At 37.1% G+C, this 236,808-nt stretch overlaps 11 protein-coding genes and 1 long non-coding RNA gene across 23 annotated transcripts; 1 reads left to right on the top strand and 11 right to left on the bottom strand.

Annotated features, from left to right (window-relative positions):
• The first annotated feature begins 8,960 nt into the window (after positions 1 to 8,960).
• Positions 8,961 to 22,957, top strand: tlk1b (tousled-like kinase 1b). 2 transcript variants are annotated; one of them, XM_073870693.1, is made up of 20 exons: positions 8,961 to 9,083; positions 9,372 to 9,443; positions 9,531 to 9,569; positions 9,829 to 10,030; positions 10,413 to 10,502; positions 10,589 to 10,675; positions 10,906 to 10,998; positions 11,076 to 11,186; positions 11,261 to 11,397; positions 12,467 to 12,652; positions 15,820 to 15,886; positions 16,049 to 16,146; positions 16,271 to 16,352; positions 16,604 to 16,695; positions 19,664 to 19,753; positions 19,837 to 20,006; positions 20,178 to 20,313; positions 20,914 to 21,025; positions 21,114 to 21,221; positions 21,295 to 22,957. In XM_073870693.1, the coding sequence occupies exons 2-20, from the start codon at positions 9,385 to 9,387 to the stop codon at positions 21,460 to 21,462; spliced, it is 2,127 nt and encodes a 708-aa protein (XP_073726794.1). In that variant the 5' UTR covers positions 8,961 to 9,083; positions 9,372 to 9,384; the 3' UTR covers positions 21,463 to 22,957. The 2 variants fall into 2 exon arrangements, with proteins under 2 accessions (XP_073726794.1, XP_073726793.1); XM_073870692.1 differs by having other exon boundaries at positions 10,586 to 10,675.
• Positions 22,958 to 26,409: 3,452 nt separating this feature from the next.
• On the bottom strand, positions 26,410 to 32,213 carry gorasp2 (golgi reassembly stacking protein 2). The gene is made up of 10 exons (XM_055213981.2): positions 31,858 to 32,213; positions 31,188 to 31,268; positions 30,558 to 30,761; positions 29,276 to 29,362; positions 28,156 to 28,286; positions 27,943 to 28,075; positions 27,745 to 27,868; positions 27,561 to 27,647; positions 27,289 to 27,420; positions 26,410 to 27,211 (listed from the first exon to the last, which is right to left on the bottom strand). The coding sequence occupies exons 1-10, from the start codon at positions 31,918 to 31,920 to the stop codon at positions 26,925 to 26,927; spliced, it is 1,329 nt and encodes a 442-aa protein (XP_055069956.2). The 5' UTR covers positions 31,921 to 32,213; the 3' UTR covers positions 26,410 to 26,924.
• Positions 32,214 to 33,107: 894 nt separating this feature from the next.
• On the bottom strand, positions 33,108 to 56,964 carry gad1b (glutamate decarboxylase 1b). 5 transcript variants are annotated; one of them, XM_073870689.1, is made up of 17 exons: positions 56,603 to 56,964; positions 55,414 to 55,544; positions 53,624 to 53,686; positions 51,230 to 51,373; positions 49,590 to 49,832; positions 49,384 to 49,474; positions 40,356 to 40,468; positions 39,059 to 39,171; positions 38,763 to 38,845; positions 38,329 to 38,383; positions 37,948 to 38,064; positions 37,755 to 37,819; positions 37,590 to 37,668; positions 35,178 to 35,327; positions 34,980 to 35,087; positions 34,798 to 34,887; positions 33,108 to 34,683 (listed from the first exon to the last, which is right to left on the bottom strand). In XM_073870689.1, the coding sequence occupies exons 2-17, from the start codon at positions 55,487 to 55,489 to the stop codon at positions 34,510 to 34,512; spliced, it is 1,764 nt and encodes a 587-aa protein (XP_073726790.1). In that variant the 5' UTR covers positions 55,490 to 55,544; positions 56,603 to 56,964; the 3' UTR covers positions 33,108 to 34,509. The 5 variants fall into 5 exon arrangements, with proteins under 5 accessions (XP_073726790.1, XP_073726788.1, XP_073726791.1 ...); XM_073870687.1 differs by having other exon boundaries at positions 55,414 to 55,563; positions 56,603 to 56,963; XM_073870690.1 differs by lacking the exon at positions 56,603 to 56,964 and adding an exon at positions 55,916 to 56,380.
• Positions 56,965 to 59,517: 2,553 nt separating this feature from the next.
• erich2 (glutamate-rich 2) lies at positions 59,518 to 118,895 on the bottom strand. Of its 4 annotated transcripts, none has more exons than XM_055213194.2 (11): positions 118,747 to 118,886; positions 64,420 to 64,477; positions 64,203 to 64,242; positions 63,987 to 64,023; positions 63,578 to 63,676; positions 63,367 to 63,465; positions 62,593 to 62,684; positions 62,055 to 62,221; positions 60,091 to 60,148; positions 59,931 to 60,002; positions 59,518 to 59,726 (listed from the first exon to the last, which is right to left on the bottom strand). In XM_055213194.2, the coding sequence occupies exons 2-11, from the start codon at positions 64,468 to 64,470 to the stop codon at positions 59,548 to 59,550; spliced, it is 894 nt and encodes a 297-aa protein (XP_055069169.2). In that variant the 5' UTR covers positions 64,471 to 64,477; positions 118,747 to 118,886; the 3' UTR covers positions 59,518 to 59,547. The 4 variants fall into 4 exon arrangements, with proteins under 4 accessions (XP_055069169.2, XP_055069168.2, XP_073726786.1 ...); XM_055213193.2 differs by lacking the exon at positions 118,747 to 118,886 and adding an exon at positions 64,815 to 65,049; XM_073870685.1 differs by lacking the exon at positions 64,203 to 64,242 and having other exon boundaries at positions 63,383 to 63,465; positions 118,747 to 118,895.
• LOC129450027 (transcription factor Sp5) lies at positions 65,770 to 67,089 on the bottom strand (the record flags this gene model as incomplete). Its single annotated transcript, XM_055212402.2, is given in 3 exon segments — positions 65,770 to 66,638; positions 66,641 to 66,857; positions 66,859 to 67,089. Coding segments are annotated over 3 exon segments (801 nt in total), but the record flags the coding sequence as incomplete, so codon positions are not given.
• A 1,104-nt stretch (positions 118,896 to 119,999) lies between the features above and the next one.
• ssb (small RNA binding exonuclease protection factor La) lies at positions 120,000 to 128,352 on the bottom strand. Of its 2 annotated transcripts, none has more exons than XM_055213026.2 (12): positions 128,213 to 128,352; positions 126,613 to 126,669; positions 126,428 to 126,531; positions 125,998 to 126,172; positions 124,969 to 125,076; positions 124,542 to 124,645; positions 122,810 to 122,881; positions 122,683 to 122,725; positions 122,465 to 122,602; positions 121,126 to 121,318; positions 120,929 to 121,045; positions 120,000 to 120,845 (listed from the first exon to the last, which is right to left on the bottom strand). In XM_055213026.2, the coding sequence occupies exons 2-12, from the start codon at positions 126,667 to 126,669 to the stop codon at positions 120,751 to 120,753; spliced, it is 1,206 nt and encodes a 401-aa protein (XP_055069001.2). In that variant the 5' UTR covers positions 128,213 to 128,352; the 3' UTR covers positions 120,000 to 120,750. The 2 variants fall into 2 exon arrangements, with proteins under 2 accessions (XP_055069001.2, XP_055069000.2); XM_055213025.2 differs by having other exon boundaries at positions 126,613 to 126,673; positions 128,213 to 128,348.
• Positions 128,353 to 129,274: 922 nt separating this feature from the next.
• On the bottom strand, positions 129,275 to 130,977 carry phospho2 (phosphatase, orphan 2). The gene is made up of 2 exons (XM_055213027.2): positions 130,825 to 130,977; positions 129,275 to 130,666 (listed from the first exon to the last, which is right to left on the bottom strand). The coding sequence occupies exon 2, from the start codon at positions 130,663 to 130,665 to the stop codon at positions 129,940 to 129,942; it is 726 nt and encodes a 241-aa protein (XP_055069002.1). The 5' UTR covers position 130,666; positions 130,825 to 130,977; the 3' UTR covers positions 129,275 to 129,939.
• Positions 130,978 to 132,389: 1,412 nt separating this feature from the next.
• ppig (peptidylprolyl isomerase G (cyclophilin G)) lies at positions 132,390 to 137,795 on the bottom strand. 2 transcript variants are annotated; one of them, XM_055213023.2, is made up of 13 exons: positions 137,636 to 137,795; positions 137,049 to 137,113; positions 136,884 to 136,958; positions 136,680 to 136,787; positions 136,553 to 136,597; positions 136,328 to 136,415; positions 136,032 to 136,061; positions 135,795 to 135,934; positions 135,151 to 135,316; positions 134,320 to 134,511; positions 134,121 to 134,202; positions 133,865 to 134,016; positions 132,390 to 133,780 (listed from the first exon to the last, which is right to left on the bottom strand). In XM_055213023.2, the coding sequence occupies exons 2-13, from the start codon at positions 137,107 to 137,109 to the stop codon at positions 132,796 to 132,798; spliced, it is 2,124 nt and encodes a 707-aa protein (XP_055068998.2). In that variant the 5' UTR covers positions 137,110 to 137,113; positions 137,636 to 137,795; the 3' UTR covers positions 132,390 to 132,795. The 2 variants fall into 2 exon arrangements, with proteins under 2 accessions (XP_055068998.2, XP_055068999.2); XM_055213024.2 differs by lacking the exon at positions 137,636 to 137,795 and adding an exon at positions 137,381 to 137,405.
• Positions 137,796 to 138,545: 750 nt separating this feature from the next.
• klhl41b (kelch-like family member 41b) lies at positions 138,546 to 144,678 on the bottom strand. The gene is made up of 6 exons (XM_055214188.2): positions 143,482 to 144,678; positions 142,230 to 142,387; positions 141,984 to 142,091; positions 141,352 to 141,537; positions 139,215 to 139,361; positions 138,546 to 139,074 (listed from the first exon to the last, which is right to left on the bottom strand). Exons 1-6 carry the CDS (start codon positions 144,574 to 144,576, stop codon positions 138,963 to 138,965), a joined length of 1,806 nt encoding a protein of 601 aa, XP_055070163.1. The 5' UTR covers positions 144,577 to 144,678; the 3' UTR covers positions 138,546 to 138,962.
• A 6,555-nt stretch (positions 144,679 to 151,233) lies between these two features.
• Positions 151,234 to 155,874, bottom strand: LOC129450069 (uncharacterized). The gene is made up of 9 exons (XM_073870684.1): positions 155,743 to 155,874; positions 153,582 to 155,357; positions 153,315 to 153,415; positions 153,105 to 153,155; positions 152,603 to 152,984; positions 152,353 to 152,517; positions 151,889 to 152,018; positions 151,698 to 151,782; positions 151,234 to 151,334 (listed from the first exon to the last, which is right to left on the bottom strand). Exons 2-8 carry the CDS (start codon positions 154,738 to 154,740, stop codon positions 151,761 to 151,763), a joined length of 2,010 nt encoding a protein of 669 aa, XP_073726785.1. The 5' UTR covers positions 154,741 to 155,357; positions 155,743 to 155,874; the 3' UTR covers positions 151,234 to 151,334; positions 151,698 to 151,760.
• A 6,308-nt stretch (positions 155,875 to 162,182) lies between these two features.
• LOC129450074 (uncharacterized) lies at positions 162,183 to 166,954 on the bottom strand. 2 transcript variants are annotated; one of them, XR_012370804.1, is made up of 4 exons: positions 166,804 to 166,954; positions 166,304 to 166,394; positions 165,917 to 166,004; positions 162,183 to 162,802 (listed from the first exon to the last, which is right to left on the bottom strand). It is a non-coding gene; the product is annotated as an uncharacterized lncRNA (long non-coding RNA). The 2 variants fall into 2 exon arrangements; XR_008646240.2 differs by lacking the exon at positions 162,183 to 162,802 and having other exon boundaries at positions 163,386 to 166,004; positions 166,804 to 166,947.
• Positions 166,955 to 192,547: 25,593 nt separating this feature from the next.
• Positions 192,548 to 200,273, bottom strand: dmbx1b (diencephalon/mesencephalon homeobox 1b). Its single transcript, XM_055212510.2, has 5 exons — positions 199,973 to 200,273; positions 197,223 to 197,378; positions 195,719 to 195,897; positions 195,170 to 195,539; positions 192,548 to 195,087 (listed from the first exon to the last, which is right to left on the bottom strand). The coding sequence occupies exons 2-5, from the start codon at positions 197,374 to 197,376 to the stop codon at positions 194,705 to 194,707; spliced, it is 1,086 nt and encodes a 361-aa protein (XP_055068485.1). The 5' UTR covers positions 197,377 to 197,378; positions 199,973 to 200,273; the 3' UTR covers positions 192,548 to 194,704.
• Between the last annotated feature and the right edge of the window lie 36,535 nt (positions 200,274 to 236,808).

Here is a 236,808-nt window from a genome sequence, read left to right as displayed (position 1 = left end):
TGGAAGTTTGGACGGAGCGCCATCTTGCTCTCAGCTCGCGACTGGATCTCCGACCCCGGGCTCGGTTTCTCCGCTCAATATCTGCGCTCCGCCGACACGGAAAGAAGGTAAACCGGGTGTGTTTATAAATTTAAAACTCGTGCTTGTGAAATTAATCGGGATTGGGTTCGATTGGGCTGTGATTTTGTGTAAATCTGGCCTTTAATCGAAGCGGTCGTGTCGGAGGCCGCTGATCTCCCGTCTGTCTGTGTGTTTTTTAATCGCGAGCATCGACACATCGAGACGTGGAGGTGACATTATTGGTTTTAAAGAGTTTGCGATGTACAAATGTCACTTTTTCTAACGATTGTGTGAGAAATTTAACGTGAGGATGCCCGTGGACACCTAATAAGGGGGACTCAAGTCATTGGCCGTGTTTCATTTAACATTATTAGCGAGCTGTCTACCTAGACTGCATATTTGAGGACACGATTAAGTTTGTGATGCCCAAAATGCACAGCCTGTCTAGTGAGGGAGCTGACACAAAATGACCTGTAGGATGCTGAGTGCTGTCTGAGTAGACATGACTGGTAAACATGAGTTTGTGTTTTTGTAGTTAAGGGTCAGATATGCTCCCTAGGCTGACATGTAACTAGGTTTTAGTGCAGTACTTGATAAATTAGGTGTTCACTTGTCACGGGTGCATGCATACTAAACGTGCTGTATCTTTATGCAAATGAAAAGTTGAAGTTTATAGTCGTTGTTGATGTTAACATTTGTAATGTTAGAAAGTGTCCCTGACACACAACATACAAGATTGTGTGTGTGAGAGAGAGTAAGAAAGTGTTGTTGATGAAATTACGACTTAAAGCAACTCTTAACTGTTTCCTGTCAGCATGTGCTGTAAACATGTATGTTGTGCACTTATGGCTGTCATATCATATGTATTATTAGGCTTACTCATATTCTCATATCCAAGTAAACAACTCTGTAAGCTCTTTATTAATGCATCATTTTATTACAGTGCCACCACAGTACTTTTATGTTGGAAAGAAAATAGTTTTTTTACTTATTAGATATGAATTACAAATACTTAAGTACTTAAGGTATGATTTGCTTTCATACTTCAACATTTCTTATATTGCATTTGCACATTAAGCAGGTAATGTTTTATGACAGAGCCCTTATTATTACATTGCTACAAACAAAGTTATTTAATGTATTTGGTATAATACAACGTGTTTGCATGGTTGCACAAATTATTTTCCACATACCGTACATTATTGTTGCCCTGCCTCCCTAAAAACGCATTGATTTTGTACAAAGCTCATCATTCTGGAAAGCGCAGTGTTCTCTCTGATTGGCCAGCTAATCTGTACGTTGTGATTGGCCTGAATACCTCTGACGTAAGCCGGAAATGTGACGCTCCTTACCATGTTTGAAAGATTCATGCACAATGCAATACTGACAGGAGTTAATATTGTCTTTACTATCCATATGAGCCGAATCTGATCCAGAAAATGCAAATGACCAAGCTGATTGATCAACTTTGCCAGTATGGCTTGAGCAGGACGAAAGAGATTGGTAAGCTAAGGATTAGTAAAACATTAAAAGCATGTCTGCATTCGTGATCGTAAAAACAAGCGCTACTGCACAAAATTCGTGTTTGAGTTCGAGGTCGACCGCTTTATCGGCCGGGCCGATAATTTGGCCGATTTTTGGCATATTTAAAAAATTTTGCTGCAAAATTAGGCCGATTAATAGGCAGGCGCATCTGCGGGCACCTAAGCGTTGTTGTAGAACTAGTAAATATTAATAAGCATAATGCATATTTAAAAGTAATTCTTTAATGAATATATCTTTCAAAAACAATAAAGTGTCTGGAGAAAAAACTAAAACTAAAAATGCAATCAAAATGAACTGAGCCTCAAATAGTAGCCAATCCTACTAATGTCATATTACTACTGAATCACATGTCTGTAGTGGCTGCAAAAAAATTATTCCTGCAGCTCCCCCTTGTGTTTTTTAGAGAGATGTGCAATCATTGCGGTGATCTGAAATCATCGCGATGAGACGATTATTTAATTATTGTGACAGCCCTGCAGACGCCGCCTCTTGCTGCAAGGATAGGCTGTGTGTGTGTGTGTGTGTGTGTGTGTGTGTGTGTGTGGGACTCTGCAGCCGTGCCTTGTTCACAAACAGCTTTAGTAAACGATGGCCGCGGGATCGCGCGAAATTAAGCTGCCAGTACAACAGCGCGCGGGCTTATGTCTCGCGGTGCACCGTCCATGTGGTCACAAAGATTGTGCTCATTTCATGTGATTCATGATTGATGATCTTTGTTTGCGTGACAGAGTGAGCAGCGCATGCACATTTTTGTCTTTAAACTGTCTCTCTGCTCTGTCTCTCGCGCATATTACTAAAAAAACTGATACAATTGCGAAAGGTCGGAAGACTAAATCATATCCAGCAAGGAATTTTTTTTGTGTTGTTACAGTAACACTTTGTTTACAGTTTTGCATTGCTCAGCCTGGATTAGCACTAGGGATGCCACAATTTACCCCCGCGGTCCAATACGCGCATGTGAATTGCGGTTTTTCGGTTTATCCATCCAAATCTGTCAGTTTTATATTCCCTGCACTTTTGTTAATGTGCGGGCCCACATAATCTGCATGCTTAAACGCCACAGCAAGTTAATATCCAGTCACTGTGCGCTAGCTGCGTTAACTCTGCTTGCAATGCTGGTGTCAGATTTCATTCGCGTGCACACACACCCAACAGAAGTACGACAACAAAAAAGAAGCAGCACGACTGTCTTTTAAATCTGAGATGTGGATTAATTATTTGCGCGTGTAGATTTCATACAACATCAATGTAAAGATGTAAATTCGCATGGGGCAATGCGAGTGACGCAAATTGGGCTTGTTATTGATGCAAACGCACGTTATGTGCCTCAAACCCGCGCAAGTTAAAAAAGTTCTACTAAAGAAGAGAAATGCGCATGATGCTAAAATAAACCCCACCAGTAATCTTGATTGAGGAACGCATTTTTGGTTTCTACACAGACAGCATGATGTTGGACTTAACAGTAGTGCAGTAAGGTATAGCCTTCATTTACAATGTAAAGTTTAATTTACTAAGTACAGGAATATAAAATGGCCAATTTATGTAATGTAATGAATTCACATGTTCCCCAGTTTGAATAGGATATTATATTTATATGTCTTTATTTAATTATATCTTATATTATTGTATCAATACACTAGAAATATGTAAGATGATTTTTGCATTTACATAAAATAAAGAGAACTGCAATTAAAACCAGTATTTTTGCTTCTTAACATCTCACTGTTCCTGTTACCTAAGCATATAATTATTTAAAATCACTTTAAAAGGCCAAGGCATTAGAACCGAAACCGAACCGAAAACCGTGGGCAAGAACCGGAAGTTGTATTGAACCGTGAACTAAGTGTATTGTTGCATCACTAATTAGCACACAACGCGTCTGATTCGCGAACTGACTCCTTTGAACCGATTCGTTTGAATAAACAGATCTGTCCAACACTGAACTCACAAGATGTCACTGTCAGCACAATCAGTCACTCATAGCGCCTCAGGAATGAGAACGTAAATGTGTTTAGAAAGATTTGCCCTAAATAACAGTCTAAACTAAAAAACATAGACGTTTACTATGTTAACTTTATGATGATTAAATCATCAGGTTTATCAAAGAAGGATTTTATCCTACAAAGCAATGAAAGCCATGGGAAAAAACTGATCAAAGAGCAAGAAATGATGACAGCAGAGTGTCAGGTAATATCTGTGTCTGATAAATGCATGGTGTAGAGGAGGTTGCAATTAAAAAGACCAGTCATGATTTTTTAAAATACTTTGGCTTAAATTGTGACATTTTTACTTTTAAAATATCTGCTATGATATTGAATATGACATTTTGAATATTATGTACAAATAGAAAATCGGCCAGTCATATCGCCCCCCCCCCCAAAAATCGCATTCATATATCGGCCATCAGCTGTCCTGATTTCTAAATATCGGAATCGGCCAGAAAAAAAAAACATATCGGTCGACCTCTAGTTTGAGTCATGGTTTAGTCTGTAGTAAATTCTTTGAATATGAAGACATAGACTACTTACAGGCTGTCAGTCTGAAGCGGGCGCAGTTATGATAACGACTGTCGTGTCCACGTTAACAAGCAGAGGAAGTAAACTGTTGCCTACAATCCGTGTGTTTGTTGTAGCACAAGAAAAGATTTAAGTTGGAGACGATAATTCATGTCATCGTTTACTTTGGGATTTGTATCTTTTGCATATCGTTAACATACTAATAGGGATGGGACGGTTAGAAAATTTCCTATGATGATTATAGTGACCAAAGTTATCACGGTTATCAATATTATCATGGTTTTCTTAAAATGAGATGGAAATGTTCAAAAAGAACTGATACACACACTGAAAACATTTTAACAAGTTTTATTTTTAAAAATCAGCAAACAACAAATAACAATTAGCAGCTATGTGCACTTTTTAAGCATAAACATAAAATCAGGGGTGTCCAGACTTTTTTGTGTGGCAATCTACTTTTAAAATGATAAAGCCGACAAGACCTACCTGCTAAAAAACATTTTTTAACAAAACACTGCTACATTTTTTAATAACACTTTAAATGCGTGTTAGGACTACACTGCATATATCTCTACATTGAATTTAGGGTTGTCACCATTACTCCATTCTTTTTGAGGAGTTAAAAAAATCCTTGAGTACATGTCGAGTACTCCCTATAGCAGAATAGCGGAGATGCGGTTTTGATGAAATAAACTAGAAAATGACAACATGATCAGAAGCATCTCTCTCTCTCTCGTTCGTTCGGTCGGTCGGTGGATCGATCGCGCGGACATACACCGTGCGTGTGGATCAACTCCTGCATAAAGGCAAGAATGTGCATCCATATTTCGGAAATTAGACGACTCCGCTGCAGCGGGCAGGCATAAGATTGATAAAAACACACCTGAGAAGAAATGCGCAGCACCTCAAAAGACTTGTTTCTAAGACCATAATGCCAATTTGGCACTTTGTTTTCCGAAGCGCGTGGAGTCGTGGAGCAGCACACACAGTTATTAACTTATGTGCAATCTACCGGCATTGCATTTGCGATCGACTGTTCGTATTGGACACCCCTGCATTAAATGAACTTTAACATGGAGCCCTGAGATGTATGAACCTGTTTTAAAGAACAGTACCTTAAATAAGAACATCAAATGCACACATAAGTAACACATTAAAACACAGTGCACCTGTTACTGCCTTCCGCCACGACTTCTAATGCAAAAACCAATGTTGCATGCGTTGATTAACTCACGGTAATCAAACACGGTTGTAATGATAATTAAATTTTAAACGATAATACTAACCGTCAGGACATTTTATCATGGTTAATCGTGAAACCGGTAATCGTCCCATCCCTACATACTAATACACGCTTACACGCCAAAGAAAATGTAAAATCGTGAATCGGACCATAGGATCTCTTAAACATATTAATTCAATGCATTATTTGGCACCTGTTGTCTATGTTCACAAACCATACTTTGTGTCATGTATTACAGTTTTTTTCTGCATCTTGCACCAGCAGTGTTGTGTCCCTAAGAAACTACGATCAAACTCGTCTGATTGTGGTCCGATGTTCCTAAAAGTGCAGGGTTTTCTTAAGTCCGGATAGTCTAATGGAGTGATCTCCAACATGTTGCCCGTGGGCACCAAGTTGCCCGCACAGCGCCAAAGCACATTCTATTTATAACTTCAATTTGACTATTTATTATTCTTCATATTTTCTTTTATGTTTTTAAAAACATTTTATACATTGTTAAAACATATCAGCAAGTAAAATAAAATAAAATCAACAAGTAAAACAAAAAAGTTTTGAGTATATCAAAACAGTAGCCCTCCATATTGTTTTATTCATTGTGTTAGCCCTTGCTCACAAAAAGGTTGGAGACCCCTCCCTAGATAGACCCTCCAGTGCCATTCCTTGCAATGCAGCTTTCTTTTGCCAGCCCATAACCCCTAAATCATTCCTACTATATTTTTGGTATGCATGCCTGTATGAGAAAGGTCTGTGTCTTATTTGGCTGAAGTGTGTTTTTTCCCGTCTGGGTTTTGTGGCCAACCAGACACAACCTTAGTTTAGTGTTTGTTAATAGTGTTTTGATTTATAATGTTGTTCTTTATCTGGGCAGCTGTGCTGTTCCTGCCCTGTTGACCTTCATAATTCTCTTCCCATCCACCATCTTGAGATTCTTTTGGCTCCGGGCTCTTTCTGGCACGAGCCTCGTCATGGCAGTGGTGCCGGATGCATAAAAATTCGCTGTTGTTTATAGTGAGAGAACACAACAGAACCTGGACTGTTTTGTCTAGGTACACTGATCTGTGATGGGCTTTGAAGGCCAGATGACCGTTCTAGATGGGTTTGGAAATGATGATTCATGTTGTTATCAGCTTGAGAGTGACTGTATTACATTCATCTGTTTAAGAAACGCAATTGATTGGCTGTTGCATTTACTGTTTTTTTCTGGCACGTATTTAATGAGGGGCCTAATTCGTATTAATTTGTACGATCGCATTCGCACATTTTTGTTCAATTTGCTTTTGCCCTGGGACGTTGGGGTTAGGGGTGGGGTTTTGATATAGTTTTTTTATAATAATTGTATGTTTTTGTGTGATTCACCTTGTACAATTGATATAAGGTAGCCAGCTCGTAAAATACGTTCACATTCTCGTGATATCGGGCTGGTTGATACAAACCGCCGGTGGTACAAGAAGTTGCCGAATTCAGAAAGGATCCGCCCCTGAGTCTATTGCTATCTGGGTACCAGGTGCCATACATTGTGTAAAACGCTTTAAAGCTCCATTAAGTCCGGCCCACACAAGAGGTTTGTGCCAGAATGGCGAACGTAAACTTGTGAAGCGTAAACGAAACCTCTGGCAGTGAATGAATAAAAGTTGATTTACAAAAGAATTCAGTTTATTTGAAATTCATGAGTTTATTATTTTCATTTACAGAGTGTTTTTCTTTATTCTCATTTCATATCTTTGTTCGTTTCTTGAAAGTTTGCATTCATTTTTATTGTCACAAAAATAATTCCATAATTAGGGATGCAACCGAAATTATTAGGCTGAAAACTGCAAAAAAGCATCTTTCTCAGACACTTTAATAAATGCTTTGCACGGCCGACATGTTGGCTGGATTTATAAAGCGTTCACACCTCTTAATATCTACACTGGTTGCTATTTGATCGCATTATAAAAACGTTCATAAAAATGCAGGGGTGGCTGGCGACTTCTCTTCCAAGGGGTGCGAATTCAAAATATGGGTTGCTTGTCATTTCAAAATATGTGTTCGTTGCGTCATGTGTAGCATGTGTATCACGCGTCTTGTGAAAATAAGTGCCTGCTGCACACACATCGAAATGTTTTTTGATAAAATAGACGCTCACGTTCACCAAATACTCGCAAGAAACTAACTTAGCACTAAACTCTATTTACTCATGAGATTAAGCGAGTATCTGGCAAACCTGAGTGTCTCTCTTATCATAAAAAACATTTTATTAGCTCATTTTTAACAAATGCAGACCTTACGTGAGGAAAACGCGTTTACTTTCGGATTTAAGATGAGACATAATGTTCAAATGTCACAAACACACTATTTAGTTTAATTATTTGTAAATAAAATGCTATTAAAATACATATTTATATTTCATTTGTTATTAATATTCAAGGAGCATTTCACCCGTAAAAACATGAATCTTTATTGAAAGTACGTCATATTTGGTGCCTATTTGATCGAGAAAAGGGGTGTTTGTAGTCTCACCCCCTCAACAAAGATATTGGACTTCCTTCTTTCAATGATGCAAAATGATGATTTTTACATCATTGAAAGAAGGAAGTGCAACCCTGAAATCTGTATTTCTCCTGTCTCAGCGGCAACTGAGGAAATGATGCACGACCATTCAAAAACATGACTGGGGTTCTAATGATACAAAGATTAATGCAAATGGGTGAAGTGTCCCTTTAAACTTGACTTGTCAAAATGATTTGCAGCATTCGAGTTACCGTGTTTTATTAGTTTTGAGCAGTTGTTATCTTGGAATACCAAACCTTGGAATGTCACGACTGGCCAATCAGTATCAACATTTTAGACGTAATGTTAAGTGCACAGTAATAGTTTTGTTTCTATTGTGAAATTATGACATTTTGTCAATCTTGGATTTTAAAGTCCAAAAATGGAAATAAAGTGTCAGCGGTATCAGCTGATGATGAACAGGAAATGTCTTAATAGCACTTCCTGTTTCTGACCTCATCCTGAATGTGCTCTGCTGTACTTTGGGATGGAGTATGATAATGGTTCCCTAAAGACCAAAAGGAAAACTAAGATTATAAAAAGCTTGTGGTTAGTCAGACCTGAAGAATGACATTTTATTCTAAACTAACCACATGATCAGAAACAACTAAGCAATGATTATGCTTTCATTTTAAACCAAGAGACTATATCACACATTCACAATGCATATAAAGTGACCTAAATAAGTGTTTAAGGACAAAAATACATTCATTCAGAAAAGTCTTATGTATTTTATTGTAAATACCATGATGACATTAAATAGTATTTAGCTGGTCATGTGATTTCAACATGGCAGCCGCCATGAAGTGCGACCCACCCATATGTCGAAACAAGCCTTTTTATTAATATAAATGTATATTATTTAAAAAATAATAATATTTTTTCTTTAAGAGTAAAATTAAGTTAAAATACATACTGAGTTTTGGCTCTTTAAGCTGACATAAGGCCAGATAAGAATGATTTTAATGATTTTTTTCAGATTTCCGGCTGATGATTTCATTGATGACTACTAGACCACACCCCTGCTAAACCCATATATTGAGATTGATGCGTGTCTTTTGTCCGTCTCAGGTATGGATGAATTGCATTCTTTGGATCCGAGGCGGCAGGAGCTTTTGGAAGCGCGTTTCATCGGAGCGGTTAGTGGGAACACTGGAGGCAGCACAGGGAGCGCCAGCTGTGGAGCTAAAGTAATGCACACATAAAAAAACATATATATATATACAAACATTGCACAATAAAAATGTGTTTTTAAAACATGTTTAAAGAAAGAATACGTACATAATAATATATAGTTATAAACAGGAATATATATACCTATATATACGTTAACATTAAAATAGTTTATTGTATGTAAGCTGGCATACAGAGATTTAGAAATTAAGTCTTTATTTTACTTTATATTTTTAAATCCAAAAAAGATTTTGATAAGGATGGTAAGCTCATATATGCAACCCTGTATCTGATCTTTTTTGTAGGGCTTGAACAATAATGAATGTTCCAGTCACAGTTTCGGCAGTCTGGGGTCGTCCAGCGACAAGGAGTCAGAGGTGACTATGACACATGTATGACAAGATATGTTTTACACGTCAGGTTTAGACACAGATGTGTTTAAAACAAGATGTCAATTTTTACAGAGCTCCGATATGTAGAAAGGAGGATCTCCTGCATATTCAGTAAGTTTGACTATACGTGTGCGTATGAAAATAATTGAATGAAATACAAAGTAGTCATCAAAGTCGTTTAGTCACAGAATCGTGTTTGCTTAAAAGTCTAAATCATTTTTTATGTCAGTAATAGCACAGAACGGACGTCTAGAAGAACCATCAATGTTGTTAAGCGTTTTACAAACCTTCATTAATATTGATTATATTGATCTTTCATGCTCATGTATTGATTGAATAAATCTTTAATGCATTGTCCTTTAATCCCAAGACACCAGAGAAGAAGCACTCGGAGTCATCCAGAGGACGCAAGAGGAAAGTTGATAACCAATCAGAGAGCAGTCAAGGGAACGCTGACTTCCTGTTCATACGCATGTACTTTGGGAAAAGTGATTGTATCCAATGACCATGTTGTTTTTTATCTTTTAGGGAAGTCTTCTGGCCGAGGGCCCAAGATCAGTGATTATTTTGATGTGAGTAAAGTGTAACATGAATGAGTCTGTAGTATGTAAATGTCAATCAGCTGTACAGCTGCTCATTCATAACTGCACACATGCCCATTTTTACAAAAATAGATCTGATTCCTATTAATACAGCCGCATTAGTGCTATAACGTGCTAACGAACACATTTAGAAAAGCTTATGGGTAAAATCAACCAGTCAGTCAGTGGCCATGTGCGGAGCTGTGTTTTTGTGATGTCACATTAACAAAAGAATCAAAACGGCATGTTTAATGAGACTGGATTAAAAAAGGGAGAGGATATTAAATTGTGTTCATGCTTGTGATGTCATCACTTTTTTAGTATGCTTTTCAGTGCTGTAAAAACACAAAAGAAAACGCATTTCTTCCTGTAGTTTCAGGGAGGAAACGGATCAAGTCCTGTCAGGGGTCACCCTACGGTCCTGCGCTCACCGCAAAACTCCCATTCTGCACCCGGGGCGATTGTACGTGCTGATGTTTGATATTTGGGGAGGTATTTATAAAATGCGTAAGGTTTTATATCTTAATGATGGTGTTTATCGCTCAGCAGGTAAGACAAAACAGCTCTTCGCCCACCAGCCTGTGTTTCACAGACCACACCATGAACCCAAGACAGCTGAGCAGTAAAAATCTGCAGGTAACACTCGCTCTTAAATATGCACACTTGAATAATAATTACCCCAAAAATGAACATTCTCATAATGTACACAATATTATTATAAATGATTCAAGTCATATTTGATAGCATGAGGGTTGCCGCTGTGTATCACTCGCCACACTAATTGTAATGCTAACATAGTTCTGTTTTGAATTTCGAACACCCACTTCAAGTTTTATTTGCTTTTCTTTTTCCCGCTGTCATCTCAGACGGATCTGACGCTGTTGAAACTCGCCGCGCTCGAGAGCAATAAGAATCTTGACCTTGAGAAGAAAGAAGGAAGGATTGATGATCTGCTCAGGGTGAGTAACAAACCGCCGTTCATTTCAGTCGCAAAGTGGCACTCGATGGTGAAGTGGTTTGCGATTTTTCTCCGTAGGCGAACTGTGACCTCCGCAGGCAGATAGATGAGCAGCAGAAGCTGCTGGAACGTTTCAAGGAGCGTCTGAACAAATGCACTACAATGAGTAAAAAGCTGCTCATTGAGAAGGTAAGCTGCGCTCTGTGTGCTCGGTGCTCAGTGATTGGCCAGTCGTGTGATTTGGGTCTGTGTCGTCTGCATAGAGTACTCAAGAGAAGCAGTCGTGCCGTGAAAAGAGCATGCAGGACCGGCTGCGTCTCGGGCACTTCACGACGGTCCGGCACGGAGCATCCTACACTGAACAGTGGACCGATGGATACGCCTTCCAGAACTTAGTCAAGTACGGTTTTACAAACAAACACATGCACAGAAACCTGAAGTCAGTGTTGTAACTCTTATGTAATTGGGACTGAAGTGATACAGGATTTAAAATATAATTGAAATACAATTGGTGTGTGTATACTAGTAGACCTTCGGTATGTCAGGAAACCTGTTTGAAAACAGACAATATTTTTGCAGAAATTACACTAGCCTGGTTTAAATGACAGATTTGCGCAATTTTTGCAATATTCTCTAAATGGCGATAAAACCTGTTAGGAAATGACAGCGTTTCCATTAACCAATGTTATGCGACTAAAACTTCATATTTCCCCTCACGATAAGTCAATTGAAAATCATGCCGAAGGATGTTGGTAGATTTACGTATATCGCAGCCACGCAATAGCCATTATTTTTAATCGACAGTAAATGTGCAAGAAAAACATCATCGGCACAGTATAGTGAAATTTTGGTTGTCAATACTGTATTTATTCACAAAAGTGCAGTATCGATATTTTTAAAATAAAAAACATACAAGATTCATGCAGTTGTCATTCATTCAGTTGTTTTGTTTGACGTTTTACATCCCGACCACTAGATTGCATTCTTCTTATCTCTGAACTTAAACAATAGCTACGTTTCCATTACAGATTTGAACAAAACTGTAGAGCTATTTTCTAATCGTCAATTTGCGCAAAACTTTAGCGTCATTTTCTAATCGTCAATTTGCGCAAAACGTTAGCGTTATTTTCTAATCGTCAATTTGCGCAAAACTTTAGCTTTATTTTATAATCGTCAATTTGCGCAAAACTTTAGCATTATTTTCTAATCGTCAATTTGCGCAAAACTTTAGCATTATTTTATAATCGTCAATTTGCGCAAAACTTTAGCTTTATTTTATAATCGTCAATTTGCGCAAAACTTTAGCGTTATTTTATAATCGTCAATTTGGTAATGGAAACTCATTTTCTATTCTGTTGAGATTTTTTATCTGGAAAAAAATTATTGCATCGCAGGTGTGATCTGTTAATGTCTAGGTCTGTAGTAATGTTTTTCATTGTGTGGTTTTAAATGTTTGTGTATTTGAACAGGCAACAGGAGTGGATTAACCAGCAAAGGGAAGAGATCGAGAGGCAGAGGAAACTTTTGGCCAAACGCAAACCACCCAGCACGCCCTCCACTCAGAGCCTAACTCCCAATGAGTCCAAACAGAGAAAGACCAAAGCTGTCAATGGGGCAGACAACGACCCTTTCCTCAAACCCAGCCTGCCTACACTGTGAGACACTTTCACATACATACATACAATGTACTGTTTCATACATATTTGCAGGCTGACACGTGTTCTAAAAGCGCTCTATACTTTCGATCTGTATATCAAGTTATGATATAAAGATATTTATATAATTTTTTTCAGTATGTTACCAGAGACTCTTTCAAGGCCCCTGTGTTCTGAGCTGTTTATTTATTGTTTTGTGTGCGTAAAACACAACCGTCTTTAGCGGTTGTGTTTGCTCGTGTTGGTTTTTCATACGTCTTGCACACACTGAACATTGTGTTCTTAAGCTGTTAGACAGCAGGTCAAGTTAAAAATAGTTGAAAAATGGAGGCTCCTACTTTTTTTTTAGACAAAGCACTGGCTTATTTGTAAAAAAAAAGTTTAAGTCAGATAATATAGCAATATTATATAGCTATTGCAGTTGTTTATCGTGCAGTTATTCAAGCATGTGATATTGTCGCTCACTTGTTTTTCTTTCATTGCACCAGTATTTCTGTTCTTGTGGTGTTCCGAGTTTAATTCACAACCTGCATATAAGAGAAATAAAGTGTGTTCACGTGTATTTCACCTTCTCACAGGCTTGCTCTGAATGCTTAATCTCACTTTTTCTATTATTATCTTAAATCTATTACTAAGCATGACAACTCTTGATACTGATCGATACCAATGTTTGATTACTATGAATGACATCTAACAATATGATACAGATACTCAGGTACTAGGACTGGCATCTACCGATAACGATATGTAACGCTATTCGGTCAACTCTTGATACTGATAGATACTGATATTTGATTGCTAAGAATGACATCTACCAATGCAATGGATACCGATATTCGGTTATTAAGAATGACGACATCCGATACCGATCAACGCCGATATTTGATTACTAGGAATGAAATCTACCAATACGATGGATATTCAGCTACTAGGATATTCGGTTACCGTGGATGACATCTACCAATAACAATATGTAACGATATTCTATCGACTCTTGATACCGATAGATGCCGATATTTGATTGCGGAGAATGACATCTACCAATGCGATGGATTCCAATATTCGGTTATTAAGTATGACATCAACCGATACCGATATTTGATTACTAGGAATGATATCATTCCTAGTAATCAAATATCGGCATTGGTTGATGCCATTCTCAGTAACCGAATATCGGCATCCATCATATTGGTAGATATCTACCAATATGATGAATACCGATATTCTGTTACCAAGAATATCATCAACCGATACAGATCAGATACAGATATTTGCTTACTAGGAATGATGTCTACCAATATGATGGATACCGATATTCGGTTATTAAGAATGACATCATCCGATACCGATCAATGCCGATATTTGATTACTAGGAATGAAATCTACCAATACGGTGGATATTCAGTTACTAGGATATTCGGTTACCGTGGATGACATCTATCGATAACAATATGTAACGATATTCTACCGACTCTTGATACCGATAGATGCAGATATTTGATTGCGAATAATGACATCTACCAATGCGATGGATTCCAATATTCGGTTATTAAGTATGACATCAACCGATACCGATCAGATACCGATATTTGATTACTAGGAATGATATCTACCAATATGATGGATGCCAATATTCGGTTACTGAGAATGGCATCAACCAATGCCGATATTTGATTACTAGGAATTATGTCTACCAATATGATGGATATTGATATTCTGTTACTAAGAATATCATCAACCGATACAGATCAGATACAGATATTTGCTTACTAGGAATGATGTCTACCAATATGATGGATACCGATATTCGGTTATTAAGAATGACATCATCCGATACAGATCAACGCCGATATTTGATTGCTAGGAATGATATCTACCAATATGGTGGATGCCGATATTCGGTTACTGAGAATGGCATCAACCAATGCCGGTATTTGATTACTAGGAATGATATCTACCAATATGATGAATACCGATATTCTGTTACTAAGAATATCATCAACCGATACAGATATTTGCTTACAAGGAATGATGGATACCGATATTCGGTTATTAAGAATGACATCAACCGATACAGATCAATGCCGAAATTTGATTACTAGGAATGAAATCTACCAATACGATGGATATTCCGCTACTAGGATATTCGGTTACAGTGGATGACATCTATCGATAAAAATAGATAGATATGTAACGAGAATGACATCTACCAATGCGATGGATTCCGATATTCGGTTACTAAGTATGACATCAACCGATACCGATCAGATACCGAAATTTGATTACTAGGAATGATATCTACCAATATTACAGATCCCGATATTCGGTTGCTGAGAATGACATCAACCCATGCTGATATTTGATTACTAGGAATGATATCTACCAATATGATGGATACAGATATTCTGTTACTAAGAATGACATCAACCAATGCTGATATTTGATAACTAGGAATAAACTCTACCAATACGATGGATACTGACATTGAATTGCTAGGAATGTCATCTACCGATACAGATAGATACCGATATTCTGTTAACTAAGAATGACAACTCTTGATACCGATAGATACTGATATTTGATTGCCAAGAATGACATTTACCAATACAGTAGATACCAATATTGTGTTCCTAAAAGGATCATTATAGATGTACTGGTAGGCAGTATCCACACGTGTAACCACGGTAGCAGTGCAACCACCAAAGAGAAGCAGCTTGGCCAGAAAACCGACAAACAAGAAAAAGCAGCCACTTGTTGTGTATGTTTTGAGAAGACAGGCAGTGATGGAGGTAAATAGCCAGCGACTTTTGTTGCAGTTTAAGTTAAATCACTCCTCAACTTGGACCATCTTTGTTTTCACCGTTGCAAACGGAAATACCTGACGGGAGGGCTTGCGGTCTGCGTAGAACTGACGCGCTGTTAAAATTTTGCAATGCCGAGCTATGTATGGGTAGTGGGGAAAATATGCTTTTGTCTGCCGATACTGGTTATTTTGTTTATCTATCAGTTACAAAATTAGCTTTCTATCTTTATTTATTTATGTGGTATTTAAGTGAATTTTGTTATGATCATTTCACCTATTTTCTGGTGTCATACCCTTAAATGCTTTTTGTTTAGTTAATGTAAATCTTTCTAATCATCGTTATTCTTCTGTATGGATTGTACAGGTTGACTGTGGCTGAATATCACGAGCAGGAGGAAATCTTCAAACTCCGATTAGGTCATCTCAAAAAGGTCAGTCCACACAAATACACATGCATTAGTGAAACATGTTTTAGTGGCAAAGTCAGTTTTGCAGAAACCAACTCTTTTGTTCCTTTAATATAAAGAAGATCTGGAACATGTGTTGTTCATGTCCGTATGTTAGCGCATGCTGAAGTCTTTATGTGTGTTCAGGAGGAGGCCGAGATCCAGGCGGAGCTGGAGAGACTGGAGCGTGTGAGGAATCTTCACATTAGAGAACTCAAAAGAATCAACAATGAGGACAGCTCTCAGTTTAAAGACCCACCCCCTCCTTATGATTGACATGATTACACACCAATAAATGAGTATCTTAAGGAAGACACGCCCCCTGTGTTGCAATATGTGTGATAAGTGTATATTTGTGTGTGTTTGTAGGTTTAAAGACCATCCGACTCTTAATGAAAGATATCTTCTCTTACACCTGTTGGGCAGAGGAGGTTTCAGTGAAGTTTATAAGGTAGTTTGTTCTTCATTTTTACAAACACATTTACTGTTTGAGGACATTTCTGAATAAAACATTAAATGTCGTGAGAAAAATGTAGCGTGTGCTTGCATGAGTGAAATATGGGCATTCCATACAGGACCAGATTGATTGATATTGATCATCAAAAATAAAACACACTGACTAATAAACAGTATAGCTTCAATAATAAAGTATAGTTTTGGATAAGTGTGTGATGTAATTAACTTTGTGTGTTTTGTGTTTAGGCATTTGACCTTTTTGAGCAGCGGTATGCTGCTGTAAAAATCCACCAGCTTAACAAAAACTGGAGAGAAGAGAAGAAAGAAAACTATCACAAGTATGATGGTCTTACTCCTCCTCCTCTCTCTCTCTCTCTGACTTTTTTATTCTCTCACTCTTTCTCTCTCACCCACTCACTCTCTGACTGATTTCTTCCATCACTCAGTCCCTCATTCATTCTCTTAGGGGGCGTATACACCAAGGTGTTTTTTCCTGTGTTCGGCGTATGTTTGCAGTTGTTTCCGATGGAGGTGCTGCGGTTAAAAAAATAAAAAAGCCAGCAGGTGAAGAAAAGCTGGCACGCACCCACAGTCGGCATTTGGCTGGCATCTTCAGTTGCGTTTAAACGCTTTTGTGTGAATGTGGGAGAGGTGCTTACTCACCTATTCTATTACTCACTCGCTCGCCCGTTTGCTCCCTGACTCGCCCTTTTACTCCCTCACTCACTCGCTTTCGCTCGTTTACTCCCTCCCTCGCTCTCTCGCTCGTTTACTCCCTCCCTCGCTCTCTCGCTCGTTTACTCCCTCCCTCGCTCTCTCGCTCGTTTACTCCCTCCCTCGCTCTCTTGCTCGTTTACTCCCTCCCTCCCTCTCTCGCTCGTTTACTCCCTCCCTCGCTCTCTTGCTCGTTTATTCACTCTCTCGCTCGTTTATTCACTCTCTCGCTCGTTTACCTCCTCTCTCGCTCGTTTACTCCCTCTCTCGCTCGTTTACTCACTCACTCCCTCTTGCTTGCTCTCTCGCACGTTTACTCCCTCCCTCGCTCTCTCGCTCGTTTACTCTTTCGCTCGTTTACTGACTCTTTCGCTCGTTTACTCACTCTCTCGCTCGTTTACTCACTCTCTCGCTCGTTTACTCACTCTCTCGCTCGTTTACTCCCTCTCTTGCTCGTTTACTCACTCACTCCCTCTCGCTTGCCCTCTCGCTCGTTTACTCCCTCCCTTGCTCTTTCGCTCGTTTACTCCCTCCCTCGCTCTTTTGCTTGTTTACTCCCTCGCTTGCCCTCTCGCTCGTTTCCTCGCTCTCTCGCTCGTTTACTCACTCCCTCTCGCTCGTTTACTCCATCGCTCGCTCTCTCGCTCGTTTACTCCACCGCTCGTTTACTCCACCGCGCGTTTACTCCACCGCGCGTTTACTCCACCGCGCGTTTACTCCACCGCGCGTTTACTCCACCGCGCGTTTACTCCACCGCGCGTTTACTCCACCGCGCGTTTACTCCACCGCGCGTTTACTCCACCGCGCGTTTACTCCACCGCGCGTTTACTCCACCGCGCGTTTACTCCACCGCGCGTTTACTCCGCTCGTTTCCTCACTCCCTCACGCTCGTTTACGCACGTTTGCTACCTCATTCGCTCGTTTTCTCCCTCGTTTGCTCCCTCGCTCGCTCTCTCGCTCGTTTGCTCCATCGCTCGTTTGCTCCATCGCTCGCTCTCTCGCTCGTTTACTCCATCGCTCGCTCTCTCGCTCGTTTACTCCACCGCTCGTTTTCTCCACCGCGCGTTTTCTCCACCGCGCGTTTTCTCCACCGCGCGTTTTCTCCACCGCGCGTTTACTCCACCGCGCGTTTTCTCCACCGCGCGTTTTCTCCACCGCGCGTTTTCTCCACCGCGCGTTTTCTCCACCGCGCGTTTACTCCACCGCGCGTTTACTCCACCGCGCGTTTACTCCACGCGCGTTTACTCCACCGCGCGTTTACTCCACCGCGCGTTTACTCCACCGCGCGTTTACTCCACCGCGCGTTTACTCCACCGCGCGTTTACTCCACCGCTCGTTTACTCACTCCCTCACACTCGTTTACGCACGTTTGCTACCTCATTCGCTCGTTTTCTCCCTCGTTTGCTCCCTCGCTTGCCCTCTCGCTCGTTTACTCTCTCGCTTGTTTACTCTCTCGCTTGTTTACTCTCTCGCTCATTTAATCTATCGCTCGCTCTTTCGCTCGCCCTCTCGCTTGTTTTCTCTCTCGCTCGTTTACTCTATCTCTCGCTCGTTTACTCCATCGCTTGCTCTCTCGCTCGTTTACTCCATCGCTTGCTCTCTCGCTCGTTTACTCCATCGCTTGCTCTCTCGCTCGTTTACTCCATCGCTTGCTCTCTCGCTCGTTTACTCCATCGCTCGCTCTCTCGCTCGTTTACTCAATCGCTCGCCCTCTCGCTTGTTTACTCTCTCGCTCGTTTACTCTATCTCTCGCTCGCCCTCTCGCTTGTTTACTCTCTCGCTCGTTTACTCTATCGCTCGCTCTCTCGCTTTTTTTCTCAATCGCTCGCTCTCGCTCGTTTACTCCATCGCTCACTCTCTCGCTCGTTTACTCCATTGCTCGCTCTCTCGCTCGTTTACTCCATTGCTCGCTCTCTCGCCTCGTTTACTCCATCGCTTAATCTCTCGCTCGTTTACTCCCTTTCTCTTGCGCACTCTCACTCGTTTTCTCTCCTGCTTACTCTCTCGCTCGTTTACTCCCTAACTCTCTTGCACGTTTTCTCACTCACTCTTACTTTTTGTCTTGTTCTCTCGTTTTCTCACTCACTCACTCTCTCACTGGTTTGCGCACTCTCTCACTCGTTTTCTTTCCCACTTACTCGCTCTCTCTCTGGTTTTCTCACTCACTCTCTCTTGCCACAGTTTTCACTCTCTCGCTTGTTTTTTCACTCTTTCACGGGGTTTAACTGGGGTCTGATGTGGAACACGCAGTGTGAGCACAAATCGCGTCGGAGCATGGACCAGATGGCGAGAAGCATTTGTGCGACAATCATTTAACTTCATCCGTCTTCTAATGCGTGCAACGCGGTTACGTGAAAATGTTTGGGGCGCAATAAGCCAGAGATCGCTTAACCAATATGATCTCCATAGTGAGAGGGTTGTATCATCACGTCCCAAACGACTCGAAATAAAATTTAACAAACTTAACATTACAACGGCGCTTTACTTCCTATCATTCTCTGTCTTGCACTCTCTCTCCATTCCCCCCCCTCTTACTCTCACTTCAGAGAAGTAATTGAAGTAAATGCTCATGTATTTTCTTGTCTGCTGCAGACATGCTTGTAGAGAATACAGAATCCACAAACAGCTGGACCATCCCAGAATAGTCAAACTCTACGACTACTTTTCCCTGGACACTGACACGTAAGTTTTCACAGCAACACACCTCTGACGTGTTATGTAAACAGGTTTGTACAGGTGTATAAAGACATTGTGTTGTGTTTTAGATTCTGCACTGTTCTGGAGTTCTGTGAAGGGAACGATCTGGATTTCTATCTGAAGCAGCACAAGCTAATGTCTGAGAAAGAGGCCCGGTCCATCGTCATGCAAATCGTCAACGCTCTCAGATACCTGAATGAGATCAAACCTCCCATCATTCATTATGACCTGAAACCAGGTGAGCCAGACTAGCTCAGACAAATACGTCAAATATGTGCGTATAAATGCTGTGACGTACAATATTTCTGTAGCAAAACCCTTACAGTCAGACACCAACTGGGTTTGGAAGTGTGATGTGTCCATGTCTGTATGAGTATTTGTCAAGACGTTTTCTGTTTGTGTTACTCAGGAAACATCCTGTTGGTTGATGGAACGGCATGTGGGGAGATCAAGATCACAGACTTTGGTTTGTCTAAAATCATGGATGACGATAGTTACGGAGTGGACGGAATGGATTTGACCTCGCAGGGAGCAGGAACATACTGGTCAGTTTTCTAGCTAATGTTGATAAATATACTATATGCATCATAAATGTTTTAGCTATTTAACACAATCTCTCATTTTGATCACAAAAATTTCAGCTACATAAAAACCCCTTTCACACAGCACAATGAAAATTCCCATAAAATTGCCAGTGTGCCTTTTGTGTAAATGCAACACATCCCGTATTTGATTCTGGGATCGCTAGTGTAAAGAGGACCTTGCCGTAACATTACTTTTTTAGAGTAACGTTCCGAACACTTGTTGCGGTCATTGTGATTGGCTGTTGGCCACGCTTCAGACACGCCTTTCATCAAGCGTTAACACTGGCGCCCCATGTGAATGTACCGTTAGGGTGGCTTGGTGCTCATTGGCTCCAGTGCGTCATCATCAAGCCACCGTTTTATCCCCACCCATTTATAATGTGTTAAGAAACAATTCTCTGAAATGACTTAAAATTCAGTAGCATTAAATATGAATAACATTTGGAAGTCCTAAAATTATTTATTAAATGTATTTATTAAATAATTTATTTGTAATAAATAATTAAATAATTAATTTATTAAATAATTAATTTATTAAATAATGTTGTATGCATATTTCAGGTATTTGCCACCAGAGTGTTTTGTGGTTGGTAAAGAACCACCAAAGATCTCGAATAAAGTAGACGTGTGGTCGGTGGGAGTCATCTTCTTCCAGTGCCTGTATGGACGAAAGGTAAGACCAATGCACGTATGGTTATTGTTGATGGACACGTTTTTAAAATGATGTCATGTTAAATCTCGTCTGATGTGATTTTACGCAGCCGTTTGGTCATAATCAATCCCAGCAAGATATACTTCAGGAAAACACCATTCTCAAAGCTACTGAGGTCCAGTTTCCCGCCAAACCCGTGTCTAGCAACGAAGCCAAGGTCGGTTTGTGTGTCCTGACGAGAGCGCTCTGTGTTTGGAAATGCGTCTGAATTCTGTCTTTGTCCTCCGCAGGCGTTTATCCGGCGCTGTTTGGCCTACAGGAAGGAAGATCGCTTTGACGTTCATCAGCTGGGCAGTGACTCGTACCTTCTTCCGCACATGCGCCGATCCAATTCGTCAGGAAACCTGCAGGCCATGCCCGCCAGCCCTGCTGCTGCTTCAGGAATCATCTCTTACTGATCTCACTGGCTGATCGATTACGTTTGACGGTTCCGAATGATGATTTCCCTCCCTTCGCCGCCATCGTGTGGACAAAGGGGGAGGGGCCAAGTGTCGACTGAAGGACACGCCCATACCGGCCACAGTGACTGCCGTTGTTATTGGGGCAGGAATGGCCGATGTCATTTCCTGTGTGGATCCAAATGTCAGTCAGAGATAGAAATGGATATTTTTTTTACCCAAGGCATTTTGTGAAGTGGGGTAGATTTGGGATCGACTTCTCGCTAATGTCCTCCCCAGGCTACGCCTCTTTAGCGGTGCTTTGTTTTGTGTAAGTGTGAAACGTAGAGACGATTAATTGTAGTGCGATTGGAATGAGTGACACGAAAGAGCATTTCTTTGTGTGTGTCTGCGAGTGTTTGTTTTACATCATTATACATGTGTGAACAGAACAAAGGGTGTGTTACAGAAATGGTGTCTGTTGTAGTTCACCGTGACATGAATGTTGTCTGTGTGTATGCATAGATGGGCTTAATATTTACAAATGTGGGCGAGTCACATTTACCATAAAATATATAATAAAATGATATTTTCAGTTAATAAAATCAAACCTATCTTTAGGACTTTTAAGATTGATTTACATTGTATCACTACTTTCCTGACAACTATGCACATTTTCTTATCAAATGATTGTACTGTAATGCAAAAAATGTTAATGACTAATTTACTTATTTGTTTATTTTGCATTACAGTGAGAAATTTGGGGAAATGTGTTTAATTGTCCTGAAAGTATCAATGTAAGTGGTTTTAAAACATGCTTACTTTTAATGCAAAACGCCTTCAGGAACCAGACAGACCCGACATGGTTTGTCAAATGTAGATGAAGTCCTGCATGTAGATGGAGATGCAGTAAAGATCGATCTCTTATTAAAAATACAACAACAGGTATCAATCCAACCTGAGATGGTTTCATATTTGGATTTTCTTATTAATTTTAAGCTATTGTATGAATCAACATCACTAATGTTGCTTTCAGACACCTAGTCTTTTTTGTTTTACTTAAAATGTTTGAATTCATATAAGAGTTTTAATTTACCAGAAAACCACGGAATGGAAAAATGAAGTTATGTCTGAATGAGGTGTGAGCCCAAGGTTCGCGTGCGTGCCTGTGTGTCTGATGTAAGCAGTGATTCATAGAACAGACGGAAGGTGGGCCGGACCCCGCCCATGACATTTTAACCCCTTTATGCCCAGACCATGTGCTGTCGCTTGGCAACCCCGCTGATCCCAGAACCCGAGTCCGGTCAGCTCCTCCGAACAACGCTGACCGGCCCGTGATCAAACTGTGCAAGCTTCCAGACTCTGTTGTCAGGGGAAGAATCCCAGCTTTGGTTGTTTTCTCTGTCCAAATTAACCCCAAAAGCAGTTTTGAGCTCAACATATGGTGATTTGTCTCTAAAGTGCTGCTGCAATTGTAGAGAATGTAGCCAAAAGAGAAATAAACATTTTGAAAACATTTCATTTTTCTTGGTTTGCTTTTGTGATGACACTTTTAAATCGGAAGTCAAAGCTTGCTTTGTGTTTTGAGGTTAAATTTTAGTTTGGGTAAAATAATGTGGATGACCGGTGTTACTTTTGCGCTTTTTCCAATCTGTGCTTATTGGATGAAGATTTTTAAAATCATTTTATATTGCTTTTAAACCGGATTTTCAATTAAGTATTTAAGAACTGTGTATAATACTGGAAAATGTATTTACCTAAATTTTAGTGTTTTAAAATCAATAGACCCTTTTACTGTTTGTACACGATGACGTGGCAACGTATGCGCACGCATTTTGGCAACGGAAGTATGGCAAGTATCAGCAGTGAAACAACACAAAGTTATTTTAAAAAGTTGACACTATCCACTTTTTTAACACAGCTGAGCTGCTAGGACTGGGTATTGGCAAGGGCCTCCCGATACGATACAATACAGTGTGTTGCATGTTGAGATACATTGCAATACTTTTTCTTTTTTTAGCAAAAATGTAAAAAAAATAGAGCTGTTTTTAAATTTTCTGCCATTTTCTCAATCCCTCTAAATACCGAGACATTGGCCGAATGGCTGTATATGGCAGACAACTGGACAGTGACAACTACAGAGGAGGTCGTTTGACGCACACAGAGGGATTTGATGTAAAAAAAAAAAAATCGATAATAGAGATCGAAATATATCGATACTGTATCGATATTTTTTGCACAGCCCTATGAGCTACCAGGGGCCTCATTTATAAAGCGTGCGTAGGCACAGATTTGATCGTAAAGTGTGCAAACGCAAAAATCCATGGCAAAGTCCATATTTATAAAAACTGTCTTTGACGTGGAAATGTGCTAAGCGCCACGTCAGGGTCTGAGCAGACGTACGCACTTTTGCTTGTCCGATTGCTGCAGGTTTATGGAAAATAAGCCATTCTTGCTGTTTGAAATTGGGTTTAAACATTGATGAGCTCTTTTATATGTCTGACATTAATTACGCATTGTTTAAAGGCGGAGATCCGAAACTGCTCGAGTGCGCGCACAAGATCAAGTTCATTTGTGATTTATAGATTTGAAAGGGGTACGCGCGTTTTCTGCGCTTACGTTCGGTTTATGAATCACACGTACGCATTTTTGTTAAATGATCGTAAGATCAAATGTAGGATCTTTTTTACGCAGCATTTTATAAATGAGGCCTCCGATCCGTGTACTATAGTGGAGTGGATAGAAGACGTTAGCAGATGGCCAAATATAAAGTGGCCAGATTCATACGTATATTTTATATTTGTACAACCAGACATTTGGATGCTGGGAAACGCATTTTAATAAACTTTCTGAGTTGCTAACACGTTAGAACCACTGGGGAACAACCACTTCCGTTGCCAAAATGCGCGCGCAGGCTATTTGATCACGTGGTCATTAAGACCCTATTAATGTCAACGTCACGATTACGTCACAATGCTAGCTGGTCAACATACAGCTACAAGGAATGCAAATATCATCATCTTGTTAGTGGTCATACAGGCTCCAATTTGTAATTTTATCATATACCTGCTGCTAGTGCAGGCAAAAAAACAAGCAGCCTACTGTAAGCTGGGGTTAACTGGAGGTCCTGTCATATCGTCCATCCATTAAGCGAGTGTGTCAGAAAGTCTGCTTCCGTCCATTAAAGTTAACTTTTTCAAATAGCATTCACGCTGGACAGTGTGTGACATGACATTACATAGATAACAAAATACTGAGGTATTTGTTAACATTAGTTAATGCATTAGCTAACATGACCAACAATGAACGGTTGTGGCTAGAAGGGATACAGCTACGGCGGAAATCTCGTCGGATGAGCGCTGTTTTCACTTAATCCTAAACCAACATCTCGCGAGATTTTGCCGTAGCTGCATCCCCGCTAGCCAGAACCACAATGAACAATACAGCATTTATTAAAGAGTAACTAAATCCTAAACCAACTTTTTTAGTTAATGGTCTGTAAGTCACATTGAAATGAAAAACTGTAATTTGTTTTGGAATATTGTGGTATTTTTTTTTTACAAATGACTTATCTGTGAGCTTCATCATTTAAAAAAAAAATCCATGTGCCCATATAATCTTAAATCAAAAATGCAAATCTCCTCCCCTCCTAAAAACTATCATATGGTGTAGAAGGTGGGCGAGGTGTGGGAAAAGATTGCAGCGATTATCAAATAGTAATATGACCAAACTTCGATCCAATCAGTTCTCGGTGGACTAATTCAAGTCCAGCCCTACTTTCACTTAGATATACGTCAGAAAATAAAACAATCGCTATTTCTGTTTCAGGTGTCTTTAAAGGTGGGGTGCATGACCTCTAAAAACCAATGTTGACATTTGAAAACACCTAAACAAACACGCCCCAAACCCCAATAGAATATGGACCTTCTTGTGATAGACCCGTCCCACACATACGCAACCCAAGCAATGATGTTGGTTAGTAGCGCGCCCCTTAATGCTGATTGGCTAAAAGTGTTTTGGTACTCGGCCCAACTCCCTTTTCCAAAGTGTTTTTCAAAAATCATGCACCACTCAAACCACAGGAAGAAAAACTATGTAAAAATATATATTTTATAAAAATAAAATACCCATGTCCGTGTGGACTAGGCCTTAGTGAAGCAGTCAGTGGTCTCCCTGCCTCCACTTAAATTCCGCCCACAATAAAAGTCACAATGTTTACTAATTTAAAAAGGTTCCTGGAAATCCAAAATTTTACACTACTCTATTTTTCTTTGCTCTGGTTGGAGTGCGGTTCATGAATTTGCATTAAGTGCATACAAGTAGTCAATGTGACTTATTGTCCAATATTTGAGCAATTTTTTAATAATTTCTGTGGATAACTGCTCCTATTAACGAACAACAGAGTTAAATTGCATTTAAAAGCCAGACGGTTAAATTCAATAAAACTCCGATTTCATTAAAGGTGCAGTGTGTAAATATTAGCAGCATCTAGTGGTGAAGTTGCGAATTGCAACCAACGGCTCAGTCCACTGCTCACCCCTTGCTTTTGAAACGCTACCAATGTAGCTGCCACCAGGAAAAACATGTTATCGTCTGTGACAACTTAGTAAAAAAGTTAGTCCATTAAGGGCTTCTGTAGAAACATGGCGTCACAAAATGGCGACTTCCACGTAAGGGGACCCTCTGTGTATGTAGATAAAAACGTCTCATTCTAAGGTAATAAAAACATAACGGTTCATTAAAAAGGTCTTTATACACCACTGATAATATAGTTTTGTAAATTATTTTGCATTTCTGTCCAGAGATCCTTCTAACAATTACACACTGCACCTTTAAGTTGTATTTAAGTATTTGCCTTCCATGACCCTGCTATGTCAGTCATTGAAAACCAACATAAGTCGACCGTCACCGTCTACATCAACATAGTAACCATCTTAACTCAAGTGACTCAAAGAACCAAACATAGTGTAAAACTTGGTAGTTTATTGCCTGTGTGTTTTCGAATAAGATTCCTTCACAATCTCCAAACTGCACAAGCACATTTAGCCCTGCAGCTCATTTATGTGTTTCCATCCATCTATACAGTGGATCTATTTTACTAAGTGTGTGAGCGAAACAGAGGCCCGGTCCGAGAGCGCCATGAAAAAGAGCGATTGAAATAAATGTGCAAAGAAAGAAGTCATGACATAGTAAAATCACATAGCAATTGGTAATTACAAGGAATGCTATACTAACATCTGAAAGTTGATTACAGGATATACAGAAAGAAAAAGCATAAGAAAGCACAGCGTCTGAGGAGAGACCACACTGGACATGCATGCGCTCCGTTTCCTACAGTCACACCTGCTCACATCGTATTATTTACGGTTTAATAAACGTCTGTCCATCGCTTCATACCCTCTGGTGTCTCTCACCAGAACTGTGTTTGCACACTGGAATCTTTTGTACTGAATAAATACATTAGAGATACCCCGGCACGATTGTTACGAGGACTGTAGCGCAGCATGTGCAACCGTTGTTTCCTGTGGGAAGGTCTCCTTGGCGACAGGCATCGCTGTGGGCGTGTCTTTGACTGCAGGGGTGGGCGTGGCATCCAGTGTCAGTGCTTGAGTCTGCTCGGTCGATAAGGCGGTGCGAGGTACGAAGTCAGAGGGGGCGAGGGTGGATGGCAGCGCGACCCCTGGCATGCTGGGCAACGTGGAGGGGAGAACGGTGGGCATGGGCAAAGGGGAGATGCCAGGCAGGTTCAGAGGAGGGAGAGGTGGTAAACCTACAAAGAGAGAATTTTTAAAAATATTTGCAGCATTTTTTTGCCGTTTTTGTAACTGCGTCTGTGTGTCTGTGTACCTGCTGTAGGAGGAGGTAACCCACTGATTCCAGCTAACGCTACTGTGCTAAGGTCAGGTAATGGTAGATTGAAGTTCGGGAGGTTGGCGAGGTTTGGGAAGGGAGGAAGGCCGGACGGTAAGGGCATCAAACCTGAAAACACAAATATTGTTTATCAACACCATCTTGAGGCAGCACTGGTAGCCTTATACTTTTGTAACATGACATCTTTGCAGATATAACTGTATGGGGGACATCAACAAGAACAGATGGGGAAAGTTTATGCTCCGCACCTGGTAGGGTGGTGGAGGGGTTAACAGAAGGAAGGGAACCCAACCCTGGGCTCATCTGAGTAGGCAGTAGGGGGACTGTGGGAACACCTGAACCAAAAACATCACTTTTAATTTGTCATACTTTACATTTAAAAATAAAAGCCAATGAAGAAAAAGCACAGAATGGTACCAAACAAGGTCACACCTGTGTGTAGTTCACTTGGCATTTGAGGCGGGGCAGAGCTGAGTGACAGGCCAGATAAACTATCCTCAAGCCCTGTGGGGTTGGGGTGTGCCACAGGGGGCGGAGTTACCGCAGACAGCTGAACCTAACAGAGAAGATCATTAAATGTCAATTCTCAAAACTTAAAGATCATTTAAACACACGCACAAACTTACTGACCTCTGTAAAACCGTCCTTCAATGGGCTGGCAGGCTCACTGTGGGTGTGTCCAGGAAAGCTTATTTTCTTTCCCTCTTCAAAGGGCCGAGTCGGGATTCTGTGCAGGTAACCGTAGCCAATACCGCAGCCGAGACTGAACAGACAGAGATTACAAAAAAACTGAGATTTGTGCGAAGGCAGGAACCAAGAACAAAGAGTTTGACAAACACACACCTGCCCTCTCCACCCCAGGCACTATTGGGAGTGATGACCACTTCCCTGCAGTTATCTGTGTCTGTGTTATAGACGTAGAGCTTCAGTCCTTTGCCCTCGTGAGTTTCTATCAATGAGAATAAATCTTCTGACTGCAGAAAGAATGCAAAATACACAAATATAATCAAACAGTTCATAAAGCAAAGACACATACATTCAATCGTCAGATCTGAAGTTAAATGAATCGTTCACCCAAAAATGACATTTTCACCTCAAGGGATGCATAACGATTAATCGTGATTAATCTATAGCAGAATAAAAGTTTTTGTTTACATCACATATGTGTAAACTGTGTGTGTATAATAATGATGTATATATATATATATATACATGCATATTCAATTTTAAGGAATAATATATATAAGTATTTATATTAAGTATTTATATATAATATAAATTATACATAAATATACAAATGTATATACACATGTAAACGTTTCTTAAATATATACCTGTATGTGTGTGCATTTGTCTATACAAAGTTGTTATATACAGTTCACACACATATATGATGTAAACAAAAACTTTTATTCTGCTAGATTAATCGTGATTAATCGTTATGCATCCCAAAACATCTTGTGTAAAGAAATAAAATCATGCAAGTAGGGAGGGATGCACCGATACCACTTTTTTGAATACGAGTACGAGTACTTGCATTTCTATACTTGCCAATACCGAGTACTTAATAAAAAAAACATGATTTAAATTTACAGATAACAGCTTTAGTCATATAATTTAACAAAAAAAAAAAAAAACAAGAGACTAGTTTTCCAGTTTGTTGTAAACTCTGCCTCTTTGGACAACACAAGAGGCATTAAGCCCTTACACGCCGCTCAAACATAGACATTTCTCAGACCGTGGTATCGATCCCTGGTATCGGGGGACTTTTAACGAGTACTTTAGAAAATGTGGTATCGAGGCCGATACCCGATACCAGTATCGGTATCAGTGCATCCCTACATACAAGTTTGGGGAAGTAAGTTTTATTTTATTGAACAAACCACTGTTTTTACAAAACTGTTATTGCAAAAAATGCATTCATTTTAAGAAATGTTAAGGATGTGCAACGTTTAAGTAATACCTCATTCATAACAGTGTCTGCTCCAATGATATAGTCGGTGTGAGGTCTTAAACCCGCCAATGCTGCCGGAGAATTTGGCTCCACTTCCTGTAAAACAGACCAATCAAGGGGCAAGAAATTACAGCATGTTTTCACTGACATAACCCCATTCCGCCTTTAACAGCTCAACCAACCGGTCCGTTTAGCAAGAACACGCCCTTTAAAACCACCATACTCAGTGTCTAGCATCCAAGTCTGGATGTGGATTGTTTACAGCTAATTTAGGATTCCCACTCTTAGTCAAATTCCCTGGCTTTTACGGACTAAAAAGCAGAATTTCCATAACCTATGTCCGGGATGCCATGAGCATGGATAATGTAGTGTACACCCCGAGTTAATAAAAATGTATCTTAAATGCGTGAAATGACTAAAAATGACTAAACAGTGCCAATAAACAGCTGTTTAAATTGTAGTCAGTAGAGATTTGGACCCATAAATGGTATTTCTTACATTACAAGTTAAAAAGTGGAAAAACAACAAACAAAAGTCAAAATAATATAAAATTTCCTGACTTTCAATGTCTGGAAAGACCTTTTAAAATTTCATGACATTCCATGACCCGTGGGAACCCTGTAATCCAAAGACACTTGGTGGTAACCTTATTAAGTTTAACCTGCACATAGTATGTTATAGTGAGACTTTTTTGGAAAATATGCTCATTTTTCAGCTCCCCTGGATTTAAACATTTGATTTTAACCGTTTTGGAAACCATTTAGCCGATATCCGCGTCCTGCGGCACCACTTCTAGCATAGCCCAGCACAATCCATTGAATCCGATCAGACCATTAGCATCGCGCTCAATCTTCTGTAGTTACATCGTGTACTAAGACCGACGTAAAAATTAAAAGTTAGGCCGATGTGCCTAGGAACTACACTCTTATTCTGGTTTAATAATCAAGGATTTTGCTGCTGTAACATGGCTGCAGGAGGTGCAATGATATTATGCAGTGGCTGAAAGTAGTCCCTTTGGTAACTTTCAATAGCTGGGGACTATTTTCAGGGACTGTGTAATCATATATAATGATATATTATGGTCTAATCAGATTCAATGGATTGTGCTAAGCTATGCTAAAAGTGGTACCGCCAGACCTGGAGATCAGCTAAATGGATTCCAAAACGGTACAAATCAGATTTTGAACTCAAATTTTTAGGGGAGCTGGAAAATCAACAAAAAAAGTGGAGTGTCCCTTTAAAGCTCCAGGCTGTAAATGCCCAAACTTTTTCATTGGCATCAATTACTCACCAAAACATGCCAGACGTTTTCATTGGCTCCCTCGAAGCTGCAAAAGCGGATGCTGACCCCAAGAAGTCCTTGCCCACCCCACATGTTGCTAGGGGTAACAGTGGCTTCCCGTAGCTCAAGCGTCTTGCTGCTGTACACCAGCATCTTCACCGGCTTCTCGACACTTGCCTTCAGTACGTCTTTTAACGTGTCATTATCCTTGTTCTTAATAAGGAAAGAGATACAAAAGCAAAACATTGTGAGAATGAGAGTACACAAAGTACGATGCGAAGGTATAAACAGAGAGACGTTTGTATGCATCAAAGCAGATAACATTATGTTGTTATTAAACGTGTGATGGCAACAAAGAAACAGGAATGTGAAATTATACAAAGCTGAACAACTCCCAGACAAGTCAAGACGAGGAAGATGAGGTTACATAAATAGAAAATGCAATTTGTCTGCAATTGTTTTATCAGGCTATCCACAAATACTATCAGCATGGCTTATTTTAATTTAAGCTGCAAAAGTAAAAACTATAACACAAAAAGTACTCATACAGTGACACCTGGTTTTGACACTTGATTTAAATAATGCTTTGTTATTGATAAGATGAGGATCGATCATAGACCACATTCACAACAAACATACCAGTCTGGTGTTGTTGATTGACACGATGAAGTCAAAGAAAGGCTCAAGACCTGCTCTGTGTCCAGGTGAATTCTCCTGCACCTGCATAAGAGAGATGACACCACAGTTAAATCATTATATTCAAATACAACAAACACTTACGCCCCCTAGAAAACATCAGACTTGGCTCACATCGTATTAAACTGTACACTTCACACTTTTAACTGATGCAAAAGTAAATAGCCTTTTAAAACAAGCTGTCATGCATTTAGGATCTTCCAACCCAATGTAAAAATTACACGACATGGCATTCATTCTCATAATCAGACAATAAAATGTGTTTAAAAAGCATGATGTCGACCTGCAGTTCAGGTTAATCTGAGTTATTGTGATGACTAAAACGGAACATTCAATCAGTAAAGCTCTTTGAGGTGTGAATGTTTAGCCCAGCAGTCCATCAAATTATAAAAAACAGCGTACAATAAGACAAAAATTAAATAAGGCAACAGTCTTTGCACGCTACATTTTAATTAACGTCCATAAACTAAACTGCGATAGTACTTAACTGCAGAGCTTTAAATGTAGCAGCACTAGCATTTAGCCACTCTTAGCAGGCCGCGCTAACACCCCCGGCCTCGATTTGAACTCTCCGCCTCCGGGGACTCGCGAGACGGACTAACGTTACACTCACTCTGAGAACATGATAGCCCTCCGAGCCGCCTCCGGGAATTTCCACGCTTTGCGATCCCCCCATGTTCCCCGCTCCGTGTCACCGGTGAGAATTCTGTCCGTTTTATTATTTCGCCGGTTTTGTTGGACAGTGAGCGCGAGCAAGTATCACTGGGATGTTCGCCACGACTGTGTGTGTAAGTGACGTGGCAGTGCAGGAAGCGGGCTCGTGCTTATGTGGCGTGCAGGTGAGAACCACCGCAGCTCTCTAAACTGCGCTCGGTTCAACACGGAGATGTTATCATTTCATGAATTAGTTGAGACAGAAGTTAATTATTAAGTCATTTGTTTGTGTAATACATTCGATGCTTGCAGACCGATTAGACTGAATGGTGAAAACTGACAGGATGATGATACTCGTGGGCGTGGTTTAATGTCCCGGTAGTTATTAGGTACAATGGGACTAAATAATATTTGTCGTATTTAAATAATTTTATTTTACATTTATTTTATTTAAATTATAAATCGGAAATTAATACTATCTAGAATATACTACTATTAATGAAGCACGTTAACATATTATACTGTAACTTTCCCAACGCTGAGCTGGATGACCCAATCATAGTCGAATGTGATTTTGTAATTCGAATATTGTAAAACAAAAACTTGTAGTTTTTGTTTTACAGTAGCTAGGGTGAATTTGCATTTTATTTTGAAGAAATAGTACGCGATACTTGTAATGCATTAACGATTCTACTTTTAGTATACAACAAAGTAACGTCAAACAATCTAAATCGGTTCGCCACGACTGTGCATCAATATGCAACGTGGAACATGATTTTATTGTCAATAAGTTCGTTCGATTTCATGCGGATGACGTCAAAGTTTCGCGAGAGCGATTTGAAAGCAGACCCCTCCATGTGATTTCTGAATCGCTCTCGCGGTACTTTGACGTCATCCTGCTGTCAGTTCTTGAGGCGCTGCATGAAGTCGAACAAATCTAGCATTAAACTGTGAAGGTGCTGCCTCCCCGTGGCAGGCAAATTATTGGACAGAGAATAGAAAAGACTAAAGGAAAAAATGAACGTTATAACAAATAATTTTTTTTTTTACGAAGAAACTGTATATGCAATGCACCTGTCTTGTGATATCATATATATTTCAATAGGCTTTTCAGTTGTATCTAAGCCAGAATTATTTTTATTTATGCATTGAAAAACTACTAATATAAGAACTTATTACAAATGGATAATGAAATAAAACACAAACAAATACAGAATGAAACCAGTTTATTTTTAGCAGTAAAATAACAGTTTAAGATATATAATAATATATTCCAGTGTATATCATTTACCTTTTAAATTGACGACTAACAGATCATTCTTATACTTTAATAGATTTTATTATGCACTGTACAAGTGTAAGTAACAGTTTACATATATTGTGATTGCATTTTAAAGTGCCAGTCGTACTGAGAGGCCCCAAGCGACCTCCTCACATTCAACGTATAATATACTGTCAACAATACAGGATAAAGATTATTGTGCGGATTTCAGTCATCAAAAACACTTTGAACAAAGACAAGATTAAATAAACACTCATCTTTCACAAGTTTCAAAGACTCTAAATACAGTATGGAATATCAATAAACCTATAATAAATGTTTATATTACACAATCTTTCAGCAGCCTGAGGACATTTTCAGCCTTCAAAGTTTGTGCTTTTTGCTTTATTCATTTTCTCTTGTTGTTACTTTTTTACACTAAATGCATCGCTATAGTCGCCTGAGTAGAATATTAATAAACAGATTAAATATCTGTTATAGTAACTAACATATTTCAAATAATTGAGGATTGCTCATAACATTCAGTCAAATATACACACAGTTTACACACATTATAACACACTGATTGCACAGAGTTAAGGGCCTGTTGAACAACAAACATTATGTTTATATAAATGTCTATAGATTATTATCTTTTATATGCTTGCTTATAATATTGAGTGTATAGTAAAATGTATGGCACTAGTTCAGTCTTTGGCTCACAAGTACACCACTGGACTATAAACATTAAACGTATTTGATTATAATAATTTTTTTATAAAATACAAGTGAATAAACATTACAAATGGAAAAAAACTGAACCTTTGAACACACCTCAGGTCACATAATAATTATATATTCATTTCAAAGTACTAAAAAAATGAAATACTTATGTTTCACCTCACAAAGGTGCCGAGTAGTCGCTTTATATGACCTACTAACAAGGTAAGATCTAGGAACACAACACTCAAATACAGTTTGTATCACAACCACTGGTTTACACACAGACCCCACAACTACACAGGAAGGGGTTTGAGCTTCATTGAAAGGGTGCTGCGTCTTGTCTTTATATATGTAGTATGTACAAACAGAGCACCGACTGGTACACACATCAGAGTACGATTCCAATGAAGTTAAACTATGCTGTAAGGTGACTGTACCTACCGAGAAGTTGTTATCTGCAAGTTAAATATTTAATAATATAGAGGACAGAACATATTGGACCACAACACAATGTTGAAACATAGCCAATAAACGTGCAGAACGCAAAGTCTGTTGCTTTGAGTGGATGTGTAAATGCATTGTGCATTGGAGCTGAAATCGTGGCCTCCATCCAGCAGAGCGGCGCTCTCACAGGTCATTACCCAACCTTTCGATCTCATCGATAAGGAAATCGATGTCAGATTTGGTGGCTGCGTGATTCGAGACGACCATTCGGAAAAAGTTGACCTTGTCACCCTGTGGCTGGTATCCTACCATGGTTGTACCGCACTCCATCATCATTGCTTTGATCTTTGGCGCCACCTACAGGGGAAACAGAGTAATTGAGATATCTAACATTGTACAGTCCGATGTTGGAATTTGCATGCCAATGAACCACACCAGTGTACGTGTAAGGTAGGAGATGAGATGTAATACCTTGTGTAGCTTCTCTCTTCGTTCGTCTCCGTCTGGCATGCCGCGCAAACTCGGTGGAATGTACCAGAAGCAAACATTTGTATGCTGGGGCTACAAAATGAAAGAGAAAACGGTGCATTACAAACACTATCACAAAAATAAAACAATTCTGTCTGTCTGTGTGTGTGTGAATAGATACAAACCTGGCCTTGAAAGACCATTTCATATCCCTCACGGTTCTTGATTTTGTTGTAAAGATAATCAGAGATCTCTAGACATTTGTCAATGTGCTGCTCGAACCCAACTGTGCCCTGCATGCAACAAGTTGGTCAACAATGTGAAGAATACATAATGGTTACAAAAATACTGGATTCGTTAGAAATAAACTGCATAATAGCAACCTTAGCTTTCCACATGAGCCAGAACTTGAAGATGTCCACATGTCTGCCACACTGGATGGCCTTGTCTCCTGTGTCGTAGGTGACATCGTACTGTTTGTCTGGTTGGAAGAGATATCCAGCAGACATCGAGTTGCAGCCCTGCAGGATGCCCTGTAACAGCAGTATTGTGTCAAATAATGCTTAAAATAATTAAAACAGTCGATTTCCATGCAGGCTGTAAAACCAACACAATCTCATGGCAATTTGTACATATTTTACGAGGTGGGAAATTCGTACGACCAACTTCGTACGTTATTGTACGCATGGGCGCTGGAACCATTATATATGGTTGGTTTTAGCAGCCAACCACTTTACCCATTTTTGATTATTTTTGAGTCATGCGTGGTGATGTGATGCCAAGATGGCAACGGCAGGCCCTGCCAACTATTGGCTTCAAAAAAGCTCTTCACAAACCTATGGCTGACATCATGGACACTACGTCCATATTTTTTGCAGTCTATGGATGGACAGTTTTTAATACAAATGATATTGAGCCCTTTCACTATTTTCACGCATATGTCTGTCCACTTGTCATAACGACATCAGTCAAATGCATTCCACTAGACGAATGCCCTAATAAATTAAACTCCGTTCCGCATTTTAGCTACAGCCTTGACTTCCACGCTACTTCTTCCTTAAATCGATAAATAAAACTCCATTTCATGTTTTCAATACTTTCACCTGCTTCAATCAAGACACAAGACTTTTAGGCTATACACAGAAAAAAAAGACTTTCTTACTTAAAATATAAAAATATCTAAATATTCTTAAATTAAGATGTATTTTCTTAATGAGCAAAAATAAGTAGAGTTTTTAGACAAAAAAATGTAAGCAAATTTGTGCTTAAAACAAGCAAAAAAAAATCAGCCAATGGAATAAGAAAAATTTTCTTAAAATAACTGTTTATGAAAAAGTAAACTTATTTCAAGAAAATATTTCTTATTCCATTGGCAATTATTTTTAGCTTGTTTTAAGCACTAATTTACTAAAAGTTTATATTTTTTGTCTTAAAACTAGACTTATTTTCATTTTGTTCATTAGAAAATACATCTTAATTTAAGAATTTTTAGATATTTTTACTGCAGTCATTTTTTGCAGTGTAAAAGCAATTGTTTATTTAAACACTGCAAAAATGACTTTCTTACTTAGTATTTTTCTCTTGTTTTCAGTAAAAATATTTAAAAATTCTTAAATTAAGATTTTATTCTTGATGAACAAAATGAAAATAAGTCTAGTAATAGGCTACTTATTTTTAATGACAAAAAAAAAATTAAGTAATTTTTTGTTTGAAACAAGCAAAAAAAAAAATCTGCCAATGGGGTGAGACAATGTTTCTTAAGAATTTTCTTGAATTAAAGGTATTGCGGAGGATTTTCTTTTTCCGGGTGGATCATCAAGACTATTGGTCCTCCTAGTTGTCAATCAGGAGTGTTGCTCAATTGCATTTTTTAAAAAGTGGAGAAGGCGGTTCTTTTCTAAAATTCAAGAAAATTCTCTGCTATACTTCTTAAGTGTTTAAGAAGATTTTTTTCTTACACTGCAAAAAAATAATTTTCAAGAAAAAAATTCTTTGTATTTTTGTCGTGTTTTCAGTAAAAATATCTAAAAATTCTTTAATTGAGATGCTTTTTTGATGAGCAGAACGACCCAAGAAAATAAGTCTAGTTTTTAGACCAAAAATGGGGTAAGCAAAAAATCTTGAACTTTTTTTAAACACTAAATTCAAGAAAAATTTGCTTACCCCCTTTCTTGGGTTGTTTTGTTCATCAAAAAAAAAGCATCTTAATTTAAGAATTTTTAGATATTTTTACTGAAAACAAGACAAAAATGCTAAGAATTTTTTTCTTGAAAATCATTTTTTGCAGTGTACCCCATTGGCCGACTCCTTTTGCTTGTTTTAAGCACAAATTCTCTACAATTTTGTTTTTGTTTAAAAACTAGACACTTTACACTAGAAATAAGGTAATTTTGCTCATCAAGAAAATGTATATTTAGATATTTGTGCTGAAAACAAGACAAAAATACCAAGTAAAAGAAAGTCATGTTTTGCTATGAAAGGCACAAGAATACAAGAAAATGGCATCTACTTCGGTACATGTTTTGGACCCACCCATATTTTTTTGCTCCCGACGCCCATGATTGTACGATTTGCTTTCCCCCATGTGACGTTGGGTTTACGGGCAGGGTAAGAGGTGGGATGTCATTATTTTTTTATTCAAATAATTGTATGTTTTTGTATGATTCACTTTACGAATACAAATTATCCAACTCTTAATGTCCGTATAAGCTCCTGTGAGATCAGGTTGGAAAAAGCGTCTGTGTGTAAGTTGTGTAAGTTTAGAGACATCAGTCTGTGTATGAGTGTTTTCTTACCTTCTCTCTGACCAGGATGGCTGAACATTGTAACGGTACACCCATCATCTTATGAGGGTTCCATGTGACTGAGTTTGCCCTGAAACATAAACAACAGTTGTCCTGAGGTTACGTTGCACCATTACCGTGATTTACCATCATTTGTTAAGTTTGCCGTTCACATACCTCTCAACGCCGCTTAACTTGTGGCGATGTTTCCTAGACATCAACAGACTTCCACCCCATGCACCCTAGAGACATGCAAACATCAATGATTGTCCAGTACATTTCTTCAATGCATTAATTATAAATCAATATCAGTGTACTTTCTTCATCAATCTGAAAGTACAGATAAAGATATGAGCCGAGTTAAACTTACATCCACGTGTAGCCACAGGTTGTATTTCTCACAAATGTCAGCAATGTCATTGATGGGATCGAATGCACCGAAAACTGTGCTGCCAGCCGTCGCATTCACAAACAACGGCACGTAACCCTTAAAATACACAACATTTATCACATTTTCACAATATGGACATGATAATTACCTAATAATAATGAAGTGTTAGTATATAACAGCAACATTACTTCATTAACAGAAGGACTTGTTAGTATTTAAAGGTCAATTCATTCATCAAATGTGAGAAAATCTGCTTCAGTATTGATCCATTTATCTTTTCTGTTAAAAAGGTTAAATACACCCAATTACAAGTACAGGATAGTGCAGCCTATAGTGGGTGTGGTTAGTGTGCATACTAACTTTCTGTTTGACATCGATGATCTTGGCCTCTAAATCCGCTGGTATGACACGCCCCCTGAAACAAGATATCCAATAAGAACTAAGAGAGTATCTCAACCAGTGGCTAATATCCTATATAATATTATAATAGCAATACATTTTAAGCCATTTCTAAAATCTTTTACTTCCATAATGTGACCTATTTCTAATTGATATACAGTCTAAAATAGCACTAAAAGCTTGTAATCATAGAGGAAACATTTCCAGTGCCATATAGCACCTATGAAGAACCATCGGGCACCAGATATGGTTCTATATAGCACAATATATGGTTCTACATAGGTGCAATATGGCACCCAAAATGGTTCCTCTATGATTATGAGCCAGTGAAGGACTTTTAGTGCTATAGCACCGTTTGTTTTATGCAAGTGATAGGAACAGTATTGTAATGATACCTCTCATCTGTCTTGAGAAGGATGACATTTTCTTTGCCAAAGCCCAATACAGCTCCAGCCTTTTTGATTGAATAATGACTATACAAAACAACAGCAATGTTCATTAAATAGACAAAATACTACAAAATAATACTAGGAAATGAAATGATTAATGATAGGACAAAAAAAAATAGCATGTGAAATATCCTGCTGGTTTATTTGAATAAAATAAGACCTCTAGAGGGAGACAAATCCTGTGTTTGTGCTTATTTTTGTGCCGGTTTACTGGTTTCATATAAGCAGTAAATACTCACATATTCAGAAGTGAAGAGCACAAGTCTTGGTGCAGCAGACATGCCTTTAGTTTTGACTTCTGGGAAGTATTTATACCTCGCAACCATCACGCTGTACATGTTTGATATGGCGCCTCCTGTGGACAAATGAAGGATTACAATGTGTTTGTTTCCAGGACCATAGACAGCAGCCTCCCCCCTCCAAAAAACTTTGCATGATATCAAACTTATTACCTCATGTGTTTTTATATTCCATGAAACACACAAGCTACCCTTTTCTATACAATGAAAGTGTATAGAAAATTATTAAAAATTATTATAAAAATACGTTTTAGCCTTTCTCACAATAAGCTTTCAAAACCCTCAGAAGAGTATCAGACATAGATTGTAGTCTAGTAGTCTAGTTTCTAGACCCAAATTTTTAAATTTAAGTGATTTTGTGCATAAAACAAGCAAAAAAATCTGCCAGTGGGGTAAGCTAATTTTTCTTGAATTTTTCTTGAATTTAGTGTTTAAGAAAAATTTTCAAGATTTTTTGCTTACTCCATTGGCAGATTTTTTTGCTTGTTTTCTGCACAAAATCACTTAAATTTGATATTTTTGGTCTAAAAACTAGACTTATTTTCTTGGGGCATTTTGCTTATCAAGAAAAAGCATCTCCATTTAAAAATTTTTAGATATTTAAACTGAAAACATGACAAAAGTACTAAGTAAGAAAGTCATTTTTTGCAGTATAATAATTCGTTAAAGCACAATATATAGGATTTCACCACTAGATTTGCAAAACAAAAACAAAGGCTTAATGGCATCATGAAGCAAAGTCAGCACACTGCAAAAAATGATTTTCAAGAAAAAAAATCTTAGTATTTTTGTCTTGTTTTCAGTAAAAATATCTAAAAATTCTTAAATTAAGATGCTTTTTCTTGATGAGCAAAACGACCCCAAAAAAGTCTAGTTTTTAGACCAAAAATATCAAATTTAAGTGATTTTCTGCATAAAACAAGCAAAAAATCTGCCAATGGGGTAAGCAAAAAAATCTTGAAATTTTTTCTTAAACACTAAATTCAATAAAAAATTTTGTGCAGATTTTTTTGCTTGTTTTATTCACATAATCACTTAAATTTGATATTTTTGGTCTAAAAACTAGACTTATTTTCTTGGGTTGTTTTGCTCATTAAGAAAAAGCATCTTAATTTAAGAATTTTTAGATATTTTTACTGAAAACAAGGATTTTTTTTCTTGAAAATCATTTTTTGCAGTGTAGGCCTATTATATAATATCTTACAGTTTATTTTTGGTATCTGGTTATAGATGACTTTACCTGGTGAGAAAAGTCCATCGCCATCACCATTAGGCCAGCCGATAATCTCCCTCATCTTCTTTAGGGTCAGCTGCTCCATCAGAACAAACACAGGTGCGATCTCATATGTGAACCTGCATGAAGAACACATGTTGACACCATATTCAGTAAATCTGTGTTGTTATTCTTTACTGGATAACAAACGTTTAACAATCCAAGTATAATAATGTTTAAATGGTTATTTTATTACCTGCTCTACGACCATTAAATTGTTTTGCTTTGTGACATGATTTTTATAACAAATAAGTACATTTTAACCCTAAATTCAGAATGTTATTACTTTTGTCTGTCTAGGTTGATTATTGTTTTATTCCAATAACATTTTATTTATTTTCCATAATTTTATTCATCATGATTTACACATTTTTTATTTAAATAAGCGCAAAATAAATTAAATACTTTTTGCATTAGTACAGAGAATTGGTTGTTGTTTACATCTACCAAATAATGTCATAATAATAAACTTTAATATTAAATAGACTTATATTGTATTTATTTAAATTTTTTACATAAAATATATTTATTTTAGATATTTTATATAATATTTTATTTATATAATTATTTATATAATATTAATTTTATACAATCTCATGGCAATATGGCCTATTTTACGAGGTGGCTAATTCATATTAATTTGTACTCTCGCTTTTACGTTTTTGTACACTTTGCTTTCTTCCCTTTAGTTTGGGCAGGGGTTTTATTTATTTATTTATTTTTAATAATCATAAATTTAGATTTTGGAGTGACCTGGACATGTTCGTGATTTTTTTTAAAGGTTCACATTAGGCCTAATCTACCTTCAAAGTAGGGTACTTCAGAAAATGACAGCTCGTGACGACACAACATCTCCTCCATCATAGATATCCTGTCCCTCTTTCCCGCTTTGAATTTCACTAATTAAAAGACGCCTGCGATGGGTCAGATAAGGGTTATTTAAATGAAGGCAGCCCATGCTCAGATGACTATCTGTCCGTCTAAATGGACGAGTTCGGCGTGATGGAAGACAGACAGCACACAAATGAGAGAACAGCTGCGCAGACGAGATAAGAGCGCGCGTCGACACAAATCCATCTCATTCAGAGAAAGGACGGAGGAAAGTGATTGAGTAAGTGATGAAACAAAACTAGGACAGAGAACGGCCTCAGGCAGACCCGTTGTCACGAAGCAGGACAAAGATTTAAAACTATACAGCTAGACCATACATAACATGATTCTAGCCGTCATTTCTATGCGGACGCATACACATCCCTCACATTTGACAAATTGCTTCATCCATTTGTCTATGTTTAACGTTACATAGAGAAGAAAGCAACAGGAAATTTAATACCAGCCTGAATATTGTAAGCCTTTATGTCGGGTTTGCTCATATATTCACTGTAATGTTATGAAATTCGATGTTAGTGTGATAAGCAGGTTATCTATAGACCAGAATATTATAGGTAAGCTGTATCGTGAAAGTCATGGCTGAAGAGTGTCGTTAGGTAATGTATGTAACCCTTCAGCCGTAACTTATTCACGATAGAGGACTAGCCTAGAGTATCTTATTGTTATGGTTACCGCAAAATACAAATATTAAACCAAAAAAATTTACCAATGCAACTTTCATTAGGCCAAGTAAAATCTTCCGCTGGAAAAAATAGTCCTTGACCGACTGTTAACAGTAAGCGAATGTTTCACCGGTTTTACTTTCTTTACGTTAAGGCCTGCTGAAAAAAAAACAGCATACCAGAAAGACTAGCATATGTTGTGTTTTGGTGCTGGTTTGCTAGTGAACACCAGCTAAACCAGCACCAGCTAAACCAGCACCAAAACAACATTAGTACCAGCATCCCATGCTGTTCATACCAGCAAGACCAGCATATGTTGTGTTTTGGTGCTGGTATGCTGGTAACCACCAGCTAAACCAGCCTCAAACCAGCATAGACCAGCATAATTCCCATGCTGGTTTGATGCTGTTTTTCTCAGCAGGGCAGTGATAATCGTTGTGTGTTTTTTGGTGTATACTATCAGCAAAACCATGGTTTTACTACACTAAACATGGTTTAACTCTGGTTTTTGAAATGGGTTATTTACAGTAACCATGTTTTTTTTGTTTTAACTGTAGTAAACCTTGGTTAATTTTCATAAGAGTCATGCAAGTCAATTCAACCTACTATTTTATGTTTTGGCTTAAAAATTTGACATAACTTATAAATTCAAGTTCAAATCTTTCAAATTAAAGTAACATAACATATATGTTGATTTAAAGGGACACAAGGCAAGTCTGAGTATTATTTCTCTACTAGCTCCCCCTAGTGTCTGGGAGTAAATGCTTTCTATATCTGAGACTTTACGAGACTGAAGGACACCGGGTCGGATACAGCGAACTTGCAAGTGGGGTATTCTTCCTACAGACGGTAGGGGCGGGCGAGAGAGTCTTCATTCGTCATGTAATGAGTCATTTAACCATATACCGACTTACGAAGATGATTTATTAACATAAAAATGCTGCCTTGTGTCCCTTTAACATCCTAGCAACAACCTAACAACCACCTAAAACACCTAACAACATCCACATAGCAACAACAGCTATAGCAACACACATTGCTATGCAGGTTTTTTTTACTTGGTCCACAAACAATCCATGTAGCAACCACAAGAACACCCGAAGCTCATAGTAATACCATGAGAACCAAAACCGTGCCAAATTAACCTCATGCTAACAAATTTTTGCACATGCAACCATCACATACTCTTCATAAAGTTTAAAATCTCATGTTTTATGTGCAGCTATTTTAAGGGTATGGGGGTAATTCAGTGCGTATGGGCATCAGTCCATTAGCCATCGGTCAGCGTGTGTCACCGCTGATGGGAAATAATGGGTGCGAATTAGTCACAGTGAATAATGACAGCTCGTTGATTCAGTGAATCACAGACACTAAGACACTCCCCTCAATCTTCTCACAAAGCTCTTTTCAAGAGAGAGAGAGCGAGAGAGAGCGAGCGAGAGAGAGAGAGAGAGAGAAAGAGAGATGTGTGTGCATGTGTTCTGCCAGGAGGCAGGGACGGCAAAAGCGACGCTCACAGCAGTAAAGAAATAAAACGTTTTCAAACATAGCAGGTAAAATCCTTTGGAATTGGGGCATTGACTGGTGGGTGGTGGATGAAACCGTTTATCCCTGCAGCAAAGAGAGGCAAGGACATATATAAGATGAAGAAACGAGTGAGATTTCTGAAGGCCTAAAATGTTTTAGCAAGAGGCTGAAGAGCTAATCGATGGGCCATTTTTAGCCTACGTAGGAAAAAATCTAAGGCATCATACACTCTTAAAAATAAAGGTGCTACATGATGCCAATGCATAGACAAAACCATTTTTGGGTTCCTCAAAGAACAAAGTCAATTCATGTGCTTTGTAATCAAATGCTCTGCATATGGGTGAAATGTTATTTCAAATACACTCACCTAAAGGATTATTAGGAACACCATACTAATACTGTATTTGACCCCCTTTTGCCTTCAGAACTGCCTTAATTCTACGTAGCATTGATTCAACAAAGTATTCTTTAGAAATGTTGGCCCATATTGATAGAATAGCATCTTGCAGTTGATGGAGATTTGTGGGATGCACATCCAGGGCACGAAGCTCCCGTTCCACCACATCCCAAAGATGCTCAATTGGGTTGAGATCTGGTGACTGTGGGGGCCATTTTAGTACAGTGAACTCATTGTCATGTTAAAAAAAAATGATTCGAGCTTTGTGACATTGTGCATTATCCTGCTGGAAGTAGCCATCAGAGGATGGGTACATGGTGGTCATAAAGGGATGGACATGGTTAGAAACAATGCTCAGGTAGACTGTGGAATTTAAACGATGCCCAATTGGCACTAAGGGGCGTAAAGTGTGCCAAGAAAACATCCCCCACACCATTACATCACCACCACCAGCCTGCACAGTGGTAAGAAGGCATGATGGATCCATGTTCTCATTCTTTTTACGCCAAATTCTGACTCTACCATCTGAATGTCTCAACATAAATCGAGACTTTTGTAGCCCATCTGCCTCAAGGTTGTGCGTGTTGTGGCTTCACAAATGCTTTGCTGCATACCTCGGTTGTAACGAGTGGTTATTTCAGTCAAAGTTGCTCTTCTATCAGCTTGAATCAGTCGGCTCATTCTCCTCTGACCTCTAGCATCAACAAGGCATTTTCGCCTACAGGACTGTCGCATACTGAATGTTTTTCCCTTTTCACACCATTCTTTGTAAACCCTAGAAATGGTTGTGCGTGAAAATCCCAGTAACTGAGCAAATAGTGAAATACTCAGACCGGTCCGTCTGGCACCGACAACCATGCCATGCTCAAAATTCCTTAAATCACCTTTCCTTCCCATTCTGACATTCAGTTTGGAGTTCAGGAGATTGTCTTGACCAGGACCACACCCCTAAATGCATTGAAGCAACTGCCATGTGATTGGTTGATTAGATAATTGCATTAAGGAGGAATTGCGCAGGTGTTCCTAATAATCCTTTAGTTGAGTGTATGTGCCACTTAAAAGGTTTTATTTCTGTTAGGATACTGCCTTAAAAGGCAGCTGCCTATGTAGACAGCAAGGCAACTGAGACAAACCTCATCTGTATGCTTTACAGAAGGTGAATATGAAGAAAGGGTAAAATTCAGGTTTAATATCGAAAATCAAAGTCACTGCTCAACACCATCTATCACCACCCGACATTTTAAATGTCAGTAGCACTGGTGGACATTCTTTATGTAAACTGTGTGGAAAATCACTTACCAGTAACATCTAAGGCAAATGCCACAGGGGGATCACTTTGGGCTCTGTTAAACACTAGTGAGGTGTCTTGCTGTCTATTTCCTACGCAGCTGACTTATAAGGTAACATTCTAATCGAAATTTAACCTAAGCTACACAATACAGTAATGAACAAATGAATATATACACTCTTAAAAATAATGGCGCTTCACAATGCCAGAGAGGCAATTTTTGGCTGAATTGTTCCATGTATAACCTTTAAAGGACACCTAATGTGGCCATTTTTACAAGATGTAATGTAGGTCTCAGGTTTGCGCAAAATCTCTCTGTAAAGTTTACCCCACAGATCATTTGTTATAGCACGTCCAAAATGCCAATATTTGGGTGCAATCAAATATGTGCTGTTTTCATACCTGTACCTTTAAATGCAAATGAGCTAAAGCTTCTCCCTCCCTTCCCAAAAGAGACAGTGTGCGCTGTTAAAATAGATCTGATTCCTGTGAATACAGTTTGAGATATGGAGGACAGCGTACGACTTGCTGAGGGCTGAAACTATGGTAATGCAGGACTTTCAGTCAGTGGGTGTGGGCGGGGCTTTATCAGTGTGACATCACATTGATGTAAGAGAACCAAACCATCTTTGGTTTAATGGGGATTAAAAAAGAAGTGGGTGGAATTTTTTCATTGAACGTGAAACTATCGCGTGCACACGTGAAATTATCGAGTTTAGTTTTGCGTGCTCACATGAAACTTTCGCTTTCACGTGTGCGAGCGATAGTTTCACGCGCGCACGCAAAACTAAACTTTAAAAAAAAAGAAAGTTTCACGTGACCACATGAAACTAAACTTTAGATTTTTTTACTCCAATGTCACCTTAGGGGCTCGGTACTTTTATTCATTCCCCGCCAGCCTTTTTTTTTTAAAGTAGCTCGCCAGTTTTTTTTGTGATTTTCACAAAAGTTTCACAAAATGCTTCCAGGAAAATTTTCTTCTAAAAAATATAAACATACAAATAAAAAAACAGACCTCTGCTTTTAAACAAACAATAAACAAACAAACAAACAAAACGGAAAAAAACATTCATCCTATCTTTATTTTTTTCTCTGCTTATAAAGACTTTAAAAAAAATTTTTTGGAAAAAGCTGAAGTACTTGCATTTTTTGTGAAGGAATTTTGTTAAAGATCAGATTCAGAATGATTATCAAAACATACAGAGAATTTAAAATTAGTAAATATTTTTTGCTTCAATTTTTTATAAATTGTTAAATACACCATCTAGTGGATAATCGCGCTATTACAGATTAACATAAAACCTCACGTTTTTTCATGCAAATGTTTTCTCTTAATTGACAAGATAACTCATAAATGGGGGGAAAGAGTTTCACGAAGGTTCTTTGTAGTGAAAATATTTTCTTTATATTATTAAATAAGTGTGATAGAAATGGTTCCTTAATAAACCTTTGACTGAAAGGTTCTTTGAGAAACCAAGCATGTTTGTTTCATTGATAGCAATGCATTTTGGGATTTCTACAAAGGATACATGTGAAGCCATAGAAAGTGCAGTCTAGTTTTGAAAACATATTTGGTTTAGCACAAATATGTAAACCTACAAAAATTTCAAAGTGTGCATACATGGATTTCATCTGATACTAGAGCTCCTTTTTTCCCCTGTCCTGATCTCTGCATGTGTCAGGAATTAGTTTAAGAGGATATTAATCAAAGTAATTCCCTATCGCCAAAAGCCATTGTTCATAGTTATGGCCATTTAACAAGGCTTTTTTCATCCTAAGTGACTTCCATTATAAGAAACTCTCTATTTATATTAAGAAAGACGGCTGTAATGAAGTGCTCGGTCCTTGGAGAACAAAATGGCCTCTGGGAGTGAAATGCAATGGCCAGACTGTACGGCCCGCAGGGACAGACTCTCCGACTGACTGGTCCCAGCTGGCACTGACTTGCTACCGGCCCACAGTCAGACACAATCAATGGGCTGTTAAATAGATTTGGTACAAGTCCATTCTGTGCTTTGGTGCTCTTCGGTGTAACGCTGGCTTAGTCAAAACACAATTTAAAGCTGCATTATCAGCTTAATGAAAAACACATTTGCTGGATTTGTTGTCCTGTATGTTCAGGAGAGCAGGTTGTCAGTATCAGGTTTTGAGTTAAAGTACATGCATAACAGTGGTTTTGTATAATGTATATTTTCATTTATTTTCAGAAGCCTCCTAAATTCAAATAGATTTTGTGACTCTAGTCTATACTCTAAACTTACATTTTAATAGAATATTTTTTGTAATGGATAAAACCAGATTAAGAAACGTTAAAGCAAGTGTCAATTGTGCAATGAAGCCAAGTTTTACCTTAAAGAACAGGGACTTTTTTGTCAGTTTTGCATGTTCCCAATGTGGCAACTACAGCCCAAATAATGTGACAACATGCCCCAGTAGACTTTGAAAATGTCATTAAAAGGACCTTAAAGGGGCCATGTCACGAGACTTTTTTAAGATGTCAAATAAATGTTTGGTGTTCCCAGAGCACATATGTGAAGTTTTAGCTCAAAATACCATATAAATAATTTATTATAGCATGTTAAAATTGCCACTTTGTAGGTGTATGCAAAAATGTGCCGTTTTGGGTGTGTCCTTTAAAATGCAAATGAGCGGATGAAGTGCAAACACTGATCACAATGATTGTGGTTTGTTGAAATTGAAACTTAATTGTGCTGTGAATTATTTTCTCTGTCTCTCCCTCTCTGAATGGCTAAATGGCAGTGCTGTGGTTGGATAGTGCAAATTAAGGGGTGGTATTATTATAATAAGAGCTCCTTATGACATCATAAGGAGAGCCAAATTTCAACAACCTATATTTTCACATGCTTGCAGAGAATGGTTTACCAAAATGAATTAACTGGGTTGATAATTTTCACATTTTCTAGGTTGATAGAAGCACTGGGAACCCAATCATAGCACTTAAACATGGAAAAAGCCAAATTTTCATGCCATGGCCCATTTAAGGTATGTGTGACCTGAAAGGGCAAAAATAATTACAATGGTAAATTACTTATTTACAAGATTATAAACAAAGTTAGACACTTTTAACAAATTTACAAGTGTTTAAACAAATTAACAATGAGCGAACAAAATTACAAGTTTTAAAACAAATTTAAGTTTTTTACGGAAACCCAAGCCTCCGGTGGGAAGAAACCCGGAATTCGGAAGTCAGTTCGGGTTTTGTCACACCATGTCATCCCTGTGATTCCTTTGAAGTGTCCTCCTGGGTTTGAGTTTACAGCACAATGTAAACAAACTCGTCACGCTTTCCCGTTTCAGTCTATGTAGCCCAGGGAGCGAACAAACAATGCAGTCCTGATTAAAAAGTTTGGAGCACCCTCTCTTGTTGTCTGTAGCATTAGCTAACTAATGCTATTTCACTTACCTGAAAATAAGGTCCAATATCTATTTATATTTTCATAATCCACGCAGGTCTTTGAGTCACTCGGGAAGCGATTAAAGGATATATATTATCACTCTCTTTCCGTAAATAAGATGTACAGCCTACACACAACATCGTATTCACAACTCTCATGTGATTTACGGTGACACTTCCGGGTTTCTTCCCACCAGAGGCTCGGATGTAGTAAACTTGTAAATTTGTTTAAAAACTTGTAAATTTGTTTTTAATCTTGTAAATAAGTAATTTACCATTGTAATTTTTTTTTTGCACTTCTAGGCCACCGTATATGTGTCTATGCATTAACATAAATAAACATGCAAGAATAACCCTAAGAAATATTCTCTGGAGTAAAAATTGTGACAACTAGCCCCAGTCTCTAGTACTAGTACAAAAATCAAACTATAATTTTCAGCGTGATGTATCTCAGATCAGTCTACACTGTCATTTCTTTCCAAACCACCTTTTTACTGAGACCCGCATCAGTGAGTTATAGGACAGAGATGTCCAATGGAAACGCACAGCTCCAGTGTAGCTATGAAATGTCTAACTCTGAGTCTATAGGTTAATCAATATGCAATCTCGCACGCCTGCAGGGCCTGTGGTTCCAGCATCGCGTGCTATCACTCGATACAAGGTTGACAAAGACAGGACCTCCAGCCAAAGCATTAAAACAAACACTTTACATAACCTCCCAGGAACGGAAATACTTGCATATATAACACGGACAACACTGGCGGTCCCACAGAGACCAGCGAGAGGAGGGGAGACTGACTCGATGTATCACTTACATATTAGTGTTAGCAGTAGATGTAAGCCATTCTCCCGCAAGACCAATGATGTCCAGTCCAGATGAAAGCTGATTAAAAAACCTAGGATGACCTGCGAAAAGAATTCATAAAGAAACTAAACTAAGTATGATATTACACAATAAACAACTCAAGTGCAACCTAATGCAGTGGTTCCCAAACTTTGGTTATATTTGATATTGGTGTACCTGTTCTCACTCCATACTTGAGCGTATCCCTGCAGTCCACCAGGATCTGCTCCAGAGACTCCGGTTGGTCAGACAGCTCCAGATTAAAGCCCTCCATTCCCTCCAGGAGCTGGTGGGGGTGATGGAAGTCCAGGACTTTGGTGGATCTGTCAAAGGTCTTGCGTACATAATTTGTGAGGATTTCCACCACCTCCATGAGAAACTGGATTGTGGGTTCCTCTCCATTTTTAGCAGGCAGTAGATCTGGTATTAAACAAGCCAGCATATATAAGAGGCTTTCTTCATGTTTCATTGGAGATTTTACCATATAAGGACCATTTTTGTCTAAATGGTTCTGTAAAGAACCTTTAACATGTGAAGAACCTTTCGGTTTCGCGAAAGATTCTTTGTGGTGAAAAAGGTTCTTCAGATTACTAAAAGAAATGGTTCTTTAAATAATCTTTGACTATATGGTTCTGTGAAGAACCAAAAATAGTTTTTCTATGGCATTGCTGTAAAGAACCTTTTAAGCACCTTTATTTTTAAGAACATTTCTTTAGATATTAAAGGTTCTTTATGGAACCATTCAGCCAAAAAGATTTATTTTTAAAGGGATAGTTCGCCCCAAAATGAAAATTCTGTTATCATTTACTGTACAAACCTGTATAAATTTCTTTGTTCTGATAAACACGAAGGAAGATATTTTGAGGAATGTTTGTAACCAAACCAATCATGAGCCCCATCCACTCCCATAGTATTCTTTTTTCCTACTATGGAAGTCAATGGAGCTCACAAACGGTCCGGCTCCAAACATTCCCCAAAACATCCTCCCCCGTGGTCACCAGAACAAAGAAACTTATCTAGGTTTGCAACAACATGAGAGTGAGAAAATGATGACAACATTTTAATTTCTGGGTAAACAATCCCTTTATCGGTGTAGTTCACACAATATTTTAACAATAGTCAAATTGATTATTAAAAATATTACAGTATATACAAAATTGCATAATATTGCATTTTAATGAAAGTTCTTCAAATGTTTATTACATAAATTTGACATATATTAACTATTTCTATAGGCCACCACCAAATGTGTCAGCAAATAATAGGCTATAAGGAAAATTGTGACAAAGTCCTTATTATTATAATTATTTTCAACAATAAATTTCATTAATTATATTTTTAGATCAGAAATGCATTAGATACATTGCATGATGCAGAGATATATTCATAAATGTTACTACTGTCAGAAAAAATGGTACCAAAAAGGTACAAAACTTCAAAGCTACATTTTTGTACTTTTTTTGTGTATGCAGCACATTGAAATGTTGTACCTTTTGGGGTAAACTATTATATCCCAAGGACCTATTGTGTACCCTAAGGAACAATTTTGTGACAAAACAATTAACTGTACCTTTAAAGGTACACAATAATGTACCCAAAAAGGTACAACATTGTATTATGTTTACCTGTTAAGGTCCAAAACGGAACCTTAGGGTACCACCAGAGCGACGGAAATTGAACAGTATTAAGCATTTTTTTTTCTGACAGTGTAACACTTTAAAATTGGGATGCAAAAATACCAAGAACCCAAATTTTTAGTGTGCAATTAAAAATAACACTCATATTTACAGGTAGTAGTATTTTTTATATGATCTTACCCCGAGCAAACAGGTTGGAGAAGTCTGTCTCTGTGCGTGTGAAGTGTTCATTGTTGTCACACGACATCTGGTTTTTGGAGCTCTCCTTGAAGGCGCCCACCAAACGATTTTTGTCATCCAAACTGTTGTTCTTTTGCAGGAAACCTGCATCATTACAACACGGGGAAGAATTACAGAACATCCTCAACCGTGATGCTGGAGGTTTGGAAAGCAACTATAGGCTATGAAAGCAGCTGTTTAACGCGCGCGCGCTCGTCTGATCAACTAACAGCAGGTTGGACTCTTATAGGGGGATTCCAGAGGTGTTTAATGGGACAGTGCTATTTATGGATTGGTCAAGGTTCAGTACTGTAACCATGACATCAGATCTGAAGAGGTTTCTTTGGTTCACAAAACACTGTTAAACATGGGTGAGATGAGGTCTATCCGTCCCCCACTTCACACATTCCGCTTGAGTGCCCAAATGGCTTCATGTCATTAGCTGCCGACGGGCGCATTCAATATACTGAAGCTGAGATCTATTGAGGATGTTTTACTGGGGCAACTTACATGAACATTGACAAAGAACTTTAAAAAAAATAGACAGAAAGAGACCCATGGCGTTACAAAAAGCACTAAATCTTGCCACGATGCGCGAAGCATCATCAAGTGTATTGTTAAATAATTTGTTTTCATTCATTAATGTTTAAATTATCCTCTTATTTTGATTGATTTATTTTAGGAGATTTGCACTGTTATAATGTAAAATATGGTAACTGACTGTAAAGAATACAAAAATGATTTACGGCGCACCCGGCTTTTTGCTCATTAGGTCTCGGTTCGTCTTTGCGTGCTGGTTATCTCTCTCATTCTGAGCAAGACTATCACACAATATTATCAGTAAAAACAGGCGCATTGAGGAGGGTCTTTAATGCCCCCCTCTACCCAACAGCAGCTCATCTCTCACATTCACTCTCTCAGTTCTGATAAGAGCTAATGACAATTCAATGCCGTAAATCTTTAGCGATGGCCTGAACATCAATAGCCGACATGATTTTATTGCGGCTATCAAAATGGATTTTTCTGTTTTCAATCACGGTAAAGACCAAATACTTTAATCACAAAACACTGAATGAGCCTGATCATCCTTTATTTTAAATGCTATTTTATACGAAAAATATTATTTAAACAGATAAAATAATAAATTATGTTATATAAATCACTGTACAAAATTATTAGCTTATTTATATGTCAATTTAGATTTTATTCGTTTAAATAGAGCATTACGCATTTATTTCGTTTTGTTAAGCTAATTAATTCACTTATTTTTTCTGTGTCAACAAACACAAGCAAACCTAAACGCACAACTGAAATAAATAAATCAAATTATAAATACGAATTAAAAGGATGCTCTCAATATATTTTTGCATATCTGCCAGGTAAAGGCACGTTGCCATATATTGTAAATTCTTATACACCTGCTTATTTAAATGTGCAAAATCATTTCACGCCTAGATTCACTTTTATTTTAAATAAGATAATCCATCTTAAATTCAGATAGCCTGACTGAGAGGTTGATACACTTCAACTATTTTAATAACCTAACAGAATATTTTTTTATTTTTTTATTTTGTGCCTCTGCTGTTCTGTCAGTTGTAGTGTATAAAATCCCATCGTGATTTTGCTACATTAAAACAAGTGCGTAATATTACATAATTTAAAAAAATTACACAGCAAAAGTTCAATACAAATGGTTTGTCCTTGAGACCTGCATGAAAGTGACAGAACTGGCCTCTGTGAAGACCACACCCTCCCATATGTCGTCATCATCATCATCATCATATTAAAAACACCCAATCCTCTTGGCATCGTTTAGCAGGCTATAAAAAGCAGTGTTGCGTAAAAAAGACAAGTTGAGAAAGACTGAGAACCACCCACAAGGAAACTAATAGACTAGAGCAATACAGGCAGCCCCTCTTTTCTGCTGATATATAGGATTTCACCAGGGAACAAATCCAGTTAGGAAAACGTATCTAACTGACCGTGCAGAAAGTCTATCTATTCAGATTCACACTCACTGTAGTCTTTTTTCTATATGAAATCTCCTTTCGGGCACCTGCTGTAAGATCTCTTTGTCTCGTTCAGTAAATAATGATGAGATTGAACAAGGGGTGATAGAATAGGAAACAAAAGACAAGACCCTGTTCACACAAAGGCCTACGGGGTAAAAACTCCTTGCTGACCTTCAGTGTGATGGAAACGCGCACTGACACCCTATCTACTTGGATGTAGGCATCTACATGGTTCAAAAAAGCAGCATAGCGCGCGTAAAAGTACCCCCATCTTGACACCTTGAGTGACCCTAAGACTGAAATAATGTTAGCAGTGCAGTATATGGATGTGAACAGAACTTACCACATATCTTCATGCCCAGTTTCCTCGTGCATCCGTGTGCAACCCCGTACCACGCGTCACTGGCTAAAACGACATGTTTGGGAGAGCTATTCAGCATCCGGTAATTTATTTTGAATAAAAGCTATATGTATGGGTGAAGATGTGCCTGGGAAAGCGCGAAATGGAGGGTCATCATGCACAATGAATATGCGCAATTTGGAAAATTTGCTCTCTGCCGGGTGTACGAGATCTCGTTTTGTCTTTTATATGTGTGTATTTAGGGTGTATAAAAGTGCTTGATTTTCATTAAGCAATCAATAGAGGCTATCAGAGAGCAGGCAGCAAATAGATGGTGGCACACATCCGGCAAAGAGGCGGTTTAGAATAAGCGGGCATGAAATGAGGTCTCGGACGCGGGCAGAAATTAATTGAGTGTTTGACGGGCGCCGACTTGCCAGCAGTCATACAGCCGCCACAGAAAATGTACAATTGGTAATACATGAATGACCTTCTGCATATTGACCAGACAGATCCGCATATTGGCAGATGCAGACATGCATTTTCAATATATATATATAAAATTGAAATCAAACTGTTCTTACAACATTAAAGCAAATCGAGCAACAACATCCATCAATGCTTTATATCATTCATCATTTTATCAGGCTATAATTTTGCAGTTTTAGCCTATTTAAAAATATATATACACGTAATACAAACACGCAAGGAAGAAATTAAATATTCGTTTGTGTGCACGAGAAACAGGTTGATAGTTAATAAAAAAAGCGCAGTCAATATTATTAATTGTTTGTTGTGTATTTGGCTTATGCACTGGGGTGGGTGGTTGTCTGGGGGCAGATCTCACTCTCTCTGCCCCGGGCGCACGCTGTCACAACGAGGCAATGACAGTGCGAGGCCCCTCAGGTCAGTGCGCGTGAGATAGAGCGTGGCAGGGAGATAATGGCAAAACACGGGCGCGCACACATACACACACACACAGAGACACACAACAAAACAACACAAAACATTAACACAAAATTATATAGTATATTTTGGCCTATTATTTTGGCACAATATTTTTTGTTAATTGTGAACAATGAATTGTTAAATGAACTGTACAAATAATATTTTCGTTTCTATATGCGCAAATGCACATAAATCAGATTTGTTCAATATATTTCATTTACATTTGACTCTGGACTGAATTTTGAAGCATTTTCACAAAGGAGAACTCTGAATTGGGTCTTGATGGCGGGTAATTTTTGTAATTACGCTATTGAGGTCGGTGTGTTGAGAGCAGATGATTGCGCGTGATTGGGCTTATTTAAGCCTTTGCAAAATGCAGGACTATTGTTATACGACTAGGACCATTATTAAATGCAAAAATAGAAAATCTTATTTGAAGGTAAAATTAAGAATAAAATTGTAAATGGTAAAAATGTGAAACAGCAAAAGCAACAGCAAAAGTCAAATACACAACAATAATAACCTACATAATAATAATAATACTAGATTAATTAAAATACTCTCTATCTATCTATCTATCTATCTATCTATCTATATATCTATCTATCTATCTATCTATCTATCTATCTATCTATCTATCTATCTATCTATCTATCTATCTATCTATCTATCTGTACAAGATTCTCTTACAAACTGAGCATGCACGTTTCCAGCTGTTGTTGGGTGATTTGTCAGCTTATAGATATTTCACACGGTGCTGTGTTTTTTCTAAGGCAGTGATGAACATCGCCACCCCACGGAGTAAATAAGGCAAGTGAAAAACGCTTTATCCGGGAAAGACCTACTTGTGGCAGGTTGTCGTAAATTAGCCGTGTTTGGGTCCATATCGCCAGCCGAGGACGAAGGTGCGGAAGACGCCATCAGTCCGGTAGAAACACCTCACTGCTTTGCACTGACAATAAATTCAGCTTTCAGACTGAAGAAATAGTCGCACACTGCATGGAAATAATACGGAATTAGGACAAAACAATTTAATGGCACAACATGGGTTTAACAAGGACTTTATATTCTATTCTGCTTATAAAAACGAGAAGCATTATTTCCAAGCATCAATTTCTGACATGAAATTCTTCCGTTATATCCTTTGTGTAATGGCAGTAATTCACTCCCCATCACAAGGACAATTTGTCTTGCGCCGTCCTGTCATGCTTAGAAATGCGCGCTCTGATAAAACGGCGCACATTACAGCACATCAAAAGGAGAAAAACGCAAAATGCTGTTAAGGAAAAAGCTTCGCAAACAACGAAAGGATGTAAGCTAAAGGTTCTTTAAAAAAAATGATCCGACCTCTTTAACTTGGTATTTTGGATGACGGTCCGGTTCTGGTCTCCAGACGCAACCCTGCCCGCCCGTTTGCGCTCCAGCGCGCACCAGACCGTGAAGTCAGACTTAATTGGCTCTGTAACGAGCTCTTTAAATCTAATCATTCAAAACGACGAAATGAAGAATCTGTTCACTTCACCTACCGCATATATAGCAAAGGCAACGAAGCCAGGATAGAAATAATCTTTATGAAGGTGAAATTTCGATTATTGGTTTTATGATAAATAATGTTTCTTTTTCAAACGTCTTTACGGAAGGTCAGACACAGAATCCATTTGACTGATTCTTGTCCAAAACAAAAAGAAAGAAAAAGACTAACAAAACGACTTATTGATTTCTCAATTAAGATGATCTTTAAATATCATCAAATAACGCACATCCATCACTGTCGGAGTTCGTGAAATATGGCAAACAAATCATTGCGCTTCTCATGTGTTAAATGACCTCATGTTTTTACAGCAGGTAAAAGATCATTCATCTACCAGACCTCTTAGAATATCACGATATTGCCAGAAATAAATTCAAACCTCTATATTCATTTTATTTCAATAGAAAATGTTTCTGCTTATCTCTAAAATAGTGTTATGTTGCAAAAATTGTTTAATTAATAAATAAATAAATGGCTGATTTATGAAGAGGAAGAGCTCTTACCTTACGAAGTCACAGGTGTTTAGGGTGTCAATAAAATCCAGAAAAGACACGCACAGTTTGATTTCACACTGCTTTGGTTACGATACACTTACTTGACATAAGAATAGTAGAAGAGTGGAAATGAAAATGAAAATCCATCGAGCATCGATTCAAAATTCTGAAGACTCCCGACACCAGAGCCTCCAAAATTCACTTCTGTATTTTAGTGGGATCCCCACGCGAATAATATCCACCCGCGTATCTTCAGACTCAGACTCACTATTGATGACGTACTCACTCCATTAGACACATAAAGTTTAATTCACCGAGTATTGTAAATATATATGCATACATACGTCAAAAACATCGTGGGAGTGTGTGTGTGAGAAAAAGATAAAGAGAGAGAGAGAGAGGTGGGGGAATGACAGAGAGAGAGAGAGAGAGAGAGAGAAAGGGAGAGGATGAGATCAATTTATATTGTTGTTGTTTCTAGGCACATAATAAAAAAGCAAACAAATGTAAGTTATTAACAAATAATATAACGAAATTATAGAATTTTATACAAAATAAAGGATGAGAAATAAAAACTAACACAACACAACACAACACTGACATCCACGAGGTGGCAACAGAGAACAGAGAAAATTGTACTTGAATAAAGGATTTTTGGGGGGCAGCGCCCTGGAAAATCACTTGAGCTTCTGTATTATCTCTGTAAAATCATTTTACTAAAAGATAAACACACACACATACAACAAACAGATGTCTAATGCGACATTTTTAAACACACAATGAGATCTTAGACCACTACAGTGACTTGTAAAGGAAGTTTTCTCATTGTAAATAATTAGCCACTTGTGTGAAATGTTGAATATATGAAATTTAGAATAATATATATTTATTTCTATCTATGTCAAAATATCATATATATATTTAATTAAACATATTAAAAGTGTTTCAGTTAAATAATATCTTCAATATTTAAAAAAATATATGTTTAATATATATATTTTGGCTCATGCTATAATTAGAATTATTATTAATAATAATAATAATAATAATAATAACAGACGTTGAGGAATATATCACAGACTTGACAAAGATAAAACAGATCCGATTTATTATTTTTCAGTCAAATGTGTTATTTTGTCTATAGCAGGGCGGAGTTTTTATTTGGCCCCCAGATGGCGCTAAAACGTGTTATGCTTTATTGAAGAGTCACAACTTGAAACAGATAAGAGGACATTTTAAGAAATATTTTAAAGCAATTCACACAAAATAAATCAATGTATATTTAATAAAACCGTAAAATGTAAGAATATTAGTAAAACTTACTTATTTTTTCTTTTGCAAGTTTTTGCACTCTGCAAATTTCACACTGAAATTAAGTAAAAATTTACTTAGAAAAGCTGATTTAAATTTGCCTAACCAAAAAACAGTAATTGGAATTTACTTAAGTTTACTTAAGTTAAATTACACTGTAAAATATGTTTACTTAAAAATATTATGTATAATATTGTTACCAAAACATTTTTAAGTTCTAAAGAGTTACTTGTTTAATGGAACTTACTTGTTTAAATCTTCCTGATTTAATCACGTAAAATGTCTTCTTTTCTTTACATATTTATACACATTATGTTGAGCAAATAAGAAGGGACTGATCTCAGTACTGGCATTAGCACAGTTATTGCTCTTTAAGTGATTTCAGCGTGCACCTTGTCTATACACAAGCAGCACTCTTCTGAATGCACTGAAAAAAATGATTCATTCAATTTACTCAAATTTTATGGTAAGTGGTCGCAATAAATATATTTAAGCTACATTTAAACAAAACAAAAATTTAGAAAAACAAAACAAAAAAACTATTGTTTAAATGTAGCTTAAATAAATTGATTGTGACCACTTACCTTAAAAAAAATTAGTAAATTGAATGAATCATTTTTTCAGCGTGATGGTAACCACAAAACTCAAAAAAAGAAACAGAAACTCTTTTAAACCTCAAAGATAAATGAACATTTAACACCAACAAGTCTTTCTTTTTAGTTAAAAACAAATAAAAAACTGTTTAATTTAAAATTTTACTCTCCAAATGCAGTCCCATGGACAGCATGCTGGGAACTACAACACTGAAAATGATTCATTTTTTTTAAGATAAGTGGATGCAATCATTTTAGTTATGCTACATTTAAACAAAGAAAATTTGAAAAACAAAACAAAACAAAAAACTTTTGTTTAAATGTAGCTTAAATAAATTGATGGCAACCACTTACCTTGATTAAATTGAATGAATCATTTTTTTCAGTGAAGTCCACTGCCTAGTTATATCTACTAAAATCATTCAAGTATTTTCAACACAAAATTATTAAGTTACTTCCTTCTTACAAATTTAAGTTTGTATGCAAAAATTAAGTTGAATTTACTAAATAATGTGTTCATTTAGAATTACTTAAATTGTGTTTTTGTGTTATTTTTACTCAAATTTTGGATTCTTTCTTTTTAATAGAGTTTACTCATTTTATTTAGTTAAATTTACTAAAGCATAATATTTTTTTTACAATGCAGTACAGTACACAATATTTTTGGATATAGCTCTGTTTCATCATAAATAACACACAGCTATTGACCAATTAAAATCAAGCAGTGGAACCAATCGCTTTTAAAATATGTTTAACCTCCTATGACCTGGATGTCCACATACTGTACGTGGACATCACATTTTTTTTTGTTGTGTGCACCATACTTAATTTTGTGTAACTGGAACCTGTTGTACACAAACATGGACAAAATATAATAAATATTTGCTTATTATATTTATTGGTTCTTCCTAACCCTAAATAGCTGGTAGAAATCTGAAAAAAGACAACCAAAGCTCGGGTAATAGGAGGTAAAGTTATTAATATCAAAACATTATAGCACAGCAATGATGAGAAAGGCACTTGATAACATTATTTTATGCCTTCCTTTCTTTATGCTGATGATGATGTATCATCTGTGCTGTCAGTGGATTCTTCATCTGTGTCACAACTATCTGAGGATTCATTATCATCAACGTCTTCATCATCACTGCTGTCATCCTCTTCCTCATCATCATCATCATCAGATGTGTCAGATTCATCATCATTATTCTCTAAACACTCCTCGGTTTCTTTATGATGATGGTGATCCAACAAAAAAGAAATTTAGGAATTTTAGGGGGGGAAAGGAATTTAAAGATACATATTTTTTAAGTTAATTTAAATACTGAAATAGAAAGTCCTTATAGGTTCTTAAAAAAATAATAAAAATGTAAATGCAAATGTAAAAATAGAGCCACAACATAGACAGACAGACAGACAGATAATGGTCTTACCGATCAGTAATTTCTCTTCAATGAGGGGTAAAAAATTCTTTGCCTCTGAATTTTGTGGTTCATAAATCAAGACTGAACAAACAAGAACATTAAAAACATGTCAGTGTCTAAATGCGAGAAAAGCCAAACTAGTGAAAACAATAATCTATTGTAAACTTACTCATCTGACAGAGTTTCTTGGAAAGCTGGTAATTCTTTGTCATCACAGCCTGCAGGAACTGAAAATCCAACAACAGATGAAAGGTTTGGCACCACCTAAAAAAACCCCTCTCCAAACATGCTCCGTGTTTTATACGATTAGGGGATTGAGGTGGCTACTCCATAACCTCAATCCTTTCTGTCTGGAACCAAGACTTTGCCTCTTGCTTGTGTGGTTGGTCTTGTTGACACCCCTATTTTATGGGCATTTCTTCTTCTGGAAAGGTCAACATGATTTCCTTTAAGTATTCTGATGTATTCAAACTGATCCATGTTCCCGTGTATACGATAAATAGGCCCAACACGGTAGAATGAAAAACATCCCAAAACCATGATTTTTGCATCACTATGCTTATGCTTTTACTGTGGCTTGAATTCAGTACACATGAGGTCCCCAAAAGAACAGGCCACAAAATGTTACACCATTTTTCTTTGGGCCAGTTTATGTGTTGATGTGATGTCTTTTATTTAAACAATGGTGTTTTACGGGGGCTTCTTGCAAACAGCTTCGCTTCAATCAGACGTCTTCTGACTGTCACAGTACTTTCAGATCATTTTAGATCATCTTTGATCTTTCTACAGGTGATGAAAGCCTGAATCTTTGCCATCCTGACTATTCTTCAATCTGTTTTAATAGTAGTTGCTTGTTTTCTTTTCTACGTGTTTTAGGTTTTTGTTTCCATTTTAAAGCATTTGAGATGATTTTAGCTGAGCATTGCTGCATTTCTTTATACGTTTCCCCTCTCAAATCGACTTTTTAATCAAATTACGTTTTTCCTCCGAGCAATGTTTAGAACGCCCCATTTTACTTAGAAATTCAGCAGCAGTTATATTTTATAACAATGGGGGAAACATTTTCTTCCCCTTTTTCTTAAAGGAACACGCCCATATTTTGGGAATTTAGCTTATTCACCATAATCCCAAGAGTTAGATATGTCCATACATACCTTTCTCATCTCCGTGCGTGCTGAAACTCTGCCTGACGCAGCCCCCGCTAGCTTAGCTTAGCACAAAGACTGGAAGTGAATGGCTCCAGCTAGCATACTGCTCCCAATAAGTGACAAAATAAATAATTTTCCTATTTATATGTTGTGATTTGTATAGTCACACCGTGTACAAATAACAAGATCATATGAGACACAGCCATCTTTTAACAGTATACATACTGGGAACTATATTTTCACAAGGCGAAGCACTGCTACTTGTGCGGAGTGATTTGCACATCTCTGAACGAACTCTCTGCTCCTCACCAGGGGGCTTCTCGGGTGCTGCGAGCAAATCACTCCGCCCATGCGGCAGTGCTTCGTCTTCAGAGAATATAGTTCCAGTATGTATACTGTTAAAAGATGGCTGTCTCATATGATATTGTAATTTGTACACGGTGTGACTATACAAATCACAACACATAAATAGGAAAATGTTTGCGTTATTTTGTCACTTATTGGGAGCAGTATGCTAGCTGGAGCCATTCACTTCCAGACTTTGTGCTAAGCTAAGCTAGCGGGAGCTGCGTCAGACAGAGTTACAGCACGCACAAAGATGGAAAAGGTATTTATGGACTTATCTAACTCTGGGGGTTACGGTGAATAAGCTAAATTCCCAAAATATGGGCGTGTTCCTTTAACAAAAGAGCCTTTTTTTCACATAATAAACTTATTTTCTAATTAACTTTCAGACTCCTATTATTTAGATCACACCACTTTCAATAAATGAGTCTATAACTCAGAACAAGTAGTGTGGATATCATTACCAATGGCTCTATTGTTTTTTTTTCTATTACACTACTACATCTGCAAGTAAATAGATTTTAATGCAGAAATATTACTATTAGGCTACTAATAACCGTGAATTATCAAGTTGCTGATATTGCACAGCTATTTTTTGAACTCAACTGTACATTAGACACTCGTGCACATGGCATCTCACCTCTGCAAATAATTCAAGCGGCACGTGACCTTCGGCTGTCTCGTGTTCTTCGCTCTCTTCTTCCTCACGCTCTTCCACACGAGGATCTGGGTCACACAGGACAACATGAGGATGGATTTGAAGTTCATGTCCACTGTCTAACTTGACTTCAGATGTGGTTTGTTGTTCTAAAAATTGGACAAATGATGTTTTGTAAAAAAAAAGTATAATTTGTAACTACAATAATGTAGATCTGTAAATAACATCTGCTAAAACTGGCCATGTTTACGTCAGATACAGTATATGTGTCTATAGAAAGGAACTAATTTGTCTTGAGTCAATAGTAAATAACGGATTCATATTGCTGTAAAACGCAGCCACCGACAACAATAATTTTAAGATACTAAACTTGAATATCCTACTCTTCATTTCATCTTAAATTTAGGTTTACATTTTCAAAATGTTTCACTCTCAGACATCTGAGGACTTCAGGCATCTGAAAATGCTAGATAAGAAAATAAATGTGTATATAGGATAAGAAATAAAATGGATTCAGTACCTGTCATAACAGGAGGAACCTGTTTAGGTAGTTTATGTCCATGCGTAGTTACATTTTTGAAGGACGGAGCTTTAGTGGCATTATACCCTCCGCTGGTGAAAATATGGACGATAAAAGGTAAACTATTAGAGCTCACTGAAGCGAATGAATGCCATCAACGTCCTGCTTTATGCATGTATGCTTCATAAACCACACCCTCACGTATGACCTAAAGAGCTGGGCCGACTGCAACATACGGTAAGATGCCATTCATATACCACTGTTAAAAAGATTTACTTTTAAAATCATTGTTGATAGTTAGTTACTTGCCCTCATGTTGTTTTAAATCTGTATAAATTCCTATAAAACATTATATAGAAGCTGTCAAGCTTCAAATAAACAAAACACAAAAAAAGTTTGATAAAAGTGAAGACATCCACATGAATCTGAAAATGCTATATTAGAAAATCTAGCATTTTATTTCATTGATTTGCATAATATTTCATTGATTTACATTTAGGTTTGTTAACCAGTAAAAATTGCTTTTATGGTTTGCAGCAATGTGCTATCAATAACATCTGATTTTGATTTTTAGTAAAAACTAATAAAAATGTTAGGTTTGTTTGTCACACAAAGTGCAATATTCATACTACTTCAATTCCAATTTGATGGTGGTTTTATTCATTTTGAATCTTGACAGTCCGAGTGCCCTTTTGTGACGCATGAAGGTGAGTAAATGAATCAAATTTCTTCTAAATGCCTGAATCTGTTATAAAGAAAGATTGAAACTCTTACCTGTGAGAACTCTCACCTTCTTGTGTAGGATTTGTTGTATCGGAGTTTGTAGAAGAATCTTGTCTCTCTGTTTTTCCAATGGATTTTGCTTTCTGTTGCCTACATAAATAAAACCAAAGCATCTAAAACATTTAACCTTTTAACCAGTTTATTAATGCGAGAAAAGAGGCGTCTAAATGTTTAAATGTTGTTGGCTGTATTTCAGCTTTACCTCTTGTAACTTTGTGCATTGACTGTGGGATTTGATGTGTCCGAGTTTATTGAAGGATTTTGTCCCTCTACTTTTCCACCGGGTTTTGGTTTCTGTTGCCTACACAAAATCAAAGCATTTAAAATGACTGAGGTCTGTTTTTTTCCAATAGACATCTTTCACTGGGTCTTTATTGAGTAACCAAACATTATACTGAGTTATTATGCTGGGTTATTTCCAACCCAACGTTGGGTCAATAAGGACAAACCCAGCCGTAGGGTTAAACTAACCCAGAAAATGTTTATATTTGAAACAACTCAGCATAGGTTAAAGTACAACCCAGCAAGCAGGTTGGGTTCATCTTTTTTGACCCAGCATTTTTAGAGTGTACATTTGAAATAGTAACCAAGTAACACATTGTTCAACCTACTTTGGTTTCCACTCGACTGATTCTTTTGCCAAAGGATCTACAGAATAAAGAAAGTGATATTTCAGAAACAAACCCTTAACCTATCCAAGGCAGATTGTTGTTGTGTAACTGCACTGTAAATGTTTGAAAATGTTGCTATTGTTATACAGATATTAATTATTTTTAAAAAGCTGCTACTAAATGAATAATGTAAATGTAACACTTGAGTGTTTGTACCTGCTGAGGTGGCACACATTGGTTTTATGGTCCCAGTTTCCTTTATTAGATCATAAGAATAAAAATAAATAATCAGAATAATATTAAAAAAAACAATGTTTTGAAATATATCTTATAAAAAAGTCTTTAAAACTGATCAACATTTTATGAAATGAGATTTTTTGACATATTTTTTGTTTTTGTTTTACAATTCCCTTCAGATTATTTTGGCACTGACCCTCTCGTTGACCTTTGATGCCACTTCTGATGGCCTTCCAACACACTGCATACTATTTCTAATAAAAAATATTAAAAGTCATGAGAACACAGTCATGGTCAAGAGAATTACAAGATAAAAACACAAAAACATCTGTTTGTCTTGTATTAATGCTACGTCAATGTTAAAAAAATATCAGCCTGTCGGAATGTTTGATGCTGGTCACTTCAGGACTCGCATTTCAATCTGTAGTTTTAATGAGACTTGAAACAAGAGTCTGCTGAATATTTAAAGCCCGAATCATTAAACAGACACATACAGTAAACTACTCAACGTCCAGGTTTCAATTAGAAATACATTTGTAAATTATTTGCGAGGTGACAAAATCATTAAACGTATAAATTGTCCGTTCTTACCTGTCCATATTATTGAAGCAAAAATGTCGTTGAATGTAAAATTGTTCAAAAGCTGTATTTGTACATCACATGTAGCCTAATATATAGATATATTTTAGGTCCAATTTTACACTATTCAGAAGTTTCATACGACTTTGTGAACGCCATTGCAGCTTGACAACGCTGGAGGTCCGAGCCTCTGAGGTAAACGAGTGTCCTGTTTCCATAGCAACTGGGCTCTCACATCAAAGCACTCCGAGTGAAACAAACTCCATCCGGAACCAACGTTAACCGTACAACTTCTGAAACACTAGTCCATTAATTATGGTAATTGGTAACTAATAGTATTTCATATTTTAAAAGATGATTTATACAAAATTGTACAACTTTATAATTTTTTTATTTTGGTCCATAATAATTTTTGGTGGGATTTAAAGGTGCAGATTTGATATATATATTAAACAACATCTCCTTTAAAATATTTAAAGTTTGTTTTAAAAAGTCAACCCATTTTGAAATTAACCATGTTTTAACTATAGTAACCATACCTTTTCGGTTTTATTTGCTTACAAAACATATTAACCACAAATTGACCACATTAAACGATGTTGACGTTAATTGACTGTTTCCAAGATGCATTGCGATCTACGTCTTCATATTTGGGAGAGTACGTCATGAGACATAGTATTATTTAGGCTACTTTATTTGTTGTTGTTAACACAATTTAATGTAAAGTGAAAGATCTTATTTATTATAAAAATAACTGCTTAAAAACAAACTAAAAACCCACTCACATACTCAAAATATCCATTCAGCCATGAACTCTAAACACGAAATTAAGTTTTTTTTGTCTTATGTATAATAGTCCAGACTTGATAATGTATTTATTTTTCTTTATTTTGAAATCATATTATTATTACTTTGTTTGTATACTGCACATTGACACCTCCTGTGCATTAACTGTCCAATTTCTTAGCCTTACTTTCTTTCAATAAAGATAATTTTTTATTATTGCCTTCAAGATTAAATACTTCGTTGTTTATTCATTTTTAATATCTAGTTTTATATACTTTTGTTTTAAAAAAGTGTCTGCTATTTGAATAAATATTTTAAAGGGTTTTTTAAGTGTTTATTCATTCTTTAGCCAACCAAAACTCAGCAGATCTCAGCCAAATATTTTAATTTTTCTGGTGGACCAAACTCCAACCAGGACTCAGCCAAAAAGGTGCTTTTTGCTTTTGGTTGGCTAACCTCCTGCCACAACTCAGCCAAATGCTTTTTCACACAAAGGTGTTACAAAAATAGAGCCAGAATTAAGCCTGAAGTGTGACATGCAGTTTTGGCTCAGAATGTGTTGCTATTTGGGATTTTACTGTAATAAAACCATGGTTAATTTAAGAAGCACAACACGTCATTTAAAGAAACAAGTTAAATGCCAATTTGAGTTTTTTTTTATTGTATAGCATACTACAAGTGCTTATAAAAGTTCATATTAAACAGCCTGTGTTGACTTGTTTTGTTCAAAATTAATTCCAGCATGAAGTGTCACGTGATCCAGTTCTTCTACTAGGTGCGTCTTCACATGTTTGGCCCGATGATCGCTGCGCATGAAACGTTTTGTGCAGTCAGGGCATGCAAAGCGCTTCTCTCCGGTGTGCGTGCGCACGTGTCTCTGGAGCTCATCCGAGCGCGTAAATCTCTTACCGCAAAACATCCAGCTGCAGGTGCGCCTTCACACTCTACCGCAGCCCGGCACGTGACACACGTGTTTTCTCCTGCCCGGTTCCTCGGGAGTCTTTTGGCAGTTGGGGCACCTACATCTCCGGAAACTGCGCGCACGCACCGGATTTTAGAGTGCCTGTGAGGGTAGTTTTCGGACGGATAGTGCCCTAATTCAGGATGACCCAGAACCCATTGATGCGAGGTGACTGTTGATGAATGATTGACGGGGCATGTTTTTTGCAAGGTCCACCAGTGGATATCCTCACCTGCTAAATGTAAGTACGTTGAAAGTGACGTGGGAGAGCTGGCATATGACGAAGCGCATGCTGTTGTGAGTGACCGGACAGGGCAACCTCACCCGCGATAAATCATAGTGGTCCTTTGGAGGGGTCACTGGCAACTCATGGTGTGGATTTAAGGAGGTCTGGAGGTGCTGTGTAAGTCTCACTCCGCAATAAGAAGTACAATTTTCCCGTGTTGAACCGCCGTACTCGATAAAAAAGTTTATGTGAAGAACCTTTACACGGAATGTGCTGGAGGTGATGCCGAGGTTTGGACACACATGTGGCCGATGCGATTACAGGTGTTCTCCAGCAGCGCGAGGAGAGAACCCTCGACCAATTCTGTCGTGGAGTTAGTTGTCCGATCCTGTTATCAATACTTATTCAGAAATCACCATGCGTAAAAGCCAAGAGCTCACTATTTTAATATCCAGATTATTGCGCATTACGCACCTGAAGGAACGCTTGCAGTGGGCGGCAACCCCAGACACGAGTCTAATGAATATTTAATGATTTGCAGTACTTTGAGTTCCCAAAACAATTTGCGCACAGGTGCGCACCAACTTATAGAAAAGCCTTGGCGCGAAGTGGACGCAAAATTTAATTGAGTTTGATCAGAACTCCAACCGGTCAGAATGAAGTTTTCTTGCTTTGAAGATTACCGCTGCCCAATCATCAAAGATTAACAGAAGAACTGAAATCCCTTGAGTGTTTGCTGCTTTGGATAATAAAATAATTGATTATTGTGAGAGTGAGATGAGATGAAGGAGGTGCAGCTATTAAGTGAATGTACATTAGTGATCAATGAGAAGCAGTAAATACATGTCATTGAAAAGCTTAACAGCTCTTGTTTATGTCTTTGGCATTATACAGAAATGTTTGGAATTGATTTAATGCTTTCGAAATGTTCAGTCTAGTTACTTCAGTTTTGCTATACTTTCAGTTGTTGTTGTTTTTTTTTACTTTGTGAAATTTAGAATTCAGTGACCTGCCACAGATTTCTTTCTTTCTGAACAATTTGACCAAGGTCAAAATGAAATAGCGATTGATTTATGTTGGTAAAACTGAAGGACACGTAAAGAGTCTTTGGGAGGCCATGGACTCTTGGAGTGCTTACACAAGCTGACAATTGCAGTCATATTTGAGCACCTGCCTGTGAAAATCCAGGTTTTATTTATCCAAAATCTTTATCCAAGCAATACAGTGCATTAAAAAGAAAAAAGTTCATAATGTGTTTGAATCCATGACCTTGGTATTCACGAGTTGCAATGATGATTCTTTTGTGGATAAAAGTGTTTCACTAGTTAGCCTGCGTATTCAGGTCTTAATGATTAATGGTAAACAAACTTGGCTTGCTGTACCTGAGCTCTGAACCTTCAGAGAGAGCGAACCTGATGCTGGGGCTCGAGCCCCAAGTTCAACCCCCTGCAAAAGAACTGCAAAGAGGAAGAAAGAGAGAGTGAAGGAGGAGATGGGGAGTGATGCCGGAAAAGAATGCAGCTGGACAGGGAGGCCTGAAGGCTGCTTTATATACGCCCAAGATGATGATGATTGACAGGCCTGAATGTTTAGGCTCCTCCCGAACCTACGTTTAGAACTGCATATAAACACCGTATAGCACAGCTATACTGCCACTATCGTGTTGGATGGAAGCTTTACCTTACCGGAGACTTGCCTATTTCAAAACTCAATGTCTCCACATGAAAAACTGGTACAATGTTGGGATTCACCAAGTGTGCCAAAAGTATGTTATCAGGGTCATAAGAGCCTGGGGGAAGATGCCTGTTAATAGAATCAGAGCACTTACACGTCACTCCAGGGTTTGATTATGACCTACTTTACATTGAAGTTTATCTTCAGAGAGAGAAAACATTTCCTTATAGATTTTCTTCAACATAAAGCCACAACATTCCAAAGCTAATAAAAGGTTCATTGAGCGTCACCTCCACATGCCGTCAAAAAGAGATATGTATACGGTTTCAGTACATCTCACAGACAGGTAAGGAACATTTAGAGGAAAGTAAAGGTTTTGGTATTTGTTAGCAGCAGATTACCTGTGCACAAATCTGTAGGCGCCTGATGACAAGACTCTGGGATTAGATCCGGTCAACATGGCTCTGTGATGCCAAGACGATTTCTCAAACATGACAAAGTCTGTCTCCTTTCGTGTGGTTTTAAGTTGGTTTCTACAGATCCTCAGTTTCTTGATATTCAGCCCATCTGGTCCCCAAAATAATGCTTTGCCAATTTTATCAACAAGACATAAAAGCACGATAAACTGTATATGGTACTGTAAATGGCTCAGTTTATGGATACAACTATTGCTTTAATATAAGCACAAAAATAGACAGTGAATGAAAAGATGCAGTATTACAACACATACAAAATTCTTTAAAGTGCACCTATTTCATTGCTAAAAACAACGTTATTTTGTGTATTTGGTATAATTCAATGTGTTCGCGTGGTTTATGGTTAAAAAACATTATTTTCCACATACCATACATTTTTGTAGCTCCAGATTTCACTGTCTTCCTGAAATGCACTGATTTGAAAAGCTCTCTGTCTCTGATTGGCCAGCTAATCTGTATGTTTTTGATTGGCCTGAATACCTCTGACGTCAGCCGGAAATGTGACGCTCCTTACCATTTTGAAAGATTCGTCACAATGCAATGCTAACATGAGTTAACTTACAGGCTGGGAGTCCAAGTGGGAGGAATTATGATAATGTCAATCCCAGGAAGTAAACTGTTGCCTACAATCCGTGTGTTTGTTGTCGTCCAAGAAAAGAGATTTACGTTGGATTCGATAGCTCATGTCATCGTTTACATTGGGGTTTGTACATTTTGCATATCGTTAACATGAACTAATACACACTTACACACCAAAGGAACTATAAAATCGTGAATCGGACAATAGGTGCTCTTTAAAATATATTAGCTGTTTAAAGTTTGTTAGTTTTAGTTAATTCATTAATTTAAATAATGAATGAAATAATAATATCATGTATAATATTTATAATAAATATCTAAGTAAATAAATTAAATAAACTTCAGCCACTGGAACCATATATATGTCAGATATTGATATTTATTTTAATATTTTAATAGTAATATTTGAAAATTATTATGTATTATTTGATAAGTGTATTTCCATCATGACCTAAATTTTAAACTAATCCAGGATCAGAATAATCAACTATAACTAATGTATGTTTCCGAGTTTCTCCGTTTTCTCTTGCGCTCTCTCTCTCTCTCTCTGTGTGTCTAATTCAGCATGAGATGACTCTTCATCATCCATTAACCCTGACTCTCCCGGGAGACTCAGAGGTTGCGGTTGATGAGATCTCAGCTGGCTCTCAGGGAATCAGATTCTCTATTCATCCCCTGTCTCTCGGGAGAGCTGCTTATTTTCTGCCCTCCAGCCAATCACAACATTTCTTCTGCATCTCACGGCCCGCTGGTGTGGCCTGCTAAACTGGCCTGCCAATGCATTAGACATTTTAGGCATCCAATGTCTTTATTTTAGATATTTTTCCCTACATTATTGTATTGTAATACCGTCAATGCTTTTACCTGCAAAAATGCACTGAATACATTCCGGATATAAAGTCATATTTGAAGGAGACTGAATGTACTCTCGGTGGTGATGATGAACCTGTGGGATCAATAATCCAATTTTTAATCCACAATTTTATCTTGTTCTCTATGGTTCATTAACTTCTGAAATAGAGAAATGTCAATGAACTTCATCATCTGAGGCTTTTTATATTGTATCCTCACCGTGGAAGCTACATGAAAAACACAATGTAACTTGGCACAGTCTGTTCCCATCGGAAAACGCACTGACACCTACAATCTTAGGGGTTGTTTACGCAACAATAATTTTAACCATAAACTGTAAAGTTTTTATGCGGTTTGGCTGTTTGTTTACACGACGACAGAGTTTTGGAGGCCTGAAAACGGTTGAAGGTTGTTACACGCCATCTCTGTTTAAAGACACACTATGCAGTTATTTTACCTTAATATAACAGCTTCAAAGTTATTTCAGTGGTAAACAAAGTCATAGTAAGGCGAATCATCCTCCTGTTGAAGCTCGGGGAGGACGCCACTACCAAAACCAGCAATGCAAGCTTGAGAGAACCGCCCCTGACAAATCTCACGAGAATCACGACTTGCTTTACTGCAACGACGTCACACACGTTAGGCCTGTTCGACTTCGTGTGGTGCTGCAAGAATCGACCGCCGGATGACGTCAAAGTACCGCGAGAATGATCCGAGACGTCATCCGGCTGTCGGTTCTTGCAGCGCTGCATGAAGTCAATCAAGCCTATAACAACAACTGCACGTGCGAATTTGAGACATGAGGCTAAACGATTTAAAAGTTAAGAAAGTGCGTTCGGAAGCGAGTAGGAAAAGAGAATCTGACCGCGTTATCAACCGGACAAGAGTCCCACTCGGTCAGGTTTTTACTCGTTGGCATGAGCTAAAAGACAGCACTGGATGGGATGCTGATCTGGCGATCTTGTTGATGGACTAGTAAGTAAATCTCTCATTTGTAAAACTATGTTGTATGTTGTTGCGCTTGCTTGTAGTATGTCATGCGATTATCATGACAACAGTTGTCAATATCTCACATAATTATCAGGACATAAATAAGCCTAGAGGTTGTAAATAGTGTAAACATTCACAATTTGCAAACTATTATGATAAATAGCAATAATCATGTATAGTTACATTATAACGAACAATGTTATGAAATAATGCAACGTACACAATTAACTGTGTCATGGCATTTTGTAATGTTACTTGTGATTTAGCTGCAATCATGTTAAAACATTATAAGCTAGCAAACGCGGTACTTTATTATTATATGCACTCTACACTTGGAATAAACTTCTTATTATCCTATTACCATCATCTGTAGTTAAGTAGACTATGCAGTAGCCTAATATTTGTTTGAAATTGTGAAACATTACCCTGGTCATTATCTTCCGAGAACTAGAGTGGGAAATTACGACAGTTGCAAGTATTCTCCAGCGACTCTAGGGGTCGCTGTTTGACAAAAACGGCGAATTGCATAGAGCGGCTTTAAACTACGTAAATGTTAATCTGTGATAATGATAACATCATGCATATGTGCTAATTCAGTCCGTATGTGCGAATCTAACCAAACAACAATTGTGGTCTACAGGACTTTATTTACGCTTCTCCTACATATAGTGATGGTTGCTTTTAAAAAACTACTTAGAAACCTTTACGAATCTTTTGTTTCGAATCATTGGTTCGGAGTCACTTGATTTTAGCAAACGAGGCTTTGTTACATCGTAATGCTGCGTTCACACCAGCTGCGGTAGAGGCGTCAAGCGCGAGTGATTCCAATGTTAAGGCAATGTGAGGATGCGTTAACCTGCGTCTGGAGGTCTCGCGGCTCAAATGAGGCTTTTAGTGAGGCGCGAATTGAGCGTTGCCACAGGAAGCTCGCGATTTGAAAAATTTGAAGCCAATTGCCAATTGTTTGGAAACATTTTGAGAATTTGGAATTAGGTCTTTCTAATCACCTGACATACCACAATAATACAAATATTTTTGTAAACATATTTGCAATTGATTGTAGAAGGTGTCATTATGTTTGGGCCTAGATCTCGTTGCCTTTACACATTTTGACCAGCAGTTGTCGCCAGCGTGTATGGTCTGTTGAGCGCTTCAAAACAGTGAATCATTTTGTGAAGCAATTGGTTAAATTGATTCGAAGCTTCGAAAAGCTTTGTTTCTCCCAACACTACCTACAAAGTCTACAAAATTTTGCTGCATACACATTACAAGCAACTCTCTCGCTGTGTGTCGCTCGTCTCTTTCAAATATGACGTTAGGAGGCGTTTCTAAATCTGGTTGTCATAAACAAATGAGTAACGTCCACTCCAGTAACTGACGAGAGACGGATGACGTGAACTCCACTGACTCGCTCCGATTGGTAAGCACTCTGGAAAGTCGCTGATCATTTGCATAAAGTTAAACTTTGTCATGCGACTGGACACGCCCCATCTGGTCGCCAACGATCACTGTTGCTCATGTTTCCGGATGTCGGCAAGCTTCCATTGAAATGAATGAGATTGCGGCGCTCTGCTACTGTTAGTCACTGTTAGTCTGAACCGGGTGTGCCTCATACGTCTTAAAAAGTGAAGCCTCTGGCTCTTTGATCGCCCCCTGGTGGCTGGCTGCAGTACAAGTTATAAACCCTGCCCTTTCCATTCAAACAAATGGGACTTTGCTCTAAATAAAAAAATTATTTACACTTCCAATAAAATTTTCCGAAAAATGGTCCTTTCAGCTAGTTGTTTTTACGTTTATATATGTTCAATTGTTCATTTTTGTGATAAATATCATTTTAGCTAGTAATTTGATGCTATAGAAACGGGGCATGTTGTTATGATTGGCGTGGTTGAATTAGGCGCACAAGCTTTTGGGTGGAAGTTTGATATCGCGGCTCCACGGACAATTCCTTCTGCGCATGCCGCGACTCCAAACTGACGTTTTTACATAACAAGGCAGCGACCATCGTCTGACATTTTTAGCCTCAATTCATTACTATGGAAGGAGGCGATGTGGCGACGTCCATCTTTTTTTGAAGTCTACGGTTTGAATGCACCTTTATGTAGTAATAAACATACCTCACTCTCTGTCCAAACAAAACCATGCTTTCGCCATCTTGTATGTATTTATCGCAATGTAGACGAATGCATATGTGCGCAGGAGTGTAGGGTTTCTTTATAAGGTAATATTGCTATCTACTGGCTTGGCATAAGTAATACAGCAGATTTAGTCGTCTTCGCAGTTTCGTGTAAACGTGGATCTTTGAAAAGTTTTTCATAAACTAAAGAAATTTTTGTTCAGTTTTTCACAACTTCGTTGTCATGTAAACATAGCTTAAAAAGTCTGTCTGTATGGTTGAACAGAATGTTGATGGATAGAACTAAAAGACACATTATATGATGTGTATTATGTGAAAATATCCTAAGAAATTCACAGCAGATACATTTGTACGTGGGTTTTTTTGGACACGTATTGCTGCAACAGCTAAAGTGCTCAATCTGATGTCTAAGTATGTCTCCCCCCATGCAGTGTACACAATCCCACCTACGTCAGATGAATCTAAAAATTCAAAAGGTGTGTGAGATACAAATTTCCCCCAAAATAATGACTATTCATCGATTTGGTTTTCTCTGGGTGTTGCATGTGATTTAAATCTTGATAAAAGTGACTTTATTACTGTGTTTTATCGACATTGAGATGCCATTTACCACAGTGTGAGACAGACAGACAGACAGTGGTTTACAGGCAATCTGAAAACAGTGATGAGCACCACAAAGACAAGCGCTCGTAGAAAGGCACTTGGCATATTGATAACAACATAGACATTATGGACAAGACATGGCCCGGTTGTTTAATTCATCAAGGGCACGCAGACAGGCGCAGGTTGCAGACAAATGAGTGACTAACGCAAATAAATGAGTCAATCACAGAAGATACGCTGCGTGCTTACACTTCACCTGTTTGATGTTTTCATTATAAATAATGAAATAGCAACCGTGTCTTTTAAGATGTTGTAGTCCTAATAACACACACACACACAACCTGGATACAGAGAGCGCAAACATCACGTCGTAAATATCAGGACACAAATAATATGCCAATCTCAAAAGTTCTGTCCTCATTTCCTCATGCTGTTCATGTTACTTCGGGGGGTGCTTTTATTCTTCCTTGCAATAAAAAATAAAAAATTATTTCATGTTTGATGCCACTGATGACAAACAATTAGTTTGTGAATCTTATGCATGGTGGTAAGTTTCAAAAAAAGATTTGAGAGCGTTCAACACAGGAGAATCAGAAATTAACTAGCCCAGATGTTTTTATGTGGGGTGTTAAAGGGATAGTTCGGCCAAAAATGAAAATTACCCATAACTTACTCATCCTCAAGCCATCTGAGATACATATGCCCAATTTTAGTTATTTTAGAAAATGTCCTAGCTCTTCAAAACTTTGTAATGGTTGAAAACGGGGTCCACGATTTTCAAGCCCAAAACTGTGCATCCATCCTTCACAAACGTAATCCACATGTCTCAAGGGGAGTAAATAAAGGCCTTCTGAGGGTAATTGATGCGATTTTGTAAGAAAAGTATTAATATTTTAACTTTACAAACGAAAAGGTGTCACCAGTACAGCCCTGCAAGCACAATATACAAAACATCAACGTTATCTAGCGACATTAGCGACTCTCCAAAACGTTAGGGTTAGGGTTACGTTCCACTGAAAATAGCTGGCAACGCTGAAGTGAATCTGACCGCAGAAAATGTAAAATAGGCTGCACGATAAATCGCATGCGATAACACGTGCATCTGGTCAATAATGCCGGTTCCTTGATTAGTATTAAATTGCCATCAGCTGCTTTCAGATGGAGCGGCATTTACTACACAGAGCTGTAGTTCCCTGACACATGCAATTTATCGTGCAGCTCTATAAAATAGGTTAGTTTATACACACACATTTCACTATGTGTCTTGAATTTCTTTTTATACTTAGCAAGCAGATGAGTGACAGGTTAAACAATTCGTTTAGTATGGTTGCACATCCAAACAGTGCTTTATGACAAAATTTGCAAAACCTTTAAAGGTGCCAAAGAATGCATTGAAATAATAGGTTAAATTGTTCTTTGATATTTACTAGGGATGCACCGATAGGATTTTTTTGGGCCGATACCGATTCCGATTTAAACAGACAACTTCGGGCCGATACCGATATTAAACACTTGTATACAATACTATACAGTTGGTCTATTAGCTAGTTTATTTCTGCATCAAATTATTTTTACTGAACATGGATTGGATCTAATTAACATTCAACTGACCAACATAATAAGAGAGGCACAAATTAAGCTAAAACAAATATAATAAGACAGCATGACAACCTTCAAAGGTGGTTTTTGCTATTCAGCATTTATTTTATTAACAACATCAACTCATTTTTTACATATAATGGATTTCTTTATGCAGTTAATTAATAAACAATCGGTATCGGCCTTTCTCGTGCTATTGCCGATATGCCGATGGTTTCAAATTCATCAAAAATCGGCCGATAAATATCGGTGGCCGATACATCGGTGCATCACTAATATTTACATAGATGTTATGTTACTTTATTAAGTGCAAAATTATCCAGAAACATTTTTACATGTCCATTTACAACACCGCAAAAAATTATTTTCAAGAAAAAAATTCTTAGTATTTTTGTCTTGTTTTTTAGTAAAAATATCTAAACATTCTTAAATTAAGATGCTTTTTCTTGATGAGCAAAACGACCCACGAAAATAAGTCTAGTTTTTAGACCAAAAATATCAAATTTAAGCACATTTTTCTTGAATTTTTCTTTAATTTAGTGTTTAAGAAAAATTTTCAAGATTTTTTGCTTACCCCATTGGCAGATTTTTGCTTGTTTTATGCGCAAAACTACGAAGCCCCTAAGAGGACATGGAGCAAAAATTAAATAAAGTTTAATTTCGCATGCGCATGTGAAACTATCGCATGCGCACGTGTAACTATCGAGTAAAGTTTCACGTGAGCACATGAAACTAAACTTTAGATTTTTTTTATTTCAATGTCACCTTAGGGGCTCGGTACAAAATCGGTTCGGTTAAAATTTAATATTTTGGTCTTAAAACTAGACTTTTCTTGGGTCGTTTTGCTCACCAAGAAAAAGCATCTTAATTAAAGAATTTTTTGAAATTTTTACTGAAAACAAGACAAAAGCACTAAGAATTGTTTTCTTGAAAATCATTTTTTGCAGTGTAGGATTTGTCCTTTAAATGAAATGGTTTATTTTTTCCCTATTTAGAAGGGTCATGAATAATAATGTTGAGCTCTGCTCTGATTGGCTCTACTCTGCTCCGAGGCTCATGTCAGTAGCTCACATAGTAAACATTTGTAATTAATTTTAACTTAATTAATGTGTAATTTAATGTTGAGGGTGTAAATCTTGACTGTGACATCACAGTCGGTGTTATATTGAGATTGGTATGTTTTCCAGCAGTCTTTTGCGTGCACAAGGTTTACATAAAAAGGAGAAAAACAAACACGTTTGAGGCTCACGATATGTCATTACCATGTACAAAACTTTTATTATTCATCTATAGCTAGGTAAATACAGTTTTTTTCTATGGCACCTTTAAAATTCTCTCAATATACATTTAAAAGTGATAGGAAGATGAATTAGTATCTTACAAAATACGATTAAATTGCATTTTAATACAATGTTTACCTTGAGAGCGACAAGGTTTTATTACACTAAAACTACACATAATTTTCTTTCAATGGCTATTTTCCCCCTTGGCGAAAATGCTGGAAAATCTGACAACTAAATTTTACATCAGCTGAAACATGCTGCGAAAATGATAAGATTAAAATGATCTGATCTTCTTTTTAATAATAACCTTTGGCCTCTTATTCATACCACTGATTCTTCAGACATATGCAGAAGAGCAGAACCCATCGCTCTTCTGGTGTTGACAGAAATGTAATTCCCCTAAATTTTCAGGGTGTAACATCAGTAAACGTCAGACAGTGATACAGGAAGCCCTAAACATTTACAACCACATACACAAATCAAAAGGCAGAAGAAGAGGTGAAAAGCAGTGATAAATGATATCGGTGCTGACAGAGAGAAGCTGCTGGTTTGGATGTGAATCAGTCTCTGTCGGCACCCGATATAAACCTGAGCCCTCATGAGAAAGAGAGGACAGAAGAGCAAACAACCTCCCTTTTTATTTCCCCTTACTCAGTAACTCAGTATCACAGCTTTAACCTCTGCTATGTATATAAGCATGAATGTACCGTATGCTACAGTATGTGTAGGTTGTGCAAGTATAATCTGTTATAATAATAATAATATAATGTTCATGCCCCCCATACACAATTAATAATAATCACTTCTGTAAAGAGTAATTAACCTTTATTCGGCTGTTTAACCATCTGTGACCCATCGCAGCTTTAAAAACAATCCTGAAAGTTAAATGCTACACTAAAATCATCATAAGAATTATGGGTTGCTTCAACACTGTAAAAATTATTTTTGTTGAATCAACTCAGATTTACAAGTAACTTCAACTCACCACTATCCATCCTGACCAGAGGTGAATTCCTATAACCCACAAAATATTGTTAAAAAAAGTTCATTTTATAAGTCTTAGCAACTCATCTCTTGTCAAGATAAACAATAGTAAGTTGACATGACCTGCAAATCTTGATTCAACAAAAGTTGATTGTAAAGTTGATTTACGGCAGCAAAGATTTTTTACAGTGCAGTAAGTCACATCAATATATATTTAAATTTTACTTTAGCTTAAATTAAGTTAAACAATTTCAACTCATTTTTATAAGCGTCGCCGTCCCAAACAGTGTTGGGGGTAACGCATTACAAGTAACTTGCATTACGTAATAATATTAATTTTCTAAAGTAACGAGTAAAGTAACGCATTACTTAGTTTATAAATGTACACATTGATATTTGAGTTACCACAGGACTGTTAAATGCTTTATTCTGATTCGCTGAGAAATGTTCCATGGGTGTTGATTATTTTTCTGTAAACCGCACACTTAACTTGTCAAATGTCGTAAAAATAGGCACCAGAGCAATGTTTGTGGTAACCGTGGTAAAAGAGGAATAATTGACTCTGGTCCTTTGAATTATAAGAAAAGTTTTATTTTCTTATAATTTAACGGCCCGTCATCAATTCTTCCTTACATATTAATGTATAATTACGCACTCTATGCGGCGCGGCTGAGCGGGAACAGTTTAAGTCAGAAACGGAGATGGCAGGCCTGAGCTTGACATTTTTGCAACGGAAATATGCAGTTTCTGAATGCAGAACTTCTCTGTCATAAAAAACACATTGCAAAGCCTGAAAGAGATCAAGCATCAGCCAATTTAAAAAAAGTAACGCAAAAGTAACTTAAAAGTAATGTAAGCATTACTTTCCATGAGAAGTAACTAAGTAGTGCAATTACTTATTTTTTGAGAAGTAACTTAATATTGTAATTTCAAAAGTAACTTTCCCCAACCCTGGTCCCAAATACGGGACACCTAAGTTTACTTTAATAGTGTTGATGTAAATTTTAATCTATCACTACAAACTATATATCGTTGGAAAGGTCTAAGCCTCTAGAATAGACATTTCAACCGTGTTTTATAAAATAAATTATGTAGGGAGAGTAATTGATTAATTTATGAAGATTTAAATGTTTTCATTTATGAAAACATTTAAATCCTGCGAAATGTCACTGTCCCGCCAGTGGGACGCCTACGTTTATTTCAGTGTTTTGCTTGTGAATTCTTATCTAATCACGACAAACTATATGTCATTTAAAAGCACAAAGAGTGTAGATTTCATTCAATAGGGTGGGATGACGCCTAAGGTGTTAAAAGTTATATCAACCCATCACTTGCAAAACGTAGGTAAAATTAACTTTCATTTTATTTTGAACCCATGTTAAATCAAATGTGACCCTGAACCAGTCATGAGTTTTATATACATTTAAGATTTATATATTTATAATCATCTTATATGAAATACATCATCTGAATAAATACGCTTTTTGTTGATGCATGGTTTGTTAGGATGGGACAATAGTTGGCCAAGTTACAACTATTTGAAAATATGGAATCTGACGGTGCAAAAAAATCTAAATATTGAGAAAATTGCCTCCAAATGAAGTAGCAACACATATTACAGATGATAAATACATTTTTGATATATTTATGGTAGGAAATTTACAATATCTTCATGGAACATGATCTTTATTTAATATCCTAATGATTTTGTGCATAAAAGAAAAATCTATATTTTTGGCTATTGCTACAAATTTGCCCATGCTAAGACAGATTTTGTTGTCCAGGGTTGCAAATATAAAAATTTTAAAGGTTAAATTAATAGGTTTGTTGATATTTTATCCAACTATGGGCTGAAACAATGCAACATTTTTTAGTCACTACAGAATGACCGAAATTTACTTTCCTAAATATGAGCAATACCACTAATAATCCCTAAATTTGTTTACAAGGCGGTATCTATCATGCCTTCGGTCTCAAATCTCCTTGTTGTACCCTGTGGCGGGGTTTTTTATCGCCTTCCAAAAAGTGGCAGAATACACAAACAACCGTGTTACAATGTGTGAGGCCGCGGGGAGCCATCAAGCCTCCTCAGACGCAGCATGCGGCTGCCGCGTGGATCCTGGAAGTGTGTGTGTGATAGAAATGACACTAACAGAATCATTTCACAGTCGGCTGAACTCGCTCCCAGACACAGATGCACACAGACTGGCTCTGTTCCAAAAACTAGTGAGCTGCCTGCATACTACACAGGCACCTGCTTGCTAAAAAAATCATTAACAACATTTATCTTGCTTTGTATCTTATTCTGGACTGATCTGATGCCTTGTGGGATTGCCTCGACTGGAAAGGATACATCGTTCTTGCCTTTATGTCAAAGGGATAGCATTTATCAAATAGCTGTTTGCAATTTCTAACAGCCTTTTTGTCAATAGCACCCTACGAAGGCGGCATACTGGATTTAGGAGACATTGTCCCTTTCTACCCACAAACTATACACAAACACATTTTCCACCTCTGTGATCCGGATTAACTTTATGCACACGCAAGGATCTGACACGCTTTACTTTTGACATTTTATTTTCAATGAAACAATGAAATATCCCACCCATCTGAAATAACTCGATGACCATGAGACGTGTAAATATCCAAGACCAACTTACGTAATCTAAGTTTAATGACTTCTTGTTTTCCAAATACGGGCAACGCAATAAACCCCTACACACAAACAGTCTCATAATGTGGACACTTCATGAATGGAGTTAATTGCACGTGAAAATTACCATCAGGCGCCATCTGTTATATAAATGCATGATGGTGGTTTTCCCGAGCGCTTGCCAAACACTTTATACCTCTGAAGTCATACTATAGATGGAGTCTATCACGTTCAAAACTCGATTATAACATTAATTTGCCATAAACATATCAGATAACCTACAGGGATCAGAAGGGTCAGTCTTGCAGTTATTTTCCCATCATATGCAGTTATGTTTTAACATATAACTAGTGGATTTTAATATCACATTTTCACGATTATGGTGTTAAAGGGACATTCCACTTTTTTTGAAAATATGCTAATTTTTCAGCTCCCCTAGGATTAAACATTTGATTCTTACCGTTTTGGAATCCATTCAGCTGATCTCCGAGTCTGGCGGTACCACTTTTAGCATAGCTTAGCATAATCCATTGAATCTGATTAGACCATTAGCATCACGCTAAAAATAAGTTTTGATATTTTTCCTATTTAAAACTTGACTCTTCTGTAGTTACATCGTGTATTTAGACCGACGCAAAATTAAAAGTTGCGATTTTCTAGGCAGATATGGCTAGGAACTATACTCTCAAACTGGCGTAATAATCAAGGACTTGTGGCTGGTGCAGGCATAGTGATATTACGCAGTGACCGAAAATAGTCCCCTTGGTTACTTTCAATAGCAGGGGACTATTTTCGGGCAGTGCGTAATATCACTACGCCTACTGCAGCCATGTTAAATATATCATAACTCTTTGGGGTTTTTTTAGCGCAATGCTAATGGTCTAATCAGATTCAATGGATTGTGCTAAGCTATGTTAAAAGTGCTAGCGCCAGACCCGGAGATCAGCTGAATGGATTCCAAAGCGGTAAGAATCAAATGTTTAACATTAGGGGAGCTGGAAAATGAGCATATTTTCAACAAAGTGGAATGTCCCTTTAAACGGCTGCTTGTGTTTTGGTTGCCAAGCATGCATCCCTGCTACAACCCTCTCATCCCTTCTGTTATATATACAGTATATACATTATAATGGATGTTAAGTGTGTGAGCAACACGCCACCTTGTGGTGAATTACAGACAGTGTTAAAATGCACTAAACGAGAGCTGTCAATCACAGCTAAATCCCTAAATAACCTTTACATAACTCAGACTTGAGATGCTCGGAGAAGATCCCATACGTCACACGACGACAAACTCACTGTACGTTCTTTTCGAAGAGAACCCAAGCCAATCTAATTAGAGCAGTGAACTCTAATGAGTGTGTGTTTATGTGCGTCTTATCTCTGACCACAGAGCTGTTAAACAGAGCCATCCTCTATTTTCCATTATTCACCATGAGACAAAACAACCAGGCCGCTGTCGCTTTAATTGCCTTTCCGCGGGCTGTCTATTATCATATAAATGGATATCGGTTAACGCAAGACATTTCCCTCCCTTGAGTCACATGTTGAAGTTCTTTATTGCAATGTTACAGTATGAATGCACATGTGTGTGACGCACCATCTAACCATATTAGGCAAAAGAGAAAGAAAGAGAAAAAACGACAGCATAAAGGACAAACAGTGTGTGTGCACGGAGAGTGAGACGCCTACATATTAACCTTGAGTTAACCTCTAATTTTGATTATGTGCAGAGAGGAATACCAAATGATGATGGAGGAAGTTTTATAGACCTAATTACACGGGATTGGGAAAGTCATCATAGTGTTATTGTACAAGTTTTAACCCAAGAAAAATTCCCTCTCCTGAGGAAACTTAAGATCATTTATGACTGAAATCCACAAAAAATGCTGGGTTATTTCCAACACAGCGTTGGGATAAAAAGGGATGAGCCCAGCCTGTTGGGTTGTAATTTATCCTGTGCTTGGTTGTTGTTTTAACCTATTGTTGAGTCAAATATAAACATTTTCTGGGTTAATTTAACCCAATTTGACCCAACGCTGCACTCTCAGAAATCAAGGTACAAATGCTGTCACTGGGACAGTGCACCCTTTCAACAAGGTACACCTTTGTACCCAAACAGTGCATATTAGTACCTAAAAGGCACATATTAGTACCTTTTTAAAGGATAGCACCACGGTTTTTCAATATTTTGCTATGTCTTAAAGGGTTAGTTCATCCAAAAATGAAAATTATGTCATTTATGACTCACCCTCATGTCGTTTCAAATTCATAAAACCTCCGTTCATCTTCGGAACACAGTTTGAGATGTTTTAGATTAAGGGCTCTATCTTACACACGGCGCAATGCAGTGCAATGCGCGACGCAAGTGTCATTTGCTATTTTCCACCCTGCGCAATTATAATTTTCACGTTTAGCGCGCGTTGTTTAAATAGCAAATGCATTTGCGCCCCCTTTTGCGCCCATGGCCGTTCTGGTCTGAAAACGAGGTGTGTTCAGGTGCATTGTTGGCGCGTTGCTATTTTGAGGCAACTAAAATATTTTTTTGTTATTTAAAGAGCGCATTAGTAATATGCGCCTAAACGGGACGACAACGCGGGTTTGCGTAACACATACATGAATGCGCAGCAGCACAAAAACACTTTTAAATATGAAAGATTAAAGGATTGAATGTAAAAGATTATTATTGAGTCTCTTGGACATAAATGAGGACTAATTATGAGACGTTAGAAGACACAAAGAGCTGCTTCACCTGCAGCCTGGTAAGTGAAAACAACACAATTATTTAACAATAATCTTAAACTAGGGATCTTCTTCCTCCGCTTAGTTTTTCAGTTTACAAAGTCCGTCATCTAAATAGGGATTAGACATAGCGCCAGGGCAACAAGCTTTTAAAGGGGATAAGAGCTGAGACTCTCATTGGTTTATTGCACGTTACGCCCAAAATACTCCCATTTCTCATTAAAAAAATTGTACCAACCCTTTTCGACGTTGCGCAGTGCGCTTTACACAATGCGCTTAGATCGTTAAAATAAGGGCCCTTAGTCTGAGAGCTTTCTGACCCCCCATTGAAAATGTATGTACGGTATACTGTCCATGTCCAGATAGGTAATAAAAACATGTCATATGACATCAGTGGGTCAGTTAGAATTTTTTGATTTTTTATATCTATTTTTATATACTTTCTGACGAAAAGAGAGAACAAATAAATAAACAGAAATAAAAATTTTGACCCTTATTCTTCCAGACCTTTTCAACTCCTCAAACGTAGCCCAGTCCTTCATTCAGTCCTCAGTGTGTTACACCTTTACTAACCAATCAAGATTTTAACCTCTTTTAACAATGAAGGGAACAGTCAAAATCCCAATAAATCCTTTGGAAGAAAGGAATGAAACTTTAGACATCAAGTGGTTTAAATCAACCCATCAATCTGTCATATTCAGCTCTTTAATGTTCTAGTACTTCTCTTCAATGCATCTTAAGACCTACACAACCAACCCAAAGTTCAAGGTTTTTAAAACTATTGTAAACATTTAACCAATGGTCTTAGATTAGAAATTCAATTATATTAAATGAAATATAAAAAAAAATGAAATTATAAATATAAAGTCATAGGCAGTGATGGAAAAAGTTACTTTTAAAACTAATGCATTACATGCATAAAGTTACTCCCCAAAAAAGTAACAAATTGCATTACTTAGTTACTTTTCATGGAAGTAATGCTTACGCTACTTTAAAGTTACTTTTGCGTACTTGGCCGAGGCTTGATCTTTTTCAGGCCTTGCAGGTGTTTTTTATTGTCGCAAAAATGTCAAGCTCTGGCCTGCCATCTCTGTTTCTGACTCAAACTGTTCCCGCTCAGGCGCACAGAACGCGTAATTCTACGTTAATATGTTCAGTTTAATTCAGTACATTATGTTATTTTTAAATTTAATTAATTAAACTGAAAAGTAACTCGCATTACTTTCTAATAAAAGTAACTAAAATATTAATGTGTACATTTATAAAGTAATGCGTTAGTTTAATCGTTACTTCAGAAAAGTAATATAATTACGTAATGCGCGTTACTTGTAATGCGTTACCCCCAAAACTGGTCATAGGTCTAAGTCTGTCAAAAAGAGAAATAATTACAAAAGTCAGGATAACGATACATGATGTCAGAATAAAGCATCATGACATTTAGTTTGTTCAGCGGGGGTTCCATTTTCCCTGTGCGGTCTTAAATTAAAGCTTGCCCCGAGCAATTCAAAGCTATTTTGACAATCAACACTTATTACTTATTATGCAAACAGGAGCATTGAGGAGATTTCGCCAGAGGAGGAGCAGTAACACACAACGCTACCCAAGAGTAAGGAAAACTGAAGTATACAAACAGAAAACACAGCGCATGCAATACTATATCCCACAATGCTATGCACTTAACCTGACTTTTCTATTTCCATTGTGTCAGGATCCGGCCATTGTATCATGTTTAATATTATGTCTTGTCATTATGGCTGGGTTCTGACAGTCCCATGTCTTATGTGAAGGCCCATGATCTTGTGCTTCGAGTCATGTGCCTTCGGTGTCTCGTCTCCTGACCCCACCCCCTTGTTCTCCCAGTTAATTGTTCAATCATTAGTTTATTCCCATCACCTGTTCCTCCCTTGTTATCTTGTTTAGTTTTTGCTATTTAATCCCTTTGTATCCTTGGTCCTGTGCTGGTTCATTTTGTACTATTTATGTCAGCTCAAGTCTTGTCAATCTAGTGTTTAAATGAGTCAAGTCCAGTTAGTGTGAAGTCTTTTGTCTAGTGTAGTTTGTCCATTAGTAAAGTGTCTTGTTCAGTGTGATTTTGCCCCCACGTGGGCTTTATTTTTCAGTGTATTTATTAAAGTGTTTTCTGTTTCCCCCGACACCGTCTGCAATTGGGTTCTTCCGTCTCCTGCTCCTGACACATTGTGATAAATAAACCAGAAGTAACATCAGGCATGGATTATAACATAATTTTGGCCTACACAATATATCAAAATGATCAAATATATTGCAAACAAGTATATCACAATAGTTTGCAATAAATTAATGATTTTAATACATGAAAAAGTTATGCATATAGTCAGTTTTAGCAAAGATACGAGGACATGAAGATGAATTTTGTTAAAATTTTGTTATAGTTTTCATAATTAATCACTTATAAAAAATAATAACTTTATCAGGGTTTTCACATTGGGTCACATATTTGAATAAAGTTTAAATTGATTTTACAAACTTAAAGCATTATTATATTGCATATATGTACATTTTTTACGTAGCATATCATAGCATATACTGTTTTAAACGTTAATCATTGCATGCTATTCACATACTTTAAATAGCACGCAGCACACTGACTGTATATACTGTGTATTAATGTGCAATAGTACATCAGTATTCCATTCTGAATGTAGCATCTGAGTCACCACAGTGGGAGTTTGTCACATGCAGACGCGGACACGCACATTTTGGCACAGAGCGGCTTTAATCAGCGTGTGAGAGAGAACCCTAAAGATGCCAGCTGTGAAAGAGAGAGAAGGTTAAAGATATACAGCCCAGGGGAAGAGAGAAATGCTATTCAGTCACTTCTCATTAGCTTATTATTTTCCCAGCATGATTACAGCAATCACTATCTGTCCCCCTCCGGTTGGAAACAACCCTCGCTATGACGCTCCTGCAATTTTGTTGCCATGGAAACAAAACTATTTTACTCCCATCCGCCTTTCAAATACGCAGCTCTTGTGCTCTGAATCAGAACGTGTCGGCATTCGGCTCGGGGCCTTTTCAAAGAAAAGCGCAAAGCGATGACGCCGTTTTGGGTTTGTGCATCAATCCATAACAGAACAGCTATAAAGTCAAAAATTGTTTTGTGACTTATAAGTTCTTAGCTGCTAAGGTTAAGGCCAATTTTATCCAAGTATACACTTAATAGTTGGCAAAATAACTCCCTCTTAATAGAGGGAAGACTCAAACCAGTGCATATCTCACAACATATAGCTTAATGTGCTCTCCAAATGTAACATGTAGACATCTGAAAGCATGGTACTGCTGACTTACTCAAAACACAGTTTAAAGGTTTAAGAGCTTAATCCTAAACTATAATCAGACAGAAACTGAAGCTATAGAATTGATCAGTCCTTCATGAAAGTAAAGGTTAGAGAGCTCAGAGCAGTTACCTTTAACACATTGATCGACAGGTAATTAAATGTGAATTGTCTCTCTACTCAATACTATTCAACTATTACATCTACCTCATCTATTTGGTAGTGGATTGATGGACATGGACAACAGTAAATGAGGAAGTTTAAACAATTATTTATTGTAAAAAAATAGCAGACAAAACCAATACAAATACTGTATTTCTTCTCAAGACTGCCCTAGACGTTTTGGCTTAGGTTTCAAATAAAATTCAGCTAAAATAAAATAAAATTTTATTTTAAAATTCAGCTAAAATAAAATCGCAAAACAGTCCAGGCATTGTGGACATTCTACTCAAAAATTATATTTAATGCATCTGAAAAACAGCTACATTAGTAGGATTCTGTGTTTAATTATGAAGCAGTTTAAAGCCATTTCAGTTAATGATTTTACAGTACAAAAAAATCCGTAGAAATTGCAGCTGGGTTGCCGGTAACTTACCGTAGATTTAAATTTATGTTATTTATGGCAACATTTTGTTCAAAGTTAAATGAAAATTTAACATTTACAAGTCTTTGTCTTTACAGAGTACACTGAAAAAAATGATTCATTGAATTTAATCAATTTTTTTAAGGTAAGTGGTTGCAATCAATTTATTTAAGCTACATTTAAACGAAAAAAAGATTAGTAAAGCAAAGTAAAATATAAAACTTTTGTTTAAATGTAGCTTAAATAAATTGATTGCAACCACTTACCTTAAAAAAATTGATTAAATTCAATTAATCATTTTTTTCAGTGTAAAACTAAAAAAACAGAAAAAAAACAGAAAAAGGTTGTTGATGATTTCTGGTTCCCAGAATGCTTTGCATGAGGCTGTTATTGTATAGTTTTATTCTGTAAAGATAAAGACTTGTTAATATTTAAAATTTATTTAACTTTGAACAAACTCTTGTCAGTAAATAACATCAATTTAAATCTACTGTAAATTACCGGCAACCCAGCTGCAATAACATTGAAATTTCTATAGAATTTTTTTACAGTGTAAGTTACCAGCAACATACTGTATTTTGAAATACAGTAAATGTACTGTAATTCAATGTACTGTACTGTATAACTAGAAAACAGTAACAAATACTTTACTGTATTTCTACATGCATCTTTTAGGTTTGTTAGGCTGTATTTTATTATACAGTATTCTATCGTAATATGTATTTCAACGGTTTCAACGGACGCATGTGCGGTTATGCAACTTCTGGGCTCTGTTTTTTTTTTATGGTCTGACTAGTTGCTAAATTGAACTCTTGAACAAATACTTTATTGAAAATAACAAATATTTTGGTTTCCTTAAGACGAGGGAATCATGGATTACCGCTATTTGTTGGGAGGTTTGGCAGCCGATCTGTATTTAAGATTGTATACATTATATCAGGGGTCCCCAACCTTTTTTTCACCACGGACCGGTTTCAGCTTAAAAAAATTTGCGGACCAGGGGGTTGGGGTCGCTGAGTTGCTGTTCAAACGTGCTGAAAATCCTACTTTTCAAAATGTACGTTTTAAAGGGAAGTAAAGATAACAACCATGCATTAGGAAACTTAATAATTGCTTTATTTAGGCTATAGTATATTTTGTATTGTTTTTTACTTTCATTGTTTTTACTAGTTTGCCTGCCCATTTAGTCTTATTAATTAATGGAACCTAAACGAACTTGGCTTGCTGTTTTCAAAGGCAGCTCGAATCTTGGTCGGGCTCGAGACCCAATTCCAAGTAACAGAAGAGAAGAAAAATGCAGTGAAGGAGGAGAGATGCCAGAAAAATTGCGACTGGGCAGAGAGGCACGGAGACTCACGTTTACCATGATTAATGATGATTGACAAGTTTAGGTTCCTTTCAAACCTACGTTAAAAGTGAGCCGTTAAAATATTATTAGCCCCAGGGAGCTACACTGCGACCAAAATGGTCGCATATGCGACCTTTTGAACTGCCGTTGCGACCCTAATTTTTAATGGGTCGCAAATGTGCTACCTAATGTTTTAGACAATATGCTATGATTTACTATGAGCATTTATTAAAACATAAATGTGGATTTTAAGAATACGTTTTATAACGTGCTCTGAGCCATCAACACGTTGGCTTCATTTTGCGTGAAAGCACGTCGTGTCTCTCCCTATCAGTGTACGTTTGCGTGCTCAGCTGTTTCTCAATGAATTGGGTGCGATGCGACGCAAGCGCAGTGTCTTCCATGTTTCTGAACTTGAGCAGAGGTCTTTCTTCACTGAGGACGCGGGACCCGTATGGTTCCGGGTTTAGATTTTAAATGGTCTGTCGGGTCCGGTTAGGTCCTAGTTTAATTACTTTGGGTCCCAAGTCTGATTAATATTGAGTTTATAACCCGAGTCGATCGGAAAACGGCCATGAGCGCTACCGCGCTAAAGCTCGAGTGCAGTTTAGCGTGCCTTCGGTTTCTATGGCGATGGTTCTTGATACGACCACGCGCTGCGTTTTCTTTCTCACATGTTTTTAATAATCTTATTATTAATAAACCATATCTTTTCTAAAACCATATCCATATTAAGTTTGCACAGATTGTAGCAAAAAAGCAGTGCTAATGTCAAGCCCATTGCACTAAACGAGCAAAGCAATGTAAAGTTTGTCACCGGGACAGCAAGTAGATTTGAAAATAAAATAAGTGGAATAATATTATTGAAATAATAAGTGGATTAAGCTTTTTAAATCGGCAAGAGAGAAATAGAAAGATAGAGCAGAAGCAGTAAAAGTGCCTATTTAATAGAAATTATTACCATTATAACATCAGTCATAACATCAGTCACATTTATAATCTATAGACCTGCACTGTCTATTAATATACTATACATAGTATTGTATTATATTGAGTTTGATAAAAGGGGTCTAATTGCTTCATATATCAGTGCAAAAACAGTAAGTGTTTTCGTGGTGCTTTGACAAACAGTGTCAGCTTTGTTAATGGCAAAGGAAGTTTGGAGTGTTTAGATTAATGAAATATAATGTGAAATTAATATTAATTTTCAATAAATTAAAATTATTGTGTTGTGTCACACATTATTAGTTCTTCGTCATATGTATAGTAGACCATTATTTGTCAGTGGGTAATGATTGCCCTTTTTACCGGTTACCACCACCAAGTAAATTTCAGATCTGTGGGAAACACTGACTGAAACGTTTAAGAAAACAAGGCAGCATGTGGTTTAAAAGATGGCAAGTAAAATAAAAAGCATATCTGTATGCAATACAGTTTCATTATTGTTCATTATTAACCAGAGCGCCTTAATATAACTTGAAAAAAATATGTGCGACCAAATCATATTTTGCGCCAGTAACTCAAAAAGTTGGTAGCGCAAGTGCCACCAGTGGAAAAGGTTAGTGTAGTTCCCTGTATTAGCCTAATAGTTTATTTTGATCATGGTGCTATGATCGATGGATAATTCTGAAGTTGTTTTAAAGAAGAATAAAATAATTACTTTTCAGTAATTTGCGCAGTCACACAGTTGAACGTCTCCGCATATGTACATCATTGCGACGTACATTTCCAAATGATTCATAAAGTCATACCTCCGCAATTCTTTGATCGATTGTGTTTTAGAAGTACTGTATGCTCAAACTTTAATGACAGCAATGTGATCGTGATGCGCTGGTAGAGAGAGAGAGGCCGAGAAAAAGAGATAGAGCGCGGCTCTGTACAAAAGTGGAAATGATTGATGTTATTTGAAGTCGGCTCTTAAAGTACAAAATACCCGATTAAGCTATTACGTGGCTATTATACAAATTTTTTTCGGGACGTTCTTGCGCCCCGGTGGCAACTTGTCCACGTCCCAGTACTGGGTCGCGACCCGGTGGTTGGGGACCTCTGCATTATATAGTACACATTTTACACAGTGTAGTTTTTGATACGTTTTAGCTATGATTTGAAACAAGGTAATCTACGTCTGTTTATTTTCCTTGTTATTAGAAATAAACTACTCTAAAGGACTTTGTTTTTATTGATTCTTTGCAGAGTTTACGGAAGTTACGTGCCGTTTGTTTATGTTGTTACTGCTGAAACCGTCTATGTTAATACAGTGCTAAATCTTATAATTTCAAAAAATTACAAGTAATAATATTATATTTTAATTATATAATATGTATTTATTATAGTATATTAATCTAAAATTTGCAGAAAAGTTTTTTTTACAATAAACAAATATAATAATAAACAATTAAATTAATAAAATATAAATAAGGTTCAGCATGACTGGGTGATAAATCAAAATTTACAGTATGTGATGTCAAACTGTAATATATTCAGTTCCATTATGCCTCTGACAAGAAAAGCTATCCTGTGACGTGCAAGTCATTTCAAAACACTCAAGCCGTGATCCATAGATAAATCAATATTGATTCATCACTACGGACTGGTAAAAAACCCAATTTGAGTCCTGATGTAAAGAGGGCAGATTTTTTAGGCCAGTTTCTCTTCTCACTATATAAATTCATGCTATATAACAAAGAATAATTCAGTGAGTTTATTACCGAAGGCTCGGATCAAATCACCACCTGATTATGACATTATTTTAGTTATCAAATATGAATAATTTTGTTTAACAGTTGGACTATTGCAGTAAATAACTCCTTATAAGCAGCCAAATTTAGTTAAGGCATATCAAATTAGAAGTGCTTTTATGCTTTAAAAGTGTTTAACAGATTTGTGATAAAAACCACATGGTGTTATGCTGTGAACACACACACACACACACACACACACACACACACACACACACACGCACTTTCCATTGTTGTTATAATTAAACCAGCATCTCCCCCAGGACAACCAGTTAATGGGCTTTAATGCTATCGAATGAGTGTGTGTGAAAGAGAGAAAGCAACAAATGCTACTAAAGAACAGGAAATTTCGATTTCGTTTTGCTTGAGCACTTGACTCTAATAAACCACAACTAGATAGACGTACAAGCAAAAAAGCCTGAATCTTACACATTAATCATGTTAGCTGTACTCTATGCTGGGTTGTTTCGACCCAAGGTTGGATCAAATATGGACAAACCAGCAGTTCATGTTTGATGTTAAAACATCCCAGCATAGGTTAATTTCAACCCAGCAGTTGGCTTTGTCCATATTTTACCCAACCATGGGTTGAAACAACCCAGCAGAGGACACGAGTAAGCAACCATCACTATTGCTCATACTTAAGGTCAGAGATTTGATCAGAGCTTACTCTGTATGTATTAAATGTTTGTGAGTTACTCATCCAGCACCACCGCATGTGCGACGGACATGAATGATACTTCATGATATCTCAGAATAAAGTGCTGTTTATTGAGGAAAGGTGTGATAAGCAATTATATCTAGTGATAAAACAAAAAACGATCTTACATGAAAGGAAGGACATATCTGGAGACCAGAATATCATGGAGGCCTGGGATCTATTGTCTTGATAAACCACCACCTAGAAATTGGCCTATAAAGCCTGGAGTATAGTCTGTTTTACGTAAATGTACGCGAGGGTCAAACGCACAGCCTGGCAATGTATAGTTTACTTATTGCGACAAAATGCAATTTGTCATTGCAATTTGCAATTTCATGTGCTATGTACTACATTCCCCTGTAAAGTCAATGCGCGACCTACACATACAATGTACTCAGGGTTTTAAAAATCTGATGGTGCGTGTACAGTACGAGTGCGCACTTCAGATGACGAAAATTGCATTACACGCACTGTACGTGAACCCTAGCATAAACGTAAAAAAATTGATCAAACTTTGGCCTTAAAGCTATGCACCGCTTATCTGCATAGAAACTCCTTAGCAACAACCCAGAAGACCCATCCAGTCTTCTTCTCCAACGCTTCACCGGAATACAAAAATCACAAAATCTATATCCACATAAAGGTTTTTCTTCACTTCTCTATAAGCCTCAGGTGTGATTTGACAATTCAATCATTCCTCAGGCTGAGCGGAAGGAAAAATATTTGTCATCTTTCTGTTTTTCCCCATGTGGAGATCATATCCTTCAAATCCATCCTATATGGACAGAAATGATTTAATGTCAAAATACAAACGCGCACACACACAGAGTTGTATATATCATCACCTTGGTACATCATATTTTTTCATACAATACAGATCGTGTGAAAGACAAAAGCTGCCCTTATATATCTAGCATTGTAACAGAGACATCATATATAAAAATATATATCATCCTGACAGAGAGAGCATACATCATTACCTCCTCTCCAGGCCTTTCTGTTTCACAAAAGGTTTGTGTGGTGAAAAAGGTTCTTTAGATTATTAAAAGGTAATGGCTTTAAAAACTAAGTGGTCCTTTGAGGAACCAAGGTTTTAAATACAACTATACTGTAACACTGTAAAAAGTGTGACTCTTACATATATATATTTTCTTAGTTTTGATAAAAAGTATATAATTATTGGTTAAGTAAATGTTACATCCGTAATTTATTTCATATTGCTGTGTTTGTAGATAGATTCTTTCTTAGATTACTCTGCACTATTTTTAAGAAAAGTCCCCCTGTAGTTAATAATTTTATCACTTAACTCTTTCCCCGCCATTGACAAGTTAACATGTCAGTTCAAAGAAAATGCAAGTTTTTCTGGCAATTCGTAATACCGTTTTTATCCACCAGGTGGTGCTCTTACCCAACTTACAAAACCTGGAAGTATTCCCTTAGGGCAAACAGTTCAAACTCCTGTTTTGATGATCGCTCTGAATTTGATCTCTAACAAAAAGTCCTTCATAAAAATAGATTTATCTCAGAGAATTTTTGAAGAAACCCATATTTGAAAGGTGATAAGAGACTTTTGTTTAAAAGCAGATGGTCTTTTCTTTTAAAAGTTTTACCTATCACAGTTATTTCCTCATACTTTAAAACGGCTTAAATGTAACTCTACACCCTTGTCTCATTTAGTATACGTGTCAATGACCTGACGTTAAATATTTTGTGTCCGTATGAATAAAATAAATGTAAAAGGTTTACATTTCATCACTTGCATACAATTTTTTTTTTTTTTTTGAGGACCAAGTCTAAAATTTCTGGTTTCATTTCATCCCCCCAAATCAAGAATATTTGGGGGGATAATTGCAAAAATGTCAATTTGGTGTAACCGGTCTGTGTCAATTTGTGTAACTAGCATTTTTTTTTAAATGAAAATATAAATATATTCATTAAAAAAATGTGGAAAAAATTAAAATATAATCATCTAGTTTAGTGTAATATGATTTTTTTTACATACATTTTTACATCATTTTTCAAAGATTATTTAGAAAATAGAGCTGTTTTCAGCATTTGTCAGGACAAATATTACAAAAATTTGTGGTTACATTTGACATTTTCAGGTCCATTCAGCCTTAACTTTCATACAAATGGTGCAAATGTATTTTTTATTGCATAATATTAACATAAATACACTGTGCCTTGAAATAAACCTGATGCATGCTTTTAAAACAAGTTTGTTTTTTTTTTTAAGAAAAAAATTCTTATTTTGCCAAACCGTTTTTGTCACTGACCCATACACAGATCTATGAATATGAAAATTAGCTCCCGTCTCTACTCAATCGCGCAGCTCGGACCATGAATATGAATATGCAAATCAGCCCCCGCCTCCACTTTTTTGCACTAGCTGAAACCATAGATATATATGTAAATAGATGCTACATTTGTCAGTTTCAGAGTCAGGTTTCAAACACTGTATATGTGAACTGTGCATATGCAACACTATTATCTTTAGCGCTAACAGGTTAAAGCATTCATACTCCACGTGTGAGCATCACAGAAGTAGAGCTGAAGCACCCCGGCTGCAATCGTTTCAGCATTGAGTCTATGCATCCATACGTAATATCTATGACTCCAACTACTGATCCACTCGTTCAACTGTGTTGATGTGATTGGTTACATCTTTGTGACATAGGAAACCAATAAATGGTGTTGAATGATAAATTTGCACATGGTTTGTCTTAAAGCATATAAAATCACCAGATATAAACAACAATAAAAAACTGATTTTCATCACAGTGGGACTTTAATATCATGATTGTTTTAACCCATCATGATATGTTTTCATCTGTGCAATAAATTATGAGATAAAATGTCTTATAGGGGATATTTCACAAGGCTTTTTTAAGATGTGAAATAAATCTTTGGTGTCCCCAGAGTACGTATGTAAAGTTTTAGCTCAAAATACCATAATAAATAGATAATTTATAGCATGTTATAATTGCCACTTTGTAGGTGTGAGCAAAAATGTGCCGTTTTGGGTGTGTCCTTTTAAATGCAAATGAGTTGATCTCTGCACTAAACTGCAGTGTCATGGTTGGATAGTACAGATTAAGGGGAATATTATCCATTTGGGGGAGCCAAATTTCAGTGACCTATTTTTTCACATGCTTACAGAGAATGATTTACCAAAACTGGTTGTTACGGGTTTGATTTTTTTTTACATTTTCTAGCTTGATAGAAGCACTGGTGGGGACCCAATTATAGCACTTAAACATGGAAAAAGTCAGATTTTCATAATATGTCCCCTTTAAAGTGAAGTGTATGAATATCACAAAAAGAATATCGATGAAGCAACAGTTTGTGTCAAAAGAAATACTAAAACACATTTAGCTGTGATAAAAAAATCAAAAGCATGGGGTATAAGGGGAAAACAAGGGAATTATATTGTTAAATTACCAGGGAAAAATTGATATGGCAAGTAAGATATATTTTGCATAGTATTTAAGTAAGGTCAATAATTGTTTAAATGGGGTCGTATAGTGTACATTTTTTTCTTCCATGTTTGAGGGCAATAATTTGGTCCCCAGTGCTTCTATCAACCTACAGGGTTCCCACGGGTCCTAGAAATCCTTGAAAGTTTGTAAATCTGGGGGGAAAATTCAAGGCCCTGGGAAGTTGTTGAAAATATACATAGATACAAGTCATTATAAGTTTTCTGGAAAAAAATCCATATTATTCCCTGTGTAGTGTAGGATAATATTATACAAATTTTAGACTTTTTAAGCACACGTGCTAAACTGTTCACTTTAAATGCTTATATCTTCTGCATGCGAATGTTGATTCATACCAAAATGCTTTTTTGCATAGTTGTGTTTGACAAATGAAAACATCTCGGGTTACGTATGTAACTGTTGTTCCCTGAGAAGGGAACGAGACGCTGCATATCCCTTGCCATACTTCCTGCGTCCCTGTAACACTGTCTTTGGCAATATTTGAGATAGCGATATACTTCCTGGGTCCCGCATCACCCTGTCTTTGTTGTTAAGCCTCACCATTGGTTGAATTTGATATACACATTCAGACGCACTTACCCCTGGAGGCGTCTCCAAAGTGTCACCGCAGTGACGCAGCGCGAGTTACCTCGAAAGTGAACTGTAACAATGTATCTTAAAACCTAACATGATGTAACCTTGATCTCACTTGAAATGTGTCTTCAAATTTAGTCCTTGAATATGAGGGTACTGGACCTGGAAAGTCCTTGAAAGGTCCTTGAAGTTAACTAAAATGTGGGAACCCAAAACCTAAAACATGAAAAAAATCAACCCAGTAACCCATATGAAAAGTTAGGTCATTCAGATTTCGCCTGTTTTGAGACATAGGTAGCGAGTCTTATTACAAAAACACCACCCCTTAACCTGCACTATCCAACCACGGCACTGCCATTTAGTGCAGAGAGAGAAAAAGTAATTGACAGCACAAGTGAGTTTCAATTTCAACAAACCACCATTATGGCGATCAATGTTTGCATTTCATCAGCTCATTTTCATTTTAAAGGACACACCCAGAAATGACACATTTTTGTTCGCACCCACAAAGTGGCAATTTTAACATGCTATAATAAATTTTCTGTGGGGATTTTTGAGCTAAACCTTAAAGGAATATTCCATTTTCTTAAAAGAAAAATCCAGATAATTTACTCACGACCATGTCATCCAAAATGTTGATGTCTTTCTTTGTTCAGTCGAGAAGAAATTATGTTTTTTGAGGAAAACATTGCAGGATTTTTCTAATTTTAATGGACTTTAATAGACACCAACATTTAATACTTAACTCAACAGTTAACAGTTTTTTTCAACGGAGTTTCAAAGGACTATAAACAATCCCAAACGAGGCATAAGGGTCTTATCTAGCAAAACGATTGTCATTTTTGACAAGAAAAATAACAAATATACATTTTTAAAGCACAACTTCTTGTCTAGATCCGGTCGTAATGCGCCAGCAGACCCCACGCAATACGTCATGACGTCAAGAGGTCACAGAAGACGAACGCGAAACTCCGCCCCAGTGTTTACAAGTGTGTTGAAAGAGGACCGTTCCTACGTTGTTGTATGTCAACTGATACTAATTAATGTCTTTGTGTCAGTTTATTGTTTACAATGGTCCGCAAATGTGCGTTTTATATATGTAACACGTGACCTCCCTACGTCAGTACGATTTTACGTTAGGTCGCGCTGGACCGGATCTAGATGAGAAGTTTTGGTTTAAAAGAGCATATTTGTTATTTTTCTTGTCAAAAATGACAATCGTTTCGCTAGATAAGACCCTTATGCCTCGTTTGGGATTGTTTATAGTCCTTTGAAACTCCGTTGAAAAAAACTGTTACGTGTTGAGTTAAGTGTTAATTGTTGGTGTCTATTAAAGTCCATTAAAATGAGAAAAATCCTGCAATGTTTTCCTCAAAAAACATAATTTCTTCTTGACTGAACAAAGAAAGACTTTAACATTTTGAATGACATGGTGGAGTAAATTATCTGGATTTTTCTTTTAAGAAAATGGAATATTCCTTTAACAAACGCACTCTAGGGACACCAAAGATTAATTGTACATCTTAATATGACCACTTTAAAAAAAACTGCTAATTTAACCAATTTGAAGCTGGAAATATAAACATGCATCTTGTCTCAAAGCATACATGCTCATTTATTTTTCTTGTTTTACTATTATTTACTTATTTTTATTGTATACACTTGAGCTGTGAAGAATGTACAGTTTTCTTATACATTTCTCGAACGTGCACTCATGTGACTCCAATAGAAATGTGTCGAGTCATACAGCACTTATTGGTCCATTTGTTTTCCCTGCGCTCTCTTTTAACTCTTAGGGCGTAATGTTCTTTTAATAGAGTTCTGATAAACTAATCCGCTGCTCCCTTTTCATCCCTCATAGCAAATGCCATGGCAACCTAATGATGATGGATACCAGTGCAGACTCCGACGCTTAACATGATCGTTTAAACCCGCGTATATATTCAGCCGGGACTGAGCTCTAATGGTTGTCTTTACATACTGCTGTTTAAGATAAGGTTAGTTACAGTTAGTTTGTTCCGAAGACTCATTTAATGCAGAGCTATGAAGGTTCCAGCTTTTCCCTGACCATGACAGCGTTTTTACGTAACATCAAAAGTGCAAATACGATAACCCCCCTTTAAACACTCGACTGCATAAAAGAAAAGAGAGATAGAGAGAAATAGAAAGAGAGAGACACTTGACTGTTCCTCTTCTCTATAAATTTAGATAATCAGTGGGCCGCACACTATCCCAAATTCATCACTTCCCTTGAGTAATCCATTTCTTGCTGAGTTATCTTATTCATTTAAAACTGCGTGTGTGATGCTTATCTTGTTAAAACAAAGTATTTTTCTCTCGTCTGCCTCAGAAAAGAGAAACCCTCAATCTTGTCGTTATCTTGAGGACAAAAATCTCTGTGATTGGAAACAGGGAACGGCTCCATCTCTGTCCTGCAGTCATCCAGCCACTGAATCAACACATTTCAAACTGTGGACGCACACATGGTTTGAAACAACTTGACCTTTTCATTTGCACATTATCATTATGACTTATATTACGCAGTGTGCTGACATCAGGGCTTTGGGAGATATTCCTGTCCTCTTCTTCATCTGAACAGAAAGTGCACATGTCACGTCTGTAGGACGGGAAGAGCGAGAAAAACGCTGAATTAAACGCTTTAAAGTGCCCTGCAATTTGCCAGGTGCACAATTGCTTGTTTCTATGGCAACCGGGCAGGACGGTTTTCTCGTTTTGGAGAACGAAAAGAGCAGGGGTAACCTAAGACCGTCTGCATCTTTGATCTGTTCTTGTGACATTTGCGTCGTTAAAAAGAGCCCAAGATTTTGCTTCTAAACCAAAAAATGTTATATTAATTTAAAGGTGCACATCACCTTTTTACCCCCCGTAACTCAAAGGGGGGGGGGGGGGGTGAAAGTTAAAGGATTAGGCCATTTTCAGATAATTTACTCACCACCATGTCATTCAAAATGTTGATGTCTTTCTTCGGTCAGTCGAGAAGAAATTATGCTTTTTTAGGAAAACATTCCGGGACTTTTTCTCATTTTAATGGAGTTTAATGGACCCCAACACTTAAAAGTTTTAATGCAGTTTTAAATTGCAGTTTCAAAGGACTCCAATCGATCCCAAACGAGGCATAAGGGTCTTATCTAGCGAAACGATTGTCATTTTTGGCAAGAAAAATTAAAAATATGCACTTTTAAACCACAACTTCTTTTCTTCCTCCGGTTGTGTGATGCACCAGAGCGACCTCACGTAATTGCGTAATGAAAGGTCACGTGTTACATATATGAAACGCACATTCACGTACCATTTTAAACAATAAACTGACACAAAGACATTAATTAGTATCATTTGACATACAACAACGTCGGAACAGTCCTCTTTCTCCACACTTGTAAACACTGGGGCGTAGTTTCGCATACGTCATTCGTGACCTCTTGACGTGATGACATATTACGTGAAGTTGCGCTGGCACGTCACACGACAGCAGGAAGAAGTTGTGGTTTAAAAGTGCTTTTTTTTCTTGCCAAAAATGACAATCGTTTCGCTAGATAAGACCATTATGCTTTTAAACTGCATTGAAATTGTTAAGTGTTGGGGTCCATTACAGTCCATTCAAATTTGAAAAAATCCTGTAATGTTTTCATCAAAAAACATAATTTCTTCTCGACAGAACAAAAAAAGACATTAACATTTTGGATGACGTGGTGAGTAAATTATCTGGATTTTTTTCCAGATATATAGGTTAAATATACTAAGATCTGAACATAGCCTGTTTAAATTTCTGTTCAACTCCCTATAAAACAAATCTTTTCCCCCCAAAAAAACATCCTATCACCAGGAAATTTAGCTGATGAGTTTAAGAAAGTGATATTCAATTTTGTTTCTCGAAATTAAAATCAAACACAACCCTACTTTAAACGTGCCTCAATTTCATGAAGGGAGATGCAAAGCTTTCTGCTCTACTGAGTACAACTCACTTTAAAGTCAGTAAGTTTGTGACCCACTTTTTAAAACTTTCAGGACCGCCCACCCTTAAATATTTCCCAAGTTTCTGAGTCATTTTTGTGACCGCAAAACTGATCGTCCCTTTACATAGAAATGATCATGTCATACTAATAAGATCAGAGGGCCAAACACGTGTACTTGCTCACACCTGCTGCCATTATGTGCCATATAGAAAGCGAAACTCTACTGCCACCTACAGACTAAATTGTTGACATTGCCTGGTACACATTGTGTATCTGAAGGGTTGTGTGTGTGGATTAGGGGGTAGAGAGAGAACGGTTTATGAAAGGGTTTCCTAACCAGCTAATGCCATGACGCGTTTCAACGTCATCATGAATGATACCGTCATAATGTCTGAAACGTGTCTGTTGTTTTCCAATGTCACGTTTCAGTCTCTCAATGCATTAGGCTTAAACATTTGTGTGTTTTTCGAACTATGGCCTGAGATATGCTTCTCCCCCCCCAAAAAAAAGAGATGTACAGATGTATGTATATGTGAAACAAATTTCACAGTCTAGGTTAACTATTATGCATGATATAATCCGGCTATGTAACCCACTTCTGAAAGCTAAATAAGTACGCTTTATATTGATGTATGGTTTGTATAGGTCAATATTTGGCTGTGATAAAAATATGTGAATATCTGGGTGTAAAAAAGAATCGAAATATAAAAAAATTAAAGTTGTCAAATGAAGTCCTTAGCAACACATATTACTAATGATAAATAAATGTTTAATATATTTACGGTAAGAAAATTGACAAAATATCTTCTATCACTGAACAACCTACTGATGTTTGGCATAAACAATATTGATAATATTGATCAATGTAATTTATTGTTGGCTATTGCTACAAATATACCCATGTGACTCAGAACTGGTTTTGTAGTCCAGAGTTACATGTCTTTTTACTACATTTTTTACACTTCTATACAATAAACTTGACTTTGACAAAAACGGCATGTGACTAAAATAAGCAAGAAAAGTCAACAGTGTCATTGGTTTCATTTATTTAATTTCATTTATTTTTGGGCTATGGTTAGACTAAATAAATTTTCACTTACAGCCCAAATGTTGCCTCGTCTTAGCCTAGAAGTCTGGGTTGTGTTTGGAGGGCTATTAGATTTCTTTTAAATACAAAATTGCTTCCTGGGTAAGTCCAATGTATGATCGAATGAGAAATTATGCACACAAATAGCGGTCTGAAACATGTCCCACATAAACACACGTCTGTCACAACATGAGGAGTGAAAAATCGACCTTACAGTACAAAAGAGGAGCTACGTAAACAAATACGAAAGTATAGATGAATAGCTGAAGTGACAGATAAACACACACAAACACACACACACACACACACACACACACACACACACACACACAAAAGAGGAACAAGAGCGTTTAAAGCTAAAGTGACAGCTATCCTGATAAAGACTGTGTGCTTTTCAATAAATCATGACAATGCCTGTTTATTTAAGAGACAGGAGAAAATCACATAACCACTTCAGCTACTTGCTTTCTCGTTCGTAAAATGTGCTCACATTTAAATTAAGAGTTAGATCTGCATGATAAAAGCAGGCCATGCTTTTATAAAGATGAGCTGAAATGAATTTCTGAAATGATTAATGTGAATGGACTGGACATAAATGTATGAATTTAAATTATTACATTTATTTGTATTCATTTTACTTATCCATTCACTAGTCCACTTTCTGTTTATATCTGTTATTAAACTATTAAACTATTTCAGATGTGGGAACGCTGTATTGATAAATCAGCATCAAGATCTCAAACAATATTTCTTTTATAAATACATTTTTATCCCTGATAATGGGCTTATTTAGTTGTTTTCATTGTGTAATGTTTACAAACAGCACCATTAAATGTCCCAGCATTAGCCTCCTAAGACCCAAGCTTTGGTTTGGCTTGCTTTTTAGATTTCTTCCAGCTATTTGGAGTTAGGAAGAACTAATAAATATAATTTTTTCTTTGAACATGAAGCAGTATAATTGTCTATGCTTGTGTACAACAGGTTCGAGTTACACAGAATTAAGTATTATGGTGCAAAAACAAAAAATGTGATGTCCCCGTATGTAGACACACCAGGTCTTAGGAGGTTAAATACAAGATCAGCCTTTGTTTCCCATTTAAACTGCATCTGTCACAAGATATATTTAGGCACATTGTAATTGTTCCTCATATGTGACCCTGGACCACAAAATCAGTCATAAGGGTTAATTTTTTAAGTTGAGATTTATACCTCATCTGAAAGCTAAATAAGCTTTACATTGATTTATGGTTTGTATAGGACAATATTTGGCCGAGATACAAATATATGAATCTTTAAAGTTGTCCAAATTAAGTCCTTAGCAACACATTACTAATAATGAATAATTGTTTAATATATTTATGGTAAGAAAATTTACAAAATATCTCCACTGAACTTGATCTTTACTTAATATCCTGCTGATGTTTGGCATAAAAACTATCAATTTGACCAATTCATTGTATTGTTGGCTATTACAAATATACCTGTGTGACTTAGAACTGGTTTTGTGGTCACACTTCTTCCTTACTACTGGTTTCCATTGTATATTGTTGTATATCAATTATTTTAATCAATCAATCGATTAAATGATTTATAATGTTGCAATTAAAAAGCACACTGCAAAAAATTATTTTCAAGAAAAAAATCCCAAGAAAATAAGTCTAGTTTTTAGACCAAAAATATCAAATTTAAGTGATTTTGTGCATAAAACCAGCAAAGAAACTACTAATGGGTAAGCAAATTTTTCTTGAACTTTTCTTGAATTTAGTGTTTAAGAAAAATGTTCAAGATTTTTGCTTACCCCATTGGCAGATTTTTTTTGTTGCTTGTTTTATGCTCAAGTTATTTTCTTGAGTCGTTTTGCTCATCAAGAAAAAGCATCTAAAAATTCTTAAATTAAGATATTTTTAACAAAAACAAGACAAAAATACAAAAAAAAAAAATTTCTTGAAAAAAATTTTCTGCAGTGCAACCACCCAATTTATGAGTCTAATACTTAATACTCCTCTCTGTATGCACTTCAAAAATTTGGTGAATATTCATTTTGGACTCTCTGTTTTGTGTGTTTAAATACACAATCTTGCACAAATAAGCAAATTTGCTAGTAATCTTCATCGGTCAGTCTTCACGTCATTCATTTTGTACAGTACAGTGTGTTTTCAGCGTTTCCAAATATAAACGCAAAATGGGTCACTGGTTATTCCAGAGGCTAATTCTGCTGAGCGGGAAAGGAGAGGATAATCCCGCGCTATCCTGCTGAGAGAAAAAGCCAATTTTCAAGCGAAATGCGAGCGGCCCCGAACAGGGTCTGTGGAGGGCTGATAAGAGTCACGCGCACACAGACAGAGAAAAGAGACAATGAAGGAGGGTAAAGTTCAGAGGTCAATGGTAATGGTGTATTAACATTGGACACCGCTGGTGGAAGAGAGAGGAGATTGCACCTTTATACCTCAAAAGAATTGAATTATGTTTCAATTTTGTCTCAAATGTTTATCTTAAAATTTCTTCTGAGTAATACAAATAAACACAGAGGTGAACAAACAATGGTGTTGAAAATTAATGAGGATAGTAGCTAAAAGCAGTGTTCATATGGAAATCTATGAGTGTCAAATGCAAATTTGTGATCAAATCAGTTTGAGTACGGTTTGAGAAGTTGATATCAGCTCCACATGAGGCATGCAGACGAAAAATCTGAGCAGGAGACTTAGGAAAAAAACATCCACATGCTCTTCACGCAACAACTAGACAGAAATTAGACAAATCACGTTCACCTTGGTGTACTAGTAGAGTAACCAAAGGTGCGACAGACATCAAAATGTACGTTTAATTTTTTCGTTGTCATTGTACTAAACTGTTCAACTTTAATATCTGCTTTTTTTCAAAGAACACCCCTGCATGTTATGCAATGACATTCATACACCTCAATTGTAATTTAAGTGTCTAAGCATCCTTTTCATAAGAGCAAGAGAAGATCAGGGATCTTTACTAAATGTGCATCTTAACACAGCGTTCTGATCGGAAGTGTTTCCTGAATGTTGGAATAACAAATTCTAGAGTTACAGGAAATAAAAAATAAAACACTTTATCTCTTTAAAGCTAGTTATTTACAATAAATACCTTTGGGAAACCCCTTCATCATGCTGACATGCAAACAAATTATAATAAAATGTTTCCACCATTAAAAGAGAAACTGCAAGGTTGTCAAAGAGGGATTGAAGTGTATGCGTGACAGGAATGTTTATGATGTCCAAAAGAGTCAGAAAGAGGACAGACAGTGATTGGTTGGGAAGAAGTGACACATCGCAGTTGTGTGCGTCACACGCCCAAGGCATTTTTATGCGAAAGTGTGTGTCTTTGACATCTTAAGCCTCTTAAGCCTTACGTCACTGCTATGCCACGCTTTCATTGGTATAAAGCAGATCCACTACACTGACTCACAACTATATGCCAACATATATGGAATCATTTTGACTAAAAACACACTGATTAAATCGAAATGTATTAAAAATCTGTAAAAGGACAATATTCAATCCAAAAGGAAATTATAAGATTAAATGAATACACAATTATATATATTACCAAACATGAAACAACCCAGTACTTTATAGTGAATAAGCCAATTAAAGTGTCTTAAAACTATATGTCAATGTTATTATTTTTGTCTGTATCCATGAATAGAAATGACCAGTCATAAGATTTAAATAACCTGATGGAAAGAGGATGCTTTTGGCAAACTCAGGGATGTGACCATTCATGGTTGCCATGCCAACACTAATTGTGCATGCTAGAATGAAACTCATTGTAAATAGCTAGAGAGGATGTTAGTGTGAGAAGCAGATAATCGCTTTGGACAGCTATCATAGTACATTACAGCCGCCAAGAGGTGACCGCCGAGCCCTGTGTGTGAAGCGCAACAATTACCATTTTAGGTCAGGGATCGGAAAATCTGGAATGAGTGCAAAAAAATCTAAAAACAAATGAGAAAATTACCTCCAAAGTTGTCCAAATGAAGTCATTAGTAGGGCTGGGTAAAAATATCGATTCATCAATGCATTGCAATTATTTGTTTCTCAATTCAATATCGATTCATCAAATCCTATGAATCGATTCAGCCCCCCCGGCCAGTGGCGGCGCTGTGGGCAACACTCTAGTGAGAATCAGCGTTGTACAAGACGTGCTTTATCAAAACAGAAAGATCAAAGATGGCAAACAGCAGCACTTCTTTCAAGCCTTTACCATCAACGTGATCAAACATTAGTAATACTACACACATTATTTAAAAATATACTCAGGTACTTAATTGCTTGTGTATTTACTTATTATTGAATCGATATCGTAGCAAGTAAATCAATATCAAATTGAATCGAATTGAATCGAAGCCTCAAGAATCGAAATCGAATCGAATTGTGAAATTCCTAACAATACCCAGCCCTAGTCATTAGCAACACATATACAGTGGCAAGAAAAAGTATGTGAACCCCTAGGAATGAACTGGTTTTAAACAGTGATTTGCCATAAAATGGGATCTGATCCTCATCTACGTCACAACAATAGACAAACACAATGTGTATAAGCTGACAACATACAAATATTTTGTCTTTTTTGAAAACACTCATTAAACATTCACAGTGCTTGAGGAAAATGTAAGTGGATTTAATAGCTTGTTGAACCTCCTTTGGCAGCAAGTACTTCAAGCAAATGCATTCAGTAGTTCTGAATCACACCTGCACATCGTTCAGAAGAAATTTTTGCTCATTCCCCTTTACAAAACCGCTTCAACACAATTGTAGGATTTCTGGTGTGAACTTAAGGTCATTCCAAAGGTTAAGGTCTGGGCTTTGATTGGGCCACTACAAATGTCACATTTTGTTTTTCTTAAAGGCGGAGTCCACGATGTTTGAAAGCCAATGTTGATATTTGAAATCACCTAAACAAACACGCCCCTACCCCAATAGAATCTGGACCTTCTGTTGATAGACCCGCCCCACACATACGCAACCCGGCAAGGATGTCGGTTAGTAGACACGCTCCTTACTGCTGATTGGCTATAAGTGTGTTTTGGTAGTCGGCCCGTCTCCTTTTCCAAAGCGTTTTTTCAAACATCGTGGACCCCGCCTTTAAGCCAGTCTGTGGTGGATTTACTTAAGGTCATTGCTTAAGGTCATTGTCCTGCTGGATCAACCAACTTCTACTGAGCTTCAACTGGCGGACAGCCACCCTGACATTTCCTGAAGGACATTTTAATAAACTTGGAAATTAATTTCCCTCTTGATGATGGCAAGTGGTCCTGACCCTGAGGCAGCAAAGCATGCCAAAATCATGATGTTTACTCCAACATACTTCACTGTTGGTAAACTGTGCCCTTTTTGCTTCATAGTATTTTTCCCGAACAATTCAACTTTTGTTTAATCAGCCCATAAAATATTTTCCCAGTAGCACTGGGGTTTGCCAAGGTGCTATTCTGCAAACTTCAGGCTCACAGCAATGTTTTCCGTGAGAGCAGCGGCTTACTCTCTGGTGTTCTGCCATAAGACGCCATACCTGTTCAAAGACTTATGTATGGTAGACTCATGGACAGAGATGTGTGCCCATTCCAATGATGTCTTAAAGCCTTTAGCTGATACTCGTGGGTTCTTCTTTACTTCATTGACTATTCTGCATTGTGCCTTAGGAGTCATCTTGGCTGTGCGCCCACTTCTAGGAAGGGTAAGTACAATATTAAATCCATTTATACACAATTTATCTAACTGTAGACTGATGGATGTCTAAACATTTTGGGATTGTTTTGTATCCCTTTTCAGCCATATGGAGTGCAACAACTTTTGATCGGATATCTTTAGAGAGCTCCTTCTTGCGAGACATGATTTACAGTATAAGAGCTGATGCTTCTTAAAGGTCACGTTCTTCCTGATCCCATTTTTTAAACCCTAGTTAGTGTGTAATGTTGCTATAATAGCATAAATAATACCTGTAAAATGATAAAGCTCAAAGTTCACTGCCAGGCGTTATATTTTCTTTAATAGAATTCCTCTTTCAAAGCCTACAACGAACGGCCGGTTTGGACTACAACCCTCCATTTCCTGCTTTAATGACGTCAGTAAACCGGTCTTTGACTAAACTCCGCCCACAGGAATACATCAGTCACCAGCTTTGGCTCAAACAGCTCTGCTTAAGCTAAGCTGCTATCGAATCACAACACACTAAACAAACTACACAATCAGAACTCGTTACGTATTTCTGAAGGAGGGACTTCAAAGAACAAGGAAGCTGTTTTGAGGACAGTGAAAACAGCGCTATACAGATAAGTAAATTGTGTGAAAAATACCTCGTTTTTTGCTCACTATAAACACAATCAAAGCTTCAAAAACACAGAAAGAACGGGAGCTCTAAATAAATAAATAAAAAACACACACAAAAAACTAATAATTATAGTCAGGGTTCCCACACCTTAGGTAACTTCAAATTCAAGGACCTCTTAAGGACTTTCCAGGACTTTTAAAGATACATTGTTACAGTTCCCTTTCGAGGGAACTCACGCTGCATCACTGTGGTGACACTTTGGGGACGCGTCCAGGGGTAAGTGCGTCTGAATGTGTATATCAAATTCAACCAATGGCGAGGCTTCACGACAAAGCAAGGGTGACACAGGAGCCAGGAAGTATATCACTCTCTGAAATATTGCCAAAGACGGCGTTACAGGGACCAAGAAGTATGGCAAGGGAGACGCAGCGTCTCGTTCCCTTCTCAGGGAACAACAGTTACATACCTTCTCTGAGACGTTTTCATTTGTCAAACACAACTATGCAAAAAAGCATTTTGGTATGAATCAACATTTGCATACAGAAGATATAAGCATTTAAAGTGAACAGTTTAGCACGTGTGCTTAAAAGGCTAGAAATTGTATTATCTTACACTACATAGGGAATAATATGGATTTTTTCCAGAAAACTTCTTGCATAAAATAGATTCAAGCACTTTCAATGACCTGTATCTATGTTTGTATACTTTCAAAAACATCACAGGGCCTTGAATTTTTTCCCACAGATTCACAAACTTTCAAGGATTTCAAGGACCCGTGGGAACCCTGTACAGTGTATATACCAAATTCAGGTAATACATTTGAGTACACATTGTGCGATTTTTAAAGTCCTAAAGACTGTAGGATATAATCCTAGTAAGACCTTTGGATAAAAGCCAGGACAATGTGCTACATTACTAGACTTTTACGTCAGATTGTACACAAATGGTCTAAATTTAGCTATGGTTGAATTTCTGACAGATCTTGACAAAATTCACTGCAAAAGAAATGTACACTTAGGTGTTCAAAGACTGCCCTACTATAAAGAATCTGAAACAATCAAAAATGTATAAGATAAAAAACAGTGCCTATGCGTTAAGCCGGCCTTAGATGCGTTGAGTCAAAAACATGCGATTTTTGCTCTCTCGCACACAAAGACAGAAATTATCTCTTTTTCTGCTCAGCGGGAAAATCCACTTATTCATTACCATGGCAACGACAAGAATGGAAAAAGATGCCCATGATGTCTAAAAAGAAAAATGGCCTGTCAAAAGTCTGCCATTTCGTATCCTACACAAGGCTCAGACGTCCACTGTTACTTTGTCTCATACAGACAGGTTAATTTTGGCATTACACGTGTGATTACAATACATTTGTGCAAGTATCAGTGATTATACACACACATGGCTTTGTATACAATCATAACGTACAAACAATGCTCTTCCATATAGTTCTAGCCTATCGTAAACTATATTATTAAACTATTTCTAAATAAAACAGGAGATTCATTGAGAAAATTTGGTTTTATGTATCAGGCAACTGAATGTAAATTGAAACTGTAAGGACGATTATAAAAAAAACAGATGTTACAATAAAGCCTGGTGGTTGGAGGGGAAGGAAGATATTACAAAAAGATTGTGAGGACCATTATTTTTTCCTTTGCTAATATACCTTATATATCAATGCTATCTTATGGCAATTCATACGTATTTTACGAGGTGGCCAATTCGTATTAATTTGTACGATCACATTCATAATTGTTTTTTAAATTGGCTTTGCCCCATGACGTTGGGGTAAAGGGCGAGGCTTTGTTATTGTTTTTTTATGAAAATCGTATGCTTTGGCACAATTGACTTCATACGAATTCATATGAATTAGCAAACTCGTGGATTTATTGCATAAAAAAATAAACAGATCACTACACTGCACATCAAAACTTGAACTATTTTTTTGACTTAACACAAGGACCCTAAAAACACTGAAAAAAACAAGGAGATGTGACGTAATGACCAAAAAAGATGTCATGCACACAATTCTGATTTTACGTTTAAACACGGCTTAGGACTGTGCCCGAAAACATGGGCGACCTCCTTACACAGAACATTATGACATGTATCTCTCTTTCTCTGAGCACCTCTTGCTGGATTTGTCTTGTTCTGTCACAGTCTCCCACCTCTTTTTCTGGGTGGTGATGGGGCAGAACAGTATTGACAGCTCCTTCATGGTCCACCGGTCCAGACTGAGTGCTCTCCTCCCCTCATCACCCACTTCCACAGGCCAGAGGAGGGTTGTCATAGAAACAGCCCTTCTGAGGTGGTAAGAACCGAACCGAGTATGTGTGCACCTCTTCCTTTGTGTCACTCTGCAGGTTGGCCCACTGAAAAATTGGGTCACCACCGAACAGCCCTTAGTCTTCCATGAACATTTGTCTTTACAGAGAGAGCAAGTGTGGCATGCCAGGATGTAGACATATAAACAAAAGGCCAACAAACTAGATAGTGACATTTTCTAAAGGAAAAGTCAGCATTACTTGCTTGTTCAAAATTCCCTGTTATGTTGGTTGTATTCTGGTTTACCAGGGTTTTGCTATGTTGTACTAAGGGATTCTTAGTGATAGTTAGTGTATTGCTAAGATGTTCTGGAAGGTTTCAATTTCCCAGGGCATCGCTTTGTATTAGCTTTAATGTTTTAAGGAGGTTGTTAGCCCATTTCTGTGTGGTTGCTATGGTGTTCTGGGTGGTTGCCAGGGCATCACTGTGCTATAATCTTCTAAGGATGTTGTTAGCCCATTTCTGTGGGGTTGCTATGGTGTTCTGGGTGGTTGCCAGGGCATCACTGTGCTATAATCTTCTAAGGATGTTGTTAGCCCATTTCTGTGGGGTTGCTAGGGTGTTCTGGGTGCATGGTTGCCAGGGTATCACTGTGCCATAATCTTCTAAGGATGTTGTTAGCCCATTTCTGTGTGGTTGCCAGGGTATCACTGTGCTATAATCTTCTAAGGATGTTGTTAGCCCATTTCTATGGGGTTGCTAGGGGGTTCTGGGTGGTTGCCAGGCCATCAATGTGCTATAATCTTCTAAGGATGTTGTTAGCCCATTTCTATGGGGTTGCTAGGGTGTTCTGGGTGGTTGCCAGGGTATCACTGTGCTATAATCTTCAAGGAAGTTGTTAGCCCATTTCTGTGTGGTTGCTAGGGTGATCTGGGTGATTGCCAGGGCATCAGTGTGCTATAATCTTCTAAAGAGGTTGTTAGCCCAGCTCTGTGGGGTTGCCAGGGTATCACTGTGCTATAATCTTCTAAAGAGGTTGTTAGCCCATCTCTGTGTGGTTGCTAGGGTGTTCTGGGTGGTTGCCAGGGCATCAATGTGCTATAATCTTCTAAAGAGGTTGTTAGCCCATTTCTGTGTGGTTGCCAGGGTATCACTGTGCTATAATCTTCTCAAGAGGTTGTTAGCCCATCTCTGTGTAGTTGCTAGGGTGTTCTGGGTGATTGCCAGGCCATCACTGTGCTATAATCTTCTAAGGATGTTGTTAGCCCATTTCTGTGTGGTTGCTAGGGTGTTCTGGGTGGTTGTCAGACCATCGCTGTGCTATAATCTTCTAAGGATGTTGTTAGCCAATTTCTGTGTGGTTGCTAGGGTGTTCTGGGTGGTTGCCAGGGTATCACTGTGCTATAATCTTCTAAGGATGTTGTTATCCCATTTCTATGGGGTTGCTAGGGGGTTCTGGGTGGTTGCCAGGCCATCACTGTTCTATAATCTTCTAAGGATGTTGTTAGCACATCTCTGTGTGGTTGCTAGGGTGTTCTGGGTGGTTGCCAGGGTATCACTGTGCTATAATCTTCTAAGGATGTTGTTAGCCAATTTCTATGGGGTTGCTAGGGGGTTCTGGGTGGTTGCCAGGCCATCACTGTGCTATAATCTTCTAAGGATGTTGTTAGCCCATTTCTATGGGGTTGCTAGGGTGTTCTGGGTGATTGCCAGGGCATCAGTGTGCTATAATCTTCTAAGGATGTTGTTAGCCAATTTCTGTGGGGTTGCTAGGGTGTTCTGGGTGGTTGCCAGGGCATCACTGTGCTATAATCTTCTAAGGATGTTGTTAGCCCATTTCTGTGGGGTTGCTATGGTGTTCTGGGTGGTTGCCAGGGCATCACTGTGCTATAATCTTCTAAGGATGTTGTTAGCCAATTTCTGTGGGGTTGCTAGGGTGTTCTGGGTGGTTGCCAGGGCATCACTGTGCTATAATCTTCTAAGGATGTTGTTAGCCCATTTCTGTGGGGTTGCTAGGGTGTTCTGGGTGGTTGCCAGGGCATCATTGTACTATAATCTTCTAAAGAGGTTGTTAGCCCATTTCTGTGTGGTTGCCAGGGTATCACTGTGCTATAATCTTCTAAAGAGGTTGTTAGCCCATCTCTGTGTGGTTGCTAGGGTGTTCTGGGTGGTTGCCAGGGCATCACTGTGCTATAATCTTCTAAGGATGTTGTTAGCCCATTTCTGTGGGGTTGCTAGGGTGTTCTGGGTGGTTGCCAGGGCATCATTGTACTATAATCTTCTAAGGAGGTTGTTAGTCCAGCTCTGTGTGGTTGCTAGGGTGTTCTGGGTGGTTGCCAGGGCATCACTGTGATATAATCTTCTAAGGATGTTGTTAGCCCATTTCTGTGGGGTTGCTAGGGTGTTCTGGGTGGTTGTCAGGGCATCATTGTACTATAATGTTCTAAGGAGGTTGTTAGCCCAGCTCTGTGGGGTTGCTAGGGTGTTCTTGGTGATTGCCAGGGCATCATTGTGCTATAATATTTTAAGGACGTTGTTAGCGCATTTATGTTTGATTGCTATTGCATTCTGGGTGGTTGTCAGGGCATCACTGTGCTATAATGTTTTAAGAAGATTATTAGCCCATTTCTGTGTTGTTTCTTGTGTGTTCTGGATGGTTGCTTACTGGCAAAAGTCCCACCCCTAAACCTCTAAGTATTTTGGTCTCTTTATTAATGCAACTTTCTTGCAGTTTTGTTCATGTGCGCCTGTTAAATAAACATCACAAACGGAAGTAAGCATAAAGTATTGCATAAAAGTCTGCTCTCGACTCATAAAGTTGGCAGAGAAACTGCGAAATTAATAGCTTGTGTACATTTACAGGTTCTGCAGACATGAGAAGAGATACAACAGTATAGTTTAAGACAGATTTCTCGCCCGCTTTTACATGACTAGACATACTATAGGCGTCACTGTCTGTGAGAAACCTGACAAATTTCCAAATCTTGTGTAAACCCTTTTGTGTGCCTAGCCAGTTTATTGATTTGCATATAAATGCATGAAAACAAGTTTCTATAATAAGCAAATTTTCAACCATTTTATTTTCTGCAAGAACTGAAAAACACTAATATTAAAAAGGGAGTTAATCTACATTAATCTGAAAAAGTGTATTTTCATACTCTTTCTTGCTCTAGTCACATAAAATTGGCATCAAAGTCATGCACAAACACACACACAGTCTAAAATACACCACCAACACGACTGTGGCTATCGGCGAGGCGAGCCACCCAGACGCTCCATTACCAGATGATAAATGCCTTTCCGCTTTCCCGTTAAACATCTCTCTATTGTCTTTATGATTATGGCTGCGCAGATAACAGCAATATTTCTGTTCATTGGCTTTCCTCTGCTTACTGCTGGTGTGGTCATTAATATTGTCAGGAAGGCTGATAGTGACCCCGGTGTCATTTATCAAACCGAAAACACAGTAATCATATGCACATACGACCGGAGCATTAATATCAATATAGCCACAATAACTGACAGCAGAGGAAAGCCAACATCTTCAGCTCACCTTGAGATTTATCTATCTGACGAACTGCATGTATGACCACACATTCTGCTGTATGCCCTTACTGTACACATAAATTCATAGAAGGAACGGACAGGCCGGATTATTTTTTTAGACAATCCATCAATCAATCCATCCGCCTTGACAGGTGGGTAAGCAACGTTTGCATAATTTGTTAAAATTAATCATCTACCTAATTAATAGTGGGAACAGAGGACAAGCAACCAAATACATATTACCCGTAAACAGACAGCTTGTGATGTGGGTTGATTTATAGCAAACAACCATTCACGTAACCATTCAAGTGGCAGAAAGTTGACATAACTTATAAAATCAAGTTGAAATTGTTGAACTTCATTTTTTAAGTTAAAGTAACATAAACATAGATGTTGATTTGACGAAAAATGCTGCATATTTTTTACAGTGTGGTCATCAATTCGCCTAGTTTTAAAATCAACAGTGGTCATTAAAAAAACTCCCTAAATAGGCCATTCCACCGAATCGGTGCCATTTGCATGTTGGAACTAATCACAATTGAAGTTCATTTTGTATCTTTTTTAAAACTAAATCTAATAACACACATATTTTAATATTCAAAATGATTATTGGTCAATCTCAGGTAACTAGTTTATTTTTTAACATGGTTTCTTAGGCCTAGTCCATACGGACACGGGTATTTTTATAACCAAAGTTTTTTCTCCAAAAAATCCCGTCCACACATGCTCGGTTTAAAAGAAATCTCTGTCCTCATGAAAAAGCAAAAACACGCTAACAAGCGCTGTCAAGAGCATGCCACACCAGCAGGCGGCGATATAACCCAAATTGAGTCTACACGACAACACTGCAACCGGCGTTTCTTAAAATCCTCACCCTGGCAGGGGTTTTCAAAAATGTTCAGTTTCAGTGCCCCGATGCTGCATTTTCGTGTAGACGAACCGCGTAAAAAAATTCACGGTTATAATAATACACATGTCCGTGTGGACTAGGCCTTAATGGAGGATGGAAGCAATTTGGTGACAGGACTGAAAGTAACAGGACTGCGTTTTAAGCATAGACTTGGCAAATACATGAAATACAGCTGCATTACATGTGTGCTAATTGCATGAAGACAGACACCGAGCAAATTCTAGTGAAATAAACCGATAACATCAAAGAAATAATATAGGTAACAGGACTGAACATTAAGATTGACATTCACAATCACAGCACCAATATCATAAAATATAAAAAAAGTGACTTTTGATCTTCACATGGCCTTCAGAAGATCCAGATGATGTCACTTTCTGTCTCTTGAAAATGTGACTTGTGAAATATTCTTATAGATTTTCAGAGGGGAGAACGTGTTGTGTAACAGGACTGTGTGAAATCCTGGGGACATGACTAAAATGTGCATTTTATTTAAAATATTATGACTTTTTCAATGGTAAAAAAACATTAAAAGCAAAGATGGGATATGGACCCACAAAAAAATGCAAAAAAAAGATATTTAAAGAATTTTATGCTTCATATTTAAAGGTCAAGTATTGAGATAGAGATGGCAGGGACGGATAAAAATGTGTTTTTTTCATTGTTCTATGTAGTTTTTATTAATGTTTTAAATTATATAGTTTGGTGTTAGATTAACATGCAGGACATTTTGCTTAATAATAAAATCTATTTTAGAGTTTCATTTTCTATACACATGTCCTGGGGACAGAAATGGCACCAATTTGGAGGAATGGCCCAAATATTATTTGCTAGACGCTGTTATAAAAATTGTCCTAATGTGTACCATTAGGTACAGATATGTATACATTTTGTACAAATTTACCTTTAAAGTTCCTAATATGTAACTCTGATGTACTAATATGGATTATTTAGGTGCAAAGCTATACTTTTTGAAAGGATATTGCCACAGTGACAGCTGGGGTTATATATTTTAACCATGTCTTTTTTGACAGGGAAGCAAAAAAAATCATTACTAGTATCCAAGTAACACATTTCCTTTGTAACCCAATGAAACCACTCTTACATTAGGGTTCGAATCCCTTGTATAGACGGTTTCAGAAGTAACAACATAAACAAATGGCTTTCGCGAAACAAACGTAACTTCCGGTAAACTCAGCAAATAATCAATAACAAGAAAGTCCTTTAAGAGTAGTTTATTCCTGATAGCAGCAAGCAAAATAAACAACACGTAGATTACCTTAGTTCAAATCATAGCTAAAGCGTATCAAAAACTACACTCAAGCCCCATTCGGACAGGATTAGTTTTACAGGGGGACCTCTGAGAAAATCATGCTTCTCAGAGGTCCTCTGTGTTTTTAATACCATCCGAATCGGCCATGTCTGTGTTTTTCTCTAATGACCTCCGTAAAAATTCCAGAGCAATTTACCAATTTGTTTTTTGCCAAACTTAGAGGTCCTCTGAGAAATTTAATCCCATCCAGATGCAAATGTCATTTTTGCCCGCAATATCTTTTGAAAATGCGATCTTGTCGTGTTTTGGCCAACGTGATCTGTCGTAAAGTCTTACTAACGTGCGTATATTTTCACATTCATTCAGGTATGGATTTTTTTTACATTCAGCGAAATAAAATAATTAAATCAAAACGAGCTGAAACCCAAACACTGTGAAGACTGGCTCAATAAGGTAAACTCAACCATATTTTGTTCAACTCCGGAATGGTAATGTTAATTAATAAAGATAATAAATTGTTATTAATCAAATTTCTTCATTTCTTTGGGCGTATTATAAGCAGCCAGTTATATAAAACACGTAGGCTACTTTAGTAGGATTTGTAGAAGTTATTTTGATGTTAAATTATATATGGTATACAATGTTAAAATTAAATTAATAAATTACATGTTCTGTAATAATTTTATATTTAAAGCAAAATATCAAAAATTACAAACACGCGTATCCAGAGCATGTGATCTTCTGCAATGTCCAAACGCATAAAGCAAACACTCCCATCTCTGGAATAGCCTAATAATTGTAATCCGGTCCAAATCGGTGCATAAAATCACAGACGTCGTGGGGGACATGTTGAATCTCAAACGTCGTTTGGAAAACTAATCCCGTCCGAACAGTGCTTTAGCTAACGTTACTGTGTAAAATGTGTATTATATAATGTATAATGTATTCCATCAAATAGCGGTAATCCATAATCGCAGTCTTCCCTCGACTAACCAAAACTTTGTTATTTTCGACGAGGTATTTGTTCAAGAATTCAGTTTAGCCACTAATCAGACCATTAAACAAACAGAGACAGGAAGTAAAGTTCTGCTCAGACGCGTAATCACTTCAACGCACGTGTGTCCGATGAAACAGTCTATATGCGCTGCAAGTCGCTTCGGATAAAAGCTTCTTCCAAATTGAGACTGTGTGCAAAAAAAGGTGAGGAAGGCACAAAACATCTGCCTCTTCAGTCATTTGAGGTTTCATGATGTTTCTGGACAGGCCTAAAAATAGAAATTAATCATCTTGTCATTGCAGTGTCAAGACCAAACCTCTGGGAGAACAGAGAAGGTACCTCACTAATTCAATTCGTTGCCCATGTCAAAGTAGATCTCAGTCAAAAACATATACATCCAGTGTTCAACAATTCCCCATCTTTCCAATGACCTTGGATAGAGGACATCCCATAAACACACACATGAACAAGGTGCACCTACAACACTTTATCAACTAAAAATACTATTAACAGCTGCAATCCCATAATGCACCGGGCTGGAATTAAACCTGTGTTATCAAGCTGATCTCTCCCTGTCCATTCATCCCTTCACCAAAGCCATTCACAGTTTCTCTCCCTAAAGCCTGAAGTGATTGCTCCGGTATTGACCATACCTGACACAGCGCGAATCAGGGGAAGGTTAGATGCCTAGTGCTGCTTCTACATGTGTACTTTCAAGGGCAAGCAACAATAGGTGTCCATCAGCAAACCAGCAAGCTGGGACATAGTGACGTGACGGTTCCCATCAGTGTGAAGCAGGGCTGCTTACATGCAGTGGGCTAATTACAAAGCACAGACCCCTGAGACACCGACAAACACAATACATGATTTACCGCAATCTACCGCATTTCAACAAGTGCTGTGAAATTCCTATTGATGTGTTGAACATATTGGATTGCGTACTGGATGACAAACACCAACAAGCAATTTGTTAACAAACGAATCGTGTCGCATTCACGTCACGTCACCAGGCACGGCCCTATCTCTGCAGAAGATCGTAAACTCGTTCACATTCACAGATGTCACATAATGTGTTTCTTACGTGCACTGAATAGCAGGGTTTCGGTGACCCTGGTATCACATTTGTTTGACTTTGATGTGAACGACATCAGCCGTCGATGACTGTGTGTGCATTCGAAATGATGGTGGTGGCACTCAGGAGCACATGAAAACTGCTCAAAGTCACATGAATGAAGACAGGAGAGACATCTAAAAATACTTAAGCGTAATGAGAACTCTTCAATGTAATCATAAAACAGCTATTAGTTTGCATAGAGAACACAAAAATAGATCAAGGCAATCATGGTAAAAGGACATCACACAACCACGCAAAAAAGGTCATTATTTGATAGCCCTCATGTGATTGATCTTTTTTTCGTGAAATACTAAAAGTGAGAAACGTTAGTGACTCAGTCCCCATTCACATTATTTATAAGATTAGTCTCTCACTTTAAAATTACTTCTGGGTGGCATAGAAGAAATATAGGTTTTTTTACTCTTTAATGAGGGTTTTTTTCCACAGCTAGAAATAAATAACCGGCCAGAATCTCTCTAAGCCTTTGACAGCTTATGTAAAAAGGCTAAATGGTGAAGCCAGATGAATGAAAATCAAAAACAATGTCAACCGAAACTGCAATGCAGTGAAGCAGTAAGCTGAGGATCAACATCCATTACTGAACATTTTCTTTGGCTTGACAACACTGCACCATAAGACTATGATAACAATACAGAAGAAAAAAACTGTTAAAGGACACAACCACCTCTACTTAATAATACATTTAAGAATAGTCATCATAATTTTGCAGGTCTGAATATAATAAATAAACTGGAGTGGAAAATTTTGAGATTTGTAAGATCATGTACACCAAAATGGAGTCACTACGCCCCCTGCTGGTTGATTTTAATAATACCACTTTGGTCATAGTTAAACTATTACACCTAACTTTTATAGGTTTATATAAATGTATACGTTTATAAATGGCGTTGCGTCCATCAACACGAAATGAAAACAGTAATTGTTAACAATCCTTAAGGGAACGTTTGAGATCTAACGTTAGTAAGAAATGTTTCAAGAAATACAGATCAGATTTGATAGGCCTAACTTACTATTCCAAATAATTTAAAATAAAAGTTTACTGCGCAGTTTGTCTACATATGTGAATAGTATTCAAGATATTTACATTTCAATCGTGTTAGTGGCCGCCATCTTGGTCATCACTTAAAATTGAAGTTTATAAAGTCTGACATTATTTACTCACCCTGGTCGTTCAAACTTATATAGCACGACTTATATGAGCTATGTATAAAGTCTGCTGAAGCCATACGATGTGTTTGTTTAAGCAACAAACTCCCTCATAACTTTCCCATTGTGCCGTTAACTGTAATGATAACCGAGTCAGTGAGCGCGCGGGAATCGTATCCGTTAGAATCGTTTGTGTCTAAACGGTTCCTATAAAGAATCGCAGCAGTTCTCGTTATTAAAGCCTACTTGATGAGATAATTTTAAGTATAAATGAATTAATCTTCGGTCTGTACACATATAAACATTTAGGAGACACTCTTATACAAAGCAACTTGTGGGAAAAAACAAAGCAATTTATTATAAGCAAAATTGAGAAGTGCTAAGATACTAAGCAAAAAGAACACCTAAAAATATAGAAATAATTTTTACAAATTAATACAGAGTCAGTGAACATTCATATGTTTTTGTCAAGTGTTTATTAAAAATATGGCTGACCAATGGTTTTCAAGTATTTTGTTAAGTACTTCTTCATTTAACATTTAATTAACCTATTCAGAGAAAAACAAAACAAAAAAAAGTTATTTTTTTAAAAGTACAAATATCTAAAAATTGTCAAATTAAGATGCATTTTGATGAGCAAAATGACTTAAGGAAATAAGTCTAGTTTAAAGACAAAAAATATCAAAATGAAGTGAATTTGTGCGTAAAATATGCAAAACAAATCAGCCAATGGAGTAAGAAAAAACTTTTTCTTAAACACGTAATTCAAGAAATTTCTCACTTTATTGGCAGATTTTTTTCTTGTTTTAAGCAAAAGATTGAGTTAAAATTGATATTTTGTTGTCGAAAAACTAGACTTGTTTTCTTAATTAATTTTGCTCATTAAGAATGCATCTCGATTTAAGAATTTTTAGATATTTTTACTTAAAACAAGACAAAAAATACTAAGAAAGCCACATTTTACAATGACTTTTACAATGACTGTGAGAATTATATTGGTTTTAATTAAGGATGCAGCGATATATCGGCCTATAAACGGTATTGGCGGATATAAGCCATTTCCCCCACTATCAGAAATCAGTCGAAATGAAGTTAAAAGCAAAACTATCGATATCGATAGATGTCATTCTAAGTAATCGAATATTGGTATCGGCAGATTGATACTTCCCTAGCTTTAATATAAAATGTAATTGCTTCTGAAAGCTTATTTTGTTGGGAGGTCATCTGGAAGATGGGAACCAAATGATCACTAAAAACACCACAAACAACTTAACTTTCAGACCCTTTATTGAAATTCGAATGTAATATTTCTTCTTAACAGAAAAAACAGAGTGCTTGTTGAAACCCTGAATTGGTTATTTCTGAGCATCTAAAACAACACTTAAGATTAAGAGACATTTGTGTTGCTTAATGGCTGCTGTGAGATTTAACGAAAAGTCGATTAAAAAAACTTCCAAAAGAAACATTTCATAATAAGAGCCCAGATCTACACGCCCATGTAACCACTTAATGCAGACTTTTAAGGAACATATAGAAAAAACAACATTATTTGTGGAATTATTTAGTAGTTCAACTACAAAGCAAATTTATAATAACATGTATTCATTCATGGAAAAAGCTTTATCTTTCAGCACATCACTAAAAACTAGCAAAAGATGTTTCCTTAAGATCTCATGCAGGCCTTATATAATGATACAGTACTGGATTCAATGAAACCTAAACTCACGTGTCGCTTTCAGCAAACTGTTGAGAAAGAACGGACATGAAATCTAGACAATGAAAGGTTTGCAGAAATCTTAAAGGCTTTGGTAACTATATATGCGTGTACAGCAAATAAATAAAACCTAATATGCATGCTTTCTTAAGAAAATAAAAAGATTTCCATATGAATGTGGTCTCTGAAGCTTTATCATGGGGGGTTTTAAAAGGGTCGGCTGTCGTGTAGCAGTCTTGAGTGCATCTTCTGGACTTCTTTAAGGAAATATCTACTGTACAAAAGTAAGGCCACGTGTCTTCGCCCTTAAGAACTGTTTTCACTTTTCGCTTGTTTGGCAGCTGGCGCTTCATTGTCTTGCCCGTTAGACTCAAGCGGCCTCTTCTTTGGACTGGCTTGTTCTGTTGAAGAAAAACAATATTCAGTTTTTTTAATCTATCTAAGTAATACAACAACTGTTCATGTGAATTAAATTCCCAGTCACCTTCATCTGCCTCATCATCGCTGTCAAACTTGGTCTTCTTTCCCTGAAACTGTGTATGTTCTCTTCCTCCTCGGTCTCTGCGGCCTCCTCTCCCTCTTCCACGACCCCTGTGACCTCCTACAGTCAAACGAATGCATTTAAATATCGGATTGCCCGAGTTAAAAGTCCTGCCCTGTGTCTTGTTTAGGGTTTGTTACCTCTGCCTCCCTTGCGTTTGTTCATGGTATCCTGCTGATCTTCAATGATCTTCTTCAACGTCTCCATTTCTGTGTCTCCCTCAAGCACTTCCCAATGAACGACTTGATCTTTAACCTTGAGATCCTCGCCTCCCTGAGCCTCGCGGGCTTTTTCCAAAGCCTCTTTGGCGTTTGAGTGGAATAGGATTGTGCCCTGGGGAAAATATCAAGAAAACCAATGAGTTCGGCACACATGCAATCTGCGGATTAATTCGCTTATTTATATAGTGAATGCTTATCATTTGCACGTGTTTCTACCGGGTGTGCCTCATAAGCCTTGAAAAGTGAAGCCTCTGGCTCTTTGATCGCCCCCTGGTGGCTGGCTGCAGTACAAGTCATAACCCCGCCCTTTCCATTCAAATGAATGGGACTTTGCTCTAAATAAAAAAAATATTTACACTTCCAATAAAAGTTTTCGAAAGATGGTTTTGGTCCTTTCAAGTAGTTGTTATCACGCTGATATATGTTCAAGTGTTCATTTTTGTGATAAGTTTCATTTTAGCTTGTAATTTGATGCTATAGAAACGGGGCGTGTCGTTATGATTGGAGTGGTTGAATTGGCCGCGCGAGCGTTTGGGCGGAAGTTTGATACCGCGGCTCCGCCTTTGGCTTCACGGACGATTCCTTCTGCGCATGCCTTGGCTCCAAACTGACGTTTTTACGTAACATCGCGGCGACCGTGGTCGGACATTTTTGGCTTCAATTCATTACAATGGTGGGAGGCGACCTCGCGTCGTCCATCTTTTTTTACAGTCTATGGTTTCTAATCTTGCAAATGTTTACATTTTGAGTGATTTTAAACAATTTAAGACTTTAAACTTTTTAACGCAATCACGCATGAAGATCTAAAAAAACAATTCAATATGGGCACAATTCCCAAAAAACATTCATCCTCAGAGTATCAGAAAACATGTTTTTAAATGTTTGAAAGAGCTGTCGAAAGCTTGGAGGTGATGACGATGTTGAGAGACCATGGTGTAGTTTGCTTGTAGCCTTAAGTTTAATGGGATCTGAACTAAGTTTTGTGATCCATTAACCGCTGGATGTACTAGAAAAAATAATGGACATTTCAAAGAATTGATTATGATAAACATGAACTATTTCTTTGCCTGCATTTATGAAAATATAACGTTTCCAGCCAGCACCAGCATTTTTTATGATTTTCACAAAAGTTAGCGCCAACCTAGTGAATAATAGCGGAAATATGGATTGCCATAAAAACTTGTGAATGGCGGGTAATGCTTAGTCTGAAAATTATATTGTTCAAAGAGTGATAAATGGAGCAGGTCTAAGTTCTCACCTCTTTAGCTCCTCTGGTGAAATCAATCCATTTTATCTGAGCATGATCTGAGAAGACCTTGTGAAAATCTTCTCTTGATGTTTGATCCAATTCACCAGAAAACTTCAGCAGACAGCCTCTCTGGTCATTCAGGGATTTCTGAGTAAACACAAGAGCAATGTTTTACAAACACCAGCACACCGGTCTTACACAGTGCTTTCATTTTGTATAACATTTACCAGCTCTTCCTCCTCGGCTTGCTTCTGCTTGACCTCCTTATCACTGAAATGTACATTTTAAACCATTATAACATCTTATATCATTCTGTGCATTTTTTTGTGGAATTAATATTTTGTGTCATCTCACGTTTTGGCTTTGGCCTTCGCCTCCACACGGTTCTGCTTCCGCTCTGCCATCTTTTTAGAAAAGTAGTCCTCTCTACACAGATGTCAAAGGTTACAACATTAGTACATTCACATCCTTTCAGTTATAAAATAGAAACAAAATTATTGAAAATATTATAACAAGTAACAACTTAAAAATGATACAGGATAAGGGTGTCATGATTTCGCTGCCCCATGTCACGTCCGGTCGACCGGCCAAGCTTTTGTAGCGTAAACCCACATGGGTGGTTTAATGTGTTCGAACAGCCACAGGAGGCCGCATCTCCACCCATTTATCTAATCTGAGGTACTGAACACAATGTTTTACGTCTTTTCTGACTTCTGGCGCGAACACACGGTGTACAGCGCTATATTTATATAACGAAAGCGGCTGATCTCAGCAATTTCATTTTGCAAAAGTGTGAAAGTTGCGCAATCTTATTTCATTAATTGCGCTGAAAATTCAGAGAAAGCTCTAACATATGCATGTACAAAACACTGTGCAGCATGTTTACTTACAACACAAGCAGCGGACTCCGACATAGGATTAGTTCGCGTCCATATAAACTCGTCATTACTCCCGCTGGCGTTTAAATGGCAAGGTGCAAAGTACCGACATGAATGTTCATCTGACAGGAAGTTTCGTTTTATCAGGTATGTGTGTGTACCACTGATATATATAAATGACTGGATTGCGCATGACGTCACAGCTGTGAGGCCACCTTGCCGCCATGTTGGTATACCCAAACATTCTATTAAATCAATGGACGCGATCAGATTTTAATGATAAAACATCACTTTACTAGTCTTCGTTTTTATATCTGAAGTTACCCTGTACATTATTACAACACAAACGTCCTAAGCATGTACATAGTTATTTACTGAAAGTTGTACATTTTAGTTTTTAATCAGTTATTATACATTCATCTCCATTACTGTATAAGATCAGCAGACAGACCGCAACATATTTAGTATTAATGACAAACGTGCTCATTCTGAAATCTAAATAAACAATCACCGTATGTGCATGGAATAATTTGCTGGTTTTATGTTATCTAAACTTACAAGTTACCTAAACTTATTTAGAGAAATAACGCTGACCGTGTAGCTGAATGTCAAAAAAAACTTTATTTATACCCGTGTCATTAACAGAACGCAGCAGACACACTCACCTTAACGGTTTTTTATAAATCCATTATCCTGCCCGTACATAAACATTGCAAATAACACCAGAATTAACAGTTAATTTACGTACACATATCCTAAAAATAATCTTGCGTGACTGATACGCTGTAAAGCGGGTGAATTTAAAACATGATTTTGAATGGAAGACTCAATGACGCCGTCTGCCGGTTGGGTATACCAAGATGGCATCTCGAACTCTGCGCTGGCTTCACCTCATGCTGTTACGTTAAGCGTTCTATGCGCAATCCAGTCATTTATATAGATCAGTGGTGTGTACCATATTTTTCCACTGGCAGCACCACTAACATGGCAGGGCATATCCAGGTTCAAGGTCAGATATTATATTTCATTAAAGTCTAGTCTAAAAATGGAATAGCATTTTTTGTGCTTTTAAAAAAAGTAAAAGTCGAAAATCTAATTGTGTACTTAGAATCAAAATTGTAATCGAATCGAGGATTTGGAGAATCGTGACACCCCTAATACAGGAACACACAATGCACAGAGCTAAAAGTATTACGTAATGCACCTACTTCATCATAACAATCATCTCATTTCCTTTGAATTCTTTTACATCGGCGCGCTCAACAAAAGCCTTGGCAGCATCTTCAGATTCCAGAACCGCAAAGATTGAGCCCTAGAAACAAAACTGGCAGCTTAACTAAAAGAGACACATGTAATGGGAATACTATAGTATTAAAGAAGTAACCAGTCGAACTAGCATAATGATTTATGCTACAATTAGTAAAAATAAAACATGAGCAGTACTGTTGAAAGTCAAAGCCCTCAGCGTTAGCCAACAGTGCAAAGCTTTTTATGAATTTTAGTCTCGGTTTAAACAGGCATTCAGCTACAAGTACAGCAATGTAGTCCGCTCTGCATGTACGACATTTTCATGCATGCAATATTTTAATATTCACTTTATTCTTTTACTTGTACAAAAATTGTAACATCTCTTACTTTAAAAGTCTTTTGTGGTCCTTTTCTCATGTGGATGTTCTCAACTGCTCCTTTATCAGAAAGCCACTCTTTTACCTCATCCAGCGAAATGTCGAGGGGAAAACCTTTCTGTTGGATTAAAACAATATATGTGCTTAAACAACAGTAATAAAACAACGGTATCCCTCAAGTACAATCTAAGATGCAACCACGGTGTAAAAAAAATAAAGAATGTAAAGTTTTACACAGATAATAGTAAAAAAAAAATTATAAAAAGGGTCAACGACAAAACAAGCTCCTAAATCTTCTAAAAAATTATTTTAAAAATGTATGTTATGCATATTTTCAGGATTTTTTCACAATATTTTGATAAATGTCAAGTGGTACAACCTATCATTTTGTATTTGCCAGATGCGCCTTGTGTCATGTTGGTTTTGTTTGTTTATTTGGTAGTTGCATTCAAAATTACAATCCTGCAAATAGTTTACATTTTAAAACAACTTTACCATAAAACTAATATATCTACAAACTTTACATTCAGCCATAAAGACCACCTGGGATTCACTTCTTAAAAAGGCCCATGATGGCAGTTGTACTACTTTGACATCCGAAAGTGTGTCTGCACTATAGATGGTTTCATCGGACGCACGTGCGCTGACGCGATACACGTCTGGATCCGAACTTTACTTTCGGTGTCGTTTTTTTAATGGTCTGACTAGTTGCTAAACAGATCTCTTGAACAAATGCCTCGTCGAAAATAACAAATGTTTTGGTTTCCTAGGTAATCTATGTGTTGTTTTTTTGCTTGTTATATAAATAAACTACTTTAAAAGAACTTTGTTGTTATTTATTCTAAGCTGAGTTTACCGGAAGTTACGTGTGGACCACGACAGCCGCTGGTTTATGTTTTAAATAGGTTTTATAGAATAAAGTGACATAAATGTATCAAGTTATTTTTATAGTACATAATATCCCCAGACAAAAAATATGCATGTCATGTCATTGACCCATAATCTGTTTTACTTTACGTCATTGTTCTTATTCACTCACCATGTAGATGGATTTGTGTTTGAGAGCGTCTCTGTATTCCTCATTGTTCTCTGGAAGAGGTTTGTCGGGATTTCGTCTTATTTTGGTTTTGTCCTCACTGATCTCCATAAGACCGGTTTGAGATTTCTGTAGCGACTCGACAATGACGGCCACGTCTGATGTGAGACTTTTCAGCCTGGGAAAACAAATGTAATGTCAAACAAAACCAAAAGTAAACCTGGTGCTTAAAAAGTTTTTTAAAAGTGTAAAGATGCCAATTTAAAAATGTCATTAGCAGAGTTAAAATTCACAAAAAGTGGACATTTGGTACTTTTTATCAGAGTATGTCATCAATATTCATGTTAACCTGGGAATTGACCCACAACCGTTGCACTGCGAACACAATGTTCGACCAACTGAGCTACATGAAGATGATTTGTCTTGTAATTACCTATTAAATTTGAGCATGGTCTCTATAGTGACCCAGCCATCGTCTACCTGTAGCTGCTCCTTTAGAAACTTGTCCCGAGGAAGATTGTGGTCACCAAAATAGTACTGAAAACACAGAAACATACGTGTCAATTTAAGGAATGAAGTAACTGAAGGAAAAACAATGCATGCCGTTCATTGTCTCACCTCAATCTGTTCTGCCACCTTCTTCTCCAGAGGAGACGCTTCCTGAGTGTCTGCCATCTTTCTTAAAATCACAAACACCAGAAATATTAGTAAAGGGATTTTCAACACACCAGCGTGTAGTAGTTTTAATTAATAAATGTAAACTGGTAGTAGTTTATTAAATAGTCTAAAATAATATGACATTTCACATATGGGAAGTCAGGAGTTAGATGTTTTTGTCTCAAAGTCCATTTACTTTCTTTCTGCCCTGCCTTAAAATTATTTCTATGATCCAAACTAATACTGAAATATCATTAAATCTTCATAACATCAGTTCAGTTACACATCAATTATCTTAAAGGTGCCAAATAATGCTATTATTACCTTAGTTTAAAGGGTCATGAATAGGGCTGTCACAATGATTAAATAATCGTCTCATCGCTATTTGTTTGACCTCATCGCGATGATTTCAGATCACCACGATGATTGCACATCTCTCTAAAAAACACAAAGGGGGAGCTGCAGCACCTGTATAAACGAGACTGTATCGGATTACTTTTAAATAGGTGTTATGCGTATTAATATTTACTGCCAGATAACCCTTGCAAAAGATTTAATTTAAATAATCACAAACATTTGCGAAAATTATTTCATAAACAAAAAATGTATGAGCATTTAATATCAAAGCAATAAAGCAGGCAATTAATCATCATAATCGCCGCAATTTATTAATCAATTAACCGTCGGCCAAATTTCATAATCGTGACAGCCCTAGTCATGAATAATAATTTTGAGCTCTGTTCTGATTGGCTGTTTCTCAGAGCAGCTCCTTCAGTAGCTCTGTGTGTGTGTGTAAACAGACCCTATGTTTGAGCCTATATCAGACGAAAATACAGAATTTGAGGAACAATAAATTATTCAGAGATTGTTAATGGACGTTTCTGTATGTTTGTGTGCGTTTTTTTCAGTATGGACCTGCAAAACGTAACTGACGTCAATAGATCTTCAGCCTAAACGCTAGCATATAGCATACGTTATAGTAGTCACACTTTCATTGTGCTCTGCAATTTCATTCAATTGAACAAATACAATTATGTTGTTGGTCATAGCTGGTTTACTGTTTAAAGATAGCATATTACAATATTCAAATCTGACAGGTTAAGACAACCAATCAAGTGTGACAACATGGCCTGTTAGTGTCAGTACTGAACGTACGAGAACTTCTGATATTTAAAATATGACATTATTGTCTTGAAAACCTACAATAAGGTTTAGCAATCTGTGGTGTACCTTATTCATGCAAAACAGGGGATGCCGAAACCACGTGCGTGTACCATAGAGCTAACGCACGCTGATTTATATTGAAATATATAACGCTTACGTTTGAAAGCACTCCGGTGTTTATAAACAATAAGTATAACTTTGTTATAGTGCATATGTTAAAATTATAAGTATTTCAGGTCTTTCTAAAGCAGATGCGCCACGCGCGCCACATGTTACATTAAACAAACAATAAACGCGTTCACGCGCCCACCTCTGTTTTTCAGTCCGGTCTACAGAGAAGCCCGATCAAAACTGTAAAAATCCGAAAAATAGCTGTTTTCAAAAACGCAATACTCACTTTTGTTTCTAGTGTGTCTAATCACAGTGAAATGCGTCTGATTCACACTGGCTGAACCTTTCCGGAGAATCAACGTGCGGCGACGCTTTGCTATGACGTCACGCCGAGAGAATTATGGGTAGTGTAGTTTTTAAATAATCAGATGTCTGAAATTATGGGTAGTGTAGTTTTAAATGATCAGATATCCGGTTATTTTATCTCAGTTTGTGCTATCGCAAATGACTGTGTTTAATGTTTAACCCCACCATCACCACCAGATAAACCAGTATTCAAAGAAATGCACTGATGAATCCATAACTGTTGTTTTAAGACTAAAGTCACTGTTCTCCTGTCACTTCTATGTCTCCATACATTAAACACTCACACTGTGTTAAAAGCCCCAGCATTTAGTGTTCATGCATCTAAACACCTGAGACAATACAATACAGCATCCCATGTTGTCTGATTGAGAATCTATATGAATCTTCAAAAATATGCTCATCTAACAGTTAAACTGCATTAAAAGCCTGTCCTGTCCTGCCTTCTGTTTTAAATTATTAAGGCAATTTTACATTTTATACCACATGGGAGTGTTTGAAACCTCTGTTACAGTCAGGTTGCAGAAATACAACATGTGAAAACAATGCCATTTATTGAAATAGTATTTGATAGTATATTTAATTGTACTCCTTTACTCTTACAATTTAAATAAAGGTGTTTCACAATGCCATAGAAGAACCATTTTTGGCTGAATGGTTCCATTCTGTTTTAAGGTTTGGACTAAAAAGGTATAAAATAAATGGCTTTTTGAGGAACCAAAAATCAATGGCATCGCTGTGAACCTTTAAGCACCTCAGCAGACAAACATTTAACCAAATGTTACAACATTTCCATTATGTTCATTTTATTTTTAATGACAAACCTGAATGGATTAAGTAAGGAATAATTGACGACGGGCCATTGAATTATAAGAAAATAATGCACACCAAGGTGGTAATGCGGCACAACGCGATGAGGAGTGCCGTTACACTGCAGGTGTGCATTATTTTCAAATAATTCAAAGGACCGGAGTCAACCATTCAGCTTATACCACGGTTACCACAAACATTGCTCTGGTGCCTATTTTTAAGACATTTAACAAGTTAGGTGTGTGGTTTACAGAAAAATAATCAACACCCATAGAACATTTCTCAGCCAATCAGAATGCAGCATTCAACAGACCCGTGATATAAATATTGATGTTTTATCATTCAAAGTTCACTCAAATCCCTGAGATAACTCACTGGTTTTAACACTTACAATTAAATAACTATGTAAAATGTAATATATACTTATGCAAGCAAATACGGGATTAGCTCATGCCCAGATTACTTCATTATAATTCAAGCAATTTCATGTGTTGGACAAAGGGCCGTTTTTATTGGGGCAGCTTCCCGGACAGGGTGTAGATTAATCTAGGACTAGGCCTTAGTTATATTAGGACATTTACATAGTTATTACAAACATACCTAACCAAAAACAACAGTGGTGACAAAACAATGGCACTGATATATGTTAGGATTAGGAAATGTCAGTGCAAGATGATAATAGCTCAAACATGCATTTTAGTCTGGGACTAGGATAAGGCCTGTCTGGGAAACCACCCCCTTAAATCTGTAAAATGAATCAACAGCGGTCCAATGACAGATAATAACTCATTTAATAGCCATCCCATATTCACTTGTTTAACAAATCCTATAATACTTTCACTATTGAATAAGAGCTCTTAATTCTTGTAGGATCTCATTGCCACTTGCCCATGGCATAATTTTGGCCCTCGGTGTTGCTGAACCCTCTGATCTGCTCTTGCATAACAGTTTTTCTAGTGTATATCCTTTCCTAGGCATTGCAATATCCCCTTCATTTAAATCATTGATCGGACAAAAGTCATTCCCTCCGTCCCCTACATAGCAAATCCTCTCGTAGTGCACACCAGCTTTCGCTTGGCTTTCTTTAAAATCGCTGAGCACTTTCCTCTTGCACAGGTTTACGGGGCACTGCTGGCAGTCGTGCGCGTGAAAGCAGCGCACGCTCATGTACCCACGCGCGTCAATGCTCGCGGGGTTGCTGAAGACATCATCTATAGCTGACTGCACCCCTGACGCGTGCAAAATCCAGTCTATGAAGATGGTGTTAGCATCAGAGACTATGATACAGTCTATGTCTTTCTTGTTATCGGATATGAATGTCAACAGCTCGATCATGCCCTCCGTATACGGGATGCTCTCCATGACCGCGCGCATGTGGTCCGGCTGCACGGACTGGTCTCCGATGTAGGTCAGGACTCGACCCATATACTCGGTCCAACGGCCTTTTTGGTACGACTTCCTCAACCAGTCTGGTAAACGCTGGTCGGGAGTGGACCGGATCACCCATGTGTCGCTGTTGTCATCCACGATAGTGTGATCGAAGTCGAACGCGACCAAAGTCTTCATCCTGAACGGCAAATACAAGCGAGAAATGCGATGAAATGCACGATATATGACTTCAAAATGTCACGTTTCATTTAACCTTTCTTTCTCATTCAGCAGCGCATTACATTGTGTAGGTGTTTAAATACAAACAATTAAAAAAATATACAATTTTTTACCGACCTGAAGACGACCACTTGGCTTAATGATTCGGTAATATATTCCGTAATAGACTCTCGCTGGCTACACAAAGCACGATTAAGTCACACCCCCAGAAGTAAAGGCGTTTATTCGATAGGCTGTAGCTTACGTCAGTCATAATCCTAACGGTATTTCGACACTCTGATTGGCTACTCAAATAAGTATGTATTTCGCTTTCCTTTTCCAGTCAGTCATTCATTTAAAAGAAATGGCGTTTCAGTGGCTGGTAGATGCAGATATGTTATCCATTTGTTCATCTACTTGAATTGTAAGTTGTCAGAAAACATATTTTGCTTAGTTACATTTTCTACTAAAAATAAAAATATTTACATTGACGCATTTATACACACAACCAGCCAAAATAAGGCGGGCACTCGTCATAACTGTTTGCCAATGCATTGAAAAACAAAGTCTAAGAAATACCACACAGTTAGTTATGCAAGCATAAAGAAATTTTACAATTATTTTTATTTTCACATTAGACATCTTTTGCCCCTAACAACATAAACTTTAAGATGCATTTTGTATTGGATTTCCTATGTTTTGTTATTTATCCAAATCCTTTAATAAATATATTATGCACGCTCAACACAACTAACTTTCGAGCATTTTAACAAGCTTCAGGATAAGGCATCCAAACTTTTGACTAGTAAAGTTAGTGTATATTTAAAGGTGCAGTGTGTAAATTTTAGCGGCATCTAGGGGTGAGGTTTCGAATTGCAACCAATGGCTCAGTTAACTGCTCACCCATCGCATTTAAAACGCATAGAGATAAAAATGTCTCATTCTAAGGTAATAAAAACATAAGGGTACATTATAAAAGGTCTTTATACACCCCTGATAATATAGTTTTGTTTATTATTTAGCATTTCTGTCAAGAGATCCTCTAAAAATTGCACACTGCACCTTTAAAAGCTGTTTTTTTACGATTCTGCGTATCATCACACAGCATGTTATCATATTATGAAACATTTTGTTTACAGTCAGTCAGGGACTTCATTTTTCAGCGAAAGGAATGCTTTTTTGACGAAAGTTGCATTGTTATGTATTTTTTGCTTCAGTATTTGTATTATGTGATAACTTGTTTTAGAAAAAAAATGAGGTACTCGAAGGCTAGTGCTGTATCGTGTAAAAGTCATGGCTGAAGGGGTTGCATTGACCCTGCTTTGTGCTGTGACTTATTTCACGTTATACCACGGGCCTGTTTAATACTTTATTCTGATTGGCTGAGAACTGTTCAATGGGTGTTGATTATTTTTCTATAAACCACACACCTTACCTTAAAATGTCTTAAAAAGAGGCCATCAGAGCAATGTTTTGGTAAACGTGGAATTGACCCTGAATTATTTAAAAATAATGCACATCCTTTGCGTCATAACCACCTTGGCTGTGCATTAGTTTCTAATAATTCAATGGCCGTTGTCAATTATTCCTTACATACACCACAGCCTTTCATACTTACCTTATTGCTTACGTATAAAAGCTAATGTTACTTTTATAATGCTGATAATAGACATTTCAATTAACACTACATTTGACAGCTGGGCTCATAGGTTCAGTATCATTTTTATTTCTCAAATTTAACAGAACCTACATTACGTTCTCTTTACAAACACAAAGCCCTTACAAAACTCCAAGGTATGCAAACACGTCCCCAACAAACCCCCTTTAAAACAAAATCAAATTTCAGAAGAAATAAAATTCATATTTAAGCAACCATTTTCACTAATGAACTTCAACTTCGCTAAACATTTATGCTGAGAAATTGTGAAGGAAAATAAGACTCCAGCTAGCAGATAAAAGCAGGACAAACAGTAAAAACGAATGAGGAATTTGCAGTCTGTATCAAGGCGTTAAAAAAAATACTCCAGGCATTTAGGCCTGAGGGGGATGTCCAGTTTGCAGAATGACTAAAATATGTCAGCTGTCTCTTTTAGTATCGCATGCAGACTCTTAATCACTGTCGCTGTCACTAGAGCCAGAGTCCTTTTTCTTTGTGTCTTTCCTTGGGCTTTTAGATTTGTCCTTCACTCTCTCTTTTGATTTCGGGCTAGGTCTGTCTTTTGATTTCGGGCTCTCGCTCCGTTTTCGCTTCTTCTGTTTATCTCCATCGCTCTCAGAATCGCTGCTTCCACTGTGGCTCTTCCTTCTCTTTCTGTTAGCGCCCTGTCGATCGTCTCGTTCTCTGCTCCGCTGTTTCTGAGAGGAACGTTCTTTGGAGCTCCTTTCTCGACCTCTGGTCTCTTTGCTCTTTGACTCATCGGCGCTCTTCCTCTTGTTTTTATCTTCTGCATCTCTCCCTCGGTCCCGAGCCCTGTCTCTCTCTCTGCTCCGTGACCTGCGAGTCGATCGCCCGTCTCGGCTACCGCTGCGCCGTCTGTCACGCCCTCGGTCGCGAGACTGCCCGCGTTGTCCTCGCCCCCTCGATCGGGACCTCCGCGTCGCGTTGCGAACCCTTTCTTTGCTTCTCGATCTATCGCGACGCTGCTCACCGTTATCCTTCTTTTCGACCTCTTTTGATTTCTCCTTTTCACTTCTTTCAGGATGTTGTTTGGACGCTTCCTTGCTTCGGTCTTCTCGTTCCCCCTCTTTCCTTCGTTCTTTCGTGTCTTTTTCTTTCTTGTCTTTGCTGCTGGAGCGTCCTCGTTTCTCATCGCGCTTGTCTTCCTTCTCTCTCTTCTTGTCTTTACTCTTGCTTCGGCTGCGAGCTTTCTTCTTCTCTGCGTCAGCGTCGCTCTTCTTCCGTGCTTCCCGGTCCCTGCTCTTTGAACGATGTCTGTCCCGTTTTCTCTCTCGTCCTCTGGAGGCACTGCGCGATTTATCACGCTTTCCCTCTTTCTTTTCTCTTTCAGAGTTCTTTTTTGATTCTTCCTGCCCAACGATTTTATTTTCACTAGTTGGCTCAGTAGCTTCTTTCTTTCCCTCTGACATGTCCCCTCTGTAATGGCAAACAATTCAAATTTAGTACATATCTAGTTTCTGCATGACTTGAATCTTGGATATAACGTAAAACTGCCCATACTTGTCTCCCTTGATCCATCGTTCCTGGGTGGCACCTGTGTTGGGTTTTGCTTTGTGTGTCCTTTGCATTTCCTGTCTCCAATGTGGAGGCGTCTCGCTGCGTCGAAACCGATCCCACGAACGTGAACGAGATCGAGAAGGCGTCCGATAACGCTACAGATCAGATTGAAGGTCACAACTGACATGTTTAAACTGAAACTAAAAGCTATGCAGTTTATTTTTTACTTCAAACCAAACAGCATTTGTTCATTTCTTACCCTGGGTCCTCGTCCCTTAATTCTCCGCCCTGACCTGGTCATAACCAGTCTTGTGCGATTTGGGCGTGAGTTCGCCGTGGGTCTGGAATATAATTTACAAAGTTGTGAGCTAGTTAAAAAAACGCAACCATCCATACTACACCATACAGGTCTTTGTAGATAACATTCTCTATATGGAGAAAAAAATAACCCCACCCACCTGTCTCTCTCCCGCTCTCTCTCTCTTTGCCGCTCTCTCCCAGAGTCCTCCTTGCGCTGTTCTTTTCCCGGTTCCTCTTCTTTGGCCGGCTGGGGGCTTCGCCTTAGCAAAAAGCGGTTTTCAGGAATGGGCGGGACTTCCTCTGGGCGGACAGTCGAAACAGGTTCAGCCTCAGCCTGTTCCTCATCAGACCTGCACAGATTTAAAGGGGCAGTGTGTAATTTTTAGAAGGATCTTTTGACAGAAATGCAAAATAATATACAAAACTATATTATCAGGGGTGTATAAAGACCTTACACAATGAACCGTTATGTGTTTATTACCTTAGAATTAGACCTTTTTATCTACATACACAGAGGGTCCCCCTACATGGAAGTCGCCATTTTGTTCTGCCATTTTTCTACAGAAGCCCTTAAAGGACAATTTTTTTTTACTAAGTTGTCTCCGACAATGACATGTTTGTCCGGTGGCGGCTACCGTAGCTTCTCTATGTGTTTCAAAAGTGAGGGGTCAGCTGTGGACTAAGCCGTTGGTTGCAATTCGCAACCTCACCACTAGATGCCACTAAAATTTACACACTGCACTACACACTGCACCTTTAACTTATTTAAACAACATGTAGAGGTGGTTTCCAGGACTAGCTTACAAGCCTAATTTATGAAATATAACTAGTTTGAACAAACATGCCTTGTAAAAACATCACTTGTGTGCATTTTGAGGGAAACAGAGGGCACTGATGTATTTTAAGATAGGTCAGTGCAAGTTCTTTTCAGTTTGGACAGCTCTTACATTTATTTTAATGTGTAAATGGAGTCTGTGTTTGACACGTACCCCTTCTTCTCTTTCTTAGGCTTCTGTTCTTTCTTTTTCTTGTGTTCTTTCTTGTGTTTCTTCCGCTTTTTCTTTTCCTCCTTTTCCGACTCCTTTGAATCTGAGGAGCTATCTGAGGAATCATCGCTCTCGCTGGAAGACTGATGCTTCTTTTTCTCCTTCTTTGCTGGAAGACGAAAACAGGGACAAACAATACTTTTAATCTTTTATCATTTGGCCCGAATGCATGTCATTCATTAGCTTTCTGTATTAGATAACATATGACATACAGTATCTGAAAGTTAAATAAATATGTTTTTCATTGATGTGTTGTTTTTTTATGGTAGGACAAAATTGACTGATACACAACTCTGAAAATCCAAGAGTGCAAAAGAAAATTGCCTTTAAAATTGTCCGAATGGAGTCTGTAGCAACACATTACTATCATAAATAATTTTTTTATACTAACGAAAATATCTTCATGATCTTTACTTAATATCCTAGTGATTTTTGCATTAAAAAACAATCAATAATTTTGACCGTACAACGTATTGTTGGCTTCTGCTACAAATATATGATTGTTACTTAACACTGGTTCTGTAGTGCAGGGTCAAATTTACGCAAGCAGTAAACGTTTAAACATGAAAATAAATATGCATTGTCACCTTTAGTCTTTGGAACCAGTTCCCCACAATTGAGCACTTTGACCTCAGCGTAGGGTCGGCTGTTGGGATCCGTCTTCTGATTCTCGATCATCCGGATCACCTCCTGGCCGGAGATCACCTGACCAAACACCACATGAATTCTGTTGGGAAAACAAAATGCATCAAATAAAAGATTAGAGGAAGAACACTCAGATAAATGAATCCAAAACAGTGACTTATTAAAAACACAACACTTACCCGTCCAAGTGAGGAGCAGGTTTTGTAGTTCTATGGTCAGGGACACAAAACAGTGAGGCAGAATGTCAATACAAATCTAACAAACACAAAAACAGTGATTAATGCACACCACAAATTGATTTGGGCCATTGTCATCTGCAGTTGTCGAGCCAAACACCAAGGTAGAGGACATATACATCTAGTGTCTACGCATATAGCTGCAAAAAGAAAATGAGCTGTAGATCATCATCACGTCCTGCTATTATCCACGAGGATAGTGGGAATGGCTGCTTAGGAAGCCATTGTACCGGACTCACATAAAGAACTGTGAGCCATTGGTGTCTTTCCCTCTGTTTGCCATTGACAGCAGGAACTCCTCAGTGTGTTTCTTTGTAAAACTTTCATCTAAAAAAATCAAATAAAACAATGACAATAAGAATATCGTAAAAACAGAAATAGGGTTTTAAGTGAAAAATTTCTGTGACTTAGACATTTACGAACATTAACGATGAATCAATTTTGATAATGACGAAGAAACTTACCTTCGAAGAAACCTCCATATATGGATTCACCGCCTCTGCCATTTCCTGTACAGCAAACGCATCATCAAACGTCATCACACACAGCCAGTACGATATTGTAAAGTAATAAAGCCAACGATTGTTGTACCTTCACTGAAATCTCCTCCTTGTATCATAAAGTCCTTAACTATCCTGTGGAACAGACATCCTTTGTAGTGCAAGGGTTTCTGGGTAGTCTTCCCAATTCCCTTTTCACCTGAAGATACGGAAAGATTAGTACATTGTGAAAAATAGCACAAACATCAATGCTTTATGTTATAGGACTATATATAGTTTAAGAACTTGGTCTTACCGGTGCACAAACAGCGGAAGTTCTCGCATGTCTTGGGACACATGTCAGTAAAAAGTTCAATGACCACTCGCCCGGCTGCAAAAAGAAAAGAGCACCGGAATAACAGTTCATATATAGGGAACTTAATGTCAAATTTCTAGATATAAAAGAGATGTAAAGTCTTACATGGAACATTACTGATGCCAATGTCAAAAAAGCAGCGAGGACGCTGCGCCTTCACCCCCATCTCACTGTAAATACAAACATGTGACAAACATGAGACCATCTCCATATCATCACACACAGTGTAATGTAAATGGCAGTTTAGGTGCTTTCACTGTAACTGAATAAAATACACTACACTCACAGTTTTCTTAATAAAAGCTATTAAACAAAGTGTAAGCCTTCGGTTTATGTTGTCTTGGAGATTATAAACAACTTCATACATCCCTTAAAAATCTTTGGCTTTGCATCCTTTAAAAGCATTCAGTTGCTCGTATGCTAAACGTTAAACATACCGTGAAAACTACAACAGCAGCGTGTACCTCAGGACGTTTAAATTACATATTATTCAAACTTCAGAAAAGTAATAACTCAATGTAACTTGCTCATATCAGCAGTAAAGCGCAGTATGTCTCTGCTTAAGGATTGAATGATTAGCATGCTAGCATGCTATATGCATTCACAAGTGTGTCCTTCAGCCGCTCGTGCGCTTTTATAAAACGCGATTAAAGCTCACGGGAATTTAATCTACAACACATCATATAACTTACATGTCTGGTTGAAGTTAAACAAACGTAACTGATGCGAAGACAAAAATAAACACCATCAAAGCGCGTTCTCGTGTCCTCAGCGAGCGGAGCTCCAAAGATGGCGCCGTGACAAGTCGCGGTGCATTATGGGTAGAAGAAATAACCGCCTGAACTGTAGACTACGGAAGCCTGTACTCCAAAAATTCTAGTAGCGTTTCTTTTTTACAGTATTTGGTTTTTAACTTATATTTAATTACAATACAAAAGTAATTTTGTATTTATTTTCTTTGTGTTACCTAGGTTTATGATGTTTACTTTATGCTGCTATTTGGACTTCTCCTTTGTAAACTATTAAGATTTGTATCTTGAATATTGTTTGGTTTTTTGTATGGTTCTTTGAGCAATAAAAAAAATTAAAAAACTTCTTCATTCAAAACTATTTATCACGGACATATGAATTGTATTTACATCATTTATACGTCTTCCCGATTATTAACCAATAAAAATAAGCGGAAAAAAATAAAATAAAATTACAATACAAAAGTAATTGTAATTTTATTATTAGCAAACGACAGAAGACTAACATGATAGCCTACTAAAACTACTGCACCTGTGACAGAGTAACATATTAATAAAAATTGTTTAAAGTCCCTGTAAAGTCAGATATTAAATGTGTTTTAAGTGTGTCACACCACAGAAAAAATGTGTTATTAACCACTCAACCAAATTTGAATGCTGGAAAAAACTATATATATATATATATATATATATATATATATATATATATCTCTGCAATTCGGAACTACATAATTTACAGTCATTTTTGGCGTGTTTCAGCAGTACATTTCTAACATCTATCTATCCATATTTTATGCACTATTTGTATTTGCAACGTCTGCCGAAACATCAGAAAGCACAAGTAAGCCATGGGTTAGTATGTATGGTTTAAAAACATTTATTTTACAAAAAAATTGCACATAGATAACATTGTTTTCTGTAGAGAACTAGAGATCAATCTTAGCATTATACTAACAATGCAGAAATGCACCTGTCCTTACTTACATGCTTTAGAAATCTGCTTGGCGTTAAAGGATAAATGATTCACGCTCGCATACACACATTTTCACATTTCACAACAACGGTATTACATTTTAAATGTCAAATAAAAGTCACTACAGGAATCCATCTTCTATTTTTACACTTTAATGACACAGTTTTAGTTCCCGTTTGCTCTTGTAATAGCTCCTCATTTTAGACTAGCGTAAAATGACACAGACAGGTGTGTGGGTGTGGAGGTCAAAGGTCAAACAGCCAAATGTGGTCACATTTGGGGAAAGAGTGGTTTTCTTTAGAGTTTGGGCATCCTGGCAGCATTTAAGCGCATGCCAACGCAGGAGGAACCGGAGGCATAGCGCATCTCTCTCAGCATACCGCTCCACGTCTTCTTATCCTCTTCATACCTTGTGAAAATGAGGACAGGGTCAGAAGCTATACCCACTACAATACATCCACCCTGGGACGCTCAATAAATTCACTGTATTTAAATGCATCAATAGTCAATGTGTGGAGAGGATTTGAATGATTTATTAGTGGGACTTACTGCCAAATGTCTGTGATCTCAGAGGGTCCGATGCTTTTGTCCTCCAGTTCCACAATAGCGAAGCCGCCAACTGCATACAGGTTTCCTCCAGTGCTCACCAGATTCACAGAGCTGCGCTCCTGGGGAAAATCTGCAAATGTATCCCACCTGACATACAAAAAAACAAAACATGAAAAACCAAGGCCTGCTAGTTAACATACCACCAAGTTATATTGTAGCACCCAGAAACATTGTATTCCTATTGGTTTGGTGATAATAACTGGTGCACTGTACATTGTAATGTTTCACAGCACATAGAGAGTACAGGAGTAACACATATAGACATGCCAACACAAAAAAGATACTGTATAATATAAGATACAATACTAAGATATAGTAGTCTTTGCACAGTAAAGTATGCCCTGGCCCTGGAGGGCCAGAGCACTACAAAGTTTAGGTCTAACCCTAATCAAACTTACCCACATGTGATTTTCTAGTGATCATGAAGACATTGATTAGCTTGCTCAGGTGTGTTTGATCAGGGTTAGAGCTAAACTCCAGGGTAAGATTTGGGGAACCCTTGAAGAGTGTAATGCAGAATAATGTAGTGTACTGTTGTGAGAGTGTAGTGTAGTATAGTTTAGCATAGTGCAGTACAATACAGTATGGTGCAGTATAGTGTTGAGTGGTAAAGTGCAGTATAGTGTAGTGTACTGTCGTGTGAGTGTAGTATAGTAGTACAGTATAGTATAATTTAGTATAGTACAGTACCATACAGCAGGGGTTTTCAAACTTTTTGTGTGTGTGGACCAGTATAGTATAGTACAGTAACATATAGTATAGTGTAGTGTTGTGCAGTGCTGTATAGTGTAGTGTACTGTCGTGAGTGTGTAGTATAGCATAGTAAAGTATAATTTAGTACAGTACAGTACCATACAGTATATTATTGTGTTGTGTAGTGCAGTATAGTGTAGTGTACTGTACTGTACTGCCGTGTGAATGTAGTATAGTGTATAGTGTAGTATAGTGTTGTGTAGTGCAGTATAATGTAGGGTTGTGTAGTGCAGTAGAGTATTATACGGTTTAGTTTAATATAGTACAGTACCAAGCAGTATAATTTAGTATAGTGTTGAGTAGTATAGTGCAGTATAGTGTAGTGCAGTGCAGTGAAGTATAGTGTAGTGTACTGCTGTGTAAGTGTAGTATAGAATAGTATGGTACAGTATACTTTATTATAGAATGGTACCATACAGTATAGTGTAGTGCAGTATAGTGTAGTGTATTGTTGTGAGATTGTAGTATAGCATAGTATAGTTTAGTATAGTACAGTACCATACAGTATAGTGCAGTAGAGTATAGTACAGTATAGTTTAGAATAGAACGGTACCATACAGTATAGTGCAGTATAGTGTAGTGTAGTGTAGTGCAGTATATTGCAGTGTACTGTTGTGAGAGTGTAGTATAGCATAGTTTAGTATAGTACAGTACCATACAGTATAGTGTAGTGTTGTGTAGTGTAGTGCAGTAGAGTATAGTGTACTGCCGTGTGAGTGGAGTACAGTATAGTTTAGTATAGTACACGACCAAACAGTATAGTGTTGAGTAGTATAGTGCATTAGTGTTGTGTAGTGCAGCATATTGTAGTGTAGTGTAGTGAAGTGTACTGCCTTGTGAGTGTAGTATAGCATTGTATAGTACATACAATAGTATTGTATAGTTTAGTATGTTAAAGTACCATACAGTATAGTGCAGAATAGTGTAGAGTTGTGTAGTACAGTAGAGTATAGTACAATATAGTTTAGTATAGTACATTAACATACAGTATAGGGTTGAGTAGTATAGTGCAGTATAGTGTAGTGTTATGTAGTGTAGTGCAGTAGAGTATAGTGTAGTGCAGCATAGTGTAGTGTTCTGCCATGTGAGTGTAGTATAGTGTAGTACAGTATAGTTTAGTATAGTACAGTACCATACAGTATAGTGTTGAGTAGTATAGTGCAGAAGTGTTACATAGTGCAGCATATTGTAGTGTAGTGCAGTTTAGTGTAGTGTACTGCCGTGTGAGTGTAGTATATCATAGTATAGCACAGTATGGTATAGTATAGTGTAGTTCATCTTATAGCTAGTTTTATTGCAATGAGGTAATCATGTTGATACATACTTGTTTGTTCCAAAATCGTAGACCTCAGATGTAGCCGTAAGACCTTCTTCATTCATTCCTCCAGTTACGATAATCTTTCCATTGTGAACTGCAGCTCCAAACATCGCTCTGGCCGTCTTCATAGCCGCTAGTTCCCTCCATTCTGACTGCTTGTGGTTGTACACAAACATTTTATTGATAGCTTTGCTACAAGAGAAGAAGCAAAAGAAATGTGTGTTTTATTTGGAAACTCCTGTTACATTCCACATGTTGAACCACTAGGATATATCATCATGGTGTGGTAGTGTATAAGTGCAAATTTAACACAGAATTGATTTCTATTGGCAGTAAAGAATCTACACTACAGTAAAATATCAATGCAGTCCATATGAAGCTACTGTATATGTGACAAGTGCCACCCAGTAAAAAGAAGATCATTGACAACCCCACAGAAACTTTGACAGAGTGCAGACAGCTGCAAACTACACCATATGTTCCCCACTGATCCCAGTCTCACACACACACACACACACACACACACACACACACACACACACACACACACACACACACACACACACACACACACACACACACACACACACACACACACACACACACACACACACACACACACACAAACACACACTTACTTATCATCTGTCTTTCCTCCAATGCAGTACACCAGTTTGTTATGCGAGACCACAGCGTGGCCGTGAATACGCAGAGGAAGTTTCTTGGTCTCACTCCATTTCATCTTTCTGTAATGACATGAAATATTAGCTACACGTCTGAGGCCATAATACCCACTTATAAATAACCCACTGAATGGAGTTCTGAAGAGTTCAACCGTAACAAAGATGACATTAATGAACACATTAGATGAATAGACATCATACTCAGTGTCGTAACACATGACCGAGTCCAGAGACTCGTTGGTCTGCAGGTCTTTGCCGGCGATAGCAAATAACAGGTTTTCACATTCGCCCAGATTGAACAAGCATCGGGGACTGGGCATGGGCGGCATTGCTCTCCACTCGCTGGCAATACTGTCCAGCTGTAACGATAGTATATACCATTTCATATTTAAAACATTTATAAAATTGTTTTATTGGCTTTAATATTAGTCTACAATGACCTAAACAGTGGATTCAAGAAAAAAATGTGCTAACACTCACTCCATTCAGTCAAAGAACTTTCTTTTATACCTTTTTATAATATTAAGAATCTTTTTTTCACTATAAAGAACCAGAAAGGTTCTCAATGGCAGTGGTTCTCAAATTTTCCGCATGCGACTCCCCTTGTGTACGGTGCATTCCTTCGCGCAATTTTAATTATACAAAATTATATTAAAATTATACAAAGTAGTGCTGCTGGTTAGTAGCCTTATTATTATTAATAATAAATAAATGTTTTTTAAAATATGTCATAAAAATGGGGCCCTCTTGGCACCATCTCCCGGCCTCCAGTTTGAGAACCACTGCTTTATGGAACCATTCAGCCAGGAATAGTATTTCTATGACATCATGAAGCGCCTTTATTTTTAAGAGTGTGGCATAAATAATTGGCAGGGGTTACTGTTACAAAAAGTCAAACTAGGCTAGGTTAACAAATGAGTAAATGGGTATCCACACTGTGGATTTCTCAGGTTATGAAAAGGTCAAATTAAAAGGTACTTATAAGAACATTTGGCTAAAAGTTTCTTCAGGAACCAAAAATGGTTATTTTATGGCATTGCTGTGAAAAGCCATTTTTAGCACCATTATGCAGTTTGAAAAGACCACCATACACTCGTAAAAAACAAAGGTCCTATAAATGGTTCTTTACTGTGATCCCATGGAAGAACCATTTTGGTTCTCCAAAGAACCATTCAGTCAAATGTTCCTTTTGGACATAAGACAGGTTCTGAGGATGTTAAAGGTTCTTTATGGAACCACACAGAAAAAATAGTTCTATGGCACTGTTTACTACCTTTACTACATTATAATTTTGGCGTTCACCAACAAGTCTTAGGTTAGACCAGAATTATCCATCTAATGAATCTGATTGTCCAAATGGAACCCAAATGAAGACACCAGCACCCAATGCTGGAGTTTAGTTTCAAATTGGATTGGTGGATTTTGGAAAATACACTGCTTTTAAAAGATGTACCTGGTAGAAGTAGCACTGCAGTGGAGCAGCTTTGTTCTCTTCATCGACAAACAGGCCTCCAACGATAAAGAGCTGGTTCTTCTTGTTGCAGAGACTCACGTGGTTCTTTGGAATCTGTTCTGACATGGCAGCCAGAAAACACTCGTTCTCAGCCACATCGTACCCCACGGCAGCCGTGTCATTGATCATGAGGATCAGGTCTCGTCCGTACATCCCCAATCGACGATTATCGTTGAGGAAACCTGGCAGCATCTCCTCCTCTTCCTCCTCTCCTTCCTTTTTCTCCTTCTTCTTCACCTCTGGGAGTTTTCCTTTGTAGGCATCTTTGATGACCTGCAACTTCTTCACGAGTTCCGGATCAGCCTTGATGATGTCGTCGGTTTCGACCTTCTCCCGAAAGTACTTCTCCGGCAGCAGTCGGAAGCGGATGCACTCGAATACCTCGCCCAGACTCTTGGCTCGCTTCGCTTTGTCGCTGCGCACCCACTTCATCACCGTCTCGAACACGAGTTCCTCCTTTTCCACGTTGAGCGTGTCTCCACCGATCAGGGCCAAGAGCTCATGGGTCGCCAGTTGAAGGAACTCCTCCTCAGCAGCCACAGTTTCAAAGTGGTCCGCAATGTAATCACGTGCCGCTATGGCAAGCCTGGGAACGCCGAGGACCAGGCCGAGCCTGAAGACGGCGAGACAGTTGGCCAACGACAGCTTCTTTTGGAGATAGTTCACACATACTGTAAACACAGAGGGGATCTGGAAACGATTCGCCACGGCGAATATCTCCTGAACGTTGTCGTCCGTCAAGTCGATCTCAGCAGAGTACAGATACTGGATGATCATATCCATAATGTTGGGATCGACATCGTCGACCACCACCTCCTTGCCCATTTCCTTCTCCTTTCCATCTTCGGAAAAGAACAGCTCTCGGAAGTAGGGGCTGCAGGCGGCCATGATCAGGCGGTGACAGGGAAAACTGCGATCACCGATTTTCAAAGTGCAGTCCACAAACTTGTTTTCATTCAAAAGTTCCTTCAATCCGTCCTGCAGCAAGGTGCTCTGGAAGAGCCGGAGTTCCTCCTTTAACGCATTGGGATCCATGCTCGTGTGTCTTGAAATGGCACTTGGAAGAAAAAAGGAGAGAAAGTGGCTGCAGGTCTGCTTGCCACACGGCCTGGGCTGGAAAAGGACAGAGTGGTAGAAAGATTCCCAGACTGAAGGGGCTGATATTTAATCCTGTCGTTCTAAATATAACCCTCCCTCTCTTCTGCACCCCCACTGCCTCTGTCATCTTTCAATCCTGGTTGTAAAGAGGTGGGAACTCCAACCTAGATGGCAACTTTCAAAGGCCACATAAAGATCGCACACATAGAGATCTTAATCATTTTTGATCAATTAAAGAATAATAGGAAAAGAAATCAAGTTATGTTTGTATTTGTTTCATTGTGAGTGTTTGTGACAGTGAGTAAATTTACCATATGAAGCACCACCAGCAGGGTTTGGTGACAGCTGCAAATACAACAGGTGAAGAGACAATTTTGGCTGCCTTAAGCACCCAGAGCCTTCACTGTCACAAAAACTTTACAATTCAGAAAACTGATCGATTTTCAAAAGCATTCTTTAAATAAAACTATGTTTGAAATAAGTCATCCTTAATACTAGACTTGTTAAACCCAGCTAAACATTAATGGGCAGTTTCCCGTACAGGGTTTAGATTAAGCCAGGCTTTAGTTATATTAGGACATTTGAGTAGTTTTCACAAACATCTTAGAAAAAACAATACAGGTGTGCATCTTGAGACAAAACAACAGCTGTGTTATAATATGTTAGTGCAAGTTGTTTTTAAATTATAAGGACACTTCACTTTTTTTGAAAATAGGCTAATTTTCCAGCTCCCTTATAGGTAAACACTTGAGTTTTACAGTTTTGGGATCCATTTAGCTGATCTCCGGGTCTGGTGCTACCACTTTTAGCATAGCTTAGCACAATCCATTGAATCTGATTAGACCATTAGCATCACGCTAAAAAATGACTAAAGAGTTTTAATATTTTTTCTATTTAAAAATCATCTCTTCTGTAGTTACATCGTGTACTAAGACCGACGGAAAATTAAAAGTTGTGATTTTCTAGGCCAATATGGCTAGGAACTATATACTCTCATATCACTACGCCTGCTGCAGCCATGGTACGGCACCAAAGTCCTTGATTATTATGCCAGAATGAGAGTATAGTTCCTTAGAAATTCATATAGAAATTCGCAACTTTTAATTTTCCATTGGTCTTAGTATGCAATGTAACTTCAGAAGAGTCAAGTTTTAAATAGGAAAAATATGGAAATTTTCGAGCGCAATGCTAATAGTCTAATCAAATTTAATAGATAATGCTAAGCTATGCTAAAAGTTGTACCGCCAGACCCGGAGATCAGCTGAATGGATCCCAAAATGGAAAATATCAAATGTTTAACTCTAGGGGAGCTGGAAGATGAGAATATTTTCAAAAAAAGTGGAGTGTCCCTTTAAGGCAGCTTAAACATGCATTTTAGTTTGGGACTACACAGTTATTTTTTAAGTGTTCTTTTCCTATAAATATATTAAAACGGATATCAAAACATGATTGACAACCAGACAAGATACATTTAATCGCAAAATAAAATTGAAGAGTTCAGATGCAAAACCCTTAAGTGCATCTGACCTGTTTTCTTGTAAATTGGCATTTTTATCACGTTTAGGTTCAATAATTACACTTTAATGGCAAATGAAAAGGTTATTAGTCAATAATTGAAATGCTTTAATTTCACAAATGTCACTTAGTAGTCAGTAGTATAATCTGACTGTCTTTTACTGCAAAACCCTCTACGTACATGCAAAAACTTCTAAAAAAAAGTCTCAAGTCACTCTTCACTGTCCTTCACTGTCTAAATAAAGATAAAACTGTCTGATAAAATGGTCTGAATAAAGATATTTACTATAAATTCAGTCAATATCCTAATATATGTTTAACTATGCATTTATCCAATGAGCACTGTGCTGCACATTTTAACTACAGTCACTTTTATTCCTGTTTTATTTTTTAACACATTTGATTAAAAATCACATTTATTTTCTTTTAATTGTTATTTTAAATTCTCATGTACAGTATCTGTTTTTTTATTGTGATTAAAAATTCATTTTCACTCTCTCTAACATTGTTTTCTAATTTCTATGTAAAGCACTTTGAATAACCTAATTGTGTGACATTTGCTATAAAAATAAACTTGCCAGGCCTCCTTTAACCAAGTAAAAAACTTGCACCGTGACCTGCACACGTCATGCACTTAAAGGACTATGCTGAAAAATCATTGTAGTGGTAAACTGATTCTGCCAACAAAGCTGTAGCCCTGAAGTATTGTTGAAGCGAAAGTGTTTAATGAACGTATAATACTGTATGTGCCGAGAGCATTAGGTTAATTAGGTTAATATTAGCATAATTGTTGATTTTAAAACTTGCATTTAAGTTTCTGATTTTGGTAAAAGACTATAACATTCAATTTAATTTACTTTATTTTTTTCCAGATTATACCACTTATTTTAGAGGTTGCTTTTTACTCAGTTGTTTACTGTGGTCTTGCTATGCAGTGTTTCAATATGATATGTTTTTTTCATCCGTTTTATCATCTGTTAGTTCTGCTTTCTACAAACTGTTAAAGGGATAGTTCACCCAAAAATAAAAATTCTGTCATCATTTTCTCATTCTCATGTTATTACAAACCTGTATACATTTCTTTTTATTTTTGATGAACACAAAAGAAGATATTTTGACTTCCATAGTAGGAAAACAAATACGATGAAATTCAATGTGTACCATCAACTGTGTGCTTACTATCATTTATCAAAATATCTTCATCATCATTTATCACAACACTTATTTTGTGTTCATCAGAAAAAATACATTTATACAGGTTTAGAACAACATGAAGATGAGAAAAGATGACAGAATTTTCATTTTTGGGTGAACTATCCCTTTGAAGGGGCCATGGCATGAAAATCTGATTTTTTTCCATGTTTAAGTGCTATAATTGGGTCCCCAGTGCTTCTAGCAACCTAGAAAATGTGAAAAAGATCAACCCAGTAACTTAGTTTTAGTAAACTATTCTCTACAAGCACATGAGAAAATAGGTAGTTGAAATCTGGCTCTCCTTATGATGTCATAAGAAGCTCTTATTATAATAATACCACCCCTTAATCTGCACAACTGAGTTTTAATTGCAACAAACCACCATCATCGTGATCAGTGTTTGAATTTCATCAGCTCATTTGCATTTAAAGGGACACACCCAAAATGGCACATTTTTGCACACACCTACAAAGTGGCAATTTTAACATGCTATAAAGCAATAAGCCCCAAGAAGCAGTGCGTTACCAGTGCATTTTATAACAGCTATGGGCGTTGTTAGGCACGATGCAAAGCGGTTATAAAATGCAGTAACCCCACTGCTTTGCAGGGTTTATTGTGTTTATAAAACTGTTACTTATCAGGTTTTCATAAAATTAAACACAAATAAGTTGTAATTATAATATTACAAATATTACTCTTCCGCCAAACAAAGTAGTTCCTCAGAATCACGTGTGGCTGAAACAGAGTGCAGTTCCCAACACAGACACAGCAAAGATACAATGAAAATATGATTAAAGACTGTTTTTTTTTCATAAATCAACATTCTTCTAATTTATTCATTAACATTTATATTGTGCAACTGTTGAGGTGATGATCAAATATGCTTGGAAGCATGCTTAACTCTTTCCCCGTCAGCGTTTTTTTTTTAAGTTTAATGCCTTACAGAAAAGTGATTTTCTTTAAATAAACATAAAACACATTAAATAAAAGAACAGACACTCCGTTTTTAAAAAAACAAACTTTTCATCCAACCTTCATTTGTTCTCTTATCACTTCTCAAATTTTCAGCTTAAAGCGGAGATAAATTCATTTGTGAAGAATTTTTGTAAGAGTTCAGATTCAGAGCCATCAAAACTTACACAACGGTGTCAAGCTAGTTTTATGACTATACACTTTAGTTTAGTGAAGAAACAGTTGTATGACCATAGGGCTGGCTTAATATCAAAGGTTTTGTTCAATTATAAGGCCAACTAGTGGTGCAAGCATACAATTTTTTTATGTGGCCTCAGAATGTGCTCATACATCAGCCAGCGTATCACATCTGGTGTAAAATTGTTTTTGCGGAGTTTAATGCATCACGCCAGCACCTGACTTTAAAACATGTAACGTTAATCAGCAATAATAATATATAGATGTGTGCGTTTACTGGTAACTTGACTGACCTGCTCCCTTCTTGGCGAATATTTCTGTGATTTTGCAGCATCTCGCTGCGTCTGTCTCTCTCTGCTTCTCCTTTGCGCTGCATATTTGTTAGATAAAGCCAAAAAGGCAGTGGGTTGCCGACGTTAGTTCATGTGCTGGCATTTTTGCACCTCGATTGCCTGATTCGTAGATTTTAAGAGGTCCGTCATTCAATCATATCATATTATTTTCACATGTCAACCTGCGCGGACTGCACGGCGGGCCAGAACAGCCGCCAGTCCGCCTTGCACACACCTTGTACTACTGATGTGTTCGCTCTGCTCGGCCCCCCTGCGGATTGAAAAACGCGCTAAATCCATAGAGACAGAGCGCCGTTATGCAAATTTGAAAACCACGCCCACCGGGGGGGATATCAATCCAACCGTCTCCATTGAGTTTGTATTGCGAGAAGCCGCCTCCTTGTCATTTCTGGCTTATAACAAAAAACTGAATAATGCCTAAAAGCTGCTGTGTGACAATATGTACAGCTAACAAGCCAAAGAACCCAGAAATAAGTTTTTATAAGCTGTCGAGCCGTAAAACCCAGTCTTTAAGGAGAATAAAGTGGATCGCCGACTACGTTTCCCCCTAGTGGACGCAGTTCTACTAATAGAAGTACTATGAAAAGTTGCCTGTATCCATTTTTGTGTCTTTAAACGCTCGTTTTTTGGGGTCGACAGCTTATAAAAACTTATTTACAGATTAAACTTAAAAACAGAATAATACATAAAAGCTGCTGTGTGACAAGGTGTACATCTAACACGCCAAAAAATAAATAAGTGATTTTTTGTAGGCGGTCGACTTCAAAAAACGAGCGTTTAGACGGAAGTGGAGACAGGCAACTTTTCATAGTACTCCTATTAGTAAAACTGCGTCCAATAGGGGGAAACGTAATCGGCGATCCACTTTATTCTCCTTAAAGACTGGGTTTTACGGCTCGACAGCTTATAAAAACTTATTTCTGTGTTCTTTGGCTTGTTAGCTGTACATATTGTACCAAAGCAGCTTTTAGGCATTATTCAGTTTTTTGTTATAAGCCAGAAATGACAAGGAGGCGGCCTTTTGCAATACAAAGTCAATGGAGACTGTTGGATTGCTTTCCCCCCCGGTGGGCGTGGTTTTCAGGTTGTGACGCGCTGCGCTCTGTCTGACTCAGATCAGGGGAGGAGCCGAAACTTGACGCAGCAAGCTGCCTTTTCTAAAGAGTTTTTATAGGTGACTGACGCGATCACAAATTAATGAATCAAATAATTTTTAGGGGGGCTGGGCTGAAGCCCCCCTAAAAAGGGCCTAGTGACGTCCCTGACTACGCCATTGACCAACAAAAACCTGCTCTAAAGTCTAAAGTCAAAAAGAAAGTAAATATGAAAGATTGAATGGAGGATTGAATGTAAAAGATTATTATTGAGTCTCTTGGATATAAATGAGGACTAATTATGAGATGTTAGAAGGCGCAAAGAGCAGCTTCACCTGCAGCCTGATAAGTAAATAAATGCTTTGCTTTAAACAAATGCATCTGTTTTTAAATGCTACGTCACAGATTTATTGTATATGATGACTCTGTACCTGTGGATATGGTGAGATGAGAAACATTTTTAAGTAATGCTTAAAAAAACTCTTTGCTAAAAAAACGCTGTCCAAAGTGCTGAAACGAACGTGCGGAGAGCCGCTTGTAAATTCTGTATCTCCTGTTTGTTACAAATAAAGTATTTTTACAGTACAAACCTTATCTTACATACTTGTAAATTATTTTTTGATGATATTGGATAGCCATACATTTAAAGCAATTACAAGCCTGCTTTTTTACTTCCATGACTAAAAGAAAACGGGTTTTAATAAAAAAATTATTTCAATACAAGTGAAAAACAACACAATTATTTAACATTAATATTAAACTGGGGATCTTCTTCCTCCGCTTAGTTTTTCAGTTTACAAAGTTCGTCATCTAAATAGGGATTAGACATAGCGCCAGCGCAACTTGCTTTTAAAGGGGATGAGAGCTAAGACTCTCATTGGTTTATTGCACGTTACGCCCAAAATACCCCCATTACAATAGGACCTACCCTTAATCAGTTTGATCAAATAAAAAAAGTAAAAAAGCAAATTAAAACATCTGCTAAAGAAAAGTCTTCCATATTCAATTCAATTTCATTTATATACTGTAGCACTCTTCAGAATTGTTTAATTATTCCAAAGCAGCTTTACATTAATAAAAAAAGAAAAAACACAGAAAAATCAAGGGACAACAAAATTGCAAAGTACAGATTAAACTAAACTAGCGAGCGTTGTGATAATGTAATGTATAGAAGAGAGATCTGAGAAAAAAAACCCTAAAGAGAGAGCCAGACATAGCTGATTCTATAGAGGACTTACTATATATTAGAAACTATATTATACAACTTTAAAATATAAAAACATTAAGAATTAAAACATTTTCTTTTTAATGTGTTCAAGGATGAGACAGGATCTGCATCAGACGTTCAGCCAGCGGTCTGTGTTCATGAAGTCTGAGGCTGAAATAAAACCTGAAGATGAGAAAAAAAGGAAATGTCAACATTTAATTTTAGTCATCATATTTATAGTATATCTAGAACCTTAAAGCCACAATATCAGTGGCGGCTCGTGACTGCTCATCCGAGGGACGCTAATTCAAAATAAGTGTTCGGAGTGTCATGTGTGTTGCTTGCGTTTTTAAAATATTCACATCATGTGAACCATGTGCATCACGTGTTTTGTCAAAATAAGTGCCTGCTGCACACGCGTCAAAACCATTTATGATAAAAGAGACGCTCATGTTCACAAAATACAAGCAAGACACTCCATTAACAGTAAAACTTTCATTATGAACGAGATTTTGCGATTATAGTTAAAAAAGCATTCATTCATACCTCCTTCAAACTCCATATGTCTCAGGATGATGAAAACAGCATCTCCAATCATTCCCGTCTCCTTCAGTCATTCAGCTTCAGTGCCCTGTAGTGATGAAAATGTACATTTAAAACAATCTTACTATACAACTAAGTTCACAAAATAAAAAGCATGTAATCTGCAAAATGTAGTTTCCTAATTGGTCTGTTACCTCATTTTGTATACGAGTAGCTCTTCTTCGTCAGACTCAGTTTTAAACCAGTCATGATCTAAGATCTGCTTCAGCGTCGGACGATCACTTGGATTCTTGGCCAGGCACCAACTTAACAGATTGCAGATTTCTGTACAAGATATAGGAAAGAGCTGGTAAGTCATCATGACACACAAATGGCAATAATGATCATGGCATAAAGAGACGCTTTTGTTGTCATTTAATAATACTGCAAAAAAGTCTGTCTGTCTATCATCTAAAGGGCCCCTGGTCACAGACAGACAGTACCTCAGGTTAAGATGATGGCACAGTGATGTAATACATCGGCGAGACACTAAATGACTGTTTAGCTAAACACAATAAAATCGAACATCTTGCCAGACAGACCGTATCCTCTGATAATATTTATTGTGGATTTGATCAGAGGCTTTGTGTGTGCATGTTGATCAGTCATTTTCACTCACCCTTTGATAAATCCTTCTCAGTTGTCTCCAGATTCCCGGAATTAAAGTCGTTTAAAAGACAGGGCAAAGTTCCAAGCACCATGAAGTACAGCACAGTACCTAATTCCAAGACGCTTTCTGGCACGGCGTGGAATTTCTTAGCCTTGGACATGCGACATGGAGCTCCTGTACCCAAAACATCACGTTGAGTCATTTTGTAAAAGAAACATCAGATTTTAATACTCCGCTATATTAAAAAAATGCAGCTCACCCATAAAGTAATGGGAATCATAGGCGTCATGCGTCAGATAATTTCCAACCCCAAAGTCAATTAACTTCAGTGTCATTGTTGATTTTTGTACCAAGAAGTTTTCAGGCTGGATGTCGTTATGGAAAACTCTATTATCCAGACAGTGTTGCACTGCCAGTACTGCCTGACGCATGAGATGTCTTGCTGTATTTTCACTTAGTTTTTCTTCACGACGAACAAATTTCCCCAAGGATTCGCTGTGCAGTGGGTACTCCAACACGAGCATGTAAAAGCGTTTAGTCTTGTACCAGTCATACATCTGTATGACATTGGGGCAAAAGGGCGCATCTCCTAACTTAAGCAGCAGCGCCACTTCTGTAATAAGTCGTTTGGGGTATCCAGGCTGGAGAAAAAATGGTCAACAAATTACAATTAGATAAAACAAATATCTTGTATTGGTGCGTAATCGCTATACTGTCTATTTTCTGTTTAGTTCACTTCACCAAATTTTATGACAACTTACAATCTGAAGAGTGCGTTCCTTCTTTCGTTTCCTTATTCGCTTGATGGCAACCTGTAAAGAGAAAAACAACAAAAGTTAATTTCTCTTGAGCTGACTAAAGCAGCTCACCTGACACTGCACAGAATCTACAAACTTTAAAACATGGTTTAGATCAAGTGAACATACAAATTTCAGCAAACATTGTGTTTGATATAAATACGAGTGCATTACCGGAGTGCCATCCGATATACGGATCCCTTTGTACACTTCGCCAAAGCAACCTTGCCCAAGCAATTCATCCTTCAAGAGTTTATATTTAGATTTAAAAGGCTCTGAAAAACACACAGACAAATGATGAGGTGACAGTACATGTTAACACTCATATACTCACAGATGAAAGGTACAGCATACATTTCCAGGTACAGAAGAATATGATGAAGAAACCATTTCACAAATTGGTGCAACCCACCGTAGGAGTAATGAAGTCAGTACACTCACCTTTACGCACTGAGCGATCAGCTGGTTTCTTCTTGCTTGGTGGTTTAAAAGCTCGTTGAACAACATTTATAACTTTTGGCCTGACAACTTTATCATCTTCTGGCAACGGGTTTCTGGGATTTTCAAGAGCTTTTGACCCAGGATTTCCATCTTCTTTTGGTCCAGGATTTTTAGTTCTACTTGGAATCCAAGGATTTCTGAGATTTCCAGGAGCTTTAAGAGCTTTTGGCCTGGGATTTTTACCACCTTTTGCCTCAGGATTTCCAAGATCTTTTGACCCAGGATTTTTTGCTTTATTTGGGTCAGGATTTCCACCACCTTTTAACCCAATATTCTCTGGAATGGCACCTAACGTCTGTAGCCTGGCATTAGCTGCAGCAATGCCACCAAAACTGGCCAGATCCGCACCATCCACGGCATCAGGAATAGCTGGATCGGCATCTTTTTTCACTTTACTCTTCCCTTTTTTCCCCCAAGGGTTGTGAAATGAGCGGCTCTTTGAAGCCTTTTGTTTTTGTTTCTTTAAGCCAACACTCTTCGATTGAGAATCTGCCAGATCAACAACTTCCCTGGCATCAGGGATAGCTGGATCGGCCTCAATCTGTGAAGTCGGCATCGACTCCACTTTGCCCCTCCGGAAGCATCCAAGGATGCGTTGCATCAATGTCTTGCATTTATCCGGACAAATCTTTGGTTTTGATTGGGGGCCGGCCAGAGCAGGAACATCCATGCCAACAGGAATATCTGAAATAGCCTTGGGCTGTTGAGTTGGCACAACAGTCACTTTTTCTCCCTGGAGGTTAGATTTGCGGCTCTTTGAAGCCTTTTGTTTCTGTTTCTTCGGACCAACGTAGGTCTTTGACTGTGGTGCAAGATCAACAACTTCCCTAACATCAGGGATAGCTGGATCTGCTTTAAGCAGGGGAGTCGGCACTGACTCCACCTTGCCCCTCCAGAGACAGTCAAAGAATGCCATTCGTTGTTTTTCCGGTTTGATCTTATTGTTTAATTCAGAGCTGGCCAGACCAGCATCATCCTTTAGATTAGGATGAACTGAATCCGCATTAAGCTGTGGAGAAGACCAGAGGTGGGTCAGACAGACGGACAGACAGACAGACAGACAGACAGATAAATGTTTCCAGCCATGTTTAGAAGCCATGTTTCCATCCAAGGCTTTTTAGCAAAAAAAATGCTTTAGCGCATAAACGCAATGTCAATACCTCAAAAAAAATATTTAAATAGCTTTAACGCAAACAAATGTGATGTCACATGATAGATCTTCATCACGCGCAACCTCTGAAGGGCATAACAGCAAAGAATAGGCGCTCTTTAATGCTTTTTTCTCCTCATAATCGGGTCTCTTTGGTGAAAGCACATTTATTTTAAATTACAGAGACCACAAACATCAGACTCAACCTGGCTAAGCTTTTATTGTAAGAGCATTAGTGAAATTAGGTAGATAATTTGCTCAAGGTTTGATTTTTTTGCGATACACCAAAACTTATGTGACAATTCGCTTTCATCATTCGTGACATCACCACGGACACCATTTTAGCACCGTTTGAATAGAAAACCTTTTTTACGCATATTCACTTGGTCGATAACAAAACCTAGATGGAAACATGTCTATAAATGGACAGATAGTTGTAGAAAATGTAATGATGTAACAAACCTCTGAAGGAATCAGTGTTTCCACTTTATCATTATGAAGGAATGGCTGCTTTACATTCTCCCATTTCTTCTTTATTGATTTAAATAATTTATTCTTGCATTTTTCTACACCAAAAAATAAAAACAAAAACAAATGATTCATTATGACAAAAGAGAATGACAAAAAACCGTGGTCAGTAATAATCCTTAATAAACACATTTAACAAACTGTCCACCCAGATACTATTTGATCAAATATGTATATGTAATTGAGTATCCAATTCTTCATAACAAATTCCTAAAAATACAGCAATGATTATTGCATTAATAATGCTGTTAAAATAAGAGTTTAAAACACACTAGTCTAAACTTAATTTCTTATTGTAAGATGCTTTATTTTACTGACTTTAATGTAATAAGATATCAGTATCTGCAAGGGCCAACAAAAATATTGAGGAACAAACATGGTACAGATTTAAAGATTGTCAAGAACACAAAATTTCCATCTGACCTGTGGGGCTGTTCGCCTCCTCAAATGCAGGAGTAAACTCCTTTACTCCTCCTCGTGGATGTGAACTCCCGGCGCGTCTGTCTAACAAATGTCCGTTGTTCGGGACAATTTCAGGGACAGCGCTTGGAAGGACAAAATCCATTCCACCATCATCACATCTCCATCCCAACACTGCAATTCAATAAATAATGTTATGAAATGAATGCTTTAACTGAATTGATCAATATGTGTCTAAAACTTGTCACTTATTTTAATGTATTATTTATTCAACTGTATAAAATAAATATCACATTTGCAATCATGCTTATATATATATGTATATGTATATATATATATATATATATATATATATATATATATATATATATATATATATATATATATATATATATATATATGTATGTATATATATATATATATATATGATATGAAGAGATATATACATATATACATATATATATATATATATATGTATGTATATATATATATATATATATATACATATATATATATATACATATATATATATACATATAAATATATATATACATATATATATATATATATATATATATATATATATATATATATATATATATATATATATATACATATACATATATATATACATATACATATATATATACATATATATATACATATATATATATATATATATATATATATATATATATATATATACACATATATATATATATATATATATATATATATATATAAATAAGATATATATATATATATATATATATATATATATATATATATATATATATATATATATATATATATATATATATATATATATATATATATACATATTAAACAAGACCTTATACAGTGGCAATTCTTACTTTTAATTTGGGGACAATTTATTCATGTTAATGTCTTGTTATGAAGCTTTTGTCAGGCCATTTTAGATACATGTATTTAAAATCTGTATTTTAGTTTAGTACTTTTGCATTTTCAAAATATAGAAAATCTCTTAGACAGCAGAAATGATAATCATCAGACAGTAACATAAAGGCATGCAAACAATGACATGATGTTGTGTATTGTGTTATTGTAAATCTGATGAGACAATAACATTAATAAAGCTGTTTTAGCATACTAAACATAAGATAAAGATTGAATTTGTTTTTATATTGAGGCTTTGTCAAAATTTGACTTTCTGTATTGCTTAGGGATGCACTGAATCCAGGATTCAGATTCGGCCGAATACTGGGCTTTTTGACGGGGGTTCGGGTTCGGCCGAATCTTAGATTTTTTTCCACCGAACCGAACCCTAAGCTTGCGCTACGCTGGTCGATGTCACGCGGGCGTTGATTACACACATCAGGTGCTGACGTGGAGATAAGTGTTTTTATTTTCCGGTGAGCCTTAGGGGCATTTCAAATTTCGTGGACACACCTGGAAAAACTAGCGCATCGCACAGCACCGCTTTCATTGTGCTTTGCAGTCGGACTATCAAAATGCATCCCCGCCCTGAATGCATACCAAAAACTGAAGAGTGTCTGCCCGAAGGGCTACCAGGGAATTTTGCGAGCCCAATAATGGAATAAGGAGGCGAGTAGGATTCGGTATTCGGTTTCGGCCAAATCTTAAACAGTGGATTCGGTATTCAGCCGAATCCAAAAAATCTGGATTCGGTGCATCTCTAGTATTGCTTAAGTGAGAAGTGATGTCATGTGCCAAAGGAAAAGTAAAATGAGGTAAAAAGTAGGGATGCACCGAATCCAGATTTTTTAGGTTCGGCTGAATCCACCGTTTAAGATTCGGCCGAATTCGAAACCGAATACCGAATCCTACTCGCATCCTTATTCCATTAACACAGTAAAACACATTAATGAAGTGACCAACGTCCACAGCAGTGTATTTTTCATTTTATTTAATTTTAACTGTACATTATGCCAGGATGACAAGTTGGAAAAACTATTTTGACAATTACCATAAGCATATGCATAATGAAAGCGATGCGTTGCAACACGTTCGTTTTTCCAATAAGCAAGCAGCTCCGCGCTGAAAACTATATTTAACTTTGAGTGAGAAGCTCCGCTCGTCAATGTCAGTTTTCACACGGCCGTCCAATTACAGTGGAGGAGGGGCGGGACATTACCACAGCAACCAACCGGCTCACAGCTGAAGCATCACAGCTACCAAGCGCTCGGCTGGAAAACAGCTGGCATTTGGCGTCCTCAAGGTGTTTTCAGCCGTGTTTAAAAGTTTTGGTTAAAGGAGCATTTCACCCATGGAAACATTAATCTTTATTAAAAGTGGATCATATTTGTAGTCGAAATGTAACATAATTTTCGAATTTGGTGCCTATTTGACAGAGAAAAGGGGTGTTTGTAGTCTCACCCCCTCTACAAAGATATAGGACTTCCTTCTTTCAATGATGCAAAATGATGATTTTTACATCATTGAAAGAAGGAAGTGCAACACTGAAATCTGTATTTCTCCTGTCTCAGCAGAAACTGAGGAAATGATGCATGACCATTCAAAAACATGACTGGGATTCTAACTATACAAAGCTTAATGCAAATGGGTGAAGTGTCCCTTTAAGGCTCACCGAAAGAAAAAGCTCATCTCCACGTCAGCACCCGATGTGTGTAATCAAGGCCGCGTGACGTCGACCAGCGTAGCGCAAGCCTAGGGTTCGGTTTGGTGGGAAAAAAATCTAGGATTCGGCCAAACCCGAACCCCGTCAAAAAGCCCAGTATTCGGCCGAATCCGAATCCTGGATTCGGTGCATCCCTAGTAAAAAGTACACGAGCACCACCCAGTGTCTATCTGTGCACGTGCATTATATTTCAGGTCCCTAACTTCAAACAAACATAGTATATTTTCAGGCACTACTTTCCTATTAACTTTGAACATAAAGACAACAGTATTCAGACTAACTAAATCGGGAAATTTTATTGCTTTAAATTTGCAGAATATTGAGTTTGTCGGTTCATTATACGGTGAATGATTGACTATCCTTATAGCTTTTTTTTGTAAAATAAAAATATGCTCTGTGTTTGTGATGTAAGCATGCCCCCATATTTCAACACAGTAAGACAAATATGGAACAAAAAGAGAACAATACAGGATATACAAAGAAGACGTATTTAGAAGATACTTGGTTTTATGTAATATAGCAGTTGTTTTGGACAGTTTTGATTGAACATGAGCGATGTGTGGTTTCCAGGATAATTTATGATCTAATATTATTCCAAGAAATTTGTTTTCATTCACCCTTTCTAGTGCCACATCATCAATCTTTAAGCTCATGCTAGTTTGAATTTGTTGATTACCGAATATAATATACTTAGTTTTACTTGGATTAAAAAATAATTTATTTCGGTCAAACCATTGCTTGATTCTGGATAGTAGTCACATCAATAATTATTTGGTGAAGATTATCCTGGTTTAAGATAATCTCTTCCTGGAAAACCACCCCATAATGTGCGTGAATAGGGACCATCTTTAAAGTAATAATGTACATGTTTCTATCTTCAATAGTATTTAAGAGTTTATATTAATAAATGCATAAAAAGTAAAAGTGTACATTATAGCCGACAACCATATGAACATGGATGGGTTTGTGACTGTTTGTTGACTAAAAGTCATTCCATTTAAATGCTGTAAAAAGTAGAAACGTGTATATTAAGGAGTAACTTTAGAGACGCTCCCTAAATTCACCACTATCAAATTGTCAACTACATACTGACGATTCGATTTCATCTTAAACGAATCCCTGATCCAAATAAAACGTAATTTGTTCATCCCCTAATTTAACAAAATATACCTCTGCTGTCTTCAAAAACAATACAACCCGTTCATACATACATATTAAGTAGCTTTCATCACATCACAAAAAATGTGGTATGCACTGCAGTGGTATGCACAGTGGTATGCACTGCTAACTATTTATTATGTTATACATCACTTATGAAAATTTAACATGGTTTTACTACAGTTACATCGAACAAAACATGGTAGTAAAACCATTGTTACCACAAAATAACTATGGTTTTGCTAATAGTACTCAATACACCAATAAACATGGTACTTTTACCACATAAAAACCATAGTTAATTTTCGTGAGGGATATTAAAAAACAAGGCCTCAGCGTAATTCTTATCTTAAATTGCGGGGATGTTTTATTCATTTTGATCGCTTTTTGTTAAATTAATGGACTCAAAATTTGTCTGCGTATTCTGCCGGTCAAGAAAAACGGCGGGTAAAATGTCAAGTACACGAGCACCACCACCTGGTGTGTCTATATGTACACGTGCATTAACAACAACACAATAACTGTATGTAAACTTATCAGCATGAAAGTCAGACTTTTTGCTTTAACTTTCATCTTACCTTTTTGGCGTTTCGCCTCATGTGTTGGATAAACATCCACCATCTCCTCCTCCTCTTCTCCTTCAAATGGATTTAAACCACCGGCAGCGCGCCCGACTTGTGACGAAAGTCCGATATTAAGGACATAGTCAAAATTCGGCACAGCATTCGGCAGATTAAAATCCATATTTTCAACATCTGCTCCTTCCATGTCCTTGTCGGACAATGGTGTTACAGGACGAAACATGATGTGAAAAGATAACTGCAGACTTAACTGTGTTTAGACTCGGTTCACAGAGGGTTGAAATCTAAGTAAACTCTCTGTCCGTACACAGTGCGTCGAGCAGTTTAAAGTTGCGAACTTTTGGAAAGTCTGCAAAATTCACTTGGTAATCTGTACAGTAGCGTTCGGAGTCAACCAAAGCCAAGCGTTCAGATTAGTCAAATGATACCGGTTTCATCTGGCTGAGCCCTTTTATAACCATTATGTGATGTCATAATGCTTCCATGACAACGGCGCGTTCTATATGGGGGTCATTGAGTTCAGTGATTGTTCTGTAATTACGGCTCAACTCTGATGAGTTTTTTTATTTTTTTTATGTCCCCTGTGTTGTTTAATTAAAACTATTAACAACTTTTGGAATTTTTATTGTAGATATACATGAATATCATATCAAAACTCATTAATATGTCTTATTTAGCTTATTACTACTTTTTAAAATATATTTTACAGTATGTATAGATGCTATTTTGTATTTATATATTAAGACCTATTGTGTTATTCATTTACAATCACTAGATGGCGCTATGTCAATTACCTGTAACGTTAAAATAAAAGAGTATTAGTCGAGAGTAAAACACAGACATGCTCAGATTGTATGGAGATTTTATTTAAATCATCAAAAACATCAAAGGTCATTTATTTTAATGCATGATACATACCAAAAAAATTTTAATTGCTTAAAATCCTTCACACATATCAAATATTTAAACACAGGCAGTCAGTCAAAAACAGACATTAAGTTAGATAATAATCCCTTACAGCAGTTAAAGCATCAACCTAGTTACAAATTGCTGGGTTTACTGCAGGGTTAAATTCACTAAACACTACTTAATATTAATTCCCAAACACATTAAAGGACATTTGACATGTTGACTCATGAAGAACCACCACAGAGACTAAAGGGTCATATCATGGTCGTGGACAAAAATACTGTATGAGAGGAAAAGATCTTAAAAAATGTTTCCACTACCAAAATTATTTTGTCTGCCCCAAACCAATTTTATGCAACAATCTCCTATCTTTGGTCATAAAGCCTAAATTAACCTCCTGAACCCGAGCATTGATTTGTCTTTTTTTTCAGATTTCCACCAGCTATTTTTGGGAACCAATAAATATAATAACCAAATATTTTTCTTTGAACATGAAGCAGTGTATTTGTCCATGTTTGTGTATAACAGGTTCCAGTTACACAGAATTAAGTATTATGGTGCAAACAACAAAAACATTGATGTCCACATATGTGACATCCAGGTCTTAGGAGGTTAAATGTGGCATAATACAACTGTAAATAGAGATAGACCTTATTTAAAAATGTTACCTTATTAAAGATATCAAGATTATATTTTTTACATTATAGATTTTATGTAGATATCTCTCAAACTTGCTTCACTGATACTCTAAACTATATTAAACTACATCTAAACACAGTTTAAGAATGATCTTCATTCACTGTTATATTTACCTTTAAGCTAAAGAAGACTGTACCATATACCATTAATCTATATAAAGCACTGTACCATCCCAGCAAACACAAAAACGTTATAAAAAAGTTTTTTCACGTTGTGAAAAGATTGTGATAACGTTATTTTCCGACGTACTTAATATGACCAAATGTCGGGTTTTTTGAACGTTATAAATACGTATTTTCACAATGTTGCAAAAACGTTTTGATAACGTAATCTAAACGTTTTTGCAACGTTGTAAAAATACGTATTTATAACAGACAAGGCTTAGCTAAAGCTAGACTATGCCTTAGTTTAATTAAGATGTTTAAATATCTTTAATAAACATGCCTTAGAAAAAATTGTTACTAGTGTCTATCTTAAGAAAAATCACTGGCACTGGTTTATTTTAAAATCTCGCATTGAAAGTTCTTTTCAATTGAGACAGCTCAAACATGTGTCTTAGTCTAGGACTATAGGCTTAAGCCTTGTCTGTGAAACTAGAGATAAGCATTTATCTCATTAAGTAACAAAGTAATGTTCATATAGCAATCATATAGCTCTAAGATAATACAAGTCATGTCTGTTTAACTGAGCATGACGTGAAACACAATTATGATTATAGAGGAAGTTTACAGATTTCCAACCCACTTTGTATTGTTACAATGTCTGTAATAGATGTAATCTGTCATCTGGCAGAGTATTGTCAAGAACTAATTGGGAATTTAAGTTCAACTCAAGAACAAAAGCGTAAACATTGTCCATTCAAATACCCCAATTTATTGTAAAAATATAAAGTGGGTTGAAACTCTGCAAACTTATGCTTTGAGGCAGTGATTGCAATATATATATAATGTTTGGCAGTTTTGTACGTCCATCCAGTTGCCATCATCTGAAGTCTCTGAGAGTGTAGGCGTCATCTGAAGTCTTTGCAAAGGGGGGCTAGATCCATACTGGAGCTACTGTAACCTGTATGGGTATCCTGATAGATAAAAACAGGAAAGCAAAAGGATTACAATAGCTGCTGTACATATTATTTCAAGCAAAAGATGATCATGTGCACTTGTTTAATACTTTTCATTACTTAAGAACAAGGTAATAAAATGTGTCATGTGAATGCTTGGCTAAAAGGGTAGGACTTTTTCTAGATTTACACTGGAAGAGTTTGGAAGTAAAAGGTGAAAAAGCTCTGCCTCCTTTTGTGGACTTTGACATCCTGGGTACTACCAAGAATTTTGTGACCTTAAGCAATTATCTGGTTCAAACCACAATCTGCTTTTTCTGGATCCCTTAGTAAATTTGTCCTCATTATTTGGGGAACCGAGACAGTCTATATCAGGGGTCTTCAACTACTCTTCTTCGGGGGCCAGATTTTAAAATTGTAAATATGACGAGGGCCAGCCAAACTTTTACCCATTTTTTTTACTTTTAACATACACATATACATATATATATATATATATATATATATATATATATATATATATATATATATATATATATATATATATATGTGTGTGTGTGTGTGTGTGTGTGTGTGTGTGTGTGTTTGTGGTGTTGTTGTTTTTGTTACTTTTGTTATAGTATATAAAAAACATGTTAAAAAGCATGCATTTTTTTTAAAACAAATGCACACTTCTTGTATCCAGTGTGTTGCCTTTTAATTACTGAAAACTCATTTTCTTTATTAATATTTAGAAACAATTGCAACATGTAAGAGTCTGTGTAAATGTTAATAGTAAAAGTGTAAAAGATCAACACTCTTAAACATATTTAGTTTATAACTGTTTAACTTTCATTAATTGTTACATGTCAAGTATTCACAACATATAGCCACTCCTAATGACTAAAATTGCACTACATGTTTTCTTTTTTTATATTTTATAGATATATAGGCTAAACAGCCTTTCCGTTGTACAGATATCCCGTTGAACTGTCGGGAGTTCGCCCCCTAGAGGCAGTCTTAATGAAATTGTAGTTTAATCGTAAATCTGTCATGGAAGAAAACCTTTAATCTACGAATATATTTATAGTTAATAATTTACTTCCCAGTAATCAATCGTTTTTAAAGTATTCAAGTGTTACTGATAAAGTGAAACAAAAAATAATTCATAATTTTTACTTTGCACACAGTTTTGTTTGGAACACACTGAAATACATCACTTCCGGTCGCCGCTTCACATGTGGTGAAGCCGCATAAAGCCGCGTTTGTTTTCTTTAACGCATCCAAAGCTCGAATTGGATCAGATAATAAAGCACCCACGGTTGGCAGGACCTTTCTGACTCACTTTCCGTGTTTTTGGCTGTCGTTTGTCATGTACAGTGGAAAGGTAAAAGTAACCACGCTGAATTTAAATCACACTATAGTCGTTTCTCACTCCAAAGGCTGCAGCCTCGGAGGTCGCATTTCCAGGCTGCATACGTCATTAAGTCTTATTTCAGAATTTTAACAATTATAAAGTTGACTATTATTCTTAGTTAATCGTAAATTGTTGTAATATGCTTATGATTTGTGAATGTAATGCTCAGTTAACTTAAACTTGATGACATATGCAGTTTGCATATGTGACCTCCGGAGGCTGCAGCCTTCCGATTGAGAAACGGCCAAAGGTGACCGGCGGGCCGGATAAAGACGATTGGCGGGCCGCACTTGGCCCGCGGGCCGCCAGTTGACTAGCCCTGGTCTATATGGAACAAACTACATATGCAATAGTATCATTAAAGGTGGAAAAGAGGATGTTTGTTTAATACATTTTTGCAATATTACTTATAAATGTCTTTACTAAATGATAAAAGGCTATTTATTAGGCGCACTGAAAGTAATAAAATTAATATATGTCATCTGTGCATAAGGTAGGGCCTTAAAAACATCAGCCAATCGTTGAAGCAATCATCGCATCAACGATTGGCCCTCTGGCTTGTCAATCACTGCCATTTACGTTCCTTGTGTGAAACGTGCACGCTCCAGTAACTTTACACAAGTGACGCATGCGCATAGCGCATGAAACTCCGTCTTTAGTTTCGGTTTGTTTTCATTGTCGCTCCTGCTTTCCTCCTCGAATTTGCACCATGTTAGAGAAGAAACCCGAAGGAGGACATAAAAGAAAGAGTTTTTAAGTCGCTGAGAAGAGGAGAAAATTGTCAGAATAACGTAAACAAACCAGAGTCATTAATGGAGAAACATTTCAACGCTGGAGAGCAATGAAGGAACAGAGAGGTGTCAAGACAGACGCACATGTCACAAAAATTCTCTTCGACAGGTAACAGTGATTATTCTTTCTTTGTGGAATAATTATTGTTGTATTGTTATTCAGGTATATCGACGTTGTTCTTGTACTGTAGTTGTAAGTGACCCGTCTGCTACATGCTAGTTGAAATGGGAGTAGCGTCGACTGATCTAACTTTACATCTTATGTGTTTATTATCATATTATTTCACATAATGAATCCACTGATGCGACACAGCATATGCCAGTGGTAAACAAACACTCGTGTTCAAATACTCGTGCAGGAGTTTTGGAAGGCGTTCCCTAGAAATGAGCTGTGAAGGAGGGAGGCTGTTCTTATGCATGCGCTTATTTAAAAAACTCAGTAACGGTCTTTGGATTCTCAGTCGGCGGAAACATCCTCTTTTGAGCCTTTAAGTTGGAGGAACAAGCCATCATAACTATAATTTACAATACCATTCAAAGGTTTAGGTTCAGATTTTTTTTACGTCTTTTATTATATGAATATATTGTAAGTTGTAATTTATTCCTGTGATTAATGTTGAATTTTCAGCATCATTACTCCAGTCTTCAGTGTCTCATAATCATATTATCTCATAATCATATCATCAAAGTTGATTGTTGTGTTAAGAAATATTTTAGTGTTATTTTAGTGTTACCTTAAAATGGTAAGTTGCACTTCTGTTTGTTATAAGTGAGAGTAAAGATTCTGTTTTGCATCACAGAAATTACTTAACTGCATATTCACAAAGAAAACAGCTCATCTAAATTGTGATAATTTCACAACATTTCTGTTTTCACTGTATTTTTGTCAAATAAATAAATCACAGCCTTTTGAACAGTAGTGTTTAAGTTTGAGGTCTTACATACTAGCCATATGGTTCATACATAGCCCCTTAGAGATGTTTTCTGACAGGTTTGCTTGAACTCTGCTGCATGGCCATCAGCATGAACAAATCTACAAACATAACATGCAACTTGTCACAGAGCAAACATTATTTAGAATGCAGTACAAAAGGAAACAAGCAAGAGGAGAGTTGAAACGTTAAAAAGGATGCTATAAAAAAATAGAATATACAAAAATAGCTGAATTTTATGTTTTAGGTTTACTTATTCATTTAATATTGTGCAGTGTCCCTTACGTTTGTCAAAACCTTCTTTAAATAACTGTAATACAATTTTTAAAGGAAAATAACAAGATGCAAGATTACGTTGTGAAGTGCATATGAAGTGATTGAATGAGCTTTTTCAACTCACCTGAGTTTACAACATCTCTGTCAGCAGCTCCCTTCCAAAATGCTGAAATCTTGAGCTTCTTTTTTATTATAGAGGGATTATTTTGTCACTCCTGAAATCAGAGAACAACTTTTATCTATATTGGTTTATGATACAACATTGATTCTAATACTTTCAGCTAATTTTGACGTCCCATGTTAAGTTGCTACTGTCTAACGTAACAGTACATCCATAGACTGTGAGTACATCGCATATTTTTAGGATAAACAAATTAACCTACTTCCAATAATGCATTGACACCGTTTACAGAACTTTTAAAACCTCCCAATGACACATATAGATGTTCTCAATCGCCCAAACTTTCATAAACAAGCGCTAAGCGTTAGCGCCATGCTAACGGACTTTTCTCGAAGACACAAGCCATTTCAATAAGGGTAAATAAATATTCAACAAAAGTGTATCAGTTAGGTGTCAACCACAGTTGTGTGTATTATTTTTGTAATTTGAGGGACGAAACTTACCTGAAAATGTGAAGAAAACCATAAGAAACGCGGAGCTTTGCCGCTTTCTGTTGTTCCTAGTAGCCTCGTTTCCATGGTAACTTCTTCTTCTTCTATTGACTTTTTATGGCGGATGGCAAACCCACTTATGGTGCATTTACCGCCACCACCTGGACTGGAGTGTGAAGCACTGATAAGCATATGACACCATGGTAACTGAAGTCGGAACTTCAACGGATTTAAAGGGGCAGCACCGTCAGCACACACACAGCATTTACATAAATAAACATCTTAGAAAACTACATAAACAATTTAAATCGCATTAAATTATTATTGAATTGTGAATTTAAAACTTTTGCTTGTTCTTTGTCATATAAGAAAATTTAATATTTCTATTAAATCTTTTTATTTAACTTTATTCTTAGCTATTACGCTAGTATTTTATTAGAATCCTAAGATTCTTAACTTGTATAAATGTATTTGCTCTAATAACCACGAAGGTATTTTGAGGATGTTCGTAATTTAACCGTTCGGGAGCCACATTCACTTACATAGTATACTTTTGTCCTACTATGGAAGTGAATGGGGCTTATTAACAGTTAAGATGTCACGGACCCCTAGTGTCTTATTTTTTATTTTTTATTTATCTAATTTATTTATTTCTTTTTGTCATGTGTCCTTTTATTTAATGTTTACATTTTTGTACCATGCTTGATGCTTGTCTGGTGTGTAGAAAATTATTTGTTTTGTACCAAGCCCTTTTGGTTGTAAAACTGACTTTGTTAAATAAAGTTTGGGAAAAAAAAGTTAAGAGCCGTTTCTCAATACCAAGTACGCCAAGTTCGGACTTGTGTCCTTCCTAGTTCGGACTTGAAAGTTCAGACTCGGAAGCATAGATTTAAAGGCTAGATGGCTCGTCCGCGCTGCTGGCCAATTGAGTGCAACGTCCGCATTTTGGCGGCCATCTTAGGACAGGGCGCTCGCTCACTCGTAGCATTGAGTTTTAATGATGCAGGTACTTTTAAATGACCATAACTTGCTTAATTTTTTACCGATTTTCAAACGGTTTGGTTTGTTATAAACGTCAAAGATGTACCTATGACACTGCATACCTATACTAAAAATAAAAAATAAATTCATGAAACATGTTAAAGCATCCAGAATTATAGCCACGTTAATAACGTTTGTAAAAACCCAAACCGTTTGAAAATCGGTAAAAAATTGAGCAAGTTATGGTCATTTAAAAGTACCTGCATCATTAAAACTCAATGCTACGAGTGAGCGAGCGCCCTGTCGTAAGATGGCCGCCAAAATGCGGACGTTGCACTCAATTGGCCAGCAGCGCGGACGAGCCATCTAGCCTTTATATACATATCTATGCACACAAGTCTCCTCTGATGCATCCTCGATAAAATGGGCGGATCAAGAACACATCCGGGGATTTTATGTGAACTTGGGCTTGATGCGAACTTTGAATTGGAACAGTACTTGGGCCGCGACTGATGACGTTTCACAAGTCCACAAGAACGCAAGTACAGACAAGAACGCATCTTAGCTGTGTTCCAATTCAAGGGCTGCGACCTTATAAGCATGGGACCTTAGATGAGCACTCGGTCTTTAAGGTGGCAGCCTCAGAAGTTCACGAAGAGAACTGAAATGAGACGGTCTAACCTTCGGACGACCCATAATTGGCGTCACCTGCTGCACGCGCCTGTCAGCAGGACATAGCGGAAACGTTTCTGACTTATTAAAATAAATATGAAATCAGAAAAATATTTATTTAGTTTAGAAAATATGACACGTTGATGTAGATTAAACTATTCAACAGTATATTAAATTAATCAACATTAGAAATATATGCATCATAAAAATAATAATATTAACACAAAACATAACTTATAATACTAAAACAGTGACAAGAAAAAATGTTTTCTGAAAAATACACTTTTTTTAATAAAGGTTTTAATTGTTTATTTTAGAATATCCAGCCGTTATATGCAGCCGTTGCAGGCGCGCAATGAATCTTGGGATATCCTCGGCTGTTAAGGACATAGGCTGCGTCCGAAACCGCATACTGTATAGTAGGTACTGAATTAGATGAAGTACCTACTTACTTAGCGTTAAAACAGTATGTACTGTGTAGTACGAATCCTGGTAGTATGAATGAGATTCGGACGTACTACATCCACCATGTTGCTACATCACGTGACATACGTCGTCATCACGTCATGTCATTTCAGCGCGAAAACAACCGCATGCCTCGTCGTCTTCGTTGGATAACTCCTCTCCCGGGGCATCATGGGATAGTGAAGCGTCCATCGTATGCACACTGCAAAATCTAACCGGAAGTAGTAGGTCATCCGGGTACTTTTCGCATACTGTTTTTCGAATACTATGTATTCGGACATACTACTCGCATCGCCTACTGCTTTTCGCATACTATATAGTAAGTAGTAGGCTATTTCGGACGCAGCAATAGATATGTATATAAAGGCTAGATGGCTCAAGGCGGAGTCCCTAACGGCATCACCTGGCGGCCATCTTACGACAGGGCGCTCGCTCACTCGTAGCATTGAGTTTAATGGTGCAGGTACATTTAAATGACCATAACTTACTCAATTTTCTACCGATTTTCAAACGGTTTGGGTTTTTACAAACGTTATTAACGTGGCTATAATTCTGGATGCTTTAACATGTTTCATGAATTTATTTTTATTTTTAGTATAGGTATGCAGTGTCATAGGTACATCTTTGACGTTTATAACAAACCAAACCGTTTGAAAATCGGTAAAAAATTAAGCAAGTTATGGTCATTTAAAAGTACCTGCATCATTAAAACTCAATGCTACGAGTGAGCGAGCGCCCTGTCGTAAGATGGCCGCCAAAATGCGGACGTTGCACTCAATTGGCCAGCAGCGCGGACGAGCCATCTAGCCTTTATATACATATCTATGGTTAAGGATCCATTCGTTCTATCCTTAACATCGCGGAGAAATGAGGACGCATTTTGAGGCTTCATTCTAAGCATCCTTTGAATTGGGACGTCCTTACCAGCCTCAAGTCCTTAGAAGGTCGCAGCCCTTGAATTGGGACACAGCTCTTGAGAAACGGCTAAGATGTCACGGAGTGACTTCAGTAGGGCGGAACCTAATGAGAGTGCAGTGGTTCTGCCCGGACCTGTTTGCAGTAAAAACCAGTGCTTCCGGGTTTCCCGGGAATCCCCGAAATCACCGCAATGGGCAACAGCTGTGCCAATGACGTGGCGGATAGCGATTGGTCAGGACACGCTGGAAAGACGAGCATAAAAAAGGAGTTAGAAGAGGCACAGGGCGTTGTGTTGTTATTGAACTGGTGAGTGTGTTGGGCAGACGCTGGGCTACCGCCGTAAGGATTACTCTGGGACTGCAGGAAAGGAAATTAGGAGATTGTTGGGCATCTGCAAAACAAGATAACGATCAAACTTCATTGCACTGAATTGAGAATAAGTTAATGAAAAAAAAAATAAGACGACCACACCGTTTCACAGTCTTTATATAACAAATTGTAATGAATTCCCCCTCCGCTTTCCACTGTGAATTATTATATCAAAATCATTTAATAATGCATTGCACTTAAATAGTGGGAAATCTCATACACAAAAAACGATTGTAGAGATGATGGAGCAAATGATGGAGCAGATGATGGATCAAGTGTTTTATTCAATTCCATTTTATTTAAATAGCGCTTTTCACAATTGTAAATGTTTCAAAGCAGCTTTACCTTAATAGATGTAGGAAAAAGTTTATTGTGTGAATACTGTACATTATGTTTAATAACAGCAGTGAATATGGACAAGTTTCTTGTTTCCTGAACAAAGTTATGGTGGGATACAGATTTTTTCAGGATATTTTTTCGACCTGTCAAAATACGTACCCCCCCTCCAAAATCTACAGGCGATGGCCTATCATCAAGTGTTTTATTGTGTGAATACTGTACATTATGTCTAATAACAGCAGTGAATATGTAAAAGTGTTTTGTTTCCTGAACAAAGTTATGGTGGGATACAGATTTTTTCAGGATATTTTTTCGACCTGTCAAAATACGTACCCCCCCTCCAAAATCTACAGGCGATGGCCTATCATCAAGTGTTTTATTGTGTGAATACTGTACATTATGTCTAATAACAGCAGTGAATATGTAAAAGTGTTTTGTTTCCTGAACAAAGTTATGGTGGGATACAGATTTTTTCAGGATATTTTTTCGACCTGTCAAAATACGTACCCCCCCCTCCAAAATCTACAGGCGATGGCCTATCATCAAGTGTTTTATTGTGTGAATACTGTACATTATGTCTAATAACAGCAGTGAATATGTAAAAGTGTTTTGTTTCCTGAACAAAGTTGTAACAGCCAGAGGTCTGTTACTACCTACCTCTAGGGGGAGTTAATGAGCTACCCACCTGCTAGTATTAAAGCCTGGCTTACCACAGAGCAAGATATAGACACTGCAGGCGACACGTGGACGCTGGTTTGTTGGCGATCAACTGTTCTGAGCGGCATTTCGAAAATTCAATCAATAGTATCTTTAGGCGGTTGGGCACGACTGTTCCGTGAATGGATCAGAAATAGGTAGGTGGGGAAGAATGGATTATAATGAAGAGGAAGAAGGTGAATGGGATGATGAGAGGGCTCAGACGAGTAGTAAAAAAGATAAAGGGAAAAAGAGAGTCAGAAATGAAACTGATGATAGCTCTGGAAGTGAAAAAGAATTGGAGACAGTCCAGAAAGAAAGAAATAAAGAATATGTTGTAATAATACGATTTAATGAGAAGGATCAGGAAAACATGAAGAAAGTTAACCCTTTTATGTTAACTACAATTTTGTCTAAGAAGATAGGGGACATACAATATGCAAAGGTCCTTAATGATGGAAATTTGATGGTGAAATGTGCTGATGAAAAGCAATTGGAGAGAGCATTAAGTATTAAAGAGATGGGAAAATGTAAAGTGGAATATGTAGGGAGGGTGGGAGAAGTGAGAAAAGTAGGATGCACAGGAGTGATCACGGGAATACCAACAAATGTTAGCATGGAGGAATTAAAAAAGAAGATTAAGGGGGGTAATGTAATGAAAGTCCAAAGATTGAAGTCAAATAAAGAAGGAGTACTAAGAGATAGTGAATCAGTGGCAATAGAATTTGAGGGAGTAAATACTCCAATGAAGGTATTTTTGGGATTCATGAGCTATCCAGTGAGGATGTACGTGCCAAAGCCTTTGAGATGTTATAGATGCCAGAGGTTTGGACACACTGCAAAAAATTGCAATAGACAGAGAAGATGTGCTAGGTGCGGTGGTGATCATGAATATGGAAATTGTGGAACAGGGACCCCATCAAAGTGTTGTAGCTGTGGAGGAGATCATAGTGTGGCTTATGGTGGATGTGAAATAATGAGGAAAGAGACAAAGATACAAAAGATAAGAGTGGAAAGAAGGATATCTTATGCAGATGCAGTTAAAGTGGTTAAGAAGGGGGAAGTTAATACAAGTGAGATAGAAAATGTGGGAATAATGAAACCTATACAACGGTCGGAAGATGTGTTGTATGTGAAAAAACGAGACCTGGTAACATTCATAGCAGGAGTAATAAATAGTACAGCAGAAGTGAAGTCTAAGAATGATAACATTCAGTTGGTGGTAAAAGCTGCAATTAATCACCTGGGATTAGTAGGACTGACATGGGAGGAAGTAAGGGAGAACCTTGCTATTCAGTCAAGCCAAGAAGTGTCATGGGTTGGTTAATTCTAATGGTTATTCTTTTACAATGGAATGCTAGAAGTTTAATGGCAAATGGCCAGGAATTTAAACATTTCATAAATGAGTTAGAAGTAAAACCAGATGTAATATGTATTCAAGAGACATGGTTGAAACCACATCTAGAATTTGTTATTCATGGCTATATTGGATTAAGAAATGATAGGATTACAAGAGGGGGTGGAGGATGTGCTACGTTTATAAAGATTGGAATCCCATATCAGTTAAAGAACAAGGAAATAGATCAGGAGTACTTGGTGGTGGACATGTGGGACAGAGTGGGAGGGTTACGAATAATTAATTATTATAACCCATGTGGAAGGCTATCTTTAGATAATTTATTGAAGATACAAGGTCAAGATAGGATAAGAGTAATTTGGTGTGCAGATTTCAATGCCCATAGCTCATTGTGGGGCGGTGAGCAGACAGATGAAAATGGGAAAATAATTGAAGAGTTGATAGATGAAAAGCATCTGGTGTGTCTGAATGATGGGAGAGGAACTAGGATTAATCTACTAACGGGGAAAGAATCAGTACTGGATTTGACTTTAGTGTCTAATACTTTATCTGGGGATAGTTTTTGGGAAGTTAGATCAGCATCAACGGTGGGGAGTGATCATTATCCAGTATTATGCACAGTGGGTGGGAGAATGGAAGATGTGGTAGAGAAAAGGATTCCTAAGTATATATTTGGAAAAGCTAACTGGGAAGAATTTCAGAATTTGGGTGATGAATTAGTTACTAGGATAGATATGACTGGGAACATAGAAGAAGTGAATAAGCAATTTACTTCAGCAATTAACAGGGCAGCAGACGAAGCCATTCCAAAAACGAAAGGTAAAGGTACTAGAAGACTTGTGCCATGGTGGAATGAGGATTGTCAGCAGGCGGTGAGGTCAAGAAATAAAGCATTTAGACTGGTTAAAAGAACACTCAATTATCAATATTTAATTGAATATAAGAAAGCTCAAGCAGTGGTTAGAAGAACTATAAGACAGGCTAAGAGGTCAAGTTGGAGAAAATATTGTGATGAGATTGGTAGGTCTACTTCTGTGGGTGAAGTATGGGGTATGATAAAGAGAATGGGTGGAGATAGGAGGCAATGGGATTATCCCGTACTAACATTTGAGGAGAATATAGCAATATCCGATAAAGAAAAGGTGGAGGTCATGGTCAAATCATTCTCTAAGATACATAGTTCAGAAAACTTGTCAGAAGAGGAGAGAAGGAGGAGGGCAATAACTATGAATCAGAATTTGCAAATGTTAGACAAAAAAGAGGAGTCAGGAAAGGTTATTGATGAGCCATTCACAATGGCAGAGATGGTGAGAGCGATTAAAAGAGCTAAGCAAACATCTCCAGGGAAAGATAGAATATGTTATGTGATGTTAAAACATCTAGGAGAAAGATCACTGTTAAAGTTTCTTGAGTTATATAATAAAGTGTGGAAGGAGGGAAAATTACCAAGTGAATGGAAAGAAGCAGTAGTGATTCCTATCAGGAAGCCTGGCAAAGATCCTACTAACCCCAATAGTTATAGACCTATAGCTCTTACGTCAAATTTATGTAAGATTATGGAAAGAATGATAACGGAGAGACTGTCATATGAACTGGAGTCAAGAGGGGTCTTAAATAGATGTCAGAGTGGGTTTAGGAAGGGAAGGAATACACTGGACTCTGTTTTAAGATTAGAGACTGAGATAAGAAAAGCTCAAGCTAATAAAGACAGCGTAGTTGCTGTATTTTTCGATATAGAGAAGGCCTATGATATGATGTGGAAGGAGGGTTTGCTAATCAAGTTAAATAGGTTGGAGGTAGAAGGGAGGGTGTTTAACTGGATTAAAGATTTTTTTGTTTGAAAGGAAAATTCAGGTGAAAATAGGGGTAGAGATGTCAAGTCAGTATACGATTGAAAATGGTACGCCTCAAGGTAGTGTTATAAGTCCATTGTTGTTTATCATAATGATTAATGATGTATTTGTACAGGGACAAGAAGATATTGGTAGATCTCTATTTGCTGATGATGGGGCAGTGTGGAAAAGGGGAAGGAATGTAGAGTATGTTATAAGAAAGGTGCAGGGTGAGATTGATAAAGTTGCAGAGTGGGGATATGATTGGGGGTTTAGATTTTCAATAGATAAGACAAAAACAGTCTTTTTCACCAGGAAAAGAATACAAGAAGACAAGAAGTTACGGTTATATGGTAGAGAGATAGAACGGTTAAGCTCATTTAAATTTTTGGGGGTGACATTTGATTCAAGATTAACATTTGCGGAGCACATTAGGAGAGTGGAGGGAAAGTGCAAGAAGGTAGTAAACGTGATGAGATGTTTAACAGGAAGAGAATGGGGAGCTAGTTGCTCTTCTCTTAAAAGTATTTATGTGGCTTTAATAAGATCAGTGTTGGACTATGGTAGTATAGTAGTGGGATCAGCGGCCAAATCCCTGATCAAGAAATTGGAGGTGGTACAGACTCAAGCACTGAGAGTATGTTGCGGAGCTTTCAAGACATCACCAGCTCCAGCCTTACAAGTAGAAATGGGTGAAATGCCGTTGGATTTAAGAAGGGTACATTTGATGGCTAATTATTGGGTTAGTCTGAATGGGCACAATGATACCCATCCCACAAAAGCAGTATTGAAGGAGTGCTGGGAGAATGATCGAAATGTAAGGGAAAATTTTGGGAGGATTGGAAATAAAATAGCTGAAGATTTAGGTATACTTAATGTGAGACTAAGTCCTACAGTAGTTTTCCCAGCATTAGCTCCATGGAAGATGATGTGGCCAGAGGTAGACTGGTTTGTCTTAGAAGAAAAAAGGAAAGCGAGGGAGGAAATTGATTTAGTGAGTGTATTTAAGAATCGAGTAGGAGAAGAATATGGTAATTTTATTCAGATCTATACAGATGGGGCAAAGGATCCTGAGACAGGAGTTACAGGATTTGGAGTAGCAATACCAGGGCAACAGATTGAAATCAGTAGAAGAACATCGGACAAGTTAGGGGTTTACACTGTAGAAATGTTGGCAATATTGGAGGCATTACGGTGGATGGAGAAGAAGGAACAGGTAAAGGCGTTGATTTGCTCGGACTCGTCTTCAGTTTTAGGAAGCTTAAGATAGTTTCTATCAAAAAGTAGACAAGATATTCTGTATGATGTTTTGCAGCTAAGCACAAATATAGTCGGTAAGGGCAGTCAGGTCAAGTTTATGTGGGTTCCAGCTCATGTGGGGATTAGGGGTAATGAGAGGGCAGATAAACTAGCAAAAATGGCATTATTGAAAGAAAATATAGAAATGCAAATTAGCCTTAGTAAATCAGAGGTTAAGAGCATAGTATGGGAGAAAATAAATCAAATGTGGCAGGTAAGGTGGGATAGAGAGGAGAGGGGGAGACAGTTATATCAAATTCAGAATAGTGTCAAAGGAAATAGGTTGGTAGGTGGTAATCGAAGAGAGGAAATGGTGATAACAAGGTTAAGGTTGGGTCATTGTATGTTAAATAAAACTCTTAAAATGATAGGCAAACATCAAACAGGATTGTGTGAAGAATGTCGAGTGGAGGAATCAGTAGAACATGTATTATTAGACTGTCCGAGTTATATAGAACAAAGAGACAAAATGAGTAGTGATTTTAGGGAGATAGGAGAACAGGAGTTCACTTTAAAAAGTTTGCTGGGTGATAATGATAGGGCAAAGTTTAGGGTACTGATGACTTTTCTGAAGGAGACAGGGCTATATAATAGGATTTGAGATAGATATAGGGGAAAAGGAGGGAGGTAATGTAGGATTAGAAAGGTGTTTATTATTATTATTTTTTTTATTATTATTATTTATTTTATTTTTTTTATTAATGTGTGAGTATATATGTCATTAAAAAGTATAGAGTAGACCTATTATCAGGTCCATATTCCGGAACAGAGGGGGCGGTAATGCTCCATTAAGCTGGTTGCCAACCGCCGGTAAAAAAGAAAGAAGAAGAAGAAGAAGAAGAAGAGCAAGATATATGTGAAGCATGGCTTTGGCCTTGAGTGTTTCAAACAACCCTGTGTCCTGATTGGGAAACTTTTGTTTTATGCTCAATCCAAGTAAGAAATAAGCTTTTTGTTGGGTTTATGGTAATGTTTGTTTTGTTAAATCAAATACTTTATTGTTCTGTTATGTTTACTTCTATGTGTATTATTTCTTGTGTATAGAAGGACTTCTAATATAATGGTGAATCTCACCCCATGGGCTGCAGGCCACAGGGATTAATTGGATCCCAATGAATGGGTTCCTCACATTTGTCCTTTAAATGGGTTTGTTGCATAGAAGGTTCCAAGCTGACAGTGGTAGCTGCATGAGTGGATTCCTTTGCATTTCTTCACCCTTTCTGGATTCCAAATTCATCTGGACATTTCTTGGACATTTTGCTGAGGCAATGGACATTTCAAATGAACACCTCAGATAAGTTTTTTCACATTATTCATCGTCATCAATCTTACCACTAAACTGTTGTTTACCTTTAATGTAACGTGTGTGTGAAATTGAGAACTATATATCTTCATGGTAAATTATTGTTATATTGGTTTTGTGTTTTGATACAGTTTTCAATATATATAATTTCACTTCAATTCACTCTTTTGTTGTGGTCTCCTTACACATATTTGTATCTTAACTCGCAATTGGTTTTCTAAGCCCTCCCAAATTTCAGATTTATAATAATCTAATTACAAGGTGTAGTGTGTGATTGTTATAAAGTTATGGTGGGATACAGATTTTGTTGGAGCCATTAATATTGAGTTTCTTTGTTTGACACTAGATGGCGCCATTAGCCTTTGTGATGTATTTAAGTTTGTGTTAATGAGCTGCAGGTGGCAAGGAATGGAAGGTCAAACAAACTTTTTTTGATCGTGTGAATCGGTTGAAGGTTTGTAAAATATTTTATTTGTCTTTATTTGATTTATGTGCCATGATAATAAATGGACCGGCATATTCAACTTCATTCTGAGATATGGACAATACATTTGTTTTTATTTAGCAAGCCTAATGCACGCGTCAAATTCAGGACCTATAACTCCTTCCCTGTCGTTACATGTTTAGTCAAAAAAGTTTGACCAAAGGAGCCTGAATATCAGTTTTATTAACTTCGACATTTGAATCCGATCACTTGGGAGACAACAGTAAAGTCAGCAGCTGATCTGGAGTCGGATGATGTTCATTCTGGACTGTTTGGTTTTATCGGATCTTCTGTGGATTATTGCTTTCTTTGTTCGCGGATTTCAAAGGACTATGAAGCTGTAAAAGGACACAGCGTACACGAACACTCGAGTCTTCAGCCTGGTACTGAGGTATGAAAGCGCTTTCTCTTGAACTTGAATGGCCATAAACTGTGTGTACACACGAAACGAACAAACACAAATCCAATGCGCATTGGTGGTAAAAGGGGGTTTTGAAAAAAATGAGTGCTTGTTTGTTTGTGTTTTCTTTAAATGCTTGTTTAGCTTACCCATGTTTACAATGTGTTGTAAGATCATGCTTATGGGTTTAAAACATGCTGTGAGTATTTAAATATTTCAAAATGGCAGCTAAAAATGAGCTTGAGTCTTAAACACAGAAAGCAGAAGCTGAAATTGTTGTTCGAAAGAGAGATGTTAAACTTACTGAAAAAGAGTTAATGGCAAAACTTGATACTTTGCAGAAATTAAGAAAATCAAAGTTTAACACAGCCTCTAAGTTAAAAAAGTCAATTCAAGAGTGTTTTGGAAATAAGGAATTTAAAGATGTGGTCAAGAAGATGCTTGAAAGGTTTATATTACAATGTGAGGACGCAAGAGAAGCACATGAGTCTATAATTGCTTTATTGCCTGATGATGAGAAGGATAAGTACGAAACATGGTTCAAAGCCAAGATGTTATGGGCTGAACAATTTAATGATGTGGTAAATGAATGGTTGGATATGCCACACAAGGAATGTGGACGTGCTCCTAGTGAAATTGAACCCAATGATAGTGCTTCAAATATACAAACACGGATCAGCAGTGGTAGCCGCCACAGTTCACGCTCCAGCAAATCTAAAAGCTCTTTGGAACTTACATGCATTAAAATAGAAGCGGAAAATGTGGCTCTTGTCGCTCAGGCAGAGGCGTTAAAAGCTAAGCATGAAATTGAGCAACAAATGGAAATACTACAAAAACGTAAGGAACAAATGAACATTGAAGCAAAAATTGCAGCCGCCAATGCAAAGCTATCGGTAATCAGGACTTTTGAGCAGCAAAAGGAAGGTAGCACTGCAGCGGACGGGATGGAATCCTACATCCGTAAACATGCAAAAACCACAACTGCATCTCTCTATCCACATGTTGAAATACAAAAGGGGACTTCTTTGCAAAGTGACATAAATGCTACTTCACAACTTGAATTATCGCAACCTATACAGCAACATGCATCAACGCCCAGAATAACTGCTTCAGTAAATCCTAAAGATACACTGAAGATACTTCAAAAGCAACAGGAAATGACAGAGTTACTTTAACTGCAACAAAAGTCTCAACATTTGCCACCTCGTGAGATTCCAGTGTTTGAAGGGGATCCTTTACAATTCAGTTTGTTCACAAAAGCTTTTAAATATTGTGTCGAGGAGAAAACAAGCAAATGTGACTGTTTGTATTTCCTTGAAAGATACACAAGGGGGTGCCCAAGAGAAATTGTACGAAGTTGTATGAATATGGCACCTGAAAGGGGTTATGATACAGCCAAAGCCATGCTTAAACAGCAGTTTGGAGAAGACTATCTTGTTTCTGCTGCATATATGGAAAAGGTGCTTGGATGGCCCATGATTAAGTATGAGGATATCACAGCTCTTCAGGAGTATGCTCTCTTTTTACGTGGATGTTGCAATGCAATGGTAGACCTACAATACATGCAAGAGTTGGACATGCCAACAAACATCTATAAATTTAAGTCACAATCCCAGTCAAAACCAAAGTTTAAAGGAGACAGTTATGCTACCAATGTTATCCATGTTGACAAACCCATTGTACAACCCCAAATCAGAAAAAGTTGGGACACTGTAGAAATTGTGAGTAAAAAAGGAATGGAATAATTTACAAATCTCATAAACTTATATTTTATTCACAATAGAATATAGATAACATATCAAATGTAAAAAGTGATACATTTTGAAATGTCATGCCAAATATGGGCTTTTTTGGATTTCATGAGAGCTAGACATTCCAAAAAAAGTTGGAACAGGTAGCAATAAGAGGCCAGAAAAGTTTAATGTACCTATAACGTACAACTGGAGGAGGACCAATGTTAAGAAATAGGAATGTTGTCCCGTTCTTTTCTAAAACAGACTTCTAGTTGCTCAACTGTCTTAGGTCTTCTTTGTCGCATCTCCCTCTTTATGATGCTCCGAAAGTATTCTATGGGTGAAAGATCTGGACTGCAGGCTGGCCATTTCAGTACCCAGATCCTTCGTCTACGCAGTCTTGATGTTGTAATTGATGCAGTATGTGGTCTGGCATTGTCATGTTGGAAAATGCAAGATCTTCCCTGAACGAGACGGCATCTGAATGGGATCATATGTATCTAGAACTTGGATAAACCTTTCAGCATTAATGGTGCCTTTCCAGATGTGTAAGCTGCCCATGCCACACGCACTCATGCAACCCCAAACCATCAGAGATGCAGGTTTCTGAAATGAGCGCCAATAACAACATGGGTTGTCATTGTCCTCTTTAGTCCGGATGAAATGGCATCCCAGTTTTCCAAAAAGAACATCAAATTTTGATACGTTGGACCACAGAACAGTTTTTCATTTTGCCAAAGTCCATTTTAAATGAGCCTTGCCCAGGGAAAACACCTGCGCTTCTGGATCATGTTTAGATATGGCTTCTTTTTTGACCTATAGACTTTTAGTTGGCAACAGCGAATGACACGGTGGATTGTGTTCACTGACAATGTTTTCTGGAAGTATTCCTGAGCCCATGTTGTGATTTCCATTACAGTAGCATTCCTGTATGTGATGCAGTGCCATCTAAGGGCCCAAAGATCACGGGCATCCGGTATGGTTTTCTGGTCTTGACCCTTACGCACAGAGATTGTTCCAGATTCTCTGAATCTTTGAATGATATTATTCACTGTAGATGATGATAACTTCAATCTCTTTGCATCTTTTCTCTGAGAAAACTATTTTTCGCCGCAGCATTGGGGGAATTGGTGATTCTCTGCCGATCTTGACCTCTGAGAGACACTGCCACTCTGAGAGGCTCTTTTTATACCCAATCATGTTGCCAAATGACCTAATAAGTTGCAAATTGGTCTTTCAACTGTTCCTTATATGTACATCTAAATCTTCTGGCCTCCCATTGCTACCCGTCCCAACTTTTTTTGGAATGTGTAGCTCTCATGAAATCCAAAACGAGCCAACACTTGGCATGACATTCCAAAATATCTCACTCTCAACATTTGATAAGCTATCCATATTCTACCGTGAACAAAACATAAGTCCATGAGACCTGTAAACCATTCCATTCCTCTTTTACTCACAATGTCTACAGTGTCCCAACTTTTTCTGATTTGGGGTTGTAAGTAAAACCAAAAGTACAAAGGAAGAACATTCAAGCAGTCAATCTAAGAGCACCTTATCTAGTTGTTTGTTTTGTTCACAGGGGCATTCTTTGGAGCAATGTAAAGAGTTTGGCAAGAAGAAACATAGGGAAAAGGTAAGCTTTATAAATGAAAAGGCTGGTTGCTTACTCGTTGGACACAAAAGCAAAGACTGTAAAAGGCGCCTAACTTGCAAAGTATGCAACTAGAAACATCCCAGTGTTCTTCACATTTTTACTAAAGAGCTCAAAGTTGATAAAGCTGTCAGCACGAATGATGAACAGAATGCAGAACCTTCAATTAATAACGTGCTTGTATCTGCACAGACATGTGGTCATACAGGGGCCGGGAGTAGCAATGATATTTTGCCTATCCTTCCAGTCCAAGTAAAGTCTGCAGTAGGTAACAAAGTCATTCAGACTTATGCATTCCTGGACACAGGAAGCACCTCTTTCTGTTCAGAAAATCTGATGAGAAAGCTGCATCTGAATGGAAGAAAGACAAAAATTGGTTTACTTACAATGAGTCCCAAAACGACAGTTTCAAGCTATGTGGTAAACAACTTGGAGATTTCAAGTCTCACTGGTAAAGTTTTTTATGGGTTACCAGAAGTTTACACACAGAAGCAAATGCCAGTAAGCCCAGCAAACATTGTTGAACAACAAGATGGCCATATCTTGATGGGATTCACATTCCGCATATTCAAGCTGAAGTAGAGTTGTTGATAGGTACCAACGCCTCTAAATTACTTGAACCATGGCAAGTAGTGAATAGCCAGGGAGATGGTCTTTATGACGTACGTACCCTACTGGGGTGGGTTGTAAATGGTTCGCTAGGCAGCTCTCAAAATGAACAACATACTGCTGGAGTAAATAGGGTGTCTGTTGAAACATTGGAATTGCTATTGGAAAAGCAATACCAGCATGATTTCAGTGAAAAGCTGTCAGATGACAAAGAAAAAATGTCCCAGCAGGATAAAAGGTTTATGGAAATTATGGAGAAATCTGTGAGCTTTAAAAGTGGACATTATAGTTTGAAGCTGCCTTTCAAAGAGAAAGATCTTGCTATGCCAAACAATCTTAACGTTGCCAAACAACGTCTACTTGGAACAAAGAGAAAACATGAAATTTCAGCAGGAATATACTGATTTTATGAATGATATGATGAGCCAGGGTTACGCTGAGAAAGTGCCAGAGCATCAGTTGGATTGAGATGAATGATGACAATGTCTTGAAACTGAGATTGCAACAAACCAAAGCTTCATTTGGAGGTCAGTGCTTGTCTTCAGATGACCTTTTAGAAGCAAAAAAAGCTGTAATCCAGTTCTGTCAATGGGTAAAATGAAAAGGTGGATCAAAGAGTACTTACCTTTGCTACAAGAGCGTCAAAAAAGGACAAAGGAAAGACGCAATTTTATGACAGATGATATTGTTCTTATTGCAGATCCTTCAGCCCCACGCAAATCTTGATTACTTGGTAGAGTGTTAGAAACTTACCCAGATAAAAAGGGTTTAGTTAGATCTGCACAAATTCAAACCAAAACAAAGACCTATAACAAAACTGTGTCTTTTATTGGAAATGTGAAAGGTAAATTAAGTATGATGTACCTTTATTGTTAAAGAAGGCAATTGTTTATTGTTGATGATGATAATCTATTTAATGGCTCCTTATATTATTATATGATTTAAAATTGTTTAGATGGAGCCATTAATATTGAGTTTCTTTGTTTGACACTAGATGGCGCCATTAGCCTTTGTGATGTATTTAAGTTTGTGTTAATGAGCTGCAGGTGGCAAGGAATGGACGGTCAAACAAACTTTTTTGATCGTGTGAATCGGTTGAAGGTTTGTAAAATATTTTATTTGTCTTTATTTGATTTATGTGCCATGATAATAAATGGACTGGCATATTCAACTTCATTCTGAGATATGGACAATACATTGTTTTTTATTTAGCAAGCCTAATGCACGCGTCAAATTCAGGACCTATAACTCCTTCCCCGTCGTTACAGATTTTTGCAGGATATTTTTTCGACCTGTCAAAATACGTACCCCCCCCCCTCCAAAATCTACAGGCGATGGCCTATCATCAAGTGTTTTATTGTGTGAATACTGTACATTATGTTTAATAACAGCAGTGAATATGGACAAGTTTCTTGTTTCCTGAGTGATAGCGGGATACAGATTTTTTCAGACCGTATTTTCGACCTGCCAAAATACGTACCCCCCTCCAAAACCTATTGGAGATTCACTTCATATTCACTGCAGGGGCGGACTGGCCATCTACGTACTTTTTGGGCCGCTACATCTCATACTATCTTTGTCTGCTGAGCATCCCAGTTAGCGTCTTTTTTTTCTAGACAGACCGGCCCACTGACATTTAAGCAGCAGCCCATTGGTAATTTTTTTTTTAATGACATTAAGCTGGCCCAATGACTGCCCAACCCAGTCATCGTCCTTTTTTTCCTAGATAGACCGGCCCACTCAGCAGCAGCCCATTGGTTATTTTTGATTGACATTAAGCTGGCCCAATCACCGCTTTGGTCTCTTTGCAAGCGAGCATGCCTCGGCGGTCAGTTCACGTGTCAAAATAGAGAGATGGAGAAAACACGCAAGGGAGGCGCAGATAAACTGTGCGACAAAAGAAACAGGCTCTTCAGCAGACGCTGCAAAATGTTTTAAAATAACACAGCAGGACCTTCAACTCTGTTTCAAAACGTATAAGCAAAATCAAACAATCCAGGAGATCTGCTTACAGAAAAAGATATGTTTATTGTATATAACAACACAGTTGACAGATCATCTTAAAGGACAAGTTCGGTATTTTACACTTAAAGTCCTGTTTATGATGTAATAGAACGGTTTTGACTGAAATTTCGACATATGCGGCTGCCCCGAAAATTTTAGGGTGTTTGTGTTTCACCTCACACCTCTACAATGGGTTTAATGGTGCATTGGAACAATCCTTCCTAAAATGCATTAAACTTTCGTTTACAAAGACGTGAAACTCACCGAGTGGTCAGGGGTGTTCACTGATATGCTCACACAAAAATCGCGTTAAAAGATGCTTTCCAGCAGGTGTTTTAGCATTCGTTGTCAACTTGTGGACCTATTTTTCCAAACGCCTCACACGTGTACATTCTTCCGCTTAGAGCTTGAATAATAGACACTCCAGCCCAGGTGGTGGCGCTAATCGGCCAATGCCAATTGCAAGAATAAAAACAAAGTTCCCGGTGCGGAGTAATACCGTACCTCACAGCACAACTAATACAAGTCAATGGAGTTGGCAAAAACTACGATAAAACCTGTTGGAATGCGTATTTTGCAGCGATTTTTGTGTGAGCATATCAGCGAACATCCCTGACCACTCGGTGAGTTTCACGTCTTTGTAAACAAATGTTTAATGCATTTTAGGAAGGATTGTTCCAGTGCACCATTAAACCCATTGTAGAGGTGGGAGGTGAAACACAAACACCCTAAAATTCTCGGGGCAGCCGCATATGCCGAAATTTCTGTCAAAACCGTTCTATTTCATCATAAACAATCTGAAAACAGGACTTTAAGTGTAAAATACCGAACTTGTCCTTTAAAAATCTCTATTACTGTAATCACACAAGTTTAGTTCAGTGAATGTAGTGAATACTTCCTGTAAGTACTGCAAGTAATAATCAGTTTTCAATATTACTGTAATTGCACTTGTATTTTGTAAAAAGTCAGCAATTCAATGGCAAATTTTGCCAATTGAATATAGCTTGTTTTAGGATTCATAAGTGTGGATTACTAACCTAAACCAAAACTAAACCAAAACTAAACCAAAACTAAACCAAAACTAAACCAAAACTAAACCAAAACTAAAACTAAACTATAACATGTTCTAAAAGTGTTTGTTGTGTCAACTGTTGGAATATGGTTATTGTGCCCTCAGTTGTATGTATGTAATGCTGTATAGTTCTGTGTTGTTCATAATGTTATGCATATGATTAAGCCACAAGAGGGCACCAAAGTGTAAGCTATTGTAAACTCATTCGCGTGTATGTGTGTCCTCTGTAAGCTACCGTAGTTCTTCTCAGTGTGTGTGAGAGCTGCTCTGACCGTGAGAATGATGTGTCGGCAGCAAGTTAATAAACATACTAAAAGATTCATCTCCATCCTCATCATTTACCTCCGAATGCATCGCTAGCTGCAAACAGTAGTGTAGCACAACTCAACAAACTCTCACTCTTTTCTGCTATTAATTGGGTTTAGTGCTTTTATGGAATTGGAGTTGCTATACATATTTAAAGGCGTGCAAAGATGGGTGGTATTTGTAATTATACACTGCAAAAAATGATTTTCAAGAAAAAAACTCCCAGTATTTTTGTCTTGTTTTCAGTAAAAAATATCAAAAAAATCTTAAAATAAGATGGTTTTTCTTAATGAGCAAAATGACCCAAGAAAAGTTTGTACGCCAAACATTTTAAATTTAAGTGATTTTGTGCATAAAACAAGCAAAACCGGGGATACATTTCCTTTCAGGGGTAAGTACCTTGGCACAACACTTTGTTCGTTTCTAGGACTTACGGATCAGAAGTTATAAGCAAAAACGTAAGTGCAACTTTGGACTGTTGGTGGCGCTAGAGGGTTGGAGATAGAGACTCCAAATTTGCTGTGGGGACACATTGGACTGTCCTTTATCAGTGTGCCTAATAAATAAAAGGGGTTAACGGTACTGAGCCTTCACGTGGCAGCCCTGTTTTGACTAATTTTACAGTACCAACACAATTCTAATGAATGTATTTTTATTAGATTCAAAAGAATGGTTATGAACCAAAGAAACCACCAACACTAGGCAAAACACTAGATGCATGTACATCTGGATTACATTGATTTGAAAGATTTGTGCGATTCTGCAGTCCAATGATTCAGCTTTTGGCAGCTTTCAACTTCTTAATCTACAAACGGGAAGCATATAAACCCAGAGACAAGTTTCTTCTTCCTCCTGAACCATTCTCCTCCTTTTCTTCTTTTCTTTCCGTGTCTCTTTTTGGCTGTAGTCCCCCCACGTCACCAACCCCTCATGCATGCTTTTGCTACGTTTTGAGTTTTCCTTTCTTTCCCGCCGTGGCGAGTTCACCCCAAGGCCCTTATAGCCAAATTGGTTTACATTGGTTAGATAAACGCTGTGCAAATGCGCTTAAACGCATACAGTAAAAATGCAGACGGTGCGTATCGGGATTACCGACCGAGTCGTAGGCGGAAAAAAGAGCCGAGTCTGTCTCATCCACTTTCAGGAAGAGCAGAGAAGGATTTAGCACATCCTTGCATGTCAGTAATTCCTGGAATTATGTAACTCCACGACAACAAAAGTCCAGATGCATTGTGGAAGTATTGTTTCGCAGGGGCTGGCGGATCGAGTAGTCGGGTGCCCGATTGAAGGGTGAGACTGTGTGCGACTTTGCAGAGTTTTTGAGGGAGAATCGTGTCAAAAGTGGAATTATGGAAAATCAGGTTTAAACATTTGATGTGAGGAATTTCTGCTGAGCACTTTCTTTTGTTGTCTTAGCAATGAGAGAGAGAAACCTCTGCCGGAGGAGTTTGATGTTTCACATCACTTGCACAGAAAAAGCATTTTACACATGTTGTTACATTAGATATTTCATATGGTTTTGATAAATATTTCATGTGCTCCCAAGCAGTTACTGGGGCAGAACCCTTTAATAAAGGTCCTATATGCACCATTTAGATACAATTGGTACCAATATGTACCTCTGAGGTAGGCCTAGTACTAACATCAACCAAGTGACAGCTATGGACCATTTTTTACCATTGTTTCTGATCTGGAGGTCTAACAACACTCACATACGATCATTTGTACATTTTAGTACGATTTTAGTGCCTTCACCCCAGTGATGTTGGGTTTTATGGAAGGTTTTTTCATTTAAATTAAGTAATTATAAAATAAAAAATACAATTGCAAAATATGTCCCAAAATTGAAAATTAAATGATAAAATTAAAACATTAAATTATTTCATTTCCAAGATAGTAATGCATCTTCCCTGTCAAATTGAAAAATAAAATGCAATCTTGAGCTGTATGAAACTTTCTGCATTATCACCTGGAAAGTTAAATAATTTAATTTAATGTTTTATTTTTATTTAAAAACATATTTTGCGATTTTATTTGTCATTTTAGTATTTAATTATTTAATTTAAATTGGCAGAAAAAACTTTCATATGGGTTTAGGAGTGGGGCTTAATAATATTTTCCCCCTAAAGATACACCGATATATTGGCCAATAGGCTAATCAGTATCGGTTGATAAAAGCAATTTTTCACACTATTGGCCGATAGTTTAAAAACAGCCGATAGTCATGGCTGATATTAGCCTGGTCCATTCAGACTCTTGTACATTCATTTCATTTGGTTTAATAAAACTTCGTCCTTCTTGCAGTCCCCAACCTGAATATTAAAGGCGTAATATGTAGATTTTTACCACTAGAGGTCGCTATTACACAATAACAAAGGCGATGCTTATGAAGGAGAGTGGAATGATGTACGAGTTGTTTTCACCATTTAGAAAGATATGGGGCCCTATTTTGCACCCAGCGCAATTGACTTTGTCAGTGACGCATGTATCATTCATATTTTGCACCGGCGCACAGCGCGTTTTTCCCTCCACAGACGCACATCGGCAAACTAGGGAATGAACTTGCGCTCCCTGGGCGGTTCAGCGCAAAAAAGGAGGCGTGTTCCAGCGCAAACCATCCCTGATGCTATTTTGCAGTTTCAAAAAACAATTGCGCTACTAACCAAAAAAAAACTAGTCTAAAGTCAGTGGCGCGTTGCGCGTGGTTCATTATGCTATTTTAAGGGCGCATGCTTGACCATAATGTATAGCGTGCACAACGCGCACACACTTTGCTTATTTAATCTACACAGATGCAACAGTTATTTTTGCAAATCATAAATTGTTACAATTTAAAAATATAAACACATGAGATAAGGGAAATCATTGTGGTGATAGTTTTTATTTATTGTGTGGCTGCGTTCAAAAATTTCATGCAAATAACGTTTGTTGTGTAGCTGTATTACGTTTATTTTATGTAAATAAAAATGAAAATGTTTTCATAAGAAACCTTAATGTATATGAACTTGATTTGTAAGTGTACTTTGGGGTTGGACCTTGCTTGTGTTTCTTGGGTCCGATTTCAAAGCCCCCAAACCCTTTCAGCGGTGAGGGTGGACGCAGAGATGTCCTCTGCTGGCGTCAGGTCATGTGTAGAGGTGGATCCACCTCCCGTTACACGGCGTGCCCGATTTATGCTGGCAAGCTTGGGATTCCCCCGTCTCCTGATATCATTGTAGCGCTTGGCGCAATAATGGGGATGCCAGCTGATGAGACAATTGTGGCTATTTCTCCCAAGCCTGTTTAACTGACGCTGATTTGGGCGGGTTTCTCCTATCCCCATACAAAACAACTTTTCTGTCTTTGACTGCTCTTACAAGAACGTGGGTCTGCTCAGCTGTGAACCGCTCCTGGCGTGCGCCTGGTAAATCCATCATAATAATAGCAACCCGCCATGGAACTTGCGCCCTTGCGTTTAAATGGAATGTTGGATAGCATTCTGATTGGTTTATTTGACGTTACGCCCTAACGACAACTATGAATAATGAACTTACTTCAGACCAACCCCTTATTGATTTGCGCCTGGCGCAAGAGTTATTTCTCCCGCCGGGAAAATAGCAACAGCGCCCAAGATCCGCCCACAAAGTCACTTGCGCTTTGCGCTTCGCACTTGCGTTTCAGATCGTTAAAATAGGGCCCATGGAATCATATGCTAATCATATTAATGGATGAGGTAATGAATTAATGTTTTATTATCTGTACGTTTGGTCACATTATTTTATGCCATCGTAATGAATTAGCTGCAAGGTACAACAAGCCGGAAACTGAGGATGTCGTGAATATCAAGCATTAAAGGGCGACAATTACAAGAGATGAGACATGATTTAAAACAGGAATTTCTCTTGATTTACCAATCCTTGGGAACTTTTGGTGGTTTTTAGATATTTTATAACAAAAATCTTAAATATTATGGCTTTAAAAGTCATAACCTTTCTCTGATTTTTCTTGACTTCTCCACTCATTCACATCCAAGGATGTTAGAACAAAACTCACATCAGATCATTCAAACCGACTCTTTTTTTCACACTGCTTTATGGTTCCTCTAAAGGTCTTAGCCATGCAGCAAAGGAGAACTGTCAGTGGAACCTGAGCCCATTGATGAAGTGACAGCCACAGCCAGAATATGATCCTAATCCTCTTGCCGGCATTCTTTAACCACTGCCATCGGAATACCGCCATATATTCAAGCATCTGTCAACTTGGAAAATCCCTATAACAGTGTGCGATCCTGATACACATCAAAGACTTCCAAAGGACCTCGACAGCTTAACTACACACACACACACACAGGCAAAGAGCATAAAACTCACAGATTTGTACACACAGAATTTCAGTTCACATTCATTTTATTACAATTAATTACATTTCACAAGTTAAAACGTGTTAATATAATGAACAGAAGTGAAAGTACACCGTTTACTACAGATTTTGATGGACTATGGAAATTAGGACGAGGGAGGGATGATGAAGGAATTGAGGCAGGAATTAAAAGCAGTGGTTAATATATGCTTACTCTAGCATCATGATTGGTCAGAATAAATGAACATGCCCCGCCCCAAATCAATTGATGATCATTAGAGCAGTCATTCTGACTCAACTGGTTTTAGGGCCCAGAATTTACTATCAAAAGCGGTAACATAAAACAGCACCAGGTTATTTATTTATTTGCATTATGAAATATATTAATACTGTAATGCATACTGTAGGCATGCAGTATGCTGTATATGCTATTGGAAAAATGGTCCCTAGCTGTCACGGGGGCGGTACCCTTTCAAAAAATACCAAAGTAGTGCATTTTAGAACCTAAAAGGTACATACTGGTACCAAATGTATACATATTTGTACCCATTATTAAAGGGATACTCCGCTTTTTCTGAAAATGGGCTCATTTTTCAGCTCCTCCAGAGTTAAACATTTGATTTTTACAATTTTGAATCCATTCAGCTGATCTCCGGGTCTGGCGGTACCACTTTTAGCATAGCTTAGCATAATCCATTGAATCTGATTAGGCCGTTAGCATCGCGCTTTAAAACCAATAATATTACGCAGCAGCCGAAAATCGTTCCCTTAGTAACTTTCAATAGCATGGGACTATTTTCGGGCACTGCGTAATATCATTGCGCCTGCTGCAGTCGTGGTACGGCAGCAAAGTCCTTGATTATTACGCCATAATGAGAGTATAGTTCATAGTCATATCTGCCTAGAAAATCACAACTTTTAATTTTCCGTCGGTTTTAGTACACGATGTAACTACAGATGAGTCAAGTTTTAAATATTGAAACTCTTTGGTCATTTCTAAGCGTGATGCTAATGGTCTAATCAGATTCAATGGATTATGCTAAGCTATGCTAAAAGTGCTAGCGCCAGACCCGGAGATTGGCTTAATGGATTCCAAAATGGTAAAAATCAAATGTTTAACTCTAAAAATTTGTATATTTTCAAAAAAGTGGAGTGTCCCTTTAAGTTCTCAAAGGGCACTGCCCCAGGGACCATTTTATCTAAAAGTGTAGGGAATTTGTTTTTAAATTATCTATATAGATTTTAAAGTCTTTCATGCTGCCAGTATTTCAGCACACACTGTAGTCGGCACAAATCATATTTATCCTTGTTGCATATACTGAAGCAGTGCACCAGTGAACTAATGCTGTTATATGGGCATGACATTTAAGGATGCTGTGAAAACATGTCATGATGATATCTGCCTAATTTGGTTAACTTCCTCTTTGTGCCAAATGAAATAATGCCCAAAAACCTCTTCATTTTTGTGCCAGATCCACAGTCTTTGACACCATTTTCAAAAGTTGACAAACATAATTATTTAGCTGTCTCTACTATTCACAATTATACAGCAAGCTGCATTTTATTATTTGCCAAATCTCCAAGAATGAATTTGTAACCTTTCAGATTAGACCTGCAACCAGTTTTTGGGTCAAGATGAGAGCCATGAAGATGAACAATTACATAAAGATGATCATTTGGCAGACGCTACCCTAAGGAACTTGGATATAATATAGTTATATTGGAAAGTATACATTTTTTATCAACCCTGGGTTCGAACCCATGACCTCTACCACTGAGCAGTACAGGAGCACATTTAGCAATCATATCTATCTATAATGTTGAATGAAATCCATCTTTTTAAAGAGTGACGGTATATAAAATATGGGTTATTAACACAAGTCTGAATATGATGTGTTCTCACTTCATTCCTCTGTTCTTCGTCAACTTAATCCGCTAGTATCCTGACCTGCAATAATCTCCTTACAGTCACGTCTTAGAGCTGCCAAACATCTGACAGGTGGGTGGTGACCGTCTCACTGTGAGTGTCACGGATGATGGACCGCTCCTCATCGGTTTAGGTATCTAGAAAAACGTTTGGTAGAGGTGCTTTTGTAACATTTTAAAGAGACAGAGAGGAAAATGAAAATTCTCAGTGCACGCTTAAAAACCAAAGCTCCAGAAGTGTTCTTTATCAAGCTGCGGGGAATCTTTAACATCAATGAAACTTTTCTGTTGTAAACAAAGTAGATGTGTTTATTTGTTTTGTTTTTTTTAAAGTTTGGTACCCCGTTAAAGGAGGTTTACCAAATGTATTAGGATATTAACCAATGAAGAATGACTGCACTGTAAAAAACATTGTTGGTTCAAAAAGTACCTGGTTGTCGTAAACTTAAAAATATTAGTTAACAAATAAATTGTGTAAAATTGTAGCAGTGACTTTATTTTCGAGGGCACAAGGTGTGGAGCTCGTCGTTTCAAAATATGAGTTCAGCGATGTCAAAATACACACTGCAGATGCTTCGAAGAGGTTTGTGATGAATGAGATGCTCAATTGGCAGATAATCGCTTAATCTTATGCATAATCAGAGTTTAGTGTTTAGTGAGTGTCTTGCAAATGTGAGCGTATTTTGTGAACGTGAGCGCCTCTTTTATCGTATACCTTTTCGACGCATGTGCTGCAGGCACCTATTTTGACAAGATACGTAATGCACATGGTTCACATGACGCAACGAACGAACACATATTTTGAAATGACGAGCAACACACATGACACTCGGTCTAAACCAGCCCAGTCTCACGAAATTTCGTTATATAGTCACGTAAGTTTTTGATTCTTTTTTCATGATATCACAAATTTCGGTGTTTTTTTTTCGTGATCGTATAACAAATTCCTGTTTTCATGTGATTATTGGTTACTCAACTGTTTTGTCCTATTTTCTTACCATTGTCACTTCGGTTTAGGGTTAGAATGACATAAAATGACATCCCTACCCAAACCCAACTCTAACCCTAATGCCAGGTGACATATAAAAAAATCAATCAGAAAAAATAGTATAAACCATTAAAGAGACATTCTAATGCAAGCACCAAAACAATGGTTTGAAAATAGGAAAAAGCAGTTGAGTAACCAATACGTGATAATCACACGAAAACAGGAATTCGTTATACGATCACGAAAAAACGCGGACATTCATGATAATATCACGAAAAAGAATACAAAATGTACGTGACTATATCACGAAACCTCATGAGACTGGGTAGGTCAGAACACATATTTTGAATTCGTGCCCCTCGTAAGAAAAGAAACCGGCCGCTGGTGTCAACTAATATTTTTAAGTTGATTTAACTCAAAATTTGAAGGCAACCAGGTAACTTTTTAAAGTTGAACCAACTTTTTATTTTTTACAGTGTGGAGAGAAATATGGTGAGATTTGGGAAACAACAGTGGATCGCATTCAAACTTGGGTCCCTTGTGAGTACTTGGACCTAAATACTACCCGAATGTGGCAACCACATGCAAATGCAGTGTGTGCTTTTTATCTCTGGATGTTCACATTTTGTATTCTTCCTTTCATTGTTTGCAATGTTTATACCGTAGTTGCATCATTATTGATGTGTTGTCCAAAGAAATTACGTTTATTTATTTATTTTTTAGCCAAAAATGCATGCACTTAGAGGGGTTTGCAGCAAAAATTTGTTAAAGGGACAGTTCACCCAAAAATGAAAATTCTGTCATAATTTACTGACTCTCATTGTCTGACTCAACCTGTATAAATTTTTTGGTCCTGATGAACACAAAGGAAGATATTTTGAGAAATGTTTGTAACCAAACCATTCGTGAACCCACAGTAAGGAATGTTTGTAACCAAACCGTCCATTCCTTACTGTGGGTTCACACCAGCCGCGTTTGAGGCATCAAATTCGCATCTACCGCGCGTAGTTGGACGCTTGAACACTTTGAGTGTACTTGCTTTATTCATGTGTAAAAAGCCGCACTTGAAATTCTAGTCATTGAGACATTCACGCAGAAATTTGTGTCATGGGAGGGGCTTCTGCGACCCTGCTTGCTTCCTTTAATCACGTCACTACTAGAGCAAGCTCCTGATTGGTTAACGCGGCACGTTTTTCCGCCAAAGTTAAGATTTTTCAACTTGAGCGTTTCCCGCAGCAACACTCAATTCGCGCCATTAAACCTCCAGACGCGTGTCAATGCGTCTTTACATTGACTTAAAGGCGGAGTCCACGATGTTTGAAAGCCAATGTTGATATTTGAAATCACCTAAACAAACACGCCCCTACCCCAATAGAATCTGGACCTTCTGTTGATAGACCCGCCCCACACATACACAACTCGGCAAGGATGTCGGTTAGTAGACACGCTCCTTACTGCTGATTGGCTACAAGTGTGTTTTGGTAGTCGGTCCGTCTCCTTTTCCAAAGCGTTTTTCAAACATCGTGGACTCCGCCTTCAACATTGAAATCACTCGCGCTTGATGCCTCTACCGCGGCTGGTGTGAATGCAGCATTAAAATATCTTCCTTTGTGTTCATCAGAACAACGACACTAATAAATAAAAACTTAAGGATTGATAAGAAAGCTTTAAAGACTTCTACGGATACTCTTACACTTCATATATGTGGTTTATTCCCTTAATTAACAGATAAATTATTCACATTTTCTTTTTCAAACAAATCTGAGATCCCATAGACTCTCACAACACATGGCATGATTCGGTCCAGTTAAAGCCTTTCTGAGTCAAATCTGTAGTCTTCGGCATCAATGTGCTTCTCTTCCCATTTCAACATCTTTTCAATAGACAAACTTATGGCTTTAGCCTACGTAATGAAGCTGTGGACCTGAATGAGATTATTTACAAAGAAATGAACTACAGACACTCTCGTGCTCTTTTTTTCATGTTTCAAAGTGCAAGGCCAGGTTTTTTTACATGGTCTGCCATGCAGTCAGACCAGCAATGTCCTCTAATGTTTTTAGTCAGAACCCAAACTTGTGGTCATGCTACAGTATTTAATAATGAAATCCAGCTCTGATATCCATGTGGTGTATATCCCGGACACAATCAGAATCTGCACAGGTCTGTGGTCAGTTCGGTAGCGTGTCCAACCCAAGTGATGCAGCGTGCTGCTTGGCTCTCAGTCGCAGATTTTCAATGCTTGTGGTTTTGCTGTTGAGGGCAGGCAGCAGTGGGCTGCTCCACATCTGCTGGGCTTGAGACAGGGACTGATAGTAGGACTGACAGGGGAGCGATCCCAGCGGAGACGCCATGTTCAGGTAGGGCAAGGTGGAGGGCGTGGTCATGTCGAAGGCGGGATAGTGCATGAGATTGTTGGTGGCGGCCATGTGTTGGCGAAACTGTTCCTGCAGACGAAACAGGCTGAGAGGAGACGACGCGTATGAATTGGATTGAGCCGTCCCGACTCCGACACCACTGGATGATGGGAGAGCTGAAGAGCCGAGCGAAGTGTCTGGGGAGAAAAGACGACACAATGTGGTATTGTAATATTGAGTAAAATAATCTGTGTTGTGAAAGACTTAAAGTTTATGTACCTGATTTAGGGCTAACTGGTTTGCAGGAGGGTGAGCTGTCTGTCATCACAGGTGGCCCCTCCTCTTTTATTTCATTGTGAAAGGACAAAGATTCATCTTCTCTGTCAGTAAAGTCCTCAGCTCCTGACTCCGCCCCCGACTGTTCTGGTGAAGTGACATTCACTTCTTCATTCAGCTCACATGGAGGAGGATGTGTGGGAACGCCTCCATCTGGAGGGGAGGGCGGGGCTTGAGATTCAGTGGGTGGAGTTTCTTCTTTTTCTTCATCAAGAGCATCTTCCTCCCCAGCATCCTTCAACCGTTGAAGTTGCTCTTTTTGCAAGCTACGTTGCTTCTTGCGAAACTTTGCACGTCGGTTTTTAAACCACACCTGTCAAAAACACATTGATGAACATCAAACTAAACACCGTAAAAATACAAGGAGACAGTTCTCAAAGCTTTGTGCCCTGACTGGTTAACTGTTTTACACATGCACTTACATGTTTTAATCATCTAGTAAATTCCAAGTATCTACAGTCATGTTTGAACTTCTTCTTACTGTAACCTCACCTGGACCCGAGCTTCAGGTAAGTTGGTGCACATGGCCAGGCGTTCACGCATGACAACATCAGGGTAGTGAGTTTTCTGGAAGGTTTTCTCCAACGCTTCGAGCTGCTGGGCGGTGAAGGCGGTGCGACTGCGACGCTGTTTCCTGTGCTGAGAGCCATACCTCGCCTCCAGGATGATGTCTGCAAAGACGCAGCCATTGATGATGATGAGTTTAATCACATGAGAATTATCCATTGTAAAGTGTAGACAACAGTGTCGGGTAAGTTACTCATGTTATTAGATTGCTGTACAAATTACTATCTCTAAAAAATATTGAATTACTTCTTTTTATACTTGCTTAATCCTATTTAGTAAATGATACAAGGATAGGCTTGAAATGGCTTGAATAAATCATATAAAAGTACATAAATTATTCTGCTCCAACTTTAGGGTCCAATTTTCACTATTACTGTAACTAACTATTAACTATTATTGCTTATTAATACTTAGTAAAGTAGTTGTTAATGTTAAGTATTGGTAGAAATGGGGAGGGTTAAGGATGTAGAATAAGGTTTTGCCGAATCAGGGATTAATAAATACTAAAGTATAATAAACAGCCAACATCTCAGTAATATCAATGCTGATAAACAACCAGTTAATAGTGAGAATTGGAAAATTAACTAGAGTTGTATAGCATTATTAACGCACCAAATATTTAAAGTGAAAAGGATGCATAAAAAACATTTTTGATGCATTTTAACCTTAGATTTTAAATTGTTATGTTAAATTGACTATGTAAAGACTGTAGAACAATTATGTATACTGTAATACAACAGCATTTAGTTACATCAGAAGTAACTGTAATTAAATTACTGGAAAAATAAGAGTAATCCCTTACTTTTTTTAAAGAAAGTAATTAAATTACAAAGGTAATTAAATTACAGTAACTAATTACTTAGTAACTTACACCCAACACTGGTAAACAACCTAAAATAATAATAATAAGAAGAAATGCTTTAATTTTTCTTCAAAACTTATACACAGTTAATTATTTTAATTCCAGTATCTAAAAATGTATTTTATTTTTAAATATAATAAATAGGCATAAGCATACTTTATTTGTACTTAAATAGTAACATAAACACTGTAAAATAGTTATTCTGACAGGCAGACATATAACAAGCTATCCACAAACGATCTACAAATGTTGATATGAAAAAACACTGCCATATAATTTAGTATGTACTAAAATAACTAGTTAATTATAGTATACTGTACTTTCAGTTAATGTATATTATTCTGTATACATGTCTACTATAATATGTGTACTTTGTATACTATAATAGTATAATATGTAGGCTATATTCTGTAGTTTTAACTAAATCATATAATGTAGTACTTGAATATTTATATGCTAAGGTTCAAAAACACTAAAGTAGGCTATCTAAAAATTTTACTGGTTTACTGTAAATACTAAAGTAGACTTAAGTATTTTTTTAAGTTTGTGATTGGATTTAAACCTTACCTGCAAGTCTCTCAGCCAGCGTAAGCGCGTGCACTGAGGGTCGGTAGTCGGGCGCGTGCTGCGCGTGCTGGGCGGCCTGTTGATGCAGGTTGTACATTGCGCTCAGAGAATTCATGGCGTGCAGGGAATAGCCGTTCACTCCGTAATGCTGCATAGCTGATGATAAAAAAATAATTTAACATGATGATATATATATATATATATTTTTGAGGATACAAAGCCATCAGACAAGCATCAGCATCGCTCCATAGGACTTTGATGATGATCATTTAATGTTTATAGGACTGAAATACCATTAGAAATAAAACTATAGCTATGTGAATGTTTAAATAGGCCAGATAATAAACATATATTTTTTAAAATATATATAAATAGGTCTAGTTCAATATTTAACAACATATTTGTATCATTATGTGTTTAAAAATAACATTTCACTTAAGACTGATCTTGTAGCCAATATTATTGGGCCTATATATTAACAGATGCAAATGAGCATTTATTCATTTTTATTTGAATGACAATTGATTTAATTTTTATCCTTTTCTAAAATGATACAAATTAACTGTTTAACTTTTTAATGTGTCCTTTAAAAGCAAATAATGCAATGATCTTTGGACGTAATCAATTATTAATTATACATCGTTTGCGCCCATTTAATTCGTGTCACGAATATGCACGAACAACCATAATACTAGTAATAATAATAATAATAATAATAATAATAATAATAATAGCAACAATAAATAATAATAGCAACAATAAATAATAATAATAATAATAATAATAATAATTGTGAATTTGCGCGTTTTAGAAAATGATGTCAGCCTGAGCAAAACATACAATATAATTAGTATTATTATACAATTTCAGTTGCCAGTTGTGAGAGTAGACTGCATCGTCAATCAAATTAAATGTTAAGATGATTCGTTTTAGGTTGCAGACATACTAAACACATCAAATGTTGTTCATTTTTGCGCATGAACAAGAAGTGAGCTCGAGGGCATTTTGCGTAAACTATTGTCCATCTGTCAGATGAAGAGAAACGACTCTCTTATAATGAAATTCCATGATAAACACCAATTTAGACGATAAAATTCATATAAATAAAAATATGATTGATGGCTCCCTACAGGCTAAAAGTAACAACTGTGCATGCTTGTTATATAAAACTGCTTTATGATAAATGACTCAAATAATTTCTGCTGAATTTCTGAGGTGTTTTCAATTGACACAAGGCCAAATGTGTAACAAGAAATGACTCATTGTTAGGCTGCAGATTGATCCCCATTTAATGAGTGATAATTGGTTACAGTTAAATTAATCTCTTTATTAGCCATTACTATTATTTGAACCAAGACTAACTCTAAGTAGCCAGTGGGTTTAGGATTTAGTCTTCGCTAAAGAGCCCGTTTGTGTCACTGACAGGAAAATTCCCTAATGTAATCATATTCCAGTCACATGGGAATACTTTAATTCAGCTGAACAAGAAGTGCTTTGCTAAACATTTTACTCCGTCTTCCCGGTGGCGTTTTCTCCATCGCCCCAGGCTGCTGATGAGAGATGAATACATTCACATATGCATGCGGCATGGTCCCAGTTGGCTCGCGTTTAATGTTGGTGCAAATAGCTTTTATTACCAGTTTGACATGGGTTGTTTGTGTTCATGGCTATATGAAACGAGTTTGACGCTTTATTGGTTTTAATGACACTTGGTTTATATCATTAGCAGACTTTAACAAGGCATTACAATTTTTGCCCACGTTTATTTAGCATTAGGCCTACAATATTTTTAAGTGTTGAACAGAGAGACAGCTAAATTATTTTAAATAACACATACAGATTACAACAACATGTTTGTATAAGTTCAACATTTATTTGTTTATTTATCGCAATTGAGTTAATTAATTTATAGAGTAATGCTTTTTAAAAACTTTCCGTTTTAAGCAATTATAGGCCTAATAGAATATTCGCACAATTAATAATAATAAATAATTAAAATAGGTATATCAATAATAACATTTATATAAATAGATGATTACCTATTAAGAGAAATAAGTAATTATTTATTAACAAATAACTGATTTGTCTTGACTGTAAACATGTTTTGTCAGTTAGCCGACAATATATCAACCCTATATCACGCAAATACGTGACTATTTCACGTATGGACCAACGTGAAAATGTTCACGTTTTGGTCCCTCAACTTTTTTGTCCTATTTTCAAACCATTTTCGCTTCGGTTTAGGTTTATAGTTTATATGTGGAAACTTGGACTTAATCGAGTCTAATACTATTTTATACAACTAGAACAAACATAGGCTACATTACAAAACATCAAGAAAATGCATTTGTACATTTTTACTTTTAGCATAATATGTCAAAAATGTTTCTAAAGCGTTAACATTTTCATTTACAATTTGTAATAGATAAACCTTTACAGTCACCAAGACTTTATAACACACGATTAGACATTAAAGCGGTTACCTTTAGTAAAAACACTGAGATTATAAACTGTGACAGACAAAATTAAATAATAATAAACTTTTTCAACATTTATGTAAAAAATAAATAAATCAAGGAAAGCAATTTTAGTCTATTTAAATCCAGAAAAGTCATATTAAACCAATGAAACTGTTTGGTGAGACGTGTTAATATTTAAAATACTTTAAACGTGAGATCTATTTTACCAAAATAATAAAGTTTTCAGTTAAAGCTTTGTTTCTGATATGATCTTGCAGTGGAGTTACTCACCTCTGTGAGAAGTTTGTTCTTCCAGTTACGACAGCAATGCAAGTGATTGTTTCGTCAGCTGAAGTGATTTTTCTAGTCTGTGTTTTTGAATCCTGTTGACAAAAGTATCGAAGCTCATTTACAGCTGATCTGGTCTGAAGAATTTTTTATGCTAGTGCCCAAAAAATACCAGAGCCCCTCGGATCAGAGCACCACGAGCTCCCGCCCACTCGGCCAATGAAGTGAGACTATAAGATCACAGCGAATATCAGAGGACAAATTCACTGTCAGTCAAAATTTCCCTTCACCAATCCACTTCACATGAGGTCAGTGATAACCTGTGCAATGACATGTTTGTAGTAAAAATAAAATATATCTTCATAAATATATGATATATGCGATAAAATCATTAAAGAATGGAAGAAGGAAACTAGCCTTGATATTCTAAGACAAATAAAAAATATTTTTAAACCTCCAAATTAGCAACTCTACCCAACAAATACAGCAGAATTCTTTGGCATTTACTTCTGTAAACTGAAGTAAAATATTACAGTATAGTGTTTACAACAGTAGATCAATTCACTATACAGAAGTCGTTCTGACAAAAAAGTAGTTATTACTATAGTATAGTAAATTAGTATACTACAGCATACTTGAATTTACTACACTACTGTATTTTAATTGCAATGCAATTTTTAATTTATATAAAATGTTTTACATCATGTCTGTTTAGTTTTTTTTTAAATAGTGCAGAGAAATAATTTACCAATAGAGACAGAGTGGGTTAAACGACTTAAAATGTATACATAAAAATTGGTTTTTCATTTATTTATTTTTAGAAAGTTAGAAGCTGTAGAGAGAGAAAAAAATCGTTTGAATTCCGTGTATTATTTGCGACAAGCTGTTTTCAAGAGGGACGAAAGCAGAGAAGGTGGAGAGAGAAAGAGATCTCTAATAGATGGAGGAATCTCACCCGGCCTGAAGGATTTACACAGACAAGACGCCATCTCAGCCTTTTACAAAGTCTTAAAATGACGGATGCTAAGAGGATTAAAACAATAATGCCCTTCTCTTATCCAAGTTTTTTTTAAGATTTCGTCACCCAAAAGAAAAACGTTTAGGCTGATTTTAAGAAGTGGCCTTTTAAGGTAAACCATGCATATTTAAATGCTTTGAAAAAGTGCGTATAATATATTTTTAGTCTTAGAAAATGTGAAATGGCAACATTTTTATTTCGTTTTTTGAAACTTTGTGAACATCCTTAAATCCTTTTGAACAGATGTTTTACTTCGATTCCATAACAAATAATATTTATGTGCTTGCACATTTTAATGTAATTATTACTAAAATATAGGCCTACTTCACTTATGTATTTTGAATAATGATAATTGTTGTATTATTTTTAAACAATGCATAACGGATCTATTAAAACTTAAAAGTTGTGTTTAGATGTTCATCTGACAATTACGCATTTAATTGCTGAGGCTCTATTTTATACACACGTCTGTCCTTACTGAGGCAAATAAAAAACTTAGAAGTTAATAATAAGTAGATAAATCTATCCATACGTCTCTTTGTGAGGAAAGTTTTTAAAGCAATTAAAGCAATACTATTTTCCCCTAATACGATCATGCGTACAACACTACACAACTGACTAGATTTTCCCGCTGCTTTTACCCGCCACCAGAAATGGTTTATTGACAAGTTTTCCTCTATAACTTGACAGTTTTGCCAGCTAAGTTTTGCACTCAAAGGTGCTGGAAAGATGTCAGCTAGGATAGCTATACTTAACTAACTAACTTAGGTTATTATGCAGCAATGTACAGTACACATATTAGTACTGAAATTTCAGGATTAAGTGAACGTGTTAATTTCCTGTATAAGTTTAAGACTGGTATTGAAAATTAGCTGACCTTTGAGGCTTCTGAAGTGTAATAATAAGTAAAGTCCTATTTGCCTGAACAAAACGTAGCATGTTGCTAATGTGAGTCTGCAGTGTTTGTAGCGATTGATGTTGTAAATGAGCAATAGTAATTCTGATGCTTCTGATCCTTACTAAATAAAGTTGATGTCATGTACCTCATCTCATAATACATGTAGACATACAGTATCCCAACATGTACAAAGGTTTGATGGAGGCAGAATTTTTAAAACAGGCTTCTTGTCTACTCAAGGGGTTTTGATTGAGTACCACTGTTTGGTCACAATTTTTAACCATGTTCGCTTTTCTGGCCAACCTTTGAACACCCATCTATGTGCACAAATTTAGTTTCCATGGATGAAGATTTATGCCATCAATCGTTGTATTTTAATCTGAATAGCCTCAGAAATCACAGAAAGCCTCTTTAGATAATTGAACGTCTTTACTTGTGGAGAACGTTATCCTCTCTGCCTTAAAAGTCAACCAGCCAAAATGTGCAAGCTTACTCAATGAGGTGTAAAACCAACTGTAAACCAATAAGCCAAACAAAATATGGTAAGTTGTGGTCAATTTCATGTTTTTTATATGGATACATCCAAGATTTTTTGGTCTGACTACGATCAAGTCTTCCTCTGAGAGACATACTTAAGGGAACTCTCGCAAAATTTTCTTTTACAATATTATGAATCTAAACAACCTACTCTGCCATTCATAGAAGTTTAAACCACTCTTTTCTGGTCAAGGGTATTCCAGTATGTGCTGATATCGGGAATGTTAATAATTTTAATGAATGGTTTTAAGATGAATGTTGCCTGGGGACTTTTGTGACAGGAATAACAAAACAATTTGCCAGAAGCAATTATTTGAAGCAATTCTTTTTCCACGTCTCCTGAATGTGATTTCAAGGGGCCAAAACAACACTTTCTTGTTCCTCAGTAATGTTTAACAGCACAGGAGTTTTTATTCATAACATATACAGTATATACACTGAGTTACATTGTGGTTGGTCAGCACTTGGGGTTTGAAAGCTCAAATGTGATGGTTTTTTGGGATGGTTAACACACAGCATGAAGTTACTGCTGAAGCAGGGATTACCTTGCAATGTTCTCTCGCCTCTGAAAAAGGGCCTGGTGAATACATCTGCTGTAGAAGAAACATTGGTCTGTGCCAGAAATTTGCCATCTAACGTCATATAACACAAAATATAAGCATTAAAATTGTGATTGTAAACATTACTACAAATAAAAAAGTTTTCTTTTTATAGTCTATCATTAAATTATAAGAAATTGTCTATGAAACAACTTTCTTGCTGTTGTAAACAAACTCCCTCTTATATAGAGAGATGTTTTCACAATCCAGTCATTTCGCGGTGAATAATATCAAGTTTGCTTGAATTTTATTTTTGCATTACAAGATGTGTTGAAAATAGGTTGATTTTAAGTCCATCTTAAGTTTTAAGTTCATATAAGTTGAAGTTTTCACAATCCAGTCATTTCCAGGTGAATAAAATCAAGTCTTGCATAAATTTTATTTTGTATTACAAGATGTGTTGAAAATAAGTTGATTTTAAGTCTATTTTAAGTTTATATAGGGAGACATTTTCACAATCCAGTTATTCCAGGTGAATAAAATCAAGTCTTGCATAAATTTTATTTTGTATTACAAGATGTGTTGAAAATAGGTTGATTTTAAGTCTATTTTAAGTTTTTAGGGAGAAGTTTTCACAATCCATTAATTTCCAGGTCAATAAAATCAAGTATTGCCTAAATTTTATTTCGCATTACAAGATGTGTTGAAAATAGGTTGATTTTAAGTGTATTTTAAGTTTTTAGGGAGAAGTTTTCACAATCCATTAATTTCCAGGTCAATAAAATCAAGTATTGCCTAAATTTTATTTCGTATTACAAGATGTGTTGAAAATAGGGTGATTTTAAATCTATTTTAAGTTTTAAGTTCATATAGGGAGACGTTTTCACAATCCATTTATTCGAGGTGAATAAAATCAAGTATTGCATAAATTTGATTTTGTTTTACAAGATGTGTTGAAAATAGGTTGATTTTAAGTCTATTTTAAGTTTTTTAGGGAAAAGTTTTCACAATCCAGTCTTTTCCAGGTGAATAAAATCAAGTCTTGCCTAAATTTTATTTTGTATTACAAGATGTGTTGAAAATAGGTTGATTTTAAGTCTATTTTAAGTTTTAAGTTCATATAGGGAGAAGTTTTCACAATCCAGTCCATTCCAGGTGAATAAAATAAAGTCAGTCTTAAATTTTATTTTGTATAACAAGATGGGTTGAAAATAGGTTGATTTTAAGTCCATTTTAAGTTTTAAGTTCATATAGGGAGAAGTTTTCACAATCCAGTCCATTCCAGGTGAATAAAATCAAGTCTTTCTTAAATTTTATTTTGTATTACAAGATGTGTTGAAAATAGGTTGATTTTAAGTCTATTTTAAGTTATTTTAACTACTTGAAACATTATTATTGAAAATAATTTACTTCTGAAATAGTTGTGTGCCAGGCAGGTATCCCCAAAACCAGAACTAAACTCTTTGGACCCCACACCCTTGTAGCATGGGTGTATTTAGACACCAGAGCCCTCTTGAATTGGATTGGCTAACTTCCCATCCTGAGAACATTGACATATTGAAACTGGCAGTTGAGTTTCTTCCCTCTAGCCTGTGGCCGGACACAACAACACCTTTTGTGCTGATTTAATCCTGGGGCTCCACAGTCTTCGCAACTCTGGGGGATAAAAGCACCGTCAAACCAGTACTTTAGGGGGAAAATCTTCCCTAATCCCAGCTTTACCTAAACAAAAGAAGGAAAAAAAACAAGAGGGCGGAGGGAAATTGAGCAGAAACAGGGCATGACCCGGAGCACAGATCCATACAAATCATTTTTCTGGGGAAACTAAGCATTTCTGACAGGGCCACAAATGACACCAAGTACCATAGGAGTCAGACAAAGTTCTAGACATCAGATATTTGAGTAGTTAAATGACAAAGCATGCAACTTTCACAGGATTTGATTTTAAGAATGATCAAGAAATATGTTAATGTTTGCCTTCGGAAAGCATCTTCACATCTTTAAATAGTTTTGCAATCACTAGTACTTTATTGTTGCACAGATGGAGATGTAAAAATGATTTGTAAACTACATAAACATGCTGCACCAAATTATTACCCATGGGGTCAACTTAAAAATGAATAGCATCTAACATTAAGTAATGGGTTTGGTATTGTGTTAATCATTTGATCAGTGATGTATTCTGCATTCAACATCCAGTTAAAGCTTTTGAGTTTGGCACCTGTTTCATTTCGGTAACTGATTTCTGTGACTGGTATAAATCTTAAATACGATTTCCTCCTAAATCTCACCCTCAGTGACCACTTTATGAATCTAACGGTGAAGGCTTTCATTTTCTCCCTCACGCTACATATTCCACGAGAGAGCCGTTGTGGTCCTGATTCTTTCTTTCAGAAGGATATTGAGGTAAAGAATGAGTTGATGGAGTCGGACTCGACCCATGAGATGACTCTCTGGAGTCCAAACATAGCCACACTACACACCAATGCCTCAAGCAAACAGCTTCTTTTTACCCTTTTTGTTTTTTGTATCTTAACACAGACAAGTCGCATATATTGAAAACCTTATCATCTTACAAACTCTGCAGCACTCATAAGGTACATTTTCCTTGAGAGCTAATTCAAATAAGTTGCAGAACACTTGATCGTAATGTTAAAACCTCAACAGTTTTGTAACTATTTTACAAAATGGCTTTCATTGTTCGACTGTTGTTTTCATGGAAATGTTACAGTATCAATGAAAAAGCATCTTGTTATGTACGATGTTGGAGAAGCATGCAGCATTGATGGAGGTAAATGCTTTTGTTGTAGCTTGGGTTAAATATCACTCCTCAACTTGGTCCATCATTGGGAAATCTTTCATACTATGAAGATTGCTGTATAATCTTCCCTTATCCATTTACCGACCATCATAACCCTATAAACCCTTTTTATACAGAATTTAAAAAAAATATGAAATGAATTATTTTTATATTATGCAACTTAATGGACAGAAATGTTACAATTTTAGTAACAATATAGCATTTAAAAACTATTTTAAGCCGCTAATACAGTCCTACCCCAGTGTTGTGGTTTAATATCTGCTCGGTTCCAGACAGGCTAGCTATTGGAGCACTAGTATATTACCCAGACGAGTTATGTGAATGCTTTGTTGCATTTGTTGAATGTGTTTTTGGGGCCATTTTTGTTATTTTTTAGTCTTAATTTGGCCACAACTTTCTCTGTGTTTTAGCAAATGGAATGTTTTTTTGTGACAAATCTTATATTTACACATATTTTAAGAAAATGCTTTGAAATTTTTCAAAAACTCAGCAATATACTGTGGGCAAATGTACTACCCTTACGTGTTGTTTGTGGCCAAAATGGCCACTAAGTTAAACTGCTGTAAAAATGAATCAGATAAATTTTTCCCCAATTTCTTTTGCATAAATCTGTTAATCAACCTCAAAACAAAAATTTCATGATTTTAACTCTTTAATTGCCAAGTTTATAAGTGGTGTCACTGATTTTCAATATAAAAAGTGATTGTGGACTGGATTTTCTTTTACCCTTTTCACAGTCTTGGGCATGTAAAAGATTAGTAAAAACATTGGCTTTGATGCATTTTTAGTTTTTGTGCAGCATCAGATTTAATTTTTTCTCCATCATTTATTGTTTGTGGCCAATTTTGCCCCATTGACTTCCATTATAACAACATTTTTTGATTGCAGAGCCATGACACCTTATTATCATGCATTTTTGATTCTTTGTGGTTTTTACTTTTGCAAAGAGGTAAAATTTGTAATTTTTACTGTTGATCACCATGAACCCTTTAGTAGGCATGTGCAAAAAACCAGAGCTTAAAATTCTGGCTTTTACATAGTGTTATATGGAGTATAACAGCATATTAGAGAGAGAGAGAGAGAGAGAGAGAGAGAGAGAGAGAGAGAGAGAGAGAGAGAGAGAGAGAGAGAGAGAGAGAGAGAGAGAGTGCGTGCATGAATGTGAAAAAAATCTGTAAAAAATCTTCTCTGCATCAGATTGATGAACAACATTTATTATGAACCAAAATGCAAAAACTTCAAGTAAACTGAACAATGAAGCAAGAGTACTTTTTTTAAGAATATTTTCACGCGCATGCGCTGTTGTACACGGACAGTGCATGTACAGTCCGCGTACAGTTCGCGTACAACAGCGCATGTTGATGCGTCAGGCTATGCCATAGGCTACTGGTTTGCATATGCGTGGGAGACACCGTACAATCAGCGCAGAAGTATAAACTGAACTTAAGTTGCTTAACTTGCCACTTGTAAATTTCATTTAGTACACTGTCAGAAATTATGGTAAAAAATGGTCCCTAGCTGTCACTGGGGCGGTACCCTTTAAAAAGTAAACCTTTGCACCTAAAGAGTTCATATTATGTACCTCAGAGGTACATATTGGTACCAAAGAGTGCATATTAACATCAGATGTATACACATCTGTACCTAGGACTTTCTTAAAGGGTACCAGTACCACCCAAGTGACAGCTTGGGACCATTTTTTCTGACAGTCTACTAGAAATATGTAAACACAAGGACTTTGACTTACACTGTCTGTTAGGACCCTCAGGAGTCCAGGCTGTCAAACGTCTGACCGAGTGTGTCTAACTCCTTCACAGATACAAACAACAAATGAACTTCCAGTCTGCCTCTCGCTTTGCTAAAAGAGTCCTCGTTGAGTTTAACGAACCATGTAAAGACCGAAAGCAACCTGTTCGACCGCCGGAGAACAAACACACGCACACACAGAGTTCAGACTCTTGCCTAAACACAGATAATCCCCATTGCTCACTGTAACAGCAGGGTGCTAGCAGTGATGGATGTGTTTGTCCACTTATCTTAACCTAATGATCAATTGATTTGCTGCTTTTGACCAGTGCCGCGGTAGTAACATTGTTTTTACTAATGAATGAAACCCAGCTGAGGCCAGTCCGAATGATTTCCACATGTGGCACTTTCTCGAGGCCTGTTATTTTTCAACCATCCAAAAGTTTCAAAATCATTTCTGTTGGAAACGGTTGTTCAGACAAGCACAGCATGACAGTCAGTTAGAGACCATTCCACGAAATACATACCAGCATTAATCATTCGCAAGAAAGTTGAACTTTTTAAGAGCACTTAGAAACATATCTAGACATGACTTTTGTATAATTATTGTACATAAAGCAATAAATATATAAAAAAGTATATGCACACATCCAGGAAGCCTATTTATTTCTCATAAAATGTCAAATCGGAGATGAAGGAATAAGTGTAGCAATCACAGAAACAACCAAGAAGTTCTGGAAACGGATTACTACTTATATACAGTAGGTAGATGGGTTATTGTAGCGTTGGACGAACCTAACCAACCAATTGGGTTGAAAGAACCCAGAAAAAGTTTAGATTTGAACCAACAATGGGTTAAAACAACCAAGCATAGGTTAAATTACATTGGGTCAATGGGGTTAATTATTAATTCAACCCAGCATTTTTAAGAATGTAAATATGTTTGCATTTGAGTAAATTACAAAATCAAGTTACATAACTCGTCTCTACAGGTTTGTGTGGTTACATTTCAGGCTACAAAACAAAATTATTTTCCTAAATGACATAAAATTGACTGTGATTTTACAAATGCATTTAACCACACACAGATGTTGACATTAAACAAGAGATGGGACATTATGCCAAAAAGGAGAGAAAGAAAATATGCACCTAAAACAGCAAATGTTTGTGTAAATTTATATAAATGCCTCCCATTTGAACAAGCCAGAGCTTTTTAAATACGACCGGGAATAATCTGTTTCCACTGTGCTCCAAGATCCTGCAGGGATTTGCAGAAACATTCGCCCATGACACAGATCTACATAATCATTTTAACTTTCTCCCTATTCCTTCCCGTGATTCTCCTGCTGTCACTTTAGATACTGTTAAAACTGATTTGGGTTCCTTAATCTGGCGGCATTTCTTACACTTTAAAAAAATCTCTAATATTATAAGAAGATTATTTCATTTATAATTGATTGAGTGCATTTCCTGGAGTGCCACTTCAAAGTTGCTGAATTGAAGATGCATTTAATAGCCAAGGCGTGCAAAAAATAAAATAGAGAGAGAGAGAGAGAGAGAGTCAAGATCTCCACTCCCATGCTGTTAAAGGGGTCATATGATGAGATTTTTTTAATATGTAAAAACAAGTCTTTGGTGTCCGCAAAGTGCATATGTAAAGTTTTAGCTCAAAATACCCCACAGGTTATTTATTATAGCATGTAAAATTTGCCACTTTGTAGGTGTGACCAAAAAGTGCATTTTTTGGGGTTGCAAATGAGCTGATGAAATGCAAGCACAATTATTTTTTCTCCCTTTCTCTCTGCACTAAATGGCAGTGCTGTGGTTGGGTAGTGCAGATTAAGGGGCAGTATTATTGTAATAAGACTCGCTACCTACGTCAAAAAACATGGTGAAATCTGAACGACCCAATTTTTCACATGTTTGCAGAGAAAAATTTACCAAAACAAAGTTACTGTGTTGTTTTGCACATTTTCTATGTTGATAGAAGCACTGGGGACCCAATTATAGCACTTAAACATGGAAAAAGTCACGCTATGACCCCTTTAAAAGTGAAACTCATTTGCCTCGTTTCCACCGACCTGTAGGGTACACTGTAAAAATTCCTTGTTGCACTTACATTTTTAAGTTTATTCAATTCGAAATTACAATTAATTTCAACTTTATTGACTAGTGAGGAGTAGCTATAAATTATAAAAATACAATTATAAAATTATTATAAAAATTAAATAAAAAATTATGAAAATTGAAATAACTTAAGCTAATTCAATTTTATTTTAATAAGTCCTCAGTAGTCAAGAAAGTTTAAATTATTTGTATTTTTAAGTTGATTAAACTTAAAAATTTAAGTGCAACAAGGAATATTTTACAGTATGGTACACAATTATGTCCGTTTCCATTGTCAGTGGTACAAAAATAGCAAACCATACCACTTTTTCGGGACCCTTTTGTAATTTTCTTATTTTGGGAATGCACCCCAATGCTGGGTAAATATTGGACAGAACACATGTTGGGTTATAAATAAACCTATGCTGGGTTGTTGTTAACCCAACCATGAGTTGAAACAACCCAGCATTGCATTGAAATAACCTATTTATTAACCCAGAACATGTCCTGTCCAATATTTACCCAGCATTGGACTAAATAAAATAACCCAGTAGAATTCAGAGTAATGTAATCCAGATTATGCACAGCACTGATCTGATCAAGAGTTACCTAAAGTGGTCAAACAAAATACAAACATCACAAAATAAGCAAAACAACGCAAAAGAAAACTGTATATACGATCAGATTTGTCTGATAAGGATAGTTGGGTCTTCATTAACCCAGTTTGGAGAGGAAACCGAAGGCTGGGTGAATAAGGGATTGTTAACGTCCCGATCATTTGAGGGAAATGAGTTTTGACAGTGAGTCGGATGCCCCCCACCACCCCTATCTCAGCGGGGCCATGGCCAAATGGGATCATAATCTTCTTAGTGCCCATCCTTATTAAACACCTCCCTAAATGACAAGAAAGACTCCAACAGTTAAAAAAAACCCACTATTATTCCCCCAAAATAGAATTCTGGGCCTTTTACAGTACAGTACTGTATATACGGTTAGTTTCATGACAAGTGTGTCTAAGACTTCTCAGGAATTATGTAAATGAGAGCCTCTCCAAACCACACCCCATCTCCTCTGATATACACATGCTGGGCAAAAGGGTAAAACAAGTTATAATGGAAATGAATAATGGCATGCTAATGCTAAGAAAGATATTATTGGCGCTCGCAAGCTTGATGAACTTGCACCCCGCCTGTCTCTAAAATTCAGATCCTTTAAATACTTAGCATGAACTAATTAATTTACATCACTGCTTAAACATGAATGAGTTAATAGAAACCAAACCATTGTGATCTTTTGTCCCATTCTGCTTCAGTCTCAGCAGGTAACCAAAGCAAACTTGTCAACTTAATGGTGACAGTTCAAGACCGAACCAAACCTAAGACCTAAGAACAGTAAAGCAAAATTAAAGGATTTATGAAGTTATACACTGAAAAATAAAACTTTTTGGTTTAGTAAAATATATTAGATTAACCCTAATAATTTCATATAAACCCTAATATTAACATTTTTGAGAACTTGATTTTCCTAAGTTAAATTATATAAATAAATATATCAATTATTTAATGTACAAAATGAACTGTGTGGTAAAAGTAAGTCTTATTATATATATTTTTTGTATTAATTATATAGTCACTGCACATAGTCCTAAAATAACTAAGTAAATTTTAATAAAAAAAATGTAGCATGTTCAGGTCTTCTTAAAAATTAAGAGTTAATTTACTTTAACCATATAAAATCCATTAAACTAAAACATTAAAGTGAAATTAAATTAAAATTATCAGTACATGTTGTAAGGAATACTAATAATCCTTTGTGACTAAATATTTTGTTTATTTATGCTTTTTCACACAATAAAAAATGATAAGAACTTTTTATGTGGAGAATCTTTATTCAACGAGTGACTTGAATGTTGTGTTATAATAACATTTATAACACTAAGAGTAACAAAGTCCATGCAACTATGTTAAAGAAAATTACAAACCACAAATACAATCTACCATACAAAAGTAAATACCATTTAGTTAATATTTTTAGGACAGCAATGCTTCAGTATTTTTAAAAAAGTAATAGATTTTACCTAAATTATTAAAACAAATGTAACTTCTAAAATAAAAATAATTAAGTGACATTCACTTAATTATTTAACAAATGTTTCATGTATTATTCAGTAGATTTTTTTTATTTTAGAAGGGAAGGTGTACTTAAAAAAGCAGTAAATTTTACTTTAAAAAGTTTGTGCAAATTGTTACGAGGATTTTATTAAGTTGTTTTTCAGTGTATGAAAGAAGACATTTTAAAAATTGATTTTAAGAGACTTTTTGTTTATTATTAGGCTTTAAAGGGATAGTTATAATTATATTATAGTGATAAAATAATAAAAAATTTAATTTATTTACCCTCATGTTGTTCCAAACCTGTATAAATGTATTTATTTTGCTGAACACAAATTAAGATATTTTGAAGAATGTTTGTACCAAGGAGATCTGGGGCACCATTGACTTTCATTATAGATCTGCTTGGTTACAATCATTTTTCAAAATATCTTTCTTTGTGTTCAGCAAAACAAAGAAATTTATACAGTTGTGCAGTTGCAATATAAGGATGAGTAAATGATAGAATGTTAATTTTTTGGTAAACATTACCTTTAAAGAAATAGCACATAATCGATTTAATGTAGAAACAAAGGCGGCAGTACATCTATATTCATTTTCTTGAATGTAAACATGATGTAATTGTTTGTTATTGTAGTTTTCTTTACAGTTTTCATTCATGGTGTAAACACTGGTTTCTTAGCTGCAAAAAAAATCGAAAGCCTTAGTATTTTGTCGCGTTTTCCAGTATAAATATCTAATACTTTCTATAATTCTTTGAAATATTTATTTAAATAGGAAAATAATTAGGTTTGTATGTAATGTAGACCGCACAGAAGACCAACATAGTCGCATCGCGCAGGCGATGCGCTCTTTTTATCAAGTGTTAAAAATACTTCAACTTTACAGAATGCAGCGTCGAAAGTGCGCTGGGAAGGGGGATGAAAGTGGCGCGGTTTTAGACGCAAAATGTAAGCCGCCCCTAAAACAGGTAAATATATCTGCCAAGTGCCAACTCAAGTTTTAACTTTATTCAATAAACTTAATTCAAGACATTGTTACTTATTCTAAGCATAACTTACTTGATTTTCATATTTTTTTCAAGAAATGAGACTTTTGGTCATTTGGCTTATCAAGTAAATGCATCTAGCTTATTAAAAATGTTTAGATATTTATGCTGGAAATCAAGAAAGAAAATTAATTGAGTAAGCTGTCAGGGTCGTTGCTCTTAGGGATCTGTCCTTGGGTTTAAAATTCCTTATATACTTTCTGTCAGCCCTAAGCTAGTATGAGGACTGTATTATCAGGGTACTACGAGAATTTTACACCCTCACTAAAAATACCGGCCGTTTTCCTTCACTTTGACCTGCTGTGGCATCATGCTCTCTTTTCTCAAACACATACGCTTGAAGAATTTCACCTGATCCACTTGACCTCATGGCTCTGTGTTGGGACTGACCACAGCAGGTTTTACAGATGCCCGACAAGCCTGATGTTGAACGGCTGTAAAGAGTACACTGGAGTTTGTGAGGAGCGCAGAGCTGTACACGTGTTTGTTTTCGAAACACTGGTGTGAATCTCATAGAGAAGGTCACAAAGTCACTTCGGGAGGTTATGAGATAATCGTTCAGTCAATTCTTTCCCCTCACTGGAATCTCAGGATCTGTAATCTCTCGCACCTTCGTCCCATAAAAGCGCCAGAGATTTTCACACTGGTCTGTGAGAGTTAATATTTACCCTGACCTCAGAGTGAGAGAGAGAGAGAGAGAGAGAGAGAGAGAGAGAGAGAGAGAGAGAGAGAGAGAGAGAGAGAGAGAGAGAGAGAGAGAGAGAGAGAGACATGTACTGTCTCCGTATCTCTCAGCACCATCCTCATGTGCCTTCAAAAGCTCTCTGTTTTTTAACAAAATACATTGCCTTGGTTTTACATTAAGTTATCTAAAGGTTACATATTATGCCCATTCAAGATGTAATATAAGTCTCATGTGTGCCCAGAATGTGTCTGTAAAGTTTCAGCTCAAAATATCCCACAGATCATTTATTATGAAAATTTTGGAAAAGTTATTTGCGATTAGACTGAATAAATTTATAGATTAATTTAAAATTTTAGGTAACAGCCAATATGGGTTTCGCCCAAATCACTCAACTGCTACAGCAATCATGGAACTAACTGAAGAAATTACGAATGCTATAGATAAAAAGCACTATTTAGTAAGCATCTGATAAGCTGGACCACAAGATATTGTTGCATAAATTATATAAATATGGTATTAGAGGTGTGGCACACCAATGGGTTACCAGTTACTTAAAAAAACAAAGTCAGTTTGTCGAAATTGACAATACAAAATCCAAAAATTGAAATATAACTTGTGGGGTACCTCAAGGAACGGTCCTAGGACCGAATACTTTTTCTACTATATGCAAATGACATTGTGTCTGTGTCACAGCTACTTAGGTGCATACTATTTGCAGATGACACCACTTCAGGAAAAATATAAAAGATGTCCTACAAATTGTAGAGAATACATTTTAGAAGATTATGAAATGATTCAATGCCAATAGATTGTCCCCAAATATTAGCAAAACTAAATTTTGTAGAAAAAAGGAAATATGTATAGAAACATCACTGTTTATTAATGGATTAGAAATTAAAAGGGTACATGAGATTAAGTTTCTAGGTATTGTGATTGACGAACATTTGACATGGAAATCACATATTGATAATATCAAACTCAAGGTATCCCAAATGATAGCAGTGCTGCATAAAGTTAAAGATTCTCTAAATAAGAATGCATTGTTTTTGTTATAAAACTCATTGATTGTGCCATATCTGACTTATTTGCATTGAAGTGTGGGGAAGTGCCTGCAAAATATACATTAATGCAAATTTAGTTTTACAAAAAAAAACAGTGATTAGAGTTATTAGTGGAAGTTGATATAGAGATCCAACTAATTCTTTATTCATACAACTAAAAACATTCAAATTTACATATAGCATGTCCAAAATGGCCCTATTTGGCTGGGAGCAAAATGTTTTCCAACAGACAGTGAGTGGTTTTGGTTAAAAATAGTTCTGAATTATGTGAATACTGTCTGAGATAATAGTAGCTTTAGGTGCATTAGTGCTTCAATGTGCTAACAAACACATTTAAAAAAGCTTTTGGGTAAAAGTGAGTAGCTATGGGTGGAGCTTTATCAATGTGACATCATATTAACAAGATAATTAAAACGGCATGTCTAATGAGACTGCTTTGGTTTAATGGGGATTTATTAGATTTTGCAAAATATGTGCCCTTTAAATATAAAAACATGACATCAACTACAATATGTCATATATTTATCTAAATCTCGGTATGCAAATGAGGCTGCAGAATGCATATCTGCTTTCTCAACTCCAGCTGTTTACAGAGCAAACGGTAGAGCTGGATAAATAACCCATACTGTAGGGGGCGCTGCATGGGACAGGGGTGAAGGGATTTACCCCGACCTATTGAGTGCTTAATTCCCCAGAGTATGATTGCCAGGACGACGCTGTCTTGTGGGGACAGAGATACTCAGCACAAAACTCCGCCTCATTCTTTTCAGACTCTGCGAGGAGCTTTGGGCTAGCGTTAAAAAAGAAGATTAGGTTTCCTCCTAAGAGTAAAGCTCCTTAAGCAGTATCAGAGTGCCTCTCAGTGTCCTGGTCACTAACAGTGAGAAGTGGGGTGATGGGGGGTTGCTAGACTCTATTTATTATACGCACTCTCAAACACACCAGAACGCCAGATGCAAAGGTAACCAGGGTCATTTACGTTTGAAAAGCTAGGCGTGATGTGATTTTCGAGTCATGTGGGGTAGCTGTATATTTAAACATGGGCCACTTCATAGCACAGATACAAACTGTGTGTGTGTGCTTGCTGTGTAGGTTTTGCTTATTTAATCCTAATTACTGTGTGATTGAAGATGCCACACTAGCAGACGAATCAAAAGTGGTCACGCTGGGATGTGATGCAAAACTGAATGAAAGATGTCTAGGGTCTGACTGTGTCCATGACCTTCATAAGATTGTAATGTTTGCATGAGTGCCTAAGACATAAAAGTATGTGAATAAATGCAAACATTATAGCCTCTTTCACACAGTAATTCTGGTAAATGACCATGAATTTACCAGAACGAATTTACCAGTAAATACAAAAATGTGCTGTTCACACACGCAGTGGCGTTCCGTTATTTTACCAGTAAGACATCATTCACACATCAGTATCAAAATACCGGTAAATTCGTTGAGAAAGCGGAAGTACCTGTAGCACGCGACGAGCTCAGTGTTGTATTTGTAAACAATCCATGTCGTTCATAACCACGGTCCGTATTTTGTTGTTTTCACGTCTGTGGTAAACAGTCGCGAAGTTGCTCATGACCAAACAACATTGAATGAGACGACGTCAAACCGAAAATGCGTTTTTAACAACAGTTTGCACTTTAGGCTTCACAGAGGGCGTGCTGGACGTCGGCAATTCGGCGGTTAGCTGTTTTAAACAACTTTGGTGAAGAAATGTGGACGTAAACTTCAGGTGTGCTCAACTTTCAAGCAGCATGTGTGTGGAAATGTCAGTAAACACTGCAGGGGTAAACGCGTCATCTGTATTAAAACGCTATGATTGGCCCGAAGCTGTCAGCACGGTCTGACGTCGTCCGTTCTAAATGTCGGTAATCCTATAATTTTCGTTCACACACAGCGCTTACCGGTAAATTACTGGTAATCTTACAACCTGTCTTACTGGTAAATTGGAAGCACTGATTTACCGGAAAGGTTCTGTTCACACATGACATGTTAACGGCAATTTACCAGTAAATTACCAGTAAAGACTGTATGTGTGAAAGGGACATATGTCAGCAAGCATTGGGTTACTGTTGGAAGGGGGATACGTTTCTTTCCAAACGATAGTTTGTTTTGCCTTATGCGTCGCTAAAAATAGTTTAACTTAAAAACTAAAGAACCAAAAAAAACTAAATTAAAAACTAAATTAAAACTAGGGCTAGGTATCAATGTTTCAGATTGATTCGATTTCGATTCTCAAGCTATCAAATCAATTCGGTTTCGATTCTCGATTTGATTACGATTCTCAGAACAATTTTTATGCTGCGTTTACACCAGCTGCGGTAGAGGTGGCAAGCGCGGGTGATTTACATGTTAAGTCAATGCAAAGACGTGATTAGGCATCCTGCAACGCGCAAGTTGAAAAATCAGAACTTCGGCGGATTTCCACGCCACGTTAGCCAATCAGGACCTTGCTGTAGTAGTGATGTGATTACAGGAAGCGAGTGGAGTCTCAGCAGAGTCGCAGAAGCCCCTCCCATGACGGGCTTCTCGAATGACCAGAAATTCATGCGCGGCTTTCATGCGTGAATGAAGCGAGTAAACTTAAATTTTCATGCGTCCAACTACGCGCGAATAGCACGTTTTTGCCGCCTCTACCACGGCTGGTGTAAACGCAGCATTAGACTCGGTTTTCGATTCAACTCAATGAATATAGATTTAATACAAATATTATATTTATAAAAAAGTGAACAGTGAACATAAATTTACAAGGGTAATTAATAAAAAGAAATTAAGAGCCACAACTTGTATATTAAACTCTTTTATTTTAGGTACACTTGGGTACATTAAAACAGAGATGGGTTCTGATTTTCAAATGCATACAATTATGTTAAATACAATACAATTTTAATGCAAGATGAAAAATGTATGCTGAAAAAAGTCAGAACAGTCTAGTGGAGAAGACTAGTAATTAGATTAACGTTAATCTTATACGTTCATTGGGTCTCATTCATGAAACACGAGCAGAACGAATTTTTGTGTAAATCGTTCGTAAAGTCCTTTTGGCGTAAATTTTCGTATTCATGAAAATTTTCGTATTTTCCAAACGTTAGTTGGTACGAAAGAAATCTACACGCGTAAATTGTGCGTTTAACATCCGAACGTTTTGCTCATTAATAAGGCTGTATTTTAAGTCAGCTTAATCATGTACATATTACACAGCATTTTGTAAAAAATATTATATACAGTAATTATATACGTTTTTTTCTTTTTACTTTTATGATAAAGCTACAGCAATAGCATCTAAAAACGGAACACTTTAATCAAATAAATTATTGATTTCAATAGGGCTGGGCAAAGGAATAGCCCCTCAATTGTTACGGAAATTGTTTCCTATAAAATGGCCAAAATCAGGCATAACAAATTTACGATGGCTGATATATAGATTTGGCAGAGCGCTGCGCAAAAGGCGTATTTTCAGAGACCTCGCAGTCTTGCCGAGAATGAAGACTGGTTAATTAGTCGTTACAGGCTACCCAGACAAAAGTTAAATCTGCTCAAATGTAAACTGCTTGTGTATTTCCTCTAAAATTATATTTTTTATTTTTTAATACGATTTTTTTCGAAGTTAACTAATTCGTTTTTTGCAGTAGAAGCTTCATGTCGAACAATTTTCTTTTCACTTCTGGGACTGTTTGATTAACAGATGAAATTTCATTAACAGCATCTGTAATGTGCTGCCAAGCTTCCTTTTTTTAGGAGCTGAGACGCCACTTTGTATGCTTGAAAATAAAATTTGGCGTTTTGAAATAACTTCTGATTATAAAACTTAAATTTCTGCATCTGAGAAATTTTTATTTTTCATTCGCTTTTAAGAAGACATGTTGAAATCCTTCGTTTTGTGTCATAATATGATGCCCATATATAGTTTTCAGTCTCATTTAATGGGCGGGATTTATGGTAATTGAGAATAAGCGTGCATGCGCGTCCCATGTACGATTGATAGGAATTCATTAACACATACACACATTTAACTATCAAAGCTGACGTTTACGAAGTATTTGTGATAAAGGAGGAGAGTTTTCGGGAAGCTCTGTTTACGTGCAAATCACTCACATATTTACTCATATGTTTCATGAATGAGACCCAATGTTTTCGGAAATAAATATGGGGGGAAAATCGATTTGTGGCCTTTGAGAATCAATTTTGAATCGACCACGTAAAAAACAACAAGGATTAATCGATTAATCAAGGAAAAATCGTTTTTGTTGCCCAGTCCTAATTAAAACTAAGCTCCAAAAAATAAACAATATCTGTTTACACAGATCCACAAAAATGACTGCTGTATTATGCATGCCAGCCCTGACATTGGTGATGTCGCACAATGTCTGAATATGCAAAAAAAAAAAAAAACATACAACGTCGCCGTTTTTTACAAATTCATGCTTTTAAAATGATTTTTTTTTTAAAGTTTGCATTTTCAAGAACCTAAAATGCCGTTATTGTGTAATTAAACTGAACAAATCCATTAAATTTAATTAAAAACTTTTTACAATCTGTAAGCTGCAATTCATACAGTTTTTGAACACAGTGAATTGTTTCATTTCACCATTTTCACAAATCCATCCTTTTGTCATGATGATAACTGTATCTTTTTCAAAAACCTTAATCCATGTTTTGTTTCACAGCTAAAACAAACTTTTACATGAAATGTCCTGAAACACATTATGAATCATTAGAATAATTGTAAGACTAATCTTATCTTGTATTAACATCAGCTTTGGATGGTATTATTTATTTAAATAATTTAGTGGATAGTATATTATGGGTTGATAACAACTTCCCATTTTTCTTTAAAACCGAGAGAGAAATTAATCTGAAAAAACTCGTCACACATTCCTTCAGCTGACTGAAAATAGTGATGACTGTGTTGAATGCAAAGAAATCAAATCACTTATTCAGCTATGTAGCAGGGGCTGGATAAGCTTTATCTGCCCCCATTCAAAATCTCAGGAGCCTGGATAACTGCTCACATTTCAGGACTGTCGGGTCCTGCCAATGGACATAATGGCTTCTAATTCCACATTAATGCAGTCTAAATGAAGTGTCAAAGAAGATTGATTTGTAGAAGTCGCTGTCTGAGCAGATGCCCCCGGGCGGCAATGCCTTAGGGTCCAGACCATCAACTGCCTGACCAGCATCACCGAGAGAATGAAGGCCTGCTAAATGTATGTATCACACAGCTGAGTGAGGCGGCCACAGGGCCATCATGAATATTAAAGTCATGGGGGTTGTAGGAAAACACAGCTAGACTTGTTAGTTTGTTAACAAGGGCACAGGTTTGGTTGCAACATGGCTAATGTGATGAGGTACACAGTGACCGACTTTTGAAGAGAACATGAAATTATTTATTAACATGCAATCTTATAAGGTTATATAAAAGAACTGCATTATATTTAAATTTATTGACTTTCAATTTGAAAGTCACTTATTGACTTACAATTTCCAGACAATAGAAAAAACGTAATATTGGAAAGTAAACATTATTTTGATGAATATGGTTTTGGATGTTTTTAAGCTTTTGAAGTTTCAAAAACATAATTTTGGAAAAATACACACATATTTTTTAATGAATATGGTTTTGGATGTTTTTAAGCTTTTGATTTGTCTAAAAACCTCACAAACACATTATTAAAATTATTTTAATAAACAATTCCCAACGTTTGGGTCAAAAAGAGAGAAACCAAGTGGTTGGGTTAAATTAAGCTAGAAAACGTTTATATTTGACCCAACAGTGGGTTAAACAACATAGCATTTTAGGTTGAAACAACCAAGCAAAGGTTAAATCACAATCGAATGGGATGAGTTCATCCCTTTTTGACCAACCACTGGGCTGAATAAAACCCATGTACAATTTGGAGTGTACTTTCAGATTTTTGACACATACATCATGTGTTCTGTGGCCAGGTGCATAAACATAGCCGGCAGGTTAATACTGTATCGGTAAGCTTTAAGGATGCAAAAAATGTTTTATCTTTGCACAAGCTTGTGTTTTCGGTCTGACACACTAAACTACTTCCATATAACAGTCTTGAATAAAACATAGTCACATTTATTGGTTGATCAGATGCTTATACCCAAAGTGACAGTGTTGAATATTTTCTGACCGCCCACTTCTGCCCGCAAGTTAAAGGGGCAGTATGAAGGTTTTTGACTGTACTAAATAAAAAATACTGTAATATATTATTTATAGATATTATATTTGTAGATATTTAGGAAACATTAAAGGGGCAATAAGTAGGTTTTACCCCCATCTAGTGGTGGAATTGTATTTTGCAGTCAAACGAACAGTGCTTTCTAGTGCCTCCCCTTTCCAAATGCGTGTTGCAACTGTGGCAGCCGTTATGTAATCGCTGATCTCCTTGTCCGTTGCAGCTGGTTTGCGTGTTCTGAATAAAAACATGTTGTGGAAAAGCGTTGGTAGGCTAGTGCTTTTTGTCCCTCTCTGCTATTATAGTTTATCAATACGGCGGAACGATATGGAAGCCTCCTTGGACTTACCCGTTCAATGTAAGTAGAAGCTTACAAAGAAAAGTCTAAGCTTACAAAGAAAAGTCCGATCATTGGCAGAGGTCATTTGACACCAACGAGGACATATTTATGAATAAAGACATTGATTTTGATTAATAAAACACTTAAAATCCTATTTATTGCCCCTTTAAGCTGACCAATGTGCCAGTTTTCCTGGACACGTCCTGGCCAGGATTTTAGGTGCATCCTCCAGAAGTCGCAGTTTTCGACCACATGTGTCATCAAGGTTTATTATTACAGGTTCAATTTCAGAAAATCAACCGTTACCTTTCATGGTAAGAAGGAAATTTGTATGTCATAAAATAAATAAATGTTATTTATATAATGTTTTTAACTGAAACGTGAGAACCTCAATGCCGTATCGTCGACAAATGCGACTTCCGGAGGACGCCACCCGAAATCCTGGCCGGAAAAATTGCACATATGGTCAGCCTAATGTTTCCTAAATATCTACAAATATATTATTGTATTTGTTTATTAAGTACAGTCAAAAACCTTCATAAACTGTTAAAAAAAAAAATCCTTGTTGCACTTATATGTTTAAGTTTAAACAACTTGAAATAACAAGTCATTTTAACTTTCTTGACTTGTGAGAAGTTTGTATAAATAAAACCAATAAGTTAAATGTGCTTAAGTTCTTACAACTAGTTTAAGCACATCATGCCACAGGTGATATTTTAACTACCACACCAGAAAGCTTGCTATAACACTGTTAAAAAAAAGTTGGTTCAACCTGGTGGCCTTAAAAATTTGAGGTAATTCAACTTAAAACTGTTAATTGAAACAAGTAATTTTACACTTTTTTGAGTACATTTTTTAAAAGTGTATAAATGATGTTCTTCTTAAACTAAAACTAAAGAGCTTCTCAGGTCCAAAGAAATGTACCCGACCCGAAATGACCAGAATCACTTTTTACCCAAACCAACTTTTTTTTAAAAGAAAGACCTGACCCGAGACAAACCTGAGGAAATTATACCCGAGTCTGACCGAAACCAGTGGCAATTTATTTTAACCTCACTGAACCCGAATGTAAACGTCCACTGTCGTGTGTGCAGTCTGCAGCCCGCACGCACCATCCGGCAAAAAAGAAACCCGGTGGGCTCGCAACCAATTTGGCCTCCTGCTCCATTTATTTTCCGTTGTTATAGAACAACGACATCAAGGTAACCGCTTAAATGTACATTTAAAATTGATTGACAGGTTTGTCTCAACGAAAATTAACCTACCGCCAGTCACACGATGTCACAAGTTCGGGTCGTCTCGGGTCCGTCTGGGAAAAACAAATTGATTTTAAATGACGGCGCTAATATTATACTCAACCCTTGTCCGAGGGACACGTGAAACTTTTAGACCCGAACACGCTCGGGTCTCAGGTCTGACCTTGGGTTTTCGGATCTAAGTGGACCTGTGAAGACCTCTCAAACTATTGATCAACTTAACATATCTGACCATACATTGCAGACTTATCTCATCTTGTGGCCCTTATAAGAATGAAACTACTGTATGTTGGGTCACCTTCAGCCTTTTCAGGATAGCATGACTTGTTTTGATATTGCGGTGGCTGCTGTTTGATTAAGCGTAAAGCAGGGATTTAGCAACACGCAGGTAGGTTAATGAAACTCTGCAGGACAGAAGCTTCTCCTGGTTTACACCCTGCAGGTGACAGAATAAGGTTCAGCATATCTGGTTAAATCCCTGGATGCCTCCCTGCCGCCCCCCTCACCTCAGTCTACCCGCTGGGACACAACCCCTGCATCTTATACGGTTTACTTAAAACTCTTTCCTACAGTGCAATCTTTATAAACACGTGCCAAATAATAATAATGTTACAGGTGTTGTTTTAACCCAACGGCTGGGTTTGATACTGTATTTTACCCAACCATGCGTTGTAACTACCCAACATCTTTCAGACTGTAGAAAATAAAAGAATGACTAGCAAATGCTAGTCAAACACAATGCTAGCAAAAGATGTATAGATTGAGTGCACTTTGGATGAAAGTATCTTTCAAATGCAATAAATAAAAAACTTCATGAATGATATGATATCCCTTCCTGAACACCATAAAAACTTCCAGCACTTCTGTCCAGCAGATCGGAGCTACACAGGACATATGAATATCGAATGGAATGTAGGTTAGTCTAAATGTACCCGCCTTTCATTTTCACCTCTCAAAGTGGTTCCTGCCACCCTGGTGACTGACAGATGCAGAAATGGGATATACCAGTGGGAGAAAAACACAGTTTGGAGTCGTCCTGCCTCCAAACTAGGAGTTCGTCTAATCTTTACCGATACACTTGGGTCTTCAGTTTTTAAATTCTCTTGGATAGGGAAATCCGTTTTGATTCTGTGGGTCCGTGAGGGTGCGGGGTGGCACAGGGGCGGTGCCGAGGGGGGTTGCGAGTTGTTTGTGATGTCCTTTAGAAAAAGAGCTTATGGGTTCAGGAGAAGAAACGTGGGGAGCTAATGTGAAGATTTAGGACTTTCTGTGAGGTTTGGCCTCCTTTAAGCTCTGTTTGCAGGAGCTGTTTGTGAGGTCCTGCTCATACTAAACCCAGATTAATATTCCTTTATATCCCAGATGCACACTTACACACTTAGGGTGGAATCAGTCCCCCTGAAACGCAACCTACACACACACCTCTTTTTTGGCCATAATCGTCTCCAGTCTCTAATCCATGGGTGCTCATCTTTTTCGTTATCTGTCCCCAGTAAGCACCTTCTGACTGGTGGTGATTTCCATATGGAAATGCTGGTACAGCATTTGTTGTTTCACGCATTGACCCCATACACGATTTCTTATTGATGGAGGATGAAGGATTTCAATAACATTTATTTTTGTGGTTAACATTTGAAAGTGTTTACATTCTATGTTTTAAAGAAATGCATACAAATTCAATTACATTTTGGATTTGTCCAATTTATATATAGTCCACCAGTGAACGGTCAGCCATACACTGAAAAAAAAGATTCATTCAATTTACTCAAAAGGTAAGTGGTTGCAATCAATTTATTTAAGCTACATTTAATTTTTTTTGTTTAAATGTATCTTAAATAAACTGATTGCAACCACTTACCTTAAAAAAATTTAGTAAATTGAATAATTCATTTTTTACAGTGTACCTACTTATTTTCTAGCACTATTTTTAAAATGTAAAAATAATAGTTAAGACATTAAAAGGTTTTTAAAACACCTTTTTGCTTTTTCGCGGCTCACACAAAAAGTCCTGCAGTTTAACGTATAAAGTATGAATTTTATGTAAAATATGAAGATTAATTTAGTCTTTAAATTAACACAGTGTAATAAAAACTATATACACTAAAGCAATGGTTCTCAAACTGAGGGGGCTGCAAGATGGTCCCAAGGGGGCCCCAGTTCTATGAAATTTTATAAAATACATTAATTTATCATGAATTCTGTGTAATTAAACCTAAAAAACAATAAGGCTATGACCAGCAGCACTACTTTGTATAATTTAATATGTTTTGTGTAATTAAAATGTTACGTTTTAGAACAATTTGTCAAAAATTTTCTTTGAGGGGCTCAAGAAATGCATTGTACACAAGTGGGGCCGCACGCTGGAAAAGAAATCTTAAATTCTTAAATACAATTTTATATTGAGTAGGTCTACACTGTCAGAAAAAATGGTCCCAATTGCCATCTTTGGGGCAGTACCCTTTAAAAAGGTTCTAAAATACAGTACACACTGCAAAAAAATTATTTTTATTAAAAAAAAAATCTAAGTAGGGATGCACCGAAATTTCGGTTGCCAAAAATTTCGGCCGAAAATGGCATTATCGGTTTCGGGCCGAAATAAAAAATACAGCGAAAATGTAAACCGAAAATGAATGTCAACCGCGCCCCTCCCATCTGTGCTCTAGCGCTTAGGTTTCACTCACAGTGATCAGTCGTCTCCCACCCCTCCCCTTCGTGCTCAAGCAGGTTTCACTCACGGTCGAGCTGTTTGGCATAATAATTTATTTCGGTGTTTCGGTTTTTCGGCCTTGGTTTCCTTTTTTCGGTTTCCGGTTTCGGCCAAGAATTTTCATTTCGGTGCATCCCTAATTCTAAGTATTTTTGTTTTGTTTTCAGTAAAAATATCTAAATATTCTTAAATTAAGATTTTCTTGATAAGCAAAATGACCCAAGAACATAAGTTTAGTTTTTAGACCAAACATATCAAATTTAAGTGACCTTGTGCATAAAACAAGCAAAAAAATTTGCTAATGGGGTAAGCAAATTTTTCTTGAATTTTTCTTGAATTTAGTGATTTTTTGCTTACCCCATTGGCATATTTTTTTTGCTTGTTTTATGCACAAAAACACTTAAATTTTATATTTTTGGTCTAAAAACTAGATTTCTTTTTTTAGATATTTTTACTGAAAACAAGACAGTTAGTTAGTTGTTAGTTCAACTATGTAAAAATAATGTATCAACTAATATTTTAAGTTGAATTAACTAAATTTTAAGGCAACCAGGTAACTTACTTTTTTAAGTTGAACCAACATTTTTTTTACAATGCTTCTGAGGTAGTAAAATTCACTCTTAAGGTGCAAAGGTGTACTTTTAGAAAGGGTACACCCCAGTGACCCAGTGTATGACGTATCAAAAAACTTCAAATTTCTGTTGTACAGTTGTATGATTTTTCTTCTACAATTCTGATGATTATAACAGTGGATATTATTCATCTAATGTTACGACACCTGCCCACCTGCCCAGCATCTCCTGAAGCAGTTCGCATCCTCTCGGTTTTAACCATTCGCTCTGTCTAAAAGCCTCTTCCCTTCATGTTTTGTCTTCTATTTTGCTTTCTCACCTACTTCTCTCTTTTCCAGAGTCCTAGACATAAAAAGAAAACTAAACGAGGTGAAAGAGGATGAGTTTTAGCGCCGCTCTAAACCAATTACCTAAGTGTCTTTTATCCACTAGATGCTTTTGTGTCTTGATCAGCTTTGGATCTCGAAATCCCTTCTTGAGATAACAAACAAATGTATCAGGGCAGTGCGTTGGGAGAAAAGCTGTTGGCATGGGAAAATAAACAGTGCTGGCGCTGATGGAACGTTCCATCTGTGGGAAAGCATATAATTTTACAACATCAGGTATTTCAGCCTGCGTCCGAAATCGCATACTGTGACAGTACACTATAAAAAAGATTTGTTGGTTCAACTTAAAACTTAAGTATTATTAAGTAATATTTTTTAAGTTAAATTACCTAAAAATTTTAAGGCAGCACAAACACTTACTTTTTTAAGTTGAACCAACAAATCTTTTGTACATACAAAAGTGTACATACTTAGTACTAATCAACCATTTCAAGGTTCATTGGGTAACTTTAGAAGGATCTCTTGACATAAATGCAATGTACTATACATAACTATTTTATCAGTGGTGTATAAAGACCTTATAAATAACTGTATTGGTTTTATTATCTTAGAATGAGCTGTTTTTATCTCCATACACCGTGGGTCCTCTTACACAGAAGTCACCGTCATATTTCTACAGTAGCCCTAAACGGACAAACTGATCTACAGAGCGCGTTTCATCACTTTGTTGTTTTAGACGACTACATGTTTGTCCTGTGACGGCTACCATATGCGTTTTATAATTTATATAAAACACAAAATTTACACACACCACCTTTAACCCTCCTATTATGCTTGTGGGCAAATTAACCCCAAAGCTACTTTGACATCTCCGAAAAATATGGTAATTGTATTTTTAAACCTTTAAGCATACTTTTTGACTTTTCCTAGAAACTTTTTGACTTGAAGTTACTTTTAGTCACCCTTGATAAAAGTGTCTGCCAAGTATATAAATGTACACAGTGTTCCTGTAAAAATGATCTAATGTTTTTTACTATTAATGTGTGAAAAACTGGAAAAAAATAAATGTTATATATTCTTGTCATTACTACTTTTATTTTTATTAGGGCCGGGACTTTAACGCGTTAGTTAAGATTAATTAATTACACAAAAAATAACGCGTTAAACATTTTTAACGCATTTTAATCGCACTTATTTTTGCACCCCGGAACATTTGGATGAGTTTCGGCGGACCGATTATACTGGAGCACCAACTATCTTTCATGACTTCAGACAACAACAAACCACAGTGAACATGAACGAAGAACTTGATGAGATCGCTTTGGTTGGTCCCGTGGATGGGATTTTTTTTTAATAAAAAACGAACGGATGGAAGCGTCGATAAGAGCATGGTTGTGTGTAAGCTATGCAACAAGGAATTCACATATCACCGCAGCACATCGAGCCTCAAGTATCATCTCAATGCAAAACATATAGCAGCTAGCGTAGACATTAGCCCGACTCCGAGAACAACGACTTGGTTGAAGAAAAATAAACAATATTTTGTTGCTTTATAAGCTTATGTATTCAGTCATTATTCATGGTATACTAAAAATCCATGTGAAAAAATAACTTCTCAATGTTCTCAGGTCAAATATTTATATGTGATTAATTTCGATTAATTAATTACAAAGCCTCTAATTAATTAGATACATTTTTTTAATCGAGTCCCGGCCCTAATTTTTATATTAAATATACACACTAAATGTATGTGCTACAAAAGATATGTTTTCATAGACATGAATCTATTAAATATACAATTTATGAAAAAAGGTTAATTTTTTTTCATTCAATTTTATTTTAAATTTGAAGTTATTTAGCATATAGTAAAATATTTGGGGTCAATTTTGGGTAATTTTTTTTTTATTAAAAGTGTTGTTAAAATTTGAACATAACAGGAGGGTTAAACAGTGCACTGTAAAATGTGAAAAGTTGGTTCAACTTAAAAAGTTACTTCAATTGGTAACACCTAAAAACTTTTTACATTTTCACTTAAAGTCGCAATGAAATTGAAATGAAAAACTATATATATATATATATATATATATATATATTTTTTTTTTTTAATGTTGTGGTATTATTAACAAATGACTTATCTGTGAGCTTCATTCTTATTTTAAAAATTTGTGTGTGCTCATAATCTTTAATCAAAAATGCAAATCTCCTCAAAACGATCTCTCTTCACTTCCGGTCATAAGTATGGCAGGTGGGCGGGGTCCGGGAGAAGATCGCAGCGATTAGCAATTAGCAACACGACCCAACTTCAAACGATCCAATCAGATCTCGATGGACAAATTCAAATCCAGCCCTGCCTTATTTCATTTCAAAAGCTGTTTCATTCGGATATACGTCACCACGGGGAAAATAAGGCAATCGCTACTTCCGTTTCATGGCGACTTTAAAGTGTTTTTCACTTAAACATATACAGTTTTTTTAGGTGTTACCAATTGAAGTAATTTTTTAAGTTGATCCAACTTTTACTTTTTACAGTGTAATATGGAGGTATGTTTTTATGTACAACTTGTTTGAATAATGGATTTATATATTGCATACTGTACTTCATATTAAGAACAACTACTGTAGGTCTAAGTTCTGTTAGCAGGGTCTAGTTAGCATGTTAGCCAATGAGATCCGAGTGTGCCATTTTGTAGACAATATGTTTTTTGTTTTTACAACCTTCATTGGCGAACCCAGAAGAGGAAAAGGCAGGAACCTAAGCTATTGATTTCAATGTGGTAGGAAAGTCCACACGAGTGATGGGGTTAAACTCTGGTCACTGATAAGCTCTATTGTGGATTAATTTATTTTTAAGTACAAAAGTTAAGAAGGCGGATTAAAGATTCACATTTCAACCGCAAGCCAGTGAAACAATGGTGGACATTCTTAAAAGATTTAATTAAGAGACCGTTTTGTCGGTTTTGTTTCTGCGCAGCCTGAAGCAAAACGGCAGAACAATGGAGGTGACGGGTGAAGAGCGGGTTTATAAACACGTTTCATCTTAAAATATCATATGTCTGTAAACCAAGAGGCATTTAATGAAAAAAAAATGTTTAAGGATGAAGTAAATTAAAACTCTACCCTTATTAACCTCCTAAGACCCAAGCTTTAGTTTGGCTTGCATTTTAGATTTATAAATCTAAAATAATTTAGACAATAAATATAATAACCAAATATTTGTTTTTGAACATGAAGCAATGTAATTGTTCACATGTGTGTACAACAGGTTCCAGTTACACAGAATTAAGTATTATAGTGCAAACAACAAAATATGTGATGTCCACGTATGTGAACACGCCAGGTCTTATTAGGTTAAGGTCAAACGATATAAAGGTTAGGAGCTCGGTTAGGTTAGGAGGTATGGTTACCCAAAAAATAAAAATGATGTCATTATTTTCTCAACATCATGTGTGACCCTGGACCACAAAACCTGTAATAAGTTGCACGGATATAATAGCCAAAAATACATTTTTTGTAAATATATAAAAAATTTATCTATAGTAATATGTGTTGCTAAAGACTTCATTTGGACAACTTTAAAGGGATAGTTCACCCAAAAATGAAAATTGTTGTTTCAAACTCGTAAGATCTCCGTTCATCTCTGGAACACAATCTAAGATGTTTTAGACTCAGTCCGAGAGCTTGTTGACCCTTCATTGAAAATCTATGTACAGTATACTGTCCATGTACAGAAAGATAATAAAAACATTATCAAAGTAATCCATGTGAAATCAGTGGGTCAGTTAGAATGTGTTGATATAACGAAATAACGAAAATTATGACTTTATTCAGCATTGTCTTCTCTCCCGCATCTACTGCGAAGCGCATGCGCGCGACCAAAGCCACGTGACTGCAGTGACGCGGATGATGCGTTATCCTCAGACATGTTTGCAAAGTTTTTTTTCAAACTTACAGTGTGCGTCTCCCTCAGACTGTAAACGAAGCCTGGGCAAAAAAAAAAACAGCTGGGGCGCACCAGATAACACGGCAGGCGTGTCGTACGTCACTGCAGTCACGTGACTTTAGTCTTGCGCATGCGCTTCACAACAGACGCAGAAGAGAAGAAAATGCTGAGTAAAGTCGTAAATTTTGTTATTTTTGGACCAAAATGTATTTTCGATGCTTTAACACATTCTAACTGACCCACTGATGTAACTCGGACTACTTTGATGATGTTTTTATTACCTTTCTGGACATGGACAGTATACCGTACGTAGATTTTCAATGAAGGGTCAACAAGCTCTCGGACTATAAAACATCTTGAACTGTGTTTTGAAGATGAATGGAGGTCTTACGAGTTTGGAACGAGTCATTGGAATGAGTCATTAATGACATTATTTTTATTTTTGGTTGAACTATCCCTTTAAAGGCAATTTTCTCAATATATAAAGTTTTTGCATCCTCAGATTTTCAAATAGTTGTATCTTGGCCAAATATTGTCCTATACTTCTATTTTGAGATGTTTAAATCTCAACTTTAAAAAAAGACTCTTATGACTGGTTTTGTGGTACAGGGTCACATATTGGTCTGAATGCAGTTATTTCTCTGTGGAACAAATAACGATTTAAGAGTTACCAAACCAAAATAATGGCTTCATGACCACAAAAGTCACATAGACTAATTTAGTCATTCTTGACTTACACTAAATAACAGCATAGATGTTTGGATGACATAAGGATAAGTAAATGACAGAATTTGTTTTTCTTTTAATGTATCTCGATAGTTGCGATGAGCAATGATGTGTCCGCAGAACCGAAGACACCACCAATTTCGTTTTCCAATAGCTCTTCTCCAATATCTCCCCTCCCTCTCCCAGTGGATATGAGAGAAAATAGGTGTCATTAATAACAGCTTCACTCTTGCACCTCGTGTGTGGTTCATCAGCTCGACTGTGCTCTCCCAGAACAAGCCGTCATTTCGACGATGTAACACAATTGCCTCTTAAGTGCTCAAACAAATAGGGAGACCAGGCAAGTGACATCAAATCAACCCTGTCACAGGTGATTGAGTCCAGTCATCAAGTCAGGGCGAACATACGACGCTACCATACAGGAGAGAAAGCACAAGAGAGGAGACCGTGAGGGTTTGCCATCTCAGATTGCAATAGACTCCTATTAATACAGAATCACTTTTTTCTTTAGAAACATTTTCTAGTGATAAAAGGACAGAAATATATGCGACCCCTGAACCACAAAACCAATCTTAAGTGGCACGGCACGGGTATATTAGTAGCAATAGTCAAAAAAAAAAAAGATTCATGAATTTATTTTGTAAATTTCCTACAATAAATATATCAAAACGTTTTAACTTTTATTCAATTTCCCAATATATTTAGATTTTTTTGCACCTTCAGATTCCAGATTTTCAAGTTGTGTCTCGGCCAAATATTGTCCTATCCTTACGAACCATAAATCAATGGAAAGTTTTTTTTTTTAAAATGCTCGTATGACTGGTTGTTCCAGGGTCATATATACCACTAGTCCTCGTGTTTTTTCCTATTCCTCAATCATTTTGTGGCCTGACCATGGCTAACATATTTGTTTAGACTAGTATAGACTGCAAAACAACTTTTACTGTCAATTCTGAGTAACTCTTTCCCCGCCATTGACGAGTTATCTGGTCAATTAAGAGAAAAAAATGTGCATGAAAAAATGTTTTCCTGATAAATGTATATGATAATCTTTAATAACATGATTATCCAGACGGCAACTTACCCAATTTATAAAAAAAAAACTGAAGTAATTTTTTTTTACTGATTTTAAACTCTGTTTATGTTTTGATAATCGTTCTGAACCTGATTGCTAACAAAATTCCTTCACAAAAATGCAATTATTTTTTGCTAAAATATTTAAGAGTTTATAAGCAGAGAAAAAAAATATAGATAGGATGAAACTTTTTTCTCGTTTTGTTTGTTTGTTTGTTCATTGTTTGTTTTAAAGCAGAGGGTCTGTTCCTTAATTTGATATATATTTGTATGTTTATATATTTTGCTGGTGGGCGTTGGTGGGTAATTTATATAAAGTTAATATTAAAAATTGGGTCAGTTTCAATTTTATTGTGATAGGTGAGAAATAGAAATTCGGTTTTACAAAGATTTGAAGAAATGAGGTAACCCTTTACAGTAAGGTTTACTAAAGGCCTACAATCTACAGTACGTACTGCTAGATTGTAAATACACCAGTCAAGTGGATCAAAACCTTTTATAAAAGTTGTTTTGAAAATTTGAACAATACATAACAAAACTTTGATGAACTGTTTTGATCCACTTCAAATGTTGACTAGTGTATTTATGAATAAATCATGGTTGAAACAACCCAGCAAAGGTTTATTTATAACCCAACATAGGTTCTGTCTAATATTAAAGGAAAACGTCAATTTTTGGGGGATTTTAGCTTATTCACAGTATCCCCCATAGTTAGATAAGTCCATACATACCCTATTCGTCTTCGTGCGTGCAGTAACTCTGTCTGATGTACCCACCGCTAGCCTAGCTTAGCACAAAGACTGGAAGTAAATGGCTCCAGCTAGCATACTGCTCACTATAAGTGACAAAATAATGCCAACATTTTCTTATTTATATGTTGTGATTTGTATAGTCAGTGTAGGTGGAGTCACGCCTTAAAGTTTAACTCTTTAGTGACCAAACATTTTCAACACTTTCCAACATTTTTAGGTGTGTGGATAGCTTTATTTAGAAAAAAAAACTTTTACATACAATATTGCAGGTTATATAACGTTCTGGTTACTGTTTACAGCAAGCTTCTCTTCGTTAACATTTAAAGGGACACTGAGACACAAGGTCATATGAGACACAGCCATCCTATGACTGGTTTTGTGGTCCAGGGTCACATACAATATGGAGAATAGCATTTAGAAACATCATAATACTCAGGAAAAAGATTTTACTTCTGAAACAGTTAAAATGCAGAAGAACCCACTTGTATAAAAGTCATCAACATCTACATGCTCCAGAAAAACAATTTCTAAAAATCATATCAAATTTTAATATGATGCCATGCTCTTTACCATGCAAATTTGGACAGCACACTAACATCAACCTCGGAGGCAGACTTTGTGAAGCGAGCAAGCGTGCAAACGTGCCGAGAGCGCTGAAACATACATCTGATGGAGGCAGAAGGCCGTAGGACATTATCAGGAAGATAATATTGTCAGTGTCTGATGTAAATTGCGGGGCGACACCGTCAACAGACATGGCTGAGTGGCTGCAGCATGTCGGGGCCGTGACACTGACAAATGGAATATTTTTGGAGGGCTTAATCGCAGGAAATGGGCTTCTATCTGAAGGTGACATGCGGCCCCCACCCCATCGCTTCAACGGCCACAGAAAGAAAACTGATTGTCTGCCTCGCTCACTCAATCTCACCTCCTTCAACCTCGCAACCTTGTGCTTTCCCAAACACACACACACCCAGTTGGTTTTTCCCTCGCTATCAACAGGAGGAGGCTGAAATGGAAAGATATTTATCTGATTCATTACACAGAAATTGAGACGCTCATTATACGTTTGCATTTGGCAGACACTCTTAGTCAAAGCAACTTGAAGTGCACATTCAAGATACATTTTGTATGTTTATTGACCTAAAAGTATTTCTTGGAAACATAAAACATGGCATTTCTAAACCTACTCTGAGCAACAGAAACTCTGATACTACATTTACGCATTTTACATTATATAATTACACAAAGCAACTTGAGCGTTCACACCAGACGTGGAAGAGGCTTCAAGCGCGAGTGATTCACATGTTAAATCAATGCAAAGACGCGAATAGGCATCCTGCGACACGTTCAGCATGAATTGCGCTGTGCTTATGCCGTGTTCCGAGTTGTTAAAAATCTAAACTTTGGCAGATTTTCGTACCACGTTAACCAATCAGGAGCTTGCTCTAGCAGTGATGTGATTACAGGAAGCGAGCGGAAGCAGATAAACAAAACAACAATGAAGGACAATCATCATCGCTACACAAGACATCTTTGTACTTTTACAGGTATTAAAGGGATCTTGTTTGAAAGAAAGTGAGTGAGGAGGTCGAACAATCTGGTAAGTTTACTCAATTTGAGCTATATAAGCCCCTCCCATAACGCAAATTTACAGTTACAGTGCATTACAAATACATTAGCTATGTTTCCAATTCCCTTCAAATTGCGCAAATTGAAATAACAAATTGAAAATGCGCCCTATTTTGCCTAAACTCCCATATATCAACTCTGATACTACATTTAAGCATTTTACATTATACAATTACACAAAGCAACTTATGGTGCGTTCACACCAGACGTGGAAGAGGCGGCAAGCGCAAGTGGTTACATGTTAAGTCAATGCAAAGATGTGAATAGGCATCCTGTGGCGCATTAAACATGGATGGCGCTGCGCGGATGGCGCAGAAGGCGCGGGCGGATGCCGTGTTCCGCACGAATTGAGCGTTCGCGCATGAGTTCTAAAAAATCTCAACTTTGGCGGATTTTTGCGCCGCGTTAACCAATCAGGAGCTTGATCTAGCAGTGACGTGATTACAGGAAGCGAGTGAAGGCAGAAAAACAAAACAACAATAGAGGACAATCATAATCACTACACAGGACTTCTTTGTACTTTTACAGGAATTAAAAGAATCTTGTTTCGAAGAAAGTGAGTGAGGATGTGATCTGGTAAGTTTACTCAATTTGAACTAGATAAGCCCCTCTCATGACGTGAATTTACGTGTGAATGTCTCGAATGACTAGAATTTAACGTGCAAATGAAGCGAATTAACTCAAAATGTTTAAGCGTCCAACTTCTGGTGTGAACGCACAGTTACAGTGCATTACAAAGACATTAGTAATGTTTCCATTACCTTTCAAATTGCGCAAATGGTATTAGCGAATTGAAAATGCGCCCTATTTTGCATAAACTCCCATGTATCACAAGAAGTGTTAAGTGCGAATGGCATATTGCGCAGAAGGCGCGCCGCGGATGGCGTGTTCGGCACGAATTGAGCGTTGCCGCATGATCCACGTGAATGTCTCGAATGACTAGAATTTCACGCGCAAATGAAGCGAGTAAACTCACATTTTTACCTTTCAAATTGTGCAAATTAAAATAGCGAATAAAAATGTGCCCTTTTTTGCATAAACTCCCATATATCACAAGAAAGTTTAAGAAAATAAATATATATTGCAAAATAGCTTTTTTCGTATTTACAGGTCATCTGATGCGAGTAGACTACATGATCATTCATTAAATATTGCGCGGTATGTTGGATTGGAGGACAAGACAAAAGAGGTGTGGTCGACTTCATGTGGTGTCACAAGAACCGTGAAGAGCATGACATCAAAATACAGCGAGAGCGATTCAGGAGTCGACTGCTCTGTATGCTTTCTAGTCGCATTTTTTTTTATTTCATCCGCATGTCAATTTGCATGGCGTCGTGTGAAGTCGAACACACCCGTCACTGTGGTTTTTGTAATGACTTGACGCGAGACAACAAAATTACGTTTTAGTCACATAACATCGGTTAATGAAAATGCCGTCAATAGTTTTTGTCGAAATTTAGAAAAAACACTAACGTTTTCCACTAACGCAATGCTCTACCATTGAGCTATACAGCAGCATGTTCACGGTACTAAAACGTTTACTTCTTTAAAGTAGTAAATGTCTCATTTATTATTAACTAAGCATTGGCTTCAGCCTACACCTTTTTCGGTTATATGTATAATTTTCTTATAAAGAAAGATTGATTGCATGGGCCGAAATAAAAAACATATTTCATTTCAACTTTATCTAACAATTCCTGATGAAAAATGTAATAAATGTTAAAAGCATAGCATTACATCTGTTGTAATTTTATATTTGCCATCATTATTTATTATTAAATAAATTAATCGTATTTAAAATTGTAACTTACTATACAAAAATGTTAGCTCTTCACTAATATTGGTGCGAAACACAATGTACAGTAGATAAGAATATTTATTTCCAGTGGTGTAAAATGTTACTCTTGATATGTTGCCCTAACTTTTTTCATGAATCTATTGATGGTGAAGTTAAGGCTGGCAAGCGCTTTTGTCTTCCAGTCTTTGGAGCACAATAACCACACGCTGAAAATGACTAGTGGTCACCTCTGTGATGTCTGTGATTAAAAAAGTTGGGCTTTTATGATCTTATAGTTGGAAAGAGCATTCGCGGTAATGATTCTGATAATGATATCCTGTGGCCGTGAGCAGTAAATGTCTGTGGGGTAAACAGTGTGCCTGAGACAGGAATAAAACTCTCAGATTGAGAAACGGCGACTTTGCTTTATTAGTCGGCTAAGAGCTGCCTTCTCGACGCTGGAGCTACAGGTAGACTTACGTCTCCCATAACAGCTCCTCATCATCGCTGGTACCCGGCGAGACCGACTCATGTCAGGCATGAATCATTTCCGAACGTGGTTGACCCGCTCTCTTTAGATCAATGATAATTACCAGCGTGACATGAGTACAGTTATTACTGTACAGGATCAGAGGCTGCAGGGGTTCGCTGGGAGCTTGAGTTATTGCTCTCTTAGGGCCCACACGGGCCTTGGTCACTAAATAAGCCATTACACGCAGTTATGTGACAGCTTACAGCTGGATATAGGGCCTAACACTCGAAAGCCAAGAAAGCAGGGCCTGTTTCAACTTCTGCCCATTCTGTCACTGAATGGGTCATATAATGAGAAACTGAAGAGTTTGCGCACTAATTTTGTACTTTAGATACACACATTTTTTCTTTAGTACTTAACTCTTTCCCACCATTGATGAGTTATCTTGTCAATTAAGAGAAAATGAAGAGTTTGGTTCCAAAATGCGATAAACACTTT

Source organism: Misgurnus anguillicaudatus, chromosome 8 (assembly GCF_027580225.2).
Source record: "Misgurnus anguillicaudatus chromosome 8, ASM2758022v2, whole genome shotgun sequence".
NCBI lineage: Eukaryota > Metazoa > Chordata > Actinopteri > Cypriniformes > Cobitidae > Misgurnus > Misgurnus anguillicaudatus.
The sequence above is the reverse complement of the archived record's forward strand: the minus strand, read 5'-3'. Positions and strand labels throughout refer to the sequence as shown.

Bases quoted from the DNA above. Each gene is read 5' to 3' on its own strand.
- tlk1b (XM_073870692.1), top strand. From the start codon at position 9,385: ATGAATGTTCCAGTCACAGTTTCGGCAGTCTGGGGTCGTCCAGCGACA. The intron at 11,398-12,466 runs GTACGGTTTTAC...GTATTTGAACAG, and splicing joins GCCTTCCAGAACTTAGTCAA to GCAACAGGAGTGGATTAACC. The intron at 15,887-16,048 runs GTCAGTCCACAC...ATGTGTGTTCAG, and splicing joins GATTAGGTCATCTCAAAAAG to GAGGAGGCCGAGATCCAGGC.
- gorasp2 (XM_055213981.2), bottom strand. From the start codon at position 31,920: ATGGGGGGATCGCAAAGCGTGGAAATTCCCGGAGGCGGCTCGGAGGGC. The intron at 27,869-27,942 runs GTCAGTAAGTTT...CTTCTCTGTTAG, and splicing joins TGAAGGACGGTTTTACAGAG to GTTCAGCTGTCTGCGGTAAC. The intron at 27,212-27,288 runs GTACACAGACAC...CTCTCTTTGTAG, and splicing joins GTTACCTCCTCCTACAGCAG to GTTTACCACCTCTCCCTCCT.
- gad1b (XM_073870689.1), bottom strand. From the start codon at position 55,489: ATGGCGTCTTCCGCACCTTCGTCCTCGGCTGGCGATATGGACCCAAAC. The intron at 38,384-38,762 runs GTATCATTACAA...ATCTTGTTTCAG, and splicing joins CTTCTCAAGACAGATGAGAG to GGGGCGTGTCATACCAGCGG. The intron at 34,684-34,797 runs GTATTACATCTC...TTTCCCCTGTAG, and splicing joins GAAGAGAGAAGCTACACAAG to GTGGCGCCAAAGATCAAAGC.
- erich2 (XM_073870685.1), bottom strand. From the start codon at position 118,810: ATGGCTTCAGCAGACTTTATACATAGCTCATATAAGTCGTGCTATATA. The intron at 64,478-118,746 runs GTGAGTAAATAA...ATTTTTTATTAG, and splicing joins TATAAGTTTGAACGACCAGG to AAATAGTATGCAGTGTGTTG. The intron at 60,003-60,090 runs GTAAGTTTACAA...TTGTTTGTTCAG, and splicing joins CAAGAAACTCTGTCAGATGA to TCTTGATTTATGAACCACAA.
- ssb (XM_055213026.2), bottom strand. From the start codon at position 126,669: ATGGCAGACACTCAGGAAGCGTCTCCTCTGGAGAAGAAGGTGGCAGAA. The intron at 121,319-122,464 runs GTGAGAACTTAG...TATTTTCCCCAG, and splicing joins TCACCAGAGGAGCTAAAGAG to GGCACAATCCTATTCCACTC. The intron at 120,846-120,928 runs GTGACTGGGAAT...TTTCTTCAACAG, and splicing joins CGATGATGAGGCAGATGAAG to AACAAGCCAGTCCAAAGAAG.
- phospho2 (XM_055213027.2), bottom strand. From the start codon at position 130,665: ATGAAGACTTTGGTCGCGTTCGACTTCGATCACACTATCGTGGATGAC.
- ppig (XM_055213023.2), bottom strand. From the start codon at position 137,109: ATGGGGGTGAAGGCGCAGCGTCCTCGCTGCTTTTTTGACATTGGCATC. The intron at 136,598-136,679 runs GTACAACAATCG...TTTGCTGTACAG, and splicing joins AGGAGGAGATTTCAGTGAAG to GAAATGGCAGAGGCGGTGAA. The intron at 135,317-135,794 runs GTGACAATGCAT...TTCGTCTTCCAG, and splicing joins ACTGGTTCCAAAGACTAAAG to CAAAGAAGGAGAAAAAGAAG.
- klhl41b (XM_055214188.2), bottom strand. From the start codon at position 144,576: ATGGATCCCAATGCGTTAAAGGAGGAACTCCGGCTCTTCCAGAGCACC. The intron at 142,388-143,481 runs GTACATCTTTTA...CTATCGTTACAG, and splicing joins TGCAGTGCTACTTCTACCAG to CTGGACAGTATTGCCAGCGA. The intron at 139,075-139,214 runs GTAAGTCCCACT...CATTTTCACAAG, and splicing joins GAGATCACAGACATTTGGCA to GTATGAAGAGGATAAGAAGA.
- LOC129450069 (XM_073870684.1), bottom strand. From the start codon at position 154,740: ATGGCTTCTAAACATGGCTGGAAACATTTATCTGTCTGTCTGTCTGTC. The intron at 152,518-152,602 runs GTGAGCTGCATT...TTTTGGGTACAG, and splicing joins TGATTCCCATTACTTTATGG to GAGCTCCATGTCGCATGTCC. The intron at 152,019-152,352 runs GTGAGTGAAAAT...TATCTTGTACAG, and splicing joins TGAGAAGGATTTATCAAAGG to AAATCTGCAATCTGTTAAGT.
- dmbx1b (XM_055212510.2), bottom strand. From the start codon at position 197,376: ATGCAGCATTACGGAGTGAACGGCTATTCCCTGCACGCCATGAATTCT. The intron at 195,898-197,222 runs GTAAGGTTTAAA...GCGTCTTTGCAG, and splicing joins GCTGGCTGAGAGACTTGCAG to ACATCATCCTGGAGGCGAGG. The intron at 195,088-195,169 runs GTACATAAACTT...TTTTCTCCCCAG, and splicing joins ACCAGTTAGCCCTAAATCAG to ACACTTCGCTCGGCTCTTCA.